At 52.0% G+C, this 263346-nt stretch overlaps 6 protein-coding genes and 17 pseudogenes across 6 annotated transcripts; all 23 read left to right on the top strand.

Annotated features, from left to right (window-relative positions):
* The first annotated feature begins 7110 nt into the window (after nt 1-7110).
* On the top strand, nt 7111-8655 carry LOC132317290 (inositol 1,4,5-trisphosphate receptor-interacting protein-like 1; annotated as a pseudogene).
* Nucleotides 8656-17283: 8628 nt separating this feature from the next.
* Nucleotides 17284-18201, top strand: LOC132317351 (inositol 1,4,5-trisphosphate receptor-interacting protein-like 1). Its single transcript, XM_059819937.1, has one exon. The coding sequence runs from the start codon at nt 17284-17286 to the stop codon at nt 18199-18201; it is 918 nt and encodes a 305-aa protein (XP_059675920.1).
* A 16222-nt stretch (nt 18202-34423) lies between these two features.
* On the top strand, nt 34424-39945 carry LOC132317291 (inositol 1,4,5-trisphosphate receptor-interacting protein-like 1; annotated as a pseudogene).
* A 2225-nt stretch (nt 39946-42170) lies between these two features.
* On the top strand, nt 42171-43184 carry LOC132317292 (inositol 1,4,5-trisphosphate receptor-interacting protein-like 1). Its single transcript, XM_059819472.1, has 2 exons — nt 42171-42230; nt 42387-43184. The coding sequence occupies exons 1-2, from the start codon at nt 42171-42173 to the stop codon at nt 43182-43184; spliced, it is 858 nt and encodes a 285-aa protein (XP_059675455.1).
* A 222-nt stretch (nt 43185-43406) lies between these two features.
* Nucleotides 43407-55456, top strand: LOC132317293 (inositol 1,4,5-trisphosphate receptor-interacting protein-like). The gene is given in 8 exon segments (XM_059819473.1): nt 43407-43467; nt 47098-47273; nt 47338-47637; nt 49916-50026; nt 50135-51215; nt 54861-54928; nt 55041-55323; nt 55326-55456. Coding segments are annotated over 8 exon segments (2211 nt in total).
* Nucleotides 55457-57664: 2208 nt separating this feature from the next.
* Nucleotides 57665-59209, top strand: LOC132317294 (inositol 1,4,5-trisphosphate receptor-interacting protein-like 1; annotated as a pseudogene).
* Nucleotides 59210-67739: 8530 nt separating this feature from the next.
* Nucleotides 67740-73269, top strand: LOC132317295 (inositol 1,4,5-trisphosphate receptor-interacting protein-like 1; annotated as a pseudogene).
* Nucleotides 73270-75494: 2225 nt separating this feature from the next.
* LOC132317296 (inositol 1,4,5-trisphosphate receptor-interacting protein-like 1) lies at nt 75495-81025 on the top strand (annotated as a pseudogene).
* Nucleotides 81026-83250: 2225 nt separating this feature from the next.
* LOC132317297 (inositol 1,4,5-trisphosphate receptor-interacting protein-like 1) lies at nt 83251-84264 on the top strand. Its single transcript, XM_059819475.1, has 2 exons — nt 83251-83310; nt 83467-84264. The coding sequence occupies exons 1-2, from the start codon at nt 83251-83253 to the stop codon at nt 84262-84264; spliced, it is 858 nt and encodes a 285-aa protein (XP_059675458.1).
* Nucleotides 84265-88485: 4221 nt separating this feature from the next.
* LOC132317298 (inositol 1,4,5-trisphosphate receptor-interacting protein-like 1) lies at nt 88486-96537 on the top strand (annotated as a pseudogene).
* Nucleotides 96538-98762: 2225 nt separating this feature from the next.
* On the top strand, nt 98763-104293 carry LOC132317299 (inositol 1,4,5-trisphosphate receptor-interacting protein-like 1; annotated as a pseudogene).
* Nucleotides 104294-106518: 2225 nt separating this feature from the next.
* LOC132317300 (inositol 1,4,5-trisphosphate receptor-interacting protein-like 1) lies at nt 106519-112049 on the top strand (annotated as a pseudogene).
* Nucleotides 112050-114274: 2225 nt separating this feature from the next.
* Nucleotides 114275-119805, top strand: LOC132317301 (inositol 1,4,5-trisphosphate receptor-interacting protein-like 1; annotated as a pseudogene).
* Nucleotides 119806-122030: 2225 nt separating this feature from the next.
* Nucleotides 122031-123044, top strand: LOC132317302 (inositol 1,4,5-trisphosphate receptor-interacting protein-like 1). Its single transcript, XM_059819476.1, has 2 exons — nt 122031-122090; nt 122247-123044. The coding sequence occupies exons 1-2, from the start codon at nt 122031-122033 to the stop codon at nt 123042-123044; spliced, it is 858 nt and encodes a 285-aa protein (XP_059675459.1).
* Nucleotides 123045-129786: 6742 nt separating this feature from the next.
* Nucleotides 129787-130800, top strand: LOC132317303 (inositol 1,4,5-trisphosphate receptor-interacting protein-like 1). Its single transcript, XM_059819477.1, has 2 exons — nt 129787-129846; nt 130003-130800. The coding sequence occupies exons 1-2, from the start codon at nt 129787-129789 to the stop codon at nt 130798-130800; spliced, it is 858 nt and encodes a 285-aa protein (XP_059675460.1).
* Nucleotides 130801-137621: 6821 nt separating this feature from the next.
* LOC132317338 (inositol 1,4,5-trisphosphate receptor-interacting protein-like 1) lies at nt 137622-139071 on the top strand (annotated as a pseudogene).
* Nucleotides 139072-147603: 8532 nt separating this feature from the next.
* Nucleotides 147604-153133, top strand: LOC132317304 (inositol 1,4,5-trisphosphate receptor-interacting protein-like 1; annotated as a pseudogene).
* A 25592-nt stretch (nt 153134-178725) lies between these two features.
* Nucleotides 178726-180175, top strand: LOC132317339 (inositol 1,4,5-trisphosphate receptor-interacting protein-like 1; annotated as a pseudogene).
* Nucleotides 180176-188707: 8532 nt separating this feature from the next.
* On the top strand, nt 188708-194238 carry LOC132317305 (inositol 1,4,5-trisphosphate receptor-interacting protein-like 1; annotated as a pseudogene).
* A 2167-nt stretch (nt 194239-196405) lies between these two features.
* Nucleotides 196406-197992, top strand: LOC132317333 (inositol 1,4,5-trisphosphate receptor-interacting protein-like 1; annotated as a pseudogene).
* Nucleotides 197993-206524: 8532 nt separating this feature from the next.
* Nucleotides 206525-212055, top strand: LOC132317306 (inositol 1,4,5-trisphosphate receptor-interacting protein-like 1; annotated as a pseudogene).
* Nucleotides 212056-214379: 2324 nt separating this feature from the next.
* On the top strand, nt 214380-215829 carry LOC132317340 (inositol 1,4,5-trisphosphate receptor-interacting protein-like 1; annotated as a pseudogene).
* Nucleotides 215830-234228: 18399 nt separating this feature from the next.
* LOC132317307 (inositol 1,4,5-trisphosphate receptor-interacting protein-like 1) lies at nt 234229-235734 on the top strand (annotated as a pseudogene).
* The last annotated feature ends 27612 nt before the right edge of the window (nt 235735-263346 follow it).

Below are 263346 nucleotides of genomic sequence, written 5' to 3' on the forward strand. Positions count from 1 at the left end.
ACCATGGAGGAGATGCCAGCGAGGCATGCCAGTCTCCGCGTGGAGCTCGAGTGCACCTGCACGAGGGAGCAGCTGGTGGAGGACATGCTGTGCTTCCTCCACCACCCCGAGGAGGAGCTGAGGAGGAATCAGGGCGCCAGCCTCCTAGACACCCTCTGCACCGGCCCCTACCTAGACATGGAGAAAACCACCCTCTGGTTCCAGATATTGGTAAAAGCAGCCTGGGTGGCTTTGCCTCTGTCGCAACACTGCCGTCTAACAGTGCTACCTTCCAGGCGCTCAGGCAAGCTCCGGCTGACAAACACGGACGATATTACCCTCCTGATTGAGGTGATGTTTGGGGTGCAGCAAGATGGCTCAGACACCTTCCTGAGCATCGAGTAGGTAGAGGCCAGTGTTACCAGCAGCAGGACGTGGCCAGAGAGCTGTGCTGTGCCAGACGAGCAGTTCTCCAAGCACAGGGCCAGGCCTGAGGACACTCCCCGGGGAGCTCGTGCTGCAGAACTGAGCAGGCTGGACACAGAGAACACGCTGCTCATGCGGCAGTGGGAATTGCTGCCGCATCTTTCCTCCACAGCAGAAGCACACTCTGGGGAGTGGGACCCGATGCAGCTGAAGGGGCCATTGCAAGGAGCCTTGCAACAGAGACTCCGTTACCACCTGGACGGTGACTGCCCTCCCTCTTCGAGAGAGTCCGTTCCCTCCGGGAGACTGGCCGTGGACAAAGATGGCAATAAATCACTTGTTTGAAGAAACGCTGCATCCATGAGTCTCTGTGCATCACTTTGATGGCGAACGCGGGCATAGGGTGCTGACAGCTCAGCTGCGGCAGAGTCAGCGAGCATTTTGCAGAAGAGCTGATGCAGTGGGCTCTGGTTTCAATGATTCCCTGGGCTTTGGCTTCCCAGGTGTTGTGGGTTAATGCCAGTAGGCAGCTTGGCATCACACAGCTACTCAGTCCCTTTCCCCCCGTGGGATGGAGGAGAGACTCTGAAGCATAAAAGTGGGAAAACGTGTGGGTTGAGAGAGGACAGTTTAGTACGTAAAGCAAGAGCTACATGCCCAGGCCAAGCAAAATAAAGAATTCATTCACTACTCCTCTGGTCTGCTGAGCACACCTACCTTTTTAGGAAGCCGCCTGCCTCCCTGCGGCTCAGGTTACCATGAAATTTCCTAGCCTTTTATGTCCCTCAGTTTGTTATCATAGAATCATAGAATCATAGAATATCTCAAGTTGGATGGGACCCATAAGCATCATTGAGTCTGAGTCCCTGCTCCTTGCAGGACTATCTAAAACTATATCATATGACTAAGAGCATCATCCAGAGGCTCCTTGAACTCTGACAGGCTTAGTGCCATGACCGCTTCCCTGGGGAGCCTGTTCCAGTGACCAACCACCCTCTTAGGGAAGAACCTTTTCCTAAGGCCCAGTCTGAATTTCCCCTGACACAGCATTATTCTATTTCCTCGTGTCCTGTCGCTGGTCACCAGAGAGAGGAGATCAGCACCTGCCTCTCTGCTGCCCGCCTTGGGGAAGTTGTAGACTGCGATGAGGTCACCCCTCAGCCTTCTCTTCTCCAAGCTGATCAAGCCAAGCGACCTCAGCTGCTCCTCCTAAGCCTTACCCTCGAGGCCTTTCACCATCTTGGTCGCCCTCCTCTAGACACCTAGACACACTCTAATAGTCTGATGTCCTTCTTACATTGAGGCGCCCAAAACTGCACACAGTACTCGAGGTGGGGCTGCACCAGTGCAGTGTCGAGTGGGACAATCTCCTCCCTCAACCAGCTAGCTATGCTGTGCTCGATGCAGCCCAGGACCCAGTTGGCCCTTTGGGCTGCCAGGGCACGCTGTTGACTCCTATTAAATTTGCATTCAACCCAAACCCCCAGATCTCATTCTGCAGCGCTGCTCTCCAGCCTCTCATCCCCCGATTTGATTACCCCATTCCAGGTGGAGAATCGCGCACTTGCTCTTGTTACATTTCATACGGCTGGTGATTGCCCAGCTCTCTAGTCTATCCAGATCTCTCTGTAAGGCCTCTCTACCCTTGAGGGAGTCCACAGCTCCTCCTAGTTCAGTATCATCAGCAAACTTAATTAATGTACATTCGATTGCTGCACCCAGATCATTTATAAAAACATTAAAGAGCGCTGGCCCTAAAATCAAGCCCTGTGGGACCCCACTGGTGACTGGTCACCAGCCTCATGTAACCCCATTTACCATAACTCTTTGAGCCCAACCCATCAGCCAGTTGCTCACCCAACATATTATGGACTTGTCTAGCTGTGTGCTGGACATTTTGTCCGGAAGGATACTGGGAGAGACAGTACCAAAAGCTTTGCTAAAATCCAAAAAACCCCACATTTACTGGCTTCCCTTGGTCAATTAAATGGGTGACCTTGTCATAAAAGGAAATTAAGTCAGTTAAGCAGAACTTTCCCCTCGTGAACCCATGTTGGCTATGACCAATGACTGCATTGTCTTCTCAAGTGTTTTTCAGTAACTCCCAGAATAACCTTCTCCGTAATTTTACCAGGCACTGAAGTGAGACTGACAGGCCTGTAATTACCAGGGTCTTCCTTCTTTCCATTCTTGAAAATTGGGACAACATTTACCAGCTTCCAGTCAACTGCAACCTCTCCAGACTCCCCAGACTGCTGAAAAATAATCGAGAAAGGTCCTGCGATAACATTGGCCAGCTCTTTCAGTACCCTGGTATGAATCCCGTCAGGCTGCATAGATTTTTTCGCATTCAGCTGGAGCAGCAAGTCTCAAACAAGTTCAGAGTCAGCTGGGAGCTCATCATCCCCCCAGTCACGATCTTCCAACACAAGGCTCCGGGGGTCCCAGGGCCCATCATTGGTGTTAAAGACAGAAGCCAAGAAGGCGTTAAACTTCTCTGCTTTGTCTACATCCCTATTTGTGACGTGACCAACCTCATCAAGTAAGGGACCAATGTTATCTCTGATCCTCCTTTTGCTGTTAACATATTTAAAAAAGCCATTTTTGTTGTCCTTCACAGTGCTAGACAGCCTGAACTCTAATCAAGCTTTGGCCGCATGAATTTCTCCCTACAGTGGCGAACAGCATCTCTGTAGTCCTCCCGTGTTGCCTGCCCTTGCTTCCAGTGGCTATACACTTTTCCTTCTGCACCTATGTTCTAGAAGAAGATCCCTGCTCAGCAAAAACAGCCTTCTGCACTGCTTGCTTGACTTCCAACACTTTGTAATTGCCTGGTCTGGCACTCTTAAGAGATGGCTCTTAAAAAGTGACCAGCACTAATGGACCCCAATACCCTCTAACGAAGAGGCCCAGGGGACCTTACTAACTAGTTCCTTGAGCAGCCTGAAGTCTGCTGTCCCCACAGCCAGGCTCGAAGTTTTGCTGGCAGTTTTCCTCCTGTTGCCAACAACTGGAAACTCAGCTATTTCGTGGTCACTGTGACCAAGAATGCCACCAATCACCACTTTGCCCACGAGTCCCTCTCTGTTCACAAACAACAAATCTAGGAGGGCGTCTTTCCTAGTCGGCTCCCTTAGTACCCATATCAAAACGTTATCATCAACGTGGCCTTCAGGAATTTCCTGGGCCTGTTCGTGTCTGCTCTATGACAGTCCCAGTTCGCAGCTGGGACATTGAAGTCGCCCATAAGGACAATCTAGGGTGACTGATCTAGAAATTTCCCTTGATTCCTTAGAGAGTAATACATCGGTGCTGTCATCCTGGCTGGGTGATCTATAGTAGAGTCCTGCAAGAACATCTGCTTTATTAGCTTTTCTCTGAATCTTTACAGAGAGGCTCTCAACCATTTCCCGCTTTGAGAAAGGTGAACCCCATCTGTCGCTAGCTGGCCAAGTGTCATGGAGACTGACCTGTGATCAAAAACCCCAAAATTCTGCTGGTGACACCAGTCACAGAGCCAGGTATTGATCAGCTGGGTCTTCTTGTTTCTTCCCTCTTCATTCCCTGCAACTGAAGGCACAGAGGAAAACACTACTTAAGCACAAAGTAAAACCCTGCTTGTGCTCCTGATCCCTTAACCATTCGTCCCAAGGCTCTGAAGTCTCTTTTGATCACCCTTGGTCTTCTTATTGCAACTTCATCGCTGCCTACATAAAAAAACAATAACAGATAATAAACTGAGGGCCATACCAGACTGGGAACATTTCTAATCGCATCTTTAACATGAGCCTCAGGGAAGGACCACATACAGTGGCCAGGTCAGACATCAACTATTGCCTGCTCATGCCTCTGAAGCAGCATGGGTGGTTTTGACTCTGTTGTCCAAATGCCATATAACAGTGCTGCCGTCCAGCCACTCCTCCAAACTCCAGGTGACAAAAGGCAGCAAGTATAGCCTCTTCATTGAGGTGAAGATTGGGGTGCAGAAATGCGACTTGGACATCTTCTGGAGAAGCCAGACTACGGAGGCCATCTTCACCCCAAGAACAATGCGGCCAGAGAGCTACGCTGTGGCAGTAGTTCTTCAGGCATATCACCAGGCACGCCCCGCATGACAGCTGCCACCTCAAATGCCTGCAGATCTGCGCCCGCATCCTGGTGGGCACAGGCTTTTCCACCTATACTTTGAAGACAGTTGTGATGCACCTCCTGACCTCCATACCCCTGTCAGGCTGGCGCAGGAGGGATTTCCTGCCACGGCTGCAGGATATCATGCGGTACCTGCGCTGCTGCCTGGAGGAGAGACGCCTTGATCACTTCTTCTTTGGCAATGAGACCGTGCCCGAGGAGATCACCTTGCCCCAGCCTTCCAAACGGCCGAGCCACTCAACCTCTTCCAGCACCTGGCACAGGATCCTGCTGCCCACGCTGAGGCACTGCGTGAGTTCGATGAGCTGCAAGATAGGCTCACAAGGCTGCTGTTCTATGGACAATGAAAGAGGTCTTCATGCACAGAGCTGTGTTGGCGCGGCTCACAGCTGATGGCACACGACCACCTCGTACCCCAGGGAAAAGAGGGGAGTAGGTGGGACACAGGAAGGAAAGGGAAAACCCCGTGCAGCACCAATTCTTTATTCGTGCGCATGAGGTGTCCTATTCAAATTGGGGCACCCCGAACGAGGTTTTACACGAGGTTCTTATACCTTTCCTGGGCGACCAGGTACAACAGGATTTGACCAATCGCTACTTAACACACGCGTAGTACTATTTTGCAAAGCAGCTATAAATCTGCGGCGTCACCATCCCCCTGCTTCCTTCTTGATCTAAACGACCCTGAGTTGGTCTTGCTACAGTTACTTATCAATGATGCCAGATACGGGGAGGGTTTCACAGAGGTGTTCCAGGGGCTAGGAAGCAGGCATGATAGTCTGGGATTGGAGAATTCAGAGCACGTGAGTAAGGGACAGGATCCCGGAAAAGTCAAGCAGGCAAAGGTGAGCCACCCACCCGCCCGCATTAGAACCAGTGCCACCAGGAAAGCGCGTAAGCTATTAGCAACTGGAGATTCCTTACTGAGGGGCACTGAAGCACCTGTTTGCCATCCAGACCATTTGTCTAGAGAAGTTTGCTGCCCACCAGCAGCTCACATTCCTGACGCCACTGAGAGGCTGCCAAGCCTGCTGAATGGTACAGGATATCATCCAGTCCTGCTACGCAAAGTAGGGTCAAACAATACTGTGACGAGGCAACTTAGAAGCAGCAAAAGAGGCTGCGTGTCCCTCGGAGCAATGCTAAAAGGATCAGGAGCACAGGTGGTGTTCTCCTCTATCCCGCCAGGAGGAGGAAGGGGTTCGGGAAGGAGCAGACAAACTGAGCACTGAATGCCTGGCTGCGTAGCTGGTACTCAAGGTTTTGGCTTCTCTGGTCATGGCTCTACCTTTGAGAAGCCAGGTTTGTTGGGAGCTGATGGCATTCACCTGACCCCATACCCCAGGGAAAAAGAGGGGAGAACGTGGGACACAGAAAGGAAAGGGAAATCCCTGCACAGCAGCCCTCTGCCGAGAGCGGCACCATCCTCCTCTCAATGGTCTCCCCAGCGCAGCAGCCGGTGCAGACCACAGTGGCTACGAAGATGATTTTTGCCTGCTTTCCCCTCGCACTGCCATGGCCATGGTGCTGATTTCACAAGGGCCGAGAAACTCCCTGGCAGCTCCGTCTGGGCAGGGACCAAGCAAGAGGCTTGTTCACTGGGCTCCGGGTAGAGAATCTGCCTGTCCCAGACACTCCCCAGGGACTTGGTACCGCAGAGCTGAACATGCTGGACATGGAGAAGACGCTGCTCTATCAGCAGGATGAGTTGCCCACTGGGAAATCTCCACCCGCACCCCCTCATCACCCTGGGAAATGTCTCTTTGGAAGCAATGTCCTCTCGCAGTGGCACAGCAGGAGCAGAGGTCCTGCCATGGGCAGGTCCCACCCCACCACCAGGATATACACCACCACCCCCCATCGGTGTCACGAAGGCACCAAGAGCACACCCATGTCCACAAGCACAGAGGTCAGCACCGAGGGAGCCGATCCCATCTCACAGGATGGCATCTCAAGGAACAAAGCATCCACGGGTTACGTCACCCGATTTTATGTTTGGTAAGGGCTTGGGAGGCTTCTGTCTGCTTTGTAAAGGGAGCCCCTGGGAGCCACGTCCTGCCGGGTGGGTCTGCACTTTGTGGGTGTCGGGGCTTCGGCTGCCTGGGGCAGCTGTGAGTCGCTGAGCCGGGGTAGGGCCAAAGGCTGGGGCTGGCTGGCGGGCGTGCCTGTGATGCGCTCTGGTGCCTGTGACAGCACAGGGCACGAGTCACAATGGGGGTGGTTATAAGGGGCGCCAGCAGGCAGCGCTGCCCCAGTCCGGCCTGGGCCAGCGGTGAGTGCGCACGCGGGGGGAGGCTGAGCTGGAGGAGGGCGTGGGCAGGAACGCGGAGCCCCAGGGGGGTGGGTTCTCACCACGCTCGTGGGAGCTCCTGCAGCAGGGCGCTGTGCCGCCGCCACCGCCGGGGCTGAGAGCAGGCCTTGCTGCCTCCCAGATGCCTTGCCCCCTCTCCTACCTTCCCCTAGATCCCTGTGACTCCCGTCCCTGTCCCCGTCCCCCCCCCCAGCTCCCTCCCTCCCAGCCCCACTGAACCCCTTCTCTCCCTCCTCCTGCAGGCCATGGCTGTCACAGAATTCTTCGCACTCATTGTGCAAAGCCTCCTCCAGTACCCGCAGATGGTCGGTGATGAGCTGGATGAGGCCACACGCGAGCGCATGCAGCAGCGTGCGGAGCAGCTGAGCCAGGAGATGACTCGGCTGCTGCAGGAGCTGGAGCAAAGGAGCCAGGAGCTGAGGAGCCAGGAGCTGAGTAGCCAGGAGCAGAGCGGCTTTGCCTGGGAAGCCCTGCTCTTTGCTGCCTTGCAGCAGTGGCAATTCTGGGCCATTGCTGGAGTCCTGGTCCTGCTCTTTGGGTTCTGCTGGTGGCTCAGGAAAAAGAGACATGAGCCAGACATCAGCAGCGACGAGGAAAGCTCCAGCAGCGACAGGGAGCCGGTGGAGGCGGAGGAGGAAGAAGATAATGACAATGATGATGCAAATGACGTGGGAAGGTTTTTGGAGGAGCACATACAGTGGCCAGTTCAGAACATGGCCAAAGAGAGGCAGCTGGCAGAGGAGCTCATGGGCAACTTCATCCTTGCCTTCAACAGCTCTTGTCAAAGAGTTTCTTCCCAGTGCTGCAATCAGCCATTGGGGTGGGCAGCGCCTTTGAATGCTGGAGTCCCCGTGAGAAAGACATTGTCTACCGCCTGCTTGTGCCCCTCAAGCCCCCCCGTGGGCATGCCTTCCACCTGGAGCTGGGCACTGCAGGGGAGATGCTGGCAAGGACCTTCTCCATGGGTGTAGAGCTGGTATGCATCTGCATGAGGGAGTGGCTGGCAGGACAGATGCTGTGCTTTCTCCACCACCCCGAGGAGCAGCGGAGGAGGAATCAGGACCCCAGCCTCCTACGCACCCTCTGCACTGAATCCTACCTAGATGGGCAAAAACTGCCCGCTAGTTCCATCAATTGGTGAAAGCAGCATGGGTGATTTTGCCTCTGTCGTGCCAATGCTGTTTAAAAGTGCTGCCCTCCAGCCGCTCCTGCAAATTCCAGGTGACAAAAGGCCACACGGAGAGCCTCACCATTGAGATGATGTTTGGGGTGCAGCAAGGTGACTCGGACATCTTCCTGAGCAGCCAGACTACGGAGGCCATCTTCACCCCAAGCACGACATGGCCAGAGAGCTACGCTGTGGCAGAGGTGAAGTTCTTCAGGCATATCGCCAGGCAAGCCCCACATGACAGCTGCCACCTCAAATGCCTGCATATCTGCGCCCGCATCCTGGTGGGCACAGGCTTTTCCACCTATATATTGAAGACAGTTGTGATGCACCTCCTGACCTCCATACCCCTGTCAAGCTGGCGCAGGAGGGATTTCCTGCCGCGGCTGCAGGATATCATGCAGTACCTGCGCTGCTGCCTGGAGGAGAAACGCCTTGATCACTTCTTCTTTGGCAATGAGACCGTGCCCGAGGAGATCACCTTGCCCCAGCCTTCCAAACGGCCGAGCCACTCAACCTCTTCCAGCACCTGGCACAGGATCCTGCTGCCCACGCTGAGGCACTGCGTGAGTTCGATGAGCTGCAAGATAGGCTCACGAGGCTGCTGTTCTATGGACAATGAAAGAGGTCTTCATGCACAGAGCTATGTTTGCGCGGCTCACAGCTGATGGCACACAACCACCTCGTACCCCAGGGAAAAAGAGGGGAGAAGGCTGGACACAGGAAGGAAAGGGAAAACCCCGTGCGCAGCAGCCCTCTGCCAAGAGCAGCAGCGTTCTCCTCTCAATGGTGTCCCCAGCGCAGCAGACGGTGATGACGATGGTGGCGACAAAGACGAGTTTCGCCCTGCTTTCCCCTCGCACTGGCTGCGGCCGGGAAGGCATTTCACAGGGGCTCAGACATTCTTGCTGGCAGCTCCGGCTGTGCAAGGACCAAGCAAGAGGCACTGCTGATGTGCCTCGGTGTGCTCACTGGGGGCCGGGTGGAGAGTCTACCCATCCTAGACGCTCCCCGGGAGGCTGGTGCCGCAGAACCGAGCACGCAGCATATGGAGAAGACACTGCTCAGTTGGCAGCGGGAACTGCTGAACACACCTTTCCTCCAGAGCAAAAGCACACTCTGGGGAGTCTGAGCCGATGCAGCTGAAGAGGCTGTTGCAAGAAGGCTTGTGACAGAGACTCCCGTTACCACCTGGACGGTGACTGCCCTCCCTCTTCGAGAGAGTCCATTCCCTCCGGGAGATTGGCCGTGGACAAAGATGGCAATAAATCACTTGTTTGAAGAAACGCTGCATCCATGAGTCTCTGTGCATCACTTTGATGGCGAACGCGGGCATAGGGTGCTGACAGCTCAGCTGCGGCAGAGTCAGCGAGCATTTTGCAGAAGAGCTGATGCAGTGGGCTCTGGTTTCAATGATTCCCTGGGCTTTGGCTTCCCAGGTGTTGTGGGTTAATGCCAGTAGGCAGCTTGGCATCACGCTGCTGCTCAATCCCTTTCCCCCAGTGGGATGGAGGAGAGACTCTGAAGCATAAAAGTGGGAAAACGTGTGGGTTGAGAGAGGACAGCTTAGTAGGTAATGCAAGAGCTACATGCCCAGGCCAAGCAAATTAAAGAATTCATTCACTACTCCCCTGCTCTGCTGAGCACACCTGCCTTTTCGGGAAGCGTTCTGCCTCCCTGCGGCTCAGGGTGAAGGCGTTACCAGGAAACTTCCTAACCTAGTACGGCCCTCAGATTATTAGCCACTCTTGCTTTTTCATGTGGGTACCAACAAAGTCGCGATGAGAAGCCCAAGGGCGGTCAAAAGAGACTTCAGGGCCTCGGGGAGATTGGTAAAGGGATCAGGAGCACAGGTAGTGTTCTCCTCTGTCCTCGCAGTCGTAGGGAATGACATCGAAACAAGCAGGCGGACACAGCTTATCAATACCTGGCTCTGGGGCTAGCGTCACTAGCAGAATTTGGGGTTTTTCCATCACGGGATGGTCTACCTGACTCCAGGCCTGCTGGGGCCTGACGAGATTCACCGTTCTCCATGGGGGAAAAGTATTTTTGCTCACCAGTTAGCGGGGCTGATTGAAAGAGTTTTAAACTAGCTTTGAAGGGGGGAAGGGAATAAATCAGGCTTACTAGTGATAAGCTAAGGGACGGCATGACAATGTTTGAGGGACGGTGTGCTAGTGAGAGCTTTCCCTCTACTCCACGATGTGGTGAGTACACTGGAGCCCTTTTGAAATGTTTGTACACTAATGCACACGGTGTGAGGGATAGACAGGAGGGACTAGAGGTCTTGGCTCAGTCCCAGAGCTACGACATCATTGGCCTCAGTGAGACTTGTTGGCAAGAGTCCTGTGACTGGAGTGCTCTGATGGACTGTTACAGGCTCTTCAGGAGAGAGAGGCAGGGCAGGGCAGGCGAGGCGGTGGGGTAGCGCTGTATGTAAAGGAGGGGTTGGGCTGTACAGCGCTTGCAGTTGGGGACGACATGGTCGAGAGCCTTTGCGTAAAGATTAGGGGAAAAGCTAATAAAGCAGATGTTCTTGCAGGACTCTACTATGGATCACCCAGCCAGGATGACGGCACCGATGTATTACTCTCTAAGGAATCAAGGGAAATCTCTGGATCAGTCGCCCTATGTTGTCCTTACGGGAGACTTCAACTTCCCAGCTGCAAATTGGGACTGTCATGGGACAGACACGAACAGGCCCAGGAAATTCCTGAAGGCCACGCTGAAGATAACGTTTTGATTACTAAGGGTACTAAGGGAGCCGAGTAGGAAAGGTGCCCTCCTAGACCTGCTGTTTGTACATAGAGATGGTCTCGTGGGTGAAGTGATGGTTGGTGACTGTCTGGGCCATAGTGATCATGAAAAGGTTGCGTTTAAAACCATTTGCGATATGGGAAAAGCTGTTTGCAGAGGTACTAGCTGTTGACGCGGAAGTCACGGACAACAACACGACGACCAATATGATCAGTTTGATGCCACTTTATTGCGCAGATAGCTCAGTTAATATACCTTCTGTTACCGCATTACACGCGCCGTCAGCCTTATGATTGGTTTTCAGCAAGCAAGCACGCGACTCTAAGCATTCCACCATTGGTTAAAGCTAGCTGTTCACACGAACGTGGCTCCCGCCTATATCCTGGCTGAAGTTCTGTCTTTATCATGCTTTCCTCCCTTTTCTTGTTCTGCTTTTAGATTACACAGCATTCATGCTGCCCGAAGGTAACCTTTCAGTCCAAATCATTGTTCGCTCATAACCTTTGAGTACAGAGGCCTATATACAAGTTAAGTACAGATTTTCAGTGCTTGGAGTGTTCACAGGATGTCCATTTCTTACCAGAAAATCTCCCACAATTCCCCCTTCTTTTTTTTGAACACTCCAAGGCTCATCGGAGAGAACTGGCACTTGGTTGAACCATACTCTTCGCACCATTCCTTCTAATGCCTTTTGAAAACATTGAAATAAACAAGGCAACACAAGCAATGCTACAAAAATGACAAGCAATATAAACAGCCCAGTTTTAACCAGGGTTGCTAACCATCCTGTAATGCCCTACGATTTAAACAATGATTCTAACCATGAAACGTTGTCCTGGGTGACAGCATGTAAGATTTTTGTGTGATCCCATATTTGTTGTACATTGGATAAAATTACCCCTGACTGATCTACATAAGCACAACAAGACTCGTTTATAAGGGTACAGACTCCTCCCACCTGGGCGGTGAGGAGGTCAAGGGCTCGGCGATTCTGCCATACAACCTCTTTCAAGGATGGAACTTCCATCTGCAACGCAGTGATGGCTGCGGCTGTAGCATTGGCAATGAGCTCCATTTCTGTGGAAATATTTACCAGGGCTTGCTCTAACTGTTGAATACCCAATGTAGGAAAGATTGCCCTAACAAAGCTGTGAAAACAGGTATTGTAAATGCTCAAGGGATTCTCTCGGCTTCTCCGACATCGTGACCGCGTCCAAACACCACGCACGATACCATGCATGTCAGAATGATTAAAAACTTGGAGGTTTGGTATTAACATTCCAAGAGTATAGTGCCCAGTCCAGTTGCCAGGCAACTGCTTTCTGGCTATCAAATCACCACACAGCCACCATAGGCCTGGTTGTAGGTCACAGGTGACCGTGATCACGAGGCTTTTATTCTGCCCAGTGAGAGCATAGAGAAAGTCGGTCCACTGTTGGAGATCTATACCCAACGTGTTGTTTTGTGGACCTTGTCTAAGTGCATTAAATGGACCGTATTTCAACCGCACTCTCGTCCAATTCCCCTTTGAGGTATTAAAATTCCCATAATAGGGTGAGGACATTTCATTCCAGGTTACTGCCTTGTTATCATAAGTATAATTGATAAAAACAACAGACTTATTGAGTAGCTGTAATGACTAGGGATGATCCTGTAAGGGGCTAGATAAATTTCTACATTGACCACTAGTGTTGAGTAGTTCATAGGTATTGTATGCACTCCAATTCGTTATCGGAATACCAGTTACGGGGTTCTGATATTGATCAGCCGTACCACAAACCCAACATTCCTTCAACCCAGTGATATTTACCTTTTGAAGTGAGGTGACAAACGAATTACCGGAGAAAGCAGTAAGGCTTCCACCAGGTAACGCTAACAAGCCCATAAATAACAACCACCGCTCCATATTTATCTGTTCCTTCGTCTATCCCTATTATATTTAAACAAATCAGCACACTTTGATTTAGTTTGTTCCCATTCATTCACAACCAAATGACAGTACTAACCAAATGATCAATACAAATCATGCAACGTAGTAACCAAGTGATTAATACAAATCATATATGCAATTGTATGCCACCCGGCGGGGTTCTCACAAACCGTGACTTATGAGCAGCTTCAAATGACTGGTCTCTAACAAAAAAGAATGCCTTATTCTTACCAGAGGTCCTTGTCTGCCCCCGCAAGGATCCACTGAATCGGTGAGTCCCTCCAGAGAAATCTCTGGGGCTGGCCTAGGGAGTCGCCGATTCAGAGGTTCCTGCAGCCGGACAGAGATTGTCCCATCTAAAACTGAAACAACAAAGTCGGTACCAAGCCCGCGATCAGGACGGTTTTCCAAGATGAATAACTTAATAACAACTAGTTTGTTATTAAGCAGGCATTCTTTAATACAGCGCTGGGCAGCACTGGGGATTTGTCCACCATGAGTGCTCCAACGGGTTAGCAAAGCACCTCAGTTCATATACAGAAAAATCATACATATTCATCAGAATTCTAAAAAGGCCAGTCTTATGTGGATGAGTTCCCGGAATTCATTTGCTGCCAGATCCGCGTATACCATAACTGAGTCTGTTGGAGCAGTCTGTCAGAGTTGGCCTCAGGCTCGTGACGTGTTGCTACCATGATGCGAGAAGCATTGCGAACCGATTTGGTATTGTCCTTCTAAACAGTCATGACACCAATGTCCCGCTAATCCTCGACAACAAAATTCTTGTCGTCCGCAGGTGGCACAGTGCACGTATTCAGTTGTCATTCAACTGGACGGGGTCAATCGAAGTAGGAGGTTCTTTCCATGGTCTAATCCACCGTGCTGGGACCCACCGTGGACCCTGATCTGTTAAGATCCAAGCATAACCTCTCCCAGTCATTTTAACTTCAGCAGGACCTTTCCATTCCCCAGAAATTGGGTCCTTGAACTGTACCCGCACAGGTGTCGAGGGCTGCAGGCCAGATTTCAGCGATAAATGATGTATCACTATTGGGGGGGACTTGCGATCGCCCGTTAAGTGTAAAAAAATTAACACACACAGCACTTTTGCAAGCTGTTCAGCTGGACACAGGGATGAGTCTCCCCCTTTTTGTTTTTGCAAAAGCGATTTCAGCCTAGCATGAGCACGTTCTACTATGGCCTGTCCCGTCAGGGAATGTGGAATACCCGTAGACCTACGGATGCCCCACTGGGTACAAAAATGTGCGAAGCGATGCGAAACAGAAGCAGGCCCGTTATCGGTTTTAATTTCATTAGGTACACCTAACACAGCGATGGATGCACACATATGTCTAACCACATGTCTCGCCGTTTCACCTGTCTGCGCCGTTGCCCACATAGCCAGAGAATATGTGTCAATGCTTACATGAACATATTTTTGACGCCCAAATTCAGGAATATGAGTGACGTCCATCTGCCACAATTGTAAAGCATGCAATCCACGAGGATTGACTCCTAAACCCAATCCCAGACCTGTAATTTGGCAGTCCGGACATGATTGCACAATGCCACGGGCATCAGAAATAGAAAGATTAAATTGTCTCACTAAAACTTTAGCCGATTGGTGAAAAAATTCATGGGAACTCCGGGCTTGCGCAAACAGGTTAGTTTGGCGATTTTCCCAAGCGGCGGCAACTAAGTCATCTGCTCTGTTATTGCCAATGGCCAGACCAGAGTCAAACTGATGGCTGTGAATATGCGTAATAAAATGAGGATTGGTTCGCTGATTTAACAAATGCAACATCTGTAACAACAACTGGTATAATATCGGGTTTTTCACCTCACGTACCATAGATCGTTCAATCCGTTTAACAGTACCCACCGCATACAAAGAATCAGAAACAATGTTAAGAGGTTGAGTTGCCCAATTCTGAAAAGCCCAAACCACGGCCTTTAGCTCTAATGTTTGCAACGAATCTTGCGGACAACCCGTAAGCAATTGGGAATGCCATTGTCCCTGAACACACCAAGTAATAGCGGCTCGTTTTGACTTTTTTCCTGCATCGGTAAAAATGGTAAGCCCTGGGACAGGCGTTTCTCATAATTGCGGAGATTCTTCAAACGCTTGGTCCTGTAACAACGGTAAAAGTCTTGTGGGTGGGTAAGCATTAGTAATCTGACCAGTATATTCTGCAAAAGCATATTGTAAAATATCAGAAGAGGACAAAAGCCAATCTAAATAGGATTGCTTAACAGGAATATAAATTCGTTCTGGATCCTGCCCTGTTAAATCAATACTGCGACGCCTTCCCTTTATGATGATATTTGCAAGCAGTTCTATTCTAGTAGACACTGTTGTCTTAGGCTGATATGACAAGAAAAGCCATTCTAATATTACAACACTTTTTGGTGATTGCTGGATTAAGAGACCTAAAACATGGTTCCTACTTTTACTGGAATTAACAATAAGTAAGTGCATAGGTAGTTCTGTAATGAATCGTTGTGATGCCCCACTGACTAATTTCTTGGTTATCTTTTGCAAAGCTTGCTGTTGCTGCATCGATAAATGAGACCAAGTGTCCTGAGCATAGGCAGCCTCAATCGTGGGGATAAGTCTTTTATTGCGCGCCCAAATTAACAGCGCCTTCGAGGTAGACAGGTTGTGACGGAGAGAAAGACTTCACTGTCAGGTTCAAATTAACAATTTATTTGAACTTCACTCACAGGTCCAATACGCCACTATTGCAGGTTCTTTTATGGATACAATGGAGGAATGCACTATTGCAATTAAATACACAATTCACAAGCGTGCTAGATATTAATACCTTACAAAAAAAAGAGTGCACTAATCACAGTCTTAAAGCATGCCAAATACCATACGTATGTTTCTTAATCACTTACCCCCTCTCTCAGGTAAGGCCTCTTAATCCCTGGGAAGTTACTTTGTACAGCGTCCTGGACAAGGGGGAAAGAATCTCCTACAGGCCAGCTGTACCCTTGGAAAAGCGACTCTCCCCATTTTTCTGCCCAAACCTTACGGGTTTTTTTATTCCCTGATTTGATGGGTGGGGGCAGGCTTATGCACGAATGTTTATCTCTGGTGCCTTGATGGCTCGGCTCCTTAGTCTATGTGGTAATTTAGTGATGTCTAGCACACAGTTACTGAATAGTGGTGGAATGGTACTCAGGGCATTTTGTTTGTTAAGGGATCATTCAGGCTCCATTTGGGTTTTGGGTTTCGGGTTCCAGCAGTGTTCAGACAACCCCGGGCTGAGCCGTTTCCACAGCTCCCCCCAGGTCCTCTCTGCATAGATAAGGATTTGTCAAGGTGAGACAAAGCTGAGTCCAATCACAACTCCCTGCATCTTGCCTTGGTGCTCTGAAACAGGTTTAGCCGGGTGATCCCATACACAGATCATAACTCAGTCCTCTCGTAGAGAGTATATGTAGGAGAAACTTGAGCACTGCCGCCTCTTCCTTTGACAAAGAAGACCCCATTCTCCTCCCGGCCGCTCGCTTGATCAGAGCAAGATTCCCTTTGTTTTCTTAGCGCGCTAAATTTTCCCGAGTCCTAGGGTAGCGCTCACCTGTTCCGGCCGGCTTCCACCCCCTCTTTTCGTGGACTGCTCATCGGACCGTACTTGATCCCTTATCAATCTGAGGGTCCCTGTCCTCTCGCAGTGGCACAGCAGGAGCAGAGGTCCTGCCGTGGGCAGGTCCCACCCCACCACCAGGATATACACCACCACCCACCATCGGTGTCACGAAGGCACCAAGAGCACACCCATGTCCACAAGCACAGAGGTCAGCACCAAGGGAGCCGATCCCATCTCACAGGATGGCATCTCAAGGAACAAGCATCCATGGGTTACGTCACCCGATTTTATGTTTGGTAAGGGCTTGGGAGGCTTCTGTCTGCTTTGTAAAGGGAGCCCCTGGGAGCCACGTCCTGCCGGGTGGGTCTGCACTTTGTGGGTGTCGGGGCGTCGGCTGCCTGGGGCAGCTGTGAGTCGCTGAGCCGGGGTAGGGCCAAAGGCTGGGGCTGGCTGGCGGGCGTGCCTGTGATGCGCTCTGGCGCCTGTGACAGCACAGGGCACGAGTCACAATGGGGGTGGTTATAAGGGGCACCAGCAGGCAGCGCTGCCCCAGTCCGGCCTGGGCCAGCGGTGAGTGCGCACGCGGGGGGAGGCTGAGCTGGAGGAGGGCGTGGGCAGGAACGCGGAGCCCCAGGGGGGTGGGTTCTCACCCTGCCTCGAGGGCCCAGACACTCGTGGGAGCGCCTTGGGCAGGGCACTGTGCTGCTGCCGCCGCCGGGGCTGACAGCAGGCCTTCCTGCCTCCCACGATGCCTCGCCCCCTCTCCTACATGTCCCCAGATCCCTGCGGCTCTCATCTCTGCCCCCCCACCACCAGCAGCTCCCTCCCTCCCAGCCCCACTGAACCCCTTCTCTCCCTCCTCCTGCAGGCCATGGCTGTCGCAATATTCCTCGCACTCATTGTGCAAAGCCTCCTCCAGTACCCGCAGATGGTCAGGGATGAGCTGGATGAGGCCACGCCCGAGTGCATGCAGCAGTGTGCGGAGCAGCTGAGCCAGGAGATGACTCGGCTGCTGCAGGAGCTGGAGCAGAGGAGCCAGGAGCAGAGCGCCTTTGCCTGGGGAGCCCTGCTCTTTGCTGCCTTGCAGCAGTGGCAATTCTGGGCCGTTGCTGGAGTCCTGGTCCTGCTCTTTGGGCTCTGCTGGTGGCTCAGGAAAGGGAGCCGTCAGCCAGCCAGCAGCCGCAAGGAGGGCAGCTCCAGAAAGAAGGCACATAATAAGGAGCAGGCAGTAAAACCCAGTGTTGCACTGCATGTGGGCAGAGTTTTGTCCAGTCGCCTCCTGGACCTGCCAGAATCGTTCGTGATGGTGGAGGAGCTGGTGGATGAACTTCTCCGCATCTGCCGAAAGCTTTCCAGGAATACTTTCATGCCGCAACTGAAGCCAGCCATTGGGGTGGGCAGTGCCTTAGAAAGTTGGAGTCCTCATAAGCATGATGCTGTCTTCTGCCTGCTTGTGCCCCTGAAGCCCCCCCGTGGGCACACCTTCCACCTGGAACTGGGCACCATGGAGGAGATGCCAGCGAGGCATGCCAGTCTCCGCGTGGAGCTCGAGTGCACCTGCACGAGGGAGCAGCTGGTGGAGGACATGCTGTGCTTCCTCCACCACCCCGAGGAGGAGCTGAGGAGGAATCAGGGCGCCAGCCTCCTAGACACCCTCTGCACCGGCCCCTACCTAGACATGGAGAAAACCACCCTCTGGTTCCAGATATTGGTAAAAGCAGCCTGGGTGGCTTTGCCTCTGTCGCAACACTGCCGTCTAACAGTGCTACCTTCCAGGCGCTCAGGCAAGCTCCGGCTGACAAACACTGACGATATTACCCTCCTGATTGAGGTGATGTTTGGGGTGCAGCAAGATGGCTCAGACACCTTCCTGAGCATCGAGTAGGTAGAGGCCAGTGTTACCAGCAGCAGGACGTGGCCAGAGAGCTGTGCTGTGCCAGACGAGCAGTTCTCCAAGCACAGGGCCAGGCCTGAGGACACTCCCCGGGGAGCTCGTGCTGCAGAACTGAGCAGGCTGGACACAGAGAACACGCTGCTCATGCGGCAGTGGGAATTGCTGCCGCATCTTTCCTCCACAGCAGAAGCACACTCTGGGGAGTGGGACCCGATGCAGCTGAAGGGGCCATTGCAAGGAGCCTTGCAACAGAGACTCCGTTACCACCTGGACGGTGACTGCCCCTCCCTCTTCGAGAGAGTCCATTCCCTCCGGGAGATTGGCCGTGGACAAAGATGGCAATAAATCACTTGTTTGAAGAAACGCTGCATCCATGAGTCTCTGTGCATCACTTTGATGGCGAACGCGGGCATAGGGTGCTGACAGCTCAGCTGCGGCAGAGTCAGCGAGCATTTTGCAGAAGAGCTGATGCAGTGGGCTCTGGTTTCAATGATTCCCTGGGCTTTGGCTTCCCAGGTGTTGTGGGTTAATGCCAGTAGGCAGCTTGGCATCACACAGCTACTCAGTCCCTTTCCCCCAGTGGGATGGAGGAGAGACTCTGAAGCATAAAAGTGGGAAAACGTGTGGGTTGAGAGAGGACAGTTTAGTACGTAAAGCAAGAGCTACATGCCCAGGCCAAGCAAAATAAAGAATTCATTCACTACTCCTCTGGTCTGCTGAGCAGACCTACCTTTTTAGGAAGCCGCCTGCCTCCCTGCGGCTCAGGTTACCATGAAATTTCCTAGTCTTTTATGTCCCTCAGTTTGTTATCATAGAATCATAGAATCATAGAATATCTCAAGTTGGATGGGACCCATAAGCATCATTGAGTCTGAGTCCCTGCTCCTTGCAGGACTATCTAAAACTATATCATATGACTAAGAGCATCATCCAGAGGCTCCTTGAACTCTGACAGGCTTAGTGCCATGACCGCTTCCCTGGGGAGCCTGTTCCAGTGACCAACCACCCTCTTAGGGAAGAACCTTTTCCTAAGGCCCAGTCTGAATTTCCCCTGACACAGCATTATTCTATTTCCTCGTGTCCTGTCGCTGGTCACCAGAGAGAGGAGATCAGCACCTGCCTCTCTGCTGCCCGCCTTGGGGAAGTTGTAGACTGCGATGAGGTCACCCCTCAGCCTTCTCTTCTCCAAGCTGATCAAGCCAAGCGACCTCAGCTGCTCCTCCTAAGCCTTACCCTCGAGGCCTTTCACCATCTTGGTCGCCCTCCTCTAGACACCTAGACACACTCTAATAGTCTGATGTCCTTCTTACATTGAGGCGCCCAAAACTGCACACAGTACTCGAGGTGGGGCTGCACCAGTGCAGTGTCGAGTGGGACAATCTCCTCCCTCAACCAGCTAGCTATGCTGTGCTCGATGCAGCCCAGGACCCAGTTGGCCCTTTGGGCTGCCAGGGCACGCTGTTGACTCCTATTAAATTTGCATTCAACCCAAACCCCCAGATCTCATTCTGCAGCGCTGCTCTCCAGCCTCTCATCCCCCGATTTGATTACCCCATTCCAGGTGGAGAATCGCGCACTTGCTCTTGTTACATTTCATACGGCTGGTGATTGCCCAGCTCTCTAGTCTATCCAGATCTCTCTGTAAGGCCTCTCTACCCTTGAGGGAGTCCACAGCTCCTCCTAGTTCAGTATCATCAGCAAACTTAATTAATGTACATTCGATTGCTGCACCCAGATCATTTATAAAAACATTAAAGAGCGCTGGCCCTAAAATCAAGCCCTGTGGGACCCCACTGGTGACTGGTCACCAGCCTCATGTAACCCCATTTACCATAACTCTTTGAGCCCAACCCATCAGCCAGTTGCTCACCCAACATATTATGGACTTGTCTAGCTGTGTGCTGGACATTTTGTCCGGAAGGATACTGGGAGAGACAGTACCAAAAGCTTTGCTAAAATCCAAAAAACCCCACATTTACTGGCTTCCCTTGGTCAATTAAATGGGTGACCTTGTCATAAAAGGAAATTAAGTCAGTTAAGCAGAACTTTCCCCTCGTGAACCCATGTTGGCTATGACCAATGACTGCATTGTCTTCTCAAGTGTTTTTCAGTAACTCCCAGAATAACCTTCTCCGTAATTTTACCAGGCACTGAAGTGAGACTGACAGGCCTGTAATTACCAGGGTCTTCCTTCTTTCCATTCTTGAAAATTGGGACAACATTTACCAGCTTCCAGTCAACTGCAACCTCTCCAGACTCCCCAGACTGCTGAAAAATAATCGAGAAAGGTCCTGCGATAACATTGGCCAGCTCTTTCAGTACCCTGGTATGAATCCCGTCAGGCTGCATAGATTTTTTCGCATTCAGCTGGAGCAGCAAGTCTCAAACAAGTTCAGAGTCAGCTGGGAGCTCATCATCCCCCCAGTCACGATCTTCCAACACAAGGCTCCGGGGGTCCCAGGGCCCATCATTGGTGTTAAAGACAGAAGCCAAGAAGGCGTTAAACTTCTCTGCTTTGTCTACATCCCTATTTGTGACGTGACCAACCTCATCAAGTAAGGGACCAATGTTATCTCTGATCCTCCTTTTGCTGTTAACATATTTAAAAAAGCCATTTTTGTTGTCCTTCACAGTGCTAGACAGCCTGAACTCTAATCAAGCTTTGGCCGCATGAATTTCTCCCTACAGTGGCGAACAGCATCTCTGTAGTCCTCCCGTGTTGCCTGCCCTTCCTTCCAGTGGCTATACACTTTTCCTTCTGCACCTATGTTCTAGAAGAAGATCCCTGCTCAGCAAAAACAGCCTTCTGCACTGCTTGCTTGACTTCCAACACTTTGTAATTGCCTGGTCCGGCACTCTTAAGAGATGGCTCTTAAAAAGTGACCAGCACTAATGGACCCCAATAACCTCTAATGAAGAGGCCCAGGGGACCTTACTAACTAGTTCCTTGAGCAGCCTGAAGTCTGCTGTCCCCACAGCCAGGCTCGAAGTTTTGCTGGCAGTTTTCCTCCTGTTGCCAACAACTGGAAACTCAGCTATTTCGTGGTCACTGTGACCAAGAATGCCACCAATCACCACTTTGCCCACGAGTCCCTCTCTGTTCACAAACAACAAATCTAGGAGGGCGTCTTTCCTAGTCGGCTCCCTTAGTACCCATATCAAAACGTTATCATCAACGTGGCCTTCAGGAATTTCCTGGGCCTGTTCGTGTCTGCTCTATGACAGTCCCAGTTCGCAGCTGGGACATTGAAGTCGCCCATAAGGACAATCTAGGGTGACTGATCTAGAAATTTCCCCTGATTCCTTAGAGAGTAATACATCGGTGCTGTCATCCTGGCTGGGTGATCTACAGTAGAGTCCTGCAAGAACATCTGCTTTATTAGCTTTTCTCTGAATCTTTACAGAGAGGCTCTCAACCATTTCCCGCTTTGAGAAAGGTGAACCCCATCTGTCGCTAGCTGGCCAAGTGTCATGGAGACTGACCTGTGATCAAAAACCCCAAAATTCTGCTGGTGACACCAGTCACAGAGCCAGGTATTGATCAGCTGGGTCTTCTTGTTTCTTCCCTCTTCATTCCCTGCAACTGAAGGCACAGAGGAAAACACTACTTAAGCACAAAGTAAAACCCTGCTTGTGCTCCTGATCCCTTAACCATTCGTCCCAAGGCTCTGAAGTCTCTTTTGATCACCCTTGGTCTTCTTATTGCAACTTCATCGCTGCCTACATAAAAAAACAATAACAGATAATAAACTGAGGGCCATACCAGACTGGGAACATTTCTAATCACAGCTTTAACATGAGCCTCAGGGAACGACCACATACAGTGGCCAGGTCAGACATCAACTATTGCCTGCTCATGCATCTGAAGCAGCATGGGTGGTTTTGACTCTGTTGTCCAAATGCCATATAACAGTGCTGCCGTCCAGCCACTCCTCCAAACTCCAGGTGACAAAAGGAAGCAAGTATAGCCTCTTCATTGAGGTGAAGATTGGGGTGCAGAAATGCGACTTGGACATCTTCTGGAGAAGCCAGACTACGGAGGCCATCTTCACCCCAAGAACAATGCGGCCAGAGAGCTACGCTGTGGCAGTAGTTCTTCAGGCGTATCACCAGGCACGCCCCGCATGACAGCTGCCACCTCAAATGCCTGCAGATCTGCGCCCGCATCCTGGTGGGCACAGGCTTTTCCACCTATACTTTGAAGACAGTTGTGATGCACCTCCTGACCTCCATACCCCTGTCAGGCTGGCGCAGGAGGGATTTCCTGCCGCGGCTGCAGGATATCATGCGGTACCTGTGCGGCTGCCTGGAGGAGAAACGCCTTGATCATTCTTCTTTGGCAATGAGACCGTGCCCGAGGAGATCACCTTGCCCCAGTCTTCCAAATGGCCGAGCCACTCAACCTCTTCCAGCACCTGGCACAGGATCCTGCTGCCCACGCTGAGGCACTGCGTGAGTTCGATGAGCTGCAAGATAGGCTCACGAGGCTGCTGTTCTATGGACAATGAAAGAGGTCTTCATGCACAGAGCTGTGTTTGCGCGGCTCACAGCTGATGGCACACGACCACCTCATACCCCAGGGAAAAGAGGGGAGTAGGCGGGACACAGGAAGGAAAGGGAAAACCCCGTGCAGCACCAATTCTTTATTCGTGCGCATGAGGTGTCCCATTCAAATTGGGGCACCCCGAACGAGGTTTTACACGAGGTTCTTATACCTTTCCTGGGCGATCAGGTACAACAGGATTTGACCAATCGCTACTTAACACACGCGTAGTACTATTTTGCAAAGCAGCTATAAATCTGCGGCGTCACCATCCCCCTGCTTCCTTCTTGATCTAAACGACCCTGAGTTGGTCTTGCTACAGTTACTTATCAATGATGCCAGATACGGGGAGGGTTTCACAGAGGTGTTCCAGGGGCTAGGAAGCAGGCATGATAGTCTGGGATTGGAGAATTCAGAGCACGTGAGTAAGGGACAGGATCCCGGAAAAGTCAAGCAGGCAAAGGTGAGCCACCCACCCGCCCGCATTAGAACCAGTGCCACCAGGAAAGCGCGTAAGCTATTAGCAACTGGAGATTCCTTACTGAGGGGCACTGAAGCACCTGTTTGCCATCCAGACAATTTGTCTAGAGAAGTTTGCTGCCCACCAGCAGCTCACATTCCTGACGCCACTGAGAGGCTGCCAAGCCTGCTGAATGGTACAGGATATCATCCAGTCCTGCTACGCAAAGTAGGGTCAAACAATACTGTGACGAGGCAACTTAGAAGCAGCAAAAGAGGCCGCGTGTCCCTCGGAGCAATGCTAAAAGGATCAGGAGCACAGGCGGTGTTCTCCTCTATCCCGCCAGGAGGAGGAAGGGGTTCGGGAAGGAGCAGACAAACTGAGCACTGAATGCCTGGCTGCGTAGCTGGTACTCAAGGTTTTGGCTTCTCTGGTCATGGCTCTACCTTTGAGAAGCCAGGTTTGTTGGGAGCTGATGGCATTCACCTGACCCCATACCCCAGGGAAAAAGAGGGGAGAATGTGGGACACAGAAAGGAAAGGGAAATCCCTGCACAGCAGCCCTCTGCCGAGAGCGGCACCATCCTCCTCTCAATGGTCTCCCCAGCGCAGCAGCCGGTGAAGACCACAGTGGCTACGAAGATGATTTTCGCCTGCTTTCCCCTCGCACTGTCACGGCCATGGTGCTGATTTCACAAGGGCCGGGAAACTCCCTGGCAGCTCCGTCTGGGCAGGGACCAAGCAAGAGGCTTGTTCACTGGGTTCCGGGTAGAGAATCTGCCTGTCCCAGACACTCCCCAGGGACTTGGTACCGCAGAGCTGAACATGCTGGACATGGAGAAGACGCTGCTCTATCGGCAGAGCGAGTTTCCCCCTGGGAAATCTCCACCCGCACCCCCTCATCACCCTGGGAAATGTCTCTTTGGAAGCAATGTCCTCTCGCAGTGGCACAGCAGGAGCAGAGGTCCTGCCATGGGCAGGTCCCACCCCACCACCAGGATATACACCACCACCCCCCATCGGTGTCACGAAGGCACCAAGAGCACACCCATGTCCACAAGCACAGAGGTCAGCACCGAGGGAGCCGATCCCATCTCACAGGATGGCATCTCAAGGAACAAAGCATCCATGGGTTACGTCACCAGATTTTATGTTTGGTAAGGGCTTGGGAGGCTTCTGTCTGCTTTGTAAAGGGAGCCCCTGGGAGCCACGTCCTGCCGGGTGGGTCTGCACTTTGTGGGTGTCGGGGCTTCGGCTGCCTGGGGCAGCTGTGAGTCGCTGAGCCGGGGTAGGGCCAAAGGCTGGGGCTGGCTGGCGGGCGTGCCTGTGATGCGCTCTGGCGCCTGTGACAGCACAGGGCACGAGTCACAGTGGGGGTGGTTATAAGGGGCGCCAGCAGGCAGCGCTGCCCCAGTCCGGCCTGGGCCAGCGGTGAGTGCGCACGCGGGGGGGAGGCTGAGCTGGAGGAGGGCGTGGGCAGGAACGCGGAGCCCCAGGGGGGTGGGTTCTCACCACGCTCGTGGGAGCTCCTGCAGCAGGGCGCTGTGCCGCCGCCACCGCCGGGGCTGAGAGCAGGCCTTGCTGCCTCCCAGATGCCTTGCCCCCTCTCCTACCTTCCCCTAGATCCCTGCGACTCCCGTCCCTGTCCCCGCCGCCCCCCGCGCCCCCAGCTCTCTCCCTCCCAGCCCCACTGAACCCCTTCTCTCCCTCCTCCTGCAGGCCATGGCTGTCACAGAATTCTTCGCACTCATTGTGCAAAGCCTCCTCCAGTACCCGCAGATGGTCGGTGATGAGCTGGATGAGGCCACACGCGAGCGCATGCAGCAGCGTGCGGAGCAGCTGAGCCAGGAGATGACTCGGCTGCTGCAGGAGCTGGAGCAAAGGAGCCAGGAGCTGAGGAGCCTGGAGCTGAGTAGCCAGGAGCAGAGCGGCTTTGCCTGGGGAGCCCTGCTCTTTGCTGCCTTGCAGCAGTGGCAATTCTGGGCCGTTGCTGGAGTCCTGGTCCTGCTCTTTGCGCTCTGCTGGCAGCGCACGAAAAGAAGCCGTGAGGTGGACAGCAGCGGGGAAGAGGAAAGCTCCAGCAGCAACACAGAGCAGGAGGAGGAAGAGGAGCAGGAGGTGGAAGAAAGTGAAGGAGAAGATGCTGATGATGAGAGGGATGTGAGCAGGGTGTTTGCAAAGCGCATCCAGTGGCCAGTGCAAAAGCTGGCCTACAGGAACCTGGTGGAGGAGCTGGTGCGTGACCTCCTCCGTGTCTTCCAAGTGCTCTTGTCAAATACGTTCTTCCCGGTGCTGCAACCAGCCATTGGGGTGGGCAGTGCCTTTGAAGGTTGGAGTCCCCATGAGGATGATGCTGTCTACTGCCTGCTTGTGCCCCTTCGGCCCCCCCGTAGGCATGCCTTCCACCTGGAGCTGGGCACCAGGGGGGAGATTTCCTGCCACGGCTGCAGGATATCATGCAGTACCTGCGCTGCTGCCTGGAGGAGAAACGCCTTGATCACTTCTTCTTTGGCAATGAGACCGTGCCCGAGGAGATCACCTTGCCCCCAGCCTTCCAAACGGCCGAGCCACTCAACCTCTTCCAGCACCTGGCACAGGATCCTGCTGCCCATGCTGAGGCACTGCGTGAGTTCGATGAGCTGCAAGATAGGCTCACGAGGCTGCTGTTCTATGGACAATGAAAGAGGTCTTCATGCAGAGCTGTGTTTGCGCGGCTCACAGCTGATGGCACACAACCACCTCGTACCCCAGGGAAAAAGAGGGGAGAAGGCTGGACACAGGAAGGAAAGGGAAAACCCCGTGCGCAGCAGCCCTCTGCCAAGAGCAGCAGCGTTCTCCTCTCAATGGTGTCCCCAGCGCAGCAGATGGTGATGACGATGGTGGCGACAAAGACGAGTTTCGCCCTGCTTTCCCCTCGCACTGGCTGCGGCCGGGAAGGCATTTCACAGGGGCTCAGACATTCTTGCTGGCAGCTCCGGCTGTGCAAGGACCAAGCAAGAGGCACTGCTGATGTGCCTCGGTGTGCTCACTGGGGGCCGGGTGGAGAGTCTACCCATCCTAGACGCTCCCCGGGAGGCTGGTGCCGCAGAACCGAGCACGCAGCATATGGAGAAGACACTGCTCAGTTGGCAGCGGGAACTGCTGAACACACCTTTCCTCCAGAGCAAAAGCACACTCTGGGGAGTCTGAGCCGATGCAGCTGAAGAGGCTGTTGCAAGAAGGCTTGTGACAGAGACTCCCGTTACCACCTGGACGGTGACTGCCCTCCCTCTTCGAGAGAGTCCATTCCCTCCGGGAGATTGGCCGTGGACAAAGATGGCAATAAATCACTTGTTTGAAGAAACGCTGCATCCATGAGTCTCTGTGCATCACTTTGATGGCGAACGCGGGCATAGGGTGCTGACAGCTCAGCTGCGGCAGAGTCAGCGAGCATTTTGCAGAAGAGCTGATGCAGTGGGCTCTGGTTTCAATGATTTCCTGGGCTTTGGCTTCCCAGGTGTTGTGGGTTAATGCCAGTAGGCAGCTTGGCATCACGCTGCTGCTCAATCCCTTTCCCCCAGTGGGATGGAGGAGAGACTCTGAAGCATAAAAGTGGGAAAACGTGTGGGTTGAGAGAGGACAGCTTAGTAGGTAATGCAAGAGCTACATGCCCAGGCCAAGCAAATTAAAGAATTCATTCACTACTCCCCTGCTCTGCTGAGCACACCTGCCTTTTCGGGAAGCGTTCTGCCTCCCTGCGGCTCAGGGTGAAGGCGTTACCAGGAAACTTCCTAACCTAGTACGGCCCTCAGATTATTAGCCACTCTTGCTTTTTCATGTGGGTACCAACAAAGTCGCGATGAGAAGCCCAAGGGCGGTCAAAAGAGACTTCAGGGCCTCGGGGAGATTGGTAAAGGGATCAGGAGCACAGGTAGTGTTCTCCTCTGTCCTCGCAGTCGTAGGGAATGACATCGAAACAAGCAGGCGGACACAGCTTATCAATACCTGGCTCTGGGGCTAGCGTCACTAGCAGAATTTGGGGTTTTTCCATCACGGGATGGTCTACCTGACTCCAGGCCTGCTGGGGCCTGACGAGATTCACCGTTCTCCATGGGGGAAAAGTATTTTTGCTCACCAGTTAGCGGGGCTGATTGAAAGAGTTTTAAACTAGCTTTGAAGGGGGGAAGGGAATAAATCAGGCTTACTAGTGATAAGCTAAGGGACGGCATGACAATGTTTGAGGGACGGTGTGCTAGTGAGAGCTTTCCCTCTACTCCACGATGTGGTGAGTACACTGGAGCGCTTTTGAAATGTTTGTACACTAATGCACACGGTGTGAGGGATAGACAGGAGGGACTAGAGGTCTTGGCTCAGTCCCAGAGCTACGACATCATTGGCCTCAGTGAGACTTGTTGGCAAGAGTCCTGTGACTGGAGTGCTCTGATGGACTGTTACAGGCTCTTCAGGAGAGAGAGGCAGGGCAGGGCAGGCGAGGCGGTGGGGTAGCGCTGTATGTAAAGGAGGGGTTGGGCTGTACAGCGCTTGCAGTTGGGGACGACATGGTCGAGAGCCTTTGCGTAAAGATTAGGGGAAAAGCTAATAAAGCAGATGTTCTTGCAGGACTCTACTATGGATCACCCAGCCAGGATGACGGCACCGATGTATTACTCTCTAAGGAATCAAGGGAAATCTCTGGATCAGTCGCCCTATGTTGTCCTTACGGGAGACTTCAACTTCCCAGCTGCAAATTGGGACTGTCATGGGACAGACACGAACAGGCCCAGGAAATTCCTGAAGGCCACGCTGAAGATAACGTTTTGATTACTAAGGGTACTAAGGGAGCCGAGTAGGAAAGGTGCCCTCCTAGACCTGCTGTTTGTACATAGAGATGGTCTCGTGGGTGAAGTGATGGTTGGTGACTGTCTGGGCCATAGTGATCATGAAAAGGTTGCGTTTAAAACCATTTGCGATATGGGAAAAGCTGTTCGCAGAGGTACTAGCTGTTGACGCGGAAGTCACGGACAACAACACGACGACCAATATGATCAGTTTGATGCCACTTTATTGCGCAGATAGCTCAGTTAATATACCTTCTGTTATCGCATTACACGCGCCGTCAGCCTTATGATTGGTTTTCAGCAAGCAAGCACGCGACTCTAAGCATTCCACCATTGGTTAAAGCTAGCTGTTCACACGAACGTGGCTCCCGCCTATATCCTGGCTGAAGTTCTGTCTTTATCATGCTTTCCTCCCTTTTCTTGTTCTGCTTTTAGATTACACAGCATTCATGCTGCCCGAAGGTAACCTTTCAGTCCAAATCATTGTTCGCTCATAACCTTTGAGTACAGAGGCCTATATACAAGTTAAGTACAGATTTTCAGTGCTTGGAGTGTTCACAGGATGTCCATTTCTTACCAGAAAATCTCCCACAATTCCCCCTTCTTTTTTTTGAACACTCCAAGGCTCATCGGAGAGAACTGGCACTTGGTTGAACCATACTCTTCGCACCATTCCTTCTAATGCCTTTTGAAAACATTGAAATAAACAAGGCAACACAAGCAATGCTACAAAAATGACAAGCAATATAAACAGCCCAGTTTTAACCAGGGTTGCTAACCATCCTGTAATGCCCTACGATTTAAACAATGATTCTAACCATGAAACGTTGTCCTGGGTGACAGCATGTAAGATTTTTGTGTGATCCCATATTTGTTGTACATTGGATAAAATTACCCCTGACTGATCTACATAAGCACAACAAGACTCGTTTATAAGGGTACAGACTCCTCCCACCTGGGCGGTGAGGAGGTCAAGGGCTCGGCGATTCTGCCATACAACCTCTTTCAAGGATGGAACTTCCATCTGCAACGCAGTGATGGCTGCGGCTGTAGCATTGGCAATGAGCTCCATTTCTGTGGAAATATTTACCAGGGCTTGCTCTAACTGTTGAATACCCAATGTAGGAAAGATTGCCCTAACAAAGCTGTGAAAACAGGTATTGTAAATGCTCAAGGGATTCTCTCGGCTTCTCCGACATCGTGACCGCGTCCAAACACCACGCACGATACCATGCATGTCAGAATGATTAAAAACTTGGAGGTTTGGTATTAACATTCCAAGAGTATAGTGCCCAGTCCAGTTGCCAGGCAACTGCTTTCTGGCTATCAAATCACCACACAGCCACCATAGGCCTGGTTGTAGGTCACAGGTGACCGTGATCACGAGGCTTTTATTCTGCCCAGTGAGAGCATAGAGAAAGTCGGTCCACTGTTGGAGATCTATACCCAACGTGTTGTTTTGTGGACCTTGTCTAAGTGCATTAAATGGACCGTATTTCAACCGCACTCTCGTCCAATTCCCCTTCGAGGTATTAAAATTCCCATAATAGGGTGAGGACATTTCATTCCAGGTTACTGCCTTGTTATCATAAGTATAATTGATAAAAACAACAGACTTATTGAGTAGCTGTAATGACTAGGGATGATCCTGTAAGGGGCTAGATAAATTTCTACATTGACCACTAGTGTTGAGTAGTTCATAGGTATTGTATGCACTCCAATTCGTTATCGGAATACCAGTTACGGGGTTCTGATATTGATCAGCCGTACCACAAACCCAACATTCCTTCAACCCAGTGATATTTACCTTTTGAAGTGAGGTGACAAACGAATTACCGGAGAAAGCAGTAAGGCTTCCACCAGGTAACGCTAACAAGCCCATAAATAACAACCACCGCTCCATATTTATCTGTTCCTTCGTCTATCCCTATTATATTTAAACAAATCAGCACACTTTGATTTAGTTTGTTCCCATTCATTCACAACCAAATGACAGTACTAACCAAATGATCAATACAAATCATGCAACGTAGTAACCAAGTGATTAATACAAATCATATATGCAATTGTATGCCACCCGGCGGGGTTCTCACAAACCGTGACTTATGAGCAGCTTCAAATGACTGGTCTCTAACAAAAAAGAATGCCTTATTCTTACCAGAGGTCCTTGTCTGCCCCCGCAAGGATCCACTGAATCGGTGAGTCCCTCCAGAGAAATCTCTGGGGCTGGCCTAGGGAGTCGCCGATTCAGAGGTTCCTGCAGCCGGACAGAGATTGTCCCATCTAAAACTGAAACAACAAAGTCGGTACCAAGCCCGCGATCAGGACGGTTTTCCAAGATGAATAACTTAATAACAACTAGTTTGTTATTAAGCAGGCATTCTTTAATACAGCGCTGGGCAGCACTGGGGATTTGTCCACCATGAGTGCTCCAACGGGTTAGCAAAGCACCTCAGTTCATATACAGAAAAATCATACATATTCATCAGAATTCTAAAAAGGCCAGTCTTATGTGGATGAGTTCCCGGAATTCATTTGCTGCCAGATCCGCGTATACCATAACTGAGTCTGTTGGAGCAGTCTGTCAGAGTTGGCCTCAGGCTCGTGACGTGTTGCTACCATGATGCGAGAAGCATTGCGAACCGATTTGGTATTGTCCTTCTAAACAGTCATGACACCAATGTCCCGCTAATCCTCGACAACGAAATTCTTGTCGTCCGCAGGTGGCACAGTGCACGTATTCAGTTGTCATTCAACTGGACGGGGTCAATCGAAGGAGGAGGTTCTTTCCATGGTCTAATCCACCGTGCTGGGACCCACCGTGGACCCTGATCTGTTAAGATCCAAGCATAACCTCTCCCAGTCATTTTAACTTCAGCAGGACCTTTCCATTCCCCAGAAATTGGGTCCTTGAACTGTACCCGCACAGGTGTCGAGGGCTGCAGGCCAGATTTCAGCGATAAATGATGTATCACTATTGGGGGGGACTTGCGATCGCCCGTTAAGTGTAAAAAAATTAACACACACAGCACTTTTGCAAGCTGTTCAGCTGGACACAGGGATGAGTCTCCCCCTTTTTGTTTTTGCAAAAGCGATTTCAGCCTAGCATGAGCACGTTCTACTATGGCCTGTCCCGTCAGGGAATGTGGAATACCCGTAGACCTACGGATGCCCCACTGGGTACAAAAATGTGCGAAGCGATGCGAAACAGAAGCAGGCCCGTTATCGGTTTTAATTTCATTAGGTACACCTAACACAGCGATGGATGCACACATATGTCTAACCACATGTCTCGCCGTTTCACCTGTCTGCGCCGTTGCCCACATAGCCAGAGAATATGTGTCAATGCTTACATGAACATATTTTTGACGCCCAAATTCAGGAATATGAGTGACGTCCATCTGCCACAATTGTAAAGCATGCAATCCACGAGGATTGACTCCTAAACCCAATCCCAGACCTGTAATTTGGCAGTCCGGACATGATTGCACAATGCCACGGGCATCAGAAATAGAAAGATTAAATTGTCTCACTAAAACTTTAGCCGATTGGTGAAAAAATTCATGGGAACTCCGGGCTTGCGCAAACAGGTTAGTTTGGCGATTTTCCCAAGCGGCGGCAACTAAGTCATCTGCTCTGTTATTGCCAATGGCCAGACCAGAGTCAAACTGATGGCTGTGAATATGCGTAATAAAATGAGGATTGGTTCGCTGATTTAACAAATGCAACATCTGTAACAACAACTGGTATAATATCGGGTTTTTCACCTCACGTACCATAGATCGTTCAATCCGTTTAACAGTACCCACCGCATACAAAGAATCAGAAACAATGTTAAGAGGTTGAGTTGCCCAATTCTGAAAAGCCCAAACCACGGCCTTTAGCTCTAATGTTTGCAACGAATCTTGCGGACAACCCGTAAGCAATTGGGAATGCCATTGTCCCTGAACACACCAAGTAATAGCGGCTCGTTTTGACTTTTTTCCTGCATCGGTAAAAATGGTAAGCCCTGGGACAGGCGTTTCTCATAATTGCGGAGATTCTTCAAACGCTTGGTCCTGTAACAACGGTAAAAGTCTTGTGGGTGGGTAAGCATTAGTAATCTGACCAGTATATTCTGCAAAAGCATATTGTAAAATATCAGAAGAGGACAAAAGCCAATCTAAATAGGATTGCTTAACAGGAATATAAATTCGTTCTGGATCCTGCCCTGTTAAATCAATACTGCGACGCCTTCCCTTTATGATGATATTTGCAAGCAGTTCTATTCTAGTAGACACTGTTGTCTTAGGCTGATATGACAAGAAAAGCCATTCTAATATTACAACACTTTTTGGTGATTGCTGGATTAAGAGACCTAAAACATGGTTCCTACTTTTACTGGAATTAACAATAAGTAAGTGCATAGGTAGTTCTGTAATGAATCGTTGTGATGCCCCACTGACTAATTTCTTGGTTATCTTTTGCAAAGCTTGCTGTTGCTGCATCGATAAATGAGACCAAGTGTCCTGAGCATAGGCAGCCTCAATCGTGGGGATAAGTCTTTTATTGCGTGCCCAAATTAACAGCGCCTTCGAGGTAGACAGGTTGTGACGGAGAGAAAGACTTCACTGTCAGGTTCAAATTAACAATTTATTTGAACTTCACTCACAGGTCCAATACGCCACTATTGCAGGTTCTTTTATGGATACAATGGAGGAATGCACTATTGCAATTAAATACACAATTCACAAGCGTGCTAGATATTAATACCTTACAAAAAAAAGAGTGCACTAATCACAGTCTTAAAGCATGCCAAATACCATACGTATGTTTCTTAATCACTTACCCCCTCTCTCAGGTAAGGCCTCTTAATCCCTGGGAAGTTACTTTGTACAGCGTCCTGGACAAGGGGGAAAGAATCTCCTACAGGCCAGCTGTACCCTTGGAAAAGCGACTCTCCCCATTTTTCTGCCCAAACCTTACGGGTTTTTTTATTCCCTGATTTGATGGGTGGGGGCAGGCTTATGCACGAATGTTTATCTCTGGTGCCTTGATGGCTCGGCTCCTTAGTCTATGTGGTAATTTAGTGATGTCTAGCACACAGTTACTGAATAGTGGTGGAATGGTACTCAGGGCATTTTGTTTGTTAAGGGATCATTCAGGCTCCATTTGGGTTTTGGGTTTCGGGTTCCGGCAGTGTTCAGACAACCCCGGGCTGAGCCGTTTCCACAGCTCCCCCCAGGTCCTCTCTGCATAGATAAGGATTTGTCAAGGTGAGACAAAGCTGAGTCCAATCACAACTCCCTGCATCTTGCCTTGGTGCTCTGAAACAGGTTTAGCCGGGTGATCCCATACACAGATCATAACTCAGTCCTCTCGTAGAGAGTATATGTAGGAGAAACTTGAGCACTGCCGCCTCTTCCTTTGACAAAGAAGACCCCATTCTCCTCCCGGCCGCTCGCTTGATCAGAGCAAGATTCCCTTTGTTTTCTTAGCGCGCTAAATTTTCCCGAGTCCTAGGGTAGCGCTCACCTGTTCCGGCCGGCTTCCACCCCCTCTTTTCGTGGACTGCTCATCGGACCGTACTTGATCCCTTATCAATCTGAGGGTCCCTGTCCTCTCGCAGTGGCACAGCAGGAGCAGAGGTCCTGCCGTGGGCAGGTCCCACCCCACCACCAGGATATACACCACCACCCACCATCGGTGTCACGAAGGCACCAAGAGCACACCCATGTCCACAAGCACAGAGGTCAGCACCAAGGGAGCCGATCCCATCTCACAGGATGGCATCTCAAGGAACAAGCATCCATGGGTTATGTCACCCGATTTTATGTTTGGTAAGGGCTTGGGAGGCTTCTGTCTGCTTTGTAAAGGGAGCCCCTGGGAGCCACGTCCTGCCGGGTGGGTCTGCACTTTGTGGGTGTCGGGGCTTCGGCTGCCTGGGGCAGCTGTGAGTCGCTGAGCCGGGGTAGGGCCAAAGGCTGGGGCTGGCTGGCGGGCGTGCCTGTGATGCGCTCTGGTGCCTGTGACAGCACAGGGCACGAGTCACAATGGGGGTGGTTATAAGGGGCGCCAGCAGGCAGCGCTGCCCCAGTCCGGCCTGGGCCAGCGGTGAGTGCGCACGCGGGGGGAGGCTGAGCTGGAGGAGGGCGTGGGCAGGAACGCGGAGCCCCAGGGGGGTGGGTTCTCACCCTGCCTCGAGGGCCCAGACACTCGTGGGAGCGCCTTGGGCAGGGCACTGTGCTGCTGCCGCCGCCGGGGCTGACAGCAGGCCTTCCTGCCTCCCACGATGCCTCGCCCCCTCTCCTACATGTCCCCAGATCCCTGCGGCTCTCATCTCTGCCCCCCCACCACCAGCAGCTCCCTCCCTCCCAGCCCCACTGAACCCCTTCTCTCCCTCCTCCTGCAGGCCATGGCTGTCGCAATATTCCTCGCACTCATTGTGCAAAGCCTCCTCCAGTACCCGCAGATGGTCAGGGATGAGCTGGATGAGGCCACGCCCGAGTGCATGCAGCAGTGTGCGGAGCAGCTGAGCCAGGAGATGACTCGGCTGCTGCAGGAGCTGGAGCAGAGGAGCCAGGAGCAGAGCGCCTTTGCCTGGGGAGCCCTGCTCTTTGCTGCCTTGCAGCAGTGGCAATTCTGGGCCATTGCTGGAGTCCTGGTCCTGCTCTTTGGGCTCTGCTGGTGGCTCAGGAAAGGGAGCCGTCAGCCAGCCAGCAGCCGCAAGGAGGGCAGCTCCAGAAAGAAGGCACATAATAAGGAGCAGGCAGTAAAACCCAGTGTTGCACTGCATGTGGGCAGAGTTTTGTCCAGTCGCCTCCTGGACCTGCCAGAATCGTTCGTGATGGTGGAGGAGCTGGTGGATGAACTTCTCCGCATCTGCCGAAAGCTTTCCAGGAATACTTTCATGCCGCAACTGAAGCCAGCCATTGGGGTGGGCAGTGCCTTAGAAAGTTGGAGTCCTCATAAGCATGATGCTGTCTTCTGCCTGCTTGTGCCCCTGAAGCCCCCCCGTGGGCACACCTTCCACCTGGAACTGGGCACCATGGAGGAGATGCCAGCGAGGCATGCCAGTCTCCGCGTGGAGCTCGAGTGCACCTGCACGAGGGAGCAGCTGGTGGAGGACATGCTGTGCTTCCTCCACCACCCCGAGGAGGAGCTGAGGAGGAATCAGGGCGCCAGCCTCCTAGACACCCTCTGCACCGGCCCCTACCTAGACATGGAGAAAACCACCCTCTGGTTCCAGATATTGGTAAAAGCAGCCTGGGTGGCTTTGCCTCTGTCGCAACACTGCCGTCTAACAGTGCTACCTTCCAGGCGCTCAGGCAAGCTCCGGCTGACAAACACGGACGATATTACCCTCCTGATTGAGGTGATGTTTGGGGTGCAGCAAGATGGCTCAGACACCTTCCTGAGCATCGAGTAGGTAGAGGCCAGTGTTACCAGCAGCAGGACGTGGCCAGAGAGCTGTGCTGTGCCAGACGAGCAGTTCTCCAAGCACAGGGCCAGGCCTGAGGACACTCCCCGGGGAGCTCGTGCTGCAGAACTGAGCAGGCTGGACACAGAGAACACGCTGCTCATGCGGCAGTGGGAATTGCTGCCGCATCTTTCCTCCACAGCAGAAGCACACTCTGGGGAGTGGGACCCGATGCAGCTGAAGGGGCCATTGCAAGGAGCCTTGCAACAGAGACTCCGTTACCACCTGGACGGTGACTGCCCTCCCTCTTCGAGAGAGTCCGTTCCCTCCGGGAGACTGGCCGTGGACAAAGATGGCAATAAATCACTTGTTTGAAGAAACGCTGCATCCATGAGTCTCTGTGCATCACTTTGATGGCGAACGCGGGCATAGGGTGCTGACAGCTCAGCTGCGGCAGAGTCAGCGAGCATTTTGCAGAAGAGCTGATGCAGTGGGCTCTGGTTTCAATGATTCCCTGGGCTTTGGCTTCCCAGGTGTTGTGGGTTAATGCCAGTAGGCAGCTTGGCATCACACAGCTACTCAGTCCCTTTCCCCCAGTGGGATGGAGGAGAGACTCTGAAGCATAAAAGTGGGAAAACGTGTGGGTTGAGAGAGGACAGTTTAGTACGTAAAGCAAGAGCTACATGCCCAGGCCAAGCAAAATAAAGAATTCATTCACTACTCCTCTGGTCTGCTGAGCAGACCTACCTTTTTAGGAAGCCGCCTGCCTCCCTGCGGCTCAGGTTACCATGAAATTTCCTAGTCTTTTATGTCCCTCAGTTTGTTATCATAGAATCATAGAATATCTCAAGTTGGATGGGACCCATAAGCATCATTGAGTCTGAGTCCCTGCTCCTTGCAGGACTATCTAAAACTATATCATATGACTAAGAGCATCATCCAGAGGCTCCTTGAACTCTGACAGGCTTAGTGCCATGACCGCTTCCCTGGGGAGCCTGTTCCAGTGACCAACCACCCTCTTAGGGAAGAACCTTTTCCTAAGGCCCAGTCTGAATTTCCCCTGACACAGCATTATTCTATTTCCTCGTGTCCTGTCGCTGGTCACCAGAGAGAGGAGATCAGCACCTGCCTCTCTGCTGCCCGCCTTGGGGAAGTTGTAGACTGCGATGAGGTCACCCCTCAGCCTTCTCTTCTCCAAGCTGATCAAGCCAAGCGACCTCAGCTGCTCCTCCTAAGCCTTACCCTCGAGGCCTTTCACCATCTTGGTCGCCCTCCTCTAGACACCTAGACACACTCTAATAGTCTGATGTCCTTCTTACATTGAGGCGCCCAAAACTGCACACAGTACTCGAGGTGGGGCTGCACCAGTGCAGTGTCGAGTGGGACAATCTCCTCCCTCAACCAGCTAGCTATGCTGTGCTCGATGCAGCCCAGGACCCAGTTGGCCCTTTGGGCTGCCAGGGCACGCTGTTGACTCCTATTAAATTTGCATTCAACCCAAACCCCCAGATCTCATTCTGCAGCGCTGCTCTCCAGCCTCTCATCCCCCGATTTGATTACCCCATTCCAGGTGGAGAATCGCGCACTTGCTCTTGTTACATTTCATACGGCTGGTGATTGCCCAGCTCTCTAGTCTATCCAGATCTCTCTGTAAGGCCTCTCTACCCTTGAGGGAGTCCACAGCTCCTCCTAGTTCAGTATCATCAGCAAACTTAATTAATGTACATTCGATTGCTGCACCCAGATCATTTATAAAAACATTAAAGAGCGCTGGCCCTAAAATCAAGCCCTGTGGGACCCCACTGGTGACTGGTCACCAGCCTCATGTAACCCCATTTACCATAACTCTTTGAGCCCAACCCATCAGCCAGTTGCTCACCCAACATATTATGGACTTGTCTAGCTGTGTGCTGGACATTTTGTCCGGAAGGATACTGGGAGAGACAGTACCAAAAGCTTTGCTAAAATCCAAAAAACCCCACATTTACTGGCTTCCCTTGGTCAATTAAATGGGTGACCTTGTCATAAAAGGAAATTAAGTCAGTTAAGCAGAACTTTCCCCTCGTGAACCCATGTTGGCTATGACCAATGACTGCATTGTCTCTCAAGTGTTTTTCAGTAACTCCCAGAATAACCTTCTCCGTAATTTTACCAGGCACTGAAGTGAGACTGACAGGCCTGTAATTACCAGGGTCTTCCTTCTTTCCATTCTTGAAAATTGGGACAACATTTACCAGCTTCCAGTCAACTGCAACCTCTCCAGACTCCCCAGACTGCTGAAAAATAATCGAGAAAGGTCCTGCGATAACATTGGCCAGCTCTTTCAGTACCCTGGTATGAATCCCGTCAGGCTGCATAGATTTTTTCGCATTCAGCTGGAGCAGCAAGTCTCAAACAAGTTCAGAGTCAGCTGGGAGCTCATCATCCCCCCAGTCACGATCTTCCAACACAAGGCTCCGGGGGTCCCAGGGCCCATCATTGGTGTTAAAGACAGAAGCCAAGAAGGCGTTAAACTTCTCTGCTTTGTCTACATCCCTATTTGTGACGTGACCAACCTCATCAAGTAAGGGACCAATGTTATCTCTGATCCTCCTTTTGCTGTTAACATATTTAAAAAAGCCATTTTTGTTGTCCTTCACAGTGCTAGACAGCCTGAACTCTAATCAAGCTTTGGCCGCATGAATTTCTCCCTACAGTGGCGAACAGCATCTCTGTAGTCCTCCCGTGTTGCCTGCCCTTCCTTCCAGTGGCTATACACTTTTCCTTCTGCACCTATGTTCTAGAAGAAGATCCCTGCTCAGCAAAAACAGCCTTCTGCACTGCTTGCTTGACTTCCAACACTTTGTAATTGCCTGGTCCGGCACTCTTAAGAGATGGCTCTTAAAAAGTGACCAGCACTAATGGACCCCAATACCCTCTAATGAAGAGGCCCAGGGGACCTTACTAACTAGTTCCTTGAGCAGCCTGAAGTCTGCTGTCCCCACAGCCAGGCTCGAAGTTTTGCTGGCAGTTTTCCTCCTGTTGCCAACAACTGGAAACTCAGCTATTTCGTGGTCACTGTGACCAAGAATGCCACCAATCACCACTTTGCCCACGAGTCCCTCTCTGTTCACAAACAACAAATCTAGGAGGGCGTCTTTCCTAGTCGGCTCCCTTAGTACCCATATCAAAACGTTATCATCAACGTGGCCTTCAGGAATTTCCTGGGCCTGTTCGTGTCTGCTCTATGACAGTCCCAGTTCGCAGCTGGGACATTGAAGTCGCCCATAAGGACAATCTAGGGTGACTGATCTAGAAATTTCCCCTGATTCCTTAGAGAGTAATACATCGGTGCTGTCATCCTGGCTGGGTGATCTACAGTAGAGTCCTGCAAGAACATCTGCTTTATTAGCTTTTCTCTGAATCTTTACAGAGAGGCTCTCAACCATTTCCCGCTTTGAGAAAGGTGAACCCCATCTGTCGCTAGCTGGCCAAGTGTCATGGAGACTGACCTGTGATCAAAAACCCCAAAATTCTGCTGGTGACACCAGTCACAGAGCCAGGTATTGATCAGCTGGGTCTTCTTGTTTCTTCCCTCCTCATTCCCTGCAACTGAAGGCACAGAGGAAAACACTACTTAAGCACAAAGTAAAACCCTGCTTGTGCTCCTGATCCCTTAACCATTCGTCCCAAGGCTCTGAAGTCTCTTTTGATCACCCTTGGTCTTCTTATTGCAACTTCATCGCTGCCTACATAAAAAAACAATAACAGATAATAAACTGAGGGCCATACCAGACTGGGAACATTTCTAATCACAGCTTTAACATGAGCCTCAGGGAAGGACCACATACAGTGGCCAGGTCAGACATCAACTATTGCCTGCTCATGCATCTGAAGCAGCATGGGTGGTTTTGACTCTGTTGTCCAAATGCCATATAACAGTGCTGCCGTCCAGCCACTCCTCCAAACTCCAGGTGACAAAAGGAAGCAAGTATAGCCTCTTCATTGAGGTGAAGATTGGGGTGCAGAAATGCGACTTGGACATCTTCTGGAGAAGCCAGACTACGGAGGCCATCTTCACCCCAAGAACAATGCGGCCAGAGAGCTACGCTGTGGCAGTAGTTCTTCAGGCATATCACCAGGCACGCCCCGCATGACAGCTGCCACCTCAAATGCCTGCAGATCTGCGCCCGCATCCTGGTGGGCACAGGCTTTTCCACCTATACTTTGAAGACAGTTGTGATGCACCTCCTGACCTCCATACCCCTGTCAGGCTGGCGCAGGAGGGATTTCCTGCCGCGGCTGCAGGATATCATGCGGTACCTGTGCTGCTGCCTGGAGGAGAAACGCCTTGATCACTTCTTCTTTGGCAATGAGACCGTGCCCGAGGAGATCACCTTGCCCCAGCCTTCCAAACGGCCGAGCCACTCAACCTCTTCCAGCACCTGGCACAGGATCCTGAAGCCCACGCTGAGGCACTGCGTGAGTTCGATGAGCTGCAAGATAGGCTCACGAGGCTGCTGTTCTATGGACAATGAAAGAGGTCTTCATGCACAGAGCTGTGTTTGCGCGGCTCACAGCTGATGGCACACGACCACCTCATACCCCAGGGAAAAGAGGGGAGTAGGCGGGACACAGGAAGGAAAGGGAAAACCCCGTGCAGCACCAATTCTTTATTCGTGCGCATGAGGTGTCCCATTCAAATTGGGGCACCCCGAACGAGGTTTTACACGAGGTTCTTATACCTTTCCTGGGCGACCAGGTACAACAGGATTTGACCAATCGCTACTTAACACACGCGTAGTACTATTTTGCAAAGCAGCTATAAATCTGCGGCGTCACCATCCCCCTGCTTCCTTCTTGATCTAAACGACCCTGAGTTGGTCTTGCTACAGTTACTTATCAATGATGCCAGATACGGGGAGGGTTTCACAGAGGTGTTCCAGGGGCTAGGAAGCAGGCATGATAGTCTGGGATTGGAGAATTCAGAGCACGTGAGTAAGGGACAGGATCCCGGAAAAGTCAAGCAGGCAAAGGTGAGCCACCCACCCGCCCGCATTAGAACCAGTGCCACCAGGAAAGCGCGTAAGCTATTAGCAACTGGAGATTCCTTACTGAGGGGCACTGAAGCACCTGTTTGCCATCCAGACAATTTGTCTAGAGAAGTTTGCTGCCCACCAGCAGCTCACATTCCTGACGCCACTGAGAGGCTGCCAAGCCTGCTGAATGGTACAGGATATCATCCAGTCCTGCTACGCAAAGTAGGGTCAAACAATACTGTGACGAGGCAACTTAGAAGCAGCAAAAGAGGCCGCGTGTCCCTCGGAGCAATGCTAAAAGGATCAGGAGCACAGGCGGTGTTCTCCTCTATCCCGCCAGGAGGAGGAAGGGGTTCGGGAAGGAGCAGACAAACTGAGCACTGAATGCCTGGCTGCGTAGCTGGTACTCAAGGTTTTGGCTTCTCTGGTCATGGCTCTACCTTTGAGAAGCCAGGTTTGTTGGGAGCTGATGGCATTCACCTGACCCCATACCCCAGGGAAAAAGAGGGGAGAACGTGGGACACAGAAAGGAAAGGGAAATCCCTGCACAGCAGCCCTCTGCCGAGAGCGGCACCATCCTCCTCTCAATGGTCTCCCCAGCGCAGCAGCCGGTGAAGACCACAGTGGCTACGAAGATGATTTTCGCCTGCTTTCCCCTCGCACTGTCACGGCCATGGTGCTGATTTCACAAGGGCCGGGAAACTCCCTGGCAGCTCCGTCTGGGCAGGGACCAAGCAAGAGGCTTGTTCACTGGGTTCCGGGTAGAGAATCTGCCTGTCCCAGACACTCCCCAGGGACTTGGTACCGCAGAGCTGAACATGCTGGACATGGAGAAGACGCTGCTCTATCGGCAGAGCGAGTTTCCCCCTGGGAAATCTCCACCCGCACCCCCTCATCACCCTGGGAAATGTCTCTTTGGAAGCAATGTCCTCTCGCAGTGGCACAGCAGGAGCAGAGGTCCTGCCATGGGCAGGTCCCACCCCACCACCAGGATATACACCACCACCCACCATCGGTGTCACGAAGGCACCAAGAGCACACCCATGTCCACAAGCACAGAGGTCAGCACCAAGGGAGCCGATCCCATCTCACAGGATGGCATCTCAAGGAACAAGCATCCATGGGTTACGTCACCCGATTTTATGTTTGGTAAGGGCTTGGGAGGCTTCTGTCTGCTTTGTAAAGGGAGCCCCTGGGAGCCACGTCCTGCCGGGTGGGTCTGCACTTTGTGGGTGTCGGGGCGTCGGCTGCCTGGGGCAGCTGTGAGTCGCTGAGCCGGGGTAGGGCCAAAGGCTGGGGCTGGCTGGCGGGCGTGCCTGTGATGCGCTCTGGCGCCTGTGACAGCACAGGGCAGGAGTCACAATGGGGGTGGTTATAAGGGGCGCCAGCAGGCAGCGCTGCCCCAGTCCGGCCTGGGCCAGCGGTGAGTGCGCACGCGGGGGGAGGCTGAGCTGGAGGAGGGCGTGGGCAGGAACGCGGAGCCCCAGGGGGGTGGGTTCTCACCCTGCCTCGAGGGCCCAGACACTCGTGGGAGCGCCTTGGGCAGGGCACTGTGCTGCTGCCGCCGCCGGGGCTGACAGCAGGCCTTCCTGCCTCCCACGATGCCTCGCCCCCTCTCCTACATGTCCCCAGATCCCTGCGGCTCTCATCTCTGCCCCCCCACCACCAGCAGCTCCCTCCCTCCCAGCCCCACTGAACCCCTTCTCTCCCTCCTCCTGCAGGCCATGGCTGTCGCAATATTCCTCGCACTCATTGTGCAAAGCCTCCTCCAGTACCCGCAGATGGTCAGGGATGAGCTGGATGAGGCCACGCCCGAGTGCATGCAGCAGTGTGCGGAGCAGCTGAGCCAGGAGATGACTCGGCTGCTGCAGGAGCTGGAGCAGAGGAGCCAGGAGCAGAGCGCCTTTGCCTGGGGAGCCCTGCTCTTTGCTGCCTTGCAGCAGTGGCAATTCTGGGCCGTTGCTGGAGTCCTGGTCCTGCTCTTTGGGCTCTGCTGGTGGCTCAGGAAAGGAAGCCGTCAGCCAGCCAGCAGCCGCAAGGAGGGCAGCTCCAGAAAGAAGGCACATAATAAGGAGCAGGCAGTAAAACCCAGTGTTGCACTGCATGTGGGCAGAGTTTTGTCCAGTCGCCTCCTGGACCTGCCAGAATCGTTCGTGATGGTGGAGGAGCTGGTGGATGAACTTCTCCGCATCTGCCGAAAGCTTTCCAGGAATACTTTCATGCCGCAACTGAAGCCAGCCATTGGGGTGGGCAGTGCCTTAGAAAGTTGGAGTCCTCATAAGCATGATGCTGTCTTCTGCCTGCTTGTGCCCCTGAAGCCCCCCCGTGGGCACACCTTCCACCTGGAACTGGGCACCATGGAGGAGATGCCAGCGAGGCATGCCAGTCTCCGCGTGGAGCTCGAGTGCACCTGCACGAGGGAGCAGCTGGTGGAGGACATGCTGTGCTTCCTCCACCACCCCGAGGAGGAGCTGAGGAGGAATCAGGGCGCCAGCCTCCTAGACACCCTCTGCACCGGCCCCTACCTAGACATGGAGAAAACCACCCTCTGGTTCCAGATATTGGTAAAAGCAGCCTGGGTGGCTTTGCCTCTGTCGCAACACTGCCGTCTAACAGTGCTACCTTCCAGGCGCTCAGGCAAGCTCCGGCTGACAAACACGGACGATATTACCCTCCTGATTGAGGTGATGTTTGGGGTGCAGCAAGATGGCTCAGACACCTTCCTGAGCATCGAGTAGGTAGAGGCCAGTGTTACCAGCAGCAGGACGTGGCCAGAGAGCTGTGCTGTGCCAGACGAGCAGTTCTCCAAGCACAGGGCCAGGCCTGAGGACACTCCCCGGGGAGCTCGTGCTGCAGAACTGAGCAGGCTGGACACAGAGAACACGCTGCTCATGCGGCAGTGGGAATTGCTGCCGCATCTTTCCTCCACAGCAGAAGCACACTCTGGGGAGTGGGACCCGATGCAGCTGAAGGGGCCATTGCAAGGAGCCTTGCAACAGAGACTCCGTTACCACCTGGACGGTGACTGCCCTCCCTCTTCGAGAGAGTCCGTTCCCTCCGGGAGACTGGCCGTGGACAAAGATGGCAATAAATCACTTGTTTGAAGAAACGCTGCATCCATGAGTCTCTGTGCATCACTTTGATGGCGAACGCGGGCATAGGGTGCTGACAGCTCAGCTGCGGCAGAGTCAGCGAGCATTTTGCAGAAGAGCTGATGCAGTGGGCTCTGGTTTCAATGATTCCCTGGGCTTTGGCTTCCCAGGTGTTGTGGGTTAATGCCAGTAGGCAGCTTGGCATCACACAGCTACTCAGTCCCTTTCCCCCAGTGGGATGGAGGAGAGACTCTGAAGCATAAAAGTGGGAAAACGTGTGGGTTGAGAGAGGACAGTTTAGTACGTAAAGCAAGAGCTACATGCCCAGGCCAAGCAAAATAAAGAATTCATTCACTACTCCTCTGGTCTGCTGAGCAGACCTACCTTTTTAGGAAGCCGCCTGCCTCCCTGCGGCTCAGGTTACCATGAAATTTCCTAGCCTTTTATGTCCCTCAGTTTGTTATCATAGAATCATAGAATATCTCAAGTTGGATGGGACCCATAAGCATCATTGAGTCTGAGTCCCTGCTCCTTGCAGGACTATCTAAAACTATATCATATGACTAAGAGCATCATCCAGAGGCTCCTTGAACTCTGACAGGCTTAGTGCCATGACCGCTTCCCTGGGGAGCCTGTTCCAGTGACCAACCACCCTCTTAGGGAAGAACCTTTTCCTAAGGCCCAGTCTGAATTTCCCCTGACACAGCATTATTCTATTTCCTCGTGTCCTGTCGCTGGTCACCAGAGAGAGGAGATCAGCACCTGCCTCTCTGCTGCCCGCCTTGGGGAAGTTGTAGACTGCGATGAGGTCACCCCTCAGCCTTCTCTTCTCCAAGCTGATCAAGCCAAGCGACCTCAGCTGCTCCTCCTAAGCCTTACCCTCGAGGCCTTTCACCATCTTGGTCGCCCTCCTCTAGACACCTAGACACACTCTAATAGTCTGATGTCCTTCTTACATTGAGGCGCCCAAAACTGCACACAGTACTCGAGGTGGGGCTGCACCAGTGCAGTGTCGAGTGGGACAATCTCCTCCCTCAACCAGCTAGCTATGCTGTGCTCGATGCAGCCCAGGACCCAGTTGGCCCTTTGGGCTGCCAGGGCACGCTGTTGACTCCTATTAAATTTGCATTCAACCCAAACCCCCAGATCTCATTCTGCAGCGCTGCTCTCCAGCCTCTCATCCCCCGATTTGATTACCCCATTCCAGGTGGAGAATCGCGCACTTGCTCTTGTTACATTTCATACGGCTGGTGATTGCCCAGCTCTCTAGTCTATCCAGATCTCTCTGTAAGGCCTCTCTACCCTTGAGGGAGTCCACAGCTCCTCCTAGTTCAGTATCATCAGCAAACTTAATTAATGTACATTCGATTGCTGCACCCAGATCATTTATAAAAACATTAAAGAGCGCTGGCCCTAAAATCAAGCCCTGTGGGACCCCACTGGTGACTGGTCACCAGCCTCATGTAACCCCATTTACCATAACTCTTTGAGCCCAACCCATCAGCCAGTTGCTCACCCAACATATTATGGACTTGTCTAGCTGTGTGCTGGACATTTTGTCCGGAAGGATACTGGGAGAGACAGTACCAAAAGCTTTGCTAAAATCCAAAAAACCCCACATTTACTGGCTTCCCTTGGTCAATTAAATGGGTGACCTTGTCATAAAAGGAAATTAAGTCAGTTAAGCAGAACTTTCCCCTCGTGAACCCATGTTGGCTATGACCAATGACTGCATTGTCTTCTCAAGTGTTTTTCAGTAACTCCCAGAATAACCTTCTCCGTAATTTTACCAGGCACTGAAGTGAGACTGACAGGCCTGTAATTACCAGGGTCTTCCTTCTTTCCATTCTTGAAAATTGGGACAACATTTACCAGCTTCCAGTCAACTGCAACCTCTCCAGACTCCCCAGACTGCTGAAAAATAATCGAGAAAGGTCCTGCGATAACATTGGCCAGCTCTTTCAGTACCCTGGTATGAATCCCGTCAGGCTGCATAGATTTTTTCGCATTCAGCTGGAGCAGCAAGTCTCAAACAAGTTCAGAGTCAGCTGGGAGCTCATCATCCCCCCAGTCACGATCTTCCAACACAAGGCTCCGGGGGTCCCAGGGCCCATCATTGGTGTTAAAGACAGAAGCCAAGAAGGTGTTAAACTTCTCTGCTTTGTCTACATCCCTATTTGTGACGTGACCAACCTCATCAAGTAAGGGACCAATGTTATCTCTGATCCTCCTTTTGCTGTTAACATATTTAAAAAAGCCATTTTTGTTGTCCTTCACAGTGCTAGACAGCCTGAACTCTAATCAAGCTTTGGCCGCATGAATTTCTCCCTACAGTGGCGAACAGCATCTCTGTAGTCCTCCCGTGTTGCCTGCCCTTCCTTCCAGTGGCTATACACTTTTCCTTCTGCACCTATGTTCTAGAAGAAGATCCCTGCTCAGCAAAAACAGCCTTCTGCACTGCTTGCTTGACTTCCAACACTTTGTAATTGCCTGGTCCGGCACTCTTAAGAGATGGCTCTTAAAAAGTGACCAGCACTAATGGACCCCAATACCCTCTAATGAAGAGGCCCAGGGGACCTTACTAACTAGTTCCTTGAGCAGCCTGAAGTCTGCTGTCCCCACAGCCAGGCTCGAAGTTTTGCTGGCAGTTTTCCTCCTGTTGCCAACAACTGGAAACTCAGCTATTTCGTGGTCACTGTGACCAAGAATGCCACCAATCACCACTTTGCCCACGAGTCCCTCTCTGTTCACAAACAACAAATCTAGGAGGGCGTCTTTCCTAGTCGGCTCCCTTAGTACCCATATCAAAACGTTATCATCAACGTGGCCTTCAGGAATTTCCTGGGCCTGTTCGTGTCTGCTCTATGACAGTCCCAGTTCGCAGCTGGGACATTGAAGTCGCCCATAAGGACAATCTAGGGTGACTGATCTAGAAATTTCCCCTGATTCCTTAGAGAGTAATACATCGGTGCTGTCATCCTGGCTGGGTGATCTACAGTAGAGTCCTGCAAGAACATCTGCTTTATTAGCTTTTCTCTGAATCTTTACAGAGAGGCTCTCAACCATTTCCCGCTTTGAGAAAGGTGAACCCCATCTGTCGCTAGCTGGCCAAGTGTCATGGAGACTGACCTGTGATCAAAAACCCCAAAATTCTGCTGGTGACACCAGTCACAGAGCCAGGTATTGATCAGCTGGGTCTTCTTGTTTCTTCCCTCCTCATTCCCTGCAACTGAAGGCACAGAGGAAAACACTACTTAAGCACAAAGTAAAACCCTGCTTGTGCTCCTGATCCCTTAACCATTCGTCCCAAGGCTCTGAAGTCTCTTTTGATCACCCTTGGTCTTCTTATTGCAACTTCATCGCTGCCTACATAAAAAAACAATAACAGATAATAAACTGAGGGCCATACCAGACTGGGAACATTTCTAATCACAGCTTTAACATGAGCCTCAGGGAAGGACCACATACAGTGGCCAGGTCAGACATCAACTATTGCCTGCTCATGCATCTGAAGCAGCATGGGTGGTTTTGACTCTGTTGTCCAAATGCCATATAACAGTGCTGCCGTCCAGCCACTCCTCCAAACTCCAGGTGACAAAAGGAAGCAAGTATAGCCTCTTCATTGAGGTGAAGATTGGGGTGCAGAAATGCGACTTGGACATCTTCTGGAGAAGCCAGACTACGGAGGCCATCTTCACCCCAAGAACAATGCGGCCAGAGAGCTACGCTGTGGCAGTAGTTCTTCAGGCATATCACCAGGCACGCCCCGCATGACAGCTGCCACCTCAAATGCCTGCAGATCTGCGCCCGCATCCTGGTGGGCACAGGCTTTTCCACCTATACTTTGAAGACAGTTGTGATGCACCTCCTGACCTCCATACCCCTGTCAGGCTGGCGCAGGAGGGATTTCCTGCCGCGGCTGCAGGATATCATGCGGTACCTGTGCTGCTGCCTGGAGGAGAGACGCCTTGATCACTTCTTCTTTGGCAATGAGACCGTGCCCGAGGAGATCACCTTGCCCCAGCCTTCCAAACGGCCGAGCCACTCAACCTCTTCCAGCACCTGGCACAGGATCCTGAAGCCCACGCTGAGGCACTGCGTGAGTTCGATGAGCTGCAAGATAGGCTCACGAGGCTGCTGTTCTATGGACAATGAAAGAGGTCTTCATGCACAGAGCTGTGTTGGCGCGGCTCACAGCTGATGGCACACGACCACCTCATACCCCAGGGAAAAGAGGGGAGTAGGTGGGACACAGGAAGGAAAGGGAAAACCCCGTGCAGCACCAATTCTTTATTCGTGCGCATGAGGTGTCCTATTCAAATTGGGGCACCCCGAACGAGGTTTTACACGAGGTTCTTATACCTTTCCTGGGCGACCAGGTACAACAGGATTTGACCAATCGCTACTTAACACACGCGTAGTACTATTTTGCAAAGCAGCTATAAATCTGCGGCGTCACCATCCCCCTGCTTCCTTCTTGATCTAAACGACCCTGAGTTGGTCTTGCTACAGTTACTTATCAATGATGCCAGATACGGGGAGGGTTTCACAGAGGTGTTCCAGGGGCTAGGAAGCAGGCATGATAGTCTGGGATTGGAGAATTCAGAGCACGTGAGTAAGGGACAGGATCCCGGAAAAGTCAAGCAGGCAAAGGTGAGCCACCCACCCGCCCGCATTAGAACCAGTGCCACCAGGAAAGCGCGTAAGCTATTAGCAACTGGAGATTCCTTACTGAGGGGCACTGAAGCACCTGTTTGCCATCCAGACCATTTGTCTAGAGAAGTTTGCTGCCCACCAGCAGCTCACATTCCTGACGCCACTGAGAGGCTGCCAAGCCTGCTGAATGGTACAGGATATCATCCAGTCCTGCTACGCAAAGTAGGGTCAAACAATACTGTGACGAGGCAACTTAGAAGCAGCAAAAGAGGCCGCGTGTCCCTCGGAGCAATGCTAAAAGGATCAGGAGCACAGGCGGTGTTCTCCTCTATCCCGCCAGGAGGAGGAAGGGGTTCGGGAAGGAGCAGACAAACTGAGCACTGAATGCCTGGCTGCGTAGCTGGTACTCAAGGTTTTGGCTTCTCTGGTCATGGCTCTACCTTTGAGAAGCCAGGTTTGTTGGGAGCTGATGGCATTCACCTGACCCCATACCCCAGGGAAAAAGAGGGGAGAACGTGGGACACAGAAAGGAAAGGGAAATCCCTGCACAGCAGCCCTCTGCCGAGAGCGGCACCATCCTCCTCTCAATGGTCTCCCCAGCGCAGCAGCCGGTGAAGACCACAGTGGCTACGAAGATGATTTTCGCCTGCTTTCCCCTCGCACTGTCACGGCCATGGTGCTGATTTCACAAGGGCCGGGAAACTCCCTGGCAGCTCCGTCTGGGCAGGGACCAAGCAAGAGGCTTGTTCACTGGGTTCCGGGTAGAGAATCTGCCTGTCCCAGACACTCCCCAGGGACTTGGTACCGCAGAGCTGAACATGCTGGACATGGAGAAGACGCTGCTCTATCGGCAGAGCGAGTTTCCCCCTGGGAAATCTCCACCCGCACCCCCTCATCACCCTGGGAAATGTCTCTTTGGAAGCAATGTCCTCTCGCAGTGGCACAGCAGGAGCAGAGGTCCTGCCATGGGCAGGTCCCACCCCACCACCAGGATATACACCACCACCCACCATTGGTGTCACGAAGGCCCCAAGAGCACACCCATGTCCACAAGCACAGAGGTCAGCACCAAGGGAGCCGATCCCATCTCACAGGATGGCATCTCAAGGAACAAGCATCCACGGGTTACGTCACCCGATTTTATGTTTGGTAAGGGCTTGGGAGGCTTCTGTCTGCTTTGTAAAGGGAGCCCCTGGGAGCCACGTCCTGCCGGGTGGGTCTGCACTTTGTGGGTGTCGGGGCTTCGGCTGCCTGGGGCAGCTGTGAGTCGCTGAGCCGGGGTAGGGCCAAAGGCTGGGGCTGGCTGGCGGGCGTGCCTGTGATGCGCTCTGGCGCCTGTGACAGCACAGGGCACGAGTCACAATGGGGGTGGTTATAAGGGGCGCCAGCAGGCAGCGCTGCCCCAGTCCGGCCTGGGCCAGCGGTGAGTGCGCACGCGGGGGGAGGCTGAGCTGGAGGAGGGCGTGGGCAGGAACGCGGAGCCCCAGGGGGGTGGGTTCTCACCCTGCCTCGAGGGCCCAGACACTCGTGGGAGCGCCTTGGGCAGGGCACTGTGCTGCTGCCGCCGCCGGGGCTGACAGCAGGCCTTCCTGCCTCCCACGATGCCTCGCCCCCTCTCCTACATGTCCCCAGATCCCTGCGGCTCTCATCCCTGCCCCCCCACCACCAGCAGCTCCCTCCCTTCCAGCCCCACTGAACCCCTTCTCTCCCTCCTCCTGCAGGCCATGGCTGTCGCAAATCTCCTCGCACTCATTGTGCAAAGCATCATCCAGTACCCGCACGTGGTCGGTGATGAGCTGGATGAGGCCACGCGCGAGTGCATGCAGCAGTGTGCGGAGCAGCTGAGCCAGGAGATGACTCGGCTGCTGCAGGAGCTGGAGCAGAGGAGCCAGGAGCAGAGCGCCTTTGCCTGGGGAGCCCTGCTCTTTGCTGCCTTGCAGCAGTGGCAATTCTGGGCCGTTGCTGGAGTCCTGGTCCTGCTCTTTGGGCTCTGCTGGTGGCTCAGGAAAGGGAGCCGTCAGCCAGCCAGCAGCCGCAAGGAGGGCAGCTCCAGAAAGAAGGCACATAATAAGGAGCAGGCAGTAAAACCCAGTGTTGCACTGCATGTGGGCAGAGTTTTGTCCAGTCGCCTCCTGGACCTGCCAGAATCGTTCGTGATGGTGGAGGAGCTGGTGGATGAACTTCTCCGCATCTGCCGAAAGCTTTCCAGGAATACTTTCATGCCGCAACTGAAGCCAGCCATTGGGGTGGGCAGTGCCTTAGAAAGTTGGAGTCCTCATAAGCATGATGCTGTCTTCTGCCTGCTTGTGCCCCTGAAGCCCCCCCGTGGGCACACCTTCCACCTGGAACTGGGCACCATGGAGGAGATGCCAGCGAGGCATGCCAGTCTCCGCGTGGAGCTCAAGTGCACCTGCACGAGGGAGCAGCTGGTGGAGGACATGCTGTGCTTCCTCCACCACCCCGAGGAGGAGCTGAGGAGGAATCAGGGCGCCAGCCTCCTAGACACCCTCTGCACCGGCCCCTACCTAGACATGGAGAAAACCACCCTCTGGTTCCAGATATTGGTAAAAGCAGCCTGGGTGGCTTTGCCTCTGTCGCAACACTGCCGTCTAACAGTGCTACCTTCCAGGCGCTCAGGCAAGCTCCGGCTGACAAACACGGACGATATTACCCTCCTGATTGAGGTGATGTTTGGGGTGCAGCAAGATGGCTCAGACACCTTCCTGAGCATCGAGTAGGTAGAGGCCAGTGTTACCAGCAGCAGGACGTGGCCAGAGAGCTGTGCTGTGCCAGACGAGCAGTTCTCCAAGCACAGGGCCAGGCCTGAGGACACTCCCCGGGGAGCTCGTGCTGCAGAACTGAGCAGGCTGGACACAGAGAACACGCTGCTCATGCGGCAGTGGGAATTGCTGCCGCATCTTTCCTCCACAGCAGAAGCACACTCTGGGGAGTGGGACCCGATGCAGCTGAAGGGGCCATTGCAAGGAGCCTTGCAACAGAGACTCCGTTACCACCTGGACGGTGACTGCCCTCCCTCTTCGAGAGAGTCCGTTCCCTCCGGGAGACTGGCCGTGGACAAAGATGGCAATAAATCACTTGTTTGAAGAAACGCTGCATCCATGAGTCTCTGTGCATCACTTTGATGGCGAACGCGGGCATAGGGTGCTGACAGCTCAGCTGCGGCAGAGTCAGCGAGCATTTTGCAGAAGAGCTGATGCAGTGGGCTCTGGTTTCAATGATTCCCTGGGCTTTGGCTTCCCAGGTGTTGTGGGTTAATGCCAGTAGGCAGCTTGGCATCACACAGCTACTCAGTCCCTTTCCCTCCGTGGGATGGAGGAGAGACTCTGAAGCATAAAAGTGGGAAAACGTGTGGGTTGAGAGAGGACAGTTTAGTACGTAAAGCAAGAGCTACATGCCCAGGCCAAGCAAAATAAAGAATTCATTCACTACTCCTCTGGTCTGCTGAGCAGACCTACCTTTTTAGGAAGCCGCCTGCCTCCCTGCGGCTCAGGTTACCATGAAATTTCCTAGCCTTTTATGTCCCTCAGTTTGTTATCATAGAATCATAGAATCATAGAATATCTCAAGTTGGATGGGACCCATAAGCATCATTGAGTCTGAGTCCCTGCTCCTTGCAGGACTATCTAAAACTATATCATATGACTAAGAGCATCATCCAGAGGCTCCTTGAACTCTGACAGGCTTAGTGCCATGACCGCTTCCCTGGGGAGCCTGTTCCAGTGACCAACCACCCTCTTAGGGAAGAACCTTTTCCTAAGGCCCAGTCTGAATTTCCCCTGACACAGCATTATTCTATTTCCTCGTGTCCTGTCGCTGGTCACCAGAGAGAGGAGATCAGCACCTGCCTCTCTGCTGCCCGCCTTGGGGAAGTTGTAGACTGCGATGAGGTCACCCCTCAGCCTTCTCTTCTCCAAGCTGATCAAGCCAAGCGACCTCAGCTGCTCCTCCTAAGCCTTACCCTCGAGGCCTTTCACCATCTTGGTCGCCCTCCTCTAGACACCTAGACACACTCTAATAGTCTGATGTCCTTCTTACATTGAGGCGCCCAAAACTGCACACAGTACTCGAGGTGGGGCTGCACCAGTGCAGTGTCGAGTGGGACAATCTCCCAATCTCCTCCCTCAACCAGCTAGCTATGCTGTGCTCGATGCAGCCCAGGACCCAGTTGGCCCTTTGGGCTGCCAGGGCACGCTGTTGACTCCTATTAAATTTGCATTCAACCCAAACCCCCAGATCTCATTCTGCAGCGCTGCTCTCCAGCCTCTCATCCCCCGATTTGATTACCCCATTCCAGGTGGAGAATCGCGCACTTGCTCTTGTTACATTTCATACGGCTGGTGATTGCCCAGCTCTCTAGTCTATCCAGATCTCTCTGTAAGGCCTCTCTACCCTTGAGGGAGTCCACAGCTCCTCCTAGTTCAGTATCATCAGCAAACTTAATTAATGTACATTCGATTGCTGCACCCAGATCATTTATAAAAACATTAAAGAGCGCTGGCCCTAAAATCAAGCCCTGTGGGACCCCACTGGTGACTGGTCACCAGCCTCATGTAACCCCATTTACCATAACTCTTTGAGCCCAACCCATCAGCCAGTTGCTCACCCAACATATTATGGACTTGTCTAGCTGTGTGCTGGACATTTTGTCCGGAAGGATACTGGGAGAGACAGTACCAAAAGCTTTGCTAAAATCCAAAAAACCCCACATTTACTGGCTTCCCTTGGTCAATTAAATGGGTGACCTTGTCATAAAAGGAAATTAAGTCAGTTAAGCAGAACTTTCCCCTCGTGAACCCATGTTGGCTATGACCAATGACTGCATTGTCTCTCAAGTGTTTTTCAGTAACTCCCAGAATAACCTTCTCCGTAATTTTACCAGGCACTGAAGTGAGACTGACAGGCCTGTAATTACCAGGGTCTTCCTTCTTTCCATTCTTGAAAATTGGGACAACATTTACCAGCTTCCAGTCAACTGCAACCTCTCCAGACTCCCCAGACTGCTGAAAAATAATCGAGAAAGGTCCTGCGATAACATTGGCCAGCTCTTTCAGTACCCTGGTATGAATCCCGTCAGGCTGCATAGATTTTTTCGCATTCAGCTGGAGCAGCAAGTCTCAAACAAGTTCAGAGTCAGCTGGGAGCTCATCATCCCCCCAGTCACGATCTTCCAACACAAGGCTCCGGGGGTCCCAGGGCCCATCATTGGTGTTAAAGACAGAAGCCAAGAAGGCGTTAAACTTCTCTGCTTTGTCTACATCCCTATTTGTGACGTGACCAACCTCATCAAGTAAGGGACCAATGTTATCTCTGATCCTCCTTTTGCTGTTAACATATTTAAAAAAGCCATTTTTGTTGTCCTTCACAGTGCTAGACAGCTTGAACTCTAATCAAGCTTTGGCCGCATGAATTTCTCCCTACAGTGGCGAACAGCATCTCTGTAGTCCTCCCGTGTTGCCTGCCCTTCCTTCCAGTGGCTATACACTTTTCCTTCTGCACCTATGTTCTAGAAGAAGATCCCTGCTCGGCAAAAACAGCCTTCTGCACTGCTTGCTTGACTTCCAACACTTTGTAATTGCCTGGTCCGGCACTCTTAAGAGATGGCTCTTAAAAAGTGACCAGCACTAATGGACCCCAATACCCTCTAACGAAGAGGCCCAGGGGACCTTACTAACTAGTTCCTTGAGCAGCCTGAAGTCTGCTGTCCCCACAGCCAGGCTCGAAGTTTTGCTGGCAGTTTTCCTCCTGTTGCCAACAACTGGAAACTCAGCTATTTCGTGGTCACTGTGACCAAGAATGCCACCAATCACCACTTTGCCCACGAGTCCCTCTCTGTTCACAAACAACAAATCTAGGAGGGCGTCTTTCCTAGTCGGCTCCCTTAGTACCCATATCAAAACGTTATCATCAACGTGGCCTTCAGGAATTTCCTGGGCCTGTTCGTGTCTGCTCTATGACAGTCCCAGTTCGCAGCTGGGACATTGAAGTCGCCCATAAGGACAATCTAGGGTGACTGATCTAGAAATTTCCCTTGATTCCTTAGAGAGTAATACATCGGTGCTGTCATCCTGGCTGGGTGATCTATAGTAGAGTCCTGCAAGAACATCTGCTTTATTAGCTTTTCTCTGAATCTTTACAGAGAGGCTCTCAACCATTTCCCGCTTTGAGAAAGGTGAACCCCATCTGTCACTAGCTGGCCAAGTGTCATGGAGACTGACCTGTGATCAAAAACCCCAAAATTCTGCTGGTGACACCAGTCACAGAGCCAGGTATTGATCAGCTGGGTCTTCTTGTTTCTTCCCTCTTCATTCCCTGCAACTGAAGGCACAGAGGAAAACACTACTTAAGCACAAAGTAAAACCCTGCTTGTGCTCCTGATCCCTTAACCATTCGTCCCAAGGCTCTGAAGTCTCTTTTGATCACCCTTGGTCTTCTTATTGCAACTTCATCGCTGCCTACATAAAAAAACAATAACAGATAATAAACTGAGGGCCATACCAGACTGGGAACATTTCTAATCGCATCTTTAACATGAGCCTCAGGGAAGGACCACATACAGTGGCCAGGTCAGACATCAACTATTGCCTGCTCATGCCTCTGAAGCAGCATGGGTGGTTTTGACTCTGTTGTCCAAATGCCATATAACAGTGCTGCCGTCCAGCCACTCCTCCAAACTCCAGGTGACAAAAGGCAGCAAGTATAGCCTCTTCATTGAGGTGAAGATTGGGGTGCAGAAATGCGACTTGGACATCTTCTGGAGAAGCCAGACTACGGAGGCCATCTTCACCCCAAGAACAATGCGGCCAGAGAGCTACGCTGTGGCAGTAGTTCTTCAGGCATATCACCAGGCACGCCCCGCATGACAGCTGCCACCTCAAATGCCTGCAGATCTGCGCCCGCATCCTGGTGGGCACAGGCTTTTCCACCTATACTTTGAAGACAGTTGTGATGCACCTCCTGACCTCCATACCCCTGTCAGGCTGGCGCAGGAGGGATTTCCTGCCGCGGCTGCAGGATATCATGCGGTACCTGCGCTGCTGCCTGGAGGAGAGACGCCTTGATCACTTCTTCTTTGGCAATGAGACCGTGCCCGAGGAGATCACCTTGCCCCAGCCTTCCAAACGGCCGAGCCACTCAACCTCTTCCAGCACCTGGCACAGGATCCTGCTGCCCACGCTGAGGCACTGCGTGAGTTCGATGAGCTGCAAGATAGGCTCACGAGGCTGCTGTTCTATGGACAATGAAAGAGGTCTTCATGCACAGAGCTGTGTTGGCGCGGCTCACAGCTGATGGCACACGACCACCTCGTACCCCAGGGAAAAGAGGGGAGTAGGTGGGACACAGGAAGGAAAGGGAAAACCCCGTGCAGCACCAATTCTTTATTCGTGCGCATGAGGTGTCCTATTCAAATTGGGGCACCCCGAACGAGGTTTTACACGAGGTTCTTATACCTTTCCTGGGCGACCAGGTACAACAGGATTTGACCAATCGCTACTTAACACACGCGTAGTACTATTTTGCAAAGCAGCTATAAATCTGCGGCGTCACCATCCCCCTGCTTCCTTCTTGATCTAAACGACCCTGAGTTGGTCTTGCTACAGTTACTTATCAATGATGCCAGATACGGGGAGGGTTTCACAGAGGTGTTCCAGGGGCTAGGAAGCAGGCATGATAGTCTGGGATTGGAGAATTCAGAGCACGTGAGTAAGGGACAGGATCCCGGAAAAGTCAAGCAGGCAAAGGTGAGCCACCCACCCGCCCGCATTAGAACCAGTGCCACCAGGAAAGCGCGTAAGCTATTAGCAACTGGAGATTCCTTACTGAGGGGCACTGAAGCACCTGTTTGCCATCCAGACCATTTGTCTAGAGAAGTTTGCTGCCCACCAGCAGCTCACATTCCTGACGCCACTGAGAGGCTGCCAAGCCTGCTGAATGGTACAGGATATCATCCAGTCCTGCTACGCAAAGTAGGGTCAAACAATACTGTGACGAGGCAACTTAGAAGCAGCAAAAGAGGCCGCGTGTCCCTCGGAGCAATGCTAAAAGGATCAGGAGCACAGGCGGTGTTCTCCTCTATCCCGCCGGGAGGAGGAAGGGGTTCGGGAAGGAGCAGACAAACTGAGCACTGAATGCCTGGCTGCGTAGCTGGTACTCAAGGTTTTGGCTTCTCTGGTCATGGCTCTACCTTTGAGAAGCCAGGTTTGTTGGGAGCTGATGGCATTCACCTGACCCCATACCCCAGGGAAAAAGAGGGGAGAACGTGGGACACAGAAAGGAAAGGGAAATCCCTGCACAGCAGCCCTCTGCCGAGAGCGGCACCATCCTCCTCTCAATGGTCTCCCCAGCGCAGCAGCCGGTGCAGACCACAGTGGCTACGAAGATGATTTTTGCCTGCTTTCCCCTCGCACTGCCATGGCCATGGTGCTGATTTCACAAGGGCCGAGAAACTCCCTGGCAGCTCCGTCTGGGCAGGGACCAAGCAAGAGGCTTGTTCACTGGGCTCCGGGTAGAGAATCTGCCTGTCCCAGACACTCCCCAGGGACTTGGTACCGCAGAGCTGAACATGCTGGACATGGAGAAGACGCTGCTCTATCAGCAGGATGAGTTGCCCACTGGGAAATCTCCACCCGCACCCCCTCATCACCCTGGGAAATGTCTCTTTGGAAGCAATGTCCTCTCGCAGTGGCACAGCAGGAGCAGAGGTCCTGCCATGGGCAGGTCCCACCCCACCACCAGGATATACACCACCACCCACCATCGGTGTCACGAAGGCACCAAGAGCACACCCATGTCCACAAGCACAGAGGTCAGCACCAAGGGAGCCGATCCCATCTCACAGGATGGCATCTCAAGGAACAAGCATCCATGGGTTACGTCACCCGATTTTATGTTTGGTAAGGGCTTGGGAGGCTTCTGTCTGCTTTGTAAAGGGAGCCCCTGGGAGCCACGTCCTGCCGGGTGGGTCTGCACTTTGTGGGTGTCGGGGCGTCGGCTGCCTGGGGCAGCTGTGAGTCGCTGAGCCGGGGTAGGGCCAAAGGCTGGGGCTGGCTGGCGGGCGTGCCTGTGATGCGCTCTGGCGCCTGTGACAGCACAGGGCAGGAGTCACAATGGGGGTGGTTATAAGGGGCGCCAGCAGGCAGCGCTGCCCCAGTCCGGCCTGGGCCAGCGGTGAGTGCGCACGCGGGGGGAGGCTGAGCTGGAGGAGGGCGTGGGCAGGAACGCGGAGCCCCAGGGGGGTGGGTTCTCACCACGCTCGTGGGAGCTCCTGCAGCAGGGCGCTGTGCCGCCGCCACCGCCGGGGCTGAGAGCAGGCCTTGCTGCCTCCCAGATGCCTTGCCCCCTCTCCTACCTTCCCCTAGATCCCTGTGACTCCCGTCCCTGTCCCCGTCCCCCCCCCCAGCTCCCTCCCTCCCAGCCCCACTGAACCCCTTCTCTCCCTCCTCCTGCAGGCCATGGCTGTCACAGAATTCTTCGCACTCATTGTGCAAAGCCTCCTCCAGTACCCGCAGATGGTCGGTGATGAGCTGGATGAGGCCACACGCGAGCGCATGCAGCAGCGTGCGGAGCAGCTGAGCCAGGAGATGACTCGGCTGCTGCAGGAGCTGGAGCAAAGGAGCCAGGAGCTGAGGAGCCAGGAGCTGAGTAGCCAGGAGCAGAGCGGCTTTGCCTGGGAAGCCCTGCTCTTTGCTGCCTTGCAGCAGTGGCAATTCTGGGCCATTGCTGGAGTCCTGGTCCTGCTCTTTGGGTTCTGCTGGTGGCTCAGGAAAAAGAGACATGAGCCAGACATCAGCAGCGACGAGGAAAGCTCCAGCAGCGACAGGGAGCCGGTGGAGGCGGAGGAGGAAGAAGATAATGACAATGATGATGCAAATGACGTGGGAAGGTTTTTGGAGGAGCACATACAGTGGCCAGTTCAGAACATGGCCAAAGAGAGGCAGCTGGCAGAGGAGCTCATGGGCAACTTCATCCTTGCCTTCAACAGCTCTTGTCAAAGAGTTTCTTCCCAGTGCTGCAATCAGCCATTGGGGTGGGCAGCGCCTTTGAATGCTGGAGTCCCCGTGAGAAAGACATTGTCTACCGCCTGCTTGTGCCCCTCAAGCCCCCCCGTGGGCATGCCTTCCACCTGGAGCTGGGCACTGCAGGGGAGATGCTGGCAAGGACCTTCTCCATGGGTGTAGAGCTGGTATGCATCTGCATGAGGGAGTGGCTGGCAGGACAGATGCTGTGCTTTCTCCACCACCCCGAGGAGCAGCGGAGGAGGAATCAGGACCCCAGCCTCCTACGCACCCTCTGCACTGAATCCTACCTAGATGGGCAAAAACTGCCCGCTAGTTCCATCAATTGGTGAAAGCAGCATGGGTGATTTTGCCACTGTCGTGCCAATGCTGTTTAAAAGTGCTGCCCTCCAGCCGCTCCTGCAAATTCCAGGTGACAAAAGGCCACACGGAGAGCCTCACCATTGAGATGATGGTTGGGGTGCAGCAAGGTGACTCGGACATCTTCCTGAGCAGCCAGACTACGGAGGCCATCTTCACCCCAAGCACGACATGGCCAGAGAGCTACGCTGTGGCAGAGGTGAAGTTCTTCAGGCATATCGCCAGGCAAGCCCCACATGACAGCTGCCACCTCAAATGCCTGCATATCTGCGCCCGCATCCTGGTGGGCACAGGCTTTTCCACCTATATATTGAAGACAGTTGTGATGCACCTCCTGACCTCCATACCCCTGTCAAGCTGGCGCAGGAGGGATTTCCTGCCGCGGCTGCAGGATATCATGCAGTACCTGCGCTGCTGCCTGGAGGAGAAACGCCTTGATCACTTCTTCTTTGGCAATGAGACCGTGCCCGAGGAGATCACCTTGCCCCAGCCTTCCAAACGGCCGAGCCACTCAACCTCTTCCAGCACCTGGCACAGGATCCTGCTGCCCACGCTGAGGCACTGCGTGAGTTCGATGAGCTGCAAGATAGGCTCACGAGGCTGCTGTTCTATGGACAATGAAAGAGGTCTTCATGCACAGAGCTATGTTTGCGCGGCTCACAGCTGATGGCACACAACCACCTCGTACCCCAGGGAAAAAGAGGGGAGAAGGCTGGACACAGGAAGGAAAGGGAAAACCCCGTGCGCAGCAGCCCTCTGCCAAGAGCAGCAGCGTTCTCCTCTCAATGGTGTCCCCAGCGCAGCAGACGGTGATGACGATGGTGGCGACAAAGACGAGTTTCGCCCTGCTTTCCCCTCGCACTGGCTGCGGCCGGGAAGGCATTTCACAGGGGCTCAGACATTCTTGCTGGCAGCTCCGGCTGTGCAAGGACCAAGCAAGAGGCACTGCTGATGTGCCTCGGTGTGCTCACTGGGGGCCGGGTGGAGAGTCTACCCATCCTAGACGCTCCCCGGGAGGCTGGTGCCGCAGAACCGAGCACGCAGCATATGGAGAAGACACTGCTCAGTTGGCAGCGGGAACTGCTGAACACACCTTTCCTCCAGAGCAAAAGCACACTCTGGGGAGTCTGAGCCGATGCAGCTGAAGAGGCTGTTGCAAGAAGGCTTGTGACAGAGACTCCCGTTACCACCTGGACGGTGACTGCCCTCCCTCTTCGAGAGAGTCCATTCCCTCCGGGAGATTGGCCGTGGACAAAGATGGCAATAAATCACTTGTTTGAAGAAACGCTGCATCCATGAGTCTCTGTGCATCACTTTGATGGCGAACGCGGGCATAGGGTGCTGACAGCTCAGCTGCGGCAGAGTCAGCGAGCATTTTGCAGAAGAGCTGATGCAGTGGGCTCTGGTTTCAATGATTTCCTGGGCTTTGGCTTCCCAGGTGTTGTGGGTTAATGCCAGTAGGCAGCTTGGCATCACGCTGCTTCTCAATCCCTTTCCCCCAGTGGGATGGAGGAGAGACTCTGAAGCATAAAAGTGGGAAAACGTGTGGGTTGAGAGAGGACAGCTTAGTAGGTAATGCAAGAGCTACATGCCCAGGCCAAGCAAATTAAAGAATTCATTCACTACTCCCCTGCTCTGCTGAGCACACCTGCCTTTTCGGGAAGCGTTCTGCCTCCCTGCGGCTCAGGGTGAAGGCGTTACCAGGAAACTTCCTAACCTAGTACGGCCCTCAGATTATTAGCCACTCTTGCTTTTTCATGTGGGTACCAACAAAGTCGCGATGAGAAGCCCAAGGGCGGTCAAAAGAGACTTCAGGGCCTCGGGGAGATTGGTAAAGGGATCAGGAGCACAGGTAGTGTTCTCCTCTGTCCTCACAGTCGTAGGGAATGACATCGAAACAAGCAGGCGGACACAGCTTATCAATACCTGGCTCTGGGGCTAGCGTCACTAGCAGAATTTGGGGTTTTTCCATCACGGGATGGTCTACCTGACTCCAGGCCTGCTGGGGCCTGACGAGATTCACCGTTCTCCATGGGGGAAAAGTATTTTTGCTCACCAGTTAGCGGGGCTGATTGAAAGAGTTTTAAACTAGCTTTGAAGGGGGGAAGGGAAAAAATCAGGCTTACTAGTGATAAGCTAAGGGACGGCATGACAATGTTTGAGGGACGGTGTGCTAGTGAGAGCTTTCCCTCTACTCCACGATGTGGTGAGTACACTGGAGCGCTTTTGAAATGTTTGTACACTAATGCACACGGTGTGAGGGATAGACAGGAGGGACTAGAGGTCTTGGCTCAGTCCCAGAGCTACGACATCATTGGCCTCAGTGAGACTTGTTGGCAAGAGTCCTGTGACTGGAGTGCTCTGATGGACTGTTACAGGCTCTTCAGGAGAGAGAGGCAGGGCAGGGCAGGCGAGGCGGTGGGGTAGTGCTGTATGTAAAGGAGGGGTTGGGCTGTACAGCGCTTGCAGTTGGGGACGACATGGTCGAGAGCCTTTGCGTAAAGATTAGGGGAAAAGCTAATAAAGCAGATGTTCTTGCAGGACTCTACTATGGATCACCCAGCCAGGATGACGGCACCGATGTATTACTCTCTAAGGAATCAAGGGAAATCTCTGGATCAGTCGCCCTATGTTGTCCTTACGGGAGACTTCAACTTCCCAGCTGCAAATTGGGACTGTCATGGGACAGACACGAACAGGCCCAGGAAATTCCTGAAGGCCACGCTGAAGATAACGTTTTGATTACTAAGGGTACTAAGGGAGCCGAGTAGGAAAGGTGCCCTCCTAGACCTGCTGTTTGTACATAGAGATGGTCTCGTGGGTGAAGTGATGGTTGGTGACTGTCTGGGCCATAGTGATCATGAAAAGGTTGCATTTAAAACCATTTGCGATATGGGAAAAGCTGTTTGCAGAGGTACTAGCTGTTGACGCGGAAGTCACGGACAACAACACGACGACCAATATGATCAGTTTGATGCCACTTTATTGCGCAGATAGCTCAGTTAATATACCTTCTGTTACCGCATTACACGCGCCGTCAGCCTTATGATTGGTTTTCAGCAAGCAAGCACGCGACTCTAAGCATTCCACCATTGGTTAAAGCTAGCTGTTCACACGAACGTGGCTCCCGCCTATATCCTGGCTGAAGTTCTGTCTTTATCATGCTTTCCTCCCTTTTCTTGTTCTGCTTTTAGATTACACAGCATTCATGCTGCCCGAAGGTAACCTTTCAGTCCAAATCATTGTTCGCTCATAACCTTTGAGTACAGAGGCCTATATACAAGTTAAGTACAGATTTTCAGTGCTTGGAGTGTTCACAGGATGTCCATTTCTTACCAGAAAATCTCCCACAATTCCCCCTTCTTTTTTTTGAACACTCCAAGGCTCATCGGAGAGAACTGGCACTTGGTTGAACCATACTCTTCGCACCATTCCTTCTAATGCCTTTTGAAAACATTGAAATAAACAAGGCAACACAAGCAATGCTACAAAAATGACAAGCAATATAAACAGCCCAGTTTTAACCAGGGTTGCTAACCATCCTGTAATGCCCTACGATTTAAACAATGATTCTAACCATGAAACGTTGTCCTGGGTGACAGCATGTAAGATTTTTGTGTGATCCCATATTTGTTGTACATTGGATAAAATTACCCCTGACTGATCTACATAAGCACAACAAGACTCGTTTATAAGGGTACAGACTCCTCCCACCTGGGCGGTGAGGAGGTCAAGGGCTCGGCGATTCTGCCATACAACCTCTTTCAAGGATGGAACTTCCATCTGCAACGCAGTGATGGCTGCGGCTGTAGCATTGGCAATGAGCTCCATTTCTGTGGAAATATTTACCAGGGCTTGCTCTAACTGTTGAATACCCAATGTAGGAAAGATTGCCCTAACAAAGCTGTGAAAACAGGTATTGTAAATGCTCAAGGGATTCTCTCGGCTTCTCCGACATCGTGACCGCGTCCAAACACCACGCACGATACCATGCATGTCAGAATGATTAAAAACTTGGAGGTTTGGTATTAACATTCCAAGAGTATAGTGCCCAGTCCAGTTGCCAGGCAACTGCTTTCTGGCTATCAAATCACCACACAGCCACCATAGGCCTGGTTGTAGGTCACAGGTGACCGTGATCACGAGGCTTTTATTCTGCCCAGTGAGAGCATAGAGAAAGTCGGTCCACTGTTGGAGATCTATACCCAACGTGTTGTTTTGTGGACCTTGTCTAAGTGCATTAAATGGACCGTATTTCAACCGCACTCTCGTCCAATTCCCCTTCGAGGTATTAAAATTCCCATAATAGGGTGAGGACATTTCATTCCAGGTTACTGCCTTGTTATCATAAGTATAATTGATAAAAACAACAGACTTATTGAGTAGCTGTAATGACTAGGGATGATCCTGTAAGGGGCTAGATAAATTTCTACATTGACCACTAGTGTTGAGTAGTTCATAGGTATTGTATGCACTCCAATTCGTTATCGGAATACCAGTTACGGGGTTCTGATATTGATCAGCCGTACCACAAACCCAACATTCCTTCAACCCAGTGATATTTACCTTTTGAAGTGAGGTGACAAACGAATTACCGGAGAAAGCAGTAAGGCTTCCACCAGGTAACGCTAACAAGCCCATAAATAACAACCACCGCTCCATATTTATCTGTTCCTTCGTCTATCCCTATTATATTTAAACAAATCAGCACACTTTGATTTAGTTTGTTCCCATTCATTCACAACCAAATGACAGTACTAACCAAATGATCAATACAAATCATGCAACGTAGTAACCAAGTGATTAATACAAATCATATATGCAATTGTATGCCACCCGGCGGGGTTCTCACAAACCGTGACTTATGAGCAGCTTCAAATGACTGGTCTCTAACAAAAAAGAATGCCTTATTCTTACCAGAGGTCCTTGTCTGCCCCCGCAAGGATCCACTGAATCGGTGAGTCCCTCCAGAGAAATCTCTGGGGCTGGCCTAGGGAGTCGCCGATTCAGAGGTTCCTGCAGCCGGACAGAGATTGTCCCATCTAAAACTGAAACAACAAAGTCGGTACCAAGCCCGCGATCAGGACGGTTTTCCAAGATGAATAACTTAATAACAACTAGTTTGTTATTAAGCAGGCATTCTTTAATACAGCGCTGGGCAGCACTGGGGATTTGTCCACCATGAGTGCTCCAACGGGTTAGCAAAGCACCTCAGTTCATATATAGAAAAATCATACATATTCATCAGAATTCTAAAAAGGCCAGTCTTATGTGGATGAGTTCCCGGAATTCATTTGCTGCCAGATCCGCGTATACCATAACTGAGTCTGTTGGAGCAGTCTGTCAGAGTTGGCCTCAGGCTCGTGACGTGTTGCTACCATGATGCGAGAAGCATTGCGAACCGATTTGGTATTGTCCTTCTAAACAGTCATGACACCAATGTCCCGCTAATCCTCGACAACGAAATTCTTGTCGTCCGCAGGTGGCACAGTGCACGTATTCAGTTGTCATTCAACTGGACGGGGTCAATCGAAGGAGGAGGTTCTTTCCATGGTCTAATCCACCGTGCTGGGACCCACCGTGGACCCTGATCTGTTAAGATCCAAGCATAACCTCTCCCAGTCATTTTAACTTCAGCAGGACCTTTCCATTCCCCAGAAATTGGGTCCTTGAACTGTACCCGCACAGGTGTCGAGGGCTGCAGGCCAGATTTCAGCGATAAATGATGTATCACTATTGGGGGGGACTTGCGATCGCCCGTTAAGTGTAAAAAAATTAACACACACAGCACTTTTGCAAGCTGTTCAGCTGGACACAGGGATGAGTCTCCCCCTTTTTGTTTTTGCAAAAGCGATTTCAGCCTAGCATGAGCACGTTCTACTATGGCCTGTCCCGTCAGGGAATGTGGAATACCCGTAGACCTACGGATGCCCCACTGGGTACAAAAATGTGCGAAGCGATGCGAAACAGAAGCAGGCCCGTTATCGGTTTTAATTTCATTAGGTACACCTAACACAGCGATGGATGCACACATATGTCTAACCACGTCTCGCCGTTTCACCTGTCTGCGCCGTTGCCCACATAGCCAGAGAATATGTGTCAATGCTTACATGAACATATTTTTGACGCCCAAATTCAGGAATATGAGTGACGTCCATCTGCCACAATTGTAAAGCATGCAATCCACGAGGATTGACTCCTAAACCCAATCCCAGACCTGTAATTTGGCAGTCCGGACATGATTGCACAATGCCACGGGCATCAGAAATAGAAAGATTAAATTGTCTCACTAAAACTTTAGCCGATTGGTGAAAAAATTCATGGGAACTCCGGGCTTGCGCAAACAGGTTAGTTTGGCGATTTTCCCAAGCGGCGGCAACTAAGTCATCTGCTCTGTTATTGCCAATGGCCAGACCAGAGTCAAACTGATGGCTGTGAATATGCGTAATAAAATGAGGATTGGTTCGCTGATTTAACAAATGCAACATCTGTAACAACAACTGGTATAATATCGGGTTTTTCACCTCACGTACCATAGATCGTTCAATCCGTTTAACAGTACCCACCGCATACAAAGAATCAGAAACAATGTTAAGAGGTTGAGTTGCCCAATTCTGAAAAGCCCAAACCACGGCCTTTAGCTCTAATGTTTGCAACGAATCTTGCGGACAACCCGTAAGCAATTGGGAATGCCATTGTCCCTGAACACACCAAGTAATAGCGGCTCGTTTTGACTTTTTTCCTGCATCGGTAAAAATGGTAAGCCCTGGGACAGGCGTTTCTCATAATTGCGGAGATTCTTCAAACGCTTGGTCCTGTAACAACGGTAAAAGTCTTGTGGGTGGGTAAGCATTAGTAATCTGACCAGTATATTCTGCAAAAGCATATTGTAAAATATCAGAAGAGGACAAAAGCCAATCTAAATAGGATTGCTTAACAGGAATATAAATTCGTTCTGGATCCTGCCCTGTTAAATCAATACTGCGACGCCTTCCCTTTATGATGATATTTGCAAGCAGTTCTATTCTAGTAGACACTGTTGTCTTAGGCTGATATGACAAGAAAAGCCATTCTAATATTACAACACTTTTTGGTGATTGCTGGATTAAGAGACCTAAAACATGGTTCCTACTTTTACTGGAATTAACAATAAGTAAGTGCATAGGTAGTTCTGTAATGAATCGTTGTGATGCCCCACTGACTAATTTCTTGGTTATCTTTTGCAAAGCTTGCTGTTGCTGCATCGATAAATGAGACCAAGTGTCCTGAGCATAGGCAGCCTCAATCGTGGGGATAAGTCTTTTATTGCGCGCCCAAATTAACAGCGCCTTCGAGGTAGACAGGTTGTGACGGAGAGAAAGACTTCACTGTCAGGTTCAAATTAACAATTTATTTGAACTTCACTCACAGGTCCAATACGCCACTATTGCAGGTTCTTTTATGGATACAATGGAGGAATGCACTATTGCAATTAAATACACAATTCACAAGCGTGCTAGATATTAATACCTTACAAAAAAAAGAGTGCACTAATCACAGTCTTAAAGCATGCCAAATACCATACGTATGTTTCTTAATCACTTACCCCCTCTCTCAGGTAAGGCCTCTTAATCCCTGGGAAGTTACTTTGTACAGCGTCCTGGACAAGGGGGAAAGAATCTCCTACAGGCCAGCTGTACCCTTGGAAAAGCGACTCTCCCCATTTTTCTGCCCAAACCTTACGGGTTTTTTTATTCCCTGATTTGATGGGTGGGGGCAGGCTTATGCACGAATGTTTATCTCTGGTGCCTTGATGGCTCGGCTCCTTAGTCTATGTGGTAATTTAGTGATGTCTAGCACACAGTTACTGAATAGTGGTGGAATGGTACTCAGGGCATTTTGTTTGTTAAGGGATCATTCAGGCTCCATTTGGGTTTTGGGTTTCGGGTTCCGGCAGTGTTCAGACAACCCCGGGCTGAGCCGTTTCCACAGCTCCCCCCAGGTCCTCTCTGCATAGATAAGGATTTGTCAAGGTGAGACAAAGCTGAGTCCAATCACAACTCCCTGCATCTTGCCTTGGTGCTCTGAAACAGGTTTAGCCGGGTGATCCCATACACAGATCATAACTCAGTCCTCTCGTAGAGAGTATATGTAGGAGAAACTTGAGCACTGCCGCCTCTTCCTTTGACAAAGAAGACCCCATTCTCCTCCCGGCCGCTCGCTTGATCAGAGCAAGATTCCCTTTGTTTTCTTAGCGCGCTAAATTTTCCCGAGTCCTAGGGTAGCGCTCACCTGTTCCGGCCGGCTTCCACCCCCTCTTTTCGTGGACTGCTCATCGGACCGTACTTGATCCCTTATCAATCTGAGGGTCCCTGTCCTCTCGCAGTGGCACAGCAGGAGCAGAGGTCCTGCCGTGGGCAGGTCCCACCCCACCACCAGGATATACACCACCACCCACCATCGGTGTCACGAAGGCACCAAGAGCACACCCATGTCCACAAGCACAGAGGTCAGCACCAAGGGAGCCGATCCCATCTCACAGGATGGCATCTCAAGGAACAAGCATCCATGGGTTATGTCACCCGATTTTATGTTTGGTAAGGGCTTGGGAGGCTTCTGTCTGCTTTGTAAAGGGAGCCCCTGGGAGCCACGTCCTGCCGGGTGGGTCTGCACTTTGTGGGTGTCGGGGCTTCGGCTGCCTGGGGCAGCTGTGAGTCGCTGAGCCGGGGTAGGGCCAAAGGCTGGGGCTGGCTGGCGGGCGTGCCTGTGATGCGCTCTGGCGCCTGTGACAGCACAGGGCACGAGTCACAATGGGGGTGGTTATAAGGGGCGCCAGCAGGCAGCGCTGCCCCAGTCCGGCCTGGGCCAGCGGTGAGTGCGCACGCGGGGGGAGGCTGAGCTGGAGGAGGGCGTGGGCAGGAACGCGGAGCCCCAGGGGGGTGGGTTCTCACCCTGCCTCGAGGGCCCAGACACTCGTGGGAGCGCCTTGGGCAGGGCACTGTGCTGCTGCCGCCGCCGGGGCTGACAGCAGGCCTTCCTGCCTCCCACGATGCCTCGCCCCCTCTCCTACATGTCCCCAGATCCCTGCGGCTCTCATCTCTGCCCCCCCACCACCAGCAGCTCCCTCCCTCCCAGCCCCACTGAACCCCTTCTCTCCCTCCTCCTGCAGGCCATGGCTGTCGCAATATTCCTCGCACTCATTGTGCAAAGCCTCCTCCAGTACCCGCAGATGGTCAGGGATGAGCTGGATGAGGCCACGCGCGAGTGCATGCAGCAGTGTGCGGAGCAGCTGAGCCAGGAGATGACTCGGCTGCTGCAGGAGCTGGAGCAGAGGAGCCAGGAGCAGAGCGCCTTTGCCTGGGGAGCCCTGCTCTTTGCTGCCTTGCAGCAGTGGCAATTCTGGGCCGTTGCTGGAGTCCTGGTCCTGCTCTTTGGGCTCTGCTGGTGGCTCAGGAAAGGGAGCCGTCAGCCAGCCAGCAGCCGCAAGGAGGGCAGCTCCAGAAAGAAGGCACATAATAAGGAGCAGGCAGTAAAACCCAGTGTTGCACTGCATGTGGGCAGAGTTTTGTCCAGTCGCCTCCTGGACCTGCCAGAATCGTTCGTGATGGTGGAGGAGCTGGTGGATGAACTTCTCCGCATCTGCCGAAAGCTTTCCAGGAATACTTTCATGCCGCAACTGAAGCCAGCCATTGGGGTGGGCAGTGCCTTAGAAAGTTGGAGTCCTCATAAGCATGATGCTGTCTTCTGCCTGCTTGTGCCCCTGAAGCCCCCCCGTGGGCACACCTTCCACCTGGAACTGGGCACCATGGAGGAGATGCCAGCGAGGCATGCCAGTCTCCGCGTGGAGCTCAAGTGCACCTGCACGAGGGAGCAGCTGGTGGAGGACATGCTGTGCTTCCTCCACCACCCCGAGGAGGAGCTGAGGAGGAATCAGGGCGCCAGCCTCCTAGACACCCTCTGCACCGGCCCCTACCTAGACATGGAGAAAACCACCCTCTGGTTCCAGATATTGGTAAAAGCAGCCTGGGTGGCTTTGCCTCTGTCGCAACACTGCCGTCTAACAGTGCTACCTTCCAGGCGCTCAGGCAAGCTCCGGCTGACAAACACGGACGATATTACCCTCCTGATTGAGGTGATGTTTGGGGTGCAGCAAGATGGCTCAGACACCTTCCTGAGCATCGAGTAGGTAGAGGCCAGTGTTACCAGCAGCAGGACGTGGCCAGAGAGCTGTGCTGTGCCAGACGAGCAGTTCTCCAAGCACAGGGCCAGGCCTGAGGACACTCCCCGGGGAGCTCGTGCTGCAGAACTGAGCAGGCTGGACACAGAGAACACGCTGCTCATGCGGCAGTGGGAATTGCTGCCGCATCTTTCCTCCACAGCAGAAGCACACTCTGGGGAGTGGGACCCGATGCAGCTGAAGGGGCCATTGCAAGGAGCCTTGCAACAGAGACTCCGTTACCACCTGGACGGTGACTGCCCTCCCTCTTCGAGAGAGTCCGTTCCCTCCGGGAGACTGGCCGTGGACAAAGATGGCAATAAATCACTTGTTTGAAGAAACGCTGCATCCATGAGTCTCTGTGCATCACTTTGATGGCGAACGCGGGCATAGGGTGCTGACAGCTCAGCTGCGGCAGAGTCAGCGAGCATTTTGCAGAAGAGCTGATGCAGTGGGCTCTGGTTTCAATGATTCCCTGGGCTTTGGCTTCCCAGGTGTTGTGGGTTAATGCCAGTAGGCAGCTTGGCATCACACAGCTACTCAGTCCCTTTCCCCCAGTGGGATGGAGGAGAGACTCTGAAGCATAAAAGTGGGAAAACGTGTGGGTTGAGAGAGGACAGTTTAGTACGTAAAGCAAGAGCTACATGCCCAGGCCAAGCAAAATAAAGAATTCATTCACTACTCCTCTGGTCTGCTGAGCAGACCTACCTTTTTAGGAAGCCGCCTGCCTCCCTGCGGCTCAGGTTACCATGAAATTTCCTAGCCTTTTATGTCCCTCAGTTTGTTATCATAGAATCATAGAATCATAGAATATCTCAAGTTGGATGGGACCCATAAGCATCATTGAGTCTGAGTCCCTGCTCCTTGCAGGACTATCTAAAACTATATCATATGACTAAGAGCATCATCCAGAGGCTCCTTGAACTCTGACAGGCTTAGTGCCATGACCGCTTCCCTGGGGAGCCTGTTCCAGTGACCAACCACCCTCTTAGGGAAGAACCTTTTCCTAAGGCCCAGTCTGAATTTCCCCTGACACAGCATTATTCTATTTCCTCGTGTCCTGTCGCTGGTCACCAGAGAGAGGAGATCAGCACCTGCCTCTCTGCTGCCCGCCTTGGGGAAGTTGTAGACTGCGATGAGGTCACCCCTCAGCCTTCTCTTCTCCAAGCTGATCAAGCCAAGCGACCTCAGCTGCTCCTCCTAAGCCTTACCCTCGAGGCCTTTCACCATCTTGGTCGCCCTCCTCTAGACACCTAGACACACTCTAATAGTCTGATGTCCTTCTTACATTGAGGCGCCCAAAACTGCACACAGTACTCGAGGTGGGGCTGCACCAGTGCAGTGTCGAGTGGGACAATCTCCTCCCTCAACCAGCTAGCTATGCTGTGCTCGATGCAGCCCAGGACCCAGTTGGCCCTTTGGGCTGCCAGGGCACGCTGTTGACTCCTATTAAATTTGCATTCAACCCAAACCCCCAGATCTCATTCTGCAGCGCTGCTCTCCAGCCTCTCATCCCCCGATTTGATTACCCCATTCCCGGTGGAGAATCGCGCACTTGCTCTTGTTACATTTCATACGGCTGGTGATTGCCCAGCTCTCTAGTCTATCCAGATCTCTCTGTAAGGCCTCTCTACCCTTGAGGGAGTCCACAGCTCCTCCTAGTTCAGTATCATCAGCAAACTTAATTAATGTACATTCGATTGCTGCACCCAGATCATTTATAAAAACATTAAAGAGCGCTGGCCCTAAAATCAAGCCCTGTGGGACCCCACTGGTGACTGGTCACCAGCCTCATGTAACCCCATTTACCATAACTCTTTGAGCCCAACCCATCAGCCAGTTGCTCACCCAACATATTATGGACTTGTCTAGCTGTGTGCTGGACATTTTGTCCGGAAGGATACTGGGAGAGACAGTACCAAAAGCTTTGCTAAAATCCAAAAAACCCCACATTTACTGGCTTCCCTTGGTCAATTAAATGGGTGACCTTGTCATAAAAGGAAATTAAGTCAGTTAAGCAGAACTTTCCCCTCGTGAACCCATGTTGGCTATGACCAATGACTGCATTGTCTCTCAAGTGTTTTTCAGTAACTCCCAGAATAACCTTCTCCGTAATTTTACCAGGCACTGAAGTGAGACTGACAGGCCTGTAATTACCAGGGTCTTCCTTCTTTCCATTCTTGAAAATTGGGACAACATTTACCAGCTTCCAGTCAACTGCAACCTCTCCAGACTCCCCAGACTGCTGAAAAATAATCGAGAAAGGTCCTGCGATAACATTGGCCAGCTCTTTCAGTACCCTGGTATGAATCCCGTCAGGCTGCATAGATTTTTTCGCATTCAGCTGGAGCAGCAAGTCTCAAACAAGTTCAGAGTCAGCTGGGAGCTCATCATCCCCCCAGTCACGATCTTCCAACACAAGGCTCCGGGGGTCCCAGGGCCCATCATTGGTGTTAAAGACAGAAGCCAAGAAGGCGTTAAACTTCTCTGCTTTGTCTACATCCCTATTTGTGACGTGACCAACCTCATCAAGTAAGGGACCAATGTTATCTCTGATCCTCCTTTTGCTGTTAACATATTTAAAAAAGCCATTTTTGTTGTCCTTCACAGTGCTAGACAGCCTGAACTCTAATCAAGCTTTGGCCGCATGAATTTCTCCCTACAGTGGCGAACAGCATCTCTGTAGTCCTCCCGTGTTGCCTGCCCTTCCTTCCAGTGGCTATACACTTTTCCTTCTGCACCTATGTTCTAGAAGAAGATCCCTGCTCAGCAAAAACAGCCTTCTGCACTGCTTGCTTGACTTCCAACACTTTGTAATTGCCTGGTCCGGCACTCTTAAGAGATGGCTCTTAAAAAGTGACCAGCACTAATGGACCCCAATACCCTCTAATGAAGAGGCCCAGGGGACCTTACTAACTAGTTCCTTGAGCAGCCTGAAGTCTGCTGTCCCCACAGCCAGGCTCGAAGTTTTGCTGGCAGTTTTCCTCCTGTTGCCAACAACTGGAAACTCAGCTATTTCGTGGTCACTGTGACCAAGAATGCCACCAATCACCACTTTGCCCACGAGTCCCTCTCTGTTCACAAACAACAAATCTAGGAGGGCGTCTTTCCTAGTCGGCTCCCTTAGTACCCATATCAAAACGTTATCATCAACGTGGCCTTCAGGAATTTCCTGGGCCTGTTCGTGTCTGCTCTATGACAGTCCCAGTTCGCAGCTGGGACATTGAAGTCGCCCATAAGGACAATCTAGGGTGACTGATCTAGAAATTTCCCCTGATTCCTTAGAGAGTAATACATCGGTGCTGTCATCCTGGCTGGGTGATCTACAGTAGAGTCCTGCAAGAACATCTGCTTTATTAGCTTTTCTCTGAATCTTTACAGAGAGGCTCTCAACCATTTCCCGCTTTGAGAAAGGTGAACCCCATCTGTCGCTAGCTGGCCAAGTGTCATGGAGACTGACCTGTGATCAAAAACCCCAAAATTCTGCTGGTGACACCAGTCACAGAGCCAGGTATTGATCAGCTGGGTCTTCTTGTTTCTTCCCTCCTCATTCCCTGCAACTGAAGGCACAGAGGAAAACACTACTTAAGCACAAAGTAAAACCCTGCTTGTGCTCCTGATCCCTTAACCATTCGTCCCAAGGCTCTGAAGTCTCTTTTGATCACCCTTGGTCTTCTTATTGCAACTTCATCGCTGCCTACATAAAAAAACAATAACAGATAATAAACTGAGGGCCATACCAGACTGGGAACATTTCTAATCACAGCTTTAACATGAGCCTCAGGGAAGGACCACATACAGTGGCCAGGTCAGACATCAACTATTGCCTGCTCATGCATCTGAAGCAGCATGGGTGGTTTTGACTCTGTTGTCCAAATGCCATATAACAGTGCTGCCGTCCAGCCACTCCTCCAAACTCCAGGTGACAAAAGGAAGCAAGTATAGCCTCTTCATTGAGGTGAAGATTGGGGTGCAGAAATGCGACTTGGACATCTTCTGGAGAAGCCAGACTACGGAGGCCATCTTCACCCCAAGAACAATGCGGCCAGAGAGCTACGCTGTGGCAGTAGTTCTTCAGGCATATCACCAGGCACGCCCCGCATGACAGCTGCCACCTCAAATGCCTGCAGATCTGCGCCCGCATCCTGGTGGGCACAGGCTTTTCCACCTATACTTTGAAGACAGTTGTGATGCACCTCCTGACCTCCATACCCCTGTCAGGCTGGCGCAGGAGGGATTTCCTGCCGCGGCTGCAGGATATCATGCGGTACCTGTGCTGCTGCCTGGAGGAGAAACGCCTTGATCACTTCTTCTTTGGCAATGAGACCGTGCCCGAGGAGATCACCTTGCCCCAGCCTTCCAAACGGCCGAGCCACTCAACCTCTTCCAGCACCTGGCACAGGATCCTGAAGCCCACGCTGAGGCACTGCGTGAGTTCGATGAGCTGCAAGATAGGCTCACGAGGCTGCTGTTCTATGGACAATGAAAGAGGTCTTCATGCACAGAGCTGTGTTTGCGCGGCTCACAGCTGATGGCACACGACCACCTCATACCCCAGGGAAAAGAGGGGAGTAGGCGGGACACAGGAAGGAAAGGGAAAACCCCGTGCAGCACCAATTCTTTATTCGTGCGCATGAGGTGTCCCATTCAAATTGGGGCACCCCGAACGAGGTTTTACACGAGGTTCTTATACCTTTCCTGGGCGACCAGGTACAACAGGATTTGACCAATCGCTACTTAACACACGCGTAGTACTATTTTGCAAAGCAGCTATAAATCTGCGGCGTCACCATCCCCCTGCTTCCTTCTTGATCTAAACGACCCTGAGTTGGTCTTGCTACAGTTACTTATCAATGATGCCAGATACGGGGAGGGTTTCACAGAGGTGTTCCAGGGGCTAGGAAGCAGGCATGATAGTCTGGGATTGGAGAATTCAGAGCACGTGAGTAAGGGACAGGATCCCGGAAAAGTCAAGCAGGCAAAGGTGAGCCACCCACCCGCCCGCATTAGAACCAGTGCCACCAGGAAAGCGCGTAAGCTATTAGCAACTGGAGATTCCTTACTGAGGGGCACTGAAGCACCTGTTTGCCATCCAGACCATTTGTCTAGAGAAGTTTGCTGCCCACCAGCAGCTCACATTCCTGACGCCACTGAGAGGCTGCCAAGCCTGCTGAATGGTACAGGATATCATCCAGTCCTGCTACGCAAAGTAGGGTCAAACAATACTGTGACGAGGCAACTTAGAAGCAGCAAAAGAGGCCGCGTGTCCCTCGGAGCAATGCTAAAAGGATCAGGAGCACAGGCGGTGTTCTCCTCTATCCCGCCAGGAGGAGGAAGGGGTTCGGGAAGGAGCAGACAAACTGAGCACTGAATGCCTGGCTGCGTAGCTGGTACTCAAGGTTTTGGCTTCTCTGGTCATGGCTCTACCTTTGAGAAGCCAGGTTTGTTGGGAGCTGATGGCATTCACCTGACCCCATACCCCAGGGAAAAAGAGGGGAGAACGTGGGACACAGAAAGGAAAGGGAAATCCCTGCACAGCAGCCCTCTGCCGAGAGCGGCACCATCCTCCTCTCAATGGTCTCCCCAGCGCAGCAGCCGGTGAAGACCACAGTGGCTACGAAGATGATTTTCGCCTGCTTTCCCCTCGCACTGTCACGGCCATGGTGCTGATTTCACAAGGGCCGGGAAACTCCCTGGCAGCTCCGTCTGGGCAGGGACCAAGCAAGAGGCTTGTTCACTGGGTTCCGGGTAGAGAATCTGCCTGTCCCAGACACTCCCCAGGGACTTGGTACCGCAGAGCTGAACATGCTGGACATGGAGAAGACGCTGCTCTATCGGCAGAGCGAGTTTCCCCCTGGGAAATCTCCACCCGCACCCCCTCATCACCCTGGGAAATGTCTCTTTGGAAGCAATGTCCTCTCGCAGTGGCACAGCAGGAGCAGAGGTCCTGCCATGGGCAGGTCCCACCCCACCACCAGGATATACACCACCACCCACCATCGGTGTCACGAAGGCCCCAAGAGCACACCCATGTCCACAAGCACAGAGGTCAGCACCAAGGGAGCCGATCCCATCTCACAGGATGGCATCTCAAGGAACAAGCATCCACGGGTTACGTCACCCGATTTTATGTTTGGTAAGGGCTTGGGAGGCTTCTGTCTGCTTTGTAAAGGGAGCCCCTGGGAGCCACGTCCTGCCGGGTGGGTCTGCACTTTGTGGGTGTCGGGGCTTCGGCTGCCTGGGGCAGCTGTGAGTCGCTGAGCCGGGGTAGGGCCAAAGGCTGGGGCTGGCTGGCGGGCGTGCCTGTGATGCGCTCTGGCGCCTGTGACAGCACAGGGCACGAGTCACAATGGGGGTGGTTATAAGGGGCGCCAGCAGGCAGCGCTGCCCCAGTCCGGCCTGGGCCAGCGGTGAGTGCGCACGCGGGGGGAGGCTGAGCTGGAGGAGGGCATGGGCAGGAACGCGGAGCCCCAGGGGGGTGGGTTCTCACCCTGCCTCGAGGGCCCAGACACTCGTGGGAGCACCTTGGGCAGGGCACTGTGCTGCTGCCGCCGCCGGGGCTGACAGCAGGCCTTCCTGCCTCCCACGATGCCTCGCCCCCTCTCCTACATGTCCCCAGATCCCTGCGGCTCTCATCCCTGCCCCCCCACCACCAGCAGCTCCCTCCCTCCCAGCCCCACTGAACCCCTTCTCTCCCTCCTCCTGCAGGCCATGGCTGTCGCAATATTCCTCGCACTCATTGTGCAAAGCCTCCTCCAGTACCCGCAGATGGTCAGGGATGAGCTGGATGAGGCCACGCCCGAGTGCATGCAGCAGTGTGCGGAGCAGCTGAGCCAGGAGATGACTCGGCTGCTGCAGGAGCTGGAGCAGAGGAGCCAGGAGCAGAGCGCCTTTGCCTGGGGAGCCCTGCTCTTTGCTGCCTTGCAGCAGTGGCAATTCTGGGCCATTGCTGGAGTCCTGGTCCTGCTCTTTGGGCTCTGCTGGTGGCTCAGGAAAGGGAGCCGTCAGCCAGCCAGCAGCCGCAAGGAGGGCAGCTCCAGAAAGAAGGCACATAATAAGGAGCAGGCAGTAAAACCCAGTGTTGCACTGCATGTGGGCAGAGTTTTGTCCAGTCACCTCCTGGACCTGCCAGAATCGTTCGTGATGGTGGAGGAGCTGGTGGATGAACTTCTCCGCATCTGCCGAAAGCTTTCCAGGAATACTTTCATGCCGCAACTGAAGCCAGCCATTGGGGTGGGCAGTGCCTTAGAAAGTTGGAGTCCTCATAAGCATGATGCTGTCTTCTGCCTGCTTGTGCCCCTGAAGCCCCCCCGTGGGCACACCTTCCACCTGGAACTGGGCACCATGGAGGAGATGCCAGCGAGGCATGCCAGTCTCCGCGTGGAGCTCGAGTGCACCTGCACGAGGGAGCAGCTGGTGGAGGACATGCTGTGCTTCCTCCACCACCCCGAGGAGGAGCTGAGGAGGAATCAGGGCGCCAGCCTCCTAGACACCCTCTGCACCGGCCCCTACCTAGACATGGAGAAAACCACCCTCTGGTTCCAGATATTGGTAAAAGCAGCCTGGGTGGCTTTGCCTCTGTCGCAACACTGCCGTCTAACAGTGCTACCTTCCAGGCGCTCAGGCAAGCTCCGGCTGACAAACACTGACGATATTACCCTCCTGATTGAGGTGATGTTTGGGGTGCAGCAAGATGGCTCAGACACCTTCCTGAGCATCGAGTAGGTAGAGGCCAGTGTTACCAGCAGCAGGACGTGGCCAGAGAGCTGTGCTGTGCCAGACGAGCAGTTCTCCAAGCACAGGGCCAGGCCTGAGGACACTCCCCGGAGAGCTCGTGCTGCAGAACTGAGCAGGCTGGACACAGAGAACACGCTGCTCATGCGGCAGTGGGAATTGCTGCCGCATCTTTCCTCCACAGCAGAAGCACACTCTGGGGAGTGGGACCCGATGCAGCTGAAGGGGCCATTGCAAGGAGCCTTGCAACAGAGACTCCGTTACCACCTGGACGGTGACTGCCCTCCCTCTTCGAGAGAGTCCGTTCCCTCCGGGAGACTGGCCGTGGACAAAGATGGCAATAAATCACTTGTTTGAAGAAACGCTGCATCCATGAGTCTCTGTGCATCACTTTGATGGCGAACGCGGGCATAGGGTGCTGACAGCTCAGCTGCGGCAGAGTCAGCGAGCATTTTGCAGAAGAGCTGATGCAGTGGGCTCTGGTTTCAATGATTCCCTGGGCTTTGGCTTCCCAGGTGTTGTGGGTTAATGCCAGTAGGCAGCTTGGCATCACACAGCTACTCAGTCCCTTTCCCCCAGTGGGATGGAGGAGAGACTCTGAAGCATAAAAGTGGGAAAACGTGTGGGTTGAGAGAGGACAGTTTAGTACGTAAAGCAAGAGCTACATGCCCAGGCCAAGCAAAATAAAGAATTCATTCACTACTCCTCTGGTCTGCTGAGCAGACCTACCTTTTTAGGAAGCCGCCTGCCTCCCTGCGGCTCAGGTTACCATGAAATTTCCTAGCCTTTTATGTCCCTCAGTTTGTTATCATAGAATCATAGAATCATAGAATATCTCAAGTTGGATGGGACCCATAAGCATCATTGAGTCTGAGTCCCTGCTCCTTGCAGGACTATCTAAAACTATATCATATGACTAAGAGCATCATCCAGAGGCTCCTTGAACTCTGACAGGCTTAGTGCCATGACCGCTTCCCTGGGGAGCCTGTTCCAGTGACCAACCACCCTCTTAGGGAAGAACCTTTTCCTAAGGCCCAGTCTGAATTTCCCCTGACACAGCATTATTCTATTTCCTCGTGTCCTGTCGCTGGTCACCAGAGAGAGGAGATCAGCACCTGCCTCTCTGCTGCCCGCCTTGGGGAAGTTGTAGACTGCGATGAGGTCACCCCTCAGCCTTCTCTTCTCCAAGCTGATCAAGCCAAGCGACCTCAGCTGCTCCTCCTAAGCCTTACCCTCGAGGCCTTTCACCATCTTGGTCGCCCTCCTCTAGACACCTAGACACACTCTAATAGTCTGATGTCCTTCTTACATTGAGGCGCCCAAAACTGCACACAGTACTCGAGGTGGGGCTGCACCAGTGCAGTGTCGAGTGGGACAATCTCCTCCCTCAACCAGCTAGCTATGCTGTGCTCGATGCAGCCCAGGACCCAGTTGGCCCTTTGGGCTGCCAGGGCACGCTGTTGACTCCTATTAAATTTGCATTCAACCCAAACCCCCAGATCTCATTCTGCAGCGCTGCTCTCCAGCCTCTCATCCCCCGATTTGATTACCCCATTCCAGGTGGAGAATCGCGCACTTGCTCTTGTTACATTTCATACGGCTGGTGATTGCCCAGCTCTCTAGTCTATCCAGATCTCTCTGTAAGGCCTCTCTACCCTTGAGGGAGTCCACAGCTCCTCCTAGTTCAGTATCATCAGCAAACTTAATTAATGTACATTCGATTGCTGCACCCAGATCATTTATAAAAACATTAAAGAGCGCTGGCCCTAAAATCAAGCCCTGTGGGACCCCACTGGTGACTGGTCACCAGCCTCATGTAACCCCATTTACCATAACTCTTTGAGCCCAACCCATCAGCCAGTTGCTCACCCAACATATTATGGACTTGTCTAGCTGTGTGCTGGACATTTTGTCCGGAAGGATACTGGGAGAGACAGTACCAAAAGCTTTGCTAAAATCCAAAAAACCCCACATTTACTGGCTTCCCTTGGTCAATTAAATGGGTGACCTTGTCATAAAAGGAAATTAAGTCAGTTAAGCAGAACTTTCCCCTCGTGAACCCATGTTGGCTATGACCAATGACTGCATTGTCTTCTCAAGTGTTTTTCAGTAACTCCCAGAATAACCTTCTCCGTAATTTTACCAGGCACTGAAGTGAGACTGACAGGCCTGTAATTACCAGGGTCTTCCTTCTTTCCATTCTTGAAAATTGGGACAACATTTACCAGCTTCCAGTCAACTGCAACCTCTCCAGACTCCCCAGACTGCTGAAAAATAATCGAGAAAGGTCCTGCGATAACATTGGCCAGCTCTTTCAGTACCCTGGTATGAATCCCGTCAGGCTGCATAGATTTTTTCGCATTCAGCTGGAGCAGCAAGTCTCAAACAAGTTCAGAGTCAGCTGGGAGCTCATCATCCCCCCAGTCACGATCTTCCAACACAAGGCTCCGGGGGTCCCAGGGCCCATCATTGGTGTTAAAGACAGAAGCCAAGAAGGCGTTAAACTTCTCTGCTTTGTCTACATCCCTATTTGTGACGTGACCAACCTCATCAAGTAAGGGACCAATGTTATCTCTGATCCTCCTTTTGCTGTTAACATATTTAAAAAAGCCATTTTTGTTGTCCTTCACAGTGCTAGACAGCCTGAACTCTAATCAAGCTTTGGCCGCATGAATTTCTCCCTACAGTGGCGAACAGCATCTCTGTAGTCCTCCCGTGTTGCCTGCCCTTCCTTCCAGTGGCTATACACTTTTCCTTCTGCACCTATGTTCTAGAAGAAGATCCCTGCTCAGCAAAAACAGCCTTCTGCACTGCTTGCTTGACTTCCAACACTTTGTAATTGCCTGGTCCGGCACTCTTAAGAGATGGCTCTTAAAAAGTGACCAGCACTAATGGACCCCAATACCCTCTAATGAAGAGGCCCAGGGGACCTTACTAACTAGTTCCTTGAGCAGCCTGAAGTCTGCTGTCCCCACAGCCAGGCTCGAAGTTTTGCTGGCAGTTTTCCTCCTGTTGCCAACAACTGGAAACTCAGCTATTTCGTGGTCACTGTGACCAAGAATGCCACCAATCACCACTTTGCCCACGAGTCCCTCTCTGTTCACAAACAACAAATCTAGGAGGGCGTCTTTCCTAGTCGGCTCCCTTAGTACCCATATCAAAACGTTATCATCAACGTGGCCTTCAGGAATTTCCTGGGCCTGTTCGTGTCTGCTCTATGACAGTCCCAGTTCGCAGCTGGGACATTGAAGTCGCCCATAAGGACAATCTAGGGTGACTGATCTAGAAATTTCCCCTGATTCCTTAGAGAGTAATACATCGGTGCTGTCATCCTGGCTGGGTGATCTACAGTAGAGTCCTGCAAGAACATCTGCTTTATTAGCTTTTCTCTGAATCTTTACAGAGAGGCTCTCAACCATTTCCCGCTTTGAGAAAGGTGAACCCCATCTGTCGCTAGCTGGCCAAGTGTCATGGAGACTGACCTGTGATCAAAAACCCCAAAATTCTGCTGGTGACACCAGTCACAGAGCCAGGTATTGATCAGCTGGGTCTTCTTGTTTCTTCCCTCCTCATTCCCTGCAACTGAAGGCACAGAGGAAAACACTACTTAAGCACAAAGTAAAACCCTGCTTGTGCTCCTGATCCCTTAACCATTCGTCCCAAGGCTCTGAAGTCTCTTTTGATCACCCTTGGTCTTCTTATTGCAACTTCATCGCTGCCTACATAAAAAAACAATAACAGATAATAAACTGAGGGCCATACCAGACTGGGAACATTTCTAATCACAGCTTTAACATGAGCCTCAGGGAAGGACCACATACAGTGGCCAGGTCAGACATCAACTATTGCCTGCTCATGCATCTGAAGCAGCATGGGTGGTTTTGACTCTGTTGTCCAAATGCCATATAACAGTGCTGCCGTCCAGCCACTCCTCCAAACTCCAGGTGACAAAAGGAAGCAAGTATAGCCTCTTCATTGAGGTGAAGATTGGGGTGCAGAAATGCGACTTGGACATCTTCTGGAGAAGCCAGACTACGGAGGCCATCTTCACCCCAAGAACAATGCGGCCAGAGAGCTACGCTGTGGCAGTAGTTCTTCAGGCATATCACCAGGCACGCCCCGCATGACAGCTGCCACCTCAAATGCCTGCAGATCTGCGCCCGCATCCTGGTGGGCACAGGCTTTTCCACCTATACTTTGAAGACAGTTGTGATGCACCTCCTGACCTCCATACCCCTGTCAGGCTGGCGCAGGAGGGATTTCCTGCCGCGGCTGCAGGATATCATGCGGTACCTGTGCTGCTGCCTGGAGGAGAAACGCCTTGATCACTTCTTCTTTGGCAATGAGACCGTGCCCGAGGAGATCACCTTGCCCCAGCCTTCCAAACGGCCGAGCCACTCAACCTCTTCCAGCACCTGGCACAGGATCCTGAAGCCCACGCTGAGGCACTGCGTGAGTTCGATGAGCTGCAAGATAGGCTCACGAGGCTGCTGTTCTATGGACAATGAAAGAGGTCTTCATGCACAGAGCTGTGTTTGCGCGGCTCACAGCTGATGGCACACGACCACCTCATACCCCAGGGAAAAGAGGGGAGTAGGCGGGACACAGGAAGGAAAGGGAAAACCCCGTGCAGCACCAATTCTTTATTCGTGCGCATGAGGTGTCCCATTCAAATTGGGGCACCCCGAACGAGGTTTTACACGAGGTTCTTATACCTTTCCTGGGCGACCAGGTACAACAGGATTTGACCAATCGCTACTTAACACACGCGTAGTACTATTTTGCAAAGCAGCTATAAATCTGCGGCGTCACCATCCCCCTGCTTCCTTCTTGATCTAAACGACCCTGAGTTGGTCTTGCTACAGTTACTTATCAATGATGCCAGATACGGGGAGGGTTTCACAGAGGTGTTCCAGGGGCTAGGAAGCAGGCATGATAGTCTGGGATTGGAGAATTCAGAGCACGTGAGTAAGGGACAGGATCCCGGAAAAGTCAAGCAGGCAAAGGTGAGCCACCCACCCGCCCGCATTAGAACCAGTGCCACCAGGAAAGCGCGTAAGCTATTAGCAACTGGAGATTCCTTACTGAGGGGCACTGAAGCACCTGTTTGCCATCCAGACCATTTGTCTAGAGAAGTTTGCTGCCCACCAGCAGCTCACATTCCTGACGCCACTGAGAGGCTGCCAAGCCTGCTGAATGGTACAGGATATCATCCAGTCCTGCTACGCAAAGTAGGGTCAAACAATACTGTGACGAGGCAACTTAGAAGCAGCAAAAGAGGCCGCGTGTCCCTCGGAGCAATGCTAAAAGGATCAGGAGCACAGGCGGTGTTCTCCTCTATCCCGCCAGGAGGAGGAAGGGGTTCGGGAAGGAGCAGACAAACTGAGCACTGAATGCCTGGCTGCGTAGCTGGTACTCAAGGTTTTGGCTTCTCTGGTCATGGCTCTACCTTTGAGAAGCCAGGTTTGTTGGGAGCTGATGGCATTCACCTGACCCCATACCCCAGGGAAAAAGAGGGGAGAACGTGGGACACAGAAAGGAAAGGGAAATCCCTGCACAGCAGCCCTCTGCCGAGAGCGGCACCATCCTCCTCTCAATGGTCTCCCCAGCGCAGCAGCCGGTGAAGACCACAGTGGCTACGAAGATGATTTTCGCCTGCTTTCCCCTCGCACTGTCACGGCCATGGTGCTGATTTCACAAGGGCCGGGAAACTCCCTGGCAGCTCCGTCTGGGCAGGGACCAAGCAAGAGGCTTGTTCACTGGGTTCCGGGTAGAGAATCTGCCTGTCCCAGACACTCCCCAGGGACTTGGTACCGCAGAGCTGAACATGCTGGACATGGAGAAGACGCTGCTCTATCGGCAGAGCGAGTTTCCCCCTGGGAAATCTCCACCCGCACCCCCTCATCACCCTGGGAAATGTCTCTTTGGAAGCAATGTCCTCTCGCAGTGGCACAGCAGGAGCAGAGGTCCTGCCATGGGCAGGTCCCACCCCACCACCAGGATATACACCACCACCCACCATCGGTGTCACGGAGGCACCAAGAGCACACCCATGTCCACAAGCACAGAGGTCAGCACCAAGGGAGCCGATCCCATCTCACAGGATGGCATCTCAAGGAACAAGCATCCACGGGTTACGTCACCCGATTTTATGTTTGGTAAGGGCTTGGGAGGCTTCTGTCTGCTTTGTAAAGGGAGCCCCTGGGAGCCACGTCCTGCCGGGTGGGTCTGCACTTTGTGGGTGTCGGGGCTTCGGCTGCCTGGGGCAGCTGTGAGTCGCTGAGCCGGGGTAGGGCCAAAGGCTGGGGCTGGCTGGCGGGCGTGCCTGTGATGCGCTCTGGCGCCTGTGACAGCACAGGGCACGAGTCACAATGGGGGTGGTTATAAGGGGCGCCAGCAGGCAGCGCTGCCCCAGTCCGGCCTGGGCCAGCGGTGAGTGCGCACGCGGGGGGAGGCTGAGCTGGAGGAGGGCATGGGCAGGAACGCGGAGCCCCAGGGGGGTGGGTTCTCACCCTGCCTCGAGGGCCCAGACACTCGTGGGAGCACCTTGGGCAGGGCACTGTGCTGCTGCCGCCGCCGGGGCTGACAGCAGGCCTTCCTGCCTCCCACGATGCCTCGCCCCCTCTCCTACATGTCCCCAGATCCCTGCGGCTCTCATCCCTGCCCCCCCACCACCAGCAGCTCCCTCCCTCCCAGCCCCACTGAACCCCTTCTCTCCCTCCTCCTGCAGGCCATGGCTGTCGCAATATTCCTCGCACTCATTGTGCAAAGCCTCCTCCAGTACCCGCAGATGGTCAGGGATGAGCTGGATGAGGCCACGCCCGAGTGCATGCAGCAGTGTGCGGAGCAGCTGAGCCAGGAGATGACTCGGCTGCTGCAGGAGCTGGAGCAGAGGAGCCAGGAGCAGAGCGCCTTTGCCTGGGGAGCCCTGCTCTTTGCTGCCTTGCAGCAGTGGCAATTCTGGGCCATTGCTGGAGTCCTGGTCCTGCTCTTTGGGCTCTGCTGGTGGCTCAGGAAAGGGAGCCGTCAGCCAGCCAGCAGCCGCAAGGAGGGCAGCTCCAGAAAGAAGGCACATAATAAGGAGCAGGCAGTAAAACCCAGTGTTGCACTGCATGTGGGCAGAGTTTTGTCCAGTCGCCTCCTGGACCTGCCAGAATCGTTCGTGATGGTGGAGGAGCTGGTGGATGAACTTCTCCGCATCTGCCGAAAGCTTTCCAGGAATACTTTCATGCCGCAACTGAAGCCAGCCATTGGGGTGGGCAGTGCCTTAGAAAGTTGGAGTCCTCATAAGCATGATGCTGTCTTCTGCCTGCTTGTGCCCCTGAAGCCCCCCCGTGGGCACACCTTCCACCTGGAACTGGGCACCATGGAGGAGATGCCAGCGAGGCATGCCAGTCTCCGCGTGGAGCTCGAGTGCACCTGCACGAGGGAGCAGCTGGTGGAGGACATGCTGTGCTTCCTCCACCACCCCGAGGAGGAGCTGAGGAGGAATCAGGGCGCCAGCCTCCTAGACACCCTCTGCACCGGCCCCTACCTAGACATGGAGAAAACCACCCTCTGGTTCCAGATATTGGTAAAAGCAGCCTGGGTGGCTTTGCCTCTGTCGCAACACTGCCGTCTAACAGTGCTACCTTCCAGGCGCTCAGGCAAGCTCCGGCTGACAAACACTGACGATATTACCCTCCTGATTGAGGTGATGTTTGGGGTGCAGCAAGATGGCTCAGACACCTTCCTGAGCATCGAGTAGGTAGAGGCCAGTGTTACCAGCAGCAGGACGTGGCCAGAGAGCTGTGCTGTGCCAGACGAGCAGTTCTCCAAGCACAGGGCCAGGCCTGAGGACACTCCCCGGAGAGCTCGTGCTGCAGAACTGAGCAGGCTGGACACAGAGAACACGCTGCTCATGCGGCAGTGGGAATTGCTGCCGCATCTTTCCTCCACAGCAGAAGCACACTCTGGGGAGTGGGACCCGATGCAGCTGAAGGGGCCATTGCAAGGAGCCTTGCAACAGAGACTCCGTTACCACCTGGACGGTGACTGCCCTCCCTCTTCGAGAGAGTCCGTTCCCTCCGGGAGACTGGCCGTGGACAAAGATGGCAATAAATCACTTGTTTGAAGAAACGCTGCATCCATGAGTCTCTGTGCATCACTTTGATGGCGAACGCGGGCATAGGGTGCTGACAGCTCAGCTGCGGCAGAGTCAGCGAGCATTTTGCAGAAGAGCTGATGCAGTGGGCTCTGGTTTCAATGATTCCCTGGGCTTTGGCTTCCCAGGTGTTGTGGGTTAATGCCAGTAGGCAGCTTGGCATCACACAGCTACTCAGTCCCTTTCCCCCAGTGGGATGGAGGAGAGACTCTGAAGCATAAAAGTGGGAAAACGTGTGGGTTGAGAGAGGACAGTTTAGTACGTAAAGCAAGAGCTACATGCCCAGGCCAAGCAAAATAAAGAATTCATTCACTACTCCTCTGGTCTGCTGAGCAGACCTACCTTTTTAGGAAGCCGCCTGCCTCCCTGCGGCTCAGGTTACCATGAAATTTCCTAGCCTTTTATGTCCCTCAGTTTGTTATCATAGAATCATAGAATCATAGAATATCTCAAGTTGGATGGGACCCATAAGCATCATTGAGTCTGAGTCCCTGCTCCTTGCAGGACTATCTAAAACTATATCATATGACTAAGAGCATCATCCAGAGGCTCCTTGAACTCTGACAGGCTTAGTGCCATGACCGCTTCCCTGGGGAGCCTGTTCCAGTGACCAACCACCCTCTTAGGGAAGAACCTTTTCCTAAGGCCCAGTCTGAATTTCCCCTGACACAGCATTATTCTATTTCCTCGTGTCCTGTCGCTGGTCACCAGAGAGAGGAGATCAGCACCTGCCTCTCTGCTGCCCGCCTTGGGGAAGTTGTAGACTGCGATGAGGTCACCCCTCAGCCTTCTCTTCTCCAAGCTGATCAAGCCAAGCGACCTCAGCTGCTCCTCCTAAGCCTTACCCTCGAGGCCTTTCACCATCTTGGTCGCCCTCCTCTAGACACCTAGACACACTCTAATAGTCTGATGTCCTTCTTACATTGAGGCGCCCAAAACTGCACACAGTACTCGAGGTGGGGCTGCACCAGTGCAGTGTCGAGTGGGACAATCTCCTCCCTCAACCAGCTAGCTATGCTGTGCTCGATGCAGCCCAGGACCCAGTTGGCCCTTTGGGCTGCCAGGGCACGCTGTTGACTCCTATTAAATTTGCATTCAACCCAAACCCCCAGATCTCATTCTGCAGCGCTGCTCTCCAGCCTCTCATCCCCCGATTTGATTACCCCATTCCAGGTGGAGAATCGCGCACTTGCTCTTGTTACATTTCATACGGCTGGTGATTGCCCAGCTCTCTAGTCTATCCAGATCTCTCTGTAAGGCCTCTCTACCCTTGAGGGAGTCCACAGCTCCTCCTAGTTCAGTATCATCAGCAAACTTAATTAATGTACATTCGATTGCTGCACCCAGATCATTTATAAAAACATTAAAGAGCGCTGGCCCTAAAATCAAGCCCTGTGGGACCCCACTGGTGACTGGTCACCAGCCTCATGTAACCCCATTTACCATAACTCTTTGAGCCCAACCCATCAGCCAGTTGCTCACCCAACATATTATGGACTTGTCTAGCTGTGTGCTGGACATTTTGTCCGGAAGGATACTGGGAGAGACAGTACCAAAAGCTTTGCTAAAATCAAAAAAACCCCACATTTACTGGCTTCCCTTGGTCAATTAAATGGGTGACCTTGTCATAAAAGGAAATTAAGTCAGTTAAGCAGAACTTTCCCCTCGTGAACCCATGTTGGCTATGACCAATGACTGCATTGTCTTCTCAAGTGTTTTTCAGTAACTCCCAGAATAACCTTCTCCGTAATTTTACCAGGCACTGAAGTGAGACTGACAGGCCTGTAATTACCAGGGTCTTCCTTCTTTCCATTCTTGAAAATTGGGACAACATTTACCAGCTTCCAGTCAACTGCAACCTCTCCAGACTCCCCAGACTGCTGAAAAATAATCGAGAAAGGTCCTGCGATAACATTGGCCAGCTCTTTCAGTACCCTGGTATGAATCCCGTCAGGCTGCATAGATTTTTTCGCATTCAGCTGGAGCAGCAAGTCTCAAACAAGTTCAGAGTCAGCTGGGAGCTCATCATCCCCCCAGTCACGATCTTCCAACACAAGGCTCCGGGGGTCCCAGGGCCCATCATTGGTGTTAAAGACAGAAGCCAAGAAGGCATTAAACTTCTCTGCTTTGTCTACATCCCTATTTGTGACGTGACCAACCTCATCAAGTAAGGGACCAATGTTATCTCTGATCCTCCTTTTGCTGTTAACATATTTAAAAAAGCCATTTTTGTTGTCCTTCACAGTGCTAGACAGCCTGAACTCTAATCAAGCTTTGGCCGCATGAATTTCTCCCTACAGTGGCGAACAGCATCTCTGTAGTCCTCCCGTGTTGCCTGCCCTTCCTTCCAGTGGCTATACACTTTTCCTTCTGCACCTATGTTCTAGAAGAAGATCCCTGCTCAGCAAAAACAGCCTTCTGCACTGCTTGCTTGACTTCCAACACTTTGTAATTGCCTGGTCCGGCACTCTTAAGAGATGGCTCTTAAAAAGTGACCAGCACTAATGGACCCCAATACCCTCTAATGAAGAGGCCCAGGGGACCTTACTAACTAGTTCCTTGAGCAGCCTGAAGTCTGCTGTCCCCACAGCCAGGCTCGAAGTTTTGCTGGCAGTTTTCCTCCTGTTGCCAACAACTGGAAACTCAGCTATTTCGTGGTCACTGTGACCAAGAATGCCACCAATCACCACTTTGCCCACGAGTCCCTCTCTGTTCACAAACAACAAATCTAGGAGGGCGTCTTTCCTAGTCGGCTCCCTTAGTACCCATATCAAAACGTTATCATCAACGTGGCCTTCAGGAATTTCCTGGGCCTGTTCGTGTCTGCTCTATGACAGTCCCAGTTCGCAGCTGGGACATTGAAGTCGCCCATAAGGACAATCTAGGGTGACTGATCTAGAAATTTCCCCTGATTCCTTAGAGAGTAATACATCGGTGCTGTCATCCTGGCTGGGTGATCTACAGTAGAGTCCTGCAAGAACATCTGCTTTATTAGCTTTTCTCTGAATCTTTACAGAGAGGCTCTCAACCATTTCCCGCTTTGAGAAAGGTGAACCCCATCTGTCGCTAGCTGGCCAAGTGTCATGGAGACTGACCTGTGATCAAAAACCCCAAAATTCTGCTGGTGACACCAGTCACAGAGCCAGGTATTGATCAGCTGGGTCTTCTTGTTTCTTCCCTCCTCATTCCCTGCAACTGAAGGCACAGAGGAAAACACTACTTAAGCACAAAGTAAAACCCTGCTTGTGCTCCTGATCCCTTAACCATTCGTCCCAAGGCTCTGAAGTCTCTTTTGATCACCCTTGGTCTTCTTATTGCAACTTCATCGCTGCCTACATAAAAAAACAATAACAGATAATAAACTGAGGGCCATACCAGACTGGGAACATTTCTAATCACAGCTTTAACATGAGCCTCAGGGAAGGACCACATACAGTGGCCAGGTCAGACATCAACTATTGCCTGCTCATGCATCTGAAGCAGCATGGGTGGTTTTGACTCTGTTGTCCAAATGCCATATAACAGTGCTGCCGTCCAGCCACTCCTCCAAACTCCAGGTGACAAAAGGAAGCAAGTATAGCCTCTTCATTGAGGTGAAGATTGGGGTGCAGAAATGCGACTTGGACATCTTCTGGAGAAGCCAGACTACGGAGGCCATCTTCACCCCAAGAACAATGCGGCCAGAGAGCTACGCTGTGGCAGTAGTTCTTCAGGCATATCACCAGGCACGCCCCGCATGACAGCTGCCACCTCAAATGCCTGCAGATCTGCGCCCGCATCCTGGTGGGCACAGGCTTTTCCACCTATATATTGAAGACAGTTGTGATGCACCTCCTGACCTCCATACCCCTGTCAGGCTGGCGCAGGAGGGATTTCCTGCCGCGGCTGCAGGATATCATGCGGTACCTGTGCTGCTGCCTGGAGGAGAAACGCCTTGATCACTTCTTCTTTGGCAATGAGACCGTGCCCGAGGAGATCACCTTGCCCCAGCCTTCCAAACGGCCGAGCCACTCAACCTCTTCCAGCACCTGGCACAGGATCCTGAAGCCCACGCTGAGGCACTGCGTGAGTTCGATGAGCTGCAAGATAGGCTCACGAGGCTGCTGTTCTATGGACAATGAAAGAGGTCTTCATGCACAGAGCTGTGTTTGCGCGGCTCACAGCTGATGGCACACGACCACCTCATACCCCAGGGAAAAGAGGGGAGTAGGCGGGACACAGGAAGGAAAGGGAAAACCCCGTGCAGCACCAATTCTTTATTCGTGCGCATGAGGTGTCCCATTCAAATTGGGGCACCCCGAACGAGGTTTTACACGAGGTTCTTATACCTTTCCTGGGCGACCAGGTACAACAGGATTTGACCAATCGCTACTTAACACACGCGTAGTACTATTTTGCAAAGCAGCTATAAATCTGCGGCGTCACCATCCCCCTGCTTCCTTCTTGATCTAAACGACCCTGAGTTGGTCTTGCTACAGTTACTTATCAATGATGCCAGATACGGGGAGGGTTTCACAGAGGTGTTCCAGGGGCTAGGAAGCAGGCATGATAGTCTGGGATTGGAGAATTCAGAGCACGTGAGTAAGGGACAGGATCCCGGAAAAGTCAAGCAGGCAAAGGTGAGCCACCCACCCGCCCGCATTAGAACCAGTGCCACCAGGAAAGCGCGTAAGCTATTAGCAACTGGAGATTCCTTACTGAGGGGCACTGAAGCACCTGTTTGCCATCCAGACAATTTGTCTAGAGAAGTTTGCTGCCCACCAGCAGCTCACATTCCTGACGCCACTGAGAGGCTGCCAAGCCTGCTGAATGGTACAGGATATCATCCAGTCCTGCTACGCAAAGTAGGGTCAAACAATACTGTGACGAGGCAACTTAGAAGCAGCAAAAGAGGCCGCGTGTCCCTCGGAGCAATGCTAAAAGGATCAGGAGCACAGGCGGTGTTCTCCTCTATCCCGCCAGGAGGAGGAAGGGGTTCGGGAAGGAGCAGACAAACTGAGCACTGAATGCCTGGCTGCGTAGCTGGTACTCAAGGTTTTGGCTTCTCTGGTCATGGCTCTACCTTTGAGAAGCCAGGTTTGTTGGGAGCTGATGGCATTCACCTGACCCCATACCCCAGGGAAAAAGAGGGGAGAACGTGGGACACAGAAAGGAAAGGGAAATCCCTGCACAGCAGCCCTCTGCCGAGAGCGGCACCATCCTCCTCTCAATGGTCTCCCCAGCGCAGCAGCCGGTGAAGACCACAGTGGCTACGAAGATGATTTTCGCCTGCTTTCCCCTCGCACTGTCACGGCCATGGTGCTGATTTCACAAGGGCCGGGAAACTCCCTGGCAGCTCCGTCTGGGCAGGGACCAAGCAAGAGGCTTGTTCACTGGGTTCCGGGTAGAGAATCTGCCTGTCCCAGACACTCCCCAGGGACTTGGTACCGCAGAGCTGAACATGCTGGACATGGAGAAGACGCTGCTCTATCGGCAGAGCGAGTTTCCCCCTGGGAAATCTCCACCCGCACCCCCTCATCACCCTGGGAAATGTCTCTTTGGAAGCAATGTCCTCTCGCAGTGGCACAGCAGGAGCAGAGGTCCTGCCATGGGCAGGTCCCACCCCACCACCAGGATATACACCACCACCCACCATCGGTGTCACGAAGGCCCCAAGAGCACACCCATGTCCACAAGCACAGAGGTCAGCACCAAGGGAGCCGATCCCATCTCACAGGATGGCATCTCAAGGAACAAGCATCCACGGGTTACGTCACCCGATTTTATGTTTGGTAAGGGCTTGGGAGGCTTCTGTCTGCTTTGTAAAGGGAGCCCCTGGGAGCCACGTCCTGCCGGGTGGGTCTGCACTTTGTGGGTGTCGGGGCTTCGGCTGCCTGGGGCAGCTGTGAGTCGCTGAGCCGGGGTAGGGCCAAAGGCTGGGGCTGGCTGGCGGGCGTGCCTGTGATGCGCTCTGGCGCCTGTGACAGCACAGGGCACGAGTCACAATGGGGGTGGTTATAAGGGGCGCCAGCAGGCAGCGCTGCCCCAGTCTGGCCTGGGCCAGCGGTGAGTGCGCACGCGGGGGGAGGCTGAGCTGGAGGAGGGCATGGGCAGGAACGCGGAGCCCCAGGGGGGTGGGTTCTCACCCTGCCTCGAGGGCCCAGACACTCGTGGGAGCACCTTGGGCAGGGCACTGTGCTGCTGCCGCCGCCGGGGCTGACAGCAGGCCTTCCTGCCTCCCACGATGCCTCGCCCCCTCTCCTACATGTCCCCAGATCCCTGCGGCTCTCATCCCTGCCCCCCCACCACCAGCAGCTCCCTCCCTCCCAGCCCCACTGAACCCCTTCTCTCCCTCCTCCTGCAGGCCATGGCTGTCGCAATATTCCTCGCACTCATTGTGCAAAGCCTCCTCCAGTACCCGCAGATGGTCAGGGATGAGCTGGATGAGGCCACGCCCGAGTGCATGCAGCAGTGTGCGGAGCAGCTGAGCCAGGAGATGACTCGGCTGCTGCAGGAGCTGGAGCAGAGGAGCCAGGAGCAGAGCGCCTTTGCCTGGGGAGCCCTGCTCTTTGCTGCCTTGCAGCAGTGGCAATTCTGGGCCATTGCTGGAGTCCTGGTCCTGCTCTTTGGGCTCTGCTGGTGGCTCAGGAAAGGGAGCCGTCAGCCAGCCAGCAGCCGCAAGGAGGGCAGCTCCAGAAAGAAGGCACATAATAAGGAGCAGGCAGTAAAACCCAGTGTTGCACTGCATGTGGGCAGAGTTTTGTCCAGTCGCCTCCTGGACCTGCCAGAATCGTTCGTGATGGTGGAGGAGCTGGTGGATGAACTTCTCCGCATCTGCCGAAAGCTTTCCAGGAATACTTTCATGCCGCAACTGAAGCCAGCCATTGGGGTGGGCAGTGCCTTAGAAAGTTGGAGTCCTCATAAGCATGATGCTGTCTTCTGCCTGCTTGTGCCCCTGAAGCCCCCCCGTGGGCACACCTTCCACCTGGAACTGGGCACCATGGAGGAGATGCCAGCGAGGCATGCCAGTCTCCGCGTGGAGCTCGAGTGCACCTGCACGAGGGAGCAGCTGGTGGAGGACATGCTGTGCTTCCTCCACCACCCCGAGGAGGAGCTGAGGAGGAATCAGGGCGCCAGCCTCCTAGACACCCTCTGCACCGGCCCCTACCTAGACATGGAGAAAACCACCCTCTGGTTCCAGATATTGGTAAAAGCAGCCTGGGTGGCTTTGCCTCTGTCGCAACACTGCCGTCTAACAGTGCTACCTTCCAGGCGCTCAGGCAAGCTCCGGCTGACAAACACTGACGATATTACCCTCCTGATTGAGGTGATGTTTGGGGTGCAGCAAGATGGCTCAGACACCTTCCTGAGCATCGAGTAGGTAGAGGCCAGTGTTACCAGCAGCAGGACGTGGCCAGAGAGCTGTGCTGTGCCAGACGAGCAGTTCTCCAAGCACAGGGCCAGGCCTGAGGACACTCCCCGGAGAGCTCGTGCTGCAGAACTGAGCAGGCTGGACACAGAGAACACGCTGCTCATGCGGCAGTGGGAATTGCTGCCGCATCTTTCCTCCACAGCAGAAGCACACTCTGGGGAGTGGGACCCGATGCAGCTGAAGGGGCCATTGCAAGGAGCCTTGCAACAGAGACTCCGTTACCACCTGGACGGTGACTGCCCTCCCTCTTCGAGAGAGTCCGTTCCCTCCGGGAGACTGGCCGTGGACAAAGATGGCAATAAATCACTTGTTTGAAGAAACGCTGCATCCATGAGTCTCTGTGCATCACTTTGATGGCGAACGCGGGCATAGGGTGCTGACAGCTCAGCTGCGGCAGAGTCAGCGAGCATTTTGCAGAAGAGCTGATGCAGTGGGCTCTGGTTTCAATGATTCCCTGGGCTTTGGCTTCCCAGGTGTTGTGGGTTAATGCCAGTAGGCAGCTTGGCATCACACAGCTACTCAGTCCCTTTCCCCCAGTGGGATGGAGGAGAGACTCTGAAGCATAAAAGTGGGAAAACGTGTGGGTTGAGAGAGGACAGTTTAGTACGTAAAGCAAGAGCTACATGCCCAGGCCAAGCAAAATAAAGAATTCATTCACTACTCCTCTGGTCTGCTGAGCAGACCTACCTTTTTAGGAAGCCGCCTGCCTCCCTGCGGCTCAGGTTACCATGAAATTTCCTAGCCTTTTATGTCCCTCAGTTTGTTATCATAGAATCATAGAATCATAGAATATCTCAAGTTGGATGGGACCCATAAGCATCATTGAGTCTGAGTCCCTGCTCCTTGCAGGACTATCTAAAACTATATCATATGACTAAGAGCATCATCCAGAGGCTCCTTGAACTCTGACAGGCTTAGTGCCATGACCGCTTCCCTGGGGAGCCTGTTCCAGTGACCAACCACCCTCTTAGGGAAGAACCTTTTCCTAAGGCCCAGTCTGAATTTCCCCTGACACAGCATTATTCTATTTCCTCGTGTCCTGTCGCTGGTCACCAGAGAGAGGAGATCAGCACCTGCCTCTCTGCTGCCCGCCTTGGGGAAGTTGTAGACTGCGATGAGGTCACCCCTCAGCCTTCTCTTCTCCAAGCTGATCAAGCCAAGCGACCTCAGCTGCTCCTCCTAAGCCTTACCCTCGAGGCCTTTCACCATCTTGGTCGCCCTCCTCTAGACACCTAGACACACTCTAATAGTCTGATGTCCTTCTTACATTGAGGCGCCCAAAACTGCACACAGTACTCGAGGTGGGGCTGCACCAGTGCAGTGTCGAGTGGGACAATCTCCTCCCTCAACCAGCTAGCTATGCTGTGCTCGATGCAGCCCAGGACCCAGTTGGCCCTTTGGGCTGCCAGGGCACGCTGTTGACTCCTATTAAATTTGCATTCAACCCAAACCCCCAGATCTCATTCTGCAGCGCTGCTCTCCAGCCTCTCATCCCCCGATTTGATTACCCCATTCCAGGTGGAGAATCGCGCACTTGCTCTTGTTACATTTCATACGGCTGGTGATTGCCCAGCTCTCTAGTCTATCCAGATCTCTCTGTAAGGCCTCTCTACCCTTGAGGGAGTCCACAGCTCCTCCTAGTTCAGTATCATCAGCAAACTTAATTAATGTACATTCGATTGCTGCACCCAGATCATTTATAAAAACATTAAAGAGCGCTGGCCCTAAAATCAAGCCCTGTGGGACCCCACTGGTGACTGGTCACCAGCCTCATGTAACCCCATTTACCATAACTCTTTGAGCCCAACCCATCAGCCAGTTGCTCACCCAACATATTATGGACTTGTCTAGCTGTGTGCTGGACATTTTGTCCGGAAGGATACTGGGAGAGACAGTACCAAAAGCTTTGCTAAAATCCAAAAAACCCCACATTTACTGGCTTCCCTTGGTCAATTAAATGGGTGACCTTGTCATAAAAGGAAATTAAGTCAGTTAAGCAGAACTTTCCCCTCGTGAACCCATGTTGGCTATGACCAATGACTGCATTGTCTTCTCAAGTGTTTTTCAGTAACTCCCAGAATAACCTTCTCCGTAATTTTACCAGGCACTGAAGTGAGACTGACAGGCCTGTAATTACCAGGGTCTTCCTTCTTTCCATTCTTGAAAATTGGGACAACATTTACCAGCTTCCAGTCAACTGCAACCTCTCCAGACTCCCCAGACTGCTGAAAAATAATCGAGAAAGGTCCTGCGATAACATTGGCCAGCTCTTTCAGTACCCTGGTATGAATCCCGTCAGGCTGCATAGATTTTTTCGCATTCAGCTGGAGCAGCAAGTCTCAAACAAGTTCAGAGTCAGCTGGGAGCTCATCATCCCCCCAGTCACGATCTTCCAACACAAGGCTCCGGGGGTCCCAGGGCCCATCATTGGTGTTAAAGACAGAAGCCAAGAAGGCGTTAAACTTCTCTGCTTTGTCTACATCCCTATTTGTGACGTGACCAACCTCATCAAGTAAGGGACCAATGTTATCTCTGATCCTCCTTTTGCTGTTAACATATTTAAAAAAGCCATTTTTGTTGTCCTTCACAGTGCTAGACAGCCTGAACTCTAATCAAGCTTTGGCCGCATGAATTTCTCCCTACAGTGGCGAACAGCATCTCTGTAGTCCTCCCGTGTTGCCTGCCCTTCCTTCCAGTGGCTATACACTTTTCCTTCTGCACCTATGTTCTAGAAGAAGATCCCTGCTCAGCAAAAACAGCCTTCTGCACTGCTTGCTTGACTTCCAACACTTTGTAATTGCCTGGTCCGGCACTCTTAAGAGATGGCTCTTAAAAAGTGACCAGCACTAATGGACCCCAATACCCTCTAATGAAGAGGCCCAGGGGACCTTACTAACTAGTTCCTTGAGCAGCCTGAAGTCTGCTGTCCCCACAGCCAGGCTCGAAGTTTTGCTGGCAGTTTTCCTCCTGTTGCCAACAACTGGAAACTCAGCTATTTCGTGGTCACTGTGACCAAGAATGCCACCAATCACCACTTTGCCCACGAGTCCCTCTCTGTTCACAAACAACAAATCTAGGAGGGCGTCTTTCCTAGTCGGCTCCCTTAGTACCCATATCAAAACGTTATCATCAACGTGGCCTTCAGGAATTTCCTGGGCCTGTTCGTGTCTGCTCTATGACAGTCCCAGTTCGCAGCTGGGACATTGAAGTCGCCCATAAGGACAATCTAGGGTGACTGATCTAGAAATTTCCCCTGATTCCTTAGAGAGTAATACATCGGTGCTGTCATCCTGGCTGGGTGATCTACAGTAGAGTCCTGCAAGAACATCTGCTTTATTAGCTTTTCTCTGAATCTTTACAGAGAGGCTCTCAACCATTTCCCGCTTTGAGAAAGGTGAACCCCATCTGTCGCTAGCTGGCCAAGTGTCATGGAGACTGACCTGTGATCAAAAACCCCAAAATTCTGCTGGTGACACCAGTCACAGAGCCAGGTATTGATCAGCTGGGTCTTCTTGTTTCTTCCCTCCTCATTCCCTGCAACTGAAGGCACAGAGGAAAACACTACTTAAGCACAAAGTAAAACCCTGCTTGTGCTCCTGATCCCTTAACCATTCGTCCCAAGGCTCTGAAGTCTCTTTTGATCACCCTTGGTCTTCTTATTGCAACTTCATCGCTGCCTACATAAAAAAACAATAACAGATAATAAACTGAGGGCCATACCAGACTGGGAACATTTCTAATCACAGCTTTAACATGAGCCTCAGGGAAGGACCACATACAGTGGCCAGGTCAGACATCAACTATTGCCTGCTCATGCATCTGAAGCAGCATGGGTGGTTTTGACTCTGTTGTCCAAATGCCATATAACAGTGCTGCCGTCCAGCCACTCCTCCAAACTCCAGGTGACAAAAGGAAGCAAGTATAGCCTCTTCATTGAGGTGAAGATTGGGGTGCAGAAATGCGACTTGGACATCTTCTGGAGAAGCCAGACTACGGAGGCCATCTTCACCCCAAGAACAATGCGGCCAGAGAGCTACGCTGTGGCAGTAGTTCTTCAGGCATATCACCAGGCACGCCCCGCATGACAGCTGCCACCTCAAATGCCTGCAGATCTGCGCCCGCATCCTGGTGGGCACAGGCTTTTCCACCTATACTTTGAAGACAGTTGTGATGCACCTCCTGACCTCCATACCCCTGTCAGGCTGGCGCAGGAGGGATTTCCTGCCGCGGCTGCAGGATATCATGCGGTACCTGTGCTGCTGCCTGGAGGAGAAACGCCTTGATCACTTCTTCTTTGGCAATGAGACCGTGCCCGAGGAGATCACCTTGCCCCAGCCTTCCAAACGGCCGAGCCACTCAACCTCTTCCAGCACCTGGCACAGGATCCTGAAGCCCACGCTGAGGCACTGCGTGAGTTCGATGAGCTGCAAGATAGGCTCACGAGGCTGCTGTTCTATGGACAATGAAAGAGGTCTTCATGCACAGAGCTGTGTTTGCGCGGCTCACAGCTGATGGCACACGACCACCTCATACCCCAGGGAAAAGAGGGGAGTAGGCGGGACACAGGAAGGAAAGGGAAAACCCCGTGCAGCACCAATTCTTTATTCGTGCGCATGAGGTGTCCCATTCAAATTGGGGCACCCCGAACGAGGTTTTACACGAGGTTCTTATACCTTTCCTGGGCGACCAGGTACAACAGGATTTGACCAATCGCTACTTAACACACGCGTAGTACTATTTTGCAAAGCAGCTATAAATCTGCGGCGTCACCATCCCCCTGCTTCCTTCTTGATCTAAACGACCCTGAGTTGGTCTTGCTACAGTTACTTATCAATGATGCCAGATACGGGGAGGGTTTCACAGAGGTGTTCCAGGGGCTAGGAAGCAGGCATGATAGTCTGGGATTGGAGAATTCAGAGCACGTGAGTAAGGGACAGGATCCCGGAAAAGTCAAGCAGGCAAAGGTGAGCCACCCACCCGCCCGCATTAGAACCAGTGCCACCAGGAAAGCGCGTAAGCTATTAGCAACTGGAGATTCCTTACTGAGGGGCACTGAAGCACCTGTTTGCCATCCAGACCATTTGTCTAGAGAAGTTTGCTGCCCACCAGCAGCTCACATTCCTGACGCCACTGAGAGGCTGCCAAGCCTGCTGAATGGTACAGGATATCATCCAGTCCTGCTACGCAAAGTAGGGTCAAACAATACTGTGACGAGGCAACTTAGAAGCAGCAAAAGAGGCCGCGTGTCCCTCGGAGCAATGCTAAAAGGATCAGGAGCACAGGCGGTGTTCTCCTCTATCCCGCCAGGAGGAGGAAGGGGTTCGGGAAGGAGCAGACAAACTGAGCACTGAATGCCTGGCTGCGTAGCTGGTACTCAAGGTTTTGGCTTCTCTGGTCATGGCTCTACCTTTGAGAAGCCAGGTTTGTTGGGAGCTGATGGCATTCACCTGACCCCATACCCCAGGGAAAAAGAGGGGAGAACGTGGGACACAGAAAGGAAAGGGAAATCCCTGCACAGCAGCCCTCTGCCGAGAGCGGCACCATCCTCCTCTCAATGGTCTCCCCAGCGCAGCAGCCGGTGAAGACCACAGTGGCTACGAAGATGATTTTCGCCTGCTTTCCCCTCGCACTGTCACGGCCATGGTGCTGATTTCACAAGGGCCGGGAAACTCCCTGGCAGCTCCGTCTGGGCAGGGACCAAGCAAGAGGCTTGTTCACTGGGTTCCGGGTAGAGAATCTGCCTGTCCCAGACACTCCCCAGGGACTTGGTACCGCAGAGCTGAACATGCTGGACATGGAGAAGACGCTGCTCTATCGGCAGAGCGAGTTTCCCCCTGGGAAATCTCCACCCGCACCCCCTCATCACCCTGGGAAATGTCTCTTTGGAAGCAATGTCCTCTCGCAGTGGCACAGCAGGAGCAGAGGTCCTGCCATGGGCAGGTCCCACCCCACCACCAGGATATACACCACCACCCACCATCGGTGTCACGAAGGCCCCAAGAGCACACCCATGTCCACAAGCACAGAGGTCAGCACCAAGGGAGCCGATCCCATCTCACAGGATGGCATCTCAAGGAACAAGCATCCACGGGTTACGTCACCCGATTTTATGTTTGGTAAGGGCTTGGGAGGCTTCTGTCTGCTTTGTAAAGGGAGCCCCTGGGAGCCACGTCCTGCCGGGTGGGTCTGCACTTTGTGGGTGTCGGGGCTTCGGCTGCCTGGGGCAGCTGTGAGTCGCTGAGCCGGGGTAGGGCCAAAGGCTGGGGCTGGCTGGCGGGCGTGCCTGTGATGCGCTCTGGCGCCTGTGACAGCACAGGGCACGAGTCACAATGGGGGTGGTTATAAGGGGCGCCAGCAGGCAGCGCTGCCCCAGTCCGGCCTGGGCCAGCGGTGAGTGCGCACGCGGGGGGAGGCTGAGCTGGAGGAGGGCATGGGCAGGAACGCGGAGCCCCAGGGGGGTGGGTTCTCACCCTGCCTCGAGGGCCCAGACACTCGTGGGAGCACCTTGGGCAGGGCACTGTGCTGCTGCCGCCGCCGGGGCTGACAGCAGGCCTTCCTGCCTCCCACGATGCCTCGCCCCCTCTCCTACATGTCCCCAGATCCCTGCGGCTCTCATCCCTGCCCCCCCACCACCAGCAGCTCCCTCCCTCCCAGCCCCACTGAACCCCTTCTCTCCCTCCTCCTGCAGGCCATGGCTGTCGCAATATTCCTCGCACTCATTGTGCAAAGCATCATCCAGTACCCGCAGATGGTCAGGGATGAGCTGGATGAGGCCACGCCCGAGTGCATGCAGCAGTGTGCGGAGCAGCTGAGCCAGGAGATGACTCGGCTGCTGCAGGAGCTGGAGCAGAGGAGCCAGGAGCAGAGCGCCTTTGCCTGGGGAGCCCTGCTCTTTGCTGCCTTGCAGCAGTGGCAATTCTGGGCCATTGCTGGAGTCCTGGTCCTGCTCTTTGGGCTCTGCTGGTGGCTCAGGAAAGGGAGCCGTCAGCCAGCCAGCAGCCGCAAGGAGGGCAGCTCCAGAAAGAAGGCACATAATAAGGAGCAGGCAGTAAAACCCAGTGTTGCACTGCATGTGGGCAGAGTTTTGTCCAGTCGCCTCCTGGACCTGCCAGAATCGTTCGTGATGGTGGAGGAGCTGGTGGATGAACTTCTCCGCATCTGCCGAAAGCTTTCCAGGAATACTTTCATGCCGCAACTGAAGCCAGCCATTGGGGTGGGCAGTGCCTTAGAAAGTTGGAGTCCTCATAAGCATGATGCTGTCTTCTGCCTGCTTGTGCCCCTGAAGCCCCCCCGTGGGCACACCTTCCACCTGGAACTGGGCACCATGGAGGAGATGCCAGCGAGGCATGCCAGTCTCCGCGTGGAGCTCGAGTGCACCTGCACGAGGGAGCAGCTGGTGGAGGACATGCTGTGCTTCCTCCACCACCCCGAGGAGGAGCTGAGGAGGAATCAGGGCGCCAGCCTCCTAGACACCCTCTGCACCGGCCCCTACCTAGACATGGAGAAAACCACCCTCTGGTTCCAGATATTGGTAAAAGCAGCCTGGGTGGCTTTGCCTCTGTCGCAACACTGCCGTCTAACAGTGCTACCTTCCAGGCGCTCAGGCAAGCTCCGGCTGACAAACACTGACGATATTACCCTCCTGATTGAGGTGATGTTTGGGGTGCAGCAAGATGGCTCAGACACCTTCCTGAGCATCGAGTAGGTAGAGGCCAGTGTTACCAGCAGCAGGACGTGGCCAGAGAGCTGTGCTGTGCCAGACGAGCAGTTCTCCAAGCACAGGGCCAGGCCTGAGGACACTCCCCGGAGAGCTCGTGCTGCAGAACTGAGCAGGCTGGACACAGAGAACACGCTGCTCATGCGGCAGTGGGAATTGCTGCCGCATCTTTCCTCCACAGCAGAAGCACACTCTGGGGAGTGGGACCCGATGCAGCTGAAGGGGCCATTGCAAGGAGCCTTGCAACAGAGACTCCGTTACCACCTGGACGGTGACTGCCCTCCCTCTTCGAGAGAGTCCGTTCCCTCCGGGAGACTGGCCGTGGACAAAGATGGCAATAAATCACTTGTTTGAAGAAACGCTGCATCCATGAGTCTCTGTGCATCACTTTGATGGCGAACGCGGGCATAGGGTGCTGACAGCTCAGCTGCGGCAGAGTCAGCGAGCATTTTGCAGAAGAGCTGATGCAGTGGGCTCTGGTTTCAATGATTCCCTGGGCTTTGGCTTCCCAGGTGTTGTGGGTTAATGCCAGTAGGCAGCTTGGCATCACACAGCTACTCAGTCCCTTTCCCCCAGTGGGATGGAGGAGAGACTCTGAAGCATAAAAGTGGGAAAACGTGTGGGTTGAGAGAGGACAGTTTAGTACGTAAAGCAAGAGCTACATGCCCAGGCCAAGCAAAATAAAGAATTCATTCACTACTCCTCTGGTCTGCTGAGCAGACCTACCTTTTTAGGAAGCCGCCTGCCTCCCTGCGGCTCAGGTTACCATGAAATTTCCTAGCCTTTTATGTCCCTCAGTTTGTTATCATAGAATCATAGAATCATAGAATATCTCAAGTTGGATGGGACCCATAAGCATCATTGAGTCTGAGTCCCTGCTCCTTGCAGGACTATCTAAAACTATATCATATGACTAAGAGCATCATCCAGAGGCTCCTTGAACTCTGACAGGCTTAGTGCCATGACCGCTTCCCTGGGGAGCCTGTTCCAGTGACCAACCACCCTCTTAGGGAAGAACCTTTTCCTAAGGCCCAGTCTGAATTTCCCCTGACACAGCATTATTCTATTTCCTCGTGTCCTGTCGCTGGTCACCAGAGAGAGGAGATCAGCACCTGCCTCTCTGCTGCCCGCCTTGGGGAAGTTGTAGACTGCGATGAGGTCACCCCTCAGCCTTCTCTTCTCCAAGCTGATCAAGCCAAGCGACCTCAGCTGCTCCTCCTAAGCCTTACCCTCGAGGCCTTTCACCATCTTGGTCGCCCTCCTCTAGACACCTAGACACACTCTAATAGTCTGATGTCCTTCTTACATTGAGGCGCCCAAAACTGCACACAGTACTCGAGGTGGGGCTGCACCAGTGCAGTGTCGAGTGGGACAATCTCCTCCCTCAACCAGCTAGCTATGCTGTGCTCGATGCAGCCCAGGACCCAGTTGGCCCTTTGGGCTGCCAGGGCACGCTGTTGACTCCTATTAAATTTGCATTCAACCCAAACCCCCAGATCTCATTCTGCAGCGCTGCTCTCCAGCCTCTCATCCCCCGATTTGATTACCCCATTCCAGGTGGAGAATCGCGCACTTGCTCTTGTTACATTTCATACGGCTGGTGATTGCCCAGCTCTCTAGTCTATCCAGATCTCTCTGTAAGGCCTCTCTACCCTTGAGGGAGTCCACAGCTCCTCCTAGTTCAGTATCATCAGCAAACTTAATTAATGTACATTCGATTGCTGCACCCAGATCATTTATAAAAACATTAAAGAGCGCTGGCCCTAAAATCAAGCCCTGTGGGACCCCACTGGTGACTGGTCACCAGCCTCATGTAACCCCATTTACCATAACTCTTTGAGCCCAACCCATCAGCCAGTTGCTCACCCAACATATTATGGACTTGTCTAGCTGTGTGCTGGACATTTTGTCCGGAAGGATACTGGGAGAGACAGTACCAAAAGCTTTGCTAAAATCCAAAAAACCCCACATTTACTGGCTTCCCTTGGTCAATTAAATGGGTGACCTTGTCATAAAAGGAAATTAAGTCAGTTAAGCAGAACTTTCCCCTCGTGAACCCATGTTGGCTATGACCAATGACTGCATTGTCTTCTCAAGTGTTTTTCAGTAACTCCCAGAATAACCTTCTCCGTAATTTTACCAGGCACTGAAGTGAGACTGACAGGCCTGTAATTACCAGGGTCTTCCTTCTTTCCATTCTTGAAAATTGGGACAACATTTACCAGCTTCCAGTCAACTGCAACCTCTCCAGACTCCCCAGACTGCTGAAAAATAATCGAGAAAGGTCCTGCGATAACATTGGCCAGCTCTTTCAGTACCCTGGTATGAATCCCGTCAGGCTGCATAGATTTTTTCGCATTCAGCTGGAGCAGCAAGTCTCAAACAAGTTCAGAGTCAGCTGGGAGCTCATCATCCCCCCAGTCACGATCTTCCAACACAAGGCTCCGGGGGTCCCAGGGCCCATCATTGGTGTTAAAGACAGAAGCCAAGAAGGCGTTAAACTTCTCTGCTTTGTCTACATCCCTATTTGTGACGTGACCAACCTCATCAAGTAAGGGACCAATGTTATCTCTGATCCTCCTTTTGCTGTTAACATATTTAAAAAAGCCATTTTTGTTGTCCTTCACAGTGCTAGACAGCCTGAACTCTAATCAAGCTTTGGCCGCATGAATTTCTCCCTACAGTGGCGAACAGCATCTCTGTAGTCCTCCCGTGTTGCCTGCCCTTCCTTCCAGTGGCTATACACTTTTCCTTCTGCACCTATGTTCTAGAAGAAGATCCCTGCTCGGCAAAAACAGCCTTCTGCACTGCTTGCTTGACTTCCAACACTTTGTAATTGCCTGGTCCGGCACTCTTAAGAGATGGCTCTTAAAAAGTGACCAGCACTAATGGACCCCAATACCCTCTAATGAAGAGGCCCAGGGGACCTTACTAACTAGTTCCTTGAGCAGCCTGAAGTCTGCTGTCCCCACAGCCAGGCTCGAAGTTTTGCTGGCAGTTTTCCTCCTGTTGCCAACAACTGGAAACTCAGCTATTTCGTGGTCACTGTGACCAAGAATGCCACCAATCACCACTTTGCCCACGAGTCCCTCTCTGTTCACAAACAACAAATCTAGGAGGGCGTCTTTCCTAGTCGGCTCCCTTAGTACCCATATCAAAACGTTATCATCAACGTGGCCTTCAGGAATTTCCTGGGCCTGTTCGTGTCTGCTCTATGACAGTCCCAGTTCGCAGCTGGGACATTGAAGTCGCCCATAAGGACAATCTAGGGTGACTGATCTAGAAATTTCCCCTGATTCCTTAGAGAGTAATACATCGGTGCTGTCATCCTGGCTGGGTGATCTACAGTAGAGTCCTGCAAGAACATCTGCTTTATTAGCTTTTCTCTGAATCTTTACAGAGAGGCTCTCAACCATTTCCCGCTTTGAGAAAGGTGAACCCCATCTGTCGCTAGCTGGCCAAGTGTCATGGAGACTGACCTGTGATCAAAAACCCCAAAATTCTGCTGGTGACACCAGTCACAGAGCCAGGTATTGATCAGCTGGGTCTTCTTGTTTCTTCCCTCCTCATTCCCTGCAACTGAAGGCACAGAGGAAAACACTACTTAAGCACAAAGTAAAACCCTGCTTGTGCTCCTGATCCCTTAACCATTCGTCCCAAGGCTCTGAAGTCTCTTTTGATCACCCTTGGTCTTCTTATTGCAACTTCATCGCTGCCTACATAAAAAAACAATAACAGATAATAAACTGAGGGCCATACCAGACTGGGAACATTTCTAATCACAGCTTTAACATGAGCCTCAGGGAAGGACCACATACAGTGGCCAGGTCAGACATCAACTATTGCCTGCTCATGCATCTGAAGCAGCATGGGTGGTTTTGACTCTGTTGTCCAAATGCCATATAACAGTGCTGCCGTCCAGCCACTCCTCCAAACTCCAGGTGACAAAAGGAAGCAAGTATAGCCTCTTCATTGAGGTGAAGATTGGGGTGCAGAAATGCGACTTGGACATCTTCTGGAGAAGCCAGACTACGGAGGCCATCTTCACCCCAAGAACAATGCGGCCAGAGAGCTACGCTGTGGCAGTAGTTCTTCAGGCATATCACCAGGCACGCCCCGCATGACAGCTGCCACCTCAAATGCCTGCAGATCTGCGCCCGCATCCTGGTGGGCACAGGCTTTTCCACCTATACTTTGAAGACAGTTGTGATGCACCTCCTGACCTCCATACCCCTGTCAGGCTGGCGCAGGAGGGATTTCCTGCCGCGGCTGCAGGATATCATGCGGTACCTGTGCTGCTGCCTGGAGGAGAAACGCCTTGATCACTTCTTCTTTGGCAATGAGACCGTGCCCGAGGAGATCACCTTGCCCCAGCCTTCCAAACGGCCGAGCCACTCAACCTCTTCCAGCACCTGGCACAGGATCCTGAAGCCCACGCTGAGGCACTGCGTGAGTTCGATGAGCTGCAAGATAGGCTCACGAGGCTGCTGTTCTATGGACAATGAAAGAGGTCTTCATGCACAGAGCTGTGTTTGCGCGGCTCACAGCTGATGGCACACGACCACCTCATACCCCAGGGAAAAGAGGGGAGTAGGCGGGACACAGGAAGGAAAGGGAAAACCCCGTGCAGCACCAATTCTTTATTCGTGCGCATGAGGTGTCCCATTCAAATTGGGGCACCCCGAACGAGGTTTTACACGAGGTTCTTATACCTTTCCTGGGCGACCAGGTACAACAGGATTTGACCAATCGCTACTTAACACACGCGTAGTACTATTTTGCAAAGCAGCTATAAATCTGCGGCGTCACCATCCCCCTGCTTCCTTCTTGATCTAAACGACCCTGAGTTGGTCTTGCTACAGTTACTTATCAATGATGCCAGATACGGGGAGGGTTTCACAGAGGTGTTCCAGGGGCTAGGAAGCAGGCATGATAGTCTGGGATTGGAGAATTCAGAGCACGTGAGTAAGGGACAGGATCCCGGAAAAGTCAAGCAGGCAAAGGTGAGCCACCCACCCGCCCGCATTAGAACCAGTGCCACCAGGAAAGCGCGTAAGCTATTAGCAACTGGAGATTCCTTACTGAGGGGCACTGAAGCACCTGTTTGCCATCCAGACAATTTGTCTAGAGAAGTTTGCTGCCCACCAGCAGCTCACATTCCTGACGCCACTGAGAGGCTGCCAAGCCTGCTGAATGGTACAGGATATCATCCAGTCCTGCTACGCAAAGTAGGGTCAAACAATACTGTGACGAGGCAACTTAGAAGCAGCAAAAGAGGCCGCGTGTCCCTCGGAGCAATGCTAAAAGGATCAGGAGCACAGGCGGTGTTCTCCTCTATCCCGCCAGGAGGAGGAAGGGGTTCGGGAAGGAGCAGACAAACTGAGCACTGAATGCCTGGCTGCGTAGCTGGTACTCAAGGTTTTGGCTTCTCTGGTCATGGCTCTACCTTTGAGAAGCCAGGTTTGTTGGGAGCTGATGGCATTCACCTGACCCCATACCCCAGGGAAAAAGAGGGGAGAACGTGGGACACAGAAAGGAAAGGGAAATCCCTGCACAGCAGCCCTCTGCCGAGAGCGGCACCATCCTCCTCTCAATGGTCTCCCCAGCGCAGCAGCCGGTGAAGACCACAGTGGCTACGAAGATGATTTTCGCCTGCTTTCCCCTCGCACTGTCACGGCCATGGTGCTGATTTCACAAGGGCCGGGAAACTCCCTGGCAGCTCCGTCTGGGCAGGGACCAAGCAAGAGGCTTGTTCACTGGGTTCCGGGTAGAGAATCTGCCTGTCCCAGACACTCCCCAGGGACTTGGTACCGCAGAGCTGAACATGCTGGACATGGAGAAGACGCTGCTCTATCGGCAGAGCGAGTTTCCCCCTGGGAAATCTCCACCCGCACCCCCTCATCACCCTGGGAAATGTCTCTTTGGAAGCAATGTCCTCTCGCAGTGGCACAGCAGGAGCAGAGGTCCTGCCATGGGCAGGTCCCACCCCACCACCAGGATATACACCACCACCCACCATCGGTGTCACGAAGGCCCCAAGAGCACACCCATGTCCACAAGCACAGAGGTCAGCACCAAGGGAGCCGATCCCATCTCACAGGATGGCATCTCAAGGAACAAGCATCCACGGGTTACGTCACCCGATTTTATGTTTGGTAAGGGCTTGGGAGGCTTCTGTCTGCTTTGTAAAGGGAGCCCCTGGGAGCCACGTCCTGCCGGGTGGGTCTGCACTTTGTGGGTGTCGGGGCTTCGGCTGCCTGGGGCAGCTGTGAGTCGCTGAGCCGGGGTAGGGCCAAAGGCTGGGGCTGGCTGGCGGGCGTGCCTGTGATGCGCTCTGGCGCCTGTGACAGCACAGGGCACGAGTCACAATGGGGGTGGTTATAAGGGGCGCCAGCAGGCAGCGCTGCCCCAGTCCGGCCTGGGCCAGCGGTGAGTGCGCACGCGGGGGGAGGCTGAGCTGGAGGAGGGCATGGGCAGGAACGCGGAGCCCCAGGGGGGTGGGTTCTCACCCTGCCTCGAGGGCCCAGACACTCGTGGGAGCACCTTGGGCAGGGCACTGTGCTGCTGCCGCCGCCGGGGCTGACAGCAGGCCTTCCTGCCTCCCACGATGCCTCGCCCCCTCTCCTACATGTCCCCAGATCCCTGCGGCTCTCATCCCTGCCCCCCCACCACCAGCAGCTCCCTCCCTCCCAGCCCCACTGAACCCCTTCTCTCCCTCCTCCTGCAGGCCATGGCTGTCGCAATATTCCTCGCACTCATTGTGCAAAGCCTCCTCCAGTACCCGCAGATGGTCAGGGATGAGCTGGATGAGGCCACGCCCGAGTGCATGCAGCAGTGTGCGGAGCAGCTGAGCCAGGAGATGACTCGGCTGCTGCAGGAGCTGGAGCAGAGGAGCCAGGAGCAGAGCGCCTTTGCCTGGGGAGCCCTGCTCTTTGCTGCCTTGCAGCAGTGGCAATTCTGGGCCATTGCTGGAGTCCTGGTCCTGCTCTTTGGGCTCTGCTGGTGGCTCAGGAAAGGGAGCCGTCAGCCAGCCAGCAGCCGCAAGGAGGGCAGCTCCAGAAAGAAGGCACATAATAAGGAGCAGGCAGTAAAACCCAGTGTTGCACTGCATGTGGGCAGAGTTTTGTCCAGTCGCCTCCTGGACCTGCCAGAATCGTTCGTGATGGTGGAGGAGCTGGTGGATGAACTTCTCCGCATCTGCCGAAAGCTTTCCAGGAATACTTTCATGCCGCAACTGAAGCCAGCCATTGGGGTGGGCAGTGCCTTAGAAAGTTGGAGTCCTCATAAGCATGATGCTGTCTTCTGCCTGCTTGTGCCCCTGAAGCCCCCCCGTGGGCACACCTTCCACCTGGAACTGGGCACCATGGAGGAGATGCCAGCGAGGCATGCCAGTCTCCGCGTGGAGCTCGAGTGCACCTGCACGAGGGAGCAGCTGGTGGAGGACATGCTGTGCTTCCTCCACCACCCCGAGGAGGAGCTGAGGAGGAATCAGGGCGCCAGCCTCCTAGACACCCTCTGCACCGGCCCCTACCTAGACATGGAGAAAACCACCCTCTGGTTCCAGATATTGGTAAAAGCAGCCTGGGTGGCTTTGCCTCTGTCGCAACACTGCCGTCTAACAGTGCTACCTTCCAGGCGCTCAGGCAAGCTCCGGCTGACAAACACTGACGATATTACCCTCCTGATTGAGGTGATGTTTGGGGTGCAGCAAGATGGCTCAGACACCTTCCTGAGCATCGAGTAGGTAGAGGCCAGTGTTACCAGCAGCAGGACGTGGCCAGAGAGCTGTGCTGTGCCAGACGAGCAGTTCTCCAAGCACAGGGCCAGGCCTGAGGACACTCCCCGGAGAGCTCGTGCTGCAGAACTGAGCAGGCTGGACACAGAGAACACGCTGCTCATGCGGCAGTGGGAATTGCTGCCGCATCTTTCCTCCACAGCAGAAGCACACTCTGGGGAGTGGGACCCGATGCAGCTGAAGGGGCCATTGCAAGGAGCCTTGCAACAGAGACTCCGTTACCACCTGGACGGTGACTGCCCTCCCTCTTCGAGAGAGTCCGTTCCCTCCGGGAGACTGGCCGTGGACAAAGATGGCAATAAATCACTTGTTTGAAGAAACGCTGCATCCATGAGTCTCTGTGCATCACTTTGATGGCGAACGCGGGCATAGGGTGCTGACAGCTCAGCTGCGGCAGAGTCAGCGAGCATTTTGCAGAAGAGCTGATGCAGTGGGCTCTGGTTTCAATGATTCCCTGGGCTTTGGCTTCCCAGGTGTTGTGGGTTAATGCCAGTAGGCAGCTTGGCATCACACAGCTACTCAGTCCCTTTCCCCCAGTGGGATGGAGGAGAGACTCTGAAGCATAAAAGTGGGAAAACGTGTGGGTTGAGAGAGGACAGTTTAGTACGTAAAGCAAGAGCTACATGCCCAGGCCAAGCAAAATAAAGAATTCATTCACTACTCCTCTGGTCTGCTGAGCAGACCTACCTTTTTAGGAAGCCGCCTGCCTCCCTGCGGCTCAGGTTACCATGAAATTTCCTAGCCTTTTATGTCCCTCAGTTTGTTATCATAGAATCATAGAATCATAGAATATCTCAAGTTGGATGGGACCCATAAGCATCATTGAGTCTGAGTCCCTGCTCCTTGCAGGACTATCTAAAACTATATCATATGACTAAGAGCATCATCCAGAGGCTCCTTGAACTCTGACAGGCTTAGTGCCATGACCGCTTCCCTGGGGAGCCTGTTCCAGTGACCAACCACCCTCTTAGGGAAGAACCTTTTCCTAAGGCCCAGTCTGAATTTCCCCTGACACAGCATTATTCTATTTCCTCGTGTCCTGTCGCTGGTCACCAGAGAGAGGAGATCAGCACCTGCCTCTCTGCTGCCCGCCTTGGGGAAGTTGTAGACTGCGATGAGGTCACCCCTCAGCCTTCTCTTCTCCAAGCTGATCAAGCCAAGCGACCTCAGCTGCTCCTCCTAAGCCTTACCCTCGAGGCCTTTCACCATCTTGGTCGCCCTCCTCTAGACACCTAGACACACTCTAATAGTCTGATGTCCTTCTTACATTGAGGCGCCCAAAACTGCACACAGTACTCGAGGTGGGGCTGCACCAGTGCAGTGTCGAGTGGGACAATCTCCTCCCTCAACCAGCTAGCTATGCTGTGCTCGATGCAGCCCAGGACCCAGTTGGCCCTTTGGGCTGCCAGGGCACGCTGTTGACTCCTATTAAATTTGCATTCAACCCAAACCCCCAGATCTCATTCTGCAGCGCTGCTCTCCAGCCTCTCATCCCCCGATTTGATTACCCCATTCCAGGTGGAGAATCGCGCACTTGCTCTTGTTACATTTCATACGGCTGGTGATTGCCCAGCTCTCTAGTCTATCCAGATCTCTCTGTAAGGCCTCTCTACCCTTGAGGGAGTCCACAGCTCCTCCTAGTTCAGTATCATCAGCAAACTTAATTAATGTACATTCGATTGCTGCACCCAGATCATTTATAAAAACATTAAAGAGCGCTGGCCCTAAAATCAAGCCCTGTGGGACCCCACTGGTGACTGGTCACCAGCCTCATGTAACCCCATTTACCATAACTCTTTGAGCCCAACCCATCAGCCAGTTGCTCACCCAACATATTATGGACTTGTCTAGCTGTGTGCTGGACATTTTGTCCGGAAGGATACTGGGAGAGACAGTACCAAAAGCTTTGCTAAAATCCAAAAAACCCCACATTTACTGGCTTCCCTTGGTCAATTAAATGGGTGACCTTGTCATAAAAGGAAATTAAGTCAGTTAAGCAGAACTTTCCCCTCGTGAACCCATGTTGGCTATGACCAATGACTGCATTGTCTTCTCAAGTGTTTTTCAGTAACTCCCAGAATAACCTTCTCCGTAATTTTACCAGGCACTGAAGTGAGACTGACAGGCCTGTCATTACCAGGGTCTTCCTTCTTTCCATTCTTGAAAATTGGGACAACATTTACCAGCTTCCAGTCAACTGCAACCTCTCCAGACTCCCCAGACTGCTGAAAAATAATCGAGAAAGGTCCTGCGATAACATTGGCCAGCTCTTTCAGTACCCTGGTATGAATCCCGTCAGGCTGCATAGATTTTTTCGCATTCAGCTGGAGCAGCAAGTCTCAAACAAGTTCAGAGTCAGCTGGGAGCTCATCATCCCCCCAGTCACGATCTTCCAACACAAGGCTCCGGGGGTCCCAGGGCCCATCATTGGTGTTAAAGACAGAAGCCAAGAAGGCGTTAAACTTCTCTGCTTTGTCTACATCCCTATTTGTGACGTGACCAACCTCATCAAGTAAGGGACCAATGTTATCTCTGATCCTCCTTTTGCTGTTAACATATTTAAAAAAGCCATTTTTGTTGTCCTTCACAGTGCTAGACAGCCTGAACTCTAATCAAGCTTTGGCCGCATGAATTTCTCCCTACAGTGGCGAACAGCATCTCTGTAGTCCTCCCGTGTTGCCTGCCCTTCCTTCCAGTGGCTATACACTTTTCCTTCTGCACCTATGTTCTAGAAGAAGATCCCTGCTCAGCAAAAACAGCCTTCTGCACTGCTTGCTTGACTTCCAACACTTTGTAATTGCCTGGTCCGGCACTCTTAAGAGATGGCTCTTAAAAAGTGACCAGCACTAATGGACCCCAATACCCTCTAATGAAGAGGCCCAGGGGACCTTACTAACTAGTTCCTTGAGCAGCCTGAAGTCTGCTGTCCCCACAGCCAGGCTCGAAGTTTTGCTGGCAGTTTTCCTCCTGTTGCCAACAACTGGAAACTCAGCTATTTCGTGGTCACTGTGACCAAGAATGCCACCAATCACCACTTTGCCCACGAGTCCCTCTCTGTTCACAAACAACAAATCTAGGAGGGCGTCTTTCCTAGTCGGCTCCCTTAGTACCCATATCAAAACGTTATCATCAACGTGGCCTTCAGGAATTTCCTGGGCCTGTTCGTGTCTGCTCTATGACAGTCCCAGTTCGCAGCTGGGACATTGAAGTCGCCCATAAGGACAATCTAGGGTGACTGATCTAGAAATTTCCCCTGATTCCTTAGAGAGTAATACATCGGTGCTGTCATCCTGGCTGGGTGATCTACAGTAGAGTCCTGCAAGAACATCTGCTTTATTAGCTTTTCTCTGAATCTTTACAGAGAGGCTCTCAACCATTTCCCGCTTTGAGAAAGGTGAACCCCATCTGTCGCTAGCTGGCCAAGTGTCATGGAGACTGACCTGTGATCAAAAACCCCAAAATTCTGCTGGTGACACCAGTCACAGAGCCAGGTATTGATCAGCTGGGTCTTCTTGTTTCTTCCCTCCTCATTCCCTGCAACTGAAGGCACAGAGGAAAACACTACTTAAGCACAAAGTAAAACCCTGCTTGTGCTCCTGATCCCTTAACCATTCGTCCCAAGGCTCTGAAGTCTCTTTTGATCACCCTTGGTCTTCTTATTGCAACTTCATCGCTGCCTACATAAAAAAACAATAACAGATAATAAACTGAGGGCCATACCAGACTGGGAACATTTCTAATCACAGCTTTAACATGAGCCTCAGGGAAGGACCACATACAGTGGCCAGGTCAGACATCAACTATTGCCTGCTCATGCATCTGAAGCAGCATGGGTGGTTTTGACTCTGTTGTCCAAATGCCATATAACAGTGCTGCCGTCCAGCCACTCCTCCAAACTCCAGGTGACAAAAGGAAGCAAGTATAGCCTCTTCATTGAGGTGAAGATTGGGGTGCAGAAATGCGACTTGGACATCTTCTGGAGAAGCCAGACTACGGAGGCCATCTTCACCCCAAGAACAATGCGGCCAGAGAGCTACGCTGTGGCAGTAGTTCTTCAGGCATATCACCAGGCACGCCCCGCATGACAGCTGCCACCTCAAATGCCTGCAGATCTGCGCCCGCATCCTGGTGGGCACAGGCTTTTCCACCTATACTTTGAAGACAGTTGTGATGCACCTCCTGACCTCCATACCCCTGTCAGGCTGGCGCAGGAGGGATTTCCTGCCGCGGCTGCAGGATATCATGCGGTACCTGTGCTGCTGCCTGGAGGAGAAACGCCTTGATCACTTCTTCTTTGGCAATGAGACCGTGCCCGAGGAGATCACCTTGCCCCAGCCTTCCAAACGGCCGAGCCACTCAACCTCTTCCAGCACCTGGCACAGGATCCTGAAGCCCACGCTGAGGCACTGCGTGAGTTCGATGAGCTGCAAGATAGGCTCACGAGGCTGCTGTTCTATGGACAATGAAAGAGGTCTTCATGCACAGAGCTGTGTTTGCGCGGCTCACAGCTGATGGCACACGACCACCTCATACCCCAGGGAAAAGAGGGGAGTAGGCGGGACACAGGAAGGAAAGGGAAAACCCCGTGCAGCACCAATTCTTTATTCGTGCGCATGAGGTGTCCCATTCAAATTGGGGCACCCCGAACGAGGTTTTACACGAGGTTCTTATACCTTTCCTGGGCGACCAGGTACAACAGGATTTGACCAATCGCTACTTAACACACGCGTAGTACTATTTTGCAAAGCAGCTATAAATCTGCGGCGTCACCATCCCCCTGCTTCCTTCTTGATCTAAACGACCCTGAGTTGGTCTTGCTACAGTTACTTATCAATGATGCCAGATACGGGGAGGGTTTCACAGAGGTGTTCCAGGGGCTAGGAAGCAGGCATGATAGTCTGGGATTGGAGAATTCAGAGCACGTGAGTAAGGGACAGGATCCCGGAAAAGTCAAGCAGGCAAAGGTGAGCCACCCACCCGCCCGCATTAGAACCAGTGCCACCAGGAAAGCGCGTAAGCTATTAGCAACTGGAGATTCCTTACTGAGGGGCACTGAAGCACCTGTTTGCCATCCAGACAATTTGTCTAGAGAAGTTTGCTGCCCACCAGCAGCTCACATTCCTGACGCCACTGAGAGGCTGCCAAGCCTGCTGAATGGTACAGGATATCATCCAGTCCTGCTACGCAAAGTAGGGTCAAACAATACTGTGACGAGGCAACTTAGAAGCAGCAAAAGAGGCCGCGTGTCCCTCGGAGCAATGCTAAAAGGATCAGGAGCACAGGCGGTGTTCTCCTCTATCCCGCCAGGAGGAGGAAGGGGTTCGGGAAGGAGCAGACAAACTGAGCACTGAATGCCTGGCTGCGTAGCTGGTACTCAAGGTTTTGGCTTCTCTGGTCATGGCTCTACCTTTGAGAAGCCAGGTTTGTTGGGAGCTGATGGCATTCACCTGACCCCATACCCCAGGGAAAAAGAGGGGAGAACGTGGGACACAGAAAGGAAAGGGAAATCCCTGCACAGCAGCCCTCTGCCGAGAGCGGCACCATCCTCCTCTCAATGGTCTCCCCAGCGCAGCAGCCGGTGAAGACCACAGTGGCTACGAAGATGATTTTCGCCTGCTTTCCCCTCGCACTGTCACGGCCATGGTGCTGATTTCACAAGGGCCGGGAAACTCCCTGGCAGCTCCGTCTGGGCAGGGACCAAGCAAGAGGCTTGTTCACTGGGTTCCGGGTAGAGAATCTGCCTGTCCCAGACACTCCCCAGGGACTTGGTACCGCAGAGCTGAACATGCTGGACATGGAGAAGACGCTGCTCTATCGGCAGAGCGAGTTTCCCCCTGGGAAATCTCCACCCGCACCCCCTCATCACCCTGGGAAATGTCTCTTTGGAAGCAATGTCCTCTCGCAGTGGCACAGCAGGAGCAGAGGTCCTGCCATGGGCAGGTCCCACCCCACCACCAGGATATACACCACCACCCACCATCGGTGTCACGAAGGCCCCAAGAGCACACCCATGTCCACAAGCACAGAGGTCAGCACCAAGGGAGCCGATCCCATCTCACAGGATGGCATCTCAAGGAACAAGCATCCACGGGTTACGTCACCCGATTTTATGTTTGGTAAGGGCTTGGGAGGCTTCTGTCTGCTTTGTAAAGGGAGCCCCTGGGAGCCACGTGCTGCCGGGTGGGTCTGCACTTTGTGGGTGTCGGGGCTTCGGCTGCCTGGGGCAGCTGTGAGTCGCTGAGCCGGGGTAGGGCCAAAGGCTGGGGCTGGCTGGCGGGCGTGCCTGTGATGCGCTCTGGCGCCTGTGACAGCACAGGGCACGAGTCACAATGGGGGTGGTTATAAGGGGCGCCAGCAGGCAGCGCTGCCCCAGTCCGGCCTGGGCCAGCGGTGAGTGCGCACGCGGGGGGAGGCTGAGCTGGAGGAGGGCATGGGCAGGAACGCGGAGCCCCAGGGGGGTGGGTTCTCACCCTGCCTCGAGGGCCCAGACACTCGTGGGAGCACCTTGGGCAGGGCACTGTGCTGCTGCCGCCGCCGGGGCTGACAGCAGGCCTTCCTGCCTCCCACGATGCCTCGCCCCCTCTCCTACATGTCCCCAGATCCCTGCGGCTCTCATCCCTGCCCCCCCACCACCAGCAGCTCCCTCCCTCCCAGCCCCACTGAACCCCTTCTCTCCCTCCTCCTGCAGGCCATGGCTGTCGCAATATTCCTCGCACTCATTGTGCAAAGCCTCCTCCAGTACCCGCAGATGGTCAGGGATGAGCTGGATGAGGCCACGCCCGAGTGCATGCAGCAGTGTGCGGAGCAGCTGAGCCAGGAGATGACTCGGCTGCTGCAGGAGCTGGAGCAGAGGAGCCAGGAGCAGAGCGCCTTTGCCTGGGGAGCCCTGCTCTTTGCTGCCTTGCAGCAGTGGCAATTCTGGGCCATTGCTGGAGTCCTGGTCCTGCTCTTTGGGCTCTGCTGGTGGCTCAGGAAAGGGAGCCGTCAGCCAGCCAGCAGCCGCAAGGAGGGCAGCTCCAGAAAGAAGGCACATAATAAGGAGCAGGCAGTAAAACCCAGTGTTGCACTGCATGTGGGCAGAGTTTTGTCCAGTCGCCTCCTGGACCTGCCAGAATCGTTCGTGATGGTGGAGGAGCTGGTGGATGAACTTCTCCGCATCTGCCGAAAGCTTTCCAGGAATACTTTCATGCCGCAACTGAAGCCAGCCATTGGGGTGGGCAGTGCCTTAGAAAGTTGGAGTCCTCATAAGCATGATGCTGTCTTCTGCCTGCTTGTGCCCCTGAAGCCCCCCCGTGGGCACACCTTCCACCTGGAACTGGGCACCATGGAGGAGATGCCAGCGAGGCATGCCAGTCTCCGCGTGGAGCTCGAGTGCACCTGCACGAGGGAGCAGCTGGTGGAGGACATGCTGTGCTTCCTCCACCACCCCGAGGAGGAGCTGAGGAGGAATCAGGGCGCCAGCCTCCTAGACACCCTCTGCACCGGCCCCTACCTAGACATGGAGAAAACCACCCTCTGGTTCCAGATATTGGTAAAAGCAGCCTGGGTGGCTTTGCCTCTGTCGCAACACTGCCGTCTAACAGTGCTACCTTCCAGGCGCTCAGGCAAGCTCCGGCTGACAAACACTGACGATATTACCCTCCTGATTGAGGTGATGTTTGGGGTGCAGCAAGATGGCTCAGACACCTTCCTGAGCATCGAGTAGGTAGAGGCCAGTGTTACCAGCAGCAGGACGTGGCCAGAGAGCTGTGCTGTGCCAGACGAGCAGTTCTCCAAGCACAGGGCCAGGCCTGAGGACACTCCCCGGAGAGCTCGTGCTGCAGAACTGAGCAGGCTGGACACAGAGAACACGCTGCTCATGCGGCAGTGGGAATTGCTGCCGCATCTTTCCTCCACAGCAGAAGCACACTCTGGGGAGTGGGACCCGATGCAGCTGAAGGGGCCATTGCAAGGAGCCTTGCAACAGAGACTCCGTTACCACCTGGACGGTGACTGCCCTCCCTCTTCGAGAGAGTCCGTTCCCTCCGGGAGACTGGCCGTGGACAAAGATGGCAATAAATCACTTGTTTGAAGAAACGCTGCATCCATGAGTCTCTGTGCATCACTTTGATGGCGAACGCGGGCATAGGGTGCTGACAGCTCAGCTGCGGCAGAGTCAGCGAGCATTTTGCAGAAGAGCTGATGCAGTGGGCTCTGGTTTCAATGATTCCCTGGGCTTTGGCTTCCCAGGTGTTGTGGGTTAATGCCAGTAGGCAGCTTGGCATCACACAGCTACTCAGTCCCTTTCCCCCAGTGGGATGGAGGAGAGACTCTGAAGCATAAAAGTGGGAAAACGTGTGGGTTGAGAGAGGACAGTTTAGTACGTAAAGCAAGAGCTACATGCCCAGGCCAAGCAAAATAAAGAATTCATTCACTACTCCTCTGGTCTGCTGAGCAGACCTACCTTTTTAGGAAGCCGCCTGCCTCCCTGCGGCTCAGGTTACCATGAAATTTCCTAGCCTTTTATGTCCCTCAGTTTGTTATCATAGAATCATAGAATCATAGAATATCTCAAGTTGGATGGGACCCATAAGCATCATTGAGTCTGAGTCCCTGCTCCTTGCAGGACTATCTAAAACTATATCATATGACTAAGAGCATCATCCAGAGGCTCCTTGAACTCTGACAGGCTTAGTGCCATGACCGCTTCCCTGGGGAGCCTGTTCCAGTGACCAACCACCCTCTTAGGGAAGAACCTTTTCCTAAGGCCCAGTCTGAATTTCCCCTGACACAGCATTATTCTATTTCCTCGTGTCCTGTCGCTGGTCACCAGAGAGAGGAGATCAGCACCTGCCTCTCTGCTGCCCGCCTTGGGGAAGTTGTAGACTGCGATGAGGTCACCCCTCAGCCTTCTCTTCTCCAAGCTGATCAAGCCAAGCGACCTCAGCTGCTCCTCCTAAGCCTTACCCTCGAGGCCTTTCACCATCTTGGTCGCCCTCCTCTAGACACCTAGACACACTCTAATAGTCTGATGTCCTTCTTACATTGAGGCGCCCAAAACTGCACACAGTACTCGAGGTGGGGCTGCACCAGTGCAGTGTCGAGTGGGACAATCTCCTCCCTCAACCAGCTAGCTATGCTGTGCTCGATGCAGCCCAGGACCCAGTTGGCCCTTTGGGCTGCCAGGGCACGCTGTTGACTCCTATTAAATTTGCATTCAACCCAAACCCCCAGATCTCATTCTGCAGCGCTGCTCTCCAGCCTCTCATCCCCCGATTTGATTACCCCATTCCAGGTGGAGAATCGCGCACTTGCTCTTGTTACATTTCATACGGCTGGTGATTGCCCAGCTCTCTAGTCTATCCAGATCTCTCTGTAAGGCCTCTCTACCCTTGAGGGAGTCCACAGCTCCTCCTAGTTCAGTATCATCAGCAAACTTAATTAATGTACATTCGATTGCTGCACCCAGATCATTTATAAAAACATTAAAGAGCGCTGGCCCTAAAATCAAGCCCTGTGGGACCCCACTGGTGACTGGTCACCAGCCTCATGTAACCCCATTTACCATAACTCTTTGAGCCCAACCCATCAGCCAGTTGCTCACCCAACATATTATGGACTTGTCTAGCTGTGTGCTGGACATTTTGTCCGGAAGGATACTGGGAGAGACAGTACCAAAAGCTTTGCTAAAATCCAAAAAACCCCACATTTACTGGCTTCCCTTGGTCAATTAAATGGGTGACCTTGTCATAAAAGGAAATTAAGTCAGTTAAGCAGAACTTTCCCCTCGTGAACCCATGTTGGCTATGACCAATGACTGCATTGTCTTCTCAAGTGTTTTTCAGTAACTCCCAGAATAACCTTCTCCGTAATTTTACCAGGCACTGAAGTGAGACTGACAGGCCTGTAATTACCAGGGTCTTCCTTCTTTCCATTCTTGAAAATTGGGACAACATTTACCAGCTTCCAGTCAACTGCAACCTCTCCAGACTCCCCAGACTGCTGAAAAATAATCGAGAAAGGTCCTGCGATAACATTGGCCAGCTCTTTCAGTACCCTGGTATGAATCCCGTCAGGCTGCATAGATTTTTTCGCATTCAGCTGGAGCAGCAAGTCTCAAACAAGTTCAGAGTCAGCTGGGAGCTCATCATCCCCCCAGTCACGATCTTCCAACACAAGGCTCCGGGGGTCCCAGGGCCCATCATTGGTGTTAAAGACAGAAGCCAAGAAGGCGTTAAACTTCTCTGCTTTGTCTACATCCCTATTTGTGACGTGACCAACCTCATCAAGTAAGGGACCAATGTTATCTCTGATCCTCCTTTTGCTGTTAACATATTTAAAAAAGCCATTTTTGTTGTCCTTCACAGTGCTAGACAGCCTGAACTCTAATCAAGCTTTGGCCGCATGAATTTCTCCCTACAGTGGCGAACAGCATCTCTGTAGTCCTCCCGTGTTGCCTGCCCTTCCTTCCAGTGGCTATACACTTTTCCTTCTGCACCTATGTTCTAGAAGAAGATCCCTGCTCAGCAAAAACAGCCTTCTGCACTGCTTGCTTGACTTCCAACACTTTGTAATTGCCTGGTCCGGCACTCTTAAGAGATGGCTCTTAAAAAGTGACCAGCACTAATGGACCCCAATACCCTCTAATGAAGAGGCCCAGGGGACCTTACTAACTAGTTCCTTGAGCAGCCTGAAGTCTGCTGTCCCCACAGCCAGGCTCGAAGTTTTGCTGGCAGTTTTCCTCCTGTTGCCAACAACTGGAAACTCAGCTATTTCGTGGTCACTGTGACCAAGAATGCCACCAATCACCACTTTGCCCACGAGTCCCTCTCTGTTCACAAACAACAAATCTAGGAGGGCGTCTTTCCTAGTCGGCTCCCTTAGTACCCATATCAAAACGTTATCATCAACGTGGCCTTCAGGAATTTCCTGGGCCTGTTCGTGTCTGCTCTATGACAGTCCCAGTTCGCAGCTGGGACATTGAAGTCGCCCATAAGGACAATCTAGGGTGACTGATCTAGAAATTTCCCCTGATTCCTTAGAGAGTAATACATCGGTGCTGTCATCCTGGCTGGGTGATCTACAGTAGAGTCCTGCAAGAACATCTGCTTTATTAGCTTTTCTCTGAATCTTTACAGAGAGGCTCTCAACCATTTCCCGCTTTGAGAAAGGTGAACCCCATCTGTCGCTAGCTGGCCAAGTGTCATGGAGACTGACCTGTGATCAAAAACCCCAAAATTCTGCTGGTGACACCAGTCACAGAGCCAGGTATTGATCAGCTGGGTCTTCTTGTTTCTTCCCTCCTCATTCCCTGCAACTGAAGGCACAGAGGAAAACACTACTTAAGCACAAAGTAAAACCCTGCTTGTGCTCCTGATCCCTTAACCATTCGTCCCAAGGCTCTGAAGTCTCTTTTGATCACCCTTGGTCTTCTTATTGCAACTTCATCGCTGCCTACATAAAAAAACAATAACAGATAATAAACTGAGGGCCATACCAGACTGGGAACATTTCTAATCACAGCTTTAACATGAGCCTCAGGGAAGGACCACATACAGTGGCCAGGTCAGACATCAACTATTGCCTGCTCATGCATCTGAAGCAGCATGGGTGGTTTTGACTCTGTTGTCCAAATGCCATATAACAGTGCTGCCGTCCAGCCACTCCTCCAAACTCCAGGTGACAAAAGGAAGCAAGTATAGCCTCTTCATTGAGGTGAAGATTGGGGTGCAGAAATGCGACTTGGACATCTTCTGGAGAAGCCAGACTACGGAGGCCATCTTCACCCCAAGAACAATGCGGCCAGAGAGCTACGCTGTGGCAGTAGTTCTTCAGGCATATCACCAGGCACGCCCCGCATGACAGCTGCCACCTCAAATGCCTGCAGATCTGCGCCCGCATCCTGGTGGGCACAGGCTTTTCCACCTATACTTTGAAGACAGTTGTGATGCACCTCCTGACCTCCATACCCCTGTCAGGCTGGCGCAGGAGGGATTTCCTGCCGCGGCTGCAGGATATCATGCGGTACCTGTGCTGCTGCCTGGAGGAGAAACGCCTTGATCACTTCTTCTTTGGCAATGAGACCGTGCCCGAGGAGATCACCTTGCCCCAGCCTTCCAAACGGCCGAGCCACTCAACCTCTTCCAGCACCTGGCACAGGATCCTGAAGCCCACGCTGAGGCACTGCGTGAGTTCGATGAGCTGCAAGATAGGCTCACGAGGCTGCTGTTCTATGGACAATGAAAGAGGTCTTCATGCACAGAGCTGTGTTTGCGCGGCTCACAGCTGATGGCACACGACCACCTCATACCCCAGGGAAAAGAGGGGAGTAGGCGGGACACAGGAAGGAAAGGGAAAACCCCGTGCAGCACCAATTCTTTATTCGTGCGCATGAGGTGTCCCATTCAAATTGGGGCACCCCGAACGAGGTTTTACACGAGGTTCTTATACCTTTCCTGGGCGACCAGGTACAACAGGATTTGACCAATCGCTACTTAACACACGCGTAGTACTATTTTGCAAAGCAGCTATAAATCTGCGGCGTCACCATCCCCCTGCTTCCTTCTTGATCTAAACGACCCTGAGTTGGTCTTGCTACAGTTACTTATCAATGATGCCAGATACGGGGAGGGTTTCACAGAGGTGTTCCAGGGGCTAGGAAGCAGGCATGATAGTCTGGGATTGGAGAATTCAGAGCACGTGAGTAAGGGACAGGATCCCGGAAAAGTCAAGCAGGCAAAGGTGAGCCACCCACCCGCCCGCATTAGAACCAGTGCCACCAGGAAAGCGCGTAAGCTATTAGCAACTGGAGATTCCTTACTGAGGGGCACTGAAGCACCTGTTTGCCATCCAGACAATTTGTCTAGAGAAGTTTGCTGCCCACCAGCAGCTCACATTCCTGACGCCACTGAGAGGCTGCCAAGCCTGCTGAATGGTACAGGATATCATCCAGTCCTGCTACGCAAAGTAGGGTCAAACAATACTGTGACGAGGCAACTTAGAAGCAGCAAAAGAGGCCGCGTGTCCCTCGGAGCAATGCTAAAAGGATCAGGAGCACAGGCGGTGTTCTCCTCTATCCCGCCAGGAGGAGGAAGGGGTTCGGGAAGGAGCAGACAAACTGAGCACTGAATGCCTGGCTGCGTAGCTGGTACTCAAGGTTTTGGCTTCTCTGGTCATGGCTCTACCTTTGAGAAGCCAGGTTTGTTGGGAGCTGATGGCATTCACCTGACCCCATACCCCAGGGAAAAAGAGGGGAGAACGTGGGACACAGAAAGGAAAGGGAAATCCCTGCACAGCAGCCCTCTGCCGAGAGCGGCACCATCCTCCTCTCAATGGTCTCCCCAGCGCAGCAGCCGGTGAAGACCACAGTGGCTACGAAGATGATTTTCGCCTGCTTTCCCCTCGCACTGTCACGGCCATGGTGCTGATTTCACAAGGGCCGGGAAACTCCCTGGCAGCTCCGTCTGGGCAGGGACCAAGCAAGAGGCTTGTTCACTGGGTTCCGGGTAGAGAATCTGCCTGTCCCAGACACTCCCCAGGGACTTGGTACCGCAGAGCTGAACATGCTGGACATGGAGAAGACGCTGCTCTATCGGCAGAGCGAGTTTCCCCCTGGGAAATCTCCACCCGCACCCCCTCATCACCCTGGGAAATGTCTCTTTGGAAGCAATGTCCTCTCGCAGTGGCACAGCAGGAGCAGAGGTCCTGCCATGGGCAGGTCCCACCCCACCACCAGGATATACACCACCACCCACCATCGGTGTCACGAAGGCCCCAAGAGCACACCCATGTCCACAAGCACAGAGGTCAGCACCAAGGGAGCCGATCCCATCTCACAGGATGGCATCTCAAGGAACAAGCATCCACGGGTTACGTCACCCGATTTTATGTTTGGTAAGGGCTTGGGAGGCTTCTGTCTGCTTTGTAAAGGGAGCCCCTGGGAGCCACGTCCTGCCGGGTGGGTCTGCACTTTGTGGGTGTCGGGGCTTCGGCTGCCTGGGGCAGCTGTGAGTCGCTGAGCCGGGGTAGGGCCAAAGGCTGGGGCTGGCTGGCGGGCGTGCCTGTGATGCGCTCTGGCGCCTGTGACAGCACAGGGCACGAGTCACAATGGGGGTGGTTATAAGGGGCGCCAGCAGGCAGCGCTGCCCCAGTCCGGCCTGGGCCAGCGGTGAGTGCGCACGCGGGGGGAGGCTGAGCTGGAGGAGGGCATGGGCAGGAACGCGGAGCCCCAGGGGGGTGGGTTCTCACCCTGCCTCGAGGGCCCAGACACTCGTGGGAGCACCTTGGGCAGGGCACTGTGCTGCTGCCGCCGCCGGGGCTGACAGCAGGCCTTCCTGCCTCCCACGATGCCTCGCCCCCTCTCCTACATGTCCCCAGATCCCTGCGGCTCTCATCCCTGCCCCCCCACCACCAGCAGCTCCCTCCCTCCCAGCCCCACTGAACCCCTTCTCTCCCTCCTCCTGCAGGCCATGGCTGTCGCAATATTCCTCGCACTCATTGTGCAAAGCCTCCTCCAGTACCCGCAGATGGTCAGGGATGAGCTGGATGAGGCCACGCCCGAGTGCATGCAGCAGTGTGCGGAGCAGCTGAGCCAGGAGATGACTCGGCTGCTGCAGGAGCTGGAGCAGAGGAGCCAGGAGCAGAGCGCCTTTGCCTGGGGAGCCCTGCTCTTTGCTGCCTTGCAGCAGTGGCAATTCTGGGCCATTGCTGGAGTCCTGGTCCTGCTCTTTGGGCTCTGCTGGTGGCTCAGGAAAGGGAGCCGTCAGCCAGCCAGCAGCCGCAAGGAGGGCAGCTCCAGAAAGAAGGCACATAATAAGGAGCAGGCAGTAAAACCCAGTGTTGCACTGCATGTGGGCAGAGTTTTGTCCAGTCGCCTCCTGGACCTGCCAGAATCGTTCGTGATGGTGGAGGAGCTGGTGGATGAACTTCTCCGCATCTGCCGAAAGCTTTCCAGGAATACTTTCATGCCGCAACTGAAGCCAGCCATTGGGGTGGGCAGTGCCTTAGAAAGTTGGAGTCCTCATAAGCATGATGCTGTCTTCTGCCTGCTTGTGCCCCTGAAGCCCCCCCGTGGGCACACCTTCCACCTGGAACTGGGCACCATGGAGGAGATGCCAGCGAGGCATGCCAGTCTCCGCGTGGAGCTCGAGTGCACCTGCACGAGGGAGCAGCTGGTGGAGGACATGCTGTGCTTCCTCCACCACCCCGAGGAGGAGCTGAGGAGGAATCAGGGCGCCAGCCTCCTAGACACCCTCTGCACCGGCCCCTACCTAGACATGGAGAAAACCACCCTCTGGTTCCAGATATTGGTAAAAGCAGCCTGGGTGGCTTTGCCTCTGTCGCAACACTGCCGTCTAACAGTGCTACCTTCCAGGCGCTCAGGCAAGCTCCGGCTGACAAACACTGACGATATTACCCTCCTGATTGAGGTGATGTTTGGGGTGCAGCAAGATGGCTCAGACACCTTCCTGAGCATCGAGTAGGTAGAGGCCAGTGTTACCAGCAGCAGGACGTGGCCAGAGAGCTGTGCTGTGCCAGACGAGCAGTTCTCCAAGCACAGGGCCAGGCCTGAGGACACTCCCCGGAGAGCTCGTGCTGCAGAACTGAGCAGGCTGGACACAGAGAACACGCTGCTCATGCGGCAGTGGGAATTGCTGCCGCATCTTTCCTCCACAGCAGAAGCACACTCTGGGGAGTGGGACCCGATGCAGCTGAAGGGGCCATTGCAAGGAGCCTTGCAACAGAGACTCCGTTACCACCTGGACGGTGACTGCCCTCCCTCTTCGAGAGAGTCCGTTCCCTCCGGGAGACTGGCCGTGGACAAAGATGGCAATAAATCACTTGTTTGAAGAAACGCTGCATCCATGAGTCTCTGTGCATCACTTTGATGGCGAACGCGGGCATAGGGTGCTGACAGCTCAGCTGCGGCAGAGTCAGCGAGCATTTTGCAGAAGAGCTGATGCAGTGGGCTCTGGTTTCAATGATTCCCTGGGCTTTGGCTTCCCAGGTGTTGTGGGTTAATGCCAGTAGGCAGCTTGGCATCACACAGCTACTCAGTCCCTTTCCCCCAGTGGGATGGAGGAGAGACTCTGAAGCATAAAAGTGGGAAAACGTGTGGGTTGAGAGAGGACAGTTTAGTACGTAAAGCAAGAGCTACATGCCCAGGCCAAGCAAAATAAAGAATTCATTCACTACTCCTCTGGTCTGCTGAGCAGACCTACCTTTTTAGGAAGCCGCCTGCCTCCCTGCGGCTCAGGTTACCATGAAATTTCCTAGCCTTTTATGTCCCTCAGTTTGTTATCATAGAATCATAGAATCATAGAATATCTCAAGTTGGATGGGACCCATAAGCATCATTGAGTCTGAGTCCCTGCTCCTTGCAGGACTATCTAAAACTATATCATATGACTAAGAGCATCATCCAGAGGCTCCTTGAACTCTGACAGGCTTAGTGCCATGACCGCTTCCCTGGGGAGCCTGTTCCAGTGACCAACCACCCTCTTAGGGAAGAACCTTTTCCTAAGGCCCAGTCTGAATTTCCCCTGACACAGCATTATTCTATTTCCTCGTGTCCTGTCGCTGGTCACCAGAGAGAGGAGATCAGCACCTGCCTCTCTGCTGCCCGCCTTGGGGAAGTTGTAGACTGCGATGAGGTCACCCCTCAGCCTTCTCTTCTCCAAGCTGATCAAGCCAAGCGACCTCAGCTGCTCCTCCTAAGCCTTACCCTCGAGGCCTTTCACCATCTTGGTCGCCCTCCTCTAGACACCTAGACACACTCTAATAGTCTGATGTCCTTCTTACATTGAGGCGCCCAAAACTGCACACAGTACTCGAGGTGGGGCTGCACCAGTGCAGTGTCGAGTGGGACAATCTCCTCCCTCAACCAGCTAGCTATGCTGTGCTCGATGCAGCCCAGGACCCAGTTGGCCCTTTGGGCTGCCAGGGCACGCTGTTGACTCCTATTAAATTTGCATTCAACCCAAACCCCCAGATCTCATTCTGCAGCGCTGCTCTCCAGCCTCTCATCCCCCGATTTGATTACCCCATTCCAGGTGGAGAATCGCGCACTTGCTCTTGTTACATTTCATACGGCTGGTGATTGCCCAGCTCTCTAGTCTATCCAGATCTCTCTGTAAGGCCTCTCTACCCTTGAGGGAGTCCACAGCTCCTCCTAGTTCAGTATCATCAGCAAACTTAATTAATGTACATTCGATTGCTGCACCCAGATCATTTATAAAAACATTAAAGAGCGCTGGCCCTAAAATCAAGCCCTGTGGGACCCCACTGGTGACTGGTCACCAGCCTCATGTAACCCCATTTACCATAACTCTTTGAGCCCAACCCATCAGCCAGTTGCTCACCCAACATATTATGGACTTGTCTAGCTGTGTGCTGGACATTTTGTCCGGAAGGATACTGGGAGAGACAGTACCAAAAGCTTTGCTAAAATCCAAAAAACCCCACATTTACTGGCTTCCCTTGGTCAATTAAATGGGTGACCTTGTCATAAAAGGAAATTAAGTCAGTTAAGCAGAACTTTCCCCTCGTGAACCCATGTTGGCTATGACCAATGACTGCATTGTCTCTCAAGTGTTTTTCAGTAACTCCCAGAATAACCTTCTCCGTAATTTTACCAGGCACTGAAGTGAGACTGACAGGCCTGTAATTACCAGGGTCTTCCTTCTTTCCATTCTTGAAAATTGGGACAACATTTACCAGCTTCCAGTCAACTGCAACCTCTCCAGACTCCCCAGACTGCTGAAAAATAATCGAGAAAGGTCCTGCGATAACATTGGCCAGCTCTTTCAGTACCCTGGTATGAATCCCGTCAGGCTGCATAGATTTTTTCGCATTCAGCTGGAGCAGCAAGTCTCAAACAAGTTCAGAGTCAGCTGGGAGCTCATCATCCCCCCAGTCACGATCTTCCAACACAAGGCTCCGGGGGTCCCAGGGCCCATCATTGGTGTTAAAGACAGAAGCCAAGAAGGCGTTAAACTTCTCTGCTTTGTCTACATCCCTATTTGTGACGTGACCAACCTCATCAAGTAAGGGACCAATGTTATCTCTGATCCTCCTTTTGCTGTTAACATATTTAAAAAAGCCATTTTTGTTGTCCTTCACAGTGCTAGACAGCTTGAACTCTAATCAAGCTTTGGCCGCATGAATTTCTCCCTACAGTGGCGAACAGCATCTCTGTAGTCCTCCCGTGTTGCCTGCCCTTCCTTCCAGTGGCTATACACTTTTCCTTCTGCACCTATGTTCTAGAAGAAGATCCCTGCTCGGCAAAAACAGCCTTCTGCACTGCTTGCTTGACTTCCAACACTTTGTAATTGCCTGGTCCGGCACTCTTAAGAGATGGCTCTTAAAAAGTGACCAGCACTAATGGACCCCAATACCCTCTAATGAAGAGGCCCAGGGGACCTTACTAACTAGTTCCTTGAGCAGCCTGAAGTCTGCTGTCCCCACAGCCAGGCTCGAAGTTTTGCTGGCAGTTTTCCTCCTGTTGCCAACAACTGGAAACTCAGCTATTTCGTGGTCACTGTGACCAAGAATGCCACCAATCACCACTTTGCCCACGAGTCCCTCTCTGTTCACAAACAACAAATCTAGGAGGGCGTCTTTCCTAGTCGGCTCCCTTAGTACCCATATCAAAACGTTATCATCAACGTGGCCTTCAGGAATTTCCTGGGCCTGTTCGTGTCTGCTCTATGACAGTCCCAGTTCGCAGCTGGGACATTGAAGTCGCCCATAAGGACAATCTAGGGTGACTGATCTAGAAATTTCCCCTGATTCCTTAGAGAGTAATACATCGGTGCTGTCATCCTGGCTGGGTGATCTACAGTAGAGTCCTGCAAGAACATCTGCTTTATTAGCTTTTCTCTGAATCTTTACAGAGAGGCTCTCAACCATTTCCCGCTTTGAGAAAGGTGAACCCCATCTGTCGCTAGCTGGCCAAGTGTCATGGAGACTGACCTGTGATCAAAAACCCCAAAATTCTGCTGGTGACACCAGTCACAGAGCCAGGTATTGATCAGCTGGGTCTTCTTGTTTCTTCCCTCTTCATTCCCTGCAACTGAAGGCACAGAGGAAAACACTACTTAAGCACAAAGTAAAACCCTGCTTGTGCTCCTGATCCCTTAACCATTCGTCCCAAGGCTCTGAAGTCTCTTTTGATCACCCTTGGTCTTCTTATTGCAACTTCATCGCTGCCTACATAAAAAAACAATAACAGATAATAAACTGAGGGCCATACCAGACTGGGAACATTTCTAATCACAGCTTTAACATGAGCCTCAGGGAAGGACCACATACAGTGGCCAGGTCAGACATCAACTATTGCCTGCTCATGCCTCTGAAGCAGCATGGGTGGTTTTGACTCTGTTGTCCAAATGCCATATAACAGTGCTGCCGTCCAGCCACTCCTCCAAACTCCAGGTGACAAAAGGAAGCAAGTATAGCCTCTTCATTGAGGTGAAGATTGGGGTGCAGAAATGCGACTTGGACATCTTCTGGAGAAGCCAGACTACGGAGGCCATCTTCACCCCAAGAACAATGCGGCCAGAGAGCTACGCTGTGGCAGTAGTTCTTCAGGCATATCACCAGGCACGCCCCGCATGACAGCTGCCACCTCAAATGCCTGCAGAACTGCGCCCGCATCCTGGTGGGCACAGGCTTTTCCACCTATACTTTGAAGACAGTTGTGATGCACCTCCTGACCTCCATACCCCTGTCAGGCTGGCGCAGGAGGGATTTCCTGCCGCGGCTGCAGGATATCATGCGGTACCTGTGCGGCTGCCTGGAGGAGAAACGCCTTGATCATTCTTCTTTGGCAATGAGACCGTGCCCGAGGAGATCACCTTGCCCCAGCCTTCCAAACGGCCGAGCCACTCAACCTCTTCCAGCACCTGGCACAGGATCCTGAAGCCCACGCTGAGGCACTGCGTGAGTTCGATGAGCTGCAAGATAGGCTCACGAGGCTGCTGTTCTATGGACAATGAAAGAGGTCTTCATGCACAGAGCTGTGTTTGCGCGGCTCACAGCTGATGGCACACGACCACCTCGTACCCCAGGGAAAAAGAGGGGAGAAGGCTGGACACAGGAAGGAAAGGGAAAACCCCGTGCAGCACCAATTCTTTATTCGTGCGCATGAGGTGTCCCATTCAAATTGGGGCACCCCGAACGAGGTTTTACACGAGGTTCTTATACCTTTCCTGGGCGACCAGGTACAACAGGATTTGACCAATCGCTACTTAACACACGCGTAGTACTATTTTGCAAAGCAGCTATAAATCTGCGGCGTCACCATCCCCCTGCTTCCTTCTTGATCTAAACGACCCTGAGTTGGTCTTGCTACAGTTACTTATCAATGATGCCAGATACGGGGAGGGTTTCACAGAGGTGTTCCAGGGGCTAGGAAGCAGGCATGATAGTCTGGGATTGGAGAATTCAGAGCACGTGAGTAAGGGACAGGATCCCGGAAAAGTCAAGCAGGCAAAGGTGAGCCACCCACCCGCCCGCATTAGAACCAGTGCCACCAGGAAAGCGCGTAAGCTATTAGCAACTGGAGATTCCTTACTGAGGGGCACTGAAGCACCTGTTTGCCATCCAGACCATTTGTCTAGAGAAGTTTGCTGCCCACCAGCAGCTCACATTCCTGACGCCACTGAGAGGCTGCCAAGCCTGCTGAATGGTACAGGATATCATCCAGTCCTGCTACGCAAAGTAGGGTCAAACAATACTGTGACGAGGCAACTCAGAAGCAGCAAAAGAGGCCGCGTGTCCCTCGGAGCAATGCTAAAAGGATCAGGAGCACAGGTGGTGTTCTCCTCTATCCCGCCGGGAGGAGGAAGGGGTTCGGGAAGGAGCAGACAAACTGAGCACTGAATGCCTGGCTGCGTAGCTGGTACTCAAGGTTTTGGCTTCTCTGGTCATGGCTCTACCTTTGAGAAGCCAGGTTTGTTGGGAGCTGATGGCATTCACCTGACCCCATACCCCAGGGAAAAAGAGGGGAGAAAGTGGGACACAGAAAGGAAAGGGAAATCCCTGCACAGCAGCCCTCTGCCGAGAGCGGCACCATCCTCCTCTCAATGGTCTCCCCAGCGCAGCAGCCGGTGAAGACCACAGTGGCTACGAAGATGATTTTCGCCTGCTTTCCCCTCGCACTGTCACGGCCATGGTGCTGATTTCACAAGGGCCGGGAAACTCCCTGGCAGCTCCGTCTGGGCAGGGACCAAGCAAGAGGCTTGTTCACTGGGTTCCGGGTAGAGAATCTGCCTGTCCCAGACACTCCCCAGGGACTTGGTACCGCAGAGCTGAACATGCTGGACATGGAGAAGACGCTGCTCTATCGGCAGAGCGAGTTTCCCCCTGGGAAATCTCCACCCGCACCCCCTCATCACCCTTGGGAAATGTCTCTTTGGAAGCAATGTCCTCTCGCAGTGGCACAGCAGGAGCAGAGGTCCTGCCATGGGCAGGTCCCACCCCACCACCAGGATATACACCACCACCCACCATCGGTGTCACGAAGGCACCAAGAGCACACCCATGTCCACAAGCACAGAGGTCAGCACCAAGGGAGCCGATCCCATCTCACAGGATGGCATCTCAAGGAACAAGCATCCACGGGTTACGTCACCCGATTTTATGTTTGGTAAGGGCTTGGGAGGCTTCTGTCTGCTTTGTAAAGGGAGCCCCTGGGAGCCACGTCCTGCCGGGTGGGTCTGCACTTTGTGGGTGTCGGGGCTATGGCTGCCTGGGGCAGCTGTGAGTCGCTGAGCCGGGGTAGGGCCAAAGGCTGGGGCTGGCTGGCGGGCGTGCCTGTGATGCGCTCTGGCGCCTGTGACAGCACAGGGCACGAGTCACAATGGGGGTGGTTATAAGGGGCGCCAGCAGGCAGCGCTGCCCCAGTCCGGCCTGGGCCAGCGGTGAGTGCGCACGCGGGGGGAGGCTGAGCTGGAGGAGGGCGTGGGCAGGAACGCGGAGCCCCAGGGGGGTGGGTTCTCACCCTGCCTCGAGGGCCCAGACACTCGTGGGAGCGCCTTGGGCAGGGCACTGTGCTGCTGCCGCCGCCGGGGCTGACAGCAGGCCTTCCTGCCTCCCACGATGCCTCGCCCCCTCTCCTACATGTCCCCAGATCCCTGCGGCTCTCATCTCTGCCCCCCCACCACCAGCAGCTCCCTCCCTCCCAGCCCCACTGAACCCCTTCTCTCCCTCCTCCTGCAGGCCATGGCTGTCGCAATATTCCTCGCACTCATTGTGCAAAGCCTCCTCCAGTACCCGCAGATGGTCAGGGATGAGCTGGATGAGGCCACGCGCGAGTGCATGCAGCAGTGTGCGGAGCAGCTGAGCCAGGAGATGACTCGGCTGCTGCAGGAGCTGGAGCAGAGGAGCCAGGAGCAGAGCGCCTTTGCCTGGGGAGCCCTGCTCTTTGCTGCCTTGCAGCAGTGGCAATTCTGGGCCGTTGCTGGAGTCCTGGTCCTGCTCTTTGGGCTCTGCTGGTGGCTCAGGAAAGGGAGCCGTCAGCCAGCCAGCAGCCGCAAGGAGGGCAGCTCCAGAAAGAAGGCACATAATAAGGAGCAGGCAGTAAAACCCAGTGTTGCACTGCATGTGGGCAGAGTTTTGTCCAGTCGCCTCCTGGACCTGCCAGAATCGTTCGTGATGGTGGAGGAGCTGGTGGATGAACTTCTCCGCATCTGCCGAAAGCTTTCCAGGAATACTTTCATGCCGCAACTGAAGCCAGCCATTGGGGTGGGCAGTGCCTTAGAAAGTTGGAGTCCTCATAAGCATGATGCTGTCTTCTGCCTGCTTGTGCCCCTGAAGCCCCCCCGTGGGCACACCTTCCACCTGGAACTGGGCACCATGGAGGAGATGCCAGCGAGGCATGCCAGTCTCCGCGTGGAGCTCAAGTGCACCTGCACGAGGGAGCAGCTGGTGGAGGACATGCTGTGCTTCCTCCACCACCCCGAGGAGGAGCTGAGGAGGAATCAGGGCGCCAGCCTCCTAGACACCCTCTGCACCGGCCCCTACCTAGACATGGAGAAAACCACCCTCTGGTTCCAGATATTGGTAAAAGCAGCCTGGGTGGCTTTGCCTCTGTCGCAACACTGCCGTCTAACAGTGCTACCTTCCAGGCGCTCAGGCAAGCTCCGGCTGACAAACACGGACGATATTACCCTCCTGATTGAGGTGATGTTTGGGGTGCAGCAAGATGGCTCAGACACCTTCCTGAGCATCGAGTAGGTAGAGGCCAGTGTTACCAGCAGCAGGACGTGGCCAGAGAGCTGTGCTGTGCCAGACGAGCAGTTCTCCAAGCACAGGGCCAGGCCTGAGGACACTCCCCGGGGAGCTCGTGCTGCAGAACTGAGCAGGCTGGACACAGAGAACACGCTGCTCATGCGGCAGTGGGAATTGCTGCCGCATCTTTCCTCCACAGCAGAAGCACACTCTGGGGAGTGGGACCCGATGCAGCTGAAGGGGCCATTGCAAGGAGCCTTGCAACAGAGACTCCGTTACCACCTGGACGGTGACTGCCCTCCCTCTTCGAGAGAGTCCGTTCCCTCCGGGAGACTGGCCGTGGACAAAGATGGCAATAAATCACTTGTTTGAAGAAACGCTGCATCCATGAGTCTCTGTGCATCACTTTGATGGCGAACGCGGGCATAGGGTGCTGACAGCTCAGCTGCGGCAGAGTCAGCGAGCATTTTGCAGAAGAGCTGATGCAGTGGGCTCTGGTTTCAATGATTCCCTGGGCTTTGGCTTCCCAGGTGTTGTGGGTTAATGCCAGTAGGCAGCTTGGCATCACACAGCTACTCAGTCCCTTTCCCCCAGTGGGATGGAGGAGAGACTCTGAAGCATAAAAGTGGGAAAACGTGTGGGTTGAGAGAGGACAGTTTAGTACGTAAAGCAAGAGCTACATGCCCAGGCCAAGCAAAATAAAGAATTCATTCACTACTCCTCTGGTCTGCTGAGCAGACCTACCTTTTTAGGAAGCCGCCTGCCTCCCTGCGGCTCAGGTTACCATGAAATTTCCTAGCCTTTTATGTCCCTCAGTTTGTTATCATAGAATCATAGAATCATAGAATATCTCAAGTTGGATGGGACCCATAAGCATCATTGAGTCTGAGTCCCTGCTCCTTGCAGGACTATCTAAAACTATATCATATGACTAAGAGCATCATCCAGAGGCTCCTTGAACTCTGACAGGCTTAGTGCCATGACCGCTTCCCTGGGGAGCCTGTTCCAGTGACCAACCACCCTCTTAGGGAAGAACCTTTTCCTAAGGCCCAGTCTGAATTTCCCCTGACACAGCATTATTCTATTTCCTCGTGTCCTGTCGCTGGTCACCAGAGAGAGGAGATCAGCACCTGCCTCTCTGCTGCCCGCCTTGGGGAAGTTGTAGACTGCGATGAGGTCACCCCTCAGCCTTCTCTTCTCCAAGCTGATCAAGCCAAGCGACCTCAGCTGCTCCTCCTAAGCCTTACCCTCGAGGCCTTTCACCATCTTGGTCGCCCTCCTCTAGACACCTAGACACACTCTAATAGTCTGATGTCCTTCTTACATTGAGGCGCCCAAAACTGCACACAGTACTCGAGGTGGGGCTGCACCAGTGCAGTGTCGAGTGGGACAATCTCCTCCCTCAACCAGCTAGCTATGCTGTGCTCGATGCAGCCCAGGACCCAGTTGGCCCTTTGGGCTGCCAGGGCACGCTGTTGACTCCTATTAAATTTGCATTCAACCCAAACCCCCAGATCTCATTCTGCAGCGCTGCTCTCCAGCCTCTCATCCCCCGATTTGATTACCCCATTCCCGGTGGAGAATCGCGCACTTGCTCTTGTTACATTTCATACGGCTGGTGATTGCCCAGCTCTCTAGTCTATCCAGATCTCTCTGTAAGGCCTCTCTACCCTTGAGGGAGTCCACAGCTCCTCCTAGTTCAGTATCATCAGCAAACTTAATTAATGTACATTCGATTGCTGCACCCAGATCATTTATAAAAACATTAAAGAGCGCTGGCCCTAAAATCAAGCCCTGTGGGACCCCACTGGTGACTGGTCACCAGCCTCATGTAACCCCATTTACCATAACTCTTTGAGCCCAACCCATCAGCCAGTTGCTCACCCAACATATTATGGACTTGTCTAGCTGTGTGCTGGACATTTTGTCCGGAAGGATACTGGGAGAGACAGTACCAAAAGCTTTGCTAAAATCCAAAAAACCCCACATTTACTGGCTTCCCTTGGTCAATTAAATGGGTGACCTTGTCATAAAAGGAAATTAAGTCAGTTAAGCAGAACTTTCCCCTCGTGAACCCATGTTGGCTATGACCAATGACTGCATTGTCTCTCAAGTGTTTTTCAGTAACTCCCAGAATAACCTTCTCCGTAATTTTACCAGGCACTGAAGTGAGACTGACAGGCCTGTAATTACCAGGGTCTTCCTTCTTTCCATTCTTGAAAATTGGGACAACATTTACCAGCTTCCAGTCAACTGCAACCTCTCCAGACTCCCCAGACTGCTGAAAAATAATCGAGAAAGGTCCTGCGATAACATTGGCCAGCTCTTTCAGTACCCTGGTATGAATCCCGTCAGGCTGCATAGATTTTTTCGCATTCAGCTGGAGCAGCAAGTCTCAAACAAGTTCAGAGTCAGCTGGGAGCTCATCATCCCCCCAGTCACGATCTTCCAACACAAGGCTCCGGGGGTCCCAGGGCCCATCATTGGTGTTAAAGACAGAAGCCAAGAAGGCGTTAAACTTCTCTGCTTTGTCTACATCCCTATTTGTGACGTGACCAACCTCATCAAGTAAGGGACCAATGTTATCTCTGATCCTCCTTTTGCTGTTAACATATTTAAAAAAGCCATTTTTGTTGTCCTTCACAGTGCTAGACAGCCTGAACTCTAATCAAGCTTTGGCCGCATGAATTTCTCCCTACAGTGGCGAACAGCATCTCTGTAGTCCTCCCGTGTTGCCTGCCCTTCCTTCCAGTGGCTATACACTTTTCCTTCTGCACCTATGTTCTAGAAGAAGATCCCTGCTCGGCAAAAACAGCCTTCTGCACTGCTTGCTTGACTTCCAACACTTTGTAATTGCCTGGTCCGGCACTCTTAAGAGATGGCTCTTAAAAAGTGACCAGCACTAAAGGACCCCAATACCCTCTAACGAAGAGGCCCAGGGGACCTTACTAACTAGTTCCTTGAGCAGCCTGAAGTCTGCTGTCCCCACAGCCAGGCTCGAAGTTTTGCTGGCAGTTTTCCTCCTGTTGCCAACAACTGGAAACTCAGCTATTTCGTGGTCACTGTGACCAAGAATGCCACCAATCACCACTTTGCCCACGAGTCCCTCTCTGTTCACAAACAACAAATCTAGGAGGGCGTCTTTCCTAGTCGGCTCCCTTAGTACCCATATCAAAACGTTATCATCAACGTGGCCTTCAGGAATTTCCTGGGCCTGTTCGTGTCTGCTCTATGACAGTCCCAGTTCGCAGCTGGGACATTGAAGTCGCCCATAAGGACAATCTAGGGTGACTGATCTAGAAATTTCCCCTGATTCCTTAGAGAGTAATACATCGGTGCTGTCATCCTGGCTGGGTGATCTATAGTAGAGTCCTGCAAGAACATCTGCTTTATTAGCTTTTCTCTGAATCTTTACAGAGAGGCTCTCAACCATTTCCCGCTTTGAGAAAGGTGAACCCCATCTGTCGCTAGCTGGCCAAGTGTCATGGAGACTGACCTGTGATCAAAAACCCCAAAATTCTGCTGGTGACACCAGTCACAGAGCCAGGTATTGATCAGCTGGGTCTTCTTGTTTCTTCCCTCTTCATTCCCTGCAACTGAAGGCACAGAGGAAAACACTACTTAAGCACAAAGTAAAACCCTGCTTGTGCTCCTGATCCCTTAACCATTCGTCCCAAGGCTCTGAAGTCTCTTTTGATCACCCTTGGTCTTCTTATTGCAACTTCATCGCTGCCTACATAAAAAAACAATAACAGATAATAAACTGAGGGCCATACCAGACTGGGAACATTTCTAATCACAGCTTTAACATGAGCCTCAGGGAAGGACCACATACAGTGGCCAGGTCAGACATCAACTATTGCCTGCTCATGCCTCTGAAGCAGCATGGGTGGTTTTGACTCTGTTGTCCAAATGCCATATAACAGTGCTGCCGTCCAGCCACTCCTCCAAACTCCAGGTGACAAAAGGCAGCAAGTATAGCTTCTTCATTGAGGTGAAGATTGGGGTGCAGAAATGCGACTTGGACATCTTCTGGAGAAGCCAGACTACGGAGGCCATCTTCACCCCAAGAACAATGCGGCCAGAGAGCTACGCTGTGGCAGTAGTTCTTCAGGCATATCACCAGGCACGCCCCGCATGACAGCTGCCACCTCAAATGCCTGCAGAACTGCGCCCGCATCCTGGTGGGCACAGGCTTTTCCACCTATACTTTGAAGACAGTTGTGATGCACCTCCTGACCTCCATACCCCTGTCAGGCTGGCGCAGGAGGGATTTCCTGCCGCGGCTGCAGGATATCATGCGGTACCTGTGCGGCTGCCTGGAGGAGAAACGCCTTGATCATTCTTCTTTGGCAATGAGACCGTGCCCGAGGAGATCACCTTGCCCCAGCCTTCCAAACGGCCGAGCCACTCAACCTCTTCCAGCACCTGGCACAGGATCCTGCTGCCCACGCTGAGGCACTGCGTGAGTTCGATGAGCTGCAAGATAGGCTCACGAGGCTGCTGTTCTATGGACAATGAAAGAGGTCTTCATGCACAGAGCTGTGTTTGCGCGGCTCACAGCTGATGGCACACGACCACCTCGTACCCCAGGGAAAAAGAGGGGAGAAGGCTGGACACAGGAAGGAAAGGGAAAACCCCGTGCAGCACCAATTCTTTATTCGTGCGCATGAGGTGTCCCATTCAAATTGGGGCACCCCGAACGAGGTTTTACACGAGGTTCTTATACCTTTCCTGGGCGACCAGGTACAACAGGATTTGACCAATCGCTACTTAACACACGCGTAGTACTATTTTGCAAAGCAGCTATAAATCTGCGGCGTCACCATCCCCCTGCTTCCTTCTTGATCTAAACGACCCTGAGTTGGTCTTGCTACAGTTACTTATCAATGATGCCAGATACGGGGAGGGTTTCACAGAGGTGTTCCAGGGGCTAGGAAGCAGGCATGATAGTCTGGGATTGGAGAATTCAGAGCACGTGAGTAAGGGACAGGATCCCGGAAAAGTCAAGCAGGCAAAGGTGAGCCACCCACCCGCCCGCATTAGAACCAGTGCCACCAGGAAAGCGCGTAAGCTATTAGCAACTGGAGATTCCTTACTGAGGGGCACTGAAGCACCTGTTTGCCATCCAGACCATTTGTCTAGAGAAGTTTGCTGCCCACCAGCAGCTCACATTCCTGACGCCACTGAGAGGCTGCCAAGCCTGCTGAATGGTACAGGATATCATCCAGTCCTGCTACGCAAAGTAGGGTCAAACAATACTGTGACGAGGCAACTTAGAAGCAGCAAAAGAGGCCGCGTGTCCCTCGGAGCAATGCTAAAAGGATCAGGAGCACAGGCGGTGTTCTCCTCTATCCCGCCGGGAGGAGGAAGGGGTTCGGGAAGGAGCAGACAAACTGAGCACTGAATGCCTGGCTGCGTAGCTGGTACTCAAGGTTTTGGCTTCTCTGGTCATGGCTCTACCTTTGAGAAGCCAGGTTTGTTGGGAGCTGATGGCATTCACCTGACCCCATACCCCAGGGAAAAAGAGGGGAGAAAGTGGGACACAGAAAGGAAAGGGAAATCCCTGCACAGCAGCCCTCTGCCGAGAGCGGCACCATCCTCCTCTCAATGGTCTCCCCAGCGCAGCAGCCGGTGAAGACCACAGTGGCTACGAAGATGATTTTCGCCTGCTTTCCCCTCGCACTGTCACGGCCATGGTGCTGATTTCACAAGGGCCGGGAAACTCCCTGGCAGCTCCGTCTGGGCAGGGACCAAGCAAGAGGCTTGTTCACTGGGTTCCGGGTAGAGAATCTGCCTGTCCCAGACACTCCCCAGGGACTTGGTACCGCAGAGCTGAACATGCTGGACATGGAGAAGACGCTGCTCTATCGGCAGAGCGAGTTTCCCCCTGGGAAATCTCCACCCGCACCCCCTCATCACCCTTGGGAAATGTCTCTTTGGAAGCAATGTCCTCTCGCAGTGGCACAGCAGGAGCAGAGGTCCTGCCATGGGCAGGTCCCACCCCACCACCAGGATATACACCACCACCCACCATCGGTGTCACGAAGGCCCCAAGAGCACACCCATGTCCACAAGCACAGAGGTCAGCACCAAGGGAGCCGATCCCATCTCACAGGATGGCATCTCAAGGAACAAGCATCCACGGGTTACGTCACCCGATTTTATGTTTGGTAAGGGCTTGGGAGGCTTCTGTCTGCTTTGTAAAGGGAGCCCCTGGGAGCCACGTCCTGCCGGGTGGGTCTGCACTTTGTGGGTGTCGGGGCTTCGGCTGCCTGGGGCAGCTGTGAGTCGCTGAGCCGGGGTAGGGCCAAAGGCTGGGGCTGGCTGGCGGGCGTGCCTGTGATGCGCTCTGGTGCCTGTGACAGCACAGGGCACGAGTCACAATGGGGGTGGTTATAAGGGGCGCCAGCAGGCAGCGCTGCCCCAGTCCGGCCTGGGCCAGCGGTGAGTGCGCACGCGGGGGGAGGCTGAGCTGGAGGAGGGCGTGGGCAGGAACGCGGAGCCCCAGGGGGGTGGGTTCTCACCACGCTCGTGGGAGCTCCTGCAGCAGGGCGCTGTGCCGCCGCCACCGCCGGGGCTGAGAGCAGGCCTTGCTGCCTCCCAGATGCCTTGCCCCCTCTCCTACCTTCCCCTAGATCCCTGTGACTCCCGTCCCTGTCCCCGTCCCCCCCCCCAGCTCCCTCCCTCCCAGCCCCACTGAACCCCTTCTCTCCCTCCTCCTGCAGGCCATGGCTGTCACAGAATTCTTCGCACTCATTGTGCAAAGCCTCCTCCAGTACCCGCAGATGGTCGGTGATGAGCTGGATGAGGCCACACGCGAGCGCATGCAGCAGCGTGCGGAGCAGCTGAGCCAGGAGATGACTCGGCTGCTGCAGGAGCTGGAGCAAAGGAGCCAGGAGCTGAGGAGCCAGGAGCTGAGTAGCCAGGAGCAGAGCGGCTTTGCCTGGGAAGCCCTGCTCTTTGCTGCCTTGCAGCAGTGGCAATTCTGGGCCATTGCTGGAGTCCTGGTCCTGCTCTTTGGGTTCTGCTGGTGGCTCAGGAAAAAGAGACATGAGCCAGACATCAGCAGCGACGAGGAAAGCTCCAGCAGCGACAGGGAGCCGGTGGAGGCGGAGGAGGAAGAAGATAATGACAATGATGATGCAAATGACGTGGGAAGGTTTTTGGAGGAGCACATACAGTGGCCAGTTCAGAACATGGCCAAAGAGAGGCAGCTGGCAGAGGAGCTCATGGGCAACTTCATCCTTGCCTTCAACAGCTCTTGTCAAAGAGTTTCTTCCCAGTGCTGCAATCAGCCATTGGGGTGGGCAGCGCCTTTGAATGCTGGAGTCCCCGTGAGAAAGACATTGTCTACCGCCTGCTTGTGCCCCTCAAGCCCCCCCGTGGGCATGCCTTCCACCTGGAGCTGGGCACTGCAGGGGAGATGCTGGCAAGGACCTTCTCCATGGGTGTAGAGCTGGTATGCATCTGCATGAGGGAGTGGCTGGCAGGACAGATGCTGTGCTTTCTCCACCACCCCGAGGAGCAGCGGAGGAGGAATCAGGACCCCAGCCTCCTACGCACCCTCTGCACTGAATCCTACCTAGATGGGCAAAAACTGCCCGCTAGTTCCATCAATTGGTGAAAGCAGCATGGGTGATTTTGCCTCTGTCGTGCCAATGCTGTTTAAAAGTGCTGCCCTCCAGCCGCTCCTGCAAATTCCAGGTGACAAAAGGCCACACGGAGAGCCTCACCATTGAGATGATGTTTGGGGTGCAGCAAGGTGACTCGGACATCTTCCTGAGCAGCCAGACTACGGAGGCCATCTTCACCCCAAGCACGACATGGCCAGAGAGCTACGCTGTGGCAGAGGTGAAGTTCTTCAGGCATATCGCCAGGCAAGCCCCACATGACAGCTGCCACCTCAAATGCCTGCATATCTGCGCCCGCATCCTGGTGGGCACAGGCTTTTCCACCTATATATTGAAGACAGTTGTGATGCACCTCCTGACCTCCATACCCCTGTCAAGCTGGCGCAGGAGGGATTTCCTGCCGCGGCTGCAGGATATCATGCAGTACCTGCGCTGCTGCCTGGAGGAGAAACGCCTTGATCACTTCTTCTTTGGCAATGAGACCGTGCCCGAGGAGATCACCTTGCCCCCAGCCTTCCAAACGGCCGAGCCACTCAACCTCTTCCAGCACCTGGCACAGGATCCTGCTGCCCACGCTGAGGCACTGCGTGAGTTCGATGAGCTGCAAGATAGGCTCACGAGGCTGCTGTTCTATGGACAATGAAAGAGGTCTTCATGCACAGAGCTATGTTTGCGCGGCTCACAGCTGATGGCACACAACCACCTCGTACCCCAGGGAAAAAGAGGGGAGAAGGCTGGACACAGGAAGGAAAGGGAAAACCCCGTGCGCAGCAGCCCTCTGCCAAGAGCAGCAGCGTTCTCCTCTCAATGGTGTCCCCAGCGCAGCAGACGGTGATGACGATGGTGGCGACAAAGACGAGTTTCGCCCTGCTTTCCCCTCGCACTGGCTGCGGCCGGGAAGGCATTTCACAGGGGCTCAGACATTCTTGCTGGCAGCTCCGGCTGTGCAAGGACCAAGCAAGAGGCACTGCTGATGTGCCTCGGTGTGCTCACTGGGGGCCGGGTGGAGAGTCTACCCATCCTAGACGCTCCCCGGGAGGCTGGTGCCGCAGAACCGAGCACGCAGCATATGGAGAAGACACTGCTCAGTTGGCAGCGGGAACTGCTGAACACACCTTTCCTCCAGAGCAAAAGCACACTCTGGGGAGTCTGAGCCGATGCAGCTGAAGAGGCTGTTGCAAGAAGGCTTGTGACAGAGACTCCCGTTACCACCTGGACGGTGACTGCCCTCCCTCTTCGAGAGAGTCCATTCCCTCCGGGAGATTGGCCGTGGACAAAGATGGCAATAAATCACTTGTTTGAAGAAACGCTGCATCCATGAGTCTCTGTGCATCACTTTGATGGCGAACGCGGGCATAGGGTGCTGACAGCTCAGCTGCGGCAGAGTCAGCGAGCATTTTGCAGAAGAGCTGATGCAGTGGGCTCTGGTTTCAATGATTTCCTGGGCTTTGGCTTCCCAGGTGTTGTGGGTTAATGCCAGTAGGCAGCTTGGCATCACGCTGCTGCTCAATCCCTTTCCCCCAGTGGGATGGAGGAGAGACTCTGAAGCATAAAAGTGGGAAAACGTGTGGGTTGAGAGAGGACAGCTTAGTAGGTAATGCAAGAGCTACATGCCCAGGCCAAGCAAATTAAAGAATTCATTCACTACTCCCCTGCTCTGCTGAGCACACCTGCCTTTTCGGGAAGCGTTCTGCCTCCCTGCGGCTCAGGGTGAAGGCGTTACCAGGAAACTTCCTAACCTAGTACGGCCCTCAGATTATTAGCCACTCTTGCTTTTTCATGTGGGTACCAACAAAGTCGCGATGAGAAGCCCAAGGGCGGTCAAAAGAGACTTCAGGGCCTCGGGGAGATTGGTAAAGGGATCAGGAGCACAGGTAGTGTTCTCCTCTGTCCTCACAGTCGTAGGGAATGACATCGAAACAAGCAGGCGGACACAGCTTATCAATACCTGGCTCTGGGGCTAGCGTCACTAGCAGAATTTGGGGTTTTTCCATCACGGGATGGTCTACCTGACTCCAGGCCTGCTGGGGCCTGACGAGATTCACCGTTCTCCATGGGGGAAAAGTATTTTTGCTCACCAGTTAGCGGGGCTGATTGAAAGAGTTTTAAACTAGCTTTGAAGGGGGGAAGGGAAAAAATCAGGCTTACTAGTGATAAGCTAAGGGACGGCATGACAATGTTTGAGGGACGGTGTGCTAGTGAGAGCTTTCCCTCTACTCCACGATGTGGTGAGTACACTGGAGCGCTTTTGAAATGTTTGTACACTAATGCACACGGTGTGAGGGATAGACAGGAGGGACTAGAGGTCTTGGCTCAGTCCCAGAGCTACGACATCATTGGCCTCAGTGAGACTTGTTGGCAAGAGTCCTGTGACTGGAGTGCTCTGATGGACTGTTACAGGCTCTTCAGGAGAGAGAGGCAGGGCAGGGCAGGCGAGGCGGTGGGGTAGTGCTGTATGTAAAGGAGGGGTTGGGCTGTACAGCGCTTGCAGTTGGGGACGACATGGTCGAGAGCCTTTGCGTAAAGATTAGGGGAAAAGCTAATAAAGCAGATGTTCTTGCAGGACTCTACTATGGATCACCCAGCCAGGATGACGGCACCGATGTATTACTCTCTAAGGAATCAAGGGAAATCTCTGGATCAGTCGCCCTATGTTGTCCTTACGGGAGACTTCAACTTCCCAGCTGCAAATTGGGACTGTCATGGGACAGACACGAACAGGCCCAGGAAATTCCTGAAGGCCACGCTGAAGATAACGTTTTGATTACTAAGGGTACTAAGGGAGCCGAGTAGGAAAGGTGCCCTCCTAGACCTGCTGTTTGTACATAGAGATGGTCTCGTGGGTGAAGTGATGGTTGGTGACTGTCTGGGCCATAGTGATCATGAAAAGGTTGCGTTTAAAACCATTTGCGATATGGGAAAAGCTGTTTGCAGAGGTACTAGCTGTTGACGCGGAAGTCACGGACAACAACACGACGACCAATATGATCAGTTTGATGCCACTTTATTGCGCAGATAGCTCAGTTAATATACCTTCTGTTACCGCATTACACGCGCCGTCAGCCTTATGATTGGTTTTCAGCAAGCAAGCACGCGACTCTAAGCATTCCACCATTGGTTAAAGCTAGCTGTTCACACGAACGTGGCTCCCGCCTATATCCTGGCTGAAGTTCTGTCTTTATCATGCTTTCCTCCCTTTTCTTGTTCTGCTTTTAGATTACACAGCATTCGTGCTGCCCGAAGGTAACCTTTCAGTCCAAATCATTGTTCGCTCATAACCTTTGAGTACAGAGGCCTATATACAAGTTAAGTACAGATTTTCAGTGCTTGGAGTGTTCACAGGATGTCCATTTCTTACCAGAAAATCTCCCACAATTCCCCCTTCTTTTTTTTGAACACTCCAAGGCTCATCGGAGAGAACTGGCACTTGGTTGAACCATACTCTTCGCACCATTCCTTCTAATGCCTTTTGAAAACATTGAAATAAACAAGGCAACACAAGCAATGCTACAAAAATGACAAGCAATATAAACAGCCCAGTTTTAACCAGGGTTGCTAACCATCCTGTAATGCCCTACGATTTAAACAATGATTCTAACCATGAAACGTTGTCCTGGGTGACAGCATGTAAGATTTTTGTGTGATCCCATATTTGTTGTACATTGGATAAAATTACCCCTGACTGATCTACATAAGCACAACAAGACTCGTTTATAAGGGTACAGACTCCTCCCACCTGGGCGGTGAGGAGGTCAAGGGCTCGGCGATTCTGCCATACAACCTCTTTCAAGGATGGAACTTCCATCTGCAACGCAGTGATGGCTGCGGCTGTAGCATTGGCAATGAGCTCCATTTCTGTGGAAATATTTACCAGGGCTTGCTCTAACTGTTGAATACCCAATGTAGGAAAGATTGCCCTAACAAAGCTGTGAAAACAGGTATTGTAAATGCTCAAGGGATTCTCTCGGCTTCTCCGACATCGTGACCGCGTCCAAACACCACGCACGATACCATGCATGTCAGAATGATTAAAAACTTGGAGGTTTGGTATTAACATTCCAAGAGTATAGTGCCCAGTCCAGTTGCCAGGCAACTGCTTTCTGGCTATCAAATCACCACACAGCCACCATAGGCCTGGTTGTAGGTCACAGGTGACCGTGATCACGAGGCTTTTATTCTGCCCAGTGAGAGCATAGAGAAAGTCGGTCCACTGTTGGAGATCTATACCCAACGTGTTGTTTTGTGGACCTTGTCTAAGTGCATTAAATGGACCGTATTTCAACCGCACTCTCGTCCAATTCCCCTTCGAGGTATTAAAATTCCCATAATAGGGTGAGGACATTTCATTCCAGGTTACTGCCTTGTTATCATAAGTATAATTGATAAAAACAACAGACTTATTGAGTAGCTGTAATGACTAGGGATGATCCTGTAAGGGGCTAGATAAATTTCTACATTGACCACTAGTGTTGAGTAGTTCATAGGTATTGTATGCACTCCAATTCGTTATCGGAATACCAGTTACGGGGTTCTGATATTGATCAGCCGTACCACAAACCCAACATTCCTTCAACCCAGTGATATTTACCTTTTGAAGTGAGGTGACAAACGAATTACCGGAGAAAGCAGTAAGGCTTCCACCAGGTAACGCTAACAAGCCCATAAATAACAACCACCGCTCCATATTTATCTGTTCCTTCGTCTATCCCTATTATATTTAAACAAATCAGCACACTTTGATTTAGTTTGTTCCCATTCATTCACAACCAAATGACAGTACTAACCAAATGATCAATACAAATCATGCAACGTAGTAACCAAGTGATTAATACAAATCATATATGCAATTGTATGCCACCCGGCGGGGTTCTCACAAACCGTGACTTATGAGCAGCTTCAAATGACTGGTCTCTAACAAAAAAGAATGCCTTATTCTTACCAGAGGTCCTTGTCTGCCCCCGCAAGGATCCACTGAATCGGTGAGTCCCTCCAGAGAAATCTCTGGGGCTGGCCTAGGGAGTCGCCGATTCAGAGGTTCCTGCAGCCGGACAGAGATTGTCCCATCTAAAACTGAAACAACAAAGTCGGTACCAAGCCCGCGATCAGGACGGTTTTCCAAGATGAATAACTTAATAACAACTAGTTTGTTATTAAGCAGGCATTCTTTAATACAGCGCTGGGCAGCACTGGGGATTTGTCCACCATGAGTGCTCCAACGGGTTAGCAAAGCACCTCAGTTCATATATAGAAAAATCATACATATTCATCAGAATTCTAAAAAGGCCAGTCTTATGTGGATGAGTTCCCGGAATTCATTTGCTGCCAGATCCGCGTATACCATAACTGAGTCTGTTGGAGCAGTCTGTCAGAGTTGGCCTCAGGCTCGTGACGTGTTGCTACCATGATGCGAGAAGCATTGCGAACCGATTTGGTATTGTCCTTCTAAACAGTCATGACACCAATGTCCCGCTAATCCTCGACAACGAAATTCTTGTCGTCCGCAGGTGGCACAGTGCACGTATTCAGTTGTCATTCAACTGGACGGGGTCAATCGAAGGAGGAGGTTCTTTCCATGGTCTAATCCACCGTGCTGGGACCCACCGTGGACCCTGATCTGTTAAGATCCAAGCATAACCTCTCCCAGTCATTTTAACTTCAGCAGGACCTTTCCATTCCCCAGAAATTGGGTCCTTGAACTGTACCCGCACAGGTGTCGAGGGCTGCAGGCCAGATTTCAGCGATAAATGATGTATCACTATTGGGGGGGACTTGCGATCGCCCGTTAAGTGTAAAAAAATTAACACACACAGCACTTTTGCAAGCTGTTCAGCTGGACACAGGGATGAGTCTCCCCCTTTTTGTTTTTGCAAAAGCGATTTCAGCCTAGCATGAGCACGTTCTACTATGGCCTGTCCCGTCAGGGAATGTGGAATACCCGTAGACCTACGGATGCCCCACTGGGTACAAAAATGTGCGAAGCGATGCGAAACAGAAGCAGGCCCGTTATCGGTTTTAATTTCATTAGGTACACCTAACACAGCGATGGATGCACACATATGTCTAACCACATGTCTCGCCGTTTCACCTGTCTGCGCCGTTGCCCACATAGCCAGAGAATATGTGTCAATGCTTACATGAACATATTTTTGACGCCCAAATTCAGGAATATGAGTGACGTCCATCTGCCACAATTGTAAAGCATGCAATCCACGAGGATTGACTCCTAAACCCAATCCCAGACCTGTAATTTGGCAGTCCGGACATGATTGCACAATGCCACGGGCATCAGAAATAGAAAGATTAAATTGTCTCACTAAAACTTTAGCCGATTGGTGAAAAAATTCATGGGAACTCCGGGCTTGCGCAAACAGGTTAGTTTGGCGATTTTCCCAAGCGGCGGCAACTAAGTCATCTGCTCTGTTATTGCCAATGGCCAGACCAGAGTCAAACTGATGGCTGTGAATATGCGTAATAAAATGAGGATTGGTTCGCTGATTTAACAAATGCAACATCTGTAACAACAACTGGTATAATATCGGGTTTTTCACCTCACGTACCATAGATCGTTCAATCCGTTTAACAGTACCCACCGCATACAAAGAATCAGAAACAATGTTAAGAGGTTGAGTTGCCCAATTCTGAAAAGCCCAAACCACGGCCTTTAGCTCTAATGTTTGCAACGAATCTTGCGGACAACCCGTAAGCAATTGGGAATGCCATTGTCCCTGAACACACCAAGTAATAGCGGCTCGTTTTGACTTTTTTCCTGCATCGGTAAAAATGGTAAGCCCTGGGACAGGCGTTTCTCATAATTGCGGAGATTCTTCAAACGCTTGGTCCTGTAACAACGGTAAAAGTCTTGTGGGTGGGTAAGCATTAGTAATCTGACCAGTATATTCTGCAAAAGCATATTGTAAAATATCAGAAGAGGACAAAAGCCAATCTAAATAGGATTGCTTAACAGGAATATAAATTCGTTCTGGATCCTGCCCTGTTAAATCAATACTGCGACGCCTTCCCTTTATGATGATATTTGCAAGCAGTTCTATTCTAGTAGACACTGTTGTCTTAGGCTGATATGACAAGAAAAGCCATTCTAATATTACAACACTTTTTGGTGATTGCTGGATTAAGAGACCTAAAACATGGTTCCTACTTTTACTGGAATTAACAATAAGTAAGTGCATAGGTAGTTCTGTAATGAATCGTTGTGATGCCCCACTGACTAATTTCTTGGTTATCTTTTGCAAAGCTTGCTGTTGCTGCATCGATAAATGAGACCAAGTGTCCTGAGCATAGGCAGCCTCAATCGTGGGGATAAGTCTTTTATTGCGCGCCCAAATTAACAGCGCCTTCGAGGTAGACAGGTTGTGACGGAGAGAAAGACTTCACTGTCAGGTTCAAATTAACAATTTATTTGAACTTCACTCACAGGTCCAATACGCCACTATTGCAGGTTCTTTTATGGATACAATGGAGGAATGCACTATTGCAATTAAATACACAATTCACAAGCGTGCTAGATATTAATACCTTACAAAAAAAAGAGTGCACTAATCACAGTCTTAAAGCATGCCAAATACCATACGTATGTTTCTTAATCACTTACCCCCTCTCTCAGGTAAGGCCTCTTAATCCCTGGGAAGTTACTTTGTACAGCGTCCTGGACAAGGGGGAAAGAATCTCCTACAGGCCAGCTGTACCCTTGGAAAAGCGACTCTCCCCATTTTTCTGCCCAAACCTTACGGGTTTTTTTATTCCCTGATTTGATGGGTGGGGGCAGGCTTATGCATGAATGTTTATCTCTGGTGCCTTGATGGCTCGGCTCCTTAGTCTATGTGGTAATTTAGTGATGTCTAGCACACAGTTACTGAATAGTGGTGGAATGGTACTCAGGGCATTTTGTTTGTTAAGGGATCATTCAGGCTCCATTTGGGTTTTGGGTTTCGGGTTCCGGCAGTGTTCAGACAACCCCGGGCTGAGCCGTTTCCACAGCTCCCCCCAGGTCCCCTCTGCATAGATAAGGATTTGTCAAGGTGAGACAAAGCTGAGTCCAATCACAACTCCCTGCATCTTGCCTTGGTGCTCTGAAACAGGTTTAGCCGGGTGATCCCATACACAGATCATAACTCAGTCCTCTCGTAGAGAGTATATGTAGGAGAAACTTGAGCACTGCCGCCTCTTCCTTTGACAAAGAAGACCCCATTCTCCTCCCGGCCGCTCGCTTGATCAGAGCAAGATTCCCTTTGTTTTCTTAGCGCGCTAAATTTTCCCGAGTCCTAGGGTAGCGCTCACCTGTTCCGGCCGGCTTCCACCCCCTCTTTTCGTGGACTGCTCATCGGACCGTACTTGATCCCTTATCAATCTGAGGGTCCCTGTCCTCTCGCAGTGGCACAGCAGGAGCAGAGGTCCTGCCGTGGGCAGGTCCCACCCCACCACCAGGATATACACCACCACCCACCATCGGTGTCACGAAGGCACCAAGAGCACACCCATGTCCACAAGCACAGAGGTCAGCACCAAGGGAGCCGATCCCATCTCACAGGATGGCATCTCAAGGAACAAGCATCCATGGGTTACGTCACCCGATTTTATGTTTGGTAAGGGCTTGGGAGGCTTCTGTCTGCTTTGTAAAGGGAGCCCCTGGGAGCCACGTCCTGCCGGGTGGGTCTGCACTTTGTGGGTGTCGGGGCGTCGGCTGCCTGGGGCAGCTGTGAGTCGCTGAGCCGGGGTAGGGCCAAAGGCTGGGGCTGGCTGGCGGGCGTGCCTGTGATGCGCTCTGGCGCCTGTGACAGCACAGGGCACGAGTCACAATGGGGGTGGTTATAAGGGGCGCCAGCAGGCAGCGCTGCCCCAGTCCGGCCTGGGCCAGCGGTGAGTGCGCACGCGGGGGGAGGCTGAGCTGGAGGAGGGCGTGGGCAGGAACGCGGAGCCCCAGGGGGGTGGGTTCTCACCCTGCCTCGAGGGCCCAGACACTCGTGGGAGCGCCTTGGGCAGGGCACTGTGCTGCTGCCGCCGCCGGGGCTGACAGCAGGCCTTCCTGCCTCCCACGATGCCTCGCCCCCTCTCCTACATGTCCCCAGATCCCTGCGGCTCTCATCTCTGCCCCCCCACCACCAGCAGCTCCCTCCCTCCCAGCCCCACTGAACCCCTTCTCTCCCTCCTCCTGCAGGCCATGGCTGTCGCAATATTCCTCGCACTCATTGTGCAAAGCCTCCTCCAGTACCCGCAGATGGTCAGGGATGAGCTGGATGAGGCCACGCGCGAGTGCATGCAGCAGTGTGCGGAGCAGCTGAGCCAGGAGATGACTCGGCTGCTGCAGGAGCTGGAGCAGAGGAGCCAGGAGCAGAGCGCCTTTGCCTGGGGAGCCCTGCTCTTTGCTGCCTTGCAGCAGTGGCAATTCTGGGCCGTTGCTGGAGTCCTGGTCCTGCTCTTTGGGCTCTGCTGGTGGCTCAGGAAAGGGAGCCGTCAGCCAGCCAGCAGCCGCAAGGAGGGCAGCTCCAGAAAGAAGGCACATAATAAGGAGCAGGCAGTAAAACCCAGTGTTGCACTGCATGTGGGCAGAGTTTTGTCCAGTCGCCTCCTGGACCTGCCAGAATCGTTCGTGATGGTGGAGGAGCTGGTGGATGAACTTCTCCGCATCTGCCGAAAGCTTTCCAGGAATACTTTCATGCCGCAACTGAAGCCAGCCATTGGGGTGGGCAGTGCCTTAGAAAGTTGGAGTCCTCATAAGCATGATGCTGTCTTCTGCCTGCTTGTGCCCCTGAAGCCCCCCCGTGGGCACACCTTCCACCTGGAACTGGGCACCATGGAGGAGATGCCAGCGAGGCATGCCAGTCTCCGCGTGGAGCTCGAGTGCACCTGCACGAGGGAGCAGCTGGTGGAGGACATGCTGTGCTTCCTCCACCACCCCGAGGAGGAGCTGAGGAGGAATCAGGGCGCCAGCCTCCTAGACACCCTCTGCACCGGCCCCTACCTAGACATGGAGAAAACCACCCTCTGGTTCCAGATATTGGTAAAAGCAGCCTGGGTGGCTTTGCCTCTGTCGCAACACTGCCGTCTAACAGTGCTACCTTCCAGGCGCTCAGGCAAGCTCCGGCTGACAAACACGGACGATATTACCCTCCTGATTGAGGTGATGTTTGGGGTGCAGCAAGATGGCTCAGACACCTTCCTGAGCATCGAGTAGGTAGAGGCCAGTGTTACCAGCAGCAGGACGTGGCCAGAGAGCTGTGCTGTGCCAGACGAGCAGTTCTCCAAGCACAGGGCCAGGCCTGAGGACACTCCCCGGGGAGCTCGTGCTGCAGAACTGAGCAGGCTGGACACAGAGAACACGCTGCTCATGCGGCAGTGGGAATTGCTGCCGCATCTTTCCTCCACAGCAGAAGCACACTCTGGGGAGTGGGACCCGATGCAGCTGAAGGGGCCATTGCAAGGAGCCTTGCAACAGAGACTCCGTTACCACCTGGACGGTGACTGCCCTCCCTCTTCGAGAGAGTCCGTTCCCTCCGGGAGACTGGCCGTGGACAAAGATGGCAATAAATCACTTGTTTGAAGAAACGCTGCATCCATGAGTCTCTGTGCATCACTTTGATGGCGAACGCGGGCATAGGGTGCTGACAGCTCAGCTGCGGCAGAGTCAGCGAGCATTTTGCAGAAGAGCTGATGCAGTGGGCTCTGGTTTCAATGATTCCCTGGGCTTTGGCTTCCCAGGTGTTGTGGGTTAATGCCAGTAGGCAGCTTGGCATCACACAGCTACTCAGTCCCTTTCCCCCAGTGGGATGGAGGAGAGACTCTGAAGCATAAAAGTGGGAAAACGTGTGGGTTGAGAGAGGACAGTTTAGTACGTAAAGCAAGAGCTACATGCCCAGGCCAAGCAAAATAAAGAATTCATTCACTACTCCTCTGGTCTGCTGAGCAGACCTACCTTTTTAGGAAGCCGCCTGCCTCCCTGCGGCTCAGGTTACCATGAAATTTCCTAGCCTTTTATGTCCCTCAGTTTGTTATCATAGAATCATAGAATCATAGAATATCTCAAGTTGGATGGGACCCATAAGCATCATTGAGTCTGAGTCCCTGCTCCTTGCAGGACTATCTAAAACTATATCATATGACTAAGAGCATCATCCAGAGGCTCCTTGAACTCTGACAGGCTTAGTGCCATGACCGCTTCCCTGGGGAGCCTGTTCCAGTGACCAACCACCCTCTTAGGGAAGAACCTTTTCCTAAGGCCCAGTCTGAATTTCCCCTGACACAGCATTATTCTATTTCCTCGTGTCCTGTCGCTGGTCACCAGAGAGAGGAGATCAGCACCTGCCTCTCTGCTGCCCGCCTTGGGGAAGTTGTAGACTGCGATGAGGTCACCCCTCAGCCTTCTCTTCTCCAAGCTGATCAAGCCAAGCGACCTCAGCTGCTCCTCCTAAGCCTTACCCTCGAGGCCTTTCACCATCTTGGTCGCCCTCCTCTAGACACCTAGACACACTCTAATAGTCTGATGTCCTTCTTACATTGAGGTGCCCAAAACTGCACACAGTACTCGAGGTGGGGCTGCACCAGTGCAGTGTCGAGTGGGACAATCTCCTCCCTCAACCAGCTAGCTATGCTGTGCTCGATGCAGCCCAGGACCCAGTTGGCCCTTTGGGCTGCCAGGGCACGCTGTTGACTCCTATTAAATTTGCATTCAACCCAAACCCCCAGATCTCATTCTGCAGCGCTGCTCTCCAGCCTCTCATCCCCCGATTTGATTACCCCATTCCCGGTGGAGAATCGCGCACTTGCTCTTGTTACATTTCATACGGCTGGTGATTGCCCAGCTCTCTAGTCTATCCAGATCTCTCTGTAAGGCCTCTCTACCCTTGAGGGAGTCCACAGCTCCTCCTAGTTCAGTATCATCAGCAAACTTAATTAATGTACATTCGATTGCTGCACCCAGATCATTTATAAAAACATTAAAGAGCGCTGGCCCTAAAATCAAGCCCTGTGGGACCCCACTGGTGACTGGTCACCAGCCTCATGTAACCCCATTTACCATAACTCTTTGAGCCCAACCCATCAGCCAGTTGCTCACCCAACATATTATGGACTTGTCTAGCTGTGTGCTGGACATTTTGTCCGGAAGGATACTGGGAGAGACAGTACCAAAAGCTTTGCTAAAATCCAAAAAACCCCACATTTACTGGCTTCCCTTGGTCAATTAAATGGGTGACCTTGTCATAAAAGGAAATTAAGTCAGTTAAGCAGAACTTTCCCCTCGTGAACCCATGTTGGCTATGACCAATGACTGCATTGTCTCTCAAGTGTTTTTCAGTAACTCCCAGAATAACCTTCTCCGTAATTTTACCAGGCACTGAAGTGAGACTGACAGGCCTGTAATTACCAGGGTCTTCCTTCTTTCCATTCTTGAAAATTGGGACAACATTTACCAGCTTCCAGTCAACTGCAACCTCTCCAGACTCCCCAGACTGCTGAAAAATAATCGAGAAAGGTCCTGCGATAACATTGGCCAGCTCTTTCAGTACCCTGGTATGAATCCCGTCAGGCTGCATAGATTTTTTCGCATTCAGCTGGAGCAGCAAGTCTCAAACAAGTTCAGAGTCAGCTGGGAGCTCATCATCCCCCCAGTCACGATCTTCCAACACAAGGCTCCGGGGGTCCCAGGGCCCATCATTGGTGTTAAAGACAGAAGCCAAGAAGGCGTTAAACTTCTCTGCTTTGTCTACATCCCTATTTGTGACGTGACCAACCTCATCAAGTAAGGGACCAATGTTATCTCTGATCCTCCTTTTGCTGTTAACATATTTAAAAAAGCCATTTTTGTTGTCCTTCACAGTGCTAGACAGCCTGAACTCTAATCAAGCTTTGGCCGCATGAATTTCTCCCTACAGTGGCGAACAGCATCTCTGTAGTCCTCCCGTGTTGCCTGCCCTTCCTTCCAGTGGCTATACACTTTTCCTTCTGCACCTATGTTCTAGAAGAAGATCCCTGCTCAGCAAAAACAGCCTTCTGCACTGCTTGCTTGACTTCCAACACTTTGTAATTGCCTGGTCCGGCACTCTTAAGAGATGGCTCTTAAAAAGTGACCAGCACTAATGGACCCCAATACCCTCTAATGAAGAGGCCCAGGGGACCTTACTAACTAGTTCCTTGAGCAGCCTGAAGTCTGCTGTCCCCACAGCCAGGCTCGAAGTTTTGCTGGCAGTTTTCCTCCTGTTGCCAACAACTGGAAACTCAGCTATTTCGTGGTCACTGTGACCAAGAATGCCACCAATCACCACTTTGCCCACGAGTCCCTCTCTGTTCACAAACAACAAATCTAGGAGGGCGTCTTTCCTAGTCGGCTCCCTTAGTACCCATATCAAAACGTTATCATCAACGTGGCCTTCAGGAATTTCCTGGGCCTGTTCGTGTCTGCTCTATGACAGTCCCAGTTCGCAGCTGGGACATTGAAGTCGCCCATAAGGACAATCTAGGGTGACTGATCTAGAAATTTCCCCTGATTCCTTAGAGAGTAATACATCGGTGCTGTCATCCTGGCTGGGTGATCTACAGTAGAGTCCTGCAAGAACATCTGCTTTATTAGCTTTTCTCTGAATCTTTACAGAGAGGCTCTCAACCATTTCCCGCTTTGAGAAAGGTGAACCCCATCTGTCGCTAGCTGGCCAAGTGTCATGGAGACTGACCTGTGATCAAAAACCCCAAAATTCTGCTGGTGACACCAGTCACAGAGCCAGGTATTGATCAGCTGGGTCTTCTTGTTTCTTCCCTCCTCATTCCCTGCAACTGAAGGCACAGAGGAAAACACTACTTAAGCACAAAGTAAAACCCTGCTTGTGCTCCTGATCCCTTAACCATTCGTCCCAAGGCTCTGAAGTCTCTTTTGATCACCCTTGGTCTTCTTATTGCAACTTCATCGCTGCCTACATAAAAAAACAATAACAGATAATAAACTGAGGGCCATACCAGACTGGGAACATTTCTAATCACAGCTTTAACATGAGCCTCAGGGAAGGACCACATACAGTGGCCAGGTCAGACATCAACTATTGCCTGCTCATGCATCTGAAGCAGCATGGGTGGTTTTGACTCTGTTGTCCAAATGCCATATAACAGTGCTGCCGTCCAGCCACTCCTCCAAACTCCAGGTGACAAAAGGAAGCAAGTATAGCCTCTTCATTGAGGTGAAGATTGGGGTGCAGAAATGCGACTTGGACATCTTCTGGAGAAGCCAGACTACGGAGGCCATCTTCACCCCAAGAACAATGCGGCCAGAGAGCTACGCTGTGGCAGTAGTTCTTCAGGCATATCACCAGGCACGCCCCGCATGACAGCTGCCACCTCAAATGCCTGCAGATCTGCGCCCGCATCCTGGTGGGCACAGGCTTTTCCACCTATACTTTGAAGACAGTTGTGATGCACCTCCTGACCTCCATACCCCTGTCAGGCTGGCGCAGGAGGGATTTCCTGCCGCGGCTGCAGGATATCATGCGGTACCTGTGCTGCTGCCTGGAGGAGAAACGCCTTGATCACTTCTTCTTTGGCAATGAGACCGTGCCCGAGGAGATCACCTTGCCCCAGCCTTCCAAACGGCCGAGCCACTCAACCTCTTCCAGCACCTGGCACAGGATCCTGAAGCCCACGCTGAGGCACTGCGTGAGTTCGATGAGCTGCAAGATAGGCTCACGAGGCTGCTGTTCTATGGACAATGAAAGAGGTCTTCATGCACAGAGCTGTGTTTGCGCGGCTCACAGCTGATGGCACACGACCACCTCATACCCCAGGGAAAAGAGGGGAGTAGGCGGGACACAGGAAGGAAAGGGAAAACCCCGTGCAGCACCAATTCTTTATTCGTGCGCATGAGGTGTCCCATTCAAATTGGGGCACCCCGAACGAGGTTTTACACGAGGTTCTTATACCTTTCCTGGGCGACCAGGTACAACAGGATTTGACCAATCGCTACTTAACACACGCGTAGTACTATTTTGCAAAGCAGCTATAAATCTGCGGCGTCACCATCCCCCTGCTTCCTTCTTGATCTAAACGACCCTGAGTTGGTCTTGCTACAGTTACTTATCAATGATGCCAGATACGGGGAGGGTTTCACAGAGGTGTTCCAGGGGCTAGGAAGCAGGCATGATAGTCTGGGATTGGAGAATTCAGAGCACGTGAGTAAGGGACAGGATCCCGGAAAAGTCAAGCAGGCAAAGGTGAGCCACCCACCCGCCCGCATTAGAACCAGTGCCACCAGGAAAGCGCGTAAGCTATTAGCAACTGGAGATTCCTTACTGAGGGGCACTGAAGCACCTGTTTGCCATCCAGACCATTTGTCTAGAGAAGTTTGCTGCCCACCAGCAGCTCACATTCCTGACGCCACTGAGAGGCTGCCAAGCCTGCTGAATGGTACAGGATATCATCCAGTCCTGCTACGCAAAGTAGGGTCAAACAATACTGTGACGAGGCAACTTAGAAGCAGCAAAAGAGGCCGCGTGTCCCTCGGAGCAATGCTAAAAGGATCAGGAGCACAGGCGGTGTTCTCCTCTATCCCGCCAGGAGGAGGAAGGGGTTCGGGAAGGAGCAGACAAACTGAGCACTGAATGCCTGGCTGCGTAGCTGGTACTCAAGGTTTTGGCTTCTCTGGTCATGGCTCTACCTTTGAGAAGCCAGGTTTGTTGGGAGCTGATGGCATTCACCTGACCCCATACCCCAGGGAAAAAGAGGGGAGAACGTGGGACACAGAAAGGAAAGGGAAATCCCTGCACAGCAGCCCTCTGCCGAGAGCGGCACCATCCTCCTCTCAATGGTCTCCCCAGCGCAGCAGCCGGTGAAGACCACAGTGGCTACGAAGATGATTTTCGCCTGCTTTCCCCTCGCACTGTCACGGCCATGGTGCTGATTTCACAAGGGCCGGGAAACTCCCTGGCAGCTCCGTCTGGGCAGGGACCAAGCAAGAGGCTTGTTCACTGGGTTCCGGGTAGAGAATCTGCCTGTCCCAGACACTCCCCAGGGACTTGGTACCGCAGAGCTGAACATGCTGGACATGGAGAAGACGCTGCTCTATCGGCAGAGCGAGTTTCCCCCTGGGAAATCTCCACCCGCACCCCCTCATCACCCTGGGAAATGTCTCTTTGGAAGCAATGTCCTCTCGCAGTGGCACAGCAGGAGCAGAGGTCCTGCCATGGGCAGGTCCCACCCCACCACCAGGATATACACCACCACCCACCATCGGTGTCACGAAGGCCCCAAGAGCACACCCATGTCCACAAGCACAGAGGTCAGCACCAAGGGAGCCGATCCCATCTCACAGGATGGCATCTCAAGGAACAAGCATCCACGGGTTACGTCACCCGATTTTATGTTTGGTAAGGGCTTGGGAGGCTTCTGTCTGCTTTGTAAAGGGAGCCCCTGGGAGCCACGTCCTGCCGGGTGGGTCTGCACTTTGTGGGTGTCGGGGCTTCGGCTGCCTGGGGCAGCTGTGAGTCGCTGAGCCGGGGTAGGGCCAAAGGCTGGGGCTGGCTGGCGGGCGTGCCTGTGATGCGCTCTGGCGCCTGTGACAGCACAGGGCACGAGTCACAATGGGGGTGGTTATAAGGGGCGCCAGCAGGCAGCGCTGCCCCAGTCCGGCCTGGGCCAGCGGTGAGTGCGCACGCGGGGGGAGGCTGAGCTGGAGGAGGGCATGGGCAGGAACGCGGAGCCCCAGGGGGGTGGGTTCTCACCCTGCCTCGAGGGCCCAGACACTCGTGGGAGCACCTTGGGCAGGGCACTGTGCTGCTGCCGCCGCCGGGGCTGACAGCAGGCCTTCCTGCCTCCCACGATGCCTCGCCCCCTCTCCTACATGTCCCCAGATCCCTGCGGCTCTCATCCCTGCCCCCCCACCACCAGCAGCTCCCTCCCTCCCAGCCCCACTGAACCCCTTCTCTCCCTCCTCCTGCAGGCCATGGCTGTCGCAATATTCCTCGCACTCATTGTGCAAAGCCTCCTCCAGTACCCGCAGATGGTCAGGGATGAGCTGGATGAGGCCACGCCCGAGTGCATGCAGCAGTGTGCGGAGCAGCTGAGCCAGGAGATGACTCGGCTGCTGCAGGAGCTGGAGCAGAGGAGCCAGGAGCAGAGCGCCTTTGCCTGGGGAGCCCTGCTCTTTGCTGCCTTGCAGCAGTGGCAATTCTGGGCCATTGCTGGAGTCCTGGTCCTGCTCTTTGGGCTCTGCTGGTGGCTCAGGAAAGGGAGCCGTCAGCCAGCCAGCAGCCGCAAGGAGGGCAGCTCCAGAAAGAAGGCACATAATAAGGAGCAGGCAGTAAAACCCAGTGTTGCACTGCATGTGGGCAGAGTTTTGTCCAGTCGCCTCCTGGACCTGCCAGAATCGTTCGTGATGGTGGAGGAGCTGGTGGATGAACTTCTCCGCATCTGCCGAAAGCTTTCCAGGAATACTTTCATGCCGCAACTGAAGCCAGCCATTGGGGTGGGCAGTGCCTTAGAAAGTTGGAGTCCTCATAAGCATGATGCTGTCTTCTGCCTGCTTGTGCCCCTGAAGCCCCCCCGTGGGCACACCTTCCACCTGGAACTGGGCACCATGGAGGAGATGCCAGCGAGGCATGCCAGTCTCCGCGTGGAGCTCGAGTGCACCTGCACGAGGGAGCAGCTGGTGGAGGACATGCTGTGCTTCCTCCACCACCCCGAGGAGGAGCTGAGGAGGAATCAGGGCGCCAGCCTCCTAGACACCCTCTGCACCGGCCCCTACCTAGACATGGAGAAAACCACCCTCTGGTTCCAGATATTGGTAAAAGCAGCCTGGGTGGCTTTGCCTCTGTCGCAACACTGCCGTCTAACAGTGCTACCTTCCAGGCGCTCAGGCAAGCTCCGGCTGACAAACACTGACGATATTACCCTCCTGATTGAGGTGATGTTTGGGGTGCAGCAAGATGGCTCAGACACCTTCCTGAGCATCGAGTAGGTAGAGGCCAGTGTTACCAGCAGCAGGACGTGGCCAGAGAGCTGTGCTGTGCCAGACGAGCAGTTCTCCAAGCACAGGGCCAGGCCTGAGGACACTCCCCGGAGAGCTCGTGCTGCAGAACTGAGCAGGCTGGACACAGAGAACACGCTGCTCATGCGGCAGTGGGAATTGCTGCCGCATCTTTCCTCCACAGCAGAAGCACACTCTGGGGAGTGGGACCCGATGCAGCTGAAGGGGCCATTGCAAGGAGCCTTGCAACAGAGACTCCGTTACCACCTGGACGGTGACTGCCCTCCCTCTTCGAGAGAGTCCGTTCCCTCCGGGAGACTGGCCGTGGACAAAGATGGCAATAAATCACTTGTTTGAAGAAACGCTGCATCCATGAGTCTCTGTGCATCACTTTGATGGCGAACGCGGGCATAGGGTGCTGACAGCTCAGCTGCGGCAGAGTCAGCGAGCATTTTGCAGAAGAGCTGATGCAGTGGGCTCTGGTTTCAATGATTCCCTGGGCTTTGGCTTCCCAGGTGTTGTGGGTTAATGCCAGTAGGCAGCTTGGCATCACACAGCTACTCAGTCCCTTTCCCCCAGTGGGATGGAGGAGAGACTCTGAAGCATAAAAGTGGGAAAACGTGTGGGTTGAGAGAGGACAGTTTAGTACGTAAAGCAAGAGCTACATGCCCAGGCCAAGCAAAATAAAGAATTCATTCACTACTCCTCTGGTCTGCTGAGCAGACCTACCTTTTTAGGAAGCCGCCTGCCTCCCTGCGGCTCAGGTTACCATGAAATTTCCTAGCCTTTTATGTCCCTCAGTTTGTTATCATAGAATCATAGACTCATAGAATATCTCAAGTTGGATGGGACCCATAAGCATCATTGAGTCTGAGTCCCTGCTCCTTGCAGGACTATCTAAAACTATATCATATGACTAAGAGCATCATCCAGAGGCTCCTTGAACTCTGACAGGCTTAGTGCCATGACCGCTTCCCTGGGGAGCCTGTTCCAGTGACCAACCACCCTCTTAGGGAAGAACCTTTTCCTAAGGCCCAGTCTGAATTTCCCCTGACACAGCATTATTCTATTTCCTCGTGTCCTGTCGCTGGTCACCAGAGAGAGGAGATCAGCACCTGCCTCTCTGCTGCCCGCCTTGGGGAAGTTGTAGACTGCGATGAGGTCACCCCTCAGCCTTCTCTTCTCCAAGCTGATCAAGCCAAGCGACCTCAGCTGCTCCTCCTAAGCCTTACCCTCGAGGCCTTTCACCATCTTGGTCGCCCTCCTCTAGACACCTAGACACACTCTAATAGTCTGATGTCCTTCTTACATTGAGGCGCCCAAAACTGCACACAGTACTCGAGGTGGGGCTGCACCAGTGCAGTGTCGAGTGGGACAATCTCCTCCCTCAACCAGCTAGCTATGCTGTGCTCGATGCAGCCCAGGACCCAGTTGGCCCTTTGGGCTGCCAGGGCACGCTGTTGACTCCTATTAAATTTGCATTCAACCCAAACCCCCAGATCTCATTCTGCAGCGCTGCTCTCCAGCCTCTCATCCCCCGATTTGATTACCCCATTCCAGGTGGAGAATCGCGCACTTGCTCTTGTTACATTTCATACGGCTGGTGATTGCCCAGCTCTCTAGTCTATCCAGATCTCTCTGTAAGGCCTCTCTACCCTTGAGGGAGTCCACAGCTCCTCCTAGTTCAGTATCATCAGCAAACTTAATTAATGTACATTCGATTGCTGCACCCAGATCATTTATAAAAACATTAAAGAGCGCTGGCCCTAAAATCAAGCCCTGTGGGACCCCACTGGTGACTGGTCACCAGCCTCATGTAACCCCATTTACCATAACTCTTTGAGCCCAACCCATCAGCCAGTTGCTCACCCAACATATTATGGACTTGTCTAGCTGTGTGCTGGACATTTTGTCCGGAAGGATACTGGGAGAGACAGTACCAAAAGCTTTGCTAAAATCCAAAAAACCCCACATTTACTGGCTTCCCTTGGTCAATTAAATGGGTGACCTTGTCATAAAAGGAAATTAAGTCAGTTAAGCAGAACTTTCCCCTCGTGAACCCATGTTGGCTATGACCAATGACTGCATTGTCTTCTCAAGTGTTTTTCAGTAACTCCCAGAATAACCTTCTCCGTAATTTTACCAGGCACTGAAGTGAGACTGACAGGCCTGTAATTACCAGGGTCTTCCTTCTTTCCATTCTTGAAAATTGGGACAACATTTACCAGCTTCCAGTCAACTGCAACCTCTCCAGACTCCCCAGACTGCTGAAAAATAATCGAGAAAGGTCCTGCGATAACATTGGCCAGCTCTTTCAGTACCCTGGTATGAATCCCGTCAGGCTGCATAGATTTTTTCGCATTCAGCTGGAGCAGCAAGTCTCAAACAAGTTCAGAGTCAGCTGGGAGCTCATCATCCCCCCAGTCACGATCTTCCAACACAAGGCTCCGGGGGTCCCAGGGCCCATCATTGGTGTTAAAGACAGAAGCCAAGAAGGCGTTAAACTTCTCTGCTTTGTCTACATCCCTATTTGTGACGTGACCAACCTCATCAAGTAAGGGACCAATGTTATCTCTGATCCTCCTTTTGCTGTTAACATATTTAAAAAAGCCATTTTTGTTGTCCTTCACAGTGCTAGACAGCCTGAACTCTAATCAAGCTTTGGCCGCATGAATTTCTCCCTACAGTGGCGAACAGCATCTCTGTAGTCCTCCCGTGTTGCCTGCCCTTCCTTCCAGTGGCTATACACTTTTCCTTCTGCACCTATGTTCTAGAAGAAGATCCCTGCTCAGCAAAAACAGCCTTCTGCACTGCTTGCTTGACTTCCAACACTTTGTAATTGCCTGGTCCGGCACTCTTAAGAGATGGCTCTTAAAAAGTGACCAGCACTAATGGACCCCAATACCCTCTAATGAAGAGGCCCAGGGGACCTTACTAACTAGTTCCTTGAGCAGCCTGAAGTCTGCTGTCCCCACAGCCAGGCTCGAAGTTTTGCTGGCAGTTTTCCTCCTGTTGCCAACAACTGGAAACTCAGCTATTTCGTGGTCACTGTGACCAAGAATGCCACCAATCACCACTTTGCCCACGAGTCCCTCTCTGTTCACAAACAACAAATCTAGGAGGGCGTCTTTCCTAGTCGGCTCCCTTAGTACCCATATCAAAACGTTATCATCAACGTGGCCTTCAGGAATTTCCTGGGCCTGTTCGTGTCTGCTCTATGACAGTCCCAGTTCGCAGCTGGGACATTGAAGTCGCCCATAAGGACAATCTAGGGTGACTGATCTAGAAATTTCCCCTGATTCCTTAGAGAGTAATACATCGGTGCTGTCATCCTGGCTGGGTGATCTACAGTAGAGTCCTGCAAGAACATCTGCTTTATTAGCTTTTCTCTGAATCTTTACAGAGAGGCTCTCAACCATTTCCCGCTTTGAGAAAGGTGAACCCCATCTGTCGCTAGCTGGCCAAGTGTCATGGAGACTGACCTGTGATCAAAAACCCCAAAATTCTGCTGGTGACACCAGTCACAGAGCCAGGTATTGATCAGCTGGGTCTTCTTGTTTCTTCCCTCCTCATTCCCTGCAACTGAAGGCACAGAGGAAAACACTACTTAAGCACAAAGTAAAACCCTGCTTGTGCTCCTGATCCCTTAACCATTCGTCCCAAGGCTCTGAAGTCTCTTTTGATCACCCTTGGTCTTCTTATTGCAACTTCATCGCTGCCTACATAAAAAAACAATAACAGATAATAAACTGAGGGCCATACCAGACTGGGAACATTTCTAATCACAGCTTTAACATGAGCCTCAGGGAAGGACCACATACAGTGGCCAGGTCAGACATCAACTATTGCCTGCTCATGCATCTGAAGCAGCATGGGTGGTTTTGACTCTGTTGTCCAAATGCCATATAACAGTGCTGCCGTCCAGCCACTCCTCCAAACTCCAGGTGACAAAAGGAAGCAAGTATAGCCTCTTCATTGAGGTGAAGATTGGGGTGCAGAAATGCGACTTGGACATCTTCTGGAGAAGCCAGACTACGGAGGCCATCTTCACCCCAAGAACAATGCGGCCAGAGAGCTACGCTGTGGCAGTAGTTCTTCAGGCATATCACCAGGCACGCCCCGCATGACAGCTGCCACCTCAAATGCCTGCAGATCTGCGCCCGCATCCTGGTGGGCACAGGCTTTTCCACCTATACTTTGAAGACAGTTGTGATGCACCTCCTGACCTCCATACCCCTGTCAGGCTGGCGCAGGAGGGATTTCCTGCCGCGGCTGCAGGATATCATGCGGTACCTGTGCTGCTGCCTGGAGGAGAAACGCCTTGATCACTTCTTCTTTGGCAATGAGACCGTGCCCGAGGAGATCACCTTGCCCCAGCCTTCCAAACGGCCGAGCCACTCAACCTCTTCCAGCACCTGGCACAGGATCCTGAAGCCCACGCTGAGGCACTGCGTGAGTTCGATGAGCTGCAAGATAGGCTCACGAGGCTGCTGTTCTATGGACAATGAAAGAGGTCTTCATGCACAGAGCTGTGTTTGCGCGGCTCACAGCTGATGGCACACGACCACCTCATACCCCAGGGAAAAGAGGGGAGTAGGCGGGACACAGGAAGGAAAGGGAAAACCCCGTGCAGCACCAATTCTTTATTCGTGCGCATGAGGTGTCCCATTCAAATTGGGGCACCCCGAACGAGGTTTTACACGAGGTTCTTATACCTTTCCTGGGCGACCAGGTACAACAGGATTTGACCAATCGCTACTTAACACACGCGTAGTACTATTTTGCAAAGCAGCTATAAATCTGCGGCGTCACCATCCCCCTGCTTCCTTCTTGATCTAAACGACCCTGAGTTGGTCTTGCTACAGTTACTTATCAATGATGCCAGATACGGGGAGGGTTTCACAGAGGTGTTCCAGGGGCTAGGAAGCAGGCATGATAGTCTGGGATTGGAGAATTCAGAGCACGTGAGTAAGGGACAGGATCCCGGAAAAGTCAAGCAGGCAAAGGTGAGCCACCCACCCGCCCGCATTAGAACCAGTGCCACCAGGAAAGCGCGTAAGCTATTAGCAACTGGAGATTCCTTACTGAGGGGCACTGAAGCACCTGTTTGCCATCCAGACCATTTGTCTAGAGAAGTTTGCTGCCCACCAGCAGCTCACATTCCTGACGCCACTGAGAGGCTGCCAAGCCTGCTGAATGGTACAGGATATCATCCAGTCCTGCTACGCAAAGTAGGGTCAAACAATACTGTGACGAGGCAACTTAGAAGCAGCAAAAGAGGCCGCGTGTCCCTCGGAGCAATGCTAAAAGGATCAGGAGCACAGGCGGTGTTCTCCTCTATCCCGCCAGGAGGAGGAAGGGGTTCGGGAAGGAGCAGACAAACTGAGCACTGAATGCCTGGCTGCGTAGCTGGTACTCAAGGTTTTGGCTTCTCTGGTCATGGCTCTACCTTTGAGAAGCCAGGTTTGTTGGGAGCTGATGGCATTCACCTGACCCCATACCCCAGGGAAAAAGAGGGGAGAACGTGGGACACAGAAAGGAAAGGGAAATCCCTGCACAGCAGCCCTCTGCCGAGAGCGGCACCATCCTCCTCTCAATGGTCTCCCCAGCGCAGCAGCCGGTGAAGACCACAGTGGCTACGAAGATGATTTTCGCCTGCTTTCCCCTCGCACTGTCACGGCCATGGTGCTGATTTCACAAGGGCCGGGAAACTCCCTGGCAGCTCCGTCTGGGCAGGGACCAAGCAAGAGGCTTGTTCACTGGGTTCCGGGTAGAGAATCTGCCTGTCCCAGACACTCCCCAGGGACTTGGTACCGCAGAGCTGAACATGCTGGACATGGAGAAGACGCTGCTCTATCGGCAGAGCGGGTTTCCCCCTGGGAAATCTCCACCCGCACCCCCTCATCACCCTGGGAAATGTCTCTTTGGAAGCAATGTCCTCTCGCAGTGGCACAGCAGGAGCAGAGGTCCTGCCATGGGCAGGTCCCACCCCACCACCAGGATATACACCACCACCCCCCATCGGTGTCACGGAGGCACCAAGAGCACACCCATGTCCACAAGCACAGAGGTCAGCACCAAGGGAGCCGATCCCATCTCACAGGATGGCATCTCAAGGAACAAGCATCCACGGGTTACGTCACCCGATTTTATGTTTGGTAAGGGCTTGGGAGGCTTCTGTCTGCTTTGTAAAGGGAGCCCCTGGGAGCCACGTGCTGCCGGGTGGGTCTGCACTTTGTGGGTGTCGGGGCTTCGGCTGCCTGGGGCAGCTGTGAGTCGCTGAGCCGGGGTAGGGCCAAAGGCTGGGGCTGGCTGGCGGGCGTGCCTGTGATGCGCTCTGGCGCCTGTGACAGCACAGGGCACGAGTCACAATGGGGGTGGTTATAAGGGGCGCCAGCAGGCAGCGCTGCCCCAGTCCGGCCTGGGCCAGCGGTGAGTGCGCACGCGGGGGGAGGCTGAGCTGGAGGAGGGCATGGGCAGGAACGCGGAGCCCCAGGGGGGTGGGTTCTCACCCTGCCTCGAGGGCCCAGACACTCGTGGGAGCACCTTGGGCAGGGCACTGTGCTGCTGCCGCCGCCGGGGCTGACAGCAGGCCTTCCTGCCTCCCACGATGCCTCGCCCCCTCTCCTACATGTCCCCAGATCCCTGCGGCTCTCATCCCTGCCCCCCCACCACCAGCAGCTCCCTCCCTCCCAGCCCCACTGAACCCCTTCTCTCCCTCCTCCTGCAGGCCATGGCTGTCGCAATATTCCTCGCACTCATTGTGCAAAGCCTCCTCCAGTACCCGCAGATGGTCAGGGATGAGCTGGATGAGGCCACGCCCGAGTGCATGCAGCAGTGTGCGGAGCAGCTGAGCCAGGAGATGACTCGGCTGCTGCAGGAGCTGGAGCAGAGGAGCCAGGAGCAGAGCGCCTTTGCCTGGGGAGCCCTGCTCTTTGCTGCCTTGCAGCAGTGGCAATTCTGGGCCATTGCTGGAGTCCTGGTCCTGCTCTTTGGGCTCTGCTGGTGGCTCAGGAAAGGGAGCCGTCAGCCAGCCAGCAGCCGCAAGGAGGGCAGCTCCAGAAAGAAGGCACATAATAAGGAGCAGGCAGTAAAACCCAGTGTTGCACTGCATGTGGGCAGAGTTTTGTCCAGTCGCCTCCTGGACCTGCCAGAATCGTTCGTGATGGTGGAGGAGCTGGTGGATGAACTTCTCCGCATCTGCCGAAAGCTTTCCAGGAATACTTTCATGCCGCAACTGAAGCCAGCCATTGGGGTGGGCAGTGCCTTAGAAAGTTGGAGTCCTCATAAGCATGATGCTGTCTTCTGCCTGCTTGTGCCCCTGAAGCCCCCCCGTGGGCACACCTTCCACCTGGAACTGGGCACCATGGAGGAGATGCCAGCGAGGCATGCCAGTCTCCGCGTGGAGCTCGAGTGCACCTGCACGAGGGAGCAGCTGGTGGAGGACATGCTGTGCTTCCTCCACCACCCCGAGGAGGAGCTGAGGAGGAATCAGGGCGCCAGCCTCCTAGACACCCTCTGCACCGGCCCCTACCTAGACATGGAGAAAACCACCCTCTGGTTCCAGATATTGGTAAAAGCAGCCTGGGTGGCTTTGCCTCTGTCGCAACACTGCCGTCTAACAGTGCTACCTTCCAGGCGCTCAGGCAAGCTCCGGCTGACAAACACTGACGATATTACCCTCCTGATTGAGGTGATGTTTGGGGTGCAGCAAGATGGCTCAGACACCTTCCTGAGCATCGAGTAGGTAGAGGCCAGTGTTACCAGCAGCAGGACGTGGCCAGAGAGCTGTGCTGTGCCAGACGAGCAGTTCTCCAAGCACAGGGCCAGGCCTGAGGACACTCCCCGGAGAGCTCGTGCTGCAGAACTGAGCAGGCTGGACACAGAGAACACGCTGCTCATGCGGCAGTGGGAATTGCTGCCGCATCTTTCCTCCACAGCAGAAGCACACTCTGGGGAGTGGGACCCGATGCAGCTGAAGGGGCCATTGCAAGGAGCCTTGCAACAGAGACTCCGTTACCACCTGGACGGTGACTGCCCTCCCTCTTCGAGAGAGTCCGTTCCCTCCGGGAGACTGGCCGTGGACAAAGATGGCAATAAATCACTTGTTTGAAGAAACGCTGCATCCATGAGTCTCTGTGCATCACTTTGATGGCGAACGCGGGCATAGGGTGCTGACAGCTCAGCTGCGGCAGAGTCAGCGAGCATTTTGCAGAAGAGCTGATGCAGTGGGCTCTGGTTTCAATGATTCCCTGGGCTTTGGCTTCCCAGGTGTTGTGGGTTAATGCCAGTAGGCAGCTTGGCATCACACAGCTACTCAGTCCCTTTCCCCCCGTGGGATGGAGGAGAGACTCTGAAGCATAAAAGTGGGAAAACGTGTGGGTTGAGAGAGGACAGTTTAGTACGTAAAGCAAGAGCTACATGCCCAGGCCAAGCAAAATAAAGAATTCATTCACTACTCCTCTGGTCTGCTGAGCAGACCTACCTTTTTAGGAAGCCGCCTGCCTCCCTGCGGCTCAGGTTACCATGAAATTTCCTAGCCTTTTATGTCCCTCAGTTTGTTATCATAGAATCATAGACTCATAGAATATCTCAAGTTGGATGGGACCCATAAGCATCATTGAGTCTGAGTCCCTGCTCCTTGCAGGACTATCTAAAACTATATCATATGACTAAGAGCATCATCCAGAGGCTCCTTGAACTCTGACAGGCTTAGTGCCATGACCGCTTCCCTGGGGAGCCTGTTCCAGTGACCAACCACCCTCTTAGGGAAGAACCTTTTCCTAAGGCCCAGTCTGAATTTCCCCTGACACAGCATTATTCTATTTCCTCGTGTCCTGTCGCTGGTCACCAGAGAGAGGAGATCAGCACCTGCCTCTCTGCTGCCCGCCTTGGGGAAGTTGTAGACTGCGATGAGGTCACCCCTCAGCCTTCTCTTCTCCAAGCTGATCAAGCCAAGCGACCTCAGCTGCTCCTCCTAAGCCTTACCCTCGAGGCCTTTCACCATCTTGGTCGCCCTCCTCTAGACACCTAGACACACTCTAATAGTCTGATGTCCTTCTTACATTGAGGCGCCCAAAACTGCACACAGTACTCGAGGTGGGGCTGCACCAGTGCAGTGTCGAGTGGGACAATCTCCTCCCTCAACCAGCTAGCTATGCTGTGCTCGATGCAGCCCAGGACCCAGTTGGCCCTTTGGGCTGCCAGGGCACGCTGTTGACTCCTATTAAATTTGCATTCAACCCAAACCCCCAGATCTCATTCTGCAGCGCTGCTCTCCAGCCTCTCATCCCCCGATTTGATTACCCCATTCCCGGTGGAGAATCGCGCACTTGCTCTTGTTACATTTCATACGGCTGGTGATTGCCCAGCTCTCTAGTCTATCCAGATCTCTCTGTAAGGCCTCTCTACCCTTGAGGGAGTCCACAGCTCCTCCTAGTTCAGTATCATCAGCAAACTTAATTAATGTACATTCGATTGCTGCACCCAGATCATTTATAAAAACATTAAAGAGCGCTGGCCCTAAAATCAAGCCCTGTGGGACCCCACTGGTGACTGGTCACCAGCCTCATGTAACCCCATTTACCATAACTCTTTGAGCCCAACCCATCAGCCAGTTGCTCACCCAACATATTATGGACTTGTCTAGCTGTGTGCTGGACATTTTGTCCGGAAGGATACTGGGAGAGACAGTACCAAAAGCTTTGCTAAAATCCAAAAAACCCCACATTTACTGGCTTCCCTTGGTCAATTAAATGGGTGACCTTGTCATAAAAGGAAATTAAGTCAGTTAAGCAGAACTTTCCCCTCGTGAACCCATGTTGGCTATGACCAATGACTGCATTGTCTTCTCAAGTGTTTTTCAGTAACTCCCAGAATAACCTTCTCCGTAATTTTACCAGGCACTGAAGTGAGACTGACAGGCCTGTAATTACCAGGGTCTTCCTTCTTTCCATTCTTGAAAATTGGGACAACATTTACCAGCTTCCAGTCAACTGCAACCTCTCCAGACTCCCCAGACTGCTGAAAAATAATCGAGAAAGGTCCTGCGATAACATTGGCCAGCTCTTTCAGTACCCTGGTATGAATCCCGTCAGGCTGCATAGATTTTTTCGCATTCAGCTGGAGCAGCAAGTCTCAAACAAGTTCAGAGTCAGCTGGGAGCTCATCATCCCCCCAGTCACGATCTTCCAACACAAGGCTCCGGGGGTCCCAGGGCCCATCATTGGTGTTAAAGACAGAAGCCAAGAAGGCGTTAAACTTCTCTGCTTTGTCTACATCCCTATTTGTGACGTGACCAACCTCATCAAGTAAGGGACCAATGTTATCTCTGATCCTCCTTTTGCTGTTAACATATTTAAAAAAGCCATTTTTGTTGTCCTTCACAGTGCTAGACAGCCTGAACTCTAATCAAGCTTTGGCCGCATGAATTTCTCCCTACAGTGGCGAACAGCATCTCTGTAGTCCTCCCGTGTTGCCTGCCCTTCCTTCCAGTGGCTATACACTTTTCCTTCTGCACCTATGTTCTAGAAGAAGATCCCTGCTCGGCAAAAACAGCCTTCTGCACTGCTTGCTTGACTTCCAACACTTTGTAATTGCCTGGTCCGGCACTCTTAAGAGATGGCTCTTAAAAAGTGACCAGCACTAATGGACCCCAATACCCTCTAACGAAGAGGCCCAGGGGACCTTACTAACTAGTTCCTTGAGCAGCCTGAAGTCTGCTGTCCCCACAGCCAGGCTCGAAGTTTTGCTGGCAGTTTTCCTCCTGTTGCCAACAACTGGAAACTCAGCTATTTCGTGGTCACTGTGACCAAGAATGCCACCAATCACCACTTTGCCCACGAGTCCCTCTCTGTTCACAAACAACAAATCTAGGAGGGCGTCTTTCCTAGTCGGCTCCCTTAGTACCCATATCAAAACGTTATCATCAACGTGGCCTTCAGGAATTTCCTGGGCCTGTTCGTGTCTGCTCTATGACAGTCCCAGTTCGCAGCTGGGACATTGAAGTCGCCCATAAGGACAATCTAGGGTGACTGATCTAGAAATTTCCCCTGATTCCTTAGAGAGTAATACATCGGTGCTGTCATCCTGGCTGGGTGATCTACAGTAGAGTCCTGCAAGAACATCTGCTTTATTAGCTTTTCTCTGAATCTTTACAGAGAGGCTCTCAACCATTTCCCGCTTTGAGAAAGGTGAACCCCATCTGTCGCTAGCTGGCCAAGTGTCATGGAGACTGACCTGTGATCAAAAACCCCAAAATTCTGCTGGTGACACCAGTCACAGAGCCAGGTATTGATCAGCTGGGTCTTCTTGTTTCTTCCCTCCTCATTCCCTGCAACTGAAGGCACAGAGGAAAACACTACTTAAGCACAAAGTAAAACCCTGCTTGTGCTCCTGATCCCTTAACCATTCGTCCCAAGGCTCTGAAGTCTCTTTTGATCACCCTTGGTCTTCTTATTGCAACTTCATCGCTGCCTACATAAAAAAACAATAACAGATAATAAACTGAGGGCCATACCAGACTGGGAACATTTCTAATCACAGCTTTAACATGAGCCTCAGGGAAGGACCACATACAGTGGCCAGGTCAGACATCAACTATTGCCTGCTCATGCATCTGAAGCAGCATGGGTGGTTTTGACTCTGTTGTCCAAATGCCATATAACAGTGCTGCCGTCCAGCCACTCCTCCAAACTCCAGGTGACAAAAGGAAGCAAGTATAGCCTCTTCATTGAGGTGAAGATTGGGGTGCAGAAATGCGACTTGGACATCTTCTGGAGAAGCCAGACTACGGAGGCCATCTTCACCCCAAGAACAATGCGGCCAGAGAGCTACGCTGTGGCAGTAGTTCTTCAGGCATATCACCAGGCACGCCCCGCATGACAGCTGCCACCTCAAATGCCTGCAGATCTGCGCCCGCATCCTGGTGGGCACAGGCTTTTCCACCTATACTTTGAAGACAGTTGTGATGCACCTCCTGACCTCCATACCCCTGTCAGGCTGGCGCAGGAGGGATTTCCTGCCGCGGCTGCAGGATATCATGCGGTACCTGTGCTGCTGCCTGGAGGAGAAACGCCTTGATCACTTCTTCTTTGGCAATGAGACCGTGCCCGAGGAGATCACCTTGCCCCAGCCTTCCAAACGGCCGAGCCACTCAACCTCTTCCAGCACCTGGCACAGGATCCTGAAGCCCACGCTGAGGCACTGCGTGAGTTCGATGAGCTGCAAGATAGGCTCACGAGGCTGCTGTTCTATGGACAATGAAAGAGGTCTTCATGCACAGAGCTGTGTTTGCGCGGCTCACAGCTGATGGCACACGACCACCTCATACCCCAGGGAAAAGAGGGGAGTAGGCGGGACACAGGAAGGAAAGGGAAAACCCCGTGCAGCACCAATTCTTTATTCGTGCGCATGAGGTGTCCCATTCAAATTGGGGCACCCCGAACGAGGTTTTACACGAGGTTCTTATACCTTTCCTGGGCGACCAGGTACAACAGGATTTGACCAATCGCTACTTAACACACGCGTAGTACTATTTTGCAAAGCAGCTATAAATCTGCGGCGTCACCATCCCCCTGCTTCCTTCTTGATCTAAACGACCCTGAGTTGGTCTTGCTACAGTTACTTATCAATGATGCCAGATACGGGGAGGGTTTCACAGAGGTGTTCCAGGGGCTAGGAAGCAGGCATGATAGTCTGGGATTGGAGAATTCAGAGCACGTGAGTAAGGGACAGGATCCCGGAAAAGTCAAGCAGGCAAAGGTGAGCCACCCACCCGCCCGCATTAGAACCAGTGCCACCAGGAAAGCGCGTAAGCTATTAGCAACTGGAGATTCCTTACTGAGGGGCACTGAAGCACCTGTTTGCCATCCAGACAATTTGTCTAGAGAAGTTTGCTGCCCACCAGCAGCTCACATTCCTGACGCCACTGAGAGGCTGCCAAGCCTGCTGAATGGTACAGGATATCATCCAGTCCTGCTACGCAAAGTAGGGTCAAACAATACTGTGACGAGGCAACTTAGAAGCAGCAAAAGAGGCCGCGTGTCCCTCGGAGCAATGCTAAAAGGATCAGGAGCACAGGCGGTGTTCTCCTCTATCCCGCCAGGAGGAGGAAGGGGTTCGGGAAGGAGCAGACAAACTGAGCACTGAATGCCTGGCTGCGTAGCTGGTACTCAAGGTTTTGGCTTCTCTGGTCATGGCTCTACCTTTGAGAAGCCAGGTTTGTTGGGAGCTGATGGCATTCACCTGACCCCATACCCCAGGGAAAAAGAGGGGAGAACGTGGGACACAGAAAGGAAAGGGAAATCCCTGCACAGCAGCCCTCTGCCGAGAGCGGCACCATCCTCCTCTCAATGGTCTCCCCAGCGCAGCAGCCGGTGAAGACCACAGTGGCTACGAAGATGATTTTCGCCTGCTTTCCCCTCGCACTGTCACGGCCATGGTGCTGATTTCACAAGGGCCGGGAAACTCCCTGGCAGCTCCGTCTGGGCAGGGACCAAGCAAGAGGCTTGTTCACTGGGTTCCGGGTAGAGAATCTGCCTGTCCCAGACACTCCCCAGGGACTTGGTACCGCAGAGCTGAACATGCTGGACATGGAGAAGACGCTGCTCTATCGGCAGAGCGAGTTTCCCCCTGGGAAATCTCCACCCGCACCCCCTCATCACCCTGGGAAATGTCTCTTTGGAAGCAATGTCCTCTCGCAGTGGCACAGCAGGAGCAGAGGTCCTGCCATGGGCAGGTCCCACCCCACCACCAGGATATACACCACCACCCACCATCGGTGTCACGGAGGCACCAAGAGCACACCCATGTCCACAAGCACAGAGGTCAGCACCAAGGGAGCCGATCCCATCTCACAGGATGGCATCTCAAGGAACAAGCATCCACGGGTTACGTCACCCGATTTTATGTTTGGTAAGGGCTTGGGAGGCTTCTGTCTGCTTTGTAAAGGGAGCCCCTGGGAGCCACGTCCTGCCGGGTGGGTCTGCACTTTGTGGGTGTCGGGGCTTCGGCTGCCTGGGGCAGCTGTGAGTCGCTGAGCCGGGGTAGGGCCAAAGGCTGGGGCTGGCTGGCGGGCGTGCCTGTGATGCGCTCTGGCGCCTGTGACAGCACAGGGCACGAGTCACAATGGGGGTGGTTATAAGGGGCGCCAGCAGGCAGCGCTGCCCCAGTCCGGCCTGGGCCAGCGGTGAGTGCGCACGCGGGGGGAGGCTGAGCTGGAGGAGGGCATGGGCAGGAACGCGGAGCCCCAGGGGGGTGGGTTCTCACCCTGCCTCGAGGGCCCAGACACTCGTGGGAGCACCTTGGGCAGGGCACTGTGCTGCTGCCGCCGCCGGGGCTGACAGCAGGCCTTCCTGCCTCCCACGATGCCTCGCCCCCTCTCCTACATGTCCCCAGATCCCTGCGGCTCTCATCCCTGCCCCCCCACCACCAGCAGCTCCCTCCCTCCCAGCCCCACTGAACCCCTTCTCTCCCTCCTCCTGCAGGCCATGGCTGTCGCAATATTCCTCGCACTCATTGTGCAAAGCCTCCTCCAGTACCCGCAGATGGTCAGGGATGAGCTGGATGAGGCCACGCCCGAGTGCATGCAGCAGTGTGCGGAGCAGCTGAGCCAGGAGATGACTCGGCTGCTGCAGGAGCTGGAGCAGAGGAGCCAGGAGCAGAGCGCCTTTGCCTGGGGAGCCCTGCTCTTTGCTGCCTTGCAGCAGTGGCAATTCTGGGCCATTGCTGGAGTCCTGGTCCTGCTCTTTGGGCTCTGCTGGTGGCTCAGGAAAGGGAGCCGTCAGCCAGCCAGCAGCCGCAAGGAGGGCAGCTCCAGAAAGAAGGCACATAATAAGGAGCAGGCAGTAAAACCCAGTGTTGCACTGCATGTGGGCAGAGTTTTGTCCAGTCGCCTCCTGGACCTGCCAGAATCGTTCGTGATGGTGGAGGAGCTGGTGGATGAACTTCTCCGCATCTGCCGAAAGCTTTCCAGGAATACTTTCATGCCGCAACTGAAGCCAGCCATTGGGGTGGGCAGTGCCTTAGAAAGTTGGAGTCCTCATAAGCATGATGCTGTCTTCTGCCTGCTTGTGCCCCTGAAGCCCCCCCGTGGGCACACCTTCCACCTGGAACTGGGCACCATGGAGGAGATGCCAGCGAGGCATGCCAGTCTCCGCGTGGAGCTCGAGTGCACCTGCACGAGGGAGCAGCTGGTGGAGGACATGCTGTGCTTCCTCCACCACCCCGAGGAGGAGCTGAGGAGGAATCAGGGCGCCAGCCTCCTAGACACCCTCTGCACCGGCCCCTACCTAGACATGGAGAAAACCACCCTCTGGTTCCAGATATTGGTAAAAGCAGCCTGGGTGGCTTTGCCTCTGTCGCAACACTGCCGTCTAACAGTGCTACCTTCCAGGCGCTCAGGCAAGCTCCGGCTGACAAACACGGACGATATTACCCTCCTGATTGAGGTGATGTTTGGGGTGCAGCAAGATGGCTCAGACACCTTCCTGAGCATCGAGTAGGTAGAGGCCAGTGTTACCAGCAGCAGGACGTGGCCAGAGAGCTGTGCTGTGCCAGACGAGCAGTTCTCCAAGCACAGGGCCAGGCCTGAGGACACTCCCCGGGGAGCTCGTGCTGCAGAACTGAGCAGGCTGGACACAGAGAACACGCTGCTCATGCGGCAGTGGGAATTGCTGCCGCATCTTTCCTCCACAGCAGAAGCACACTCTGGGGAGTGGGACCCGATGCAGCTGAAGGGGCCATTGCAAGGAGCCTTGCAACAGAGACTCCGTTACCACCTGGACGGTGACTGCCCTCCCTCTTCGAGAGAGTCCGTTCCCTCCGGGAGACTGGCCGTGGACAAAGATGGCAATAAATCACTTGTTTGAAGAAACGCTGCATCCATGAGTCTCTGTGCATCACTTTGATGGCGAACGCGGGCATAGGGTGCTGACAGCTCAGCTGCGGCAGAGTCAGCGAGCATTTTGCAGAAGAGCTGATGCAGTGGGCTCTGGTTTCAATGATTCCCTGGGCTTTGGCTTCCCAGGTGTTGTGGGTTAATGCCAGTAGGCAGCTTGGCATCACACAGCTACTCAGTCCCTTTCCCCCAGTGGGATGGAGGAGAGACTCTGAAGCATAAAAGTGGGAAAACGTGTGGGTTGAGAGAGGACAGTTTAGTACGTAAAGCAAGAGCTACATGCCCAGGCCAAGCAAAATAAAGAATTCATTCACTACTCCTCTGGTCTGCTGAGCAGACCTACCTTTTTAGGAAGCCGCCTGCCTCCCTGCGGCTCAGGTTACCATGAAATTTCCTAGCCTTTTATGTCCCTCAGTTTGTTATCATAGAATCATAGAATCATAGAATATCTCAAGTTGGATGGGACCCATAAGCATCATTGAGTCTGAGTCCCTGCTCCTTGCAGGACTATCTAAAACTATATCATATGACTAAGAGCATCATCCAGAGGCTCCTTGAACTCTGACAGGCTTAGTGCCATGACCGCTTCCCTGGGGAGCCTGTTCCAGTGACCAACCACCCTCTTAGGGAAGAACCTTTTCCTAAGGCCCAGTCTGAATTTCCCCTGACACAGCATTATTCTATTTCCTCGTGTCCTGTCGCTGGTCACCAGAGAGAGGAGATCAGCACCTGCCTCTCTGCTGCCCGCCTTGGGGAAGTTGTAGACTGCGATGAGGTCACCCCTCAGCCTTCTCTTCTCCAAGCTGATCAAGCCAAGCGACCTCAGCTGCTCCTCCTAAGCCTTACCCTCGAGGCCTTTCACCATCTTGGTCGCCCTCCTCTAGACACCTAGACACACTCTAATAGTCTGATGTCCTTCTTACATTGAGGCGCCCAAAACTGCACACAGTACTCGAGGTGGGGCTGCACCAGTGCAGTGTCGAGTGGGACAATCTCCTCCCTCAACCAGCTAGCTATGCTGTGCTCGATGCAGCCCAGGACCCAGTTGGCCCTTTGGGCTGCCAGGGCACGCTGTTGACTCCTATTAAATTTGCATTCAACCCAAACCCCCAGATCTCATTCTGCAGCGCTGCTCTCCAGCCTCTCATCCCCCGATTTGATTACCCCATTCCAGGTGGAGAATCGCGCACTTGCTCTTGTTACATTTCATACGGCTGGTGATTGCCCAGCTCTCTAGTCTATCCAGATCTCTCTGTAAGGCCTCTCTACCCTTGAGGGAGTCCACAGCTCCTCCTAGTTCAGTATCATCAGCAAACTTAATTAATGTACATTCGATTGCTGCACCCAGATCATTTATAAAAACATTAAAGAGCGCTGGCCCTAAAATCAAGCCCTGTGGGACCCCACTGGTGACTGGTCACCAGCCTCATGTAACCCCATTTACCATAACTCTTTGAGCCCAACCCATCAGCCAGTTGCTCACCCAACATATTATGGACTTGTCTAGCTGTGTGCTGGACATTTTGTCCGGAAGGATACTGGGAGAGACAGTACCAAAAGCTTTGCTAAAATCCAAAAAACCCCACATTTACTGGCTTCCCTTGGTCAATTAAATGGGTGACCTTGTCATAAAAGGAAATTAAGTCAGTTAAGCAGAACTTTCCCCTCGTGAACCCATGTTGGCTATGACCAATGACTGCATTGTCTTCTCAAGTGTTTTTCAGTAACTCCCAGAATAACCTTCTCCGTAATTTTACCAGGCACTGAAGTGAGACTGACAGGCCTGTAATTACCAGGGTCTTCCTTCTTTCCATTCTTGAAAATTGGGACAACATTTACCAGCTTCCAGTCAACTGCAACCTCTCCAGACTCCCCAGACTGCTGAAAAATAATCGAGAAAGGTCCTGCGATAACATTGGCCAGCTCTTTCAGTACCCTGGTATGAATCCCGTCAGGCTGCATAGATTTTTTCGCATTCAGCTGGAGCAGCAAGTCTCAAACAAGTTCAGAGTCAGCTGGGAGCTCATCATCCCCCCAGTCACGATCTTCCAACACAAGGCTCCGGGGGTCCCAGGGCCCATCATTGGTGTTAAAGACAGAAGCCAAGAAGGCGTTAAACTTCTCTGCTTTGTCTACATCCCTATTTGTGACGTGACCAACCTCATCAAGTAAGGGACCAATGTTATCTCTGATCCTCCTTTTGCTGTTAACATATTTAAAAAAGCCATTTTTGTTGTCCTTCACAGTGCTAGACAGCTTGAACTCTAATCAAGCTTTGGCCGCATGAATTTCTCCCTACAGTGGCGAACAGCATCTCTGTAGTCCTCCCGTGTTGCCTGCCCTTCCTTCCAGTGGCTATACACTTTTCCTTCTGCACCTATGTTCTAGAAGAAGATCCCTGCTCGGCAAAAACAGCCTTCTGCACTGCTTGCTTGACTTCCAACACTTTGTAATTGCCTGGTCCGGCACTCTTAAGAGATGGCTCTTAAAAAGTGACCAGCACTAATGGACCCCAATACCCTCTAATGAAGAGGCCCAGGGGACCTTACTAACTAGTTCCTTGAGCAGCCTGAAGTCTGCTGTCCCCACAGCCAGGCTCGAAGTTTTGCTGGCAGTTTTCCTCCTGTTGCCAACAACTGGAAACTCAGCTATTTCGTGGTCACTGTGACCAAGAATGCCACCAATCACCACTTTGCCCACGAGTCCCTCTCTGTTCACAAACAACAAATCTAGGAGGGCGTCTTTCCTAGTCGGCTCCCTTAGTACCCATATCAAAACGTTATCATCAACGTGGCCTTCAGGAATTTCCTGGGCCTGTTCGTGTCTGCTCTATGACAGTCCCAGTTCGCAGCTGGGACATTGAAGTCGCCCATAAGGACAATCTAGGGTGACTGATCTAGAAATTTCCCCTGATTCCTTAGAGAGTAATACATCGGTGCTGTCATCCTGGCTGGGTGATCTACAGTAGAGTCCTGCAAGAACATCTGCTTTATTAGCTTTTCTCTGAATCTTTACAGAGAGGCTCTCAACCATTTCCCGCTTTGAGAAAGGTGAACCCCATCTGTCGCTAGCTGGCCAAGTGTCATGGAGACTGACCTGTGATCAAAAACCCCAAAATTCTGCTGGTGACACCAGTCACAGAGCCAGGTATTGATCAGCTGGGTCTTCTTGTTTCTTCCCTCTTCATTCCCTGCAACTGAAGGCACAGAGGAAAACACTACTTAAGCACAAAGTAAAACCCTGCTTGTGCTCCTGATCCCTTAACCATTCGTCCCAAGGCTCTGAAGTCTCTTTTGATCACCCTTGGTCTTCTTATTGCAACTTCATCGCTGCCTACATAAAAAAACAATAACAGATAATAAACTGAGGGCCATACCAGACTGGGAACATTTCTAATCACAGCTTTAACATGAGCCTCAGGGAAGGACCACATACAGTGGCCAGGTCAGACATCAACTATTGCCTGCTCATGCCTCTGAAGCAGCATGGGTGGTTTTGACTCTGTTGTCCAAATGCCATATAACAGTGCTGCCGTCCAGCCACTCCTCCAAACTCCAGGTGACAAAAGGAAGCAAGTATAGCCTCTTCATTGAGGTGAAGATTGGGGTGCAGAAATGCGACTTGGACATCTTCTGGAGAAGCCAGACTACGGAGGCCATCTTCACCCCAAGAACAATGCGGCCAGAGAGCTACGCTGTGGCAGTAGTTCTTCAGGCATATCACCAGGCACGCCCCGCATGACAGCTGCCACCTCAAATGCCTGCAGAACTGCGCCCGCATCCTGGTGGGCACAGGCTTTTCCACCTATACTTTGAAGACAGTTGTGATGCACCTCCTGACCTCCATACCCCTGTCAGGCTGGCGCAGGAGGGATTTCCTGCCGCGGCTGCAGGATATCATGCGGTACCTGTGCGGCTGCCTGGAGGAGAAACGCCTTGATCATTCTTCTTTGGCAATGAGACCGTGCCCGAGGAGATCACCTTGCCCCAGCCTTCCAAACGGCCGAGCCACTCAACCTCTTCCAGCACCTGGCACAGGATCCTGCTGCCCACGCTGAGGCACTGCGTGAGTTCGATGAGCTGCAAGATAGGCTCACGAGGCTGCTGTTCTATGGACAATGAAAGAGGTCTTCATGCACAGAGCTGTGTTTGCGCGGCTCACAGCTGATGGCACACGACCACCTCGTACCCCAGGGAAAAAGAGGGGAGAAGGCTGGACACAGGAAGGAAAGGGAAAACCCCGTGCAGCACCAATTCTTTATTCGTGCGCATGAGGTGTCCCATTCAAATTGGGGCACCCCGAACGAGGTTTTATACGAGGTTCTTATACCTTTCCTGGGCGACCAGGTACAACAGGATTTGACCAATCGCTACTTAACACACGCGTAGTACTATTTTGCAAAGCAGCTATAAATCTGCGGCGTCACCATCCCCCTGCTTCCTTCTTGATCTAAACGACCCTGAGTTGGTCTTGCTACAGTTACTTATCAATGATGCCAGATACGGGGAGGGTTTCACAGAGGTGTTCCAGGGGCTAGGAAGCAGGCATGATAGTCTGGGATTGGAGAATTCAGAGCACGTGAGTAAGGGACAGGATCCCGGAAAAGTCAAGCAGGCAAAGGTGAGCCACCCACCCGCCCGCATTAGAACCAGTGCCACCAGGAAAGCGCGTAAGCTATTAGCAACTGGAGATTCCTTACTGAGGGGCACTGAAGCACCTGTTTGCCATCCAGACCATTTGTCTAGAGAAGTTTGCTGCCCACCAGCAGCTCACATTCCTGACGCCACTGAGAGGCTGCCAAGCCTGCTGAATGGTACAGGATATCATCCAGTCCTGCTACGCAAAGTAGGGTCAAACAATACTGTGACGAGGCAACTTAGAAGCAGCAAAAGAGGCCGCGTGTCCCTCGGAGCAATGCTAAAAGGATCAGGAGCACAGGCGGTGTTCTCCTCTATCCCGCCGGGAGGAGGAAGGGGTTCGGGAAGGAGCAGACAAACTGAGCACTGAATGCCTGGCTGCGTAGCTGGTACTCAAGGTTTTGGCTTCTCTGGTCATGGCTCTACCTTTGAGAAGCCAGGTTTGTTGGGAGCTGATGGCATTCACCTGACCCCATACCCCAGGGAAAAAGAGGGGAGAACGTGGGACACAGAAAGGAAAGGGAAATCCCTGCACAGCAGCCCTCTGCCGAGAGCGGCACCATCCTCCTCTCAATGGTCTCCCCAGCGCAGCAGCCGGTGCAGACCACAGTGGCTACGAAGATGATTTTTGCCTGCTTTCCCCTCGCACTGCCATGGCCATGGTGCTGATTTCACAAGGGCCGAGAAACTCCCTGGCAGCTCCGTCTGGGCAGGGACCAAGCAAGAGGCTTGTTCACTGGGCTCCGGGTAGAGAATCTGCCTGTCCCAGACACTCCCCAGGGACTTGGTACCGCAGAGCTGAACATGCTGGACATGGAGAAGACGCTGCTCTATCAGCAGGATGAGTTGCCCACTGGGAAATCTCCACCCGCACCCCCTCATCACCCTGGGAAATGTCTCTTTGGAAGCAATGTCCTCTCGCAGTGGCACAGCAGGAGCAGAGGTCCTGCCATGGGCAGGTCCCACCCCACCACCAGGATATACACCACCACCCCCCATCGGTGTCACGAAGGCACCAAGAGCACACCCATGTCCACAAGCACAGAGGTCAGCACCAAGGGAGCCGATCCCATCTCACAGGATGGCATCTCAAGGAACAAGCATCCACGGGTTACGTCACCCGATTTTATGTTTGGTAAGGGCTTGGGAGGCTTCTGTCTGCTTTGTAAAGGGAGCCCCTGGGAGGCACGTCCTGCCGGGTGGGTCTGCACTTTGTGGGTGTCGGGGCTTCGGCTGCCTGGGGCAGCTGTGAGTCGCTGAGCCGGGGTAGGGCCAAAGGCTGGGGCTGGCTGGCGGGCGTGCCTGTGATGCGCTCTGGCGCCTGTGACGCGCTCTGGTGCCTGTGACAGCACAGGGCACGAGTCACAATGGGGGTGGTTATAAGGGGCGCCAGCAGGCAGCGCTGCCCCAGTCCGGCCTGGGCCAGCGGTGAGTGCGCACGCGGGGGGAGGCTGAGCTGGAGGAGGGCGTGGGCAGGAACGCGGAGCCCCAGGGGGGTGGGTTCTCACCACGCTCGTGGGAGCTCCTGCAGCAGGGCGCTGTGCCGCCGCCACCGCCGGGGCTGAGAGCAGGCCTTGCTGCCTCCCAGATGCCTTGCCCCCTCTCCTACCTTCCCCTAGATCCCTGTGACTCCCGTCCCTGTCCCCGTCCCCCCCCCCCAGCTCCCTCCCTCCCAGCCCCACTGAACCCCTTCTCTCCCTCCTCCTGCAGGCCATGGCTGTCACAGAATTCTTCGCACTCATTGTGCAAAGCCTCCTCCAGTACCCGCAGATGGTCGGTGATGAGCTGGATGAGGCCACACGCGAGCGCATGCAGCAGCGTGCGGAGCAGCTGAGCCAGGAGATGACTCGGCTGCTGCAGGAGCTGGAGCAAAGGAGCCAGGAGCTGAGGAGCCAGGAGCTGAGTAGCCAGGAGCAGAGCGGCTTTGCCTGGGAAGCCCTGCTCTTTGCTGCCTTGCAGCAGTGGCAATTCTGGGCCGTTGCTGGAGTCCTGGTCCTGCTCTTTGGGTTCTGCTGGTGGCTCAGGAAAAAGAGACATGAGCCAGACATCAGCAGCGACGAGGAAAGCTCCAGCAGCGACAGGGAGCCGGTGGAGGCGGAGGAGGAAGAAGATAATGACAATGATGATGCAAATGACGTGGGAAGGTTTTTGGAGGAGCACATACAGTGGCCAGTTCAGAACATGGCCAAAGAGAGGCAGCTGGCAGAGGAGCTCATGGGCAACTTCATCCTTGCCTTCAACAGCTCTTGTCAAAGAGTTTCTTCCCAGTGCTGCAATCAGCCATTGGGGTGGGCAGCGCCTTTGAATGCTGGAGTCCCCGTGAGAAAGACATTGTCTACCGCCTGCTTGTGCCCCTCAAGCCCCCCCGTGGGCATGCCTTCCACCTGGAGCTGGGCACTGCAGGGGAGATGCTGGCAAGGACCTTCTCCATGGGTGTAGAGCTGGTATGCATCTGCATGAGGGAGTGGCTGGCAGGACAGATGCTGTGCTTTCTCCACCACCCCGAGGAGCAGCGGAGGAGGAATCAGGACCCCAGCCTCCTACGCACCCTCTGCACTGAATCCTACCTAGATGGGCAAAAACTGCCCGCTAGTTCCATCAATTGGTGAAAGCAGCATGGGTGATTTTGCCTCTGTCGTGCCAATGCTGTTTAAAAGTGCTGCCCTCCAGCCGCTCCTGCAAATTCCAGGTGACAAAAGGCCACACGGAGAGCCTCACCATTGAGATGATGGTTGGGGTGCAGCAAGGTGACTCGGACATCTTCCTGAGCAGCCAGACTACGGAGGCCATCTTCACCCCAAGCACGACATGGCCAGAGAGCTACGCTGTGGCAGAGGTGAAGTTCTTCAGGCATATCGCCAGGCAAGCCCCACATGACAGCTGCCACCTCAAATGCCTGCATATCTGCGCCCGCATCCTGGTGGGCACAGGCTTTTCCACCTATATATTGAAGACAGTTGTGATGCACCTCCTGACCTCCATACCCCTGTCAAGCTGGCGCAGGAGGGATTTCCTGCCGCGGCTGCAGGATATCATGCAGTACCTGCGCTGCTGCCTGGAGGAGAAACGCCTTGATCACTTCTTCTTTGGCAATGAGACCGTGCCCGAGGAGATCACCTTGCCCCCAGCCTTCCAAACGGCCGAGCCACTCAACCTCTTCCAGCACCTGGCACAGGATCCTGCTGCCCACGCTGAGGCACTGCGTGAGTTCGATGAGCTGCAAGATAGGCTCACGAGGCTGCTGTTCTATGGACAATGAAAGTGGTCTTCATGCACAGAGCTATGTTTGCGCGGCTCACAGCTGATGGCACACAACCACCTCGTACCCCAGGGAAAAAGAGGGGAGAAGGCTGGACACAGGAAGGAAAGGGAAAACCCCGTGCGCAGCAGCCCTCTGCCAAGAGCAGCAGCGTTCTCCTCTCAATGGTGTCCCCAGCGCAGCAGACGGTGATGACGATGGTGGCGACAAAGACGAGTTTCGCCCTGCTTTCCCCTCGCACTGGCTGCGGCCGGGAAGGCATTTCACAGGGGCTCAGACATTCTTGCTGGCAGCTCCGGCTGTGCAAGGACCAAGCAAGAGGCACTGCTGATGTGCCTCGGTGTGCTCACTGGGGGCCGGGTGGAGAGTCTACCCATCCTAGACGCTCCCCGGGAGGCTGGTGCCGCAGAACCGAGCACGCAGCATATGGAGAAGACACTGCTCAGTTGGCAGCGGGAACTGCTGAACACACCTTTCCTCCAGAGCAAAAGCACACTCTGGGGAGTCTGAGCCGATGCAGCTGAAGAGGCTGTTGCAAGAAGGCTTGTGACAGAGACTCCCGTTACCACCTGGACGGTGACTGCCCTCCCTCTTCGAGAGAGTCCATTCCCTCCGGGAGATTGGCCGTGGACAAAGATGGCAATAAATCACTTGTTTGAAGAAACGCTGCATCCATGAGTCTCTGTGCATCACTTTGATGGCGAACGCGGGCATAGGGTGCTGACAGCTCAGCTGCGGCAGAGTCAGCGAGCATTTTGCAGAAGAGCTGATGCAGTGGGCTCTGGTTTCAATGATTCCCTGGGCTTTGGCTTCCCAGGTGTTGTGGGTTAATGCCAGTAGGCAGCTTGGCATCACGCTGCTGCTCAATCCCTTTCCCCCAGTGGGATGGAGGAGAGACTCTGAAGCATAAAAGTGGGAAAACGTGTGGGTTGAGAGAGGACAGCTTAGTAGGTAATGCAAGAGCTACATGCCCAGGCCAAGCAAATTAAAGAATTCATTCACTACTCCCCTGCTCTGCTGAGCACACCTGCCTTTTCGGGAAGCGTTCTGCCTCCCTGCGGCTCAGGGTGAAGGCGTTACCAGGAAACTTCCTAACCTAGTACGGCCCTCAGATTATTAGCCACTCTTGCTTTTTCATGTGGGTACCAACAAAGTCGCGATGAGAAGCCCAAGGGCGGTCAAAAGAGACTTCAGGGCCTCGGGGAGATTGGTAAAGGGATCAGGAGCACAGGTAGTGTTCTCCTCTGTCCTCACAGTCGTAGGGAATGACATCGAAACAAGCAGGCGGACACAGCTTATCAATACCTGGCTCTGGGGCTAGCGTCACTAGCAGAATTTGGGGTTTTTCCATCACGGGATGGTCTACCTGACTCCAGGCCTGCTGGGGCCTGACGAGATTCACCGTTCTCCATGGGGGAAAAGTATTTTTGCTCACCAGTTAGCGGGGCTGATTGAAAGAGTTTTAAACTAGCTTTGAAGGGGGGAAGGGAAAAAATCAGGCTTACTAGTGATAAGCTAAGGGACGGCATGACAATGTTTGAGGGACGGTGTGCTAGTGAGAGCTTTCCCTCTACTCCACGATGTGGTGAGTACACTGGAGCGCTTTTGAAATGTTTGTACACTAATGCACGCGGTGTGAGGGATAGACAGGAGGGACTAGAGGCCTTGGCTCAGTCCCAGAGCTACGACATCATTGGCCTCAGTGAGACTTGTTGGCAAGAGTCCTGTGACTGGAGTGCTCTGATGGACGGTTATAGGCTCTTCAGGAGAGAGAGGCAGGGCAGGGCAGGCGAGGCGGTGGGGTAGTGCTGTATGTAAAGGAGGGGTTGGGCTGTACAGCGCTTGCAGTTGGGGACGACATGGTCGAGAGCCTTTGCGTAAAGATTAGGGGAAAAGCTAATAAAGCAGATGTTCTTGCAGGACTCTACTATGGATCACCCAGCCAGGATGACGGCACCGATGTATTACTCTCTAAGGAATCAAGGGAAATCTCTGGATCAGTCGCCCTATGTTGTCCTTACGGGAGACTTCAACTTCCCAGCTGCAAATTGGGACTGTCATGGGACAGACACGAACAGGCCCAGGAAATTCCTGAAGGCCACGCTGAAGATAACGTTTTGATTACTAAGGGTACTAAGGGAGCCGAGTAGGAAAGGTGCCCTCCTAGACCTGCTGTTTGTACATAGAGATGGTCTCGTGGGTGAAGTGATGGTTGGTGACTGTCTGGGCCATAGTGATCATGAAAAGGTTGCGTTTAAAACCATTTGCGATATGGGAAAAGCTGTTTGCAGAGGTACTAGCTGTTGACGCGGAAGTCACGGACAACAACACGACGACCAATATGATCAGTTTGATGCCACTTTATTGCGCAGATAGCTCAGTTAATATACCTTCTGTTACCGCATTACACGCGCCGTCAGCCTTATGATTGGTTTTCAGCAAGCAAGCACGCGACTCTAAGCATTCCACCATTGGTTAAAGCTAGCTGTTCACACGAACGTGGCTCCCGCCTATATCCTGGCTGAAGTTCTGTCTTTATCATGCTTTCCTCCCTTTTCTTGTTCTGCTTTTAGATTACACAGCATTCATGCTGCCCGAAGGTAACCTTTCAGTCCAAATCATTGTTCGCTCATAACCTTTGAGTACAGAGGCCTATATACAAGTTAAGTACAGATTTTCAGTGCTTGGAGTGTTCACAGGATGTCCATTTCTTACCAGAAAATCTCCCACAATTCCCCCTTCTTTTTTTTGAACACTCCAAGGCTCATCGGAGAGAACTGGCACTTGGTTGAACCATACTCTTCGCACCATTCCTTCTAATGCCTTTTGAAAACATTGAAATAAACAAGGCAACACAAGCAATGCTACAAAAATGACAAGCAATATAAACAGCCCAGTTTTAACCAGGGTTGCTAACCATCCTGTAATGCCCTACGATTTAAACAATGATTCTAACCATGAAACGTTGTCCTGGGTGACAGCATGTAAGATTTTTGTGTGATCCCATATTTGTTGTACATTGGATAAAATTACCCCTGACTGATCTACATAAGCACAACAAGACTCGTTTATAAGGGTACAGACTCCTCCCACCTGGGCGGTGAGGAGGTCAAGGGCTCGGCGATTCTGCCATACAACCTCTTTCAAGGATGGAACTTCCATCTGCAACGCAGTGATGGCTGCGGCTGTAGCATTGGCAATGAGCTCCATTTCTGTGGAAATATTTACCAGGGCTTGCTCTAACTGTTGAATACCCAATGTAGGAAAGATTGCCCTAACAAAGCTGTGAAAACAGGTATTGTAAATGCTCAAGGGATTCTCTCGGCTTCTCCGACATCGTGACCGCGTCCAAACACCACGCACGATACCATGCATGTCAGAATGATTAAAAACTTGGAGGTTTGGTATTAACATTCCAAGAGTATAGTGCCCAGTCCAGTTGCCAGGCAACTGCTTTCTGGCTATCAAATCACCACACAGCCACCATAGGCCTGGTTGTAGGTCACAGGTGACCGTGATCACGAGGCTTTTATTCTGCCCAGTGAGAGCATAGAGAAAGTCGGTCCACTGTTGGAGATCTATACCCAACGTGTTGTTTTGTGGACCTTGTCTAAGTGCATTAAATGGACCGTATTTCAACCGCACTCTCGTCCAATTCCCCTTCGAGGTATTAAAATTCCCATAATAGGGTGAGGACATTTCATTCCAGGTTACTGCCTTGTTATCATAAGTATAATTGATAAAAACAACAGACTTATTGAGTAGCTGTAATGACTAGGGATGATCCTGTAAGGGGCTAGATAAATTTCTACATTGACCACTAGTGTTGAGTAGTTCATAGGTATTGTATGCACTCCAATTCGTTATCGGAATACCAGTTACGGGGTTCTGATATTGATCAGCCGTACCACAAACCCAACATTCCTTCAACCCAGTGATATTTACCTTTTGAAGTGAGGTGACAAACGAATTACCGGAGAAAGCAGTAAGGCTTCCACCAGGTAACGCTAACAAGCCCATAAATAACAACCACCGCTCCATATTTATCTGTTCCTTCGTCTATCCCTATTATATTTAAACAAATCAGCACACTTTGATTTAGTTTGTTCCCATTCATTCACAACCAAATGACAGTACTAACCAAATGATCAATACAAATCATGCAACGTAGTAACCAAGTGATTAATACAAATCATATATGCAATTGTATGCCACCCGGCGGGGTTCTCACAAACCGTGACTTATGAGCAGCTTCAAATGACTGGTCTCTAACAAAAAAGAATGCCTTATTCTTACCAGAGGTCCTTGTCTGCCCCCGCAAGGATCCACTGAATCGGTGAGTCCCTCCAGAGAAATCTCTGGGGCTGGCCTAGGGAGTCGCCGATTCAGAGGTTCCTGCAGCCGGACAGAGATTGTCCCATCTAAAACTGAAACAACAAAGTCGGTACCAAGCCCGCGATCAGGACGGTTTTCCAAGATGAATAACTTAATAACAACTAGTTTGTTATTAAGCAGGCATTCTTTAATACAGCGCTGGGCAGCACTGGGGATTTGTCCACCATGAGTGCTCCAACGGGTTAGCAAAGCACCTCAGTTCATATACAGAAAAATCATACATATTCATCAGAATTCTAAAAAGGCCAGTCTTATGTGGATGAGTTCCCGGAATTCATTTGCTGCCAGATCCGCGTATACCATAACTGAGTCTGTTGGAGCAGTCTGTCAGAGTTGGCCTCAGGCTCGTGACGTGTTGCTACCATGATGCGAGAAGCATTGCGAACCGATTTGGTATTGTCCTTCTAAACAGTCATGACACCAATGTCCCGCTAATCCTCGACAACAAAATTCTTGTCGTCCGCAGGTGGCACAGTGCACGTATTCAGTTGTCATTCAACTGGACGGGGTCAATCGAAGGAGGAGGTTCTTTCCATGGTCTAATCCACCGTGCTGGGACCCACCGTGGACCCTGATCTGTTAAGATCCAAGCATAACCTCTCCCAGTCATTTTAACTTCAGCAGGACCTTTCCATTCCCCAGAAATTGGGTCCTTGAACTGTACCCGCACAGGTGTCGAGGGCTGCAGGCCAGATTTCAGCGATAAATGATGTATCACTATTGGGGGGGACTTGCGATCGCCCGTTAAGTGTAAAAAAATTAACACACACAGCACTTTTGCAAGCTGTTCAGCTGGACACAGGGATGAGTCTCCCCCTTTTTGTTTTTGCAAAAGCGATTTCAGCCTAGCATGAGCACGTTCTACTATGGCCTGTCCCGTCAGGGAATGTGGAATACCCGTAGACCTACGGATGCCCCACTGGGTACAAAAATGTGCGAAGCGATGCGAAACAGAAGCAGGCCCGTTATCGGTTTTAATTTCATTAGGTACACCTAACACAGCGATGGATGCACACATATGTCTAACCACATGTCTCGCCGTTTCACCTGTCTGCGCCGTTGCCCACATAGCCAGAGAATATGTGTCAATGCTTACATGAACATATTTTTGACGCCCAAATTCAGGAATATGAGTGACGTCCATCTGCCACAATTGTAAAGCATGCAATCCACGAGGATTGACTCCTAAACCCAATCCCAGACCTGTAATTTGGCAGTCCGGACATGATTGCACAATGCCACGGGCATCAGAAATAGAAAGATTAAATTGTCTCACTAAAACTTTAGCCGATTGGTGAAAAAATTCATGGGAACTCCGGGCTTGCGCAAACAGGTTAGTTTGGCGATTTTCCCAAGCGGCGGCAACTAAGTCATCTGCTCTGTTATTGCCAATGGCCAGACCAGAGTCAAACTGATGGCTGTGAATATGCGTAATAAAATGAGGATTGGTTCGCTGATTTAACAAATGCAACATCTGTAACAACAACTGGTATAATATCGGGTTTTTCACCTCACGTACCATAGATCGTTCAATCCGTTTAACAGTACCCACCGCATACAAAGAATCAGAAACAATGTTAAGAGGTTGAGTTGCCCAATTCTGAAAAGCCCAAACCACGGCCTTTAGCTCTAATGTTTGCAACGAATCTTGCGGACAACCCGTAAGCAATTGGGAATGCCATTGTCCCTGAACACACCAAGTAATAGCGGCTCGTTTTGACTTTTTTCCTGCATCGGTAAAAATGGTAAGCCCTGGGACAGGCGTTTCTCATAATTGCGGAGATTCTTCAAACGCTTGGTCCTGTAACAACGGTAAAAGTCTTGTGGGTGGGTAAGCATTAGTAATCTGACCAGTATATTCTGCAAAAGCATATTGTAAAATATCAGAAGAGGACAAAAGCCAATCTAAATAGGATTGCTTAACAGGAATATAAATTCGTTCTGGATCCTGCCCTGTTAAATCAATACTGCGACGCCTTCCCTTTATGATGATATTTGCAAGCAGTTCTATTCTAGTAGACACTGTTGTCTTAGGCTGATATGACAAGAAAAGCCATTCTAATATTACAACACTTTTTGGTGATTGCTGGATTAAGAGACCTAAAACATGGTTCCTACTTTTACTGGAATTAACAATAAGTAAGTGCATAGGTAGTTCTGTAATGAATCGTTGTGATGCCCCACTGACTAATTTCTTGGTTATCTTTTGCAAAGCTTGCTGTTGCTGCATCGATAAATGAGACCAAGTGTCCTGAGCATAGGCAGCCTCAATCGTGGGGATAAGTCTTTTATTGCGCGCCCAAATTAACAGCGCCTTCGAGGTAGACAGGTTGTGACGGAGAGAAAGACTTCACTGTCAGGTTCAAATTAACAATTTATTTGAACTTCACTCACAGGTCCAATACGCCACTATTGCAGGTTCTTTTATGGATACAATGGAGGAATGCACTATTGCAATTAAATACACAATTCACAAGCGTGCTAGATATTAATACCTTACAAAAAAAAGAGTGCACTAATCACAGTCTTAAAGCATGCCAAATACCATACGTATGTTTCTTAATCACTTACCCCCTCTCTCAGGTAAGGCCTCTTAATCCCTGGGAAGTTACTTTGTACAGCGTCCTGGACAAGGGGGAAAGAATCTCCTACAGGCCAGCTGTACCCTTGGAAAAGCGACTCTCCCCATTTTTCTGCCCAAACCTTACGGGTTTTTTTATTCCCTGATTTGATGGGTGGGGGCAGGCTTATGCACGAATGTTTATCTCTGGTGCCTTGATGGCTCGGCTCCTTAGTCTATGTGGTAATTTAGTGATGTCTAGCACACAGTTACTGAATAGTGGTGGAATGGTACTCAGGGCATTTTGTTTGTTAAGGGATCATTCAGGCTCCATTTGGGTTTTGGGTTTCGGGTTCCAGCAGTGTTCAGACAACCCCGGGCTGAGCCGTTTCCACAGCTCCCCCCAGGTCCTCTCTGCATAGATAAGGATTTGTCAAGGTGAGACAAAGCTGAGTCCAATCACAACTCCCTGCATCTTGCCTTGGTGCTCTGAAACAGGTTTAGCCGGGTGATCCCATACACAGATCATAACTCAGTCCTCTCGTAGAGAGTATATGTAGGAGAAACTTGAGCACTGCCGCCTCTTCCTTTGACAAAGAAGACCCCATTCTCCTCCCGGCCGCTCGCTTGATCAGAGCAAGATTCCCTTTGTTTTCTTAGCGCGCTAAATTTTCCCGAGTCCTAGGGTAGCGCTCACCTGTTCCGGCCGGCTTCCACCCCCTCTTTTCGTGGACTGCTCATCGGACCGTACTTGATCCCTTATCAATCTGAGGGTCCCTGTCCTCTCGCAGTGGCACAGCAGGAGCAGAGGTCCTGCCGTGGGCAGGTCCCACCCCACCACCAGGATATACACCACCACCCACCATCGGTGTCACGAAGGCACCAAGAGCACACCCATGTCCACAAGCACAGAGGTCAGCACCAAGGGAGCCGATCCCATCTCACAGGATGGCATCTCAAGGAACAAGCATCCATGGGTTACGTCACCCGATTTTATGTTTGGTAAGGGCTTGGGAGGCTTCTGTCTGCTTTGTAAAGGGAGCCCCTGGGAGCCACGTCCTGCCGGGTGGGTCTGCGCTTTGTGGGTGTCGGGGCTTCGGCTGCCTGGGGCAGCTGTGAGTCGCTGAGCCGGGGTAGGGCCAAAGGCTGGGGCTGGCTGGCGGGCGTGCCTGTGATGCGCTCTGGCGCCTGTGACAGCACAGGGCACGAGTCACAATGGGGGTGGTTATAAGGGGCGCCAGCAGGCAGCGCTGCCCCAGTCCGGCCTGGGCCAGCGGTGAGTGCGCACGCGGGGGGAGGCTGAGCTGGAGGAGGGCGTGGGCAGGAACGCGGAGCCCCAGGGGGGTGGGTTCTCACCCTGCCTCGAGGGCCCAGACACTCGTGGGAGCGCCTTGGGCAGGGCACTGTGCTGCTGCCGCCGCCGGGGCTGACAGCAGGCCTTCCTGCCTCCCACGATGCCTCGCCCCCTCTCCTACATGTCCCCAGATCCCTGCGGCTCTCATCTCTGCCCCCCCACCACCAGCAGCTCCCTCCCTCCCAGCCCCACTGAACCCCTTCTCTCCCTCCTCCTGCAGGCCATGGCTGTCGCAATATTCCTCGCACTCATTGTGCAAAGCCTCCTCCAGTACCCGCAGATGGTCAGGGATGAGCTGGATGAGGCCACGCCCGAGTGCATGCAGCAGTGTGCGGAGCAGCTGAGCCAGGAGATGACTCGGCTGCTGCAGGAGCTGGAGCAGAGGAGCCAGGAGCAGAGCGCCTTTGCCTGGGGAGCCCTGCTCTTTGCTGCCTTGCAGCAGTGGCAATTCTGGGCCGTTGCTGGAGTCCTGGTCCTGCTCTTTGGGCTCTGCTGGTGGCTCAGGAAAGGGAGCCGTCAGCCAGCCAGCAGCCGCAAGGAGGGCAGCTCCAGAAAGAAGGCACATAATAAGGAGCAGGCAGTAAAACCCAGTGTTGCACTGCATGTGGGCAGAGTTTTGTCCAGTCGCCTCCTGGACCTGCCAGAATCGTTCGTGATGGTGGAGGAGCTGGTGGATGAACTTCTCCGCATCTGCCGAAAGCTTTCCAGGAATACTTTCATGCCGCAACTGAAGCCAGCCATTGGGGTGGGCAGTGCCTTAGAAAGTTGGAGTCCTCATAAGCATGATGCTGTCTTCTGCCTGCTTGTGCCCCTGAAGCCCCCCCGTGGGCACACCTTCCACCTGGAACTGGGCACCATGGAGGAGATGCCAGCGAGGCATGCCAGTCTCCGCGTGGAGCTCGAGTGCACCTGCACGAGGGAGCAGCTGGTGGAGGACATGCTGTGCTTCCTCCACCACCCCGAGGAGGAGCTGAGGAGGAATCAGGGCGCCAGCCTCCTAGACACCCTCTGCACCGGCCCCTACCTAGACATGGAGAAAACCACCCTCTGGTTCCAGATATTGGTAAAAGCAGCCTGGGTGGCTTTGCCTCTGTCGCAACACTGCCGTCTAACAGTGCTACCTTCCAGGCGCTCAGGCAAGCTCCGGCTGACAAACACGGACGATATTACCCTCCTGATTGAGGTGATGTTTGGGGTGCAGCAAGATGGCTCAGACACCTTCCTGAGCATCGAGTAGGTAGAGGCCAGTGTTACCAGCAGCAGGACGTGGCCAGAGAGCTGTGCTGTGCCAGACGAGCAGTTCTCCAAGCACAGGGCCAGGCCTGAGGACACTCCCCGGGGAGCTCGTGCTGCAGAACTGAGCAGGCTGGACACAGAGAACACGCTGCTCATGCGGCAGTGGGAATTGCTGCCGCATCTTTCCTCCACAGCAGAAGCACACTCTGGGGAGTGGGACCCGATGCAGCTGAAGGGGCCATTGCAAGGAGCCTTGCAACAGAGACTCCGTTACCACCTGGACGGTGACTGCCCCTCCCTCTTCGAGAGAGTCCATTCCCTCCGGGAGATTGGCCGTGGACAAAGATGGCAATAAATCACTTGTTTGAAGAAACGCTGCATCCATGAGTCTCTGTGCATCACTTTGATGGCGAACGCGGGCATAGGGTGCTGACAGCTCAGCTGCGGCAGAGTCAGCGAGCATTTTGCAGAAGAGCTGATGCAGTGGGCTCTGGTTTCAATGATTCCCTGGGCTTTGGCTTCCCAGGTGTTGTGGGTTAATGCCAGTAGGCAGCTTGGCATCACACAGCTACTCAGTCCCTTTCCCCCAGTGGGATGGAGGAGAGACTCTGAAGCATAAAAGTGGGAAAACGTGTGGGTTGAGAGAGGACAGTTTAGTACGTAAAGCAAGAGCTACATGCCCAGGCCAAGCAAAATAAAGAATTCATTCACTACTCCTCTGGTCTGCTGAGCAGACCTACCTTTTTAGGAAGCCGCCTGCCTCCCTGCGGCTCAGGTTACCATGAAATTTCCTAGCCTTTTATGTCCCTCAGTTTGTTATCATAGAATCATAGACTCATAGAATATCTCAAGTTGGATGGGACCCATAAGCATCATTGAGTCTGAGTCCCTGCTCCTTGCAGGACTATCTAAAACTATATCATATGACTAAGAGCATCATCCAGAGGCTCCTTGAACTCTGACAGGCTTAGTGCCATGACCGCTTCCCTGGGGAGCCTGTTCCAGTGACCAACCACCCTCTTAGGGAAGAACCTTTTCCTAAGGCCCAGTCTGAATTTCCCCTGACACAGCATTATTCTATTTCCTCGTGTCCTGTCGCTGGTCACCAGAGAGAGGAGATCAGCACCTGCCTCTCTGCTGCCCGCCTTGGGGAAGTTGTAGACTGCGATGAGGTCACCCCTCAGCCTTCTCTTCTCCAAGCTGATCAAGCCAAGCGACCTCAGCTGCTCCTCCTAAGCCTTACCCTCGAGGCCTTTCACCATCTTGGTCGCCCTCCTCTAGACACCTAGACACACTCTAATAGTCTGATGTCCTTCTTACATTGAGGCGCCCAAAACTGCACACAGTACTCGAGGTGGGGCTGCACCAGTGCAGTGTCGAGTGGGACAATCTCCTCCCTCAACCAGCTAGCTATGCTGTGCTCGATGCAGCCCAGGACCCAGTTGGCCCTTTGGGCTGCCAGGGCACGCTGTTGACTCCTATTAAATTTGCATTCAACCCAAACCCCCAGATCTCATTCTGCAGCGCTGCTCTCCAGCCTCTCATCCCCCGATTTGATTACCCCATTCCAGGTGGAGAATCGCGCACTTGCTCTTGTTACATTTCATACGGCTGGTGATTGCCCAGCTCTCTAGTCTATCCAGATCTCTCTGTAAGGCCTCTCTACCCTTGAGGGAGTCCACAGCTCCTCCTAGTTCAGTATCATCAGCAAACTTAATTAATGTACATTCGATTGCTGCACCCAGATCATTTATAAAAACATTAAAGAGCGCTGGCCCTAAAATCAAGCCCTGTGGGACCCCACTGGTGACTGGTCACCAGCCTCATGTAACCCCATTTACCATAACTCTTTGAGCCCAACCCATCAGCCAGTTGCTCACCCAACATATTATGGACTTGTCTAGCTGTGTGCTGGACATTTTGTCCGGAAGGATACTGGGAGAGACAGTACCAAAAGCTTTGCTAAAATCCAAAAAACCCCACATTTACTGGCTTCCCTTGGTCAATTAAATGGGTGACCTTGTCATAAAAGGAAATTAAGTCAGTTAAGCAGAACTTTCCCCTCGTGAACCCATGTTGGCTATGACCAATGACTGCATTGTCTCTCAAGTGTTTTTCAGTAACTCCCAGAATAACCTTCTCCGTAATTTTACCAGGCACTGAAGTGAGACTGACAGGCCTGTAATTACCAGGGTCTTCCTTCTTTCCATTCTTGAAAATTGGGACAACATTTACCAGCTTCCAGTCAACTGCAACCTCTCCAGACTCCCCAGACTGCTGAAAAATAATCGAGAAAGGTCCTGCGATAACATTGGCCAGCTCTTTCAGTACCCTGGTATGAATCCCGTCAGGCTGCATAGATTTTTTCGCATTCAGCTGGAGCAGCAAGTCTCAAACAAGTTCAGAGTCAGCTGGGAGCTCATCATCCCCCCAGTCACGATCTTCCAACACAAGGCTCCGGGGGTCCCAGGGCCCATCATTGGTGTTAAAGACAGAAGCCAAGAAGGCGTTAAACTTCTCTGCTTTGTCTACATCCCTATTTGTGACGTGACCAACCTCATCAAGTAAGGGACCAATGTTATCTCTGATCCTCCTTTTGCTGTTAACATATTTAAAAAAGCCATTTTTGTTGTCCTTCACAGTGCTAGACAGCTTGAACTCTAATCAAGCTTTGGCCGCATGAATTTCTCCCTACAGTGGCGAACAGCATCTCTGTAGTCCTCCCGTGTTGCCTGCCCTTGCTTCCAGTGGCTATACACTTTTCCTTCTGCACCTATGTTCTAGAAGAAGATCCCTGCTCAGCAAAAACAGCCTTCTGCACTGCTTGCTTGACTTCCAACACTTTGTAATTGCCTGGTCCGGCACTCTTAAGAGATGGCTCTTAAAAAGTGACCAGCACTAATGGACCCCAATACCCTCTAACGAAGAGGCCCAGGGGACCTTACTAACTAGTTCCTTGAGCAGCCTGAAGTCTGCTGTCCCCACAGCCAGGCTCGAAGTTTTGCTGGCAGTTTTCCTCCTGTTGCCAACAACTGGAAACTCAGCTATTTCGTGGTCACTGTGACCAAGAATGCCACCAATCACCACTTTGCCCACGAGTCCCTCTCTGTTCACAAACAACAAATCTAGGAGGGCGTCTTTCCTAGTCGGCTCCCTTAGTACCCATATCAAAACGTTATCATCAACGTGGCCTTCAGGAATTTCCTGGGCCTGTTCGTGTCTGCTCTATGACAGTCCCAGTTCGCAGCTGGGACATTGAAGTCGCCCATAAGGACAATCTAGGGTGACTGATCTAGAAATTTCCCTTGATTCCTTAGAGAGTAATACATCGGTGCTGTCATCCTGGCTGGGTGATCTATAGTAGAGTCCTGCAAGAACATCTGCTTTATTAGCTTTTCTCTGAATCTTTACAGAGAGGCTCTCAACCATTTCCCGCTTTGAGAAAGGTGAACCCCATCTGTCGCTAGCTGGCCAAGTGTCATGGAGACTGACCTGTGATCAAAAACCCCAAAATTCTGCTGGTGACACGAGTCACAGAGCCAGGTATTGATCAGCTGGGTCTTCTTGTTTCTTCCCTCTTCATTCCCTGCAACTGAAGGCACAGAGGAAAACACTACTTAAGCACAAAGTAAAACCCTGCTTGTGCTCCTGATCCCTTAACCATTCGTCCCAAGGCTCTGAAGTCTCTTTTGATCACCCTTGGTCTTCTTATTGCAACTTCATCGCTGCCTACATAAAAAAACAATAACAGATAATAAACTGAGGGCCATACCAGACTGGGAACATTTCTAATCACATCTTTAACATGAGCCTCAGGGAAGGACCACATACAGTGGCCAGGTCAGACATCAACTATTGCCTGCTCATGCCTCTGAAGCAGCATGGGTGGTTTTGACTCTGTTGTCCAAATGCCATATAACAGTGCTGCCGTCCAGCCACTCCTCCAAACTCCAGGTGACAAAAGGAAGCAAGTATAGCCTCTTCATTGAGGTGAAGATTGGGGTGCAGAAATGCGACTTGGACATCTTCTGGAGAAGCCAGACTACGGAGGCCATCTTCACCCCAAGAACAATGCGGCCAGAGAGCTACGCTGTGGCAGTAGTTCTTCAGGCATATCACCAGGCACGCCCCGCATGACAGCTGCCACCTCAAATGCCTGCAGATCTGCGCCCGCATCCTGGTGGGCACAGGCTTTTCCACCTATACTTTGAAGACAGTTGTGATGCACCTCCTGACCTCCATACCCCTGTCAGGCTGGCGCAGGAGGGATTTCCTGCCACGGCTGCAGGATATCATGCGGTACCTGCGCTGCTGCCTGGAGGAGAAACGCCTTGATCACTTCTTCTTTGGCAATGAGACCATGCCCGAGGAGATCACCTTGCCCCAGCCTTCCAAACGGCCGAGCCACTCAACCTCTTCCAGCACCTGGCACAGGATCCTGCTGCCCACGCTGAGGCACTGCGTGAGTTCGATGAGCTGCAAGATAGGCTCACGAGGCTGCTGTTCTATGGACAATGAAAGAGGTCTTCATGCACAGAGCTGTGTTGGCGCGGCTCACAGCTGATGGCACATGACCACCTCGTACCCCAGGGAAAAGAGGGGAGTAGGTGGGACACAGGAAGGAAAGGGAAAACCCCGTGCAGCACCAATTCTTTATTCGTGCGCATGAGGTGTCCTATTCAAATTGGGGCACCCCGAACGAGGTTTTACACGAGGTTCTTATACCTTTCCTGGGCGACCAGGTACAACAGGATTTGACCAATCGCTACTTAACACACGCGTAGTACTATTTTGCAAAGCAGCTATAAATCTGCGGCGTCACCATCCCCCTGCTTCCTTCTTGATCTAAACGACCCTGAGTTGGTCTTGCTACAGTTACTTATCAATGATGCCAGATACGGGGAGGGTTTCACAGAGGTGTTCCAGGGGCTAGGAAGCAGGCATGATAGTCTGGGATTGGAGAATTCAGAGCACGTGAGTAAGGGACAGGATCCCGGAAAAGTCAAGCAGGCAAAGGTGAGCCACCCACCCGCCCGCATTAGAACCAGTGCCACCAGGAAAGCGCGTAAGCTATTAGCAACTGGAGATTCCTTACTGAGGGGCACTGAAGCACCTGTTTGCCATCCAGACAATTTGTCTAGAGAAGTTTGCTGCCCACCAGCAGCTCACATTCCTGACGCCACTGAGAGGCTGCCAAGCCTGCTGAATGGTACAGGATATCATCCAGTCCTGCTACGCAAAGTAGGGTCAAACAATACTGTGACGAGGCAACTTAGAAGCAGCAAAAGAGGCTGCGTGTCCCTCGGAGCAATGCTAAAAGGATCAGGAGCACAGGTGGTGTTCTCCTCTATCCCGCCAGGAGGAGGAAGGGGTTCGGGAAGGAGCAGACAAACTGAGCACTGAATGCCTGGCTGCGTAGCTGGTACTCAAGGTTTTGGCTTCTCTGGTCATGGCTCTACCTTTGAGAAGCCAGGTTTGTTGGGAGCTGATGGCATTCACCTGACCCCGTACCCCAGGGAAAAAGAGGGGAGAACGTGGGACACAGAAAGGAAAGGGAAATCCCTGCACAGCAGCCCTCTGCCGAGAGCGGCACCATCCTCCTCTCAATGGTCTCCCCAGCGCAGCAGCCGGTGCAGACCACAGTGGCTACGAAGATGATTTTTGCCTGCTTTCCCCTCGCACTGCCATGGCCATGGTGCTGATTTCACAAGGGCCGAGAAACTCCCTGGCAGCTCCGTCTGGGCAGGGACCAAGCAAGAGGCTTGTTCACTGGGCTCCGGGTAGAGAATCTGCCTGTCCCAGACACTCCCCAGGGACTTGGTACCGCAGAGCTGAACATGCTGGACATGGAGAAGACGCTGCTCTATCAGCAGGATGAGTTGCCCACTGGGAAATCTCCACCCGCACCCCCTCATCACCCTGGGAAATGTCTCTTTGGAAGCAATGTCCTCTCGCAGTGGCACAGCAGGAGCAGAGGTCCTGCCATGGGCAGGTCCCACCCCACCACCAGGATATACACCACCACCCCCCATCGGTGTCACGGAGGCACCAAGAGCACACCCATGTCCACAAGCACAGAGGTCAGCACCGAGGGAGCCGATCCCATCTCACAGGATGGCATCTCAAGGAACAAAGCATCCACGGGTTACGTCACCCGATTTTATGTTTGGTAAGGGCTTGGGAGGCTTCTGTCTGCTTTGTAAAGGGAGCCCCTGGGAGCCACGTCCTGCCGGGTGGGTCTGCACTTTGTGGGTGTCGGGGCTTCGGCTGCCTGGGGCAGCTGTGAGTCGCTGAGCCGGGGTAGGGCCAAAGGCTGGGGCTGGCTGGCGGGCGTGCCTGTGATGCGCTCTGGCGCCTGTGACAGCACAGGGCAGGAGTCACAATGGGGGTGGTTATAAGGGGCGCCAGCAGGCAGCGCTGCCCCAGTCCGGCCTGGGCCAGCGGTGAGTGCGCACGCGGGGGGAGGCTGAGCTGGAGGAGGGCGTGGGCAGGAACGCGGAGCCCCAGGGGGGTGGGTTCTCACCACGCTCGTGGGAGCTCCTGCAGCAGGGCGCTGTGCCGCCGCCACCGCCGGGGCTGAGAGCAGGCCTTGCTGCCTCCCAGATGCCTTGCCCCCTCTCCTACCTTCCCCTAGATCCCTGTGACTCCCGTCCCTGTCCCCGTCCCCCCCCCCAGCTCCCTCCCTCCCAGCCCCACTGAACCCCTTCTCTCCCTCCTCCTGCAGGCCATGGCTGTCACAGAATTCTTCGCACTCATTGTGCAAAGCCTCCTCCAGTACCCGCAGATGGTCGGTGATGAGCTGGATGAGGCCACACGCGAGCGCATGCAGCAGCGTGCGGAGCAGCTGAGCCAGGAGATGACTCGGCTGCTGCAGGAGCTGGAGCAAAGGAGCCAGGAGCTGAGGAGCCAGGAGCTGAGTAGCCAGGAGCAGAGCGGCTTTGCCTGGGAAGCCCTGCTCTTTGCTGCCTTGCAGCAGTGGCAATTCTGGGCCGTTGCTGGAGTCCTGGTCCTGCTCTTTGGGTTCTGCTGGTGGCTCAGGAAAAAGAGACATGAGCCAGACATCAGCAGCGACGAGGAAAGCTCCAGCAGCGACAGGGAGCCGGTGGAGGCGGAGGAGGAAGAAGATAATGACAATGATGATGCAAATGACGTGGGAAGGTTTTTGGAGGAGCACATACAGTGGCCAGTTCAGAACATGGCCAAAGAGAGGCAGCTGGCAGAGGAGCTCATGGGCAACTTCATCCTTGCCTTCAACAGCTCTTGTCAAAGAGTTTCTTCCCAGTGCTGCAATCAGCCATTGGGGTGGGCAGCGCCTTTGAATGCTGGAGTCCCCGTGAGAAAGACATTGTCTACCGCCTGCTTGTGCCCCTCAAGCCCCCCCGTGGGCATGCCTTCCACCTGGAGCTGGGCACTGCAGGGGAGATGCTGGCAAGGACCTTCTCCATGGGTGTAGAGCTGGTATGCATCTGCATGAGGGAGTGGCTGGCAGGACAGATGCTGTGCTTTCTTCACCACCCCGAGGAGGAGCTGAGGAGGAATCAGGACCCCAGCCTCCTACGCACCCTCTGCACTGAATCCTACCTAGATGGGCAAAAACTGCCCGCTAGTTCCATCAATTGGTGAAAGCAGCATGGGTGATTTTGCCTCTGTCGTGCCAATGCTGTTTAAAAGTGCTGCCCTCCAGCCGCTCCTGCAAATTCCAGGTGACAAAAGGCCACACGGAGAGCCTCACCATTGAGATGATGTTTGGGGTGCAGCAAGGTGACTCGGACATCTTCCTGAGCAGCCAGACTACGGAGGCCATCTTCACCCCAAGCACGACATGGCCAGAGAGCTACGCTGTGGCAGAGGTGAAGTTCTTCAGGCATATCGCCAGGCAAGCCCCACATGACAGCTGCCACCTCAAATGCCTGCATATCTGCGCCCGCATCCTGGTGGGCACAGGCTTTTCCACCTATACTTTGAAGACAGTTGTGATGCACCTCCTGACCTCCATACCCCTGTCAAGCTGGCGCAGGAGGGATTTCCTGCCGCGGCTGCAGGATATCATGCAGTACCTGCGCTGCTGCCTGGAGGAGAAACGCCTTGATCACTTCTTCTTTGGCAATGAGACCGTGCCCGAGGAGATCACCTTGCCCCAGCCTTCCAAACGGCCGAGCCACTCAACCTCTTCCAGCACCTGGCACAGGATCCTGCTGCCCACGCTGAGGCACTGCGTGAGTTCGATGAGCTGCAAGATAGGCTCACGAGGCTGCTGTTCTATGGACAATGAAAGAGGTCTTCATGCACAGAGCTATGTTTGCGCGGCTCACAGCTGATGGCACACAACCACCTCGTACCCCAGGGAAAAAGAGGGGAGAAGGCTGGACACAGGAAGGAAAGGGAAAACCCCGTGCGCAGCAGCCCTCTGCCAAGAGCAGCAGCGTTCTCCTCTCAATGGTGTCCCCAGCGCAGCAGACGGTGATGACGATGGTGGCGACAAAGACGAGTTTCGCCCTGCTTTCCCCTCGCACTGGCTGCGGCCGGGAAGGCATTTCACAGGGGCTCAGACATTCTTGCTGGCAGCTCCGGCTGTGCAAGGACCAAGCAAGAGGCACTGCTGATGTGCCTCGGTGTGCTCACTGGGGGCCGGGTGGAGAGTCTACCCATCCTAGACGCTCCCCGGGAGGCTGGTGCCGCAGAACCGAGCACGCAGCATATGGAGAAGACACTGCTCAGTTGGCAGCAGGAACTGCTGAACACACCTTTCCTCCAGAGCAAAAGCACACTCTGGGGAGTCTGAGCCGATGCAGCTGAAGAGGCTGTTGCAAGAAGGCTTGTGACAGAGACTCCCGTTACCACCTGGACGGTGACTGCCCTCCCTCTTCGAGAGAGTCCATTCCCTCCGGGAGATTGGCCGTGGACAAAGATGGCAATAAATCACTTGTTTGAAGAAACGCTGCATCCATGAGTCTCTGTGCATCACTTTGATGGCGAACGCGGGCATAGGGTGCTGACAGCTCAGCTGCGGCAGAGTCAGCGAGCATTTTGCAGAAGAGCTGATGCAGTGGGCTCTGGTTTCAATGATTTCCTGGGCTTTGGCTTCCCAGGTGTTGTGGGTTAATGCCAGTAGGCAGCTTGGCATCACGCTGCTGCTCAATCCCTTTCCCCCAGTGGGATGGAGGAGAGACTCTGAAGCATAAAAGTGGGAAAACGTGTGGGTTGAGAGAGGACAGCTTAGTAGGTAATGCAAGAGCTACATGCCCAGGCCAAGCAAATTAAAGAATTCATTCACTACTCCCCCGCTCTGCTGAGCACACCTGCCTTTTCGGGAATCGTTCTGCCTCCCTGCGGCTCAGGGTGAAGGCGTTACCAGGAAACTTCCTAACCTAGTACGGCCCTCAGATTATTAGCCACTCTTGCTTTTTCATGTGGGTACCAACAAAGTCGCGATGAGAAGCCCAAGGGCGGTCAAAAGAGACTTCAGGGCCTCGGGGAGATTGGTAAAGGGATCAGGAGCACAGGTAGTGTTCTCCTCTGTCCTCGCAGTCGTAGGGAATGACATCGAAACAAGCAGGCGGACACAGCTTATCAATACCTGGCTCTGGGGCTAGCGTCACTAGCAGAATTTGGGGTTTTTCCATCACGGGATGGTCTACCTGACTCCAGGCCTGCTGGGGCCTGACGAGATTCACCGTTCTCCATGGGGGAAAAGTATTTTTGCTCACCAGTTAGCGGGGCTGATTGAAAGAGTTTTAAACTAGCTTTGAAGGGGGGAAGGGAAAAAATCAGGCTTACTAGTGATAAGCTAAGGGACGGCATGACAATGTTTGAGGGACGGTGTGCTAGTGAGAGCTTTCCCTCTACTCCACGATGTGGTGAGTACACTGGAGCGCTTTTGAAATGTTTGTACACTAATGCACACGGTGTGAGGGATAGACAGGAGGGACTAGAGGTCTTGGCTCAGTCCCAGAGCTACGACATCATTGGCCTCAGTGAGACTTGTTGGCAAGAGTCCTGTGACTGGAGTGCTCTGATGGACTGTTACAGGCTCTTCAGGAGAGAGAGGCAGGGCAGGGCAGGCGAGGCGGTGGGGTAGTGCTGTATGTAAAGGAGGGGTTGGGCTGTACAGCGCTTGCAGTTGGGGACGACATGGTCGAGAGCCTTTGCGTAAAGATTAGGGGAAAAGCTAATAAAGCAGATGTTCTTGCAGGACTCTACTATGGATCACCCAGCCAGGATGACGGCACCGATGTATTACTCTCTAAGGAATCAAGGGAAATCTCTGGATCAGTCGCCCTATGTTGTCCTTACGGGAGACTTCAACTTCCCAGCTGCAAATTGGGACTGTCATGGGACAGACACGAACAGGCCCAGGAAATTCCTGAAGGCCACGCTGAAGATAACGTTTTGATTACTAAGGGTACTAAGGGAGCCGAGTAGGAAAGGTGCCCTCCTAGACCTGCTGTTTGTACATAGAGATGGTCTCGTGGGTGAAGTGATGGTTGGTGACTGTCTGGGCCATAGTGATCATGAAAAGGTTGCGTTTAAAACCATTTGCGATATGGGAAAAGCTGTTCGCAGAGGTACTAGCTGTTGACGCGGAAGTCACGGACAACAACACGACGACCAATATGATCAGTTTGATGCCACTTTATTGCGCAGATAGCTCAGTTAATATACCTTCTGTTATCGCATTACACGCGCCGTCAGCCTTATGATTGGTTTTCAGCAAGCAAGCACGCGACTCTAAGCATTCCACCATTGGTTAAAGCTAGCTGTTCACACGAACGTGGCTCCCGCCTATATCCTGGCTGAAGTTCTGTCTTTATCATGCTTTCCTCCCTTTTCTTGTTCTGCTTTTAGATTACACAGCATTCATGCTGCCCGAAGGTAACCTTTCAGTCCAAATCATTGTTCGCTCATAACCTTTGAGTACAGAGGCCTATATACAAGTTAAGTACAGATTTTCAGTGCTTGGAGTGTTCACAGGATGTCCATTTCTTACCAGAAAATCTCCCACAATTCCCCCTTCTTTTTTTTGAACACTCCAAGGCTCATCGGAGAGAACTGGCACTTGGTTGAACCATACTCTTCGCACCATTCCTTCTAATGCCTTTTGAAAACATTGAAATAAACAAGGCAACACAAGCAATGCTACAAAAATGACAAGCAATATAAACAGCCCAGTTTTAACCAGGGTTGCTAACCATCCTGTAATGCCCTACGATTTAAACAATGATTCTAACCATGAAACGTTGTCCTGGGTGACAGCATGTAAGATTTTTGTGTGATCCCATATTTGTTGTACATTGGATAAAATTACCCCTGACTGATCTACATAAGCACAACAAGACTCGTTTATAAGGGTACAGACTCCTCCCACCTGGGCGGTGAGGAGGTCAAGGGCTCGGCGATTCTGCCATACAACCTCTTTCAAGGATGGAACTTCCATCTGCAACGCAGTGATGGCTGCGGCTGTAGCATTGGCAATGAGCTCCATTTCTGTGGAAATATTTACCAGGGCTTGCTCTAACTGTTGAATACCCAATGTAGGAAAGATTGCCCTAACAAAGCTGTGAAAACAGGTATTGTAAATGCTCAAGGGATTCTCTCGGCTTCTCCGACATCGTGACCGCGTCCAAACACCACGCACGATACCATGCATGTCAGAATGATTAAAAACTTGGAGGTTTGGTATTAACATTCCAAGAGTATAGTGCCCAGTCCAGTTGCCAGGCAACTGCTTTCTGGCTATCAAATCACCACACAGCCACCATAGGCCTGGTTGTAGGTCACAGGTGACCGTGATCACGAGGCTTTTATTCTGCCCAGTGAGAGCATAGAGAAAGTCGGTCCACTGTTGGAGATCTATACCCAACGTGTTGTTTTGTGGACCTTGTCTAAGTGCATTAAATGGACCGTATTTCAACCGCACTCTCGTCCAATTCCCCTTCGAGGTATTAAAATTCCCATAATAGGGTGAGGACATTTCATTCCAGGTTACTGCCTTGTTATCATAAGTATAATTGATAAAAACAACAGACTTATTGAGTAGCTGTAATGACTAGGGATGATCCTGTAAGGGGCTAGATAAATTTCTACATTGACCACTAGTGTTGAGTAGTTCATAGGTATTGTATGCACTCCAATTCGTTATCGGAATACCAGTTACGGGGTTCTGATATTGATCAGCCGTACCACAAACCCAACATTCCTTCAACCCAGTGATATTTACCTTTTGAAGTGAGGTGACAAACGAATTACCGGAGAAAGCAGTAAGGCTTCCACCAGGTAACGCTAACAAGCCCATAAATAACAACCACCGCTCCATATTTATCTGTTCCTTCGTCTATCCCTATTATATTTAAACAAATCAGCACACTTTGATTTAGTTTGTTCCCATTCATTCACAACCAAATGACAGTACTAACCAAATGATCAATACAAATCATGCAACGTAGTAACCAAGTGATTAATACAAATCATATATGCAATTGTATGCCACCCGGCGGGGTTCTCACAAACCGTGACTTATGAGCAGCTTCAAATGACTGGTCTCTAACAAAAAAGAATGCCTTATTCTTACCAGAGGTCCTTGTCTGCCCCCGCAAGGATCCACTGAATCGGTGAGTCCCTCCAGAGAAATCTCTGGGGCTGGCCTAGGGAGTCGCCGATTCAGAGGTTCCTGCAGCCGGACAGAGATTGTCCCATCTAAAACTGAAACAACAAAGTCGGTACCAAGCCCGCGATCAGGACGGTTTTCCAAGATGAATAACTTAATAACAACTAGTTTGTTATTAAGCAGGCATTCTTTAATACAGCGCTGGGCAGCACTGGGGATTTGTCCACCATGAGTGCTCCAATGGGTTAGCAAAGCACCTCAGTTCATATACAGAAAAATCATACATATTCATCAGAATTCTAAAAAGGCCAGTCTTATGTGGATGAGTTCCCGGAATTCATTTGCTGCCAGATCCGCGTATACCATAACTGAGTCTGTTGGAGCAGTCTGTCAGAGTTGGCCTCAGGCTCGTGACGTGTTGCTACCATGATGCGAGAAGCATTGCGAACCGATTTGGTATTGTCCTTCTAAACAGTCATGACACCAATGTCCCGCTAATCCTCGACAACGAAATTCTTGTCGTCCGCAGGTGGCACAGTGCACGTATTCAGTTGTCATTCAACTGGACGGGGTCAATCGAAGAAGGAGGTTCTTTCCACGGTCTAATCCACCGTGCTGGGATCCACCGTGGACCCTGATCTGTTAAGATCCAAGCATAACCTCTCCCAGTCATTTTAACTTCAGCAGGACCTTTCCATTCCCCAGAAATTGGGTCCTTGAACTGTACCCGCACAGGTGTCGAGGGCTGCAGGCCAGATTTCAGCGATAAATGATGTATCACTATTGGGGGGGACTTGCGATCGCCCGTTAAGTGTAAAAAAATTAACACACACAGCACTTTTGCAAGCTGTTCAGCTGGACACAGGGATGAGTCTCCCCCTTTTTGTTTTTGCAAAAGCGATTTCAGCCTAGCATGAGCACGTTCTACTATGGCCTGTCCCGTCAGGGAATGTGGAATACCCGTAGACCTACGGATGCCCCACTGGGTACAAAAATGTGCGAAGCGATGCGAAACAGAAGCAGGCCCGTTATCGGTTTTAATTTCATTAGGTACACCTAACACAGCGATGGATGCACACATATGTCTAACCACATGTCTCGCCGTTTCACCTGTCTGCGCCGTTGCCCACATAGCCAGAGAATATGTGTCAATGCTTACATGAACATATTTTTGACGCCCAAATTCAGGAATATGAGTGACGTCCATCTGCCACAATTGTAAAGCATGCAATCCACGAGGATTGACTCCTAAACCCAATCCCAGACCTGTAATTTGGCAGTCCGGACATGATTGCACAATGCCACGGGCATCAGAAATAGAAAGATTAAATTGTCTCACTAAAACTTTAGCCGATTGGTGAAAAAATTCATGGGAACTCCGGGCTTGCGCAAACAGGTTAGTTTGGCGATTTTCCCAAGCGGCGGCAACTAAGTCATCTGCTCTGTTATTGCCAATGGCCAGACCAGAGTCAAACTGATGGCTGTGAATATGCGTAATAAAATGAGGATTGGTTCGCTGATTTAACAAATGCAACATCTGTAACAACAACTGGTATAATATCGGGTTTTTCACCTCACGTACCATAGATCGTTCAATCCGTTTAACAGTACCCACCGCATACAAAGAATCAGAAACAATGTTAAGAGGTTGAGTTGCCCAATTCTGAAAAGCCCAAACCACGGCCTTTAGCTCTAATGTTTGCAACGAATCTTGCGGACAACCCGTAAGCAATTGGGAATGCCATTGTCCCTGAACACACCAAGTAATAGCGGCTCGTTTTGACTTTTTTCCTGCATCGGTAAAAATGGTAAGCCCTGGGACAGGCGTTTCTCATAATTGCGGAGATTCTTCAAACGCTTGGTCCTGTAACAACGGTAAAAGTCTTGTGGGTGGGTAAGCATTAGTAATCTGACCAGTATATTCTGCAAAAGCATATTGTAAAATATCAGAAGAGGACAAAAGCCAATCTAAATAGGATTGCTTAACAGGAATATAAATTCGTTCTGGATCCTGCCCTGTTAAATCAATACTGCGACGCCTTCCCTTTATGATGATATTTGCAAGCAGTTCTATTCTAGTAGACACTGTTGTCTTAGGCTGATATGACAAGAAAAGCCATTCTAATATTACAACACTTTTTGGTGATTGCTGGATTAAGAGACCTAAAACATGGTTCCTACTTTTACTGGAATTAACAATAAGTAAGTGCATAGGTAGTTCTGTAATGAATCGTTGTGATGCCCCACTGACTAATTTCTTGGTTATCTTTTGCAAAGCTTGCTGTTGCTGCATCGATAAATGAGACCAAGTGTCCTGAGCATAGGCAGCCTCAATCGTGGGGATAAGTCTTTTATTGCGCGCCCAAATTAACAGCGCCTTCGAGGTAGACAGGTTGTGACGGAGAGAAAGACTTCACTGTCAGGTTCAAATTAACAATTTATTTGAACTTCACTCACAGGTCCAATACGCCACTATTGCAGGTTCTTTTATGGATACAATGGAGGAATGCACTATTGCAATTAAATACACAATTCACAAGCGTGCTAGATATTAATACCTTACAAAAAAAAGAGTGCACTAATCACAGTCTTAAAGCATGCCAAATACCATACGTATGTTTCTTAATCACTTACCCCCTCTCTCAGGTAAGGCCTCTTAATCCCTGGGAAGTTACTTTGTACAGCGTCCTGGACAAGGGGGAAAGAATCTCCTACAGGCCAGCTGTACCCTTGGAAAAGCGACTCTCCCCATTTTTCTGCCCAAACCTTACGGGTTTTTTTATTCCCTGATTTGATGGGTGGGGGCTGGCTTATGCACGAATGTTTATCTCTGGTGCCTTGATGGCTCGGCTCCTTAGTCTATGTGGTAATTTAGTGATGTCTAGCACACAGTTACTGAATAGTGGTGGAATGGTACTCAGGGCATTTTGTTTGTTAAGGGATCATTCAGGCTCCATTTGGGTTTTGGGTTTCGGGTTCCGGCAGTGTTCAGACAACCCCGGGCTGAGCCGTTTCCACAGCTCCCCCCAGGTCCTCTCTGCATAGATAAGGATTTGTCAAGGTGAGACAAAGCTGAGTCCAATCACAACTCCCTGCATCTTGCCTTGGTGCTCTGAAACAGGTTTAGCCGGGTGATCCCATACACAGATCATAACTCAGTCCTCTCGTAGAGAGTATATGTAGGAGAAACTTGAGCACTGCCGCCTCTTCCTTTGACAAAGAAGACCCCATTCTCCTCCCGGCCGCTCGCTTGATCAGAGCAAGATTCCCTTTGTTTTCTTAGCGCGCTAAATTTTCCCGAGTCCTAGGGTAGCGCTCACCTGTTCCGGCCGGCTTCCACCCCCTCTTTTCGTGGACTGCTCATCGGACCGTACTTGATCCCTTATCAATCTGAGGGTCCCTGTCCTCTCGCAGTGGCACAGCAGGAGCAGAGGTCCTGCCGTGGGCAGGTCCCACCCCACCACCAGGATATACACCACCACCCACCATCGGTGTCACGAAGGCACCAAGAGCACACCCATGTCCACAAGCACAGAGGTCAGCACCAAGGGAGCCGATCCCATCTCACAGGATGGCATCTCAAGGAACAAGCATCCATGGGTTACGTCACCCGATTTTATGTTTGGTAAGGGCTTGGGAGGCTTCTGTCTGCTTTGTAAAGGGAGCCCCTGGGAGCCACGTCCTGCCGGGTGGGTCTGCACTTTGTGGGTGTCGGGGCTTCGGCTGCCTGGGGCAGCTGTGAGTCGCTGAGCCGGGGTAGGGCCAAAGGCTGGGGCTGGCTGGCGGGCGTGCCTGTGATGCGCTCTGGCGCCTGTGACAGCACAGGGCAGGAGTCACAATGGGGGTGGTTATAAGGGGCGCCAGCAGGCAGCGCTGCCCCAGTCCGGCCTGGGCCAGCGGTGAGTGCGCACGCGGGGGGAGGCTGAGCTGGAGGAGGGCGTGGGCAGGAACGCGGAGCCCCAGGGGGGTGGGTTCTCACCCTGCCTCGAGGGCCCAGACACTCGTGGGAGCGCCTTGGGCAGGGCACTGTGCTGCTGCCGCCGCCGGGGCTGACAGCAGGCCTTCCTGCCTCCCACGATGCCTCGCCCCCTCTCCTACATGTCCCCAGATCCCTGCGGCTCTCATCTCTGCCCCCCCACCACCAGCAGCTCCCTCCCTCCCAGCCCCACTGAACCCCTTCTCTCCCTCCTCCTGCAGGCCATGGCTGTCGCAATATTCCTCGCACTCATTGTGCAAAGCCTCCTCCAGTACCCGCAGATGGTCAGGGATGAGCTGGATGAGGCCACGCCCGAGTGCATGCAGCAGTGTGCGGAGCAGCTGAGCCAGGAGATGACTCGGCTGCTGCAGGAGCTGGAGCAGAGGAGCCAGGAGCAGAGCGCCTTTGGCTGGGGAGCCCTGCTCTTTGCTGCCTTGCAGCAGTGGCAATTCTGGGCCGTTGCTGGAGTCCTGGTCCTGCTCTTTGGGCTCTGCTGGTGGCTCAGGAAAGGGAGCCGTCAGCCAGCCAGCAGCCGCAAGGAGGGCAGCTCCAGAAAGAAGGCACATAATAAGGAGCAGGCAGTAAAACCCAGTGTTGCACTGCATGTGGGCAGAGTTTTGTCCAGTCGCCTCCTGGACCTGCCAGAATCGTTCGTGATGGTGGAGGAGCTGGTGGATGAACTTCTCCGCATCTGCCGAAAGCTTTCCAGGAATACTTTCATGCCGCAACTGAAGCCAGCCATTGGGGTGGGCAGTGCCTTAGAAAGTTGGAGTCCTCATAAGCATGATGCTGTCTTCTGCCTGCTTGTGCCCCTGAAGCCCCCCCGTGGGCACACCTTCCACCTGGAACTGGGCACCATGGAGGAGATGCCAGCGAGGCATGCCAGTCTCCGCGTGGAGCTCGAGTGCACCTGCACGAGGGAGCAGCTGGTGGAGGACATGCTGTGCTTCCTCCACCACCCCGAGGAGGAGCTGAGGAGGAATCAGGGCGCCAGCCTCCTAGACACCCTCTGCACCGGCCCCTACCTAGACATGGAGAAAACCACCCTCTGGTTCCAGATATTGGTAAAAGCAGCCTGGGTGGCTTTGCCTCTGTCGCAACACTGCCGTCTAACAGTGCTACCTTCCAGGCGCTCAGGCAAGCTCCGGCTGACAAACACTGACGATATTACCCTCCTGATTGAGGTGATGTTTGGGGTGCAGCAAGATGGCTCAGACACCTTCCTGAGCATCGAGTAGGTAGAGGCCAGTGTTACCAGCAGCAGGACGTGGCCAGAGAGCTGTGCTGTGCCAGACGAGCAGTTCTCCAAGCACAGGGCCAGGCCTGAGGACACTCCCCGGAGAGCTCGTGCTGCAGAACTGAGCAGGCTGGACACAGAGAACACGCTGCTCATGCGGCAGTGGGAATTGCTGCCGCATCTTTCCTCCACAGCAGAAGCACACTCTGGGGAGTGGGACCCGATGCAGCTGAAGGGGCCATTGCAAGGAGCCTTGCAACAGAGACTCCGTTACCACCTGGACGGTGACTGCCCCTCCCTCTTCGAGAGAGTCCATTCCCTCCGGGAGATTGGCCGTGGACAAAGATGGCAATAAATCACTTGTTTGAAGAAACGCTGCATCCATGAGTCTCTGTGCATCACTTTGATGGCGAACGCGGGCATAGGGTGCTGACAGCTCAGCTGCGGCAGAGTCAGCGAGCATTTTGCAGAAGAGCTGATGCAGTGGGCTCTGGTTTCAATGATTCCCTGGGCTTTGGCTTCCCAGGTGTTGTGGGTTAATGCCAGTAGGCAGCTTGGCATCACACAGCTACTCAGTCCCTTTCCCCCAGTGGGATGGAGGAGAGACTCTGAAGCATAAAAGTGGGAAAACGTGTGGGTTGAGAGAGGACAGTTTAGTACGTAAAGCAAGAGCTACATGCCCAGGCCAAGCAAAATAAAGAATTCATTCACTACTCCTCTGGTCTGCTGAGCAGACCTACCTTTTTAGGAAGCCGCCTGCCTCCCTGCGGCTCAGGTTACCATGAAATTTCCTAGTCTTTTATGTCCCTCAGTTTGTTATCATAGAATCATAGACTCATAGAATATCTCAAGTTGGATGGGACCCATAAGCATCATTGAGTCTGAGTCCCTGCTCCTTGCAGGACTATCTAAAACTATATCATATGACTAAGAGCATCATCCAGAGGCTCCTTGAACTCTGACAGGCTTAGTGCCATGACCGCTTCCCTGGGGAGCCTGTTCCAGTGACCAACCACCCTCTTAGGGAAGAACCTTTTCCTAAGGCCCAGTCTGAATTTCCCCTGACACAGCATTATTCTATTTCCTCGTGTCCTGTCGCTGGTCACCAGAGAGAGGAGATCAGCACCTGCCTCTCTGCTGCCTGCCTTGGGGAAGTTGTAGACTGTGATGAGGTCACCCCTCAGCCTTCTCTTCTCCAAGCTGATCAAGCCAAGCGACCTCAGCTGCTCCTCCTAAGCCTTACCCTCGAGGCCTTTCACCATCTTGGTCGCCCTCCTCTAGACACCTAGACACACTCTAATAGTCTGATGTCCTTCTTACATTGAGGCGCCCAAAACTGCACACAGTACTCGAGGTGGGGCTGCACCAGTGCAGTGTCGAGTGGGACAATCTCCTCCCTCAACCAGCTAGCTATGCTGTGCTCGATGCAGCCCAGGACCCAGTTGGCCCTTTGGGCTGCCAGGGCACGCTGTTGACTCCTATTAAATTTGCATTCAACCCAAACCCCCAGATCTCATTCTGCAGCGCTGCTCTCCAGCCTCTCATCCCCCGATTTGATTACCCCATTCCAGGTGGAGAATCGCGCACTTGCTCTTGTTACATTTCATACGGCTGGTGATTGCCCAGCTCTCTAGTCTATCCAGATCTCTCTGTAAGGCCTCTCTACCCTTGAGGGAGTCCACAGCTCCTCCTAGTTCAGTATCATCAGCAAACTTAATTAATGTACATTCGATTGCTGCACCCAGATCATTTATAAAAACATTAAAGAGCGCTGGCCCTAAAATCAAGCCCTGTGGGACCCCACTGGTGACTGGTCACCAGCCTCATGTAACCCCATTTACCATAACTCTTTGAGCCCAACCCATCAGCCAGTTGCTCACCCAACATATTATGGACTTGTCTAGCTGTGTGCTGGACATTTTGTCCGGAAGGATACTGGGAGAGACAGTACCAAAAGCTTTGCTAAAATCCAAAAAACCCCACATTTACTGGCTTCCCTTGGTCAATTAAATGGGTGACCTTGTCATAAAAGGAAATTAAGTCAGTTAAGCAGAACTTTCCCCTCGTGAACCCATGTTGGCTATGACCAATGACTGCATTGTCTCTCAAGTGTTTTTCAGTAACTCCCAGAATAACCTTCTCCGTAATTTTACCAGGCACTGAAGTGAGACTGACAGGCCTGTAATTACCAGGGTCTTCCTTCTTTCCATTCTTGAAAATTGGGACAACATTTACCAGCTTCCAGTCAACTGCAACCTCTCCAGACTCCCCAGACTGCTGAAAAATAATCGAGAAAGGTCCTGCGATAACATTGGCCAGCTCTTTCAGTACCCTGGTATGAATCCCGTCAGGCTGCATAGATTTTTTCGCATTCAGCTGGAGCAGCAAGTCTCAAACAAGTTCAGAGTCAGCTGGGAGCTCATCATCCCCCCAGTCACGATCTTCCAACACAAGGCTCCGGGGGTCCCAGGGCCCATCATTGGTGTTAAAGACAGAAGCCAAGAAGGCGTTAAACTTCTCTGCTTTGTCTACATCCCTATTTGTGACGTGACCAACCTCATCAAGTAAGGGACCAATGTTATCTCTGATCCTCCTTTTGCTGTTAACATATTTAAAAAAGCCATTTTTGTTGTCCTTCACAGTGCTAGACAGCTTGAACTCTAATCAAGCTTTGGCCGCATGAATTTCTCCCTACAGTGGCGAACAGCATCTCTGTAGTCCTCCCGTGTTGCCTGCCCTTGCTTCCAGTGGCTATACACTTTTCCTTCTGCACCTATGTTCTAGAAGAAGATCCCTGCTCAGCAAAAACAGCCTTCTGCACTGCTTGCTTGACTTCCAACACTTTGTAATTGCCTGGTCCGGCACTCTTAAGAGATGGCTCTTAAAAAGTGACCAGCACTAATGGACCCCAATACCCTCTAACGAAGAGGCCCAGGGGACCTTACTAACTAGTTCCTTGAGCAGCCTGAAGTCTGCTGTCCCCACAGCCAGGCTCGAAGTTTTGCTGGCAGTTTTCCTCCTGTTGCCAACAACTGGAAACTCAGCTATTTCGTGGTCACTGTGACCAAGAATGCCACCAATCACCACTTTGCCCACGAGTCCCTCTCTGTTCACAAACAACAAATCTAGGAGGGCGTCTTTCCTAGTCGGCTCCCTTAGTACCCATATCAAAACGTTATCATCAACGTGGCCTTCAGGAATTTCCTGGGCCTGTTCGTGTCTGCTCTATGACAGTCCCAGTTCGCAGCTGGGACATTGAAGTCGCCCATAAGGACAATCTAGGGTGACTGATCTAGAAATTTCCCTTGATTCCTTAGAGAGTAATACATCGGTGCTGTCATCCTGGCTGGGTGATCTATAGTAGAGTCCTGCAAGAACATCTGCTTTATTAGCTTTTCTCTGAATCTTTACAGAGAGGCTCTCAACCATTTCCCGCTTTGAGAAAGGTGAACCCCATCTGTCGCTAGCTGGCCAAGTGTCATGGAGACTGACCTGTGATCAAAAACCCCAAAATTCTGCTGGTGACACGAGTCACAGAGCCAGGTATTGATCAGCTGGGTCTTCTTGTTTCTTCCCTCTTCATTCCCTGCAACTGAAGGCACAGAGGAAAACACTACTTAAGCACAAAGTAAAACCCTGCTTGTGCTCCTGATCCCTTAACCATTCGTCCCAAGGCTCTGAAGTCTCTTTTGATCACCCTTGGTCTTCTTATTGCAACTTCATCGCTGCCTACATAAAAAAACAATAACAGATAATAAACTGAGGGCCATACCAGACTGGGAACATTTCTAATCACAGCTTTAACATGAGCCTCAGGGAAGGACCACATACAGTGGCCAGGTCAGACATCAACTATTGCCTGCTCATGCCTCTGAAGCAGCATGGGTGGTTTTGACTCTGTTGTCCAAATGCCATATAACAGTGCTGCCGTCCAGCCACTCCTCCAAACTCCAGGTGACAAAAGGAAGCAAGTATAGCCTCTTCATTGAGGTGAAGATTGGGGTGCAGAAATGCGACTTGGACATCTTCTGGAGAAGCCAGACTACGGAGGCCATCTTCACCCCAAGCACGATGTGGCCAGAGAGCTACGCTGTGGCAGTAGTTCTTCAGGCATATCACCAGGCACGCCCCGCATGACAGCTGCCACCTCAAATGCCTGCAGATCTGCGCCCGCATCCTGGTGGGCACAGGCTTTTCCACCTATACTTTGAAGACAGTTGTGATGCACCTCCTGACCTCCATACCCCTGTCAGGCTGGCGCAGGAGGGATTTCCTGCCGCGGCTGCAGGATATCATGCGGTACCTGCGCTGCTGCCTGGAGGAGAGACGCCTTGATCACTTCTTCTTTGGCAATGAGACCGTGCCCGAGGAGATCACCTTGCCCCAGCCTTCCAAACGGCCGAGCCACTCAACCTCTTCCAGCACCTGGCACAGGATCCTGCTGCCCACGCTGAGGCACTGCGTGAGTTCGATGAGCTGCAAGATAGGCTCACGAGGCTGCTGTTCTATGGACAATGAAAGAGGTCTTCATGCACAGAGCTGTGTTGGCGCGGCTCACAGCTGATGGCACATGACCACCTCGTACCCCAGGGAAAAGAGGGGAGTAGGTGGGACACAGGAAGGAAAGGGAAAACCCCGTGCAGCACCAATTCTTTATTCGTGCGCATGAGGTGTCCTATTCAAATTGGGGCACCCCGAACGAGGTTTTACACGAGGTTCTTATACCTTTCCTGGGCGACCAGGTACAACAGGATTTGACCAATCGCTACTTAACACACGCGTAGTACTATTTTGCAAAGCAGCTATAAATCTGCGGCGTCACCATCCCCCTGCTTCCTTCTTGATCTAAACGACCCTGAGTTGGTCTTGCTACAGTTACTTATCAATGATGCCAGATACGGGGAGGGTTTCACAGAGGTGTTCCAGGGGCTAGGAAGCAGGCATGATAGTCTGGGATTGGAGAATTCAGAGCACGTGAGTAAGGGACAGGATCCCGGAAAAGTCAAGCAGGGAAAGGTGAGCCACCCACCCGCCCGCATTAGAACCAGTGCCACCAGGAAAGCGCGTAAGCTATTAGCAACTGGAGATTCCTTACTGAGGGGCACTGAAGCACCTGTTTGCCATCCAGACCATTTGTCTAGAGAAGTTTGCTGCCCACCAGCAGCTCACATTCCTGACGCCACTGAGAGGCTGCCAAGCCTGCTGAATGGTACAGGATATCATCCAGTCCTGCTACGCAAAGTAGGGTCAAACAATACTGTGACGAGGCAACTTAGAAGCAGCAAAAGAGGCTGCGTGTCCCTCGGAGCAATGCTAAAAGGATCAGGAGCACAGGTGGTGTTCTCCTCTATCCCGCCAGGAGGAGGAAGGGGTTCGGGAAGGAGCAGACAAACTGAGCACTGAATGTCTGGCTGCGTAGCTGGTACTCAAGGTTTTGGCTTCTCTGGTCATGGCTCTACCTTTGAGAAGCCAGGTTTGTTGGGAGCTGATGGCATTCACCTGACCCCATACCCCAGGGAAAAAGAGGGGAGAACGTGGGACACAGAAAGGAAAGGGAAATCCCTGCACAGCAGCCCTCTGCCGAGAGCGGCACCATCCTCCTCTCAATGGTCTCCCCAGCGCAGCAGCCGGTGCAGACCACAGTGGCTACGAAGATGATTTTTGCCTGCTTTCCCCTCGCACTGCCATGGCCATGGTGCTGATTTCACAAGGGCCGAGAAACTCCCTGGCAGCTCCGTCTGGGCAGGGACCAAGCAAGAGGCTTGTTCACTGGGCTCCGGGTAGAGAATCTGCCTGTCCCAGACACTCCCCAGGGACTTGGTACTGCAGAGCTGAACATGCTGGACATGGAGAAGACGCTGCTCTATCAGCAGGATGAGTTGCCCACTGGGAAATCTCCACCCGCACCCCCTCATCACCCTGGGAAATGTCTCTTTGGAAGCAATGTCCTCTCGCAGTGGCACAGCAGGAGCAGAGGTCCTGCCATGGGCAGGTCCCACCCCACCACCAGGATATACACCACCACCCCCCATCGGTGTCACGAAGGCACCAAGAGCACACCCATGTCCACAAGCACAGAGGTCAGCACCGAGGGAGCCGATCCCATCTCACAGGATGGCATCTCAAGGAACAAAGCATCCACGGGTTACGTCACCCGATTTTATGTTTGGTAAGGGCTTGGGAGGCTTCTGTCTGCTTTGTAAAGGGAGCCCCTGGGAGCCACGTCCTGCCGGGTGGGTCTGCACTTTGTGGGTGTCGGGGCTTCGGCTGCCTGGGGCAGCTGTGAGTCGCTGAGCCGGGGTAGGGCCAAAGGCTGGGGCTGGCTGGCGGGCGTGCCTGTGATGCGCTCTGGCGCCTGTGACGCGCTCTGGTGCCTGTGACAGCACAGGGCACGAGTCACAATGGGGGTGGTTATAAGGGGCGCCAGCAGGCAGCGCTGCCCCAGTCCGGCCTGGGCCAGCGGTGAGTGCGCACGCGGGGGGAGGCTGAGCTGGAGGAGGGCGTGGGCAGGAACGCGGAGCCCCAGGGGGGTGGGTTCTCACCACGCTCGTGGGAGCTCCTGCAGCAGGGCGCTGTGCCGCCGCCACCGCCGGGGCTGAGAGCAGGCCTTGCTGCCTCCCAGATGCCTTGCCCCCTCTCCTACCTTCCCCTAGATCCCTGTGACTCCCGTCCCTGTCCCCGTCCCCCCCCCCAGCTCCCTCCCTCCCAGCCCCACTGAACCCCTTCTCTCCCTCCTCCTGCAGGCCATGGCTGTCACAGAATTCTTCGCACTCATTGTGCAAAGCCTCCTCCAGTACCCGCAGATGGTCGGTGATGAGCTGGATGAGGCCACACGCGAGCGCATGCAGCAGCGTGCGGAGCAGCTGAGCCAGGAGATGACTCGGCTGCTGCAGGAGCTGGAGCAAAGGAGCCAGGAGCTGAGGAGCCAGGAGCTGAGTAGCCAGGAGCAGAGCGGCTTTGCCTGGGAAGCCCTGCTCTTTGCTGCCTTGCAGCAGTGGCAATTCTGGGCCGTTGCTGGAGTCCTGGTCCTGCTCTTTGGGTTCTGCTGGTGGCTCAGGAAAAAGAGACATGAGCCAGACATCAGCAGCGACGAGGAAAGCTCCAGCAGCGACAGGGAGCCGGTGGAGGCGGAGGAGGAAGAAGATAATGACAATGATGATGCAAATGACGTGGGAAGGTTTTTGGAGGAGCACATACAGTGGCCAGTTCAGAACATGGCCAAAGAGAGGCAGCTGGCAGAGGAGCTCATGGGCAACTTCATCCTTGCCTTCAACAGCTCTTGTCAAAGAGTTTCTTCCCAGTGCTGCAATCAGCCATTGGGGTGGGCAGCGCCTTTGAATGCTGGAGTCCCCGTGAGAAAGACATTGTCTACCGCCTGCTTGTGCCCCTCAAGCCCCCCCGTGGGCATGCCTTCCACCTGGAGCTGGGCACTGCAGGGGAGATGCTGGCAAGGACCTTCTCCATGGGTGTAGAGCTGGTATGCATCTGCATGAGGGAGTGGCTGGCAGGACAGATGCTGTGCTTTCTCCACCACCCCGAGGAGGAGCTGAGGAGGAATCAGGACCCCAGCCTCCTACGCACCCTCTGCACTGAATCCTACCTAGATGGGCAAAAACTGCCCGCTAGTTCCATCAATTGGTGAAAGCAGCATGGGTGATTTTGCCTCTGTCGTGCCAATGCTGTTTAAAAGTGCTGCCCTCCAGCCGCTCCTGCAAATTCCAGGTGACAAAAGGCCACACGGAGAGCCTCACCATTGAGATGATGGTTGGGGTGCAGCAAGGTGACTCGGACATCTTCCTGAGCAGCCAGACTACGGAGGCCATCTTCACCCCAAGCACGACATGGCCAGAGAGCTACGCTGTGGCAGAGGTGAAGTTCTTCAGGCATATCGCCAGGCAAGCCCCACATGACAGCTGCCACCTCAAATGCCTGCATATCTGCGCCCGCATCCTGGTGGGCACAGGCTTTTCCACCTATATATTGAAGACAGTTGTGATGCACCTCCTGACCTCCATACCCCTGTCAAGCTGGCGCAGGAGGGATTTCCTGCCGCGGCTGCAGGATATCATGCAGTACCTGCGCTGCTGCCTGGAGGAGAAACGCCTTGATCACTTCTTCTTTGGCAATGAGACCGTGCCCGAGGAGATCACCTTGCCCCCAGCCTTCCAAACGGCCGAGCCACTCAACCTCTTCCAGCACCTGGCACAGGATCCTGCTGCCCACGCTGAGGCACTGCGTGAGTTCGATGAGCTGCAAGATAGGCTCACGAGGCTGCTGTTCTATGGACAATGAAAGAGGTCTTCATGCACAGAGCTATGTTTGCGCGGCTCACAGCTGATGGCACACAACCACCTCGTACCCCAGGGAAAAAGAGGGGAGAAGGCTGGACACAGGAAGGAAAGGGAAAACCCCGTGCGCAGCAGCCCTCTGCCAAGAGCAGCAGCGTTCTCCTCTCAATGGTGTCCCCAGCGCAGCAGACGGTGATGACGATGGTGGCGACAAAGACGAGTTTCGCCCTGCTTTCCCCTCGCACTGGCTGCGGCCGGGAAGGCATTTCACAGGGGCTCAGACATTCTTGCTGGCAGCTCCGGCTGTGCAAGGACCAAGCAAGAGGCACTGCTGATGTGCCTCGGTGTGCTCACTGGGGGCCGGGTGGAGAGTCTACCCATCCTAGACGCTCCCCGGGAGGCTGGTGCCGCAGAACCGAGCACGCAGCATATGGAGAAGACACTGCTCAGTTGGCAGCGGGAACTGCTGAACACACCTTTCCTCCAGAGCAAAAGCACACTCTGGGGAGTCTGAGCCGATGCAGCTGAAGAGGCTGTTGCAAGAAGGCTTGTGACAGAGACTCCCGTTACCACCTGGACGGTGACTGCCCTCCCTCTTCGAGAGAGTCCATTCCCTCCGGGAGATTGGCCGTGGACAAAGATGGCAATAAATCACTTGTTTGAAGAAACGCTGCATCCATGAGTCTCTGTGCATCACTTTGATGGCGAACGCGGGCATAGGGTGCTGACAGCTCAGCTGCGGCAGAGTCAGCGAGCATTTTGCAGAAGAGCTGATGCAGTGGGCTCTGGTTTCAATGATTTCCTGGGCTTTGGCTTCCCAGGTGTTGTGGGTTAATGCCAGTAGGCAGCTTGGCATCACGCTGCTGCTCAATCCCTTTCCCCCAGTGGGATGGAGGAGAGACTCTGAAGCATAAAAGTGGGAAAACGTGTGGGTTGAGAGAGGACAGTTTAGTACGTAAAGCAAGAGCTACATGCCCAGGCCAAGCAAAATAAAGAATTCATTCACTACTCCCCTGCTCTGCTGAGCACACCTGCCTTTTCGGGAAGCGTTCTGCCTCCCTGCGGCTCAGGGTGAAGGCGTTACCAGGAAACTTCCTAACCTAGTACGGCCCTCAGATTATTAGCCACTCTTGCTTTTTCATGTGGGTACCAACAAAGTCGCGATGAGAAGCCCAAGGGCGGTCAAAAGAGACTTCAGGGCCTCGGGGAGATTGGTAAAGGGATCAGGAGCACAGGTAGTGTTCTCCTCTGTCCTCGCAGTCGTAGGGAATGACATCGAAACAAGCAGGCGGACACAGCTTATCAATACCTGGCTCTGGGGCTAGCGTCACTAGCAGAATTTGGGGTTTTTCCATCACGGGATGGTCTACCTGACTCCAGGCCTGCTGGGGCCTGACGAGATTCACCGTTCTCCATGGGGGAAAAGTATTTTTGCTCACCAGTTAGCGGGGCTGATTGAAAGAGTTTTAAACTAGCTTTGAAGGGGGGAAGGGAAAAAATCAGGCTTACTAGTGATAAGCTAAGGGACGGCATGACAATGTTTGAGGGACGGTGTGCTAGTGAGAGCTTTCCCTCTACTCCACGATGTGGTGAGTACACTGGAGCGCTTTTGAAATGTTTGTACACTAATGCACACGGTGTGAGGGATAGACAGGAGGGACTAGAGGTCTTGGCTCAGTCCCAGAGCTACGACATCATTGGCCTCAGTGAGACTTGTTGGCAAGAGTCCTGTGACTGGAGTGCTCTGATGGACTGTTACAGGCTCTTCAGGAGAGAGAGGCAGGGCAGGGCAGGCGAGGCGGTGGGGTAGTGCTGTATGTAAAGGAGGGGTTGGGCTGTACAGCGCTTGCAGTTGGGGACGACATGGTCGAGAGCCTTTGCGTAAAGATTAGGGGAAAAGCTAATAAAGCAGATGTTCTTGCAGGACTCTACTATGGATCACCCAGCCAGGATGACGGCACCGATGTATTACTCTCTAAGGAATCAAGGGAAATCTCTGGATCAGTCGCCCTATGTTGTCCTTACGGGAGACTTCAACTTCCCAGCTGCAAATTGGGACTGTCATGGGACAGACACGAACAGGCCCAGGAAATTCCTGAAGGCCACGCTGAAGATAACGTTTTGATTACTAAGGGTACTAAGGGAGCCGAGTAGGAAAGGTGCCCTCCTAGACCTGCTGTTTGTACATAGAGATGGTCTCGTGGGTGAAGTGATGGTTGGTGACTGTCTGGGCCATAGTGATCATGAAAAGGTTGCGTTTAAAACCATTTGCGATATGGGAAAAGCTGTTCGCAGAGGTACTAGCTGTTGACGCGGAAGTCACGGACAACAACACGACGACCAATATGATCAGTTTGATGCCACTTTATTGCGCAGATAGCTCAGTTAATATACCTTCTGTTATCGCATTACACGCGCCGTCAGCCTTATGATTGGTTTTCAGCAAGCAAGCACGCGACTCTAAGCATTCCACCATTGGTTAAAGCTAGCTGTTCACACGAACGTGGCTCCCGCCTATATCCTGGCTGAAGTTCTGTCTTTATCATGCTTTCCTCCCTTTTCTTGTTCTGCTTTTAGATTACACAGCATTCATGCTGCCCGAAGGTAACCTTTCAGTCCAAATCATTGTTCGCTCATAACCTTTGAGTACAGAGGCCTATATACAAGTTAAGTACAGATTTTCAGTGCTTGGAGTGTTCACAGGATGTCCATTTCTTACCAGAAAATCTCCCACAATTCCCCCTTCTTTTTTTTGAACACTCCAAGGCTCATCGGAGAGAACTGGCACTTGGTTGAACCATACTCTTCGCACCATTCCTTCTAATGCCTTTTGAAAACATTGAAATAAACAAGGCAACACAAGCAATGCTACAAAAATGACAAGCAATATAAACAGCCCAGTTTTAACCAGGGTTGCTAACCATCCTGTAATGCCCTACGATTTAAACAATGATTCTAACCATGAAACGTTGTCCTGGGTGACAGCATGTAAGATTTTTGTGTGATCCCATATTTGTTGTACATTGGATAAAATTACCCCTGACTGATCTACATAAGCACAACAAGACTCGTTTATAAGGGTACAGACTCCTCCCACCTGGGCGGTGAGGAGGTCAAGGGCTCGGCGATTCTGCCATACAACCTCTTTCAAGGATGGAACTTCCATCTGCAACGCAGTGATGGCTGCGGCTGTAGCATTGGCAATGAGCTCCATTTCTGTGGAAATATTTACCAGGGCTTGCTCTAACTGTTGAATACCCAATGTAGGAAAGATTGCCCTAACAAAGCTGTGAAAACAGGTATTGTAAATGCTCAAGGGATTCTCTCGGCTTCTCCGACATCGTGACCGCGTCCAAACACCACGCACGATACCATGCATGTCAGAATGATTAAAAACTTGGAGGTTTGGTATTAACATTCCAAGAGTATAGTGCCCAGTCCAGTTGCCAGGCAACTGCTTTCTGGCTATCAAATCACCACACAGCCACCATAGGCCTGGTTGTAGGTCACAGGTGACCGTGATCACGAGGCTTTTATTCTGCCCAGTGAGAGCATAGAGAAAGTCGGTCCACTGTTGGAGATCTATACCCAACGTGTTGTTTTGTGGACCTTGTCTAAGTGCATTAAATGGACCGTATTTCAACCGCACTCTCGTCCAATTCCCCTTCGAGGTATTAAAATTCCCATAATAGGGTGAGGACATTTCATTCCAGGTTACTGCCTTGTTATCATAAGTATAATTGATAAAAACAACAGACTTATTGAGTAGCTGTAATGACTAGGGATGATCCTGTAAGGGGCTAGATAAATTTCTACATTGACCACTAGTGTTGAGTAGTTCATAGGTATTGTATGCACTCCAATTCGTTATCGGAATACCAGTTACGGGGTTCTGATATTGATCAGCCGTACCACAAACCCAACATTCCTTCAACCCAGTGATATTTACCTTTTGAAGTGAGGTGACAAACGAATTACCGGAGAAAGCAGTAAGGCTTCCACCAGGTAACGCTAACAAGCCCATAAATAACAACCACCGCTCCATATTTATCTGTTCCTTCGTCTATCCCTATTATATTTAAACAAATCAGCACACTTTGATTTAGTTTGTTCCCATTCATTCACAACCAAATGACAGTACTAACCAAATGATCAATACAAATCATGCAACGTAGTAACCAAGTGATTAATACAAATCATATATGCAATTGTATGCCACCCGGCGGGGTTCTCACAAACCGTGACTTATGAGCAGCTTCAAATGACTGGTCTCTAACAAAAAAGAATGCCTTATTCTTACCAGAGGTCCTTGTCTGCCCCCGCAAGGATCCACTGAATCGGTGAGTCTCTCCAGAGAAATCTCTGGGGCTGGCCTAGGGAGTCGCCGATTCAGAGGTTCCTGCAGCCGGACAGAGATTGTCCCATCTAAAACTGAAACAACAAAGTCGGTACCAAGCCCGCGATCAGGACGGTTTTCCAAGATGAATAACTTAATAACAACTAGTTTGTTATTAAGCAGGCATTCTTTAATACAGCGCTGGGCAGCACTGGGGATTTGTCCACCATGAGTGCTCCAACGGGTTAGCAAAGCACCTCAGTTCATATACAGAAAAATCATACATATTCATCAGAATTCTAAAAAGGCCAGTCTTATGTGGATGAGTTCCCGGAATTCATTTGCTGCCAGATCCGCGTATACCATAACTGAGTCTGTTGGAGCAGTCTGTCAGAGTTGGCCTCAGGCTCGTGACGTGTTGCTACCATGATGCGAGAAGCATTGCGAACCGATTTGGTATTGTCCTTCTAAACAGTCATGACACCAATGTCCCGCTAATCCTCGACAACGAAATTCTTGTCGTCCGCAGGTGGCACAGTGCACGTATTCAGTTGTCATTCAACTGGACGGGGTCAATCGAAGGAGGAGGTTCTTTCCATGGTCTAATCCACCGTGCTGGGATCCACCGTGGACCCTGATCTGTTAAGATCCAAGCATAACCTCTCCCAGTCATTTTAACTTCAGCAGGACCTTTCCATTCCCCAGAAATTGGGTCCTTGAACTGTACCCGCACAGGTGTCGAGGGCTGCAGGCCAGATTTCAGCGATAAATGATGTATCACTATTGGGGGGGACTTGCGATTGCCCGTTAAGTGTAAAAAAATTAACACACACAGCGCTTTTGCAAGCTGTTCAGCTGGACACAGGGATGAGTCTCCCCCTTTTTGTTTTTGCAAAAGCGATTTCAGCCTAGCATGAGCACGTTCTACTATGGCCTGTCCCGTCAGGGAATGTGGAATACCCGTAGACCTACGGATGCCCCACTGGGTACAAAAATGTGCGAAGCGATGCGAAACAGAAGCAGGCCCGTTATCGGTTTTAATTTCATTAGGTACACCTAACACAGCGATGGATGCACACATATGTCTAATCACATGTCTCGCCATTTCACCTGTCTGCGCCGTTGCCCACATAGCCAGAGAATATGTGTCAATGCTTACATGAACATATTTTTGACGCCCAAATTCAGGAATATGAGTGACGTCCATCTGCCACAATTGTAAAGCATGCAATCCACGAGGATTGACTCCTAAACCCAATCCCAGACCTGTAATTTGGCAGTCCGGACATGATTGCACAATGCCACGGGCATCAGAAATAGAAAGATTAAATTGTCTCACTAAAACTTTAGCCGATTGGTGAAAAAATTCATGGGAACTCCGGGCTTGCGCAAACAGGTTAGTTTGGCGATTTTCCCAAGCGGCGGCAACTAAGTCATCTGCTCTGTTATTGCCAATGGCCAGACCAGAGTCAAACTGATGGCTGTGAATATGCGTAATAAAATGAGGATTGGTTCGCTGATTTAACAAATGCAACATCTGTAACAACAACTGGTATAATATCGGGTTTTTCACCTCACGTACCATAGATCGTTCAATCCGTTTAACAGTACCCACCGCATACAAAGAATCAGAAACAATGTTAAGAGGTTGAGTTGCCCAATTCTGAAAAGCCCAAACCACGGCCTTTAGCTCTAATGTTTGCAACGAATCTTGCGGACAACCCGTAAGCAATTGGGAATGCCATTGTCCCTGAACACACCAAGTAATAGCGGCTCGTTTTGACTTTTTTCCTGCATCGGTAAAAATGGTAAGCCCTGGGACAGGCGTTTCTCATAATTGCGGAGATTCTTCAAACGCTTGGTCCTGTAACAACGGTAAAAGTCTTGTGGGTGGGTAAGCATTAGTAATCTGACCAGTATATTCTGCAAAAGCATATTGTAAAATATCAGAAGAGGACAAAAGCCAATCTAAATAGGATTGCTTAACAGGAATATAAATTCGTTCTGGATCCTGCCCTGTTAAATCAATACTGCGACGCCTTCCCTTTATGATGATATTTGCAAGCAGTTCTATTCTAGTAGACACTGTTGTCTTAGGCTGATATGACAAGAAAAGCCATTCTAATATTACAACACTTTTTGGTGATTGCTGGATTAAGAGACCTAAAACATGGTTCCTACTTTTACTGGAATTAACAATAAGTAAGTGCATAGGTAGTTCTGTAATGAATCGTTGTGATGCCCCACTGACTAATTTCTTGGTTATCTTTTGCAAAGCTTGCTGTTGCTGCATCGATAAAGTTCTCGATGCATCAGCAGATGCAGAAGTCCCTAACAGAGGCATTAAAGGTTCTAGGTCATCATTGGTAATGCCAACAATGGAGCGTACCCATTGAATGTCCCCCAATAATATCTGCACATCTGTTAATGTTGTTATCTGTGTGGTCAGCTGTATTTTCTGTGGCCTCACAGTACCCTGTGTGATGATCCAACCCAAATAATGCCATGGAGGACCCTTTTGAACCTTTTCAGGTGCGATTTTTAAACCTTTTCTCTCTACCGTAACGGTCAAATCTTGCAATGTTTTTTCAACATCTAAATGTTTCCCAGCAACTAAAATGTCACCCATGTAATGATACACGAGCAGGAACTGTCTAAACTTAAGCTTAGAGGATGTGTGGATCCTTGAAACAGGCCAAGCGTGTCCTTCTTACCTGTTGCTGGAAGAAACCAAGATTTGTGATGTCCGAAATATGTAGGAAAACTTGAAGTTTGGGATAAGTACTTGACAGACTGGTTCATTCTTTGTTTCACATAAGCTCCTGATAGACTTGTTCTTAATTTCTCCTGGAGAAAACACTTCAGTTGCTTTTCAAACCTCTTAATACAAATTGCTTTCTAGAAGTCTATTTTGTCAAATAAAATTTTGAGCGGTAAACCCTTTATAACTAACTTTATCTATTGCTTCTCCTGTTTGTGTTCAGAAGCACTAAGGTGATGCCTCTCTTGAGTGCTGAAGAGAGTGGGGGGGTTGAGAATGCTGCAACTTCTGAACTGAGGGTTTTGGGGGTTTTTTCGGGGGAGGGGCGGGGGCCGGAGGGAGGGCGGGGGGGGGGCGGGGGCGCCGGGCGCACGCAGGACGGGCGCACGCGCAGCGGCGGCGGCGGCACAGCCGGGCCCGGGCTGCGGCAGAGAGATGTTCACCCCCTCCCCGCTCCCCACTTCGCGCCACGTGCTGGCGCAGGTTTTTCCTTCCCGAATAAAGCCTAACACAGCCTTTCGCGCTACTGTGGGACGCACAGAAGGAGCAGAGCCATCAACATTTGCGAAGTCTTTGTGAGGGACCGCGCGACATTTGCGTGTCCCCAATCGATGAGCTGACGCGCGGAAACGAACTTCACAACTCACACACAGTTATAAAGCAGGCATGTTTATTGTGGCGCCGGGTGCAAGGGGATTTCTCCACAAAGCTTGCACACCGGGTTAAAATCATGACAGGTATTTAAAACAGTTAACAAAGATAGTTACGCCTACTGGTGCTACCCCTTAATTAACTATTGGTTAATACTTTTCTTACTTCATCTTAAAGTTACAGTTCTCTTTTAATTCACCACGCATGCTCAGAGAGTAGGGGGCTCAATTGGGTTGAGGCTTCTCTAGCTAGGAGGTGTGTTTTTTAGTATTAAAATGAGATTATAATGAGACAAGTTAACTCTAGGGCACTATTTTGGCAGTCTTTTCTATTTTTCTACGATTCGTCCTTGCGCTAATCATTATTGCTAGTTAGCAGAGAGTCAGTGAAGACAGTCTTTATCTCTAATATGTCTAAGTACCGGGTGCAGTTGTTACAAAGTATCTTCTCTAAACTTTTCTTTCTTACTTTTAACCCTTGTTTCTCAAGATGCCCTGTAACATTCCCCCCTTTTCTTTCCCTTAAGCAAATTCTTTTGCTTTTAAAAGTGGTTCGTTATGTTTCATCATTACTTTTAGTGTCCATACTTGCCCAATAATTTCCTTCAGTTTACACCAAAGGATAAGATTCACTATTGTTAATGTTGAGGTGGCTATTAGTAACACCAATATCGGGTGGGTCATTTGGTAGCTGACGGGGAATAACCCCTAAACACATTCCACCAATTGTGCTCTCCGTCTAACTTCACTCGTTCCACTACTTGGTGTATTTCCTCTGTATCATGATGGGCAGTAATTAAAGTCTTTCTTCCACTTTCTTGAACTTGTTTTAACAACCTTTTTAAATTTTCATGATGTAATAGTTTTCTTATTAGAGTGAGATTCATTCCAATAGGGGTGGGCTGTATATCCTGAATCAATGTATAATTAAATTGTAGCAATTGATAAGTAGTAACAGGAGCCGTGTAGTTAAAATCACATCCTGTAAGACTAACAAAGTTGCAAATGCAAATATTTGAATGGTTTCTCATGTCCACCATTTGATCATCTACTTGTACAAAATCACATTGAGTTCTCAGACAAACACATCCCATACCCCTGTAAATTATGATGGTTCTTAGGGTCTCGTTGGGATGCACCTCAAAGTGACAAACATTTTGTTCAGTGTCAAGACAAATATCTTGCCCTTTGATGGTGTTTCCTTCACAAATAAATCCTTGTTGGTCTCGTACGATACAGGCCTCGACATTAATAGTTTGCCACTTATTCCTTATTTTCATAGCCCATACCCTATGTCCTAGGGGATAAAGTACAGTTCCATGGTAATTTAATCCTAGTGCAACAATCGGGTATATGTTATACACTAAAGCTTTGTATATTGTCAGTACAAAAGCTGTAGCTGTGTTGTTAGTAGGGTCAAAGGTAAAATTAACCAAATGCCACCACGATTGGAATCTCCTTTCAAATTTTGTTGCGTTATTCCAAATCACCTTTCGGATTTCTTTTGGTAGGATTCCGTCTTCACCTTCCCTAATGATTGCAGCTGCTATTGTCTGTAACCATAATTGGGCTTGGATACAACTGAGTGCTGTAGAAATGTTAGTCTGAGTCACGTCTAATGCATTTATAATCAATTCATTGTCCTTTTCATTAAGCTTTTCCCACTGTGGTAACATATTTGCTGTAAGCCATTGGCTGGTTCCTAAAGTTAGGAGGGAAGATCTTAAAGGGTTCTGTATTTTGTTTAGATCACTGGTCACCGTTTCGAGTTTGTTCCTTATTATCTCAGTATCTATACTATTTAAAACTCCCAGTCCTGTTCCTACTGCACCAATCACATGTCTCCTTTTTCTCATTCGGGAAGGAAGGGTCCTCTTATGTAACCATGACGTCCACCCTATGTGTAAGAGTCTTATAAATGATGAACAGGATGGTTCTGTATTAATAATTCCACTCGCTTAAGAGACCATATTGGATTAGACATTACCTGTTGCTGACTGACATATTTAATTACGTATGGTCCTGTCGGATACACATATGGTCCTATTTGCTCAGGCTCTGTGGGGCTTGATTTAGTAGCCTGAGTCGAGGTAGTGTAGGCAGGGGGAGTAGTGGTTTCCTCTGGTGTCTGCAACCGAAATCTAAAAGTTAGAGCTTGGGCCCCCTCTTGAGTTGCCCCCAGACATACTATGGTCACCGTTTGAGTTATATTGAAGGGATACCAGCAAATGTCCTTTCTTTTACATATCGTGCTGCCTGTTCGATTGGCAGAATCCCAGACCGTTCTTGACAGTAATTTGGGTCTGGAGAGGAGGCGGGTTACTTACTTTAAGGAGTCTACAATCTATCTGAACCTCCTTTCCTTTCTCAATCGTCCAGGTATAGACCGACTCTATTCTTTCCCATTCAGTTGGTCACAGTGTCATGTTATTATTACATATTGCCACAGTTGCCAAATTCAACCCGTTCCCGAGCTTCCCGTATACCCAAAATAAGTGTTTGTCCAAAGCCACTCCCAACAGTGGTTACAGTTCAGCAGAGTCGTAAGAATCCATATCACCGCTTTCGAATGTGAAGCTTCAATGGTCCCATAGGTGTCGATTCCCATCGTGGCTTAGGGGCTTTCTTCACTCTGGTGTGATGTACCCACAAGGTCTGCTCTTTAATCTTGATCGCTGTATGGGTTGTCAGCAGCACCTGGAAGGGGCCTTCCCATTTCGGTTTCAGAGGTGAATCTGTAAAGGACTTCACATACACATAATCACCAGGCTTAACATTATGCACCAGCCCATCAAGACCTCGGGCTCTGGTTCCTAAGACAAGTTTCTCTATCTCCCGAAGTTGTTTTTGCAGGTTTACAATATAATCAGATAACATTTCATCTCCAATCTGAGTTGATATTCCCACCTGTACAATATAGGGCCTCCCGTACAGTATTTCAAAAGGGCTCAACCCCTCTTTAGTTCTTGGCTTAGTTCTAATCCTCAGGAGTGCCAAAGATAATAATTGTGGCCAAGGCAATCCTGCCTCCCGCCCCAATTTTACAATCTGTAACTTAATTAAGTGGTTCATCTTTTCCACTTGACCACTTGCTTGTGGCCTATATGAGGTATGTAACTGCCAATCCCAAGAGTTTACTAACTTGTTGAACAATTTTTGTAATGAAATGTGATCCTCTATCCAAGGAGATTGTTGCAGGAATTCCAAATCTTGGTATTATTTCTTGTAATAGTGCTTTAGTTACTTCCCTAGCCTTATTAGTTCGGCAAGGGAATGCTTCTGGCCAGCCTGAAAAGGTGTCTGTTGGAACCAGCAGATATCGAAACCCCCCTTTTCTTGGAAGTTCTGAGAAATCAATTTGCCACTGCTGTCCTGGATAGTTTCCTTTCCCTATCTGTCTAAGTTGGACTTTAGGGCTTACCTTAGGATTATTTTTCAAACATATTTCACACTGCTGTGTCACTTGTTTAACAGTGGTGTAGAGGTTCCGGGCAACTATACGCTGACTCAAATGTTTATACAAGGCCTCAGCTCCCCAGTGGGATTTCCTGTGTTCTGCTATAACTATGACCCACGATAACACAAATGGGATTATTATTTTGCCCTGTGGGGTCTTTGCCCACTTACCTTTCTCTACTTCTCCCCCTACGTCTTCAACTAATTTCTGATCTTCTTTGGAATACCTGGGTTCACAATCAATTTGTATTTTACCGTCTGGGACCAAAGACTGCACCTCTAATTCACCTTTCTCAGCTGCTCTTTTGGCTTCTCAGTCTGCCATAGCATTGCCCAATTCTTGAGCGGTATCTCCTTTCTGATGATCCTTGCAATGCATGATAGTCACTTTTTCAGGTTGCTGTACTGCTTCCAGGAGCCTAAGAATTTTTTCAGCATGTTTTATATGTTTCCCTTGGGTGGATAGGAGTCCTCTTTCTTTCCATATGGCTCCATGGGCATGGACTACCCCAAAAGCATATTTGGAGTCTGTCCAGATATTAATCTTTTGTGTCTTTGGCTAGCTCCAACGTTCGGGTTAAAGCGATTATTTCTGCTTTTTGTGCTGAAGTATTTGGGGCAAGGGCTGCGGATTCTATTACCTGATTCACGGTGGTTATTGCATACCCTGCTCTGCGGACACCTTGTCGAGCAAAGCTACTTCCATCTGTGTACCAGGAATCCTCAGCGTCTTCCAGTGGCTCCTCCTTTAGATCTGGTCGGCTGGAATAGACCGCTTCAATCGTCCAGGCAGTCATGTGATACCGGTTCTCCTGTGGTTCCACTGAGGAAAGTTGCTGGATTGACAATATTAGTAACAATTATTTCCACATCATCCTGTTCCACCAGAACAGCTTGATATTTAAGGAATCTCTGTGGTGAGAGCCAATGCCCCCCTTTTATCTCTAATACTGTGGATACAGTATGAGATGTCAGCACTGTAATCTTTTGGCCCAATGTAAATTTACGTGCTTCTTGAATATTTAACACCAATGCTGCTACCGCCCTTAAGCAGCTAGGCCAACCTTTACTTACTTCATCAAGTTCTCTGGAGAAATACACCACTGCTCTTCTATATGGTCCCAAGTTTTGGGCTAGGATTCCCAGAGCTATTCCCTGTTTCTCATGGGAGAACAACCAGAACATCTTAGTAATATCTGGTAACCCCAAGGCAGGGGCTTCCATTAATTTCCTTTTCAGCTGCTGAAATGCTCTTTCTGCTTCCCCATTCCAGGTGAGGTCTTTTGGATTAGATTTCAACAGTTTATAGAGTGGTCTTACCAAGAGTCCGTAGTTATAGATCCATAGACAACACCATCCCGTCATCCCTAAAAACGTACGGAGTTCTTTAGCCATCTGTGGTCGAGGAGTTTGGCAGATGGCCTCCTTTCTTGCTGTTCCTAGGGTCCTTTGGCCAGCAGTTATCTCGTACCCGAGGTAAGTTACCTGCTGCTGAGCTATTTGGGCTTTCTGTGGAGAGACTCGATAGCCATTAAGTCCAAGGAAATTCAGCAGACTGACTGTCCATAGTATACATAGTTCTTTTGTTTTAGTGGCTATCAATAGATCATCTACATATTGTAACATTATTCCATCTCCATGTGGTCGCTCCCACTGTTCGAAGTCTTTGGCTAGTTGGTTCCCAAAAAGAGTGGGGCTATTTTTAAACCCCTGTGGTAACACAGTCCACGTTAATTGTGTCTTTCTCCCAGAGTCCGAGTTTTCCCACTCGAATGCAAACAGCAACTGGCTCTCTGGACTCAAAGGTAGGCAAAAGAAGGCGTCTTTTAGGTCCAATACGGTAAACCAGGCCAATTCAAGTGTCAATTTAGTTAATAATGTATATGGGTTTGCCACTACAGGATGCAGATCCTCAACAATTTTATTAATAGCTCTGAGGTCCTGTACTATTCGATAATTACCATCTGGCTTTTTGACAGGTAAAATGGGAGTGTTATATTCCGATTCACACTCTGTTAGTAGCCCATATTTGATAAACCGGTTGATTATTGGTCGGATTCCTTCCCTATCTTCAGTTCTGAGGGGATATTGCTTAATTCTTACAGGCCGCGCCCCTGATTTGAGCCTGACCATTATTGGGGAGGCATTTTTTGCTTTTCCTGGTATTTCTGAGGCCCATACTCCTGGATATACTTGGTTCTGGATTTCGTCAGATATTTCTGAGCTAACAGGAGTATCTATGAGGGCCAGACTCACAAGTTCAATTAGCTGGTCATCCCCCACTTGAAGCTCTATTTTTGCTTTCTCAAATTTTATTTTCGCTTTTAGTTGTTCCAATAAGTCTCGCCCCAATAGACGTTTTGGTGAGTTAGGCATATATAAGAATTTGTGTATTCCCAATTGTTTTCCCAATCTAAATTTAAGAGGCTTTGAAAAGTACGCCTTTTCACTTTGGCCAGTAGCTCCTTTACCGTTACAAAATCATCATCCGTAGGTGTTAAAGCTTGGTTAATAGGTTTCATCTTGAGAAAAAAAAATAAAATCAAGGACAGGGTCTACCCTTTCTCTGTGCTTCTGAGCAGCTGGGCTGCTGCCTCCGAGAAGCACCTTTGAGGCAGGAGGGGCCCCCTTGGGCACACACCACGCAGCACCGAGCTCGGGCCTCCTCACAGCGGTTTTACTGGGCTCCAGCTCCCTCCCCAGCCGGGGGAGGCTGCGGGACCGTTTCCCTGCTTCCACCCCATCTGGGAAACGCGGTACTGGCTCCCCCTCAAAAACAACATCAGTTGCAACAAGGTATTATAATTCAAGGTTCCCTTAAAGGGCCATTTCTTCTCATCATTTTTATTAAAGTCTTTCTGCTCACGCTTCCTCCTGGCAGCTCTCCTATCTCCTTCCAGTGAGCTAAAATACAGCCTAGAAGGCTCCTTTTCAATATTCCGCCACTTTGTTTACTTCCCATAATGAACACCCTGCCCGCAGGGGCTTATTCCTCAGCCTAAGAATACAACTGGATTGAATTGACAACAATAATACCTTGTCCAAGGCTAAAGATGCAAGGACGTACTCGCCCCACAGCGAATGCACCTAAATTCAAGACAATTGTCAAAAGGAAATACTGTATTTATGACACTCCAAACACAGCACAAACAAACAAGCAACACCAATGGCAAATCAGACACTGCTCCACGCCAAATAAACCCGTCACTATTCTGTTCTACATTTCCCCCCCACACATACCAGCAACATTTTTACTGATTCCTTATACCTTTTATATTTCCACAAAGCACCTGCTTCCTTGACACTCACTGTGCCAAAAATCATCTCGTCCCCAAACTGTACTCAAACGTTCTGTTTACAACAAAAACATTCAAAAACATATTCGGTTGCATGAAAAAATCCTGATATCTGTGTATAAGACAATAAGGGTTAACAATCAGGTCGATTAACACAGTCTGTCATACACTTCGTCCATCTCTGGCCGCTTTCCTCACGGAGAACTCGGAACCGTGGATCAGGACTCCGCACTCGCCCCGCAGTCCGACAGAGTCTCACTCACTCAAACACTCACCCAACTTACAACAACTTACAACAACATTAATTGTATATAATGAAGCACTTTTCACAGAATACACGGTACCGGAAACAAAACTTCTTAAGTATATAGATTGTAATGACTATCATAAAATACCAATTATAGCCACAATAATATAAATTTCAGTTCCCATGGGTTATAATAGTTGATCCAAACGATAGCAGCCCCACGTACTTCCCTTAATCAGGGATTCCCGCGTTCAGGTAGCTATCCCATACTCCCCGCAATTTCAGCAGAGAGCACTCCCGCGTACTTCCCTCAATCAGGGATTCCCGCGACCTCACTACTGGATTCGAATCCCTCCTGGGGCGAGCACCAATGCTCTTTACCTCGCGTAGGACGTCTCCTCACGACTTACAGGTTCCCCTTCCTGAACATACCTGGTCCGCTGATGGTCCTTGTCTGTCCCTGCAGTGATCGGGCGAGCGAGGGAGGTCCTCCGAGAAATCTCGGGGCGCGCCAAGGATGTCCCCCTCTCAGCCGGTCCTGCAGCCGGGCAGAGAGGGTCCCACCTGGGTCGCCAAAATTGACGCGCGGAAACGAACTTCACAACTCACACACAGTTATAAAGCAGGCATGTTTATTGTGGCGCCGGGTGCAAGGGGATTTCTCCACAAAGCTTGCACACCGGGTTAAAATCATGACAGGTATTTAAAACAGTTAACAAAGATAGTTACGCCTACTGGTGCTACCCCTTAATTAACTATTGGTTAATACTTTTCTTACTTCATCTTAAAGTTACAGTTCTCTTTTAATTCACCACGCATGCTCAGAGAGTAGGGGGCTCAATTGGGTTGAGGCTTCTCTAGCTAGGAGGTGTGTTTTTTAGTATTAAAATGAGATTATAATGAGACAAGTTAACTCTAGGGCACTATTTTGGCAGTCTTTTCTATTTTTCTACGATTCGTCCTTGCGCTAATCATTATTGCTAGTTAGCAGAGAGTCAGTGAAGACAAACTTTATCAGCAGAGACTCAGTGGAGACAGTCTTTATCTCTAATATGTCTAAGTACCAGGTGCAGTTGTTACAAAGTATCTTCTCTAAACTTTTCTTTCTTACTTTTAACCCTTGTTTCTCAAAATGCCCTGTAACAGAGCTCAGCAGGTGCTCGGGTCCCTCCTCCGGTAGAGTTTGAGGAGGAGGCACTTCCGCGTAGTATTTCTCCGTTTTGGCTTAGAACAGCTCACTGCCGCTTTTTCCGCGTCCTGCAAGGGCTTCCGCGGCAGACTTTTTTTTTTTTTTTCTTTTTTTTTTGTCCAAGTTCACCGGCGAGCCGCCGCGCTCAGTTCAGCGAGCGCCGGCGGATCGATGTGCTGCGGCTTTGATTGTGCATCCCTGGGCGGCGGGGCCGCGCACCAGCGGGGAGGGCCGGGCCCATGGCGGCCGGGCCCATGGCGGCCGCCCGCCTCCGCCGCGCTGCGCGCCCGGCACGGCGGCCCCGCACCCGCACCCGCACCGCCACGCTGCCGGAGGCCACGTCTGTCCAGCTGGGTTTGGCTGGCGGGTGCCGTGGGCAGCGCACCAAAAGACAGTCCTGTAGGGTTGGTTTCCTTCTCAGGAGCCAGAGCCATGAACGCCGCAGCAGCAGCACGTCGCTCTGCTGCATTTCCGTCGAAGTCTCTGAGATGAACCTCCGCGCAGTGGAGAATTTGACCGCCTCCCTGGATCCTGTACTAACTTCATCCCACAGTACAGCCCCAATTTTGGACCAAGTGTCCTGAGCATAGGCAGCCTCAATCGTGGGGATAAGTCTTTTATTGCGCGCCCAAATTAACAGCGCCTTCGAGGTAGACAGGTTGTGACGGAGAGAAAGACTTCACTGTCAGGTTCAAATTAACAATTTATTTGAACTTCACTCACAGGTCCAATACGCCACTATTGCAGGTTCTTTTATGGATACAATGGAGGAATGCACTATTGCAATTAAATACACAATTCACAAGCGTGCTAGATATTAATACCTTACAAAAAAAAGAGTGCACTAATCACAGTCTTAAAGCATGCCAAATACCATACGTATGTTTCTTAATCACTTACCCCCTCTCTCAGGTAAGGCCTCTTAATCCCTGGGAAGTTACTTTGTACAGCGTCCTGGACAAGGGGGAAAGAATCTCCTACAGGCCAGCTGTACCCTTGGAAAAGCGACTCTCCCCATTTTTCTGCCCAAACCTTACGGGTTTTTTTATTCCCTGATTTGATGGGTGGGGGCAGGCTTATGCACAAATGTTTATCTCTGGTGCCTTGATGGCTCGGCTCCTTAGTCTATGTGGTAATTTAGTGATGTCTAGCACACAGTTACTGAATAGTGGTGGAATGGTACTCAGGGCATTTTGTTTGTTAAGGGATCATTCAGGCTCCATTTGGGTTTTGGGTTTCGGGTTCGGGCAGTGTTCAGACAACCCCGGGCTGAGCCGTTTCCACAGCTCCCCCCAGGTCCTCTCTGCATAGATAAGGATTTGTCAAGGTGAGACAAAGCTGAGTCCAATCACAACTCCCTGCATCTTGCCTTGGTGCTCCGAAACAGGTTTAGCCGGGTGATCCCATACACAGGTCATAACTCAGTCCTCTCGTAGAGAGTATATGTAGGAGAAACTTGAGCACTGCCGCCTCTTCCTTTGACAAAGAAGACCCCATTCTCCTCCCGGCCGCTCGCTTGATCAGAGCAAGATTCCCTTTGTTTTCTTAGCGCGCTAAATTTTCCCGAGTCCTAGGGTAGCGCTCACCTGTTCCGGCCGGCTTCCACCCCCTCTTTTCGTGGACTGCTCATCGGACCGTACTTGATCCCTTATCAATCTGAGGGTCCCTGTCCTCTCGCAGTGGCACAGCAGGAGCAGAGGTCCTGCCGTGGGCAGGTCCCACCCCACCACCAGGATATACACCACCACCCACCATCGGTGTCACGAAGGCACCAAGAGCACACCCATGTCCACAAGCACAGAGGTCAGCACCAAGGGAGCCGATCCCATCTCACAGGATGGCATCTCAAGGAACAAAGCATCCACCAGTCACGTCACCCGATTTTATGTTTGGTAAGGGCTTGGGAGGCTTCTGTCTGCTTTGTAAAGGGAGCCCCTGGGAGCCACGTCCTGCTGGGTGGGTCTGTACTTTGTGGGTGTCGGGGCTTTGGCTGCCTGGGGCAGCTGTGAGTCGCTGAGCCGGGGTAGGGCCAAAGGCTGGGGCTGGCTGGCGGGCGTGCCTGTGATGCGCTCTGGCGCTTGTGACAGCACAGGGCACGAGTCACAATGGGGGTGGTTATCAGGGGCGCCAGCAGGCAGCGCTGCCCCAGTCCGGCCTGGGCCAGCGGTGAGTGCGCACGCGGGGGGAGGCTGAGCTGGAGGAGGGCGTGGGCAGGAACGCGGAGCCCCAGGGGGGTGGGTTCTCACCCTGCCTCGAGGGCCCAGACACTCGTGGGAGCGCCTTGGGCAGGGCACTGTGCTGCTGCCGCCGCCGGGGCTGACAGCAGGCCTTCCTGCCTCCCACGATGCCTCGCCCCCTCTCCTACATGTCCCCAGATCCCTGCGGCTCTCATCCCTGCCCCCCCCACCACCAGCAGCTCCCTCCCTCCCAGCCCCACTGAACCCCTTCTCTCCCTCCTCCTGCAGGCCATGGCTGTCGCAAATCTCCTCGCACTCATTGTGCAAAGCATCATCCAGTACCCGCACGTGGTCGGTGATGAGCTGGATGAGGCCACGCGCGAGCGCATGCAGCAGCGTGTGGAGCAGCTGAGCCAGGAGATGACTCGGCTGCTGCAGGAGCTGGAGCAGAGGAGCCAGGAGCAGAGCGCCTTTGCCTGGGGAGCCCTGCTCTTTGCTGCCTTGCAGCAGTGGCAGTTCTGGGCCGTTGCTGGAGTCCTGGTCCTGCTCTTTGGGCTCTGCTGGTGGCTCAGGAAAGGGAGCCGTCAGCCAGCCAACAGCAGCAAGGAGAGCAGCTCCAGAAGCACAGAGGATAAGGAGGAGGAAGAAGAAAACCCCGCTGTTTCATTAGAAGTGGGAAGATTTTTGAAAAATCGCTTCCAGGAGCACGTGCAGGACCTGACCTACAGTTCCAAACTCATTGAGGACCTGGTGGACACTCTTCTCTCTGCATGTCAGATATTTTCCAGGGAAGATTTCATGTCATAACTGCAGCCAGCCATCAGTGTGAGCAGAGCCATCAATGTCTGGACTCCTCGTAAGCATGATGCTGTCTACCGCTTCATGGTACCCCTGAAGGCCCCCACTGGGCAGGCCTTCCACCTGAAGCTGAGCACTGCAGGGGAGCTACCAGCAAAGAACTCATTCCTCTGCGTGGAGCTGGTTTGTACCTGCACGAGGGAGTGGCTGGTGGGGGACATGCTGTGCTTCCTCCACCACAACGAGGAGGAGCTGAGAAAAAAACAGGGTCCCAGCCTCCTACGCACCCTCTGCACCGGGTCCTACCTAGATATAGAGAAAACTGCCTGCTGGTTCCAAGAGCTGCTGACAACAACCTGGGAAGTTTTGCCTCTGTCATCTAAATGCAGGCTAACGGTGCTGCCCCGCAGCCGCTCCTGCCAGCTCCAAATCACAAATGCCTTCAAGAGATCCCTCCTGATTGAGATGATTTTTGGGGTGCAGCAAGGCAAGTCGGACATCTTCCTGAGCATCGAGTAGGCAGAGGCAGTTGTTACCAGCAGCACGGCAGGGCCAGAGAGCTACGCTATGGCAGAGGTGAAGTTCTTCAGGCATATCGCCAGGCAGGCCCCGCATGACAGCTGCCACCTCAAACGCCTGCAGATCTGCGCCCACATCCTGGTGGGCACAGGCTTTTCCGCCTATATATTGAAGATAGTTGTGATGCACCTCCTGACCTCCATACCCCTGTCAGGCTGGCACAGGAGGGATTTCCTGCCGCGGCTGCAGGATATCATGCGGTACCTGCGCTGCTGCCTGGAGCAGAAAAACCTTGATCACTTCTTCTTTGGCAATGAGAATGTGCCCAAGGAAATAACCTTGCCCCCAGCCTTCCAAACGGCCGAGCCACTCAACCTCTTCCAGCACCTGGCACAGGATCCTGCTGCCCACGCTGAGGCACTGCGTGAGTTCCATGAGCTGCAAGATAGGCTCACGAGGCTGCTGTTCTATGGACAATGAAAGAGGTCTTCATGCAGAGCTGTGTTTCCAGGGCTCACAGCTGATGGCACACGACCACGTCATACCCCAGGGAAAAAGAGGGGAGAAGGCTGGACACAGAAAGGAAAGGGAAACCCCGTGCACAGCAGCCCTCTGCCAAGAGCAGCAGCGTTCTCCTCTCAATGGTGTCCCCAGCGCAGCAGACGGTGATGACGATGGTGGCGAAAAAGACGAGTTTCGCCCTGCTTCCCCCTCGCACTGGCTGCGGCCGGGATGGCATTTCACAGGGGCCCAGACATTCCTGCTGGCAGCTCCGGCTGTGCAAGGACCAAGCAAGAGGCACCGCTGATGTGCCTCGGTGTGCTCACTGGGGGCCGGGTGGAGAGTCTACCCATCCTAGACGCTTCCCGGGAGGCTGGTGCTGCAGAACTGAGCACGACGCCATATGGAGAAGACACTGCTCAGTTGGCAGTGGGAACTGCTGAACACACCTTTCCTCCAGAGCAAAAGCACACTCTGGGGAGTCTGAGCCGATGCAGCTGAAGAGGCTGTTGCAAGGAGGCTTGTGACAGAGACTCCCGTTACCACCTGGACAGTGACCGCCCCTGCCTCTTCGAGAGAGTCCATTCCCTCTGGGAGCTTTACTCTGTGCAAAGTTGCCAATAAATGGTGTGTTTGAGGAAGCGCTGCGTTTCTGGGTGTCCATGTCTCACTTTGTCGGGGAATGTGGGCATTGGGTGCTGACTGCTGAGCTGCCACAGAGTCAGGGAGCGTTTTGCAGAAGAGCTGATGCGGTGAGCTCTGGTTTCACTGATTCTGTAACTCAGGCTCCCTTACCTGCCCATGCTCCTGCGCTGGGGTAATGACAATAGCTCATCACCCTGTACCGCTGTGGAGAACGGAAGATAACTCTTCCAGTGCAGCAAACAGAGCAGAGGACCCAGGATCAGAGGTCCAAGAGCGGAGCGGCATGGCCTGGGGAGTCCTGCTTTTTGATGCCTTGCAGCAGTGGCGGGTCTGGGCCTTTCCTCTTATCCTTGTCCTGCTCTTTGGGCTCTGCTGGCAGCTCCAGAAAAGGATCTGTGAGGGTGTCAGCAGCAATGAAGAGGAGAGCTCCAGCAGTGACATGGAGCAGGAAGAGGAAGTGGGGGAGGAAGATGAGGATGGAGTGAGGGGCAGGAGGAAGAAGAAAGTGAAGAAGATCCCTATTATAATAGCGATTTGGGCATGGTTCTTGGAAAGCGCATTTAGTGTCCAGTGCAGAACCTGGCCAACAAATGCAAGTTGCCAGAGGAGCTGATGGCGACTTTCTCCATGTTTTCAGATTGTTGGTCTTCAATAGTTTCTTCCTGGTGCTGCAGCCAGCCATCAGAGTGGGCAGCGTCTTTGAAGGGTGGAGTCCTCATGAGGACAGTGCTGTCTACCACCTGCTTGTGCCCCTGCATCCTCTCCTTGGGCACGCCTTTCACCTTAATCTGGGCACCGTGGAGGAGATGCCAGCAAGAGACTCCTGCATCCGTGTGGTGCTGGAGTGTATCTGCATGAAGCAGTAGATGGTGGAGAACATGCCGTGCTTCCTCCACCACCCTGAGGATGCACTGAGTAATTTTACCTGTTTCACCCCTCTTCCAGGTAATGCCGCTGCCCTCCTCCCACTACTGCAACCTCGGGCTAGCTGACACCTTCAGGAGGACTGTTTTCATTGTGCTGATGTTTGGTGGGGAGAAAGGCAACTCAGACATCTTCCTAAGCATCTGGTAGGCCAAGGCCGGCTTTACTGGCTTTTGCTTCCTCTCTGATAGGATTTACTTTTCAAGTATCATTTGGTCATCTCATGATAATCATATTCATCCTTCATGGGTCCTTTGGATTTTAAGCTGTATCTTTTGGTTTTAGATTGTCTTTAGCAGGAAATGTACCACCCAGAGTAGCTAGAGCTAGCATGTGGGAGCTGTCTGACTCTTTGTCTGGATATTTATCACACACCCAGTTTAGCGCTATTTAGTTGCATTGTATTTATATGGTGTTTCATTTCCCCCCTATTTATGGCAGAGGCCAGTAAACATCACAGCCTGTGGCATCCCTCCTGCCCAAGGCATATGCCAAGGCATCTGATACTCCCTCTATTTTAACTCTGAAATTAGTTTCTGTCCCCAAAGAGGAAAACTGCACTGGTAACTATGATGGGTAGGAGAACCTTTTTGAACACCAGGGCTTTAAAGGTACACTCCAGATGGGTTCACATGTGGGAGTAATGAACCACTCTGCTGCCAAGTGGCTGTACATATTACAGATGGAGGGTGTCTCTAGAAAACCCAACTATTCTCAGCAGCAGCTCCAGCAAACTCTGCTGCAAACCCTGCTCGTGATCCCGTTGCAAAGAGGGACAGTCCCAGTCAGCCAGCAGAACTCCTACAGGCTTTCTGGTTCGGTGTAGATTTTTCTTAGCACTTGAGTGGACTTAAAGGAACTGTTGTGTTTTGAGAGGGGGATATTGATGGATATAGAGGAAAACAATTTGTAGAATCATAGAATACCAGGTTGGAAGGGACCTCAAGGATCATCTGGTCCAACCTTTGTTGGCAAAAGCATGGTTTAGACAAGATGGTCCGGCACCCTGTCCAGCCAAATCTTAAAAGTGTCCATTGTTGGGAAATCCACCACTTACCTGGGGAGATTATTCCAATGCCTGATTGTTCTCATTGTGAAAAATTTTCCTCTTGCGTTCAACTGGAATGTCCCCAGGAGTAACTTGTACCCATTACCCCTTGTCTTTTCCATGTGACTCCTTGTAAAAATGGAGTCTCGATTTTCTTTGTAGCCACCCTTTAAACACCGGAACATGGTGATAATGTCTCCCATAGGCCTTCTTTTCTCAAGGCTGAACAAACCCAGTTCTCTCAGCCTTTCCTCATATGGCAGGCTTGTTTCCCCTGGCAGGGTTGCTTTTCCTTTAAGATCCCAGAAGATACCCTCCTCTGTGTCAGACTTCTCAGGTTACTCTCATACTTCACCTGGACTGGTGTTCCCTCTGGGCTCCCAAACACCCGCACTGTCCCCTGAAAACTCCCCAAACTACAAGTGCTGATCAGGAGTCTCCAGCAAGATGGTTTGGTCCTCTTGTTCCCCCTCTGCACCTTTGTCAGTTACATCCCATTAAGGCTTTTTGCCCTGGTCTTTGATTTTTCACAGTCCTAATTCTCTTGGTAATTCTCATGCATATTGCCTACAATTCCAGCCTTGGCCACCCAAACCTGTCACGGGGTGATTGCATCACACTGTCGGGGGTGAGGTTCATAGTTACTGCTCTGAGGTCCCAGACCTCCAAATATGTTGACTCGCCCCCCTTGCACCCGAGGAGTTGACTCAGCTCTCAGCACTGACATGGACAACTTGTTCTTCCTCTGTTCTCTCTGGTCTCGCGATGTGAGCTCCTGGGGAAAATCAGCCTCCCTCCTTCGGTGTCTAAGCATACTGCGCATATCCCAGCTGGGCTGGCTTCTAGCTGTGGTAACACCCCATGGGGTGAGTCTCTGCCCAGTGGGCTCACTGGCACATCCCCTTGTATTGCTACCACTCCTCACAGTGTGACCCTGTGTGCCAGCATGCCTCAGCACATCCCCTTGCCCAGGCACTGCTTCGCCCACCAGAGGATAGAAATGGGGCTGAACTGGCTGGCCATCAGCTCTCCTTAATGATGCTGGTCTTTGGCTTGGGCGCCCTGCTCGCTACTTGCAGTGAGGCTTGAGCAATACCACAAGTCTTGCCCAGGAATCAAGTCCTACCTGATTCCTGCCCAGCTGAGGAAGGCAGGCACTGCGCTCACAGGGCTTCATCTTTAACAGAGCAGCCAGACTTTGTGCTTAACTACCAGGGCAATAGCTCAATCAAACAGAGGTCTTGTTTTACAACATCAAGTAGGGTTAATACATTACAAGCCACATTGGCTTGATAACATAGATGGAGGGAAGGGAATAACATCCCGTCTTGTTGCTTTATAGACAAGGAGGAAAGTCCTGCTGTCTGGGATGGACAGCATGTGAAAGTCTCCATGGTCTCTGCTCTTCTCATTCTCTTTCATGTATTTGGTATATTGCACCATGCACCTTAACACAGCATAGCAATACTTTATAATGAGAGCTCCTTTCAGGTTAGAAACCTAGCCATGAATGGCCTCTAGCTGGAGCCAGAGATTTATGTATTCCACTATCGTCCCAAAAAAGCGTAAGAAGTGAATGGTTAAAGACATTCTTGCCCTCTCCAAAATATCAATCTTCCGTTGTCTATAGTTCGTCCCTAGTCTTGTTAAAGCAACATGAGCTGGGGAAGAGAGAGTAACAGCCATTTCCAAATGTTTGTCTACCCCAAATCACACCTACTATGGAACAAAGGATGGAAATTGCCCATAAAATACTTGCTGACTTTCTTTCCTCCTCTCTAGCAGCTGTTTCTTTTGTATGGTGATCCTTTCTCTTGTGTTGGTCATGCAAAATGCAAGAAAACAAGTAGAGACATTAATCAGACTACAAGTTAGGTCACTGCAAAGATCAAGGGTTAATCCATTGCACAGAACAGGGTAGAGTGAAACATGCCTGTGTTGAGCATGGAGCGCTGTAACAGCCACAGCAGCAATGGCATGAAAGACCTGACTGCCCCAGCAGAAGGAAGGAGTAAAGCATACATACATGCTGCCAGGGGCTTTTGGTCACCATTGAGCCAGTCCCACTGGAGGTGCAATTGGCAGCTCCCAAGGACAAACTTGAACCAGATCGAGGTCTCCAGACTTTGGCAGGGGGGCAAAGCTGAATCCTGGCCTGAGTGCAACCACTGTGGCTCGAATTCCTCTCTGGGCACAATACAGCAATACCCCTCATGGTGCTATACTGACTTGTCCACAGCACCTGCTGCCTGTGGGCACTTGCATCTCCTCAGGGTTAAGTTCTGGCCAAAGCATCACCTCAGAGGAGAATATGTCTTTGTATTTCTGCAGGACACTATTGAAACCAGTGACTGATGACACTGCTGAAGCATTCCCAATGAGTTTGGCAAGCTGTGGGTGAGAGCTAGAGGCATGATGAGGATCAGGTTTTGACCAAAATAGTGTTTTGAGGAGTCATTTCATAAAGTCATTAGTAGCAACTTCACTCTGACACTACAGTTTATGCAGCGACTTTTCCATGTGCTGTCCTCATCTTGATTTCTACCCTTACCCTTGGGACAGGAGAATAAGGTTTGATGGGGTCAGAGATAGTGGAAAAGTCTCATGGCAGGGGGTGGTGAGTTGGTTTATTTCTGCCACGGCTAGACCTTCCTCCAGAAAAGGCTGTGATCCCTGTGGTCCCTATTCACATGCTTTGACTGCTCCAAGTTGAGTTACAAGCTGCAAGAGATGTTTGGCAAGCTGAAGACAGATCACAGAATGCACAGATCTAAAAACAGGGTGAGCGATTGAAAGGATAAAGTCTCTTAGCCACATCAATCACAGCCTGTGTTTGCCAAGCAGATTAAAATGACATGTACACAAAACACTGGTAGGGAATGGTGGAATAGTTGCTATTTCCAAACAACATGCTTCCTGGAATCATGCATGTTTCATGTAACAATTAATGGAAACTGCTGTGCAAGTGTTAAGACCCTGTATTGTTTCAATATTGTTTATCATACAATAGAGTTATTACAATATTATTATTGTGTATTATTATGTATTATTAAAATTATTACAATAATATTTCAATATTTCTTACATAGGGTAAGGCTTTGACAAGCTGGCCATGGGAGCAGAGGAAGAAAGAGACAGCCCAGGCTTGAAGGAGACTTGATTTGCAAGTCACTTTTGATTTCCACCCTGCCATCCTGCTGCAGCCCTCTGAATTATTGGCAGGATGAATGTGGGGCAGGATATAGCCCAAATACTGGCAACTGTGAGTTGACTCCAGCCATACAGATGAGTCTTCCAGATAGGCTAGGACATGGCTTTGGGAATGGTGCTGGCAGCTAACCCGACAGCAATATGCCACAGCTCAGTTACCCTATGGCTCAACCCTGCCTGCTTTCAGGTTAAAGCTGGGTGGGTGAGCTGCTCTCCCAGCTCCTGAGCACAAGCTGGGGAGAGAGAATTGGTGTTACCATTAAAACCAGACACCGTAACAAAGAAAAGAGGTGGGTAGAGGCACCTTTTGGAGACTGATCTAAGCAGGACTGAGAGCAGAAAAGTCAAATCCAGGTCTCCAGCACTGAAAATGCCATAGGTCTTATTGTCAAAAAAAGAAAAAAACAAACAAAAACCAAAAACCAAAACCAACAAACATTAATAAGTGTTTGCAGTTTCTGGGATTTATGGCTGTGAAAAGCTGCTGCGCACAGCTGATGGCCTCTTCCCTGCACACTCCTCTTTCTCACTTGGCTCAGGGGTCTGTGAAGGCAGAGATGGAATTCACCTGTGTCCTCCCTGCCAGGCAGGCAGGAGGCTGAAGCAGTGCCAGAGACCACTTGGGGAAAGGACGCTGGACCTGCAGCAGCATAGGTAATGTTTGCTCCGGCCTCGCTCTGTGACAGGGGAGTCGGATTTCTCTGTCATGAGGACCTTTGGCTCCATAGTATATATTTTGTTGAGTTGTTCATCCTGTCATTAGCAGCGGCTTCTCTTTAGCAGTGGAATGAATGAAACACTTGGGCCTGGAGGATGGGGGTTTTTTTTGCTCAGTCCTTAATAAATAATGTCTCTATCATTTCTCCTGCTTCCCCAGCTATAGGTCTGAGCTGGTCCTGCAGCACATGTTGCACTTTGCTATTGCTCTGATGTGTCTAAATACTCACAGTTGCTAATATGGAGGGGTGTTCATTGCTGAGTGATTTCAGAGCTGTTCACCAGTGCCTGAGTGTAAGATTTGGGTGAGGATCTCTGGTTAGCTCAGCCCTGGGGCTTCTTGGACCACCCAGGTTAGGACCCATCCCTCAGGTGACCCTCAGCTGGAGAAAATGGACATGTTGAGAGCAGAGCGAGGACGTAGAGGGCACACCTGTACAGCGGGGTGGGTGTGAGGATCTTATACAGTTGCTTCTCATAGGCACTTTGGTTAATTTTGGCAGCGGTGCTCAGCCTCTGCTGTGGTTCATGGCTGCTGCTGCTGGCACTGCTCTAGTCCATCCTGCCACTACTGCAAATGAGAAAGCTCCTGTGGGTTTATTTAGGTTCTTGTCTCTGCTGAGACTCCAGGTGAGACAAAACACCCTGTACTGTTAGCAGGACAGCTGGCAAAAGTCAGCCTGCCCCAAATATGAGCCAAACTTCCCCGAAAAGTCTCCAGAAATACAAAGGCAGAAAGCTGTAGCCTAAGCTGTATTGCATTAGCAGCTTGTCAAGCTCGCCTGTCCCCTGTCATCATCCTTCACACCAGTGTAAATCTGACGTGCTTTGATAGGGAATTCAGGGTTTGCCCAAACTGGGGCCTTGCTGAATGCAAGGACCAAGGAAGGGCTCTCACTTGTCCTGGCAGTTGGCAGTCCCATGGAGGCGACAAAGAGAGTGGGGATTTCTTGGGTGCAGGGACCCCATCTGTAAAGTCTGGCCTTGCAGGTTAGCAAAATTCATACTGACATCCTGGAACATTCCAGCACTTACTTTCACTCCAAACCCTTAAATTTTGTACAAGGAAAATTCAGCTTTTTCCTTCTGCTTTTATAGCAATGGATTCCCTTGTTTCATGCACCTAGTAGAAAGGTTCTCCTCACATGGAAACACTTTTTGGCAGCCTGAATCTCTTGCCCTCCCCCACCCCATTTCTCACTGGGTCATGGGAACTGTAGTCCAAGAGCATCACCTTCCCCTTCTCTCTGATGAGCTGGCTTCCCAGCCCAAACCTCCTCTCCCACCATACACCAAAAGTCAGGCAGTTCCCATACTGCATCACACAATTTTAGCAGTGGGGTATTTATAAGAGATGTAGCCTTCCAAAGTGTCCTTCCCGTAAGAAGGGGCTTGGGCTCTGGAAGGTGGCTCTTGTAGGTCAGATGCATCATGGGAAAGTACTGTCAGATAATCTTAAGCTCTTTTAAAACTGAAACATGTTGTGTTCAGTGGCATGTTCTGGTTTAGAGCTAAGTGACTGAAACGAAACAGCTAATGTGGCTTTCCCTAATATAAACGGGAAACATTTTAGCAAAAGGAAGATTTTTTTTCTTTTTGAGAACTACAACTTCCAGAGAGCTCTTTCGATGGGATAGCCCTGACCTAATTCCAGCTTGCTTTGATTTTTTTCCCCCTTCCTCCCACTTCTGTGCCATGCCGGCAGTGCAGCTGCTGACCTGGGATGGAGGTTGCTGTGCACCACCTGTTTTCCTGGAGAAATCCTTTCCCAAGGTTGGGGGGACCTTTGCACAACTGCAGCAGCCCAGAGCAGCAGCCCCCGAGTTCGGCATTTTGTTCTTACTCTGCCCTTTGTAAAAAATCTAACGCCCGAGTGCCTGAAGCTCGTTCCCAGCCAGCCTGAGCTGGTAGCTTCAGAGGGTGGCTGCCCAGCTACGCCAGCCGGGAATTTGCTCCTCTGATTGCCGCCTGTTTCTCCACGTCTCAGAGGTATGAGTCTTTCTAGACACATCATTAAACCAACTGTGGGTCAGACACAGACCCTACAGTATATGCCACTAAGCAAACGCTAAGTGCAGGGTTGTAAGGTATTTAACTTTCAGTCAGACATAAATTAGCTTTATTAAATCTGTGCTGTAAAAACACTGGTGGTTTTCTAACAAAATGTAATGTTCATTCCCCCAGACTCCACTCTCTAAATCAGGAGCTCCAGAGACCCAGAGTCCAGACTTTCCCATTGCCTCCGCAAGCAGCGGTTTTGGCTGAACAAATGCAGGGTGCTGAGATAGGAGCCCCCCTCCTCATTTCAACTGAATTCTCACTGCCAGACAGATTTTCAGCTCCCTCCTTTGGCACAAAGCATCCGCGTGTGTTTGTGTTTTGTGACTTTGAAGAGAATGTAAAAGGGCTTATTTTATTAACAGCCAATAGACACTTCAAAGCAAAAATGTGGTTGAGAAATTAATCATTCTGCACCTCCAAAGTGAGATTTATTGTGGCTCCAAAACTAAGACAGAAATGAACTAAAAGCTAAATTCATGAATTACTCTTTTCAAATAAATTCAGGACTTCAATGACTATGGTATGTGTACTGGTAAAATAAAATGCAGGTCCATCTAATTTTCATCATTTAAAGATAAAGTAAAATGTTGGTCCTTAGCAACTCAATGGCCCAGGGAAAGTGTTTCCCTTTAGCAGAAAAGATCTTGCCTGATAATACTTTCCCAGATTACTGAAAAGATTTTGTTTCCCACTCCTCCTATTTTTTTTGGTCTAAAACTCCAAATAAGCTTCCTCTGAGGAAATACCTACTTTCTGTGTTTACCAGGGCAAAGAAGGCCATTGTCTGGGGAAAACGGCTCTGATGGGGATGCAAATGCAGGGACAGGGCATTAACATTTGCTGAGTTGGGTTATAAGTGGGATGGAGTTTCACCTAAGGGATTACATTCATAGATTCTTGGTGGATTTTTTTTTCCACAGTTCCTCCTAATGCGCAATTTCCCGGCAGGAAAATGTGGCCAGCTCCAGCTGCAGCATCAAGGGGGCATTTTTAAATAACCGTCGCAGCCAGTTGCTGGGCTGGGAGCTGGTTCCCAGCAGCTCCTGGGAAGAGGATGAGATGCTCTCTGCCTGCTCCCATGCCGGCAGCATCCATGATCACAAGCTGCCAGCAAATGGAGCCCATTTCACAGGTGAGACTGTCACCAGAGGAGCCCCCAAAGTAACCCTGCCGTGTTTTCTCAGGCCATCTGCTTGTTTCAGGGCCTAGTTGAGCAAGGATGCCACTTTCCCAGCTGCGTGCCCATGCAGTCTACATTGTCCTCGGTCTCCTTCAGCTCCTTCTAGGTTATTGTCACTGTGTTATAACTCTGTTACTACTGATGAGTACGTTCTGTTTTTTCCCCAATCTGCATAGCACCAAAAATCTCAGTAGGCAGAACAGCTTTGTCTTTTTGCTAAATTATTTGTACACAAGATATGCTTTTTCCCAAGGGTTGGAAAGGCTCAGCTTCCCATAATAAATGCTTATCTAATGCACTAAAGTGTCTTGGAACACTTTCAGTTTCTGTCCTCCTTGGCTTTATTTTCAAAAGCACAAAATCTCTGACTAGAAATAAATGACAGCTTCACAGTGCAGGGATAAAGCGCCTGAACAAAAATGTTGCAGTGATATGAAAGGGAAATTCAAATGTCAACATCAGATCCTTAGACACCTTTGAAAGAGTTTCCTGTTTTTCCGACCCTTTAGGGCCAAGCGGTGAGTTCGCGCAGAGCTTGCTCAGAGCTTACTTACAGGAGTAGGCCAGCTCACGGTGGGGACAGCACGTCTACTAGTGGCGCCTCACTGCTGTGGACAACCAGCAGAATTTACAGCAGAAACCCACCCAAAAGCAGGCTGCTTGCTTCAAATCATGTGCCAAAAATGGACAAGAGCTTCAAACACATGTCAGCTTCCAGAAGATGGGGCTGCCCTTCCTCTCAGCATCATCCTGCCTGTTTCGGGGGAAATTTGCAGCACACAGGGCTGCTCACTCATCGTGCTCAGGAAAAGACTTTGGTACAGAGCTTGTTTTCACATGATGGTCCTTCCCTAGTCCACAAAGCACTGTGGTGTGTTTGCATGTCTTGCTGCTTTGGAGCTGGGCTGAGCAAAGATGGTAGTGTCAGCCCAAAGAGAGATTAAGTGATTGTTGAGGAATTTCTTTATCACCATCCTGTGTAAACAGAGATTAGAGACAGAACAGTTAAGTTTTTCTTACAGCAGCGAGCCACTTCTGCAAACAGGAGGGAATACAGTGCTAGGCAGTATTACACAGCCAGCTTCAAGAGTGTTGTTGCAAAACGGGAGGACGTGAACTCATCATAGCATCCAGGTAAAGTGAGAACAGCAGTGCTGCTCTGCCTGCAGTGCATTCTTCCACTGGCAATGCCTTGTGGACCAGCAAGGCACCAAGCCCACATAGCTGGGTTTGTGTTAGTCCCAGCTGAGGCCCACCCCAGCAGTGACGTGCTCCTTGCAGGGCAGTGTTTGCCCCCCAGGGTGAAGGTCTCTGTAGGCAGTGGAGATGCAGGAGCCCTGAGGAGGTCCCTGATATAGAGATGAGATCAAGCAGGAGCTCAAGTTGAGCTAGAAGTTTAGTACATTTGAAGTGTCAATTCTCATTGCATCTCTGCGATAAATGGCTTTTATTTGAGGGGATGGCTAATTCTGTGCACCAGGCCTTGAATTCTGATCAGAAGAGGAGTTGTGCATGATATAGGAGAGTATATAGTGTAGCTTTTTATATTTCAGTGGCTGCCTTCTTCCTTGCAAGCAGACCTTGAAAAGCATACAGAGCAGAGTAAAAATAAAATAGTGTTCATCGCTGGTAATAAAAAACTACTCCTATCCCAAAAGAGAGAAGAGTAACATTTTCCACTGTTTGAGGTGCAGGCATTTGACAGAGCAGGTCCTGCTACGTGCTTGGATGGCACCCAGCCCATGTCTCATCACTGTTTACTCTGTAAATATTGATTTCCCAATGGGAACAACTGTTGTACAGTACAGCCAGAGTTAAAGAACTGCTCTGAAAAAAAAAACCACACGCGTGCCTCACTTCTGCAGCATTCCTGAGACAAGGCTGTATTTTTATCATCTGCAAAACCAGCTACATCTGCTGTGCCAAGCTATAACTGGAATCCCAACTCCCTCATTACGACCTCCATCAGAGAAGTGAGCCAACTTCTCTGGGGTATAATTTAAATTCTACCCAGTTCCATGGCTCTCCCGAGAAAAAGATACCCTGGTGCATGAAGTTGGATGAAAGGCTAGTCTGGCTCAACTGCTGCAAGAGGACCCGCTGTATGCATAACTTAATCTTTCCTAAAAGTCATTCCGGGCCACAGGTGTCCATTGCTGCTATAGATGAACCCTGTTAAAAACCATCATCTCCCACGTTTTAGCCTCTTCCTGCACACAGCATCTTTCATGTAATGAGCTTTCTCCCTCCATCTGCCTCTGGTGGGACAGGGTTTGCTGCTCTCTTGGGTGCTGAGCAAAAGCTGTCCTCCTGCAGTGCTCAGGCCACCCAAAGGGAGTGGGATCTCCTGCACAGCTCCCAGCTGCCTGCAAGTCTGCCAGAAATGCCTGGCTTCCCCTACCCCATCTGTCAGAGCTCTTGTGTTGCAGAGCTGCTCCCAAAACACCTCGCAGGCCAGGGCTGGGCGCCCTTGCTGTCACAGTCACCTGAGTTTTTGCTCAACTGGTCCGAAGAGCTTCAAAAACCCCAAGAAGAGGGCAAGGCTCTGGGTAAGACTTATGCCCAAGTCCTCTGCATGCTGAATAAGGAACACATCAATCCATGGTGGAAAACTGCAGCAACTCTCCAAGGGTCCCCTCTTACCACTCATCATGGGAGGTTGCTCTCCCACCAGGGTGTCCTAACATCCAATACATTAATAATATGGTCCTTTGCTAGCATATTTCTTTTAGGAAGATCATTTCTGCACCCTCTGACTTCGAAGGGAAATACCTGAAAACAGGGAAATAAGGGTAAAGCTGGGCTTTGCTGGTCCAACGAGGACTGCTAGCAGGAGAAATGTTTTGTTGCATCTGTTAACGGGATTCAATTAAGCTGCCAGAAATGATAAGCATTTAGAGGGACATCAGCCATCACTCCTCACTACCAAACAAAATCTTTGTCATGTCAGCAGTCGTAAATCACAGCGACTGTGTTTGGGAAGTGTCATGCACTGTAACTCATCACCAGGGCTTAATTCAGCTTCCCTCAGGGCACCATTGTACCTGGTAGGCCAAGGTAAATGTCTTGCATTGTTGGTACACAAGAAAGGAGTATTTTGGGGGTATACGAATTATGTCTGTTGTCACTGAATAAAAAAAAAGGTTCCTTCTAGAATGGATTGAAGGTTGCAAGTGAGAGGTTGGTTGAAAATCAAATTCTCCATTCCTAGGGAGAAGTCAGGTTCTTTAAACACTTGGTTTGATACCAAATCAGGGCAAGAAAAGGGAAAATAATCTTGTTTTTCACAGAACAATATTTGTCACAAAGTTCTGGGCGTCTTTAAACCTTCCAGCCCTGCTCAGTTTGCAATATACAAGCTGTTCACTGCAGTGCTGGTCCCAAGGGGCTTTTGCCCCTGTTTTTCACCCAGACTTAGGCAATATCTCTCACAATGCACCCAAGTAAAAAGCAACTTAGATGGATGCAGATTTACATCAAACTCACGGCAGCTAAAAGCAGCTGTCCAATCTGAAACAGTGAAGCCTGGAAAGACCAAGTGGGGAAAAAAATGTTTTATTTTCAGGTTAAGATAAGAAATGGGAAAATGTCAGCAAAATTGGCACCATCCCATAGGATATATCTGTTTGCAGCAACAGGCATTTCCTTCACAGATGCCTTTCAGCAAGAAATCCTTGACCAGCTGTAGGAGAAAGTGAGCTCCAGCTAATTGCCCAGCACAAATGTGCGAGCCTGGCGCTCTGTTGTTTCAAGTCATCCTTGAAGTCTCCATTGCACAGAGCCCGACAGGCTCTGCTTGGGACCCAGGACAGTATCGTAAGCGATGATGGATACATACAGACCAAAGGGGCATCTCCTTCCACCCAGGATGCCTAGGGATTTAAGAGCAGAGACGAGTGGTGGATGGAGATGGACAGACAGAAAAACACAAGGACACAGAAGAGTCTACTCTCCGTGAGGGCACAGCCTCAACACCTTAGGTGCCGCTACCAGTTGTCATCTCTGCAGCCATCACTGCAGATGATCCATGGGCAGGTCTCAAAAAGGGTGACGAGATGTCAACAGGAAGTGTGAGAGGAAGCACAGGAGAAAACAGGAAGGCAGTGGAACAAAAGTGGAGCAAGACGGTTACTATTGACCAAATCCATGCTTGGCCAGGAGAGCATCTGCTGGGCCATGGAGATGAAGCAAGAAGCTATGATGTGCTGGGGAGAGCTGAGCTGGCAGACAGCTGCAGAGAGATGAGGTGGGTGAGTAAAGTGGTGGGGTGGGAAACACCATCTCCTCATGCAGCATTTGAGAAGATGCGCTCGTGCTGAGGACAACACAGGCCTTGGGGGCTTTGCTGCACGGATGGATTGGCAAACAGATGCTGCAGGGAGGGAAGCGGGTGCCTTGGGCTGAGCTGGGGGAGTCTCGCCAAGGACTCTCTGGTGTGGCGAGATCCTCCTGGTGGGGGTTGTCCACCACCTCTTGAATTTCCCAAATTGCCAGACACTTTTCAAACCTCTGTTTGGGGAGGCCAAGCTATGACCCACTCACAGGTGATTTTTTTTTCCCCTAGCATCCTAAAGGCCTGGTTGCAAACTGCTTCCTGAAATCAGGCTCCTTCCTTGCACAATGGCAAGCCAAAACAGTCACCCCATGCTGATAGAGGATCTGGAAAATGTTGGTTCACACTTGGCTCTTTCAGCGCCCTGCACCAGGCGCAGGAGGTGTTTCAGTCCTTGTGCTTCATTTCAACACCGTCGATATTGACTATTTTTTTCCTTAATGAGAAGGGATTTGAGGAGGTAGGACGGACAGGAAAGGAGGTTTTTTCTTCGCTCTTGCTTTGTGAACTGAGCAGAGGAAAGAGACACTCAGGGCTCAGCTGGCGGGTGGTTATTTGCTCCTTTGTCCCTCTGCCAAGGCATTTCACTCACCTTGGTGCTCCCATTCCAGCAACCAGCTTGGGGAATGCAGCACCAGCTCTTCCTCACTGGCAGGCAAGCCTGTGAAAAACTGGGTGACCGATATGCAAACCACATTACCTTGGGGGACAGTTCACCTTGACATTGCTTGAAAATAGAAGTGCCAGGTTGGGAGGGTTTTGCTGCTTTCTGCACTGCAGGAAGGGGCTTTGCCACAAGACAGAGGAGAGGTCACATTGAAAATCAGCTGCTCTTTGGGGTTTTTTGCCTCCTCAATCTGCAGGTCAAATAATGGGTGCCCAGCAATGGCATTCTCAAAGAGTCCTCTGCTAAGAGCAATGAGATCAGGTCAGAAAGAGCTTCGCCCCTGGGCACCAAAATGACTGCTCCTACCTATACCGCCCATGTCCAAAGGTCTAATTTGGGTCTTTAGGAAGAGGTGTTTTTCTAAATTCCTGTTTCAGGAGTCAGACAATTGTGTTATAGGTTTTAACTTTTGCAGAAGGGGTTGTTTCTGCTGCTACATGTGCAGGGAAAAAAGCCAAGACATGTCCTGAAAGCACAAAACCCCAATGAAGACAGCCAACTTCTGTTATTTAAAAAAATCCCCAAACCTCATGATTTGGGGAAGCTTATTTTACAATTTGTGAAGTCTGAGATGAACAGCACTGCATATCCATGAGACTTGAACAGCAAAAAGTGCTTTCCCCTGCTTAATTCAGTACAAAAAAGTAACAAGACAAAAAAAAAAAAAAATCTTTGGCCTCCAGCCCACATAAGCTCAGTCTAAAGAGCAATTCCCAGCAAGGCAGATGGGAAGCTAAAGCATGCATCCAGCCTTGAGCCAGCGATTTCCAACCTGTCTCACCAGTTGTGTGTGCCACAGCCAGAGCGTTGCAAAGTGCAGGATCAGGGCTTTCAGCAGGCACTGGCGGCTGCCAGCAGCCCCGTGGCAGCAAGCGGCTCTGGTGTGTGCCTTTCTGCGCCGTCCTTCAATCCTGCTCCTAATGGAAGCGATGACTCAGGCTTAATGAAGGAGCACACCTTCATCTGTGTGCGAGAAAGCTCCACGTCATCTTTGTTTTACCACCGCTGGTGATGCATTGTGCCTGAAGGCCTAACCAATAATCTCATTCTCTCATTTTGTAAACAGAAAATAAAAATAATTTGCTTGGAAGTCACCAACAGATTAACAACCTCAAGCTGTAACTTTGATGACTAATTCAGCCTGCTCTAACCAAGCTGTGCCAAAGTTCTCATTTGTATAATTTGACATCTTCCTACAGGTTCTCCATGAGGAGGATTAAGAGAAGATGGGTTTTCAGAGGCAGCTGAGGTTTGTTTGAGGTTTGTTTTGAAACTGTGCACTCAACAGGGTATAAAGATTGTGCAGATCGCATTAGGATAAACTGCTGCACACCTGTCCGAAACGAGAAGTGGAAAGGGCTGATCTAGAAATCGGAGAGACTTTTTTGCAAAGCTGAAGGTCTGGTTTCAAAAAGCACTGAATTCAGTTCCATGCTCACAAAAAAACTGCCTCTGAATTAAACACTTCTAAAATCTAAGTTGATTCCAGCCTGTTTTCAGCATGAAGGCATGTAAAAGGTTTTGTATTGGAAAAAGCATGAAAAGACATTCAAATGTGGAGCTATATTTCTCATGTCCCTCAGATTCTTTGTTTCTCTTCAAAACTGATTTACTGTGTTATTGTGAATTTACTCAAACAAAAAGGGTCAGCACTTCAGGAGGAATAGATAGATCAGCCAAAATGCCCAATCCGATGCCATCTGTTTTCAGCATTAGTTCAGAGTAGCTTGCAGTGGGCATGAGTACTCACTCATGGTCCTGGATGAAGTTAAATGCAGCTAATCCACCGTGTGAACTCAGGGTACCTTTCACCACACTCCCCTCTGGATCACAGAAAGCCTTTCTGTAAAATGCAGGAAAATATGCCCTCTGCCTTTTCCATGGCTGAGCTCCTATATAAAATCAAGCTGTAAAGATATTTTTTGACCACACAGAGTTTGTCTCTTTGCAGGAAGGGAGAGAGGAGGCTGAGGAACAGCCCAGACGCATGAACAAAGGGAACAATAGGAGCCATTCTGCAGGCAGAGGCTGCTGCGTTCTTGGACACATTCACATGAATACAGGAGATCAAATAAGAGCCTCCAAAGCTGCACGACGATAAGAGAAAAACATTACAATACTGTTCTGCAGGCTGGATTGTGCAGTGATTATACAGCAGTTTGTCCAACACAGCTCCCCAGAGACAAAATGCAATCAGTAACCCTTCCCTTAGACTCCTAGCTTCTCTGCAGAGCCACAAGAGCATCTGATAATTTCCTGGCAGGCCCAACCATGGACAGCCTTCTGCAAAGACGTGGTAAGTTGAATGTCCAGTTTGTACGCTTTTCACATAGAATGAGGCCGGGTCGGAGGCACAGCGCAAGGAGGGATGTCACCATCCCTCCTCTGACACTGATCCACTCTTTGGTCTTGGGCAAGTCATCTAGCTGCAGTCTGAGTCCCAGGAGCCATGGCTGCAGGAGGCATAAGGGGGACCAGGACTCTCTTCGTGCTGCTGTGCAGCCTCCCTGGACATCTGCACCCAGGGAATGTATGTCCCTATGGCAAAGGGACGGGTACGGGAGAGAGGAGCAGATGGAGCTGGGCTAGGTAGTGGCAGCTGGCTTTTGGGTAGCAGAGTCCAAGGTGGGATACAGGCAGGCGGACCACAGGTGGGGAGAGGGATGGAGAGTCCCCTCCTGCAGTTCAAAAGGAGGTACCAGCCAACTCATCCCTTCTTGGCTGACTAGAGCTTCAGTTAGTGGCAGTGCTGGGACAGTACATTGCTGGCAGCTCCAGAAAGCTGGAGCTGGGCTTTTGAAGAGACACAGTCCAGGAAATATTATCCAGAGCTTGCTTCCAGACAGCTCTGGTTGATACGGAATACAGAGAGCAAGCAAAGACAAACAAGCACAGTCTCTATTGTAGCTCCATTAGAGCTTCGTCCCCGTGCCCTCAGAGCAGCAGGCAGCATTGCTGCACCAGCTCTGGGGCTGGCAGGCTGCCTCTGGGCTGGGCCAGGAACAGAGAGGTGTGTCTCCCAGATCCCCTGTTTCTCTGACAGGGTGTTTCCATGCAGCTACAAATTGCACCACTTCTGACGCAGGACATCTCGTAACTGTGCCACCTGCCCCGCTCTCTTTCACTGCCTCTGAAGCCGAGTGTTTATACCAAACCCCAGAGGCATGGCAGTGCTTTGAGAGGCTTGAAAGATGGATGATGTTAAACATCTCTAAAAGGAATCTTGGATGCAGAGACAATTTCTGAGAACATCCAAAGGAGCCTCTTCACCTCTGCTTCCCGCCAGCAGAATCGCTCAGGGCATCCGTGTTTTAAACAGATGGATGGTAGCCCAATAAAAACAACAGCAGCTTTTATATACAGCCTCCAATCCAAGCCCTTCCAGGAGAGACTGTTTCAAATAGCAAAGAAATAAACATCAAAGCTAGCCCACAGCATCTGCCAGGTTTGTTGGGGGAGCTGCAGCACCTGTGTCATGGGTACATCACAAGCGTTCACTCCCTGAGCGGGAATCGCTCTTCCAGGAGTGAACAGGGGAGAACGGGGCCATTTGAGGATATCAAGAACATGCATGAAGTGCCCGTCTCTAGCTCTGCTTTTGCATTTACTGAACTCAGGTGGGTGGTATGACATTCCTGGAGCATCCTCCCCAGGGAGCGTGTCGGGGTCATGCAGGACAGTGCTCAGCACCAGAAGCAATGGGTACCAAGAGCTGATAGGGAGAATGTGAGCCAAAAAAACAGCCAACCTCATGTTGGTCCCTTTAATCCAGACTTGGAGGTTGGCATGGTTGGCACCTCTGATTGCAAGAAGAGTCACTTAGAAAAGAATGGAGGGAGTCGAGTATCTTGTGCCAGAAAATGACCCTTGCATCCCAGAGAGGAGCTGGTTGTCCGGAGGGTCAGGTTGTCAGCTCCTGGCTTTTATGCCGAGGTTGTCAAGGACAGGGCAAAGGTGAATGGATACTCATCTGCTGTCATGCCCCACAGTCATCCTCTGCAGTGATGCCAAGTCAGAGGAAAATCTGGTCTGAGTAATTTAGCCAGCATATACAGCAGGACCTCCCAGACAGCCCTTCCCCAGGCCGACTCAAACCAGCCCGCGTACCCAGGACTGGTGCACTGGGCTGCCACAGGTTTGCAGTGGCCCATGTGCTGTCTTTTCTGATGAGCAAGGCCAAAGCCAGGAGCCCATGCAATTATCATTAAATCAGTAATTAGTGGAATCTAATTTCTTTTCCAGGGCTTGCTTCAGAAGAGGTGGGGGAGAGTGCAAGCTTGTCCCAGCCAAAAGACGGTTGGTGTCAGCCTGTGCTGGAGCAGGATGGATGGAGGCAGACAGGTCATGGGAGCCCAAGAAAGAGCCCCTGGTGAGCTGCACCATGGTTGTTGGTTGTCCCACTGAACTGATCTTACTGTCCCAGTGAAAGCTTTGAGTGTTCTGGACTTAGTGTAAATAAATGATGTAGAAAGAATAATACAGAGCTAATAAAGCTATTATCTGGAAAGATTGCAGCCTAATCTGCAGCACAATGAAGATAATGAGTGTTGAATCATGCCTGGAGCATCCTAAGTAAGCGGCAGTGGTTTTGATAAAGGATAGGAGTGGAATTTTGGTTTCAGACTGTTGCTTGCCTATAGATTTCTGGGGTGAGCTGTGTTGGTCCCTAAGCTGTGGGTCTACATTTCTCCTGGTGGCAGAGCTGGCTCAGCCTCCTGCACTCCCGTTGCCTTCATCTTGGGCTGGCCTGGGGAACTGGCTGGCTTGGCCACACCAGCGTGACCAAGTGAGTGGCACATGGCCGGGGCGAGCACATGGAGACAGGACGGGGATGGGGAGGAGAAGGGAACGCCGAATGGTTTCAGTCCCCTTTTCAGCCTCTGCTGGACCCACATGGCAGTAGCTGTGTGTCACCAAAGGGGACCAGCCTTACCCATATAATTAATTTACATGAGGAAGAAACTCCATCTGTGTCCCAGACCGTGAGGGCTGTGACTGCAGCTTGGGAAGGACACTGGCCTTGGCTGCTTAGCTAGAGTGAAGCACACCTTTCCCTGGGGCTCCTGTGATGGCAAAGGGAGGGTGATCCTGTGGCGGGAGCAAATTCCTACTTGCAAAATCCTTTGCCCTTGCAGAAAGGCAGGCACGGTGCAAGGGAGTTGCAGGGGCCGGATTCAGCAGTGCTGTGAGCTTACACCGTCACTGGCAAGTGGGAGAATGTGGCAGGAGGGGGCTGCTAAAGGCACAGCTTTGCAGCAAGCCCCAGAAGCAAGCAGCCACCCCAAAACAAAACAAAACACCCCCAGACAAGTTGAGGATACACAAAGGAACTGACAGCCTCTGAATCTGGCCTCACATCAATGAGTCGTAACTTGAAAGCTTTATTTGGACTGCTAAGAAAAACAGCTGCAGAAAAATACTGATGACCTGCTTTAAAGGGGGATTTCGACAAGGAGAGAAGCGCTGGGCTCCTGCTGGAAGCGGAGCACCTAACTCCCCTAAATCCCCTTCAAAAATCCCAGCCTTAGACTTGAGAGCACTGCAGAAGGGCAGGATTTGTATAATCTGAAGAAAATAAAAATACCTCCTAAAAAAAAATGCCAGCAATTTAAAAGTAATAAAAACCTACCTTGAGGAGATGGGGAGAGCTTAGGGGAGTCATGAGCAAGGGATAGGAGTCAGGGAGTGGGTGCTGTGCTTGGCAGGCTTTTGATTTTGGGCTCCCCCAGGCTGAGCTGAGCTTCTCAGTGCTGGGCGATGGCAACGCTGGCGAAAGCAGCCTGTGCACGTGGAACTGTGCAATGTTGGAGAAAAATATTTGCAACTGTCAAACAGACGGAGCTTGCTACAGTACCCAGAAGAGCTCTATCACTGAATCCCTATCTGCACAGCGATAAAAAGCGGGGAGGGGGAGATAACTCCACGGCGAGATGCTTGTGAGCTCATAAATCACTGCAAGCCCCGGTCTCAGGACTGATGAAATCACCGGGAACCCCGGTGGCCTGGTTTCCGCAGCGCTGCCTGCCCTGCCTCCACTAGCCACGGTATCATTGGAAGAAAAATGGAGCCAAGCTGTTGGGAGAGGGGTGGCTTTTTCTGAGCAACAGGGAAGCTGTTACAGCCCAAGGCTTTCTTAGGATGAAATGATTTAAGCACCTCTCTGGCATCCTGCTGATCTTTCGGAGGCGGGGAGCCTGATAGCTGAGACTCCTCAGGATGATAATTGTGGTGTATTTGCAGAATCAAAGGTTTCCCCTTGGAGCGGAGCCAGCAAGCTTTGGGAAGAAGAATGGATCCGACACAAAGGGGTTTTTTAAAAGCCCATAAGTCGCCTAGGGGCTGAGCTCACGTTCCCACCGCCTCGGCAGTGGCAGTCGGTGCCGGGGGAGCGAGGTTTCATTCCCATCGTTTCAGTCCAAGTGGGAAAGTTTTTCTTCCCCTTTCCTCCCCTTCTCAGGTCTGCACAGGGAGGGGAATCCCCCTGGGGTCTGGGGGCAGACCCTGACTGCAGCCCCAGAGGGACCTGGGGGGCCACCATCTCCCACCTCCTGCACTGCAAACGCCCAGCCAGCTGCACGGAGGCTGGAGCCAGGAGCCCGGGGCTGGGAGCTGCAGGAGACGTGCGAGACTTGGCATGTGTTTGAGCCCTGAAACCTGTAACCTATGCTGATCACTTGCATTGTCCCTTATATATAAGCCAGGCATCTGGGAGGTGTAAAAACACGCCCAAGACCTCATCTTACCCTCAACTCACTATGGGTCAAAACAGGGAGAGCCATGAACAGAGCAGTCTTGCTGCAGGAGCTGGAGACTCTTCTCCAAAACAAATCTGTGTCCCAAATATAATCTCTGGAGGGACTTAGGTGTTTCAGAGATGGTGGAGAAGGCTGAGCTATGCATGCCCATTCCCTCCTAGTGACACTGCCTTGGAGGATGCTTGGGGCAGCCCTCTCCATCCCGGTCCCCCTGGGCTGGCTCTGTCCTGTGCCTAAGTCAGCATCCCACTCCTAGCACAACTGTTCAGCCCCCTGATTTGGCCCAAAACTTAAACAACCTGATAGTCCCATCAGCATTTCTCTCCTTAAGGGTTTCTGGAGGCAACAACCAGCCCTAGGAGTCAGCTCTTACTCATGCCGCCCCCGTGGAAAATATAAGAATGGGGTTAGTAATCCAGCTGTGACTAAGGAGGTTGCAACTGGGGAGGTCCCCCTTGCTGTTGGTGTGACCATGATTTCCCTCTCTGCCAGCTTGGCAACACCCTTGTATCACCAGCGATTTGGGGCAGGGAGGGCATGGCCAGGGTCCATCCAGCTTGCTGGGGCAGGTTGTGCAGGGAGGCTGCTGTCACCGCTGCGTCTCCTACTGCCGCCAGCCCTCCGCCGCATGGCAGAGCTGCTCCCCTCTGCTCTCCCAGGGGCTCCTTCTGTGCCGGGGAGGTGATGCTCTCCCAAGGCTGCAGTCTAAGCTTGAAACCTCTGAGCAGCACCAGCCATGGACAGCTTTTAGATACTCAGGACATCAGTCCCACCAGGATATCGGACAGAGCCTTGTGCATGGACCTAAAATTATTGCAAGGTAGACAGACGGAGGAGGAGGAGAGGTTTATGTGCTTGGGCAATCAGGGAAAAGGCTGAGCAGAGGAAAGATAAAAGTTTTCCTGCAGTGTCCAACCTCATGCCCAGCCAGGAAAACTTTCTAGTAGGGCTATTCCTGCAGGTGTGGCCCGGAGCAGCCATAGGTAGCTGCAATACTTCTCCTTCCCCATTGCAAACACAGCTCCCAGCAGAGTGGCTCTGACGAGCTGATGAAGTCACAGCAGCACAGAGACCCTGGGGTGGAGCAGCATCTGGGTGCCATGGAAAAGGGCATGTGAGCCTGCAAAAGTCCTCCCAGCAGAGAAACTACAACTGGAAAGCAACCAGAAGCCCTCCAGGGAAAACCCATAAGCAAATATACCAAGCCAAGAGAGATGATCTCAGGGTGCTGGTGTCACCCCCAGAGTGCCCAGGGATAGAGCAGGGAGGCTGGAGCAGTCCTGTGCTCACTCCGTCCACGCAGGATGCCTGCCCTGCCGTCTCTCAACAGGGATGTGACAGGACCCACGGCTCTGCTGACTGTAACATCGTTATTCAAGTCTTGCATCAGATCTGTCCCGAATCCTGCTTATTAGAAAGAAATCACAGAATCACAGAATCACAGAATCACTAAGGTTGGAAAAGACCTGTAAGATCATCAAGTCCAACCATTACCAAAAAAAATGCAGTATGAGGACCTGAAAAAGCTACACTGATGCTTTGAAAGATACTGGGAGCATGTACGTCCAGTAACACAGCTGTCAGGGATGGCAGAAATTTTCCTGCCTGTGCTGGTCGCTGAGTCTTCACATTCCAGCCCCTGTGCTGGGAGGAACAAAACCTCTTAGCTCTGCACTTACTAGAGACAGGAGGCACAAACTTGAAGTCATCTGAAGTCAGGCGCTGTAAAAATTTAATGATGCAGAACAAATCACGGTGACCAAAATAGCGAGCAAGACAGAGATGGTCTTGTGATTTAATGGGCTCGGCCAGGACTCGGGGTATCTGGGAGCAGTTCCCAGGTTGACCACAGGCTCCATGTGTCACCTTGGCTGAGTCACTAGGGACAAACGCTGCCAAGAATTGGCTTAGGCATCTTGCAGAAGTAAGATAGGTACTTAGAAGACTGAATCATATCAAAAATCAGGATTAAGATACTTCAAATGCAGCTAGGCCCTTGATGAGGGCTCCTAATTCCCGTCGGATAAGCTCCTCTTCCTAACCGATGGCGGAGTTGGGCTGGGATGCACCTGGTGACCTGGGGGTTAACTGTTTTATGCTCCATTAATAGGATGGAGGCTCAGCATGAGCCTAAGGTGAATTGGCACTTCTTCACTCTGTCTGCTACAGCTCTGGAGCAAAGGATGCTCTACTGATAAGGTAACAGCCTCACTTGGCTCCCTGGCCACCTCGTGGAGCTGGGTTTGTAGCCTGCTGCCCCAAGCAATGGAGCCAGCATTTGGCCAGGCCACTTTCACCTCCCCATTTAGGACTTCCTGTAAAGCCTTAATCTGAGGTTTTAAATGGGATTTAAGTGACGCCCTGGCTTTTTCCTGGCCCCTCTGCAAAGGCAATAAATTCAACCCCTACTAGACGTGAACAAATGAAAGCAACTCTCCCTGTAGGCTGTGTATGCACACATCCCTGTTAAACCCTTCTCTGACAGCCCAAGCAACAGCTGGTGTAAACCTGCAGCAGTCTCTGGGCTTGAGAGAGAGGCACTGATTTACACCCCTCTCCCACCCCTTCTCTTCCTCCTGCTCCACATCTTCCCTGGCTGCTACCCCTCACCTTACCTCTTTCCCTGCTCTTGGGAGATAAGTAATCCTGGATGTGAGAAAGATAAGGGGGCACTGAACTTTCATCCATTGAGAATTTGCTTTGTCTACCTTGAAACAGGAGGATTTTTTTGTCTGGTACCTTTGAAAGCAATTCAGTGCAAGAAAGGTCACCTCCAGGAATAGGGGGGAGAAAAAAGATGTGGGCAAAGTTACAGATCCCTAATCAGGAATGGCTTGTTTTCTAGCAGAGTTGAGGAGTTTAGGGGGGAAGAGACAGTGCCCTTGACCCACCCTCAGCAGCACATTTCCCCCCAGACCCAGCATCTGATGCTGGCACAAAGCTGCAAGTGAAGCCTGGCACCAGCAGGAGGATCTGGGGAGGAGGATTCACCCTTGGCTTCACGAGCAGTCAGGAGCTGCACAGCAGGAGCCTGCCGAAGACAAGCAAGATGATCCAAACTAGGGCATGGCCACACGCGCAGCATATCGCAGAAGACAGCCGGGAGGATGGATGACGAGGGCAGCACAAGGTGCTTCTGGCAGCTGTAGAAAGTAGACAAGAGGGGAGGAAGGCAACCACAGGAGCCGCAGAGAGGTGCAGGGTGAAAGACCCTGGCCAAGGCACTGAGATTATTAATGGCTTCCTATACCAGCATGCCTGCAAGTGCTTTATATCTCGCTGCCACTCGTCTGAGTCATCCATTCCCCGCAGGGCATGGCTGTTTGTGCAGGGCCGGCAGAGGCTGTGCTCTCCCAGTATCTCCCAGCAGAGAGTGAGCTTGGACAGGGCAGGTCTGGAGGAAGACCTCAACTAGAGGCAGTAGCTGTTTGCAAGAAGTCTCACAATGTGCTCTCTAATTATTTCCTACATTTTACCCTTCTCTGAACACATTGGAAAAGAAGTCGGTTGCTTGGGCTAAATATCCCCACCTCCACCAAGGTACAACTCCCTTGCACGCTATAAAGCATTTATATGCATGTGATTAAATGCCATTGAAGCGAACGGGAATTTGCTTACAAGCAAATTACAAATTCCTTACAAGCTTAAGGACTTTGCAGAATCAGGGCCTAAATCCACTGAGTCTCTGCTAATGCTCCCAGCCAACACAGGCATGGCTGAGTCCTGCCTTGGGAATGCATTTATTTTCCCTTTCGAGGCTATGAAACATTACGCCGAAGCTTCGCCTCCCCCTGCCAGCTGCCGGGAGCTGATGTGAATCCTGGGGTGAGATTGGGCTCAGCGCTGTTAGAGATAATGCTGGCTTAGGGTGCGGTTTGTTTTCAAGCAGAACCTCCCAGCTCAGATACAGAGCCACAAAAGGTCCTCTATGTACTCTAAAAGCCTCATATCAAAGAAAGAGCAAAAAGCTTAACGCTGTCTCCTACCTTTGAGCTAAAACCAGCCCTAATTGCAGCTGATGGAAATCTTCCCATAAGCTCCAGCGGAGCAGGATGGTGGTAGCAGCTCAGAGTGTGGTTTTGTTCATTTGGCGCAAGTCTTCAGCTTAGACCAAAACAGCAATTAAATAAAAGCTACGGCCCATTTTTCTGCTGAGCAGATCATCTGTGCATCATGAAAGACTATAACCTCAAGAATAGAGGGCTTTTTTCTTCCAAAATCAATTTTATTTAATTTTTGTAAGGGGATGGGTTCCATATTCTATTACTCTCAGCTGAAGCAAGAGTGTCCTTTTAAGTTTCACTAGAGCAGACACATAAAAACTCTCCCCCAGGGATAAGACAGTATTGATCTCACATGAATCGTGCTCAGAGAACATTCATAGGGTCTAGTGAGCAGCTAACGATGAACAATGCCAAGTATATTCTTACAGATTTAGAACAAGAAACCCATTTTCTTTCCCTCAGCTCAGAGAAAGTCCTGGTTTAGTTTTGCATCCAATGAACAAACCCTATCAAAAACCTCCTGTTACAACGCATTATAGGGATTATTCTCCAGGCAGGCTTGGTACCCACGTTCTCCCCTTCTCAGGGCTGGATGCTCATCTGTCTCATACGACTATTGCATGTGTCCTACTTAGCCAGAGAGGCTCTGGGCAGCTGGTTATTGGGCTTTCCTGTCTGAATATAGGAGCTTAATTTAATAGGCGGCTGTTGGAAAAACAAGCACAAAAGCAACACGATGGGACTTGATAAGCAGCCTCCAAATAAGCTCTGAGGAGGCAATTACAAGAAAATGGCTGAGCCATTTCGATGAGGAAGATGCACTTCCAGATGCCAACCGTTACACAGCTGCTTGCCCAGGCTGGGAGCTTCCAGATCAAACCATCACTACATGGTTAACAAATGTCCTTGAGGAGAGGAGTGGGAAGGGGAGTCTTGGTGGACATTTTTTGGAGGAAAAAAGATGAATGCAAAAGCGTAAGAAAAGCTGTGCTGGGTCAGACATGGAGACCATCCCGCCCAGCATCCTCTCTCTCCCATAGCCAACAGTACATGATAAGCCAAGGGTATGAGAAGTGTATATGGATATTTTCCTGTAAACTCTCCAGGTCTGCAGCAGGCTGCAGCTCCAGGACTCCCTGAGCCCGAGGCTTGTATAGAAATACTGTATTGAATAGTCCTAGCCTAACCAGTTACCTAGCTGAAAAATGCTCCATATCTTTGATCATTAGCTCTTTGGTGAGAACAGAGACCAGAACTGCTCACAGTATTCAAAAGGAGAGCAAACCAGGAATTTGTACAGTAGTTTTTCCTCTTTCCTCATTAACTCCTACCCATCTATTTGCTTTCTTGACTGCTGCTCAGCAATGAGTTGATGCTTTCATCAGATTTCCTGTTATAACCCCAGGATCCTTTTCCTGTGGGATGACAGTCAGTTCAGAGCCCATCACTGTGTGCATGACATTAGGAGTGCCTCCTCTGAGGTTCATCACTTGCATTTATGTCCACTGTATTTCATCTGTCATTTTATCACCGAGTGTTCCGAGGTCCTTCTGCGGTTTGCTGCTGTCGGCCTTTCTGAGCAGCACGGTGTCACTAGCAACCATTGCCACCTCCCCCCCGCCCCCAATTCCACATCATTGATGAAGACACTGAGCAGCACAGACCCCTGCACAGATCTCCACCAAACTCCCCTGGGCATCCCTCCACTGTGAAGACTGACCATGCCTGTCCGGCCTTTGTGGTTTCTGTCTTTAAACCACTTAATTTTTCATGGCTCCTTACTCTTCTTAAGAGCCTTTGATGAAGGTTTTTGTCAGAGCCTTTGGGAAATCCATCTCTGTTATATCCATTAGATCTCTGTTGTCTGCCAAATCTTTGGCTCCATCCAAGGACTGCAGTAGATTTTGTGAGTTATAGTTTCTCTTGCCAAAAGCTGTGCTGGCTCTTCCCCAGTACAGATATGCTTATCCTCGTGTCCCACCAGTTTCGCAGCACCATCCTTGGGCTTACTGCTCCAAATAAGCTGCCCTTGACACCTTTTATCCCA

This window comes from Gavia stellata, chromosome 7 (genome assembly GCF_030936135.1).
Source record: "Gavia stellata isolate bGavSte3 chromosome 7, bGavSte3.hap2, whole genome shotgun sequence".
Lineage (NCBI taxonomy): Eukaryota > Metazoa > Chordata > Aves > Gaviiformes > Gaviidae > Gavia > Gavia stellata.

Bases quoted from the DNA above. Each gene is read 5' to 3' on its own strand.
- LOC132317351 (XM_059819937.1), top strand. From the start codon at position 17,284: ATGCAGCAGTGTGCGGAGCAGCTGAGCCAGGAGATGACTCGGCTGCTG.
- LOC132317292 (XM_059819472.1), top strand. From the start codon at position 42,171: ATGGCTGTCGCAATATTCCTCGCACTCATTGTGCAAAGCCTCCTCCAG. The intron at 42,231-42,386 runs GTCAGGGATGAG...GCTGCCTTGCAG, and splicing joins TCCTCCAGTACCCGCAGATG to CAGTGGCAATTCTGGGCCGT.
- LOC132317297 (XM_059819475.1), top strand. From the start codon at position 83,251: ATGGCTGTCGCAATATTCCTCGCACTCATTGTGCAAAGCCTCCTCCAG. The intron at 83,311-83,466 runs GTCAGGGATGAG...GCTGCCTTGCAG, and splicing joins TCCTCCAGTACCCGCAGATG to CAGTGGCAATTCTGGGCCAT.
- LOC132317302 (XM_059819476.1), top strand. From the start codon at position 122,031: ATGGCTGTCGCAATATTCCTCGCACTCATTGTGCAAAGCCTCCTCCAG. The intron at 122,091-122,246 runs GTCAGGGATGAG...GCTGCCTTGCAG, and splicing joins TCCTCCAGTACCCGCAGATG to CAGTGGCAATTCTGGGCCAT.
- LOC132317303 (XM_059819477.1), top strand. From the start codon at position 129,787: ATGGCTGTCGCAATATTCCTCGCACTCATTGTGCAAAGCCTCCTCCAG. The intron at 129,847-130,002 runs GTCAGGGATGAG...GCTGCCTTGCAG, and splicing joins TCCTCCAGTACCCGCAGATG to CAGTGGCAATTCTGGGCCGT.